This window comes from Bemisia tabaci, chromosome 2 (assembly GCF_918797505.1).
Source record: "Bemisia tabaci chromosome 2, PGI_BMITA_v3".
Taxonomy (NCBI): Eukaryota; Metazoa; Arthropoda; class Insecta; order Hemiptera; family Aleyrodidae; genus Bemisia; species Bemisia tabaci.
Window position 1 is genome coordinate 60,899,033 of NC_092794.1, and position 288,358 is coordinate 61,187,390.

Sequence of the window (288,358 nt, forward strand, 5' to 3'; positions counted from 1 at the left end):
GAAATCTCGAAAATAGGATCAGCCAAGATTGCGATTTTAAGTCCACACGCACCAAATTCATCCTCTGTAAAACCGTTTTTGGGTACACTTTTATCGTACTTTTTTCTTACTTCAAGACCACTGTGGTAAGGAAAAAGCTGACCTTACGACCAATATGTTTAACAATCGGACGCAAATTGACTGAGGGTATCAGAAGGTATACAAACTCTGTAATTGGTGTGACAGGGTTGCAAACATGATAAATTAATTTGAAGAAATTTAAAGCAAATATACTGTGGCCTGGACACCTTAATGCCAGGTCGAGACTAAAAAATGAAAAGAAAGTTAAGATTAAGAGGTGTCTCAGCGCCCTTGGTCTGAGAGAAAGCATATAACTTACTGAATAAATGTTTCAAAATCTCAAAAATCAGCTGATGTATGGCATGTAAGCTGATGTAAAATTGGTGAGACATTGTGTCACTTCTTGCACATTGAATTATTCTACAAGAAGCACTTGTTTAAAAATCGTTCCAAGTTTTTATCCAAAGTAAAGTTTCGAAGTTTCAAATATAATTTATTCATTTCACGCTCCGTTCCCACACTGGAAAAAAAGTCGCATGAATATAGAATCCAAACTCTTAAAAACACTGACAAGAAAAAATACTCTTGATATTCAATCGGACTTTTTGCTTGAATCAAAAGGAAATCCGCTTAAATCAAGAGGCCTCGCTCTTCGATTTCAGGAAAAATCCGATTGAACGAAGAGTATTTTTTCTTGTCAATGTTATTAAGAGTTTGGACTCTAGATCAAAGCTACTTTTTTTCTAGTGAAGTTTTTCGAAATTCATGATCTGATGGGAACGTCTAGAAATGTTCTTGGAGAAGTCGCTTTCACGTCACCAAGAGGTATCGAAAATTTTTATTTACTCTGACTGTTACATATTTCTCCATAACATGGACTTAAAGTGGTTTAAAGTCTTGGAATATTCCAATTGAGTCTTCGTTTACGTGTACCGTTGAAAAAATTAATCACAGGAAAAATAATCAACTCTACTTTAATCTAAAGAAAAAGTCCAATTATAGAAATAAATACTTATATTTATGCTTTGGAGATCAGTTTTAATGAATTAAATGAAATAACAGTAAACATAAGATAAGTAAAAAGTTAGGTACAATAAAAGACAATTCCAACGATTTATACGTTACTGAATACAGAGATGAGTCACACACAAGGGAAATAGCAATTTAGTCGTCAAATTAAATTTAACTGACTAATAAATTGATGATTTCCGGGAGCTTGAATATAGAAATTGACATCCTGAAAAGTTAAACGAAAACAATTTTTCTTTAAAAACCTGTCATCTATGGAAGGTTGACTGCGGTATAAAACATTGGATTTGTAGCCAATGTTAAGAAATAGAAAGAACGGAAAAAATAAATAAATAAATAAAAAAACATGAAAGAGGAGAATATATGGGAAACTTTGCCTCGGGAACTAGTGAAAAAAGTGGTAACGTTATAGAAGTGAGTTTATAGATTTAAGACAATCAATGCATAATTCCACGTTGAACGTAATAAGGTACCCTCTGTTGCCGCCTGGGTAAATATATAAAAATAACAACATAAATCACAACATATCTTAAGCATTGCAAACCTATCAACAATGAATGTCTCCGACGTAAAATATTAGAAATTCAAGTCAAATAAGAAACATATCAGATTATAATATTATTGGACTTTGACGCTAAGACGTTGCTCCAAGAACATAATTTAACCAAATGTTTTTTCTTGTTCGTCTTCTTTTGGAGCCGTTAGCGAGGGACATGGCGTTTAGGAAGGGCTGATAAGCGGTTACTTGTGATCAGGTTTTTGTGGTTTCTTACATTTTCCGTGACAATGCTTGTCTTCAATACGTAAGCTCCTCTCAAGCATCAGATAGTATTCAATTAAAGGGTAAATAAAAAGAATACTTGTCTTAACCCGGTTTCTTTTGTTTCAAAATATCTACGAGAAATCGAAATAGTTAGTTCCAAAAATACAGCTGAAATTGATTCACTGTAGCTAAGTCGATTATTTTCAATAATCAGATTAATTATTAACATTTATCGGCAAACATTTAGATTCTACCTTTAACTAAAGTGACAGGAAATTACGAAAATGAATTTTAATGACAGACGGCATAATAACGCAAACAAAAGTGGCACTTTTAGTTTCTGTTCAGAATGATACTTTAAATAATTTAGTCCAATGTTTTCATGTTCGAAAATATTTTTTTAAATACAAATTTCTGAGAAGAATCGTGTTTTTTTTTTGAATCATCGAAGAAAAATAATAATCTTTTTCTTTCGTCGTTCAATTTTTTTTTGGGGTGGAAAAAAAAACACCCCCTCCTCTCAATCCAATTAAAAAGCAAATTACATTTATTGCAACATAATCGTTAACACTGCCAGAATAAATCGCACATTTAATTATGAACAAGCGCAACACCACAGATTAGTTTGTAAAAGGATAGACGAACAGATTTTGTGCTGAGGTATTACAACTTAATTACTTCAAATGAATTTAAATGAATTTTATTTTAAATCGAACACCTCAGCATTCGCATCTATTCATTTATTCTTTTTAATGTATCATGGGTGGCGGTAGCCACCTCCGGACAAAGTCTAAACTCGATAACACTGGAAAGCCTCTAAACGAAAAAGGTGGCAGCCAACCATAGACACACGTAACTCCCTTATTCTGAATTATAAAAGTACTGCTATATTACTGGTCACCATCAGGATGAATCCCGGGAAAATTTCTATATATTATGTCGGTGTTTTAGGAATTGACGTCACATTTTTTTCGCTGTAATTTTTCTGCCATAAATGGGTGCACGAACGCTGCCGTATGAAGTTGTTTTATCCTCATTAAAATCGAATAGACCAAGTTTTTCGAATGAAGAATACACCAAAAACCTTCCTGGGTCTGAGAGGCATGACTAACACATGGACAGATTATCGTATCAGAATCTACAAGCTCTATATACGACCACCTATACCAAAAGGTATCGCAAACGACAACTCTACGAAGTCCCAACACATCCCAGACCTGGTGAGTTTTATAATGTACTTTGCCAACGACAGCAAAAGATTCTTCTCAGGATCTCATCGAGATTTTCAAATGTGTTCCCTAATGCTTCAAATGTAATCATTCCATATTTCCAAAATTCTACCCGCTTAATTAAAGTTATGTTAAAGGCTAAAGGGGAAAAAATGCGTATCTAAGATTGCAACAAGTCAAATCTCCGTTCTTGTTATTATTATTTCATAATGCACTGAGAAAAAGCCATGGCTTTTAAACCAATTAGTGGCTCATATGGAACACCATTAATAGTTGTATACGAATTAATGATAATCGGTCTGTAGCTCGCACCATAGTATGGTGTATATACCGTAACTAAGGTATATGTACTATTATTACAAGTCGCCTTCACTATTATTAGTGGTGTTCCATATGAACTACTAATTGGTTTATAAGCCGTAGTTTCTTTTCTGTGTGAGAAATCTGACGGACAATTTTCATTGAAATGTTTCGCAAATTTTTTTGCTCATTCAAAAATAATCACAAAGAATTCCAAGAGAATATTTTGGTTGGTTTTCTATTTATCAAAGGAAAAAACGCGATCCGATATTTTTAAATGTTGTAATAATGGAAACATGAATTTTTAAAGTTTTGCTGTCAATACAGCAACTAGCAGTATCGGAATCGGGTAATTGGTGATTTGGAAAAAGTGGAAGATGGGGAAAAAGAGTCATAGGCGCTTCAAAATACGTTCAAAATAGGGTTTGACGAAACTTGACTCGGCAAAGCGGGTCACTAAATGAGGTCTGAACTAGTGAAAAAAACCGCTCACTTTCTGTATAAAATCTTACGTAGAAATTGATGTACACAACAATTAGATCGAAAATCAACTTCTACACGAGATATTAACAGGTATTTTCAACACAAATCCAAGGGAGGGTACATAAGACAAAAGGAATTATACATATGTTTGCCCTTTACGAATTTTACTTTTAATCACTTATACCTAGTTTAGGAGTTGTTGTTGTTCTCAACATTCCCATTATATGACTTGTTTTCTCGCAAAAATTTTAAGAAGCATGTTGCGTGTCGACTTAGTTCATACCTCGTCTAGCGGTCCGTTATTTTGAAAATTCAAAGTATCACGTGAGATAGCGCTCTTTTCTGTAATTATCAGGTATGGTTGAGGGTTAGAGGGTACGCATGTTGAAATTTGGTTGAGGCTGGGACGGTATGGGAGTTCTGTTTACATGATGACGTCATCCGGGTCCTGTCTTTGAGGAGGGTCATCCTTGGATTTTTCGGCGATGTACAGCGGCGAGAGTGCCTCGTTGGAGCTGAGCTCAGCTGCGGCCGTGGCGTCGTGGTTGAGTTCGATGAGCCTTTGGAAAAAGAGTCTGGCCAGAACTGGATTACTCTGCATACCCTCCAGAACCCACTCCAGCGGCAAACTGAAACAGGAGCAAATATAGGAGTAAATAATTTAAGTTTATAAAATACTAATTTCAGAAATCTTACTCAGTATTATAAAATAACATGCGTAATGAGTGTATCGCTTCAGAACCTAACTCCGAGCGGGTCCGCTACTTCTTCCATTGAATCATCCCCCCCCCCCCCCTTGCGCATCCACTAAACCTTCTTATACAGAGCTGTTACTCCACCCCCGCATTCCAGGAATAGGTCGTTACGCTGTTTACAGAATCGTGTTTTGATTCTTGATTCTTGTATAGATAAGCTAAAACTAATAAGTCCTGTCCTAACATATTTGGTTAACATATGTGCACACATTTGGTTTAACTGCCGTCTGAATTTTATTTTAAAAGAAAAAAAAAACTCTGTGGAGACGTACTATATTTCAAAACTTGTTTCAGCTTATTTCAGAAAAATATTCCTTTTTCTTCACATTAGTTCAAATGGTTCGAATGGTTGATTTTAAAAAGTGAATCCGTACCTTAAAAAAGCTTCAACGAGTTATTGAAAAAACAAAAAGTGAATTTCTACCACGATAACGATGGTTAAACATGAATATTAACTTTTCCACGCTGCCTCACAAAACAAGGGAATTCTCTGCCAAAACTCTCATCGCCTCCCCCTCTTTTATCATCCTGCTTTAGCCCGTGCCCCTTTTATTTGCTCCGAAACTTGAGAACTTCCGGGAATATTCGTTATGAACTGAAAATGATTCGAAACCAAAAGTTTCAAACTTCCTGATGAGTTTCTCAATATCTGTGTGCAACAGTGCAGCCTACAGTTTGTTCTCTGCGTGAAGTATGCAGTCATCAGTCTACACTCGGCACCTGCCACCTTTGCTTCTATGTTTTTAAAAAAAGCTAATGTGTATAAGTATACGTGTATGCGCTTGAACAAATGTGAGTTTGGAAACTTTGATCATTATTGATTAAACAAAAGGTTTGAAAATTTTCTTTAATCGGCAACAATTTCGAAATCTTGCAAGCTTGACTTTCAAATGGGATACATTGCGCACGCACGTGTTTTTCAAAGGGTCTTCAGCACGTCATGCTTGTAACAATATTAACTAAAAAAATATCATACTAATTTCTATCTTAAATGTCAATAAATCGTATTAATTATTTCGGAAAGTGTGTGAAAATATATGGAATTCAACTAGCGTGAGAGTTAAATTAGTTTGAGTTTGATAGTCATGTTTGAAATAACTTTTCTTGACTTAGAATTTTTGACTCTAGAAAATTCGTGACCAGTTGGAAACAAAACTCATCCCAACGGATTTTTCCAATACGATGGATCCCCTCTTGAGAGGACATTTTGGCAACGTCAAGGAGTGGCTTGAGGGTGGTTTTGGCGGCTGCCAGGACCATAAACCTCTTCGTTGCATTTCGGCAAAAGCTCTCTCGGCCTTGCTAGAATCTATTCACATATTCGAAAATACTTTTTGCTTGTTTGGCAACTAACCTAGTTTCCTTGGCGACGCAACAAGTTCAAAGTTTAATAATGTGCGGGACGTTTTTGACGGCCGTGTGCCTAAACGTTGTCGGGGATAAAACAACGTCTTCTATTATGAATGATGGAATTGTTTTTTCCAAACTGGCTTCTTAAGGTGATTTTAAATGATCTAAGGGATGAAATCCGTCACGATTTTTCGCTGCTATACACAGACTGTGTCTTCGATGAGGAATAATCATAGTAAATCACAAATTAAAATCTCATCCATAATAAGTAGCAACATTAATGCTGATGGTATGACATCAAATTTTTGAAGATTCATTGTGCCTTTAAATCGAAAGCTTCCATAACGGATGCCGCTCATTGATAAAATAAGAAAGAGAGAAATAGCTTTATAATATTGGTATCTCTTTATAGAGGAGAATAAAAGAGTGAAACATACTTCACACATTTATTTCACGTATATTTATCTATGTTTATCTCATAACATAAACATAGAACCATGATCTTCATCTCTCATTCAAAAATGTAAACTATTCTCCACTCTCAACACAATAGCCCTGTTGACAAAGCCGAATGAGAAAAAATCTTCCGTAAAATTGGTTATTTTACGCTAATCAAGGCTCGAAACCTCTCTTCTCACCGTGAATCAGCACATCAAGAACAAACAAACTCTGTCTTATGGAAAAAGTCTCAAAGGCGCACTAAGGCGAGCAATGCGGCGCTGAATTGATAATACCTCCTGGATACAACTTTTCGTCCTCTGTGGTCGTCCCGGTTGCATACGTAAAAAATGAAGGCGTTTGTTCCCTTGCGGCACCTGCGCCTACTGTCAGTTTAAGGTGTTGCGTATAAGTTTCCGAAACGCATTATATTTTTGCATTTAACTCGAGATTGGTTAAATTTATCTGTTCTAGGATGCGTTATCAAGGAATTCTTTGCACTTTTCTTAGCCGCAGTGGTGATCACATGGATCCTCCTTTGGAAAGTAGCTGCTTAAGAGACGGCTACAGGGTTGAACGCGTGAAATGGAAAATATGAAAGATTGGAAATTTTTCTAAAATATTTCATGACATTTTTGGAGGCTGTGAAATATCTCATATTTTTCAGGGGCTAGAGTATGCAACCTGCACCCAAACACACAAAAGTAGAAGAAAGTCACAATTTTCACATTTTGCGAAACACGAAAAGGAACCAGTAGTTCTCAATATCTTTCGTAAATTTCTGAAATTTCAATATTTTATTTTTCATGAAAAATTGAAACTCCGGACTACTATGAATAGGCTTTATGTGTTTATGCGGAAGTATACGGACGGAGGCATCGATTGATCTCGGAAACGGTGGCGTGGAGTGCTTTGCGATTCATCGATTGATCTACCATTTAAACCTATGAGGAAGGATCGATAAACGGGGTGTTTGCGACGAACACCTTAATAATCGATTCTTTACCACAGTTTCAAATCGGGTAGTATCGATAATCGATTATTCACGCCTCGCCACTGATCGGTATGTGGTGGCGCCTCGCGTGCTTGGGACCTTGGGTCGGCCGAGACGTCCACGTTTCACGTCGCGTTCGTCCCTTCCGCCTCCCATGCCCTGAGGATCCGTCTGCCGACACGGGCGTCCTAACTGCCCTCCGTTGGATTGGCCAATTTAATTAAACGAATGCAAAATCCTATTTCTCCCTCTCAATCTCTCTCCTGCCTACTCATCATCGTAAATTATCATCGCTACCCACCTCCTCCTTCCTATGTTTTTTTCAGTGCCCAAGCTGTGTGCTACATTACCAAGTATAGCTCTCTTTTACAGTGTAAAATGACTTTGCAGATTCCAGGGCGAACGGATGGAGGACTACTTATTTCTGTAAATGTTATTGCCATCTGCTTCATCCGGACTACATTTTGAAAGAGCGAATTACTATTTCTGGCTCACCCATAAAGAATCATTTACCTCCTAAAGGACACTGCTGCGGGTCGATTGTTCAATTGGTATTGAATGATCTTGATCCATAACTCTCTATTGTAACCATATCGAACAAGGTCATTCAATATCGATTGAACAATCGAGCCGCTGGTCCGAGTTCGACAGAAATTCACCGAGTAGCATTTTGGGAAAAAATGAGTTGGAATTAGTTCGGAATTCCACTGGTCGAGCATTTTCATCCGTCAATATTATCCAGTGTGCAAAACCAAAACGCCTTCATTTCTTTGGATACAACCCGGACATTCACCGAGCACGAATAGTTGCTTCCAGACGCCTTAAACCAGAGTTGCACCACAACAGTGTCAGTGTCTCTGCAGGATGCACTCAATGAGCTCTTAAGCTTGTTTCGGATGAATAAAACAAAGATTAGATATTTATATAATAGGTCTCTATAATTGCTGTTTATATCTGCTTAATAAGAAAAACAAGCTAGAGAATTTCAACACTCAGTGTTGGAAATTAATTAGGAATATACTTAATTACACGGAGAAAAAAACTTCGTGCTGGGACCCGAAGTTTCGGTCATATGGATCTCTGAAGTTTTCGGATTGAGCATCCGAAAACTTAAGGTCCAGCTGCTGAGGTTTGGATCACACATCTGAAACTTCAGTTCCTACATCTGAAGTACTTCGGTTTTCACATCCGAAAAACTTCAGTTCTCACATCTAAAGTACTTCAGATGTAAGAACTGAAGTTTCAGATGTGTGATCCGAGCCTCGACAGCTAGACCTAAAGTGTTCAGATGCTCAATCTAAAAACTTCAGAGATTCATATGACCTAAACTTCGGGTCCCACGCACGAGATTTTTTTCTCCGTGTAAGGCTATACAGGTGATGAAACTTAATGGACCTCCAGCGATGAAAGGCAGCTCCGTGCCTATCTCTTAGGCAGTCGTCCAGGTTGCCTCCGACTATGGGGACGTCCTAACTGATTGGTCCACTTTAATAATATCTTAAATTTGGCAGTCTTTGTAAATTGACTCATTGCTCTGCCTATCTCAGAGCGAAGATCCTACTAACTATTTACTACTAGAACTATTTTTTAGGCTATTGAATGGTGGTTACCTGTCTCTGTTGTTGAGTTGGAGTTGGCTAGCGGCCATTTCGAGGTCGTCCCTGGCCATAGGGACGGCAAGGGGGAGCGTGAGAGGGCTGTCCCTCTTGCCGAAGCCGCGGGCAGTGGAGAGGGCGGCCTGCTTGAAGCCGCGAATGGTGCGGGCGGGCGTCTTGCCGCCTCCGCCGCGGTAGTAGCTCCGCATGGAGATGCTCCGCTGGGCCTGGGCCTCCGCTTCCTCCACGAGACTGGCCCCGATGAGCATGGCCACCCACACCCACACCCATACCCAAACCAGGTGCGCGCTCAGCCTCAGCATCGGCCGCACCATTCTATACTCTGAAACACAACCAAAATTACTCATAAATATCACATTTTCGAGGAGAAGAAACACTATTGGTCAAGAAAATAAAAAATTCTACTTCAAAATGAACGTATTTCTATCAAACGGACCTAAGCGCCATAGGGTGAGGAAGGTAGAGGGGGACTTGGATTGGCGGCGGAATCGGGCGTCGGGCTCGTTCCGTCCTATTCTCGCAATGCTTTTCCATGGCGCTTAGTTCCGTTTGACAGAACGCGCTATCCGGCATTCTAAAGTCCTCAAAAGGAACTCAATTTGGCGCTTAGTTCCGTTTGGCAGAAATACGTCCAAATGTTAATAGTTTCAAGTGAAATAAGGTAAGTATTCTACCGTGCTAAGGACAAACGCCGTATGAACATTCGAGAGCTGCCAAATTTCTCCAAATAAAACGTGTATTTTCGAGGGAAGTTATGAAAACTTTAACGTGAAATTTTCGGGTTTGTTAGATCAAGTTGCGAACAAAATTATCTGAAAGATTCGAAAAAAATATTCAAATTTTTTGCAGTGGATTCGGTTTTTAGTATAGGCAAGTCAGCAACGTCTAAAGGCTCAAACGACGTTTTTCCTTAGCAGTATTCGACTGTTATTGGTCACTGTAATTTATCGTTGTCGTTGATTTTTTTACATACTCAAAATACAAGTGGAAATCTTTTTTCATTAAGATGAAAATGAAAATGAAATCATGGACATGATGGACTGACTAAGCCGAATAGTGCGAATCATGAGCGAAAGAAGGTGAAGGTAGCTCAGTCTCATTCCGCTGGACTCCTTTTAAAAACATTAAGGGACTGCATCTAGTAATTTGTTGTGCAAATGAGACGAAAAACATTATTGAAATGCGGAAGACAAGAAGGTAAAAAATTAAATATGTTCAGAGGCAAAAGGTAAAGGAATAATTCGCAAGCAAATCATAGAGTTCCATTGACAATGACCATTCAATTTGGCAACTCAGAGTTGAGTCTTGTGAAGTTTCGTTAGGGGATTTTGTTTCCCAAGAGGGGTTGGGGATTTGTCGGTGGAGCCAAGGCTCCTTGCTCAGTTTTTTCATTTGTCAGACAATAATATATGATTAGACTGCGTTTGAATTTCGATCAATTCCATCTGGCGGTTGTGCGATGCTATGCGATGCGAGGGGATGCAGCGCGCCGTGTTGGATATGTGAGAGAGATGCTTTGCGTTCAGCTCCCTCGGCTGAGTTAAAGCGGAGGTACTGTTGCTCGCTTTTCGCAATGTTGTCGAATTATTGCGAATACTTTTTTTTAGCGCAAGACCACGCGGTGGCTGAGGAACAATGCCACTGCAACTGCTGTTTTTGCACTTTGCTGTGTTTTAGTGTGTCGTATTTCCGTATTTTCTTCTTAATTTCATTTAAAAGAAGAAGAAGAAGGAAAAAACTGAACTCTGATTGGGGTTGAAAGGCACATTTTTCCTGTGTACGATAAGTATCTTGATTTATTTTGCGAGGAATGATCTGTACTTTTAAAAAGGTGCCTGTCATGCTTAATACGTTCAATTTCGTATAATACTGTGCAACACCTCTGTTGTGAAATAGTTGCTTCAGGCGCCGCCGCATTGGCGCCTACAAACCTAAGTGGATACTTCAAGCATTGTGCAATGCGCGAAGTATCCACTTAGGTTTGTAGGCGCCAGTGAGCCTCTCGCGCTGGCAGCACGCCGCTCCGCTCTCTTCGGTTTTAATATTTATACTCGCAAAGTCAGCGTTTTTTAACTCATGATTTTGAAATGTTTGCACTCTCTACATTGATTATTCTCATTTCAATTGATGGGAAAAATATGTATTAATTTATCAAAGGAGAATAATAATATAACGTGTGTTTTTTAAATATTGGTGGTTCCGTGTCAAATTTAATGATTTCCAAAGCACTTTAATTTTTTCTTTTACATTTTGTGCTTTTATTGTGCTGCAGCGAGGTGTACGCGCAACGAAACGCTCAAAATTTGACGTATTTGACTCTAAAAAATCGATGTACAAATGGGTTAAAACTGAAGATTGCGTGCTTCTTGGTTTTTTTCCCACTTTTATTCATTTTTGCAGTTTCTGTCGGCACAACTGCGGCTCATTGAGATTAATGTCCCTTGGAAAAGGTTGTGAAATAGTTGCTTCAGGCGCCGCCGCATTGGCGCCTACAAACCTAAGTGGATACTTCAAGCAGTGTGCAATGCGTGAAGTGTCCACTTAGGTTTGTAGGCGCCAGTGAGCCTCTCGCGCTGGCAGCACGCCGCTCCGCTCTGTTAGGCTTTAACGAAAAATGGTTTCATGAACGTTTTCGATGGTTCCATTGAAATCGTTGCTTCTTTTTGCTCTTGGCAAAAAAAATGCAGTTCAGCATGTTTGAGCATTCAATTCAACAGTTTTTCCGACGAGCTACGTGGCAGCAATGCCGTGAACTAAGAAGTGCGGAGTGATGGCCTTTGCGGCCAAGTTATTAATCTTCATAGCTTTATCGCACAACTCCCATCTTCTGATTCCCGAATCCTGAATCCCGTCACTCTGAGAGCTCAGACGTCTGCTTACATACGCGATCGTAGGGCCAGCAGTGCTGCCACCTTCATTTCAGCATAAGAACAAACTTGGGCTACACACTGAAAAACAATTCTCGGCGTTTTTACCATCTCACTTTTTTTTACCAATTGTTGGTAATTTTACCAAGACAGACTGGTAAGCTTACCTACAAACCGGTATTTTTACTGTTTTTTCAGGTGAGAATACCACTTTTATTGGTTATAAATTCCCGGTAACTTTGCCATTATATCTCTGTAATTCTACCACAGTCGATAAAAAATATTGGCGTTTTTATCAAGGTCCAGTAAAATTACCGAGATTTCTCGGTAAAATTCCCAATTCCCTAAATTGTAATTTTACCAAGAAAAAACTGGGATCAAATAGAACCCTGAATTCTTGGTAATTTTACCCTTTTCTTAGTAAATACACCGATATTTTTTTTTCAGTGCACTATAAGGCAGAAACAATATATTTTAAAGACCCCGTGCTAAGTATCTGAGCAATGTAGTGAGGCAAAAATTAAATTGGGCGAATTTCTGCCGAACGGAACTATGTGAATTATGACGTGAGCCCTGTTATGCATATATTTTTATAAGTCTCAAGGCTCATGTCATAATGCACATAGCTCCGTTTGGCAGAAATACGTCCAATTTGGAGATCAACGCCACTTTCCGCCTCGTGATGATCGATCGGCAACACGCTGAGCATAACATTTGCCAATTGGTGACTGAGGAATGTCGAGATGAGTCTTTTGCTATGGGCTAGTTTTTTACCGTACTTGTTATTCGACCCTGAGTATGGTCTCTAGGCGATCAGTTATCACAGACGAATTTTAGCGTTGACTTCCGAAAGTAATTTTTGCACTATAAAGAAGATAGTGATGCGGGGTCTTCAAAATTTATTTTGAAGTTTTTAAAACTTTTTGAAATTTGTTAATTTCATTTTTATTTAGTTTAGGGTGTTATGTGCGTTATGGCGATATTTCACTACTGAATGGAAAACTTAGCAGTATTGTCGTTTAATTTACCTGTATAAATACAGTTGAAGATGTTTTCTTCGAAATTCCTCTACACGTGTTTTTAAAATGATTGAAAAATGACTCTAAAGAATCAAACGTTTTAAATAACTTTTAACGTTTTAACCGATGCTGAACGGGGTGCTCTGGGATCAGAGCATCTCAAAGGCGAACAAGCACCGGATATATGACGCCATCGTTAAAAGTATCGTGCTCTATGGTAGTGAAGTGTGACCTTTGACGAAAAGAACGCAAGAAATGTTGAGGGCAACTGAAATGGATTTTTGGCGGCGATCTGCCGGCATTTCGAGACGGGACCGTGTCCGTAATGAGAGAATTCGCCAGGTGATGAAGGTTGAGAAAGATATCGTGCACGACGTCATGTCCAGGCAGTTATGCTGGTATGGACATGTGCAAAGAATGTCGGAGGAGAGGTTGCCCAAACAAGTTTTGGATTGGGTACCACCTGGGAAGAGGTGACGGGGACGTCCCGTAAAGGGTTGGCGGCAGGGCGTTGACGAAGAGATGTTGCGGTGTCAGTTGCCCGATAACCTCTGGGAAGACAGGCATATGTGGCGTTTGGTTGTCGTAGAACGCCAGAATGCGTTATAAAGCGACTTTATACGTATAAAAAGCATTTTAAAAACACCTAAATGCCACTTTAACACTCCAAAGTTGTATTTCAAATGTTTCAATGATTCCCTCATTTTAACAGAAACGCCCGCGGAATGTTTATTTTATTATTTTCAGGGATCATTTTAAAAACACCTTTCAAGCTTCATCGTTCTGATAGAGGAGGGTCTAACTTCAACGACGTAAACCTGCGATGCGAGTACACGCGTTGAATGATCCGACCCCCGCAATTCTGATAGAGTCACTGCAACGTTGCCACTGCCGGAAGAAACTCTCAAATCCGGCTCCATACAGGTAACATCATAGGAATCAATTATCCTTTTCGGAGAGAATCGACAACAGGGAACGCGGGCTTAGTGTCCACACCCCTCCTCCGAGAGACTGTCGATACACCTGCGATCGAGGATTATAATGCTAATGAGACTGCATAATCGCTGTTAATTTTGTACTTGCTGTATGATGGGCTTAAGGGGGGGGGGAGGGGAGATAGGGGCGAGACGGAAAATTTGAGAATCGCAAGGTCGTAACTGTAAGTCAAGTCAATTTCACGCTCGCTCGCTTTCGTACAGCATAGCCTGAAGGAAAAATTTCCGTGATTTCAGCAGACGTGGGATAGATTAATCTATTCCCAGAGCAAAATGTTACTTCTCCCGATAAATGAATGGATAAGTTGCGTAAAATCTCCGTTCAGCGGGCTGATTGTTGACATTGGTAGACAAAGCAACAAATGAAGGAGACAAAAAGGATATGGAGGGATCGTATCGGTGTACGTGGGTGATTGCAATGGAAAAACGAGGTAGGTAATAGAATAACTAACGGCAACCCGCGGGGTACCCTTTAATTCGTCTATCAATTTGTCCCTTAGTCTATAAGAACCATTCATTTCAACCAATAGGATCGCTCCATACTCCTTATGTATTTTTTGTCTATAGTTTTGTCTATCAATTTCAACAATCAGCCTGCAGGACAATATATTTTAGAGACCTCGCACTAACAATCTAAGCAATGTAATCGATTGAATCAAATGTTTAATTGGGTGGTCAACACTTTGGACTTTTTGCCTAATAATATGCCTAAGCCGTATGATAATACTATCAACAAGCACCTCATCTGTGAAGTGCAAAACGCAAGATTACGAATCGGTCACACTTTTTTCTCTCATTCTCATTTAATTTCAAAATCTCCGGTTCCAATTTGCTCTTCATATCATATTTTGCGATATTGCCCAAAATCCTATGCTTTGCGTGTCAAAATTCAATATTAGGTCCTTCCAAACACCCATTCTTTAAGCTCTAATGATCAAAAAGTAACTACCAAAATTTTAAAGCTCTTTAAACAAGTAGATCTCTGACGATTGAGGTAATTTCCTAGTCACCGACGTAATAGCCTAGTTGCTGATCGTCGGATTTGATTAACTTACTAACTAACCAATTTGTGGAGGATATAAATATCATGAACTGTAAAATATATAAGGGATAGAATGGGATGATGGTATTCACTCAATAGGATTCAATGCCTCATATTTTCGTTAATTTATCATGTTCTTTTCTTAATCACGATTGTTTTGTGCATACATGGTCGAATCAAAGGCACGAAAAATCAAGTTCATATACGAGGACTTTTTTAAATTATAATTGCCCCATTTAAAAAAAAAAAAAAAAAAAAAAAAAAAAAAAAAAAAAAAAACATAATATGAAATTTCATGCTCCGACGTTTTCCTCGGCTGTCCCCAGTTTATTGACGCAACCCCCATTTCAGACTGTTTGCCGACTTGATGGTTGAGAACATTCCCACCCCGAGAACGTGGGCACGAGTTGCTGTCAGTGGCGTGCCGTGCTTTGCGATATATCGATTGTTACGCCATTGAAACCTATAGTAAAGAATCGATTATTAAGGTGTTCACTGCGAACACCCTGTTTATCGATCCTTTTCCATAGGTTCAAATGGCTTAACAATCGATATATCGCAAAGCACGCCACGCCACCGGTTGCTGCGTATGTAAATGAGATAAATTGTAAGACTAGACAAAAGCAATCCCCAGGATGTCCTCCCATGCAAGTAAATACGTTCACTGGCGTAAAAGTGCAAAAAAATTGTTTGAGCTTTGAAAGAGTAAAGTTGAACCGACTCCCCACGCGAGTTACTTTTCCGGTCTGACTTAATGAACCTACTCTTTGGCTTTCCACATGATAGCTGAAGGCTATTCGGAGTTGCGAAATGTCGCTACTTTTTCACATTTCTTTTCTTGAACTTTGTTCGTCAGTTCACTTCATCGTTGAAGTACGGTTACACGAAACAAAAATTCGGTTTGCCAAACCGGAAATTTGGTTTGACAAAGCGAATTAGTTGGGATGATATGGAACATCGAACTTCGGTTCATACGTCCGAATTTTTTTTTCCAAAAAAGGTGAACAAGGTGACAAGGTGAAGTTACACAATTTTGAAAACTCTGTAATCACGCTGATTCCTTTTTTCCAAATGCGATCCAGGTGATCTACGGCGAAAATTGACTATCGCAATCGGCGCAACATTCAATATATTATATCATCAACCTAACCTTTTTCAAGGTTTTCAAGGTATCGGTGCTTAGAGTCGAAAAATTCGTGTCTTCATGGCAACGTTTAAAAATCTCCTCTTATGTTTCTTGTTATCATTATTTTCTTATCAATAAAACTGGCGGAACTATCTTCTTAAAATAAACAGTAAATACTTTTGATCAAACGAAGAAAATCTACGAAAACCTGTTGTCTCGTAAAAAAAAGCTAATTTAAAGATTAAAAAAAAAATTAATAAATAAAACTCCATAGGAGAGCCAAACATTTATTGAGAGATGCATCCAAAGAACGCTCGTTAAATGAAGAACATTACTAAGATAGGACTGGTCATAGCCGCGTCTTTTTTGCCTCTCACAAAGCAAAACAGAGGATTCAGAGAAAAAAGAGAGTGGGTTAAAAAACCAGTGGATTTTGATCGGGTTAGGTGGCTGCCGGCCGATTGTTGAAACGTCACAGAACAACCTTCATCGATGAACTCTTACCTTAGGAATGCTATTTATCGATTAAGGTCATTCGATAACGTTCAACAATCGACCCTCTGGGCTGACCGAGGACCCGGGTATTAGGTCTCCTGGTCTGATGCAAAGTAGGTAATTGAATCAGTCTTGGGTAATTTCGTTACAACGCTACAATGACCGGCTTCAGTCTCTCGTTTAACGAGAGTTCGAGCCTGCTCCGATATAGACGCATCCTTCAAGGGATATTTGAACCGCGTTAAACAGAAAGGAACCAAGCCATATCAGCTATTGCCAAATTTAATTGGGCTATTTAATTTTTTACATAAAAACGGCTGGGCGGATTTTCGTGCAAATTTCCGTAAATTTTCCATACAGTGCGAAGCGAAGTCCTTAAAATTTGCAAAGGAGTCCACACTAACGTTCTCTCGTAAAAAATTAAATTGCCCATTTAAATTTGGAAATAGCTGATGTGGCTTGGTTCCTCTCTGTTAAACGCGGTCCATTTTGTCTCTGTAAATGTGAAGACCGGGGTTTTTTTTTACCTCTCTGGCGCGTTTCCTTTCAGAAGGTTGGTTCTGCTGGAATTAATGGGCAAAAAAGTCGAAGTTCCTTCAATTTTGCGGATGCAACACGGGTATCCCTAGAACAATTGCATAAAATTCATTAAGGCGTTACTAGAAGTCAGGCCAACGGACCAGCCTAGTGCAATGGAGTATGTTATAGAATCTAACCAATGGATCCTAAAATTGGTGTTCGCTTCGCTCCGTTGTTTCCGTCTTATGCTTGATCCTTTGATGTGTCCCGTTGTACACCGGGAAAAGAACACAGTTATTCTACCGTTACAACGGTAATAATGTCATACGGGATTCCACGGCAGTAGAACCGTGGATTTTGATTTTTGTAACGATGAGCACGGTGATACCTATTATTACCTATGCCTGTGTTCACCGTAATATTACTGTGCGCACAGGCATACTATTATGAGCATGGTTATGCTACTGTGCTCATCAATAATATTACCAAAATCCACGGTCCCACTCCCGAGGAATTCCGTGTGACATTACTACCGTGGTAACCGTCGAATAACCGTGTTTTTTTTTCTCCGTGTATCTTCGTCGAAGACTCATAACCAAATTAGTCATCTTAAAACCGACATTTTTTTCGGGTATGCTATCGAGGATGCTGATTTAACATTCTGGATAAGTAGGAAGTGTGCGACAACTCACGAAACGCTGAATTAACCGCTACAGCAGTTACTTTAGCAATGTCAAGATGTAAAATAAACTGCTGTGGCGGTTAATTCAGCGTTTTGTGAGTTGTCGCACACTTTTTTACATCCAGAATGTTGAATCAGCATCCTTTTTTTACGGTGTGGGTTCCTTTCTACTGATATAGTTTTACGACGGGTCGAGCATGGAGTGTTGCACTACTTTGAGTGATCAATTTCTTGAATAACCTCTTAACGTCCTATATTCCATTTTTCAATCGATTGAGCACAGTTCCTCCAAGAAGAACTGTTTTTGAATCTTGGAAGCTCTGCAAAGCGCCTCGGTGTCTTTTTACTCGAGTTGACTTTATTTGCGCCATTGATTGGTTCCGTTTAATTAGTCGCTTTAAAAGAGTTAAAGCGCGGAAAGCGCCGCCGTTTCCCTCCCCGTTTTACAAAGGAATTTAATCCGGATCAAATAACTTTGAAACAGACGAAACGCTCAATAAGACTTGACGTCAATTCATTCTCGGTGTGAGCGATGTTCAAGATGGAATGAAATAAATGAAAAGATCAAGGGACGGATTACGAAAACGGAGGCTCTTTTTTCGAGTGTTTGGAGCGGAGGTATACTTAAACAAAGTTGTCTCTGTGTGCGCTGCGTGGTACTTTCATGTAGCCCATTACAGTAATGAACACAAACGAATTTCAGTGCTCATACATGTCAGTAGCGTGAAGTGCTTTGCAATATTTAGATTGATCTGCCATTTAAACATATAGAAAACGATCGATAAGCAGGGAGTTCGCAACGAACACTTTAATAGTCGATTCTTTACGACAGCTTCAAATGGGAAAATATCGATAATCGATCATTAATGCCTCGTCATTGATACATGTGAGAATATACCTGCCTTGTCATATTTTCAGTGATTTCTCAACTGATCACCCACCTAGCTTTGAAGATTTAATATTTTCATTTACCAATGAAACCCTTAAAAATTCAATGTGGACGTGATACGTAAAATTTCACCATTAATTATAGATTTGAGCTTATTGAAATGTAGATCATGCGCAGTCGTAATCGATTTATCGATGACTAAAGTCAAGAACGTGTACATCCGATTGAAACCCTGCAAACTGCTGTTCCAATTTTATTTATTCGGGTTTTTCTGAAAAACCCGATTAAAAAAACAGAAAAAAAGAAAGAAAAATTATCCAATATTTTTCGTTGAAATTTTCTGTGAATGTTCCAAGGAAGTAAGGAAACAGTCGCAGATTTTGAGACGTTGTGGGAAACGTAAGCGTTCTTAGAATTTAGCCATAGATATACTCTTTCCTTCAGCATCAGCTAGAAATCCCTACACATTACTACGATGCTTTATGGAACAAATCATTAAAATGTCACTCTGAAATATTATGACTTTACTCTGGCATCACTTTGACATCACTCTGAACATTCAGACGCCAAAATGATGTCACTATGATGAAAGAGTGTTAAGCAGACATGACAGTGACATCACGCTGCTTTATAGAACACTTAGTAGATGTCATTATGCCATCAGAGTGATGTCACAATGTCCCACATTTCCTAGGGCATTTACACAATAAAGTATGGCGGGAAGTCTGCGATGCTACAAACCAAGATACATGGTTTGGGAGTTTCACCATCGATATGTCCATCTATATCAATAAATCAAACCCGTCTTGAGCAATTATATCGATGACTAAAGTCGGACTTAAGCGAGCATATTGGACCAGTCCAGTAGACAAGGTACGAATTTAAGCAATCTGATACTGGTTTCATGACCAGAATTTCACGTAGATCATGATTGGCGCAACGAATATTACTGAATCTCACTCCTAACGAAGATATCAACGTTTTTATTTTACATTGGTTACGAGGTATTTGAACTGCCAGCTCACAAGAAACTCAAAGCTCTACGTGAGTCAAATCGCGCACTACAACCACAACGGTTTCAGCAAGCTTCTCAATCGAGCATTGTTCATTTCCCACCATATGTTGTTCAAATTATAAGCAATTTGCTATAGCTATGAGCCAAAGCGTCAAAATTGAGGTTGCCAGATTTTTAAATCGCAGATACTGTCATGATATAACGTTTAGCGTGGGATGTGAATCACGTAAGAGCATTGAGTTTTCATGAGCGGGTGGTTTGAATTAACGCATCAAGAATCATTAAATATCTTCGTAAGGAGTTGATCTCGGTAATTTGCGTTGTGCGCATCGTGTTTTACGTGAAATTTTGATTAAGAATCATGTATCAGAATGGTGAAATTCGTACCTTGTCTAGTGGTCCATTGCAATCGATATTTTATACGTCACCTTCCCCACTCACTACCCACCTTTGCTGGTTTCATCATCCATATTCATTTCATTATATCCATTTTTAGAACATGTGAATGGTAATAGTTGAGACTAAGGAGTATCTCGGAGAGGTTGCTGAAAACGATGGCTCCAAAGAGTGTGTCGCCGCACCAGATCGGGGAATAATTTCAAAGCGGTCCAGGTAACGCAACGTGACGCGAGCGCCAGATGAAGAGATACGGCACTCAACAGGGGCTGTTCGGATCGAAACGTGACCGAAGCTCGCGATCACGTCAAAACTCAAACTCGTCCTCGCCATCGTGCGTTACTCCTTTTACGTAAGAAGGTAACTCGATTTTAGGATGAGCCTTACTGTCCATGTAACTCCATACTTTCCAGGGATCTCGTGGAAACACCTTTACGTCAAAGAGAAAGAGGGAGAGGGGGGGAGGGAGAGAGAGAGAGAGAGCGACAAAATAAGCCACTAAACAAGGTTAGAGCTCAACAGCCACAATTCTTGTATCCTTGTGCGAATCCCTTCAGATCACATTTACTCCGGATACAGAGAGTTGATGAATCTTTGAACTTCAATGCAAAGGTGCTTGCGTTCACAAAAACTTAGAATTAAGTTACTTAATTGAGTCAAGACAGAAGCGAGTGAGGGAAAAATAAGGTCTTAAAATTTTTAAAAGAATCTAAAGTTACGGTTGTTGGAAGCTTGTGGTTCAAAAAATGTAGTTTTGCGCTACAAATGTACTTAAGATTGTAATTTGATGTGATCAGAGCACCAAATTATCGGATTTTAATGCATAAACTGTGATCGTAACACAACTAAATTGAACAAGTATTGAAAGAAAAATTCAAAGTCCAGACGACATAGGGACTTATTTCTGCTAAACGGAACCAGAGGCAGGTGGGAAAGAAGGGGTGTGCTCGTTAGTTCTTGGCCCTTAAGACTGAATGGGAGTTACAAAACGCCAGTGACGTCAGCAGCGCCGCGACATCGGAGACGCGCATGGACGAATTTGCTTCACTGAAGAGATATGTCCACAACGTTCTTATCAAATACCCACGGCTCATGAGTTAGCTGACGGTTGGGGTTTAGTTCCGTTTGATTTAATGTAAAATCACACTTTTCTATCTCCCCAAAATGAATCACGCCCAATTTTACATTATTTCTTATACAGCTCATCACGAGTACACCTCATCTTTCCCACACATCTCTAGTTCCATTTAGCAGAAATAATTCCAAGTCTATGTAACCGAGAAACATATCGACAAGGTGGCACGAACAGGAAGAAAGAAATGAAATATTGGAAATCTCAGTGAAATATTTCATATTTTCAGGGGCTAGAATATGCAACTTGCACTCAAACACACAGAAATAGAAAAAAGTCGCAATATTTACATTTGTGAAACATAAAAAGGAACCGGGATTTTTCGATATCATTCATAAATTTCTAGAATTTCATGAGATATCTCAAGTGAAATTTTAAGATTTTATTTTTCATAAATTTTTCCACCATGCATATCGGTCCTCACGTCTGAGTATTCTGAACAACCAGGAAAACTGCAGGTTTACGAGAACCGGAATTCCCGGAAAAGCTCCCAGAGATACCCCCTTTTTACATCGATGTAAGTGTTTTATTTCAATATTGCCGTAGGCTAAAAAGAGGCAGTGTTGTAAAATTAATTTTTTGTTTTATTTCAATTTTACTCTTTGTGAATTTGCATGTGTATAAGAATACCTCTCAAAGAACATTTCCCGTTCAAAAGTTACGACTACTAATTTCTCAAGTCCAATTTTACGAATGAAGTCGTAGTCTACCGATAACTTTCCCACTATGATCACTTACAGTTACGATCGAATTCACCATCCGCTGTAATTTCAAGACTTTACCTATGTGCTTAAATTAGTTTATCTGCGAAACTTATCTTCAAGATCCACAATTCACATTGGATCGAGTCAACGGGAGAGGTCGGACAAAATTTTGAAACTTTAAAAGCTTAAAACTCCATTTATGCAAAACTTTGAGGTTTTAAAAGTGGTTCCATTGGTTTTCTTGTGATGGTTTCTTCCAGAGGCATCCCTCAAAAATGGAAATGTGACAGAATTAAAATCAAAATTTGCAGGATTGGTAAAAAAATTCACATCCAACTGATTGACTGGATCTTCTGTGTGACGGTGCGCAAGCATGGCTTATCTGTATAGGAGCGTGCCATGTGAAACCTCCCCCAGCCACCAGCGTCATACTTTTAGGTTTTATCATCCCTTTCCACCGTCTCCGCCAAACCACGAGGGATTCTGTGAGAAATGTTGGGAACCTCTCAAAACACTCGAAGTTTGCCGTTGACACACCGATGATTTTTTGTTTTAATCTCTCACCGCTCGCCTTTCTCAACTTTGGCTCCTCTCGAGGTGATAATTCTTTCGTGATGTTTATAGTTCTTGCGGTTCTGGGAGGGCGGAGAAACAGGAAGAAATACCAAGTTTTATCGTCACTGAATTTTCCTTTTGTCGTCGAGATCTAGGAAGTTTTTGTCGTCGTCGGGTCGTCTAAAGATAAGCTGGATGAGGGAATGGAAAAAGCTTTCACAGCGTTGAGTTCCTGTGTCTTCCAACTGAGGATTGAGAAAGAAAGGACAAGGCGCATAAGTGCAGTTTCTGCCATTTCGAGAAATACGTATTTGAAGTTTCGAAATTACACGGATTCTTATGGCGGAAAGAAAGTTCAAACTGAGTTTTTGACGCTTAAAAATTGGAATTTGGGAGCGAATTTTTCACAGAGTATGCATTAAGACAAGTTTTATATGATATAATTAATATCTCAATTTTTTTTAAAAAAAATGCGCCTTGTCCTCCAAGCCATCAGTTGTCTTTCTCTATGATAATGTGTACAAAGTTTAGAATTAAGACTGGTTTCTTGAAGAGACTTGAAGGAAATAAGAGCAACAACTTGATACAACTTGATAAGAGTTTAAACAAATTAATCTTAGCTAGAAAGATAAAGAAGTAGGTATGGGTGTTTCATTGAAAGTTTTAAAACCACCTCAAACGGATCAAGTATCAAAAAAAGAGAGATCTTATAAATTACTACAGACAATGTTCAATTGCACATGTGTACACCCCTCAATTTGGCAGCCGATTTACGTATTAAATATTCCAACCTTTCCCCTAACTCTAAGATCCTGACGTGCGTTTATAAGCCTAATCTACGCTTGATATTATCTCAATTTAAAAAGGTCGACATATATTTTCTGGCAGATCTAGCCCAGGCATAGAGATGGAAGCTTTGGGCAGTTTACTCGGTTTAAGATGTTTATGTTCGGAAGAAATGAAGATTCGCAAATTCCAGGTTGTTTTGCTAGGTCATTTGTGGACAAGATGAAGGAAAATTGAGAATTTCAGCAAGTGGCAGCTGTTGCGAGATCGTAGTATCGTGAAGTTAGGCTTATCAGCGGGAGCTATAGGGCAATTTTATTGAAATCTCAAATGGGCGACTATCAGCGCATTCTGACGGGCGTGAGCCGCAGTTTTTCCGTCTCGCGCTCTATGATTAATGGATGGCCAATGCAGGTTGCCGAGTTCTTCAATGAATTCGCTGGATTTATCTTGTTCTTGTGAAAGAAATAGTAATCGTAGTAGTATTGGTAGTAGTAGTAGTAGTAGTAGTAGTAGTAGTAGTAGTAGTAGTAGTAGTAGTAGTAGTAGTAGTAGTAGTAGTAGTAGTAGTAGTAGTAGTAGTAGTAGTAGTAGTAGTAGTAGTAGTCGTAGTAGTAGTAGTAGTAGTCGTAGTAGTAGTAGTAGTAGTAGTAGTAGTAGTGGTGGTGGTAGTAGTAGTAGTGGTAGTAGCAGAAGTATTGGTAGGAGGAGTAGAGGTAGCAGTTGCAGTGTTAGTATTGTTCGTATTAAATTTTTATTAACAGGTATTTAATTTTGTGTTGCATTATTTTTAAATAGTCCATTAAAATTACTACATACGTGTAAGAACATCTCTCTTGACCTCTGTAGAATCGTATGTAGTAGTGGCGGAACATATTCGAGGATCTCAAAAAGTAGAACCGACTGCGAGTCAAAATGAGTTTAACCGCACGAATTTGCGTCAATCCTCGAAGTGCCTTCATCTTGTAGAATACTTCACGCATATCCATGAAGTTGAAATAGTGGTATGCTTTGTTACTGCAAATTGTATAGACGCGCACGAGGACAAATTAGACCTACACACATCATTCTGTGGATTTTCTTCGACCGATTTGATTTGAATTTTCTAGTTTGGGCCGGAGTTGTTCCGCTAATTTGAAAAATCCTGCGTCTCTTTGTATATTTTGCCGAGTGTGGCACGGACTCGGCCGAAACCAACGGGAGGAGAAGTTTACACTTGTTTACATTCGCGTTATTTTGATAACCAAGTTGTAAAAAAAAAACGTGGTTCTTCATCCTGTAGTGGGTGTAGTGAATAACTTTTAATGAGGAACTATACCTACACCGTCGCGCTTTAATTATTTCCTTACTCAAATACCCTATCTCTACACTTCATTTTAATCATATTGTTAATATCCTGCCTCTCTACATTCCGTCATGATACTTGCACATAGTTTCCAGTTTAACATTCGGCAACCGAGTAGAGTGTGGGAGCTCGTGCATGAAAACGACACTGCCTCCCACACACGCACACACCTTCACAACGACACAGTGTCGATAGTGAGGAGAGGAAGGAGAGGGGGCGGGGGCTAACTCCGTCATCAACTTGTTATAATGTTAACGATTTCGGACTGAGCCCGAACTCGATGACTAAGCAGTTGAGCATCAGTTGCAACAGGTCGGGGCAGCAGCAGCCCCTTCAACCCCACCGCATCGTCGTTACTCCGCCGTTAGGGCGCCCCTTTTTTATGAGATGAGCCTTTTTTCCCGCGTGGGTCTGTGCTTTTTAGGGCTCAAGTAAAATATGGAGCTGCACCCTTTTGTAAAAGGAGCGAGGATATTGTTTTATTCGCTAAGCCGCCAATATCCGCCGTTACCTCCTTAGTTTTTCTCTAAAATCCGTATCGTAGTTGTTCCCTAATTGGATCGTATTTAGCAAAAAGGAACCAGCGCGATTACAGTGTTTCAAAAATTGTGCAACTTTTTGTTTTCTTTTAAAAAAAAGAAGAAAAAAAAAAACACATGTGCAGTAATAAAAAAAATGTGCCCAAAAACGGTTTGCAGAGGTGAGTCTATAGAACGTGTGAACTTAAAATTGCGGAAAACCAAAATCTTGGCTGATCTTAGTTTCGAGATATCTTAATTTGAAACTTTCAAAGTAAATTCAAGTTTTCTACTGATTTTCATCAGTTTCTTTTTATTCATTTGTACTTGGAATCTGTGTTAATCGTTTCACGTTTTTATTCTTCGCTAGATTCCTTTCAATCGAATACATACCCTTTCGTTACATGCAGACTTTTTAAACTGAACAATTTGCCTTCTGCTGCGCATGCAGCAATTGTTGTTACGAGTATGTTGTGCGTGCTGATCTCAGCTCCTTACATACTTGACTCTTCGAAGGCGTTTAATGTGTGAAAGTAGAGCACCCTGTTGGAGAATAACAGAAGTTAGATTGAACGAATCGATTAATCACTACTTCGTTCGTTTTCCTACAGATTGCGCTACTCGTGCACAAAAAACGCCTTCAGAGAGTCGAGTATGTAATTAGCTATAATCAGCACGCATAACATATTCGTAGCAACAATTGCTGCAGACGCAGCAGAAGGCGCGAATTGTTCAGTTAAAAAAAAGAGTATGATAAGAAGTCTGCATTTAACGAAAGGGTGTGTATTCGATCGAAAGGAATCGAACAAAGAGTAAAAACGTGAACCGATAAACACAGATTCCAAGGACAAATAAATAAAAAAGGTGATCACAATTAGTAGAAAACTTGCATTCACTAGGAAAATTTCAAATTGAGGTATCTCGAAATTGGGATCAGTTAAGATTTTGATTTTTCGCGATTTTAAGTCCACACGTACTATAGACTCACCCCCTGCAAACCGTTTTTGGGTACATTTTTGTAGCATTTTATTTTGCTTCAAGACCAGTGTGCGCAATGATGGCGTATAGGTTGTCTGAACACGATTCCGGACTTAAAGAGGCTTTTAAAAGTATAGAGACCTTAAAAATCAACAAAATAAAACGTACTGATGTAGCCAGTGCGGAAATTTTTCCAATTTGTTTTCCGGGCTGATTGTTGAAATAAATAGACAAAGCTATTTACAAAGAAGACAAAAGTGATATGGAGGGATCCAATTGGTAGAAGCGGTTGGCTGCGATGGAAAAAGAGGGTAAATAATATATTAACGAACGGCAACCCACGAGAGACCCTAAAGTTAGTCCATCATTTTCTCCATTAGTCTACAGGAACCAACCAATTCAACCAGTATGATCGCTCCATACTCCCTTTGTCTCTTTTGCTTATTGCTTTGTATATCGACTTCAACGATCAGCTCACTGGGCCCTCATTTTATCACGTCGTTAGAGGGCTCACTGCAATGATTGAAGAAGACCAGTTTTCATGGGCAGCTTAAAACATTTTTTTCTGTGCCCATGGTGTTTTCAAAAATTTCATTGAAGGAGTCAGATTATTTTGGTATGTGGTCTAGAGAAAATACGATAAATTTCATCTATTTAAAGCACGTCGTTTCCCTCCACGTTTGGTTATTTCATTTCAATCCTTAGAGGCTTTAAAAATCATAAATCCTACTTACGGGACTTCTCAAATATGCGGTTCGTTTTTGAAACGCCTCGTTTCTCCGCCGCGAGCGCCATAGTCGACGGCGGATCCCGACAAAAAGGGTCGTTTGAATATCGAACATCATTTTTCATCCGAAATAAGGCGGTGGAGGGGAGGGTGAAGCTCATGCATGTAGGTTGTAAGCGCACCGATGATGGACGTAAAGTAATTGGTGACAATCCACTGAAAAACACGTTCCTTACATTATGTTCTTTCGCTTCACGGTTCATCTGCGACTATCCTCCCCTTCCCTCTGAACTCTTGATCAGAGCAGATAACCTTCCCTCCTTCCACCACCAAGGAGCTATATTCATGGATGACTTCGGCGATGGAAGATTGTCAAATTGTGCAAAGACCATTTGCGACTTAAAAGTGTGGGTATTCGAGGTAAATCTCGCTTGAAATTACGAGGTGACATACCGTGGGCGAGGGTACTGGGGTCTAAAGCCCCCCTCCCAAAGCTTGCTTCAGACATTAATGTGGAGGCTTAAAAGGGCAGCATTGATAGAATGGGCCTGCTGCAAACATTTGCTAGAGCAAAAATAAAAGTTGCTTGCTTTAGAAAATGGTTCAAAAATCACGATGAGCGCATCAGTAAAGTCTGAAATGCATTCTCAACTTCACAATCTGCGTAAGGAATTTGCGTTTTTTTAGCGTCCCGCTTCAAAAACAATACTCCGGTGCATGTGAACATTCCGTTTGAGGCGTCGTTCCTTCCAGCCTCTGTGCAGTAGGATACTGCATTAAATTCAACATGGGGTTTATTCTTCATGTTAATCGTAGAAATGTTCAATTTCTGCAATGTCCTCTTCAGTATTTTTTAACCACTGCTTCCAAGTGCGTTCCTCCCATGTTAATGGAAAGAACTGCCATTTTTGCGAAACAGAGAGCAGAATCTAGAAATCTTGATCGACCGCGTATGCTTAGGCCAACGACGTGAATCCAATTTGACTCGCCCCAAGAAAATTTTTAGTCTTCAAAATCTCCGACAACTCCCCCTCCCTCTCAAATATTAGGACTCGTTGTGACTCAAAAGGTATGTACTTATTTATTCTTAAAACTTTAGAACTCTGCAAATTGTACAAGGGCCAAAAATTATGTCACTTGGTCTAAAATTCGGTCTCCAAGTCCTCCTAAACTTCATTCCTTCAATTTTCCTGCGCATTTACATTGGTACTTATTGCATGCTATAATGTTTGGATTTGCAATTTTACCTTAGAGATTGGAAATGAATCAGGTGTGGGAAGTTAACCGCACTGATGCGCTGATGGAGTTGAAAGCTCGCCCTGAAATAGACAAGAAACAAAAAATGAGTCATGCTAGGAAATATTTGCATTTTTGTTTTGTAAAAGTAATAAGTTCAGGATTTTAGTCGCCCTCGTGGTAAGTGATGGTAAGTTTCAGAGGAAGCGTTATGCGTTTGCCCAAACATGCATCATTTCGACCTGAGAGATTGAAGTCAAGCCTGGCTGCGAAAATTGATCAAACAAATATTTACATAGTGTCAAAGGAACCACTTATTTTTACACAATAAACCTTTATAAATGAGGTTCAACTACACATTCAACAGGTTTTAAAAGGAAAATGTCTGAACATATGTGCCATTAGTTCGCCCCATGCAAATATGTAATTTCATGGTTGAACTAGAGATGGTACGGATCCGTATTTCAGAGTGTAGTCCACTGAAAAAAAATTCTCGGCATTTTTACCAAGGTCCGTTGGTACCTTTACCATCTCACGTTTTTTTACCAATTATTGGTAATTTTACCAAGACAGACTGGTAAGCTAACCTAAAAACCGGTATTTTTACTGTTTTTTTCAGGTAAGAATACCGCTTTTATTGGTAATCAATTCCCGGTAACTTTGCCGTTTTATCTCGGTAATTCTACCACAGCCGATAAAAAATATTGGCGTTTTTACCAAGGTCCAGTAAAATTACCGAGAAAGTTCAATAATTTTACTTAGATTTCTCGGTAAAATTACCAATTCCATAAATGGTAATTTTACCAAGAAAGAACTGGGATCAAATAGAATCCTGAATTCTTGGTAATTTTACCCTTTTCTTAGTAAATACACCGAGATTTTTTTTTCAGTGTCCATATTCCATGTCCTGCTCTATTGCACGTATATAGAGGTTTGTTCAAATCTCTCTATGAAGATAAGACTGGTTTGTCTGAAGCTCTCAATTTAAACAAATATTGTGAATAACGATGATACTCACACTGGAACACGTTTTACAATTAGATAAAAATACGTTGACTAAGAACACGAAAAGCCACCTTTAGGCCATTATACTGCCGTGTTAGGGAAAAACGCCGTATGAACCTTCAGGCGTTGCCAAATTTCCTTTGTTAAGACACAAATATCCAGGTAAACCTTTAAATATTTTCCTTCCGATTTTTCAGATAATTTTGCTCGCAATTCCACCGAAAAGTCCTGAAAATTTCAAGGAAAAATATTCATAACTTTCCTCAAAAATAAAAACTTTATCGTGGGAGATTTGGCACCCCTTGAATGTTCATACGGCGTTTTTCCATAGCACGGCAGAATATGCATGTAGGCAATTTTTGACCGTGCCGGCATTCCATCAGAGTCCTTGGTCTTTTAGCGTGCTCATTCATTGAACATTTTCCTGGATAGGGACGAAACGTCTAACGGGCCTTGCAATTTTTGGCTTCCCGATGAAATATGGCGAGGAGGGTGAAATTATTAAAGGAGGCGGCGGCACACGAGGTTTAGCAACGCAGTGGGTGAGCTCAATCAATTTTATAGGCAGTTAAAACGCAGAGATAGCGTCGCACTGTGTGCTGTGCAGGTAAATCTGGAAATATTACTGGTAGGAACTTCCAACCAAGGGGCTTGGAGGACAAGGTGCATAAGAGCAGTTTTTGCTATTTCGAGAAATACGTGTTAGAAGTTTCGAAATTATATGGATCCTAATGGTAAAAAGAAAGGTCAGACTGATTTTTTGATGCTTAAAAATCCGAATTTGTGTGCGGATTTTTTATACATAGAATATGCATTAAGACTAGTTTTAATAGAATCTACTAGTATCTCGATTTCTCAAAAACTACTTATGCGCTCCTTGTCCTCCAAGCTCCTCAACTGAAGTATTTATGAGCCAACTGATAGTAGCCTATCTCGACGTGGTATCGATTGTCTTACATTGGTGTGGCGTAAATGATCGATTATCGATATTTCTCCATTTGGAACTGTAGTAAAGAATCGCTTATAAAGGTGTTCGTTGCGAACACCTTGATGTTGGATTCTTGGCCTGCACATATCCACATTTCATACTAGTTTCTGAACCAACCAAGGTTTATCTCGATTTTCGTCGGTGTTCAAGGAACTCATAATCTTAACAAGTTTTTGAGACTCCGTTTACTGGCCAGAGAACGACTGAGCGACTCTTTAATAATTGCGTCGAGAGTTATCACCCCAATGTTTATTTATTTCTTTTCGTGACGTGGTTGGATTAAGCGAACTTGTCCCGTCATAGTTGCCAAGGTTCGCGAAATTTAGTTTCTGACCAACAACCGAATCATCAAAGAATGAGTTATCGATCTCGAACCGAATCAATTTTCCATTTCACTATACTTATTTTTACTTTTGATTAAATATCCATATCACGGATGAAAGTCAACAACGAGCGAGGATTCTATAGAGTTGACTATTTCAACTGTCAAACATTTTTTATTTTTTTTTTATTTTTTTTTATTTTTTGGGTTTGTGTCGTTCGAGATGGTCCTAACCAGTGGCGTAGCGTGCTTTGCGATATATCGATAGATCTGCCATTCAAACCTATGGAAAAGGATCGACGAACAGCGTGTTCGTAGCAAACACCTCAATAATCGATTGTTTACCATATCTTCAAATGGAGGAATATCGATAATCTATCTTCCATGCCACGCAACTAGCTTGCAATGCTTGCATCAATTAATTTCGGATCACGAATTATAAAGCAAAAATTTTTCTCTGAAAGATCTTTGGGAAAAAATGTTGTCCCAAATTCGAACGGAACTAAACGTTTTCAGCGTCGCAATTTTCCTGTCATACTTTATTTTTTACATGGAAAACTATTCATCGTCATTTCTTGAATATTTTCTTGATTTTTCTTCAGCAACAGAGGAATATTCTATAAAATTCAAGACATATGTTGTTTAGGTCTATTTATGAAAATTGAAATAAGAGCGGACATTTTGGGACATTGTAATACGAGTTACGCATGTTTGCAGTTTCACTGTCGCGTCGATATTTTGCGTATTGCTTCAATTCCAATGGCGTGGCGTGAATTGCGATATATCGATTGTTGTGCCGTATAAACCCATGAAAAAAGATCAATTATCAGGGTGTTCGCAGCGAACACCTTAGTAATCGATTCTTTACCATAGCTTCAATAGCGAGATATCGATAATCGATTATTCACGCCACGCCACTGTTCAATTCATACCTTGTCTAGAGGCCCATTACTTCGGGCTGGTTTTACTTGCATTTACAATATTTACTATCTGCGCGTCCGACATACTTCGAAAGCCAAATGATTGAGGCCTTTATGGTCGAATACGGTGATAACGTCAGAGGTATGATTTCTGTTTAGGTATACAGAACGGGGGATAGTATACAATGTGAGAGCACCCTTCCCCCTCCCTTGTTCTCGTTTACGACTTTAATCAAAACAGCCCCCCTGCTGCAAGCATGAATGAACGGAAAAGCTTCACCCACGATTCTGTTTTAGATTAGAAGCTTCAAAGTTTCAATTTTGAGGGTTCCTGGAAAAAAAAGAATATGCGCTCGTTCGCCGTATAGGTCGTTTTTGACCAAAATTGTAAAAGTTCAGAAATTTAATCGGACTAGACGAGAACAAAAGGACATATGATCAAACGTATGAAAAACTGGGAAATATTAACTCGCTTAAGTAATTATTATTCCATTTATGTGATATCATTTCCAGCACCGGGTGATATTTTTCACTTGGTGCCGGTATTTTTTTTTATCCCCCATAGTTTTCGGTTATAGGACATTTCGTCAACGATTTTTTGTCCGCGCACCTGTTTTTTCCAGTAATTTACGTCCACGCGTTTTTTCGGCACGGGAGTTCTGGTCCACGTGCCAGTTGAGACCCAAAGTTAATTGGCCCACATGTAAATACAAAAGACAATTGCTCACGACGTTTTTGGATGAAAATATACATGTATAATGTCTTGGGAGAATGAGGGTTTGCTTGTTTTTTTGTTTTGTCTGTTTGGTCCAACGGAGAATAATATATAGTTGAGAGTTTTGGTAAAAATGGGGGAGCGTCAATTCCATGAGACAAAATTCACTAAAACTCTCTTCTACACCTCTTTGGTGTAACATAACTTAATTATCTTTCAAAAAATTCCCACCTTTTTATACCTGAACCGGATAAACCTCTATATTTGCCTCAACTAAAGGCTCTTAGATTTTTCCTGTGTACGATAAGTATCTTAATTTATTTTGCGAGGAAAGATCTGTACTTTTAAAGGATGTCCTTAATACGTTCAATTTCGTATAATACTGTGCAACAACTCTGTTGTGAAATAGTTGCTTCAGGCGGCTTCCGCACGGCGGGCGGGCGGCCAGCGCGCATTGGCGCCTACAAACCTAAGTGGATACTTCAAGCATTACGCAATGCGTGAAGTATCCACTTAGGTTTGTAGGCGCCAGTGAGCCTCTCGAGCTGGCAGCACGCCGCTCCGCTCTGATAGGCTTTAATATTTATACTCGCATAGTCAGCGTTTTTTAACTCATGATTTTGAAATGTTTGCACACTCTGCATTGATTATTCTCATTTAAATTGATGAGGAAAAAATATGTATCAATTTATCAAAGGAGAATAATAATATAATGTGTGTTTTCTTAAATATTGGTGGTTCAGTGTCAAAAATGATTTCCAAAGCACTTTAATTTTTTCTTTTACATTTTGTGCTTTTATTGTGCTGCAGCGAGGAGTACGCGCAACCAAACGCTCAAAATTTTACGTATTTGACTCTAATCGATCGATGTACAAATGGGTTAAAACTAAAGATTGCGTGCTTCTTGGTTTTTACCCTCTTTTATTCATTTTTGCAGTTTCTGTCGGCACAACTGCGGCTCATTGAGATTAATGTCGCTTAGAAAAGGTTTTACAAATATTTGTTACGTTTTAAAAATATAAATGTTTTCAAAATGGAGTAATAATTTCGTAAAGAAAAAATAAAAAAATAAAAAAAATTACCTATACATATGTAAGGTATATTGCACATTCAATATTTTAAGGATAGAAATAAAACCAAATATTCACCAATGACAATTTAAAAAAGATGATTCAAAAGGAGAAAGTAATAACATTTCATTTAGAAAATGAGCAACCATAACAACACCTCCTTCTCTCTGGATTTCTCATTTCCATATTGCCAATATAATTTTACATACCGACTAAAATATAACGCTTGGACCAAGTCACTGTTGCTTATTTTACGTGTGGGCGTAAACTACTGGACAAAAAAGGTGCGCGGACAAAAAATCGTTGACAAAATGTCCTGAAACCTAGTTTTCCTGTAGAAGTTCAAATTAAGAGTGAAATTTTGCAACGTTTGATATTTAGGTACACTCCTGAAAAATGACACATTTTGCGCCGCTCGGGGTAGTTATTCAATGAAAACGGTCGGATACTGTAAGGAAACTTTTCAATTTTATATATTTCGAACGTAGAAGTTTTAAAGTGGTTTAATTGTATTTCTTGTTAAATTTTCCATGGTAATTATCCCATCACAACAATTTCACGAGGAAACCTATCTATTAATATCTAATCTATGTTTTTACATCCGACACAAGCTTAAGAATTCAACGAATGAGGCTCGCACTGGCGCGGTGCGGCTGTGTGGCGCAATTTCGATCTCAGGCGCTTGCAAGCAACTATTCCTGCTCAGTGAATGGCTTGGTCGTATCTAGAGAATTTAAGGCGTTTTGGTTTTGCGCGCTGGATGACATATCCTATCATTGTACTGCCGTTAAATGCTATCTTTCTTCTTCTTCTTTTTTCCACGAACGAGTATTGCATAGCCCTGTTTGTCAAGTCATCTAGTATCAAGCACTTCAAAACATTTAAACACTAAATAAAATCCGGAAATCGTTAAAAATAAAGGATTCGTTAAATCAGTAAAAAACAGCAATAAAATATTCAAACATCTTCAGGAGAAGGGCGCCAGCTTTGTGCCCATCTCTTAAACTGTCGTCCAGATAATCTTTTCATTAAGGGTTGTCCGGTCATACAAATTTTCTCTAGTCTCTCTTCATCTGTTCGGTCAACGTGCTCTGACCATCGACGTGCGATGATAGCTTTGGATATGATCAATCATTATATGAAGGCGAGTAGGAAATAGACACTGTTGATAATCCTTCAACGGGGAAGATCGGTCATGAAATGGAAACTTCAAGAAGTGTATATCTTTGTCAATACAAAATTTAGAAGTTTTAAAGTGGAGTTTTAAAGTTTTCTCGTAAAGATTTATTCGAAAGTCATCCCTTAAAATATATAAAGGTTCATAAGGTAGGAAGTGTTTAATTTTAGTCCAAAATGTAACTTCTTTCAATGGTTCGTTCCACTCTGGGTCGTGAGGTCTCTTATTCTAAAAGAGATTATTCAATCGGCTAACTACTTTCCAGTAAAACGGGACAGCGATGGACATGTTGAAACATCATACTGCCGTGCTAAGAAAAAACGCCGTATGAAAATTCGAGAGTTGCCAAATTTCCTCCGATAAAATGTTAATTTTTGAGGAAAGTTATTGATATTTTTCTTCTAAATTTTCGGCTACTATAAATCACTCTGCGAATGAAATTCTGTGAAAAATCGGGAGAAAAATATCCACAAATTTTTCAGGAAATACGTATTTTATTGAAGGAAATTCGGCAACGCCTGAAGGCTCATACGGCGTTCTTCCTTAACACGGCGGCATATGCATAGCTGTCCCTTTATGCGCTTAGGCTACTCAAGTGCCGTAAATCTCATTTTCCCGGATGAAAGTTGTAAAAATTTCACGAGAGAACGGAGTCCGATTAAATTGACATACTTCTGTCAAATGGAACTATGTGAATTAAGACATGAGCCCTGAGACCCATAAGAATATATGCATAACAGGGCTCATGTCATAATTCACGTAGTCCCGTTTGGCAGAAATACGGCCAAATGGACTGACCACTTTCACACGCTCGTAATCGTTCCTATTTTTCATATCGGGTCTGCCTCCGCAGTGATGAAAATGCGCTCTTTTCGTAAGAGCTGTTTTTCTCATAGAACGAGAGTGCGCGCGATGTAAATGCGCGTTCAAATCACTCCAGTAAATTGCTCGGCCATATTTTTTAAAATGACCACGAAAGTAATTCACAGTTTGAGAGAACTTCAAAGGAAGCTCAATGCGTGGGCTATCGTTGACAAAGAGCTGCATATTTTATCACCATAGTAGTAATGACCTTTAAGAAGCATTTTCAAAAAATTTTGAAAAAATGATACAAATTATTTTATTTAACCGAAGTGTAAGTCAAGTCTGGTAAAACGTGTATAAAATGTTTTAAAAATTACTTGTTTTTCAGAGTTTTTCTAATAACATATTTCAAACATTTTTTGTATTAAAAAACTGTAAGAGTATTTTGTATTTAGGAGTTATTTCTTATCACTGTTTATACTGAAATATTTTTTCTCGTAAATTTTACTCGGCAAATTACCCGAGTTCGGTTTCTTAAAAGGAAAATTTTAAGAGGTTTTTTTGACAGTTGTTGCCACCAGGGACTGGCAGACTCTGATTTCCAGGTAATTCTAGAATGTGTTCAGAAAATCAGTTTTTGCAACTTGATTAGACCATGCAAAAGACATATAAATTTGGCGCCGATTTAATTTTTTTCACACTTGATATGATCTTTGTGGCCTCCTGAATAGGATGAGCTTTGAAATTTGAGCATTTAGATGTCAGTACCAAAAAAAGTTAAAAATTTGAAAAGACTAAAATGTTACTAAAGAGAGACTAAGACTAAAAGTCAAAAACCTTTGGCAGCATAAGATAGAGCATTAGAGTTCGCCTATAAGTCTAATAAAGTCAGTGCAGCGCTCTGGGAACTCAAATTAGAAATCGAAATGAAGTATTGATTCGCCACAGGGTCTCTGGCACTACTAAAATAAATGACAAGACGTCTCGCCCTGGGGCCTTAGGAGGTTAAGTAAACTGATTAACCAATCAAAAAACAATTCTAAGAAGATCTCTGCGCTACCTCCTTTTTTTTAAGTAGCTGTCCTCTCCTCACTCATGGTGTATTAGATGATTTACGAGTTAAATAACAGTGGTCCCTACACCCATTTAGGTTTTCACGATGTAAGCAGCTCGCATGAAGAGGGGCGGGGCTCTCCTAGAGCGGAAACGAATGACGAATTGCGAGGGGATGCATCTGCTCCTGGACATCGAGCGGCTCGGGGGATTTCTTGATTCTCATACGAAATTGACGTAAGCTTTTAGCTCAGTTGCAATTCATTTTCGCTCGCTTCGTTGGTTTATTTTGATGTACCAGAAACGCTGGCTCTGTTAGCCGATTTGCCTAGCAAAATTTCCTCATTGTAAGAAATCGGATAAGCGGGTTTAAATTGGAAAATCGGCAAATGGATTCCGATCTCGGTGTACTCGATTTGCTCCATTAACGATACTCGTCACACGATATAATGGTGACTTTCACCAGAGTTTCATTATTATGAATGATTTCAGCCATGCTAGAGATGACTGCAATGACGTGATTAGGGCAGCAGGATCTCTCGGTAAGTTCCCTCTTGGAGCTTGGTCGAGTAAGGACTCTTTTTAGCGAGCATAGCTGTGTGCTATTCGGTGTCTTCTCGGGTTTCAAAAAAGTGCTGATTGCGATGAGATAAAATATATCAATACACACCAAGATTGCACACCAAGGAACATGCTTGTTTTAAAATCGTTTTATTTTGATCTATAAGAAACACATTTTTTAAAAATACCTGAAAATGTTTTTAAGCAATTCTGGGAAACAACTTAGGCATTCTTAACTTTTGAAACTCTCTTTTAATTGTTGAAAAAATGCTACAAATTCATTAAATCCTTAATTGAAAATGTTTTTGAAATAAATTAAAAAATCTTTTTAAAACTTTAACTGCTTTTTGATGACTTTTAACGTTTTGAAAATAATTTAAAGTAATCATAAAAAGAACTTTAAAAACTTTTTATAACGCATAAATGTCACAGTAACTTATAATCTTGTACATTTCCAAGTCGTTTTTTCCTAGTTCCTCTGAAATATTTTATTTTTTTTACAGAAATTTTAAAAATATCTTTTGAGCGTCGTTGTGTTGCCAGGGTATAGTTACATTTAGAATGCTAAAATCTACCAAATACATGTACAGATAAACTTTCTGAGGCAATAATTATATCACAAAAACGAGAGAAAAAAGCTGAGAGTCATCTTCATAACTGAATCATAGCTGTTTTATTGCAAACGCGGTTTTGACAAAGAAACCGTTTTTTATGGACATGAGTAGATTGAATGAAGAATTAACGAGCTTTTTAGTGGTGGCTGAGCGGAAAGTAAGAGGCATTTGTGATGATACGTTGACATTAAAACTGAAGGGGAAAATGAGCTTCCCACTCTCATTAAAAATTATACTCTGCATTCCAGTGGCGTAGCGTGCTTTGCGATATATCGATTGTTATGCCATTTTAACCTATGGAAAAGGATCGATAAACAGGGTGTTCGTAGCGAACACCTTAATAATCGATTCTTTACTATAGGTTTATATGGCAGAACAATCGATACATCGCAATTCACGCCACTGCTGCATTCCTCTTTGTGAACATAGCACAATCTAATTTTACACCGCATCACGCGCACTTGCTGCATAATGTATTAAACGTGTCACGAATGCCAGAGCAGAAGAGATTCTCATACACTAATTTGTCCTGTTTTCCGAATAATGTGGCGGAAATCATTGTGATGAAATTTCAAAATTAGGGAACCACAGTTGTTTTTTTGGCTAACATATTTTCTCGGCGGATGATGGTTACTTCACCCCGAAAGCAAAAAGCACAGACGAATGTCATACAGAAAAGAGAGAGGTAATAGATACGGCATTATTGCAAAATGTTGAATTTTTCCCAATGGACAGTATTCTTAGATATATTGTAGTTCTTATAATACTTTTTTATCAACACAACGAATTGTAGTCCATTCATTCCAAGAGGACTATGTACTTCATCTTCATTTCTGATAGATGTTTGGCACAGCTTCAGTAAACCTTATGTAATTTTATTCAAGGTGATTCGATGGACGCCATATTTTGTGTCAGAACGGTATGCGATATATCGCATCAGTTGGTTCTATTTTTTCAGCTATTCGTAATTTTTCTTCAATTTTGAGATCGCAATTCTGTTGTCAGGAGACTAAAGCACTCACTTACCAATTTTAACAAAGAAATTCAACGTACTAAAGGCGTGGATTTTTTAGAGAGAAAACATCGCATTCGATACTGATATCGAAACTGTACTCGAATACGATATTTTCTCTCTAAAAAAAACACGCCATTATTACGTTAAATTTATTTGTTAAAATTGGTTAATAAGTGCTTTAGTCTCCTGACAACAGAATTGCGATCTCAAAATTGGAGAAAAATGACGAGTAGCTGAAAAAATGGAGCCAATGGATGCGATATATCGCATGCCTTTCTGACACAAAATATGGCGTCCATCGAATCACCTTAAGATCCATTTGTAGAGTTGAATTTTCAACCTCTCCAGCTTGATAAGATGATATTTTTCACCGAGTGAGGGTACCACCCCAAGAAAAGAAAACCAGTTGAAAAGTTGAAAGGGAAACTTAAGTATGACGTCACATGTAGTATTTCACTCAGCCTCGGTGAAGTTGTATAAAAAGTTCTGACAAAATCATACGCCTTGAAACTCCTGAAGCCTGAGAGGAATGCCAACTTCTAAAAAAGAAAAAGGAGAGGAAAAATGCATTGATTTCTTTGAATTAATTTATTCGTGCCGTCATTAATGTTTAATTTCCCCTCCTAAATGCATTCTCGAAAAAGATGAATAAAGCTCATCGGAGAAATCATGGGATATAATCAAAATTAATTTGAAATATTCTAAGTGACCTTTGCTTTGACCTTAAATCCATTAAAAATTTCGCTACAGGTGAGACAGTTTATCTCGTCTGGCGAATTAATTTTTTGTCTACATTTAAATGGAAGACAGTGTCACTAACTTTTAGGATCCACCACTGATTACCTCTTACAAAATAATCTCTCCAACTATAGCCTGAAACGACACAATCGCTTCATGCTGTTCTGTTGTAGCTTCGAAGAGCTGTTTATCACCCACTGTGGCATATGCTGTGTTTTTGTTCAGGTTTGAGTTTATCTCATTAGTTTTAAAGATAACTTATTGTCCTTTTTTTGCGATGATAAATTTATTGCGTCCAACTGAATTTCTTCAACCCTCTTTAATTTTTGACATGTTCGTTTCTAATCTATGTCGATCTTCCAACTCTGGGTTTTTCCGTTTTACATTAAGAAGAGATTCTGTGATCCCTTAAAAATAAAATAAGTGAGCAATGAATCCACCAGCCAAAATCTCTGTCTCTACTTCGATTTTTTCCCGAGCTTCAAAGTAAACATAACACCAGGCGCAGTGTTGATTAGAAGGGGTAGGGTAGTCACCTAAAACCGACTCAATCATTTCACGAGTATTAATGTGTCTCTGAACAAATGTTTGCCACCTCAGCTGTTGTTGTCGCATTGTGCTTGAAATTCTGTTACCAAATTAACTAAGCGACACAATGTATGTTTCCGTATCATGTGGAGGAGCATTGATGAGTACCAAATTTCGGAACTTTTGAGATTTTCCTGATTATTTCCCGGAACTCGTACCTACCAAATTCCGGAACTTCTATAATATTTTTGAATTTTCCCGGATTTTTTTTTAAATTTTTTTTGCTGGTTTATTGGCTTTTGTTTTGTTAGGAGCCCACAGCCATCTATAGAGTAGATTTATTGTCCGTAGGCATCAGGGCGATAAGGATATCCATGCTCCAGGCTTTTCAAATTTTCAGTGATTAAGGCCGTGTAGAACCTGTTCCTGCAGATCTACTCGTCAGTACCCGGAACTTTTGATGTTCCCGAAACGTTCCGGATCTTTTGCATTTTCCGGAACTTTCTTAGGACTTTTCAAGAAATCTAAAAAGAATTCCGGAACCTTCACTGGAAAAAAAACACATTGGATGTAGAGTCCAGACTCTTAAAAACATCGACAAGAAAAAGTACTCTTGATTCAATCAGAATCTAGCTTAAATCAAGAACCAAGCCTCTTAATTTAAGTGGATTTCGTTTTCATTCAAGCAGAAATCCGATTGAATCAAGGGTATTTTTTCTTGTCAATGTTTTCAAGAGTCTGGACTCTAGATCCAATGGGTTTTTTTCCGGTGTTTGATGGTCATGGACTGGGAGAAGTTTGGACAAAAGAGTTCCGAATCCCGGAACTTTTGTCGAACGCAGAATAGGAGCTTTGAGAAATTAAGCCTGCAGGTGCGGCAACGGAGAAGAGAGTTTGATGCCAGGTAGGAGAGGAGGACCGGATATCCGGTCATCGAGTGGGGCGCCGCGATCCGGGAAGCGGGAAGTGGGCCGGCTCAATTTCCATACTCATGTTTGCCTGCAAATTAATACCGATCGCGGGAATTTTTTCACAAGATTAAAATCCTTGCAGGGGAGTCGCGTGCCCAATGACGCACGGCTCCTGCCGCACTAATCTTTCAGAAATTTCCTCACTCACGCAGGGGGACAAAAATTATCACCGTTCCTTTTCCTTTGTCACCAGCAGCGAGGCGGGAGGATGCATACGGCAAAGCTTGCGGCCTCGTGTTGAAAGCTCGATTGCACGTATTTCTGCCAAACGGAACTATGTGCTGTATGACGTGAGCCCTGTTATGCATACATTCTTACGGGTCTTGGGGCTCATGTCTTAGTGCACATAGTTCCGTTTGGCAGAGATACGTCCAATTAAGCGCTCGTCGCTGCTCAAATAACGTTTATGATAGGATATTATTTTTCCTATGAACCGCAACTCATTCACGGACTCTCCGTAAGGCTATGAGTGGTAAGTTAGGCACGGACGCGCTTTGAGTTAGAACCAGATTTAAACCGCCACAATTTCTGAAAGGTAATTCCATAGATAAAAGTGAGATTTATTCGCCGATGCACAGGGGTTCTAAAATGAAACTGACCTTAAATGACTCCTAACATGATGAAGCAAAGAACTTTTCCCTTTCCAGTTTACGTGGCAACAGGAGCCTCTCTCGTCGCTATTTTTTGTAGCATGTATGATTGAATAATAATTAATATATAAAAAAATCAAATTTTTCAGCAATTCGATCAATTTCTATACTTTCTTATCAAGACCTGCTGAAAAAGAGGGGGGAGGAGGTTTGGCGGAAATTGCCTCCTTCCTCCTCTGCCCGCTTATTGACGTCGCTGCGACTCAAAGCCGCAGAGTTTACGAAAACAAAGTTTTTTTCTGCCAAACAGTCTGTAACAGTTTTGAGTCAACCGTTATGGAATTTTGCAGTAAGAAATAATTAATGCCCAATCAAATTTTCCGGTCAAAAATTACACTGGCTTGGTGTTTGGGTGCTGTTCAAAAAACAAATTATGGTCAATTGTTAGTTGATGGCCCTCTAATGGCCCCTCGAAAACTGGACCATTATAATTTTTGGCCTGACATTAGGATTATGCACTACAAGTTCCTCACAATCTCAAATTTTTGGAAGTACTCAACAATTGATTGTTATATTGTTTGTATATAATAAAATTATGACGACTGTTGGTGGAAATTTTGAATCCTGGAAAGAAAAAGTTGACACTTGTCGCCACGAAGTTAGTAGAAGACCTCTTCGTGCTTCTGATTTCTCGGTTGTGAACGACGTCATCCTTCAAATTTTTCAAACGTCGGGATCTCCGTTAATCGGACCTATTGTAATGAAAGTTTCCGAGGTGAACGAACCAATCAAATTGTGTAATCGAGATGCTGGACGTGTCGATAAGTCCTCATTCGGACGCTCATGCACGCACTTGGACACTTGGGCGCTGCATCACACCGACAATCACATGTGTGTGTGCGGGTGTGCATGGCGGTCTTGCTTCGAGTCAGTGCACGAAAATAGACCCAGACAGGGATAAGCCAGTGAAAACTCCGGTTATTTATACTTGCATATGAGCACGCTCTGTTGCGAAACCGGGTCTAATGGCCTCACGCTAACGGAGTGGTTTCCGAGAAATTCGGCACGATCTGGTAAATATTTCCGCGCCCCAGTTCACACCCTCTCCTTTTCACCGTAAAAAACAAATAAACCTGTTATTTTAGACTCGAGTCGATCGGGAGGGGGAGGATTGTGCGCGCACAAACTAGGTGATCAAGATTTGGGCTCCGGACAATACATATGCACGTATGTGAATTGATACCTGTGCATATCGCGGGTTGACCCCTTGTGTGAAACTCTCTCAAATCACCGACAAAATCTGACTTTAAAGTGATTCTTCAGCACTTTGGATTCGATGGTCGATCGATAAATCGATAATCTTTGAATTCCAGAAAATGCTATTGGGGAAAACACTAAAAATGTATGTCCGCCTGTCTGGCGTCCCAGAAAATGTGAGATCACACATGCACACTGCAGTAAGAAAAAGTAACAGACGCATCGTGTTAATGTCGCACGCAATGAGCCAGCGCCGGCATTTTGCAAGCCAGTGATAAATAAATATAGAAAAGCATACAATTTAAAAATAATATAGAAAGATTAGAGTGCTGATCATGTTGCCTGTAATGTGATTAGGCACTTTTCCCATCATAAAAACATAATAGAAAATAGGTACGCTCAGAGGAGCGGGCAGTGAATTCCGTGATATTACCTACTTGGGTTGAGATTGGACAGGCAACTAAATTAACTTCATGACAAAGCGTGCGGTATCACAAAAAATGAAGGCGGTTCAAGTTGAGCTCATGATTTTGAAGGGGTACGGGCCAAAAACCTGAAATTGGATTTGACAGTGAAATTCTCTTCGACGGGCTCCTTTTTGAATGAGTTCATCTTCTCTATTTCTACGAGAATCTCTTTTTTGGTATTATATAAACTCGTCGTTTTTTCTTTGATTTGAGTAAGTTGAAATCTAATTTTCGGCATAACTACTTCTTTCAGCTGACGTTAAATGTGCGGAAAGGGTTGACAAAATGCATGTGCCAAGGTGGAGAAATATGATCTCTCATCGCTGTTACATTGAATTAAAAAAGCGAATTTCAGTAACAAGCTAGGCAACCATTGCCAGCGGCAATTTGGCGGGGTGACTAATTTAATCTGTTTTAATGGAGTCGTTTTTCAGTGGTTTTTTGCCCGAATGCCCGTCTCTCCACATTTACATCGCTATTCACCACTTAATAAAATTAGCCGATTTGTGGAATAATCTTTTCTACGACTCACTGCTTCTGCTTATTTACTTGGAGATCTTCCCTACCTTCTACACCTTTCAGTTTTCACCTACTTATTTGTGATGCCCTTAGTTTTTATTTCCATTTGTCTTCTAATAATGCCTCCGTAAAAAGTTTCTCATTTTTCAATTTTTTTTTGATTCCGTGGTTCTCATATGACATGACCCATCTTTCGAAAATATAGTGGTAAAATTGCTGTATTTTTTGCCTCTCATGTTGGAGGGGGGAAGATAGTAAATTCACCAAATGTAGGGAGAAGTGAATAAAATAAACAATAGCTGACTGAGATTCCTGAAATAGTGATTTAAAAAGTTAACGGTGGATTTTGTGAACAATATTTTAGTCGAAAGGACGAAGGAATGAGATTTCCACACAATATCCTCTTTCTGTAGATTGTCAGAAATTTGAAATATTAAAACCATGTACTTTCCTAATTTTTTGGAACGTACCCTTTTGTTACTTCTACGTACTTGTTACGTTACTTTTTGTTTTTATTTTAAAAAAAAAAAAAAAATTACAGATGAGTTAATTCGAGACGTGGGTCATTCTGAAAATTGACTGAGATGAAGAGTCTGAAACGATGGCATGAGGAATTGCCTTCATTTGACCGGGTAGGCCAAATAATGTACTGGGAGTTTGAAAAATAGTATTGCACAAAGGGTTCTATCATACTCTATAAAAAGAAAAATCGAAGAAATGAGCTTCAGCGTAAAGAAGTCCAATTTCTCCATTCTCTCTCTCCCGTATTGGCTGGTGGATAAAATACAGCTATTCCTTGGATCAAAACTTATGCGGTAACAAGAACCAGGAAGATTCATCGCCCATTAGTAAATTTTCGCTGTCCGACTATTGGTGATTCGTTTTCGTTTAGGCCGTAACATATTTTCCCTCCGCCTACTCCCTGGTGCGTGAAAGGGCCTATAAGTCTTGAGACTCTGAAAGTCTATATGAAGCTAAATGACTTATTTCTTGATTAACTGTCCTCGCAGTTAAGATCTTTCATTTCGGCAGATTGAAAACTCGGCGTGGAGGCTCATTGCATCCTGAAAGGTGCACCTGGAAAGAGTTAAGGGCTTTTACAGCAAATTGAAGTCAAAATCTCTGCAATTTTCACTAAAATGGCATACCGATCTCTCTTTGTGACTTTTTTTCTTAGCTTTTTGGTAATGTAGCATAGTGTCCAAGATATTGGACTCCATGCTCACCCTTATTATTCTCGCCTGCATGCTCATCACGTCCAAGATCATGGGGAGTCCATGCTCACTTTGATTGAAAAGAATAACGAGCGTAGCGTCCAAAATAGTGGGGTGTAGTTATTATCTGACATTAGAAGATCATAAAGTCCGCAATTCTATCAAGACAATTTTGCTGAAGCGAAGAAGAAAATTATGTGTTCTATCAGCAAACTGCGTTAGGAAGGTCTGATTAGGTTAAGTTAGTTTGGCTAAGTCATGCTAGTTTAGATAAGAAAAATATAAGAATCTCTTTTATGATGAAGAATGGATGGACCTTAAATAACTGAAGGAGATGCCCTTGCCATTGAACTCCATGCTCAAGCAAAGAAATGAAAAGTTGAGCGATGAGCATGGAGTCCAAGATCTTGAACGAGATGAGCAAGTAAGTGTATTAAGGGTGAGTATGGAGCCCAATATCATGGACGTGATGATACACCATCGAGGAAGAACAAGGAAGAGGACGCGTACCGATGACGGCGTATAGATACAACTATTCGTGCTTGATAGATGTCCTTGTTGCATCTGAAAAATTAAAGGCGCGATGGCACGAGACGTGAACTCGCAATCCTACGCGGTCACCGGCCCGGAACGCATATGTGCCCCTACAAGACTGCAGGAATACTTCACGCATTGCGCCAAACATGCACAGTGTGATTGCTACGGTCTACGCTGCCAATGAGGCGTCGTCGCACAGATTCGGGAGAACAGTTGAAAAACGAAGCTCAAATAGCTCTTTCCTGTCTTCGGCTGTGTCGACACTCGATTTACTTCCTTTTCTCTCTATTTAATGTCTGTCTCTTTTTAGGATGTATTTGTAGACCTGCAGCGCTAATTTGCCGCGGTCTCATACAACCAGCGAGCACGGTGCACGTTATTTTAACAGTCCAATATCTTCGACGTAATGTTACACAATCCTGAAGATGACCTGGATGGTTTTGTTCATAAGGAACAACTAAATTTTGTGAACTCCTACCCTCCTTAAGTGAAATTAATTTAATCTTTCGACTTATCAGAATTTTTGGCTTTTATTAAATGAAGGAATCTCATTTTTAGAACCCCCTACGCAAATCAAACGCACGTACCTATTCTTAGCAAGGAACCCAATAAAAACAGGAAAGTAAACAAGTTAATAAGATATACGATAAACCATTGTATCGTAAGGATGTTTTCTCAATTTTTTCTCGAAAAAAAAAATAAATAAATAATAAATAATCATGATTGGAAATAATGATTGAGAGGGCACCGTTTTTACATGATATTGATTTCGGAAAAATTCTAATATCCACGACTCTCCTTCATTTGGCACACGATCAAGAGATTAAGAAATTCTCTGAAAACGAAAATAATATTTTCCCTACCTGAGGGGGTCACTCGATCGATACAGGAGTGAAGTGGGCAATATTCCCTGCGCAGAATTTTTAATAACAATCGTTGGATAACAAATGAGCGTTTTAAAAAAGGTAAGAGCGTAACGAAAAGGACTCGCCCACTCAGGTGCATTCGCTGAAAATACGAATGATTAGCGCAAGTTTACGTATTGCAACTCTTATTCACGATCGGGTCTTCATTTGCGGAAGAGGTGTTGCCATCGGCAGCGACGAAATTCCCGGCTTCCGCACGCGAGGGGTATTTATCGCTGCCCGCTCTGCAGCCCTGTTATCTTACTTACCTCGACGGGGAACTCTCTCATTTGCGTGATTAACATATTGCAAATGAGCGCATTCCGCATCCTGTCAGTTGAACGAGAAATAAATTAGCGATGCGTTCTCCGCAGTCGGCGTTATACTTTTATTTACGCTGGCACTCCGCTAATGCTCCTACTCTCACGACAAGGTTGCTCCATGATGCATCTGAAAGGGACCCAACTGCACTCTTTTCATCCATGTCAGCAGAATGCAAGGAAAAAAATAGTTTGCTAATTTAACAATTAAATTGTTAAATAATATGCCTGCCATGTTTCAAATGTACACCGAGTTCATTAGAAAGAAACCAACCCACATTACATTGAAACTGAAAAAAAATAGGTTTGAAGTTTTATCTCTGCACAAGGCTCAGTGTAGAAAATAAACTTTAACCCCTCTTTTCACAAAGTAATTTCTTTTTTTCTACTTACAGTTATTGGCAGGAAAGTATATACGGCTAGTGGAACTCGAAAATATTCTTAACTCAATTTTTCGAAAACGTGGGTTGGTTCCTCTCTGATAAATTCGGTCCATTTTACAATGATGGTCAGCTAATTTAACCAGGGGGGTGTTTTTTTAGCATGAATTCGCATTTTTTTATTGGACAATCTTCTTTGCAATACGTCGGAATCTTTTTTAAATCACGAAATTGTTAAATCAGCAATGTCATTTTTTCCCATGTGGATGGAACACTATACAGCGTCCGAAATTAAGAAACGCAGTGTGTGTGTGTCCTTCTCGAAATTTTAAGTATAGTACGATGAAGGCATTAAAACCCCTCAACTTCAACTCATGAGTCAGTAGATAACAGGTTTTCCCTACGTTCATTCAAACCTCCGCGCTCACAGAAAAATTAGAGTCACTCTAGTGACATCCAGCACTACACTGCTCGTTGCAGGCGCCTGGAAGGAACTATTCCTGTTTGGTTAATGTCCGGGTTGTATTCACAGAAATGAAGGAGTTTTAATTTTTCGCACAGAATGAAATATTCTAGTGTGTGCTACTGTGCTACCGTTCAATGATCACTTTTAATATGATCCAGGGTTCTACAAGGGCGAGAGGGAAAAATGACTAGTTGACTGAAAACCAGATACCTTTCAGCCGTGAAACCGAAGGAGCAGTGACTGTCAAATTTTCGTAATCGAGTTTTCTTCAGAATTTTTCTTATCTCTTTTAGATTTAGTCACTGAAACAGCTAAAACAACACAATTCGACGTATGTTTGAAAACGATTCATTATGAGAAAGCCGTAATTGCGCAAAAATTGACGTTGTTCCAGACAAAAGAGCCGTATGGAGCATTTTTCCGCCGGAGAGACAAGGAGAGCAGTACCTAAAAATAATCTTTTTTTCTGCCAATTTCTAACAAGAAAATTTGTTTGTGGAATTTTCCTGTGCTAACCTTTTTTTTTTTTTTTTTTTTACAAAATTAAAGATACATTGAATCAAAGGGAGATTAAGGAAATGCATGTTAAACCAAGTTCTAATAATTTGTCTAACGTATAGGTTAATTTTCCGAAACAATTCATCACGCAAAAAAGAATTTACACTATTTTGCGATTCGCCGAATGTTGGAAAAAGTGTCCTTTTGATCCCACATGTTCCATTTCACCTTTTAGAGGATTCCTCCTCTTTGCCGATTTCATCACTTAACTTTTAACATTTTGTAGCTTTCAACTCGTCAGTTGTGCGAGGCGCGACGCGCCGATCAACCAGTAGAGCGGATTTTCCTTCGACGGGAGGCGTCTTACCTTCCCCCCTCTCCTCATCACCCCCTTCTCCCCCCTCGCATTCTCGGACGTCCCAGTGCTTCGGTCGGCATTTTTTGATGGATGAGATTAGAGAGTAAAGACCGCGCCACAATTCTGCCATACTAAAGAAGAACACCGTATAAGCCTTCAGACGTTGCCAAATTTCCCTCAGTAAAATACTAATTTTCAGGGAGATCTGTGCGTATTTTTCCTCCAATTTATAAGAGAATTTCATTCGCAATCAAATTTAAATTATTTGAAAGTTTCAAGAAAATATTCACAACTCGCCTCTAAAATAAGCATGTTATTGGAATAAATTTGGCAACTCTCGAATGTTCATTCGGCGTTTTTTCCTTAGCACGGCAGCATTCGCCGAGGCTGTTGACTAAGACTTAGCGCCTCTTCGGCTGATGAAAAGTATACCAGTATTGGCTCAGGAGTCATTTTGTCAAGATGGCGTAGCTATTGTAATCTGTACATTAAATCCGAGTCATTCGGTGCGAATATTTGTCAACATTTAGCGTGGCCATGAAACTGAATTAATGGATTTTTATCAATATTGAATTGACCCACGGGTCGATTTTTCATGTTACACATATCATCCGGTGCTTTGTTGCAATATACAGATAGGGTCACAGATAGGATAGGTAGGAAGGAAAACTTGTATGATGGGCCCAATTAGTTTGAACTAGCATAGGATACAAAGAGGTCCGCACATAAAGCTCCTGCAATTGAAAGAGTATGTACAATCACTGCACTACACCTGAAATAGTTGTAGGTCAAAAAAATAACGTTACTCGTTGCCATTGGTTCAATCGCCCTCTTTCGACCTAGGTATCTATGCTCCGAAAAATATTAAATCTTGATTCTTTAGGAGAATTTTCTACAGATTTTGAGGGATACATAAGTCGTAGGTAATTAGCAATCGCTGGAAAATTGCAATCTATTCGTGTTGAATCAATAAATTAAAAAATTTTAAAGTGGAAAAACGAGATAGGAAATAGTGATTATTATGCTTTGAATTCAAAAATACCATATATCCTTATTTTTGAATGCATGGTACCAGCTAGCCAACTCGCGAGTTCGTGAAATGTAATAAATGATCTGCGTTGGGTTTGGTTTGGTTAAGCAACTAAACTAACTCCTTGGCAAAGCGGAGAGTATCGCTGGATTTGAAGGCGTTCCAAGCTAAGGTTGTGCCTTGAATTTCTTCGCTTTACTTCATTGATGTCGTAATTGACATTTGACGAATTGGCAAGTACGGAGCTTGCAAATTGCCGGGGATTGCTGACTGCCTGCGACACATACGTAGTCGCTCTTCGAATTACTCCTTTCCTCAGAGAGCCCAACATATGTTCTACATTGAGTTTAAGGGATGCTTAGTTTAAGGCAGCCCTCAACATAGCTTCATATGTGGGGCAATTTTTACGACCTTTGAATGAAAATCAATAATATAATTTTGTGATTAAAATGATTTGCCTCAACTACAATTCAAAAAGCAGAATAAAAAATATTGTGGATTTTGTAAATGTCAGAGTAGGCTTAAACCTACCTGAAAGATAGTGAAAATTTTCGATTTTCTCTCATGCTTTTTGGTATTTTTTCCAGTTTTTGGCGACAAAAAATTGTCCTTTTGATAAAGTCATGTTGGAGGCCCGGTAAACCGTATCATGATCACGATATACCTCATACGGGGCCTTCTTGAGGAAAGAAACTGTTTAAACAAATACACACGATACTCATATCCTAAAAATTTCTTAAGAAACTTGATCGCATAGACCGCGCGGAATATCCCGTAAAATCAAGAGAAAACTGTCAACATGGCGACTTTCTCACAGAAGCGTGCGCATTCTCATCATGAAGTCTAAGTGCTTCAAAGCCCCATGAAACGCGCTTAGTAGAGTCGATTGGATCCGGAGAAAAGATCAAAAGCATAATATTTTAAATGGCTCACTGAGGGTGTTAAAATGGTCAAACATTTTCCCGTTCGTTTTCTTTCCTATACATTTCAGAGGCCAGTGAGTCTCTAAGCCTAAAAAAAACACAGTCGGCAAAGCTCTCGCACTCCAGGAAAAATATCATACTTTAATTTTTAAAGTTTTGCTATATATGCGCTCGAGAATGCATTGGCGGATTCAGCAAATTGGCAACATTGTTTTTCTGAATTGAAAACTATGGGAATTTATCGATTCTGGGAGGGGCCAACAAGAATCCGACTAGACTCGACATGACTCCAACAATAATCGATTATTTAACATAGGTTTAAATGGAGAGACTCCGGTGTTGCGAAATTGCTGGATCCACCTCTGCGAGAATGGCTGCCATCTTCATGAGTTTGGGTGATTCGTTGCAGTGAGAATAATTTTAATGTTTAACTAGGTAATGGATCAAAATGGCCAGTACATTATAATGTGGCTCAGAGATAAGTGCAGAGCAGTGGAAGGCAAACGATGAAGCACGGAAATTCTATGGACATATTTATTTTTGATTTAATTAATTTGCACATGATTATTTTTGGAATCAATACATCCAGCGGACCTCTACACAAGTGTAAAACTAAGCTTCTTAATACTTGTTTCCTTATCAAAATTTTACGGATTTTTTTTTTTATTTGGATGCATTGAAACTTCCTATATTCAACTCAGCAGTTTAACAATAGAGGTTTTTTGCTACGTTGATCCACACTTCCCGCAAAAATATTAAGCCACTCGAGTCGAATTAAGCACAAAACCAAAATTTCGATATATTTTACAAAAGACAAATTTCCCCGTATACCATAATTTTATTTCACAAGATTAACGGTACTTCTGAATAGGAAGGAAATCCGTGTGAAACCAGGCTGCCCCACTTGCCTGTGTATGGGTACTCAATGCCTAATACGACCTACGTTGGTTATGATTTTTTCGTGACTAGGAAGTTTGAATTTACTGTTTATGATGTAAACCAAAATTTTCATCTTCTGTGATTTAGTTTAGAAGTTTTCGAAAGCTCCAAAGTGTTCTGCGTGAAATTTTGATGAGGGGATGCGCTGTAGTGCTTAATTTATTACCCTATCTAAAGAACCATTGATATATGGACCACATTTTGCAATAAGGAACTACTATTTATGGCTCATATGCCATGGGTTTCCCTCTGCAGGAAGGTGATCTTATGAAAAAGCCCGAAATAGTGGTTCCTTATTGCAAAATGTAATCCTTATATTGTGCCTTGCGAAAAATCCTTTAAAAAAACCAACGAGTAAACCTCGTCTTACCCCCCCCCCCCCCCCCCGAAAAAAACTGGGTTTCAATCTAGACGCTGACGATACGGATACTATCTCTAGAACTGGTCACACATACACACATTTATTTTTACCTCAGATACCAGGAGTGTTGGGCGCATTCTAAAATTAACGAACGCGGAAATCTGAAATAAGAGTGACAAGAACTCCCCCGATACCGGGTGCCGATAGGGCCCCGCGTGTACTCACGTACCCGTCGCCTGCGTTGCGAAGTTCGAACCTAAAAAGTAACGTGATTCATGCAATACATCAGGATAATCTGCGTGAATCGACAACCATGTGCATGTTACTGGAGGATCCTTCGTCCTTTTCCCGCCACACAGTGGAACGAAAGGTTATATGTGACAATTTTTTCTTAAATTACAAGGTTCTTTCGCCGAATCATACATTTTTAGGGTGTTTCTGAAAGTAAGTTTTACAAAAATAAACAACTTTTAAACCTTGAATTTTTAAATTGATGGAGGTATAAGTCTATGAAATTTCCACATAAGTCCGACCTTTCCCGTTGATGGAGCATCAAAACTAATAACTAAGAGAGTCATGAGCGCAAAACAGAAGTTTTGAGAAAACGGGCTCAGAAGCGCATGATCGGAAAATTCTATTGAAAGAACCCTCCGAAACTCTTTCTTTTTCCTCTCCCAAAACCCTGTATCATATTTAAAGTGATCATGGAACGGTGGCACCGTAGCACCGCAGCACAGCACTAGAATATGTCATTCGGTGCGCAAAACCAAAACGCCTTCATTTCTTTGAATACAACCCGGACATCAACCGAGTGCGAATAGTTGCTTCTAGGCGCCTGCGACCACAGTTATGTCACAGCTGTCATGTCAGTGGGATGAGCTCTTAACCTTGCGCCGAATAAAAAACACAGATTAGAAATTAATTTCTCTTTTCTGTGTGCAGTTCGACCAATTTCAGCTGCTTAAATAATGAATATTTGTCCTTCACGAAAGAACCTTCTCCTTCACGAATAAAATATAATGTAAAAAGTTAGAATTTCTGTTTTGAGTTTTGTCCAATTTCCTCTTTCGACACGCCTCACCGTGCGCTGTTTTGCGTGGGATTTTTGTGCTGATACTGCGTCGTCGAATCACAGCCCCCCTCGACCCCCCCCCCCCCTCGAACCCCCTCCCTCGCGCGCCCCCACGTGATGACGAGGTGTAACGCACCATATGATACGAATAAAATCGAGGTGGTAAAATAAAAGAATAATCGAGATCAAGGTAGGCCGGGAGGCGGGGGAGAAGAGCGATGCTCAACAGGTGATTAGGTGTCGTCAGGGGAAGGGGGTGTTGAGTCGGTAGTCAATTTCTGTGCGCCCCACAGTGGGGTGTATCGCGTCGGGCTGGTAGGGGTCCCGCTTTCCGGCTCAAAGGTTAAGTTAACGGGTGGTGAGCCTTTTCGGGGGTTCGAACGATAAGAAGCTTCTTCATCGAGCGTACCTTCGCATGACTCTATTATTTTATTTACTTTTATCAGGTTCGAGGCATTATTCTTGCGTTCACTACAATAAATTTCGACTTGGCAATCCGACATATTTTTATTCAGGAGTGCAAAGATGTCCTGAGAGAGTTGCCGTACCCTGAGGTCCTGCCACCTAGTCCTGCGGGTCGATTATTGAAATTGATAGACAAAGCTATAGACAAAGAGGACAAAAGGGATTTGGAGGGATCCTATTGGTGGAAGTGGGTGGTTGCAATGGACAAAGGACGTGGAGACTAACTAACGGCAACCCACGAGAGACCCGATAATTAGTCCATCATTTTCTCCCTTAGTCTATAAGAACCACCCATTTCAACCAATAGAATCACTCTATACTCCTTATGTCCTCTTTGTCCATAGCTTTGTCTATCAATTTCAATAATCGGCCCGCAGAGTGGGTTAGTGAACCTAAGCCTGATTACATGCCGTCTAATGAATCCGTCTCACATTCATCCACTCAATACTCGCTTGAATTTTAATTTTTCAGTTGCAATGGTCACAGAATCGAGTTTTGATGCTCGATTCCTATAGATCAGCTAAAAATAGTAAAACCTGACTCACAGCAACTTTCCACGTTGAATATTAACCAAGATATAGTGCCTTAAAAAATTCGGTTATAACGTCATCCACCGCAATGATGACACCCTTGGTTTCTTCCACCTTGCTTTTATCAATCAGTGAGACACACGTTCGCATTGGTTACTCAATGCGGCACTTTGATGAAATAAAGTTGGCAGTCACGAAGGGTGTCACTACTGCGGAAGATGACGTCATAAACCGAATTTTTCAAAGTACCATAAGCCGTACCTCGTTTAATATTGAACGTAGAGAGTTGCTTTTGAACACATTTTATTATTTTTAGTTGATTTACAAGAATCGAGAATCTAAACACGATTCTATGATCAGCGCAACTGACCCAGACTTTGCATGATTAATTCTTTTAAAGGAGTTGAGTAAGAATAAAAAAAAAACAACACACGGTAAAAGCCAATTTTTTCGTGATCTTATTGAATAGCAGTGTAGGATGTTGCGTTGCATTAAGACGAAGGTCAAACTGGCGACAAGTTGCAGCATTTCATCGGAGGCTCCTTCACTTGTGAATGAGATAATCGATCCAAAGAGGCAAGAACAAAAGAGGAGCCAAAGGCCAACACAATGCCGAAAAGCTGAGTTTACTTTGGCCGTGGATCAAGTCATCCCGAACGCCAACGCAAACTCCCCGATCTCAATACTGCCGGGCCAAGGAGGAGCACCGTATGAACTCTCGGACGTTGCCAAATATCCTGAAGTTTTCATTTTTAAGACAATTCATGAGTATTTCTCATTGAAATTATTGGATAACTTATATAAAATTCCGAATTGAAATCTTTCAAAAATTTAAATGAAAATAGTTTACAAGTTTCTCAAAAAACGTGTATTTTCTGAGAAAATTTGGCGCCGTCCGAATATTCATACGACGTTTTTCCTCGGAGTGATAGAATAAAACCAAGCCAGGTCTGAAGCTCCAATACAAGATTGAAAGTACCATCAAAATCTGATAAAAATGAGAGGAAGTGTAGAGAAGATACCGATAACCGATAAGATACCCTAAAACCGATTTTGCATTATTTTCACATGCATTTGGCATGAATTCACATTTGGTAGAAATGTCTCCTTCGGCAAAAAATGAAGACTAGTGGCACTCTCTTTTTATGAACATGTTGCATTTTGTTACGTCAGAGGAGTGACGAGTAACCACGACGAATTCAAGTTTGCGCTTGACGTGGGAACTGTGGGAAGCCCGGAAGAAGATACTACACAGATCACACACAAAGAAAACTATTCGTTCAAGAGGATCCAGAGTGTTTGTATTCTTGCAAACAAAAAACGATATTATTAGTTTGTATTTCAATTGAGATTCAAATCAGAATTTAGCTCTATTACATTCCTGCTGTTACTGGGTAGAGGAGAGAACAAGTGCTAAAACTGGATTTGTCGCTTCTATGACTGCAGTAAGCCGAGAGGAATATGGAATTTCCAGCTCTTTTGGAAAATATTCGGATCACTAATGTAAGAATTGTGGTTTTTAAAATCAGGAAGTCTTTAGATAGAATAATACAGAATTTAAGTTTATGAAATATCAATGAGCCTTGAAACTTTTGAGCGTACTAATTTTTATCTCAAATCTCAGTCTTGCAAGTAAATTAAGTAATCGATCATACCATTACAGTACAGCGCAATTTATTGGTTTTTTCAAGATGACCATTCCTCTTCACGAAGCTCCGTTTCGTTTCGAGCGATTGACAAGGAACCCAGGCCCGTTTCAGATCCAGCCCGGAGTGGACAACCGATTTAGAATCAACCGATGGACGCCGTAGTTACGTCCAAAATTCGAGAACGAGATCCACCAGGCTGAAGAAAAACGCAGTATGAACATTCGGACATTGTCATATATCTCCCGATAAAACACGAATTTCGTTGTGTAAAAAGTGAAATGTACTCATCGAATTTTTCATAGAATCTTACTCAAGATTTAACCTAGAGCACATCGACGGTGAAAGTCGGCAATCACATAACTCGGTTTGCAACGTCGCAGACTTCCTGTCATACTTTATTTTTTAAACGGAAAACTGCTCAACGGTAATTCTTTATAAAACTTCCGTGATTTTTCTTCTATGTGCAAGGAAAATTCTGCAAAAACTTCAAGGAATCATGTCCATTTGTTCTCCCTTAAAAAAATAACATAGTTGCGGAGATTTTCAGACACCGCAAACGAGTTATGTGATTGCCGACTTGCACCGTCGACATGTAAATTTTAAGGGAAGATGTTCACAATTTTCCTCACAGATAAACATTGAATCCGCGGTAATGTGGCAATGTCCGAATGTACTTACGGCTTTTATCCTAAGGAATGAACGAAGTTCATTCCGATCCCAATGCGGACCCGAGAAGGGCAGTGGCGTGGCGTGCTTTGCGATGTATCGATTGTTCTGACATTTAAACCTATGGGAAAGGATCGATAAACAGGGCGTTCGTAGCGAACACCTTAATAATCGATTCTTTATCATCGGTTTAAATGACAGAACAATCGATACATCGCAATTCACGCCACGCCACTGGAGGAGGGATAACTCATGCAAATGACACAATCAACGGAGCAACGTTCAATCAAATTCCGCCACCGTCCTCCGCCTATTCTCCATCTACGTGATCGCTCCCATTGGCTCCTGTTGACACATTGGGCCGTATTCATAGTCATTCCTTAAACAGCTCCTTCCCTTAAGGAGGTCCCGTATGGTTCAAATTGTTATTCAGGGAGCTTTAAGGACGCCTCATACAAATGAAGCGGAATTGCATCATGGTAACTTCCGTGACTGATGCGCCTTCAATTTCGGCGGATAGCAATAAGACCAGCACCAATGCCCGAATAGTTATCTCAGGTACGCCGTGTGTAATTCGACAATTGACCACCAGACCAGGTACGAAATTAAACATTCTTATACATGGATCTTGACCAAAATTTAACGTAAAACGCGATTTGCGCAACGAAAGTTCTGAGATCAACTCCTAACCAAGATATTTAATGTTTCTTGACGCATGAATTCAAACCTCCCGTTCATGAAAACACAATGGACTAAGTACGTCAGATCGCAAACTGAACGTTTCCAGTGGCAGTCTCTGCGATACGAAAATATTGCAATCTCAATCCTGACGCTTTGGCTCAGCTATAGGTGATTGTTCGGACAATAATAGGTGGGAAATGGACAATGTTTGATTGAGAAGCCTGCCAAACCCGTTTTACTGCGCGATTTGACTCACGTAGAGTATTGTGATTCCTTGTGACCGGGCAATTTAAATTTCCGGTAACCAATGTAAAATTAAAACGTTGATAGTTAGGAGTTAGGAGTCTTAGTTAGGAGTTGATGTCAGTAATTTTCAAAGCAAGAATTGTGTTCTGCATGAAATTCTGATTCAGAAACATGTATCAGAATGCTTAAATTCGTGCCTTGTCTAGTGGTCCATTCAACGCATACGCACATATTGCACACGATGATGAGAGCCACCTTTCTTCTTGAAGGAGACCCCATCCCCGTATCGACGACGAAACCCTAAAACCGCGTATCTCGGTTCGCGACGTTGCAAACTTCCTGTCATACTATATTTTTTAAATATAAAACTACTCGACGTCACTTATCAAACACTGCCGTGATTTTCCCTCTAAGCGCGAAGAAAACTCTGTGAAAATTTCAACGAATAATGCTGATTTGTTCGTTTTTAAAAAATCGAAATAAGAGCGGGGATTTTCAAGCACCGCGAATGAGATACGTGGTTTGGAAGTTTCACCTTCGGTATGGTTTACATTGTGATTAAGGAAGGTTTAAGGTGGCCTTTAACAAACCATGATAAAAAGGACATTTTTTACACAGTATCAGACAATCGACTGTAATCAGATCGACCATAGAAAAAGATTCTTATAAGGGATTACACCACAAAAAAATGTGAACAAGCAAACAGTGGACATCTCTGACTTGCTGCACTTGACTTCAGTGCAATTTTTACAAGAAAAGTTTTTACAAGAAAAGTGTTCAGTTGACTGCAGCTACTCTGTGAAACATTAATGCATTAATAATTGAATTCCAATGATTTTTCTTTTCCTCATTTCTCTTGATCCCTAAGTTTTACACCATGGATCCGCCAAAGATCCGGCAACAATCTCCGATAGTAACTGATGTGAGTTGTTATTTTTACATTTACGGCCGGCGAACGATTGGGAAACACGATTACACCTAGAGAAGCTTGCAAGCCGCTTTACAACCCTCAGAATGGGGTGCCGCGGCAACCCTTATTACTCCTTGAGCTATGTAATACGTTACCGAGCCCGAAGTCCAGCCCTCAAGAATTCTCGACCCTCCGGTGTTTTCCCTCTTTTTTCGAGGGAGTTTCCTGGGTTGCATTTTAGAATTTCCCATCCGCGGACGGGGAAACATTTCACGCTGGACGATCCAGCTCGCAGTTTAAGAATGTGGAGCAGAGTTGCTAAAAGAAATTTCATTGAATGAAATTTCGTGAAATTTCTTTTTTCCCCATAAAATTTCTTGAAATTTCCTCATGAAATTTCTTCTTATAATCTTTCACGAAATTTCTTAACTCTGATGTGGAGCGATGCTTGGTGGCAGGATTGGACTTGAAATTTTTGACTTAACTGTACATTTTGTCGTCTGGATGGATTGGATTTTGCAAAAAGAAACCAAGAGCATTCCAATGTCGCTAAGATTGAGCAACTTTTTTTACCCAGCAAATATAAACTGATCATCTAGACAATTTTTATCATTATTCCCAGTAAACTATGAATTCGAGGTGAAAATTATGTTCGTAAATTTAATTTTTTCCATAATTTCGGTAATGTTAGTGCAAAGAATGTAACTTGCACAATCTCATCAACATTGGAATGCTCCTGGCTCTATTTTGCAAAATCGAATCCATTCGCGTACACAGTATCGCGTCATAGATATTGGACAGTTATTGAAGGATAGGGCTCGTCCTTGATATAATTGCCGCTCAACTTGTCCAAGATCTTGGACTCCATGGTCACTGCTGAACTTTTCACTTCTTCGCTTGAGCATAGAGTCTAGTGCCAAGGAGACCTCTTTTAGTTTTAGTGACCATCTATTCTTCATTTTAATAGATAATTGCTTAATTTTCTTACCTAATCCTACTTGAGTTAACCCAACCTACCCTAGCCTAGTCTAACCTAACCTAACCTAACGTAATCTACACGGAGAAAAAAACCTCGTGCGTGGGACCCGAAGTTTAGGTCATATGGATCTCTGAAGTTTTCAGATTGAGCATCTGAACACTTAAGGTCTAGCTGTCGAGGTTCGGATCACACATCTGAAACTTCAGCTCTTACATCTGAAGTACTTCAGATGTGAGAACCGAAGTTTTTCAGACGTGAGAACCGAAGTTCTTCGGATGTGAAAACCGAAGTACTTCAAACGTAAGAACTGAAGTTTCAGATGTGTTATCCAAACCTCAGCAGCTGGACCTTAAGTGTTCGAATGCTCAATCCGAAAACTTCAGAGATCCATACGACCTAAACTTCGGGTTCCCCGCACGAAGTTTTTTTTCTCCGTGTATAAAACACACAATTTACTATAAGAACACATTATTTTCGTCTTTACTGCACCAAAATTGTCTCGATAAATTGGACCTTTCTTTTATGGTCATCATGTCAGAGAATATACATATATGCACCGGACCCCACGATTTGGGACGCTATGCTCACTTTGATTTTTCAAAAAGACTATTCCTCATGAAAGTGAGCATGGGAATCAATATCATGGACGCAATGCTACATTACCGCATTATAATAAGTAGTAGCAGTGAAAAATGTTATGTGATTGTTATTGTTTGGATCCAATTTAAGAAGACGAAAAATCTCCATGAAAATCGTGATGTTCCTTCAACCCGTAATGATAATTAAGTCACTGATAGTTTGCATGGGGTCAGCAAGTTACTTTCGTTATTTCCGTCCTAGAGACGCTCCCAGACGCTAGGCAGAGCGTTGAGTTGTAATTGAAGGATAGGGCCAGAGAAGATCAAAGCACTCTGTGCACTATTCTCAGAACCAGAGGAAAGCGCGGGAACCAAATTTTCGTTCGTTAGATTCGACCGCAGCTCTCATCTTGTGGCTAAGTTGTCACAATCGACCAAAATCCGAACTTTGCGCGGTGCGGTACAGGGGTTACTCATTTATTGACCGTTTGTCAGGTCGTAGTTCCGAGTACGAACTGCGAGCGGAGAAATAGTCACCTTACGGCCAGAGTATCACAAAGACCACGTGACGTTTGAACACTCCCGTTGTCATTTCATTTTTTTTACAGAAAAGTTGCTCAACGCAGCTGTCTGAAAATTTCACTGAATTTTCTTTGTCCTGTCGATAAATTCAGTGAAATTATCAAACAGTTTCAACCAACAATTTCTCTGTAAAAAAATAAAATCATATTTTGCAATGTCGCATGGCGCTTGTAATACTTTGGCCGGAAGGTGACGAAATGTACATTTTTCTACGTCACAGCAAGCAAACACAGGTCTAATGATAACTGTGACAAAGTTGGGTCTTGTTGGCGTGGATCAGGGTCTACTCCTTCATGTAGTCTCTGTCTCATCGGCTGATAGGCCCGTAAACAGTTCTACCTCATGACTAGATCTAAAGGTGGTTGACTCGTCAATATTTTTTGTAGTTGCCCGAGATACATGAAACGCATCCTAGCTGAGAAACGCTAGTGTTCTTTTGATGTATATCCTGGTGAAAATTGGCGATACGAACTGCGTTTCAAAATACCATAGGAGTTCTTATAGCCGACTAAAGAAGGCTATTGAAAATCATATAGCTGGCTGTAGAAAGCGGAGCAAATCATATAGCCGGGCTATACGAAGCTATAAAAAAGTATACAGTCGTACTATAGTTCCTATCGCCGGGCTTTACACTTTATCGCCATTGGCTATAAAAGGCTATAAGAACTTGTGAAGAAATGTGTGTGCTTTGGAAATCATTAAGTTTGATACGGAACTACCTTAATATTTACAAAACACACATTATATTTTCCTTTACTACATATTCCTTGTTTTCGTCAATTAAAATGAAATGGTCCATACAGAGTGTGCAAACATTTCAAAATCATGAGTTGAAAAACGCTGACTCCGCGATATTAAATATTAGAGCCTAACACAAAGCGAAGTGGCGACGCATTGGCACCTACAAACCTAACAGGGATACTTCACGCATTGCGCGGCGACGCACTGGCACCTACAAACCTAACAGGGATACTTCACGCATTGCGCGGCGACGCACTGGCGCCTACAAACCTAACAGGGATACTTCACGCATTGCGCAATACGTGAAGTATCCCTGTTAGGTTTGTAGGCGCCAATGCGCGCTTCGCGCTCTCTGCCCGCCCGCCGCGCCGCAGCGTGCCACGCGTCTGAAGCAACTATTTCACACCAGAGATATTGCACAATATCATAAGAAATTGAAGGCGCTCCAACATATTAAGAATGACAGGCATCCTTCAAAAGTACGGAAAATATCCTCGCAAAATAAATCAAGATACTACGGCACAAAAAGAGAGCGGTAGTCCAAAAACTAACTAAGTCCTAGTATCCGTATTTAGTAACGTTTAGCATAAACTTCATTATCTGGCTGTTGCTTAATCGCCATCGGCTATACAAGGTTATAAGAAATTGTATAGCCAGCTACAGAAGCTATTGGAAATCTTACAGCCGGTTTAGGTCTATAGTATTTTGGAACACACATTCTACTGCTAATTTTTACCAGGGTATTTGTGATAGGTCTGTGAATTTTGCCGGTGTGCTATTGCGACAGTTTATTTACCATAATTACAAGATTAGCACAGAGTAGCGGCTCAGAATAACGATTAATTAATGCACCTGAATCGGAAAATGTTGGTGTTCAATATGAACCTATAATATGCCTACTTCGTATGACCGAAGTATTTTCTTCGGTGCATTAAAAACAACACTGTTCGTTGGTCCCATTTTGAATTCTAATATTCTATGTAAGAGAAATCTCGGTGACATCACAGTTTTACTTTATTTCTTTTATTTACGTTTAGAGGGGCGAGGGCAAATTATTTTCATCTAATGCTATCGCTTAAGACACAATTATTTTTCTTAAACTACAAGCGCATATCTATTAAACTCAAAGGGTCGCTAGTTTTGCCAAAGAAAAATTATATCATTACTATAACTTAATTCCATTATTGCCAGGTAGGGTTTAATAATTCTTGAATTTCATTGCGTTTAACAACGAAGAGACTAAAGTTACCGGCTGATTCGGCAGGACGTCCCCGTGTTTAATATAATATGACTCAGTAAGACCGACAAAGAGAATTGAAAGGGTAGCAACTTTGAGAAGGACGACGCCGGAAATTAGTTTCGTCTTCTATTTAAAAATTCATCATCTCGCGTTTTGTTCATCTCGCTAATTTTTGCAATGCACCTATCTCGACCAGTGCAGGTCACGGTGCATAAATCTTTGCAACAAGGCCTACGGAGTTGCTTACACATTAATAACTCCTACTTTTGATATTGAAATCATGAAAAAGGACGTTACCAGGTATCAAGTTGGTTTTTGTCTATTGTTAGTTTATTTCAATTGTTCGCTTATATTCATATTTTATCAAAAATAATACTAATTTTTCAAATGGTTACAGTGGTGCAAATGTACACATTTTGCAGTGACAAATCAAAGGCGAAATTCATAGGGGTGGAATTCCCTAGTGAATCTGATCATATTCTGTTTTCTTATTCTCTTTTTATTTCTCGGCGGGCGTTCACGAACTTTGGAATTAAAAACTGGGTGATCGGCTGGACCTCTTAATTTATGCCTAATTTATATGTTGTAAGTCTCAAAACATGATTCTGGATCAAGCGCACTGGACTCAGTATATGTAGAAACACATTTCGACGGAGAAAAAAAATCAATGAAAAAAATACAAAATAAACCTTTCATATCTCAATCTACGACGATGACGGATTTCTTGTGTTTGTCACAATTTATTATTTTAAAGGCTAACAAACAGGTACAACAAGGCTACATGGGTTTTTCCTCATCAATAAATACGCATTTTGCTGTAGATATTTTAAACAACAACCAGCGATCTTTTGTTACCCTTAAGATATAATAAAAAAAATAGCGTGACTATTTTCGGAAAGGCTCTAACGACTTTTACCATCAAATACAAAAAATTTTTCGATAGAGGGATTCCCATCTGCCTAAAGAGAGGATAACTCTAACATTTTCTAAGGGGGATTTACACTAACATAAGAAACTTCCAGCTAACAAACCAGATTGTTCTTTCACATTATTCCCGATTGGAACCAATTCATATCAACTTGCATCATCTCAATCGGCTAAGATTCAAAAAAGGAAGTCCATTTCCTGTTTGGCCAGCCGTTCCTTGTAAAGATTTCCGAAAATTATGGAAAATCGTGTAAAATATGGCCTCATTGGAAATTAATGTCCTGTTATACCGTGTTAAGGAAGAATACAGTATGATTCATTTAACTATTGCCAAATCTATATTGATGGAGATCCTTATTTTGAAGAAAACTATGAATATTTTGCTTGAAAACGGACCACCGAAATTTAGTATACAACAGTGCGTGTTTTATTCTCATTAAAATTTCATGCAAAATACGCTCGACTTGTTGATAACTCCCAGAATTAACTCAAAGCTGAGAAATAAACATTTATAATTTACATTACAAACAGTAAAGTCCATCTTGGTTAGGCAGCTCGCGGCGCGGCGTGCCTAGCCTGCAATTAATTATTTTAATGTATTTGAAAAATCACCACTAAACGCCGCATAAATTATCAGACGATGCCAAATTTTCTTCGACAAATCACGGATTTTCGGGAAAACATATGGATATTTCTCTCGCCGATTTTTCGGAGAATTTCGTTCGTAATCTGATCTGAAAACTCTACTTTCAAGAGAAAATATTCATAATTTTCTTCAAAAATTGAGATTTTCTGAGAAGAAAATTGGCAACATTTGAATGCTCATACAGCCTTTTCACTTAGCACGGTACCACTGGTCTAAGACAAACAAACTCTAAAAAGGTTGAAAAATATTTACAAGTTTCTTTTATCGAAAGATTTGTGGCAAAACTCGAATGTATATGTGGCGTTTACGCGGCAGTATTGATAAGAAAAAATGGACGGGGCCTCGAGACTCTTTTTCCATGCTCGAGGGAGTATTCGAGGAAATTGGGCGGAAAAGCCAGGAGGATAATCAGCCATGCGGAGCTGTTGAGATTTGTGTAAAGATTTCAGAGTAAAGAGATGACGAGCGAGAGAGGAAAAGTCGCGGGAATCGAAAGTGGGGGTGCAACGTTTCCAGTGTTATCCGCCCTAATTGACGGGGTATAATCAGTATTCAGCAGTTCAGACGATGTAAAACCCAATTACGTCGCACCACAGCGTTGCCAAGTTAGTCAAATCCTCACGCGGAAATTTTTTCCCGACTACCGGTCATGCAGTGCTCTTATTTCATGACCGTGAAAAGTTCCGGGATTCGGAACTTTTTCGTTCTAATTTCTCTCAGTCCATGACCGTCAAAAGTTCCGGGACTCGGAACTTTTTACTCTAATTTTACCCACTCCATGACTGTCAGAAGTTCCGGGATTCTTTTTAGATGGTTTTAAAAGTTCCGAGAAATTTCCGTAAAATGCAAAGAATCCGGAACATTTCAGGAATTTCAACAGTTCCGGGAAAAATTCAGGAAAAGCTCAAAAGTTCCGCAATTCGGTATTAGTTCCGTAAAATGGGAGTACTGCAGTCATGTATTGGCAACACTACAGGTGGGCACTTTTCCGCGGATACTTTGAGAGATGTCGGGGTTTTTAACTTCGCTTCTTTTTGAAATTTTTGCTTGATTGTCCCATCAATCACCAATATTTGCACTATGTCTTTGATATCTATCTGTTTCCTCCTTGTCTTTCGATTCTGTTTTTTCTCCTAAGACATTTAAAGATCGGGAATTCAAAACATTCTGAACACATTTTTTGTAGCTCAGGGGCTGTTCACAAATTACGGAATTCTCAATGGTTGAGGGTAGTTGAGAAGACCGTTACACCATTTTGATCCTACATGTTGACGGATAGGAACGTTCGTCACCAAAGCGTTGCCGGGGGAGAGGGGGTCCAAAATTCCGGAAAAATGCCCACGTAATTTATGAACGCTTTCCTGTTCTCGCAAGTAACGTTATATCAATGACTGTAAAGACGAAATGCGTAAATCCTATCTTGACCTCGGAAATTTCTGCTGAAATTTTTCAATTTTTTTTAAAGTAAAATAACCAACTGTATTTTTTTTTTATTAATGTGTACTCTCAATTTTCTTCACACATTCAATAATATTCTCTTCTTTTAAAAAGCATAATACATAGTCAGAGATTATTTTAAAAATGTTCGATCAATTTCGGCTTTTGCACCAACGGAAGAGGCTCCATATCAGACGTAACGGGAAGAATTTTCGGCATGCGAAACATACTTTATAATTTATGTTTGGCATTTTGACTGTTGAATCTGGAAATGAACTGTGTCACTCTTCACGCAAACTCTCCGAAAAATTGACTTTCCCTTGGAAAAACTCGATTTTTAGAGAGAATACTTCAATCGATTCGCTAGAAAATTTGAGAATATAGGGAGCACCTCTGAGGTCATTTTTGGACTCAGAGTTAAAAATCATACACGAATTATCTTACAAAACGTCATCTTTTTTTTCGGTGGAAACTTGCATAAGAAATCCTTTTTCAATTAATTTATCTGTTTATTTTGTTTCTCGTTTTTAAATGATTATTTTCTTACACAAGAGACCCAGTGGCGTGGTGTGTTTTGCGATGTAACGATTGATCTACCATTTAAACCTATTGAAAAAGATCGACAAATAGAGTATCCATAACGAACAACTTAACTATCGATTCTTTACCATAGCTTCAAATGGGGAAAGATCGGTAATCGATCATTTACACCGCGCCACTGAAGAGACTGCATATTATTAACTTTAATTACTATTGATAATTCTTAACTGTAGACGTAGAGGCTGAACAGCCCGCGATCTTAATAGTTCCTTACTAAAAAAATTAGGCCACATTTTTAGCGTGGTCATCGTGGCTCACGGTCAGCCTTGTCTATGGAGCTATCTCACACGGTCGCTGTTGAAAGTTGCGAGCTTTGAAACTGGAACCTTGTTAGTATCAGTGGCTAACGCACGCCCAGAATAACTTGTTTAATTAATGCAATTAATGTTCCACGTGTACTACGCGTGCCAGGACACCAAAATGCACCTATATTTTGAAATATGCCTATAATGTGCATCCTACGGTTTTCCCAGCTTTAACATAAAGTTCTGAATTATTTTATTTTCTTCTTCCTCTTCTTATTTTTTGGCTGTGTGCAATGTTACATCAGAAAATCTCTTACAGAGATACCCGTAAAAATGAAAAAGAAGAGGGAAATTGTGTGATCCAACCCATGCAACTAATGATTTCAGTTCCTTTTGACTTTTGGACCTATCGACCAAAAAGAAAACTTGAGAACAAAATAAACGTTGAAAATTATGTTAAAAAAAACTTTTGAAAACAATACGATCATCCCTCCTCCTTAGAGAAGTTCTTTCAACGATTTTAAGGCAATGGTTCAACATTTCACTCGATCTATTTAAACTCACAAGTTGACCGCACAAGAATGAGATGTTTCGGGACAGCGACCGCAAATACATGATGAAACCAGAAATAGAGGTATATCTCGATTTTCGACACTGCAGATTTCCCGTTGTATTCAAAATTTGGAAAGGCGACTGATAGTCGCCCCTGCACGAAAATTCGAGTAAAAATGTCCCTTTTTTTAAAAATTATCCTCAAGAAAGTCTATGGTAAAAGGTCTGCTAGTATGTTTACGAATAAATAAGAATTCAGCGAAAATTTTGAAACGCCGCAATCGAGGTATGCGTTTTTCCTGTATCATGATTGCTATTCTTCCCTCATAAGAAAGCTCTTTTGATAACGTTGCTGTACGCACTGCTCGGAGACTTCGATGATCTCCATTTTCCTGATCTCCCGTGGGGAAATCAACTCATGAGTGCAGCATCTATAACTTAGTTAGCGTTGAGTTTCTTCAGAGGCTTAAAACTTTAAACGTCTGAGGTTTCGGTGTGTATCAGCAAATTTTCTTTTTCACATGTATCAACTTCCTGGGTTATTGATCGATGAAGTGAAGTGGAAACTCATTTAACCACATTAAACTTTTTGAACTCTAGTTGATTTAAGCAGTCGTGCGTGCAGAGTACAGGACCTAATTTCACTGGTATGAGTTAGTGTGTGTATATTAAGTATATGATAAGAAAAATGATAAGTTTTTTGTCCTTCGCAAATGAAGTCTTGGATGCGTGACATGAACTGAAAGTGCGACCAAAGGATAAGAACGCACTCTTGGGAAATTTAGGGGGGTTTTAAAATGAAGCATCACTTTCGAAAATATGCAGCATTTTTCTTTCAAGACGAAATTTTGTATGATACTTATAATTTGCACCGAAAGTTCCTAAATTTATGTACTCTCACTTTATACAGCTGTAGCCTTCAAAATTTGATTATCTAGAATTGGATTTTCTTCCTGTTCGCACTGAATAACTGCTCTTCGTGTTTTTTTTTTTTTTTTTTTTTTTTTTTTTTTTTTTTTTTTTAGGAAGTTTGTTGACACGAAAAGAATACTAAAATTCTAGATTATCACCTAAATAATTTTGAAGAAAAAAATGAGTCCGCTCAATGATCTTATTTTCCTTGTGTATCACAGCTTGCACTGAAGCAATATTTTTATAAAGAAATTTACTTGCAACATTGTAAAACTCTACAATCTATCCCATTTTGCGTCTACTGCAGAATTATTAAAAGTATCTTGATAATGATACTTTAAAAAGAGCCATTTTTCAGTGAATAAACGTATTTCAGTCAAATGACGGCACATGATCCTAAATTTTTAACTCATAATTTAAATTGAATTTTTCATGAAATTATGTCGTATGGGAAAGAAACTTATTCAGTAAACGTAATGTTACGCAGTTTGTTTTGGAGACATAAAAACAACTCTACATAATTTAAAAGATTGAGATACGTATCACTCCAAGAATTCCAGATGACCATATAAAACTGTAATAAAGTCGTAATAACTGCGTAATAAAGGTTATAGTGTACTATCGTTCTAAGGAACATGTGACTTTCATTTGGTAAATGTTACTCCATCTAACGTGCAAATAATAACGAGATGGTAGAGCACTGCTAGGTCCAGTACACACTATTCTGAGGGAAAAGCAAAGTCAAAAAAATGAAAAATTAGAATTGGAGTAAATGAACTCCAGTGAGTTCTGTTACGCACAATATTTGGGCTAAATATTAGTGTTTCTTTTTTCAAAATATAAATCCTCTTTCCTTATTATACTCTGCTTCCATTCCGAAAAATTACTCACCAGAGTTAGTCCGAAATTTACTGAAATGAGTAGCTTGTTTCTTGAGTTATGAGAGAGGATGCGTAATCAAGCGATGGGCTGATAAAATTATGAAAATAAACTGGATTTTTAGTCATTTTCCAATACCAGTTTTACCAAAATTAAAGATAATCCGAGCTTCCTCCTGCCTCATGAAAATGCGTGTATGTGAGCATCTGTGACGTCATGCAAGTTTAATCCATCATGGTAGGTTAGAAGTTGGCGTTGAATAAGTGTGGAGTTAATGAAAGGCATTAACCGGAGGGAGTATAGGTGTGCCGGCACGAGTGTAGACAAATTGCAGAGCGGGCTATTTGAAGGCGCGGTTTTCGGGTGCCCAACGCAGCGAATGAGCGATCACAATAGCCCATGTCCTAATCACCGCCTTCTTTGTCTCGCACTTGTATGGTTATTCCTGAGTTACTTACGAGTAATTTACGAGCGGCTGCATTGGCTAATTTACATGGAAAATGCAAGTTGTTGGAGATTATTGCGAAGTACACATAAGCTAACTCACCTTATAACTTTTTAAGCTGAATTGTTGGAAACAAAGGATCCTTGAGACTTTCGCTTGAAAATATATTTAAAAGAAAATTGTTGTAGAACCTTTTTCTCGTCGATTTTCCAAAATTTGTGATGCTTTTTACACTTTGGCCGTTTCGAGCAACCGCTCATCGGTTTCATTTTAGTTCATCGGCTAATTTTAGATTTTTAGAGTTTTTTTTAACACCTGACGATGAGCGGTTGCTCGAAGTGGCCGTAGTGTGAAAAGCAACAACAATTTTAGAAAATCGGTAAAAGGAAGTCTCAACAACAATTTGATAAATATGACCGATAAAGTTAATAAAAGAAGTGGTATATTTAAAAGAGTTTAGGTAGCTTACATAATAGCGGCGAAACTGAAAAATGTTTATCTTGATTGCGATGTTTCAAAATCTTCGTTCATATTTTATTTCTTAGTGGGAGACCAAACTAACGCAAAAAAAATTTTTCACGCATACATAGAAGAAAACTCACCAACATTTTTAAAACTTGACGCCGAGTAGTTTTTTTTTTATTTAGAATAAAAAGTACGACAGGGAGTCTGCAACGCCAAGAACCGACCTACGCGTTTTTGCAGCACCACCGTCGATATGCTTTTTTTTTCTTGATACGATTTTGAGACGGTCGCAAATTTTCCATCCACCTACGTTTTGGCACGTCAAATTTAGTCCAGGGAAAGTAGAAAAAGTATTTTCCGGTGAGCAGAGAAAACATTAACGTCGGTTTTCCTTTCTGCTTTCCTGTTCCTCATATTTCTTGGAATACTCGCCATGCTATGCGGGTGGAGGCAGAGGCATTGGACATCCTTGCTCTCTCATGTTTATGCTGATTCCTGCTCCACCTGTTGCTAGCCACGATAATGGGGCAAGTTTTCAAACACCAATAAAACACTCAGCACTCAACCGCATTCCCCACACTTGCCGGCCCGTCTCAAAAATCCACAGTCGTGAATGACCTTCAGAGATAGCTTGCGTACCCTTATCTTTTTTACGTAAAACACATCAAACCCTCATACGTTTTGCTTTGATTTAAAATGAAGAATTCGGTTAGTATGCTCGTTTGTTCTTTCCATTGTTCAGAAGAAACATTCATTTCCTCTACAAACTATGAATATATGGTTGTTTTCTCTTAATACATTTGTGATTCTTGAGACATGTGAAAGTTAAAAGTTGAGGCAAATTTTTTCTAATCCATTAGATAATTTTACGAATACTGTCGTCTGTCGGTTGATGCAATGATAAAGGAAACTTAAAATATAATTGATCAGTAAATTATATAGTTTATTAATCGTGTAAAACTTGGGAAATGGTAACGAAAAATATGTGAGCGCTTACTAATGAAATATGTATTACTCACCCGAATTTAATATGAGAGGTAAAAAATAACTTTTTTCAACGAGAACATAACCATAATCTTCAGAGTTTCATTAAAAACAAGCAGTGAACTCCAACACAATGTGTTGATAAGGCGCGTCATTAACTCGCACATATCAACCCCTTTAGTTTTCGTTTACAGAGATTTCAAAAAAGGCAAGCAGCACAACAAGAGAATTCACGATCCAACACTGCAAGGTCAACGACGCACCTTGACGAGACCGTGTATTGTAAATCTAGAAAGCTATTCGAACAAATTTAAGTTTTTTGATCTGCCTCAAGCAAAATCTTATCAGATTCTTGAAGAAAAGTGCTACGGAAAAATTTAAGCGAAGAAAGGAAAAATTCTGTCGAACTCCCAGAAGATAAAGTCGATTTAAAGGTATTTTTGGGCTAAAATACCCAAATCACCGGTATTATAAATCCCGTTATATTATTGAAAAGAGATTTATACTCGATATAAATGCAATTGTATTAAATATGTCTTGATTTTTTTATTTTAAACGTCTTTTCATGCAAAGAAGCTTAACCATGTCCATGCTTTATTCATTCATGAATTGAAAGTAAGCAATCCACATCCCGAAAATCTACCGATTTGCCGTGAAAAATTGCAGAAACTTGATATATCAGGTCGATGTACCCACTCTTTGAATTTACCAATCGATTTAGTGAGTGCACGTATGTGAAAGTCAAAATGCTATAGTCATTTTGGGTGCATTCATTTTTCATGAAACAATTGTAAGTAATTTCAATCCCGAAAAACCATACATTTTCCGTATAAAATCGAAAAAATCAAAATATGTCGACTCCCTGACGTGAAAATTGAATTCTACGTGTGAAAATACTTATGTATCGATATGCTGAACAGAATGCCCGCCTCTCCTCGTAATTTACAAACCGTTCCTATACTCATCTCAAAATTTTTCTCAGAGCTTTGTGTTATTATCAGCTTCCATTTAAACCCCGGTTTGATGGCCGAATCGGCTGCCCAAAAAGCAAGCCATTTTTGAAGGGCTCTATGAGAAATTCGTGATATTATCAGCTCTCAGGAAATCACCCCATGGGTAAAATTGCTGGTATAAATTTTCGAGAGCTTAAAATAATCGTATTCAAGAAACTAAGGCATTAAACTATGGAGTCAATTTCGTTTTAATAATGTGACGGGATTTACTTGTCTTCAGGTCAAAACTTATACAAGGAAGCCCCTTGCAAGAGGCTAATTTTTGGTAATTTCACTCAATTTTTTCTCCTTTTTATAATTGAATTGCTTGTCACATTCTGAGGTCAATCATATTAAATTGTAATTTATACATTTCTTTTTTTCCCCTTCATTTTATTTTTTGTTTGGAGAAGTTTTGTTGATTTCTTCGGATTTCGAATACTGTAACTTCTCTTCTATTTGGCCGATTTTTATGAATGAGACCTCTTTTGATTCGTGTTTCAACGGAGAGTAAGGAAACAATTGCTAAAAACTCGCGAAATAATTTTTTCGAAAATTGGGCGAATCCTAGCGTGACGTGAAATGGTTAATGAAGCGTAAGTAATTGGGCGAGGAGCTGAGGATCCCGGCCTAGCTTGGCGACCGTCATTAGCTATTGTTCGTCAAGACGCCGACGCAGTGATCAGGAGCGTGGGGAAGAGAGGGGTAAGTGGATTCCTGTATGAGCCACGTTTAGCTAATGGTCTAATGAGTCTCGAGGCTCATCACAGATTGCACTTACACAGATTGCACTGTATTTCTTAGTTTTAATAAGAAATAAAATATAATTCTGTAAAATTAGTAAATAAATACCAAGACAATTATTCAGGATGTCAAAGACTGACTGAAAACTTTTTATTAACCTCATATGATAAAAATATTATTATCAGCTGACACTGACATTGTTGTCAGATGAACAGCACTATCAGAGCACGGGTACCAACTTTTGAAAAGTATAACAGAGGTTTGGAGATCTGTCAAAGCAACGTTCTGAACAAAGCGGAGGAGTTAAATTCTCATTCCGAGAGTGCCGACCTGCTCAGCCATCCTCGAATCAATTCGCTTGATTCTGCTTATATATGCATATTTTAAATCAGCGCGTCGTACTCTTAGGCTTTTTTTAAGAAAACCAAGTAACGTAGACTCTTGGTATTCACTGCACATAAACTAGAGAGCCCCAGAATGAGAAACAACTTTAAATCATAATTATTGACGGATAAATAAACTTTTTACACGCTTTGGAAAATCTCAGAAGTTCGCGGTAGTCACTTTTCGGTAAGGAACTAAGGGACTCGGTTATTGTATCGAGCAAGGTTCGAAACGATCGCAAAGGCGGTATACTACGTATACGCGCCAAAATCTGGAGATAATCGTCATGGAATTGATAGGAAACCCAATCGAGTAAAACCCATTTTAGCGGCTCTGGTGCTTGCACTAGAGCTGCTATTCCGGACGGTCCCAGCTGGGGAGTATCAATGCAGCATGTTACATTGTAGAGACCGCGCGTTGGTTGATGGGAATCGGCGCCATTTTCGGCTATGTTCCTTGTCATGATTTTATTTTATTGCATACTGTTTTATTGTTAGTCAATGCTATGTTGTGTATTGTATTTTTGGAATCATGGTGATACAGTCAACAATTCAAAACTTGTTTGTGCTTTTATCTCGTGATGGAAAAAATGTACTTTACGTTCAAAATTTGAAAATTTGAATTTGAAAGTTTTCGCGGTTAAGGAAGCTTTAACCACTGGGTTGGAGCTTCCTAGTCATTTACTCGATATCAGCTGATAGCAAACAAAGGTTACCAGGGAAACCGTAAACGTCTAACAACTATCGTGGCCATTGGGGCGATTATTGAAATGATATCGACTGTATGTCGCCGCTTACGACAGGACATAGCCCTATCTTAACTGTGTAATATATCGCAATTCGATATTGTTTTGATTTTCAAAAGGAGCAATTCATTCATACAGTTCCGATTAGTTTTGGCGAACGGGCCCTTAACCTACGGCACTCGGCTCATGGGAATTTTTTAACTCTAAATTTTTTAACCTAACTCTTCCATTCCGGGAACATATTTATTGAAAACGGCGACTTTTTCAACAGTCCTATTTTTATCTACAACATCTAAGTGGCCCTTCATAATCATTTAATTTTGGCCCCTGGCCAGAAAAAGGTTCGGAAATTGCAGTGATTTTGCCGAAAATGCTGAAGTAAGTAAATTTGGGCATTTTTTTTCCTTCTGCAAACTCTAAGGAGAAGCACTTCTCCTCCAGTACATCTATTTTTTTACTTATCTCTCGCAAGGTACATTTACAGAAGGTGTGTTCCAGTATTAACAGTTCAGATTCGTTGTTTTTTTTATTATAACGCTTATTTCGGAAAGCAATTATTACATTGTTCAATTCTACTGACTTTCAACACTCGATTATACTCCCGGCAAATTCTGCAGCAGCGTTTCAAATGTTGACTCTAATGCTTCCAACAGCCATCCGATGTCTAGGGGTTTATTCCTAGATTTAGGGATTTTCCGGAATTTCCAGGGATTTAGGGATTTTTCAGGAAATCTAGGGATTTTTTTTTGATGAGGTAAAGTTACCAAAAATCAACTTTTTAACCTCAATTATAGCTTCGACAATCGAAAACATTTTTTCATCTATATTTTGTAGGCCTTTTTGGCAACACTATTTTCCCCGCAAATAAGCCGGAAATTAAAACGATTGTGTCCTTCGATGTACTTGACATTCAACTGCATTCAACCTGTTAATAATAAGAAATCAACTAATATTCTTTCATTTTATTGGTCTGGATTAGCACTGCTTTCAGAGAGCGCCAAAATTCAAACGAGCCAATCAGATATAAATATTGCAAATCGCTACATCGAATGACATCATGATTCTTCATAAAAAAATGACGCTTTTTGCAAAATCTAGGGATTTTTTAAGTATATTTGAGCAAATCTGGGGATTTAGGGATTTTTAGCGAAATCTAGGCATTTTTTTTCTTCCCCGCTAGGGATTTAATATCGGAAGACTGGCTTCCAGTATCGCAGCGTTGATCGTCGCTGATGTCGAAATGGAACCTAATGCCGGACATACTGTAACACCTCCATTCCTCAATTCCGGTGAGGAATACGTCTCTACCCTTAACTCAATATAAATATACAAATTGATAAGTGAGTGCTTTAGTCTCCTGAAAACAGAATTGCGAAACTTAAAATTGGAGAAAAATGATGAGTAAATGAAAAAATGGAACCAATTGATGGAAAAGTCGCATGCCATTCTGACACAAAATATGGCGTCTATCGAATCACCTTAACTAAGTAAAATAACCAAATTTTCAACTCTCAAACTATCAACTATCAACTATCAAAATTCAAACTATCAAAATTTCCAACAATGACAAAAATGATTGTAATATACCTATAATGTAATGAAATATACACGCTCTAATCATTTAATTTGTATTACCTTTATGTTATGTACCTACATGTTATACTATTTTTATAATAAATTTTGCCAACATGCTTTTCAATTCAGTCTACAACATTTCATTCCGACGTGGCAATAATGATTTATAATGCCCCTAATCCATTAAAATGAATTACAATAGTAATGCCGCATTATAATGTCGTATTATACATCGCAACGATTCATGTCCTACTGATTATTGATTATTGTAAGATGAATTCTGTTTTCTCTGATTGTATGTTTCATACGTGCGAAGCAAGTACGGGTCACTAGAAACGTGGTTCGTACGGGTGGCTGATGAAATTGATCTTCGAATACCTTTTGATGAGCTAGGGAAATGGAACCATCTGCATCTCATGGACAATAAATAGTTGCCGTAATTAAGGTCATCCCGTGATTAAGGTGCCGTGATTTAAGTCATAAATTCTTCATCTAATTCTTGATTCATCTCCAAAATGTCTGCTAAAGCTTTCATGCGCTTCTCCTTGTATGCATGAATGAGCAAATTGGGTATCGAACAAGCGGACACTTTTTGAAAATTTAGATGATTCTGGACAATATCGTACAGAAGTCCACGAGCTGCAGATAGAACCATTACCTCTAGCTCATCAAAAGTTATTCGAAGATCATTCAACAACCTCTTTGACAAGTTGCAAAAACTTTTCGTTAACAATGGTGTCACACGGTACTAGGAATATTTACTATTTAACGAACCTTATATTTCCCTGACTCAGTCCTAAATTATAGAAGTATGCGTTACTTTTCCAGCAATCCAAAAAAACAATTATACAAAAAACCAATACCTACACTTTCAGATATAAAAATGCAAATTTTTTGCAGCCTCGCTAAACGACTTATCAACCAGAGATTTTTTAGGAAGCGGACCTCCAAAGAGCTTTCAAAATTAAAAGTATACAACAAGTAATAATGCCATGTATTCGCCATATCAAAGCCCAATACACATTTATACACCGGCTACGTAAATCTGCTAAGTTACAAAACATGAATCGACAGTTGTCGGATTGTACATCAATGACAAAATGTGTCTAGGCCCTCATTCTTGACTACAACTACTGCCCCCAGAGCCGCTCTCCGACGCCAATGCGTTGGAGCTTCCTGCTTGTTTTTTTCTGTGCTTTCATCCAAAAAATAAATCTGATAAAATTACCATTCGAACAGTTACCGGACTTCTTATGTAAGTTGTCATTTTCCATTGATAGAAAAACATATTTATTTTATGACGTGTAAAATGAAAGCTCAGCGTAAAGTTCGGACGACACGAGGAACACACATCAGGCTTGGGCAGAAAATTAATGGTTCAAGGTAAGGCGTTATAGGAAGAAGGGGCCACTCATCACGAATTTCTTTGTTGAGATTTGTATGATCGAAAAGCACAATCAAAAACAGGGTTGCATCGCTTCTCGAAAACTCGCTGCTGAGACAAAGTTCCTTTCCTCGCGAAAAGTAAGAAGTGAGTAATCATATTTTAAAACTTCAAGGAAAGTTTGTATCGACGAAAATTTTGTGTCAAGGAACCGGGAATGAAAAAAAAAAACATCGATTGACATTAAAAACCGAGAGTTAAACGCATCTCACAGTGTGATTTTGTCTTTTCATTTATCTCTTAAGTATCAGATTCCTCCTCCAATACATCTTCATATAGTAATTTTATTCATATCGACGGTAAATGCAAGGATGCATGCAAATTTGAACACAACCAGTTTTTTTTGCAGTATTTTGGAGGGAAAATCGAGTCCTCCATGCGCCAGGTAAGAGTCTAAGTATGAAGTTCCTTTTCTAATAACCTGGTCGATTAGCATCATGAAATAAAGGAGAATCTCCAAGAAAAAATTCCATACTGCCTCCTTCGAATTACCTCAATGACTCGACACGTGGGGAAATATGGGGGAGTGCGTCTCGGCTGAAAGAAAAACACTCATGGCACAGTGGAACGAACCACTAGGAGAGGTCAAATACAAGCTCGTCGACAAAAAATGCAAATTTTAATGTTCAACTCGTCCCATGATACATTCAACGGAATACCTCTTGAAGAAAATAATTGTTCGAGAAAACAAATTGTACCACTCCTAAACCGTCACGTTATATAATAATTAATTTATAGGCTTTTTAAGGTTCCATACTGTATCTGACCTCACCTATCCCACTGTGCGGCATACGTAAGATGTGCACGAGGAATGATTGACCTTGAAATGGAGATAACACGATGACCGGGGTCGTGCACAAATGATTGGGGGCTCAAAGACCTGGAAAATGACTAATCCAACTTATGGGATTTATTCTGGAGTTAAATGACCGAACGCTAAATCTGAAAATAGGATGCCTACGTCCCTCCACGATCTTAAGCTTAGAGGCTCCTCACGTGTACTGCCGTGCTAAGGAAAAACACCGTATGAGCCCTCAGATGTTGCCATATCTCTTCAATAAAAGTCATATTTACTGAGAAAATTGTGGATATTTTCCCCCGAAATTTTCAGATACATTTGTTCTCGATTTAATCAAAGATATCTGAAAATTTCAAGGAAAATTATGCAAAACTTTCCTCACAAATATATGTTTTATTCGAGGAAATTTGGCAACTCTAGAATGTTCATACAACGTTTTTCGATAGCACGGCAGTGCGCCTGTCCTTTGAGACGGTCTGGCTTTTGCAACATATTGATGGCTTTTATTCCTTTTTCTTCTTTTTTTTCTTAATCGACCATGGACCACGATCAATCGGTTTGGAGTGTTTTTCAAAATGACGACAGGTTTTTGTCGATCTACTATTTAGATTCGTCTATCGGCATCGATGGACTCATCTTGACTTAGACATTCTCGTTTTTTTATGGACAGCGAGACTCGGAACTTTTTAGTCCTCTTTCGCCCGTCATCTTTTATTTTCTTCATCTTTTTTTTTAGCTATTTAAGGTTTTAATCCTCTAAAGATGTCTCAAGTGAAAAGGAAGTCGGTTTAACGGTTGCACAGGATAACTTAAAAATTGCAGAAAGTATCTTGCATATCCGGAAGTACAGGAAGGGGACGTTGCTTCCCGTGGTAAAATTTTTTCATAGGATCTGTTTCGAAGTACCGTAGACCCACGGCCGGCCGTAAGATTTCTTATAGCTTCTATAGCCGGTTATACCATTTCTTATAGCCTTTTATAGTTGATTTTGATAAAGCTAAAACCAGGGAACAAACTGTATAGCCCGACGATAGGGACTACAGCCCGACCCTGGTAAAAATTGGCGATAAGAGCTCAGAAAATCATATAGCTGGCTGTAGAATGCGGAGAAAATCATACGGCCAGGCTATACGAAGCGATAAAAAATTATGCAGCCGGGCTATAGTTCCTATAGACAAGCTTTACACTTTATCGCCTGGCTGTTGCTTATTTGCCACCGATTATAAAAGGCTATAAGAAATTGTCTAGAAATTCGTGTGCTTTGGAAATCATTAAGTTTGATACGGAACCACCTTAATATTTACAAAACACACGTTATATTTTCCTTTAATACATATTTTTTTTCATCAATTAAAACGAGAACAATTCATACAGGATGTGCAAACATTTCAAAATCATGAGTTGAATAACGCTTGCTCCGCCAGATTAAATATTAGAGCCTAACACAAAGCGGAGCGGCGACGCACTGGCGCCTACAAACCTAACAGGGATACTTCACGCATTGCGCAACGCGTGAAGTATCCCAGTTAGGTTTGTAGGCGCTAATGCGTGTTTCGCGCTGGCTGCCCGCCTGCCGCACCGCAGCGTGCCACGGCTCTTGAAGCAACTATTTCACACTAGAGGTATTGCTCAGTATCATACGAAACTGAAGGCGCTCTAATATATTAGGAATGGCAGGCATCCATCAAAAGTACGGAGCTTTCCTCGCAAAATAAATCAAGATACTACGGCCCAAAAAGAGAGCATAGTGGTCCAAAAACTCACTAAGTCCTAGCATCCGTAATTTTATTAGTGACGTTTAGCATACACTTTATCGCCTGACTGTGAATTGCTTAATTCGGCTATAAAAGGCTATAAGGATTTGTGTAGCCGGCTGTAGAAGCTATTGGAACTCTTACAGCCGGCCGTAGGTCTATGGTATTTTGGAACACAGATTCTACTGCCAATTTTTACCAGAGGACTGTATAATTTTTATCGTTTCGTGTAGCCCGGCTGTACGATTTTATTCGCTTTCTGTAACCATTCTGCTGTTTCTGCTTTCATTTTATGGTGCTTTGAAACGCAGCTCCTATAGCCAATTTTTACCAGAGTTATTACTTTATATGTCAACATATTTTTCGATTTGAGGTAATTTTTTTCAATGCATTGAATTTTTCTTGAAAAGTGCACAAGTTTTGCAAGTTAGAAGTTGTTAAACCGAACACTAAGACATCAGCTTGATAGATAAGATTGTATTCAATGACCGATTTGACTCGCGTTGATTTTGGGTTTTTCGCAAGCGGAAGGATTTCATTCGCTGATTCTCATGGAGTTATTCAGTAATGAGCTAATATTAGAAATTTCTAATTAACGTTTCGTGTTCTGCATTACATTTTCTGATAATGTATCGCAATGTTATAAGTCTCGTATAAGTTTAATTCTTACCCCATCTAGCGGTCCATTCCGCCTTACTGGGAATTTGCGGTGTTACAAATTTGCCAGAGAGACAATTTCTTGCAAAAATGGATGACTTGGCCAGAAAAAAGTGGACAAAAGAAAACAAAATATGGGGAGGACCCTGACTGAGCTAAAGCAGGTCAATCCTTAACTGTGTGATTATTCAAAAAGAGGATGAGAAAAGTACAGAAAAGTGACTGATACGCAAGGTGCAAAATGTAAGACCTACCCTTGCCAAAAACAGGGCAATTTTTAACTACGAGATTAGAAAAATATCTCGTGAAAAAACAAGCACGAGCCTCCATGACTGTACATGGAATACATTGGTAATAGTCTAATACGCTTACCACTTGCAAGTCGCAACCTCTAAGAGATATCAAAAGATCTAAGAGTACTTTAGTTCAGCAGGAAATTTTCTTAACTTTCAGATGTCTCAAGGTAAAGTACAATTTCAGTCGATTTAACTAAAAATTTGGTCGATCAACCAAGTCCTTTAGGTTAATTTGACCGAAAAAAGTAACCCAAAGTCACAATATCACGGAAATTTTTAACTGTGTGCTCTTTCCACTAAAAGCCAATTTCCAACCGTGTGATTAGAAAAAAAAGGAAGGAAAAAAAGATTACAGGACAATTTTTTTACTTTTCTCCGTTCAATATTAAATGTGTCCATAGTTGACTTTGCCGATGAATTCCAAATTTTTGGTCCGAGAAAATATCTCAATTTTTTGGTCCGAAAACTGAATCTAGTCCAATGGACGCGTCGTAATTGAGGATAATAGACGAAATTTCAATCGAAAATCGAGGATAAAAGCTCACGAATTTCAAATGTTTCATGAAATTTTACATAGCTGGTCGTAATCTATTGCGTTGGTATGGATGTGTAACACTCAGTCCTACAACAAGAACAAGGACAATCGGACAAGATTTGTGTTGGGACCAAAGAATTTATTAGACAAAAAATGTGACGGACGACTCTGCAAAGTGGACGAAAAAAAGTGGATAAATTCAGAGTTGCCATAGAATTTGGAAAATTAAATTCCCTGATTTTCCCAATACATTTTTGTGAAATTCCTAGACATAGAAAAAATTTCAAATTGTTAAAAAGACACACTGTAAAAGCTCGCTAAGTCAAACTACGGTTAAGACAATATGCCGATTAAGTCGAATTTTTTGTTGGTCCCTACACAATTAGACTTAGCAAGCTTTTACTATGTGTAAGAGATAGTTTTCAAGCAGAATTTGTTTTTCGAAACGTCAAACCCACTCGAGAAAGCAAATAAAGGTGACTCGACAATTTTTCTCTGAAATTTTCGTCATCTTCCCTGATTTTAAAAATTCTCTAACATTTTCCAGTTTTCCCGGTATGCCCTGACTGTGGTAACCATGCAAATTGTCCTGGAACCGGAAAATTTTTGAAGAAAACAGGTCCGAGATGAAAGGCGTCAGACCTACCTTTGCTGAGCAGATCAGCCGAGGACCAGTCGTCGAGGGAACCGGTTTGATCGGTGAATTGGTCCGGGAGCACGAGTTAAAGGGGCGATGGGCACAGAAAAGAGGGTACTTCCGGTTGTGGTGATGGTCGCGTTGGGTCCGGTTCCGGTTCTGCTGGTAGCGGCGGTTTAAGCACGAGTGGGAGCGCGGCAGCCACTTGCCGCTTCTTTATAATTTATTATTGGCCCTCGCGCACCCCCTCCCCACCCCCCGTCTTCCGCCCCTGCCGCACCGAAAACGCAACTCGCGGAGCGCGCCCGACTAACAGGTGGGCATCGTCGCACCCTAGGCGGAATTGAACTGATTATTTGCCAAATCACGTAAGCGCCAAAATTGCGAATGCGAGGGAAACAAGAAAAACCGTTTTATCCGCTTTGTTGGCAATGTTTAAATTCTAAGAAATGCGTGCTCTTTCAAATGGCTATTTTGAAATCAGACATGATTGATTATACCATAGAAAACAAAGAAAAAAACAACCCCTCAACCGCAAAAATGAAAATTGGCGCTTACGTGATTTGGAAAATAATCGGTTCAATTTTAGATTTTCGTGGTTCAACCACTGAAAGCAACCCCCCCCCCCCCCAAAAAAAAGTTAGTTTTGAAAATGTTTAATTTTTATCTACAGCGATTACATTTATCCCCTATCAACTGGTGGGCATCTTTGCACCCTAGGCGCAATTCTGGATTCTCATGGTCCTGTCGCTAAGAGTGTAGCAAAAAACAAGGTCGTTTTAAACACGTTTTATTTTGATTTGCAAGAGACAAATTTTTCCTCCAACTAATTGGTGGGCATCTCCGCACTCTAGGCGAAATTTTGAATTTTCATGTTTCCATCACTGAAAGCCCACAAAAAAAAGTCAGTTTTAAAAAAAAATGTTTTATTTTGATCTGCGAGATTTATTCGTCGCCGCTAGGTGCAGTCAAAATCAATACAAAACGTTCTATTCCGTTAAATGAAGTGTTAACATTAAAATATGATCGCTCAGTCACTGCCTTGAGTTAGGTTTATTTATACATATATCTAGGATATTCTGGAAGGATTTAAAACGGAAATTGACTCCATTGAACCTTTTTGAGTGTCACAACCGTCACACTTTTTATTTTTGAAGCAAGTGATATTCCAAAAAATCCCTGTGCTCACTTTATAGTCCTTACAACCAATTGCATGTGTACAGACTCAGGAGTTTATGCTTCATTGCTGTTGAGTATACCCGCCGTTTTTATTTAAATTTCTCACCACCGTCACAGTTATGCCCGTCACACCACATAGAATATTTTGTGTGTAAAAAGAAGGGAGGATGGATTGTCTGATAAAAAAGGTACCCATATTAAATGTTTAAGCCTGCATGGTATTATACTTGACTAAGAAAACAAATCTTCGATCTAAAATAATCAATTTGAATTTTTAGTTTTTTGCGGGCCAAATTGGACGGTTTTCGTTGAATTGCCCCTATACGTTTCACGCCAACTAGCGACCGCACTTTGTTTGTGCAATGCGTAAGGTATTCATACAGTCTTGTAGGCGCACACATGCTTTCCGTATCGACCAGTGACCGTACTGTGTTAGGCGCAATGCGTGAAGTATTCCAGCCCTCTTGTAGGCGCTAATATGCTTCTAGCGCCGACTAGCGTCCGCACTGTCTTGGACGCAATACGTAAAGTATTCTTGCAGTCTTGTAGACGCTAATATGCTTTTCGTGCCAACCGGTAGCCGCACTACGAGTACAAACATCGATTGAATAGGAACCGAGATAGCATTTTTGACCATTTACCCGCTTTCTTGGATTTCCAATTATGAAACTTTCATAAAAACTTGATATCCAAAATCTAAGCTTGTCAGTCTCGGATTCCTCGTTAAAAATCGTTATGATTGCATGTGTCATCCGTTAATGAAGGAAAAGGGCTGAACGAAGGCATACTGATTCTAACATATCAGTATGATAATCGGATAATCGGATCCTATGGACAAATTCGGGCTTTCAAAGAGTCAGGGTATCCTTTTCCGGGCATTTAAAAATCCATCGAGAACGACCCTAATGATTCGTCGTTCCCAGACATTCAGACATTCCGTCTCTTTAAGTTTAGATAATAGAAATAGAGAATTCAAGATAAACTTAGAGATGGAGGAGATGGAAGAATGACATATCTTCCATTAAAATTATGGACAAATATTTGATTACCATACAATTTCAAAAGTGAAAGATAGTATGTCACGCACTTGATGGAAAAATCACACATTTTTGGGCAGGGCCAAGTTGTTTTCAGGGAGGATAGGCCCCTTGCCCCCTGGATTCCGAGTGCAAATTTCAAATCGTTACATCTTTCAATTCTTAACTCTCACTGTGGCAAATATTTCAAAGTTATCAAAAACTATACTTTGAAAAATAATGTTGCATATTGGTACCTTAGGAACAAGTTAATAAATTGATTTTCGGAAATTTTTGGAGGGAAAATTCCAAGACTGACGACATTTGCATTTTATCGAATTGACTATGGGACCTCCATTATGAAGGCTATGATATCACTTGTCGTTAAAACTATTATGTGTTCTTTTTCCAACTTCATGGTGCGAGTTTGCAAGTGCGAATTGTTAAGACATCTGTAGCAAGCGTTATTGAAGGGAGCGACGAGGGCGAAAATGACGTTTTGGAAAATGGACCCAGTGCTTAGTGTCTGAGCGAAAAGTATAATCCAACGAATTATCTTCCCTTCTTCGTGAAATGGTGAATGGTCATCCAAAAGAATATCGGAAATTGAAATTGACTTATTTCATTTTTAACTACATAAGGAGGGTCTTTTCCATTTCATGTTAAGTCAGACAGTAGTGAAAGGTTCGTTATGCATGCTTGCGGAGGTGTGTTTCGTGTTTTAAAGGGTGCACAATGGCAGAAAAGGGTACAATTTTACTCATAACAGCAGCAAATGTACCAGCTCTCTGCTGATAAGTCTGAAAGAGCGCCAATAGTTTTACACACTAACAGCTTTCTCATAACTCTCGTCTTTAGTTTCACGAGTAAGACAAATATTGCTGTTTGAGCTGAATCAGTCGGTGCATTTAAAGGAGATCAGTCAAATTTTTAGATCAGCGTAAGACTGGAAATCGAAAATTTGTGCATTAAGGCTCTCTCGGAAAAACCAGAGTCCCTTTATACTGAGAGTCAAGACAACACCCCCTCATGGAGTCACAAACGGGAATAAAGATTACAGAAATTAAACGTTTTTTGTAATCTTTGATCGGCCCATTCTCAAATTCCTTTCTCCGTTCCTTCTCTCATTCCGTTTGTTCCTTGTCGAGCCCGTTATTCCCTGGTCCATTCCAGATTATAATCTTTGCAATCGGTGAAAATGTAATCTTTATTCCCGTTTGTGACACTGTGAAGGCCTAAAATACGGGAACCAATCAGAAATGGATTCACATTGTCTTGACTCTCAGTAATAAAGGGACTCTAGGAAAAACGTCAGAGGACAGAGCAGAACGTCCAAGAAGGACGACTAACTTTAAAAGTCACCCGCCCCTTTGTGCGGGGGAGTTGGGTGTCTCCTCCTCTTGATGCTGGACCAATGAGAGGAGCCTAAACACACGCTCGGCCTTCTCTCTCACTCTGCCTCTCCCGATAGCCTCTTTCTTCGTCAACGATGCGGTGCGGCGTCGGATCTCTGTCATCGAAAGGATGTGCAAATAGGTATCTTTCTGACGCTCGTCCAGCAGAATCCAGTAGTCGCAGTCGACTCGTATACTGGCTGCCATGCAATATTCTATTATATCAGGGTACTTACATTTCTTTTTCGTCCGATGTGAATTTTTCTTTGGTTGTCAAACTTAAACCACCCGTGGTGACAACCTCTAGGTGGTTTAAGTTTGACAACCGAAGAAAAATTCACATCGGGCGAAAAAAATGTAAGTACCATGATACAAGTGCAACCCGATAAAGAAAAAATAATCTTCTATTTTTAAAAAATGACCTCTGAGAGCTCCAGGGGCCCAAAACTTCAAACCATCTGGACTTTTCATTTCCACGAGCTTAACGATAGTCGATGGTGAAACTACTATACTCATCACTTCGATTTTTAACGGTTTAAGTTAGCTGCATCTATGAGCTGTATGGGATATCTGTTACCTTCAAAACGTTTAATGTGTGTAAAAATAGGGAAGTTACACAAGAACGTATTTCAATTATTTGTGTATTTGCGCGCTGTTTCTCAAAACTCGTATCTCGTGCTGGATCCTGTGTGATTACATAGACCGCATAGAAAAGAAGTTTCCATGCAGAGTGATTAAACATAGCGTTAAGCCATCAAATTTGCAAAATTCCAGTGCCTTCGGCTAGTAAGACAGAATTTAATTTTCAAAACACGCATCTCGATTTTTATCTCATTTGACGAAGTTATGTAAAAAATGCTTGCAGAGACAACCGTCAAAAATGTGAATCGTGAACAGATGGTTAGTTATCCTGGAAAATAGTATTTTTCAAGGAATACGTTCCTGTAGGTCCACCATTGTAAAGTTCTACTACATTACTCAGGTTTCCATCACAAGTTTGCTTTATAACTGAATTTGTCAAAAAGAAAGAAAAAAAGACACACTCTCTCTGAACGTTCCTTAAATTTAAAAACATTTCTTTAAAAAACATCCCTGAAGTATGAATTTATTCTTATGCCACGTATTGATCCGCAAATGTTTTTAATGAAATAATTTTTAATCACTTAAAAATCATCGCTTGCGTGAAACGGTAAATTGAGAGTGGTATGTTGGTTTGTGCCCTATTCATTTGGGCGATAGTTTCAAAGTTACTTCATACGAGGTTTTTTATCATCAGATTTTGCACGGTAGCAATTGTAAGAGGCAATTGCCAACAAATCATTATATTCTGAATGGGTATAGTCGTAAAGGCTCACGAAGTGTATAGAGATGTTGCATGTGTTATCTTGATGTTTCGCCTTAATTTTGCGATGTAGGCAAGAAAGCACCCCACGTTCCTCCATAGTGCCGTACTCAGGGTGAATTACGTCATGAGCGCATGGATCGAACGAACAAATTTCGACCATTCTTGTTTTACTCTTTACACTTTATAAGCTCTCAACATATTTGATCCTCACTCCATTTCAGTGGTTCAGGGATTTCTCAAATTTTAAAATGGAATTGAATTGCCCACTTCTAAACTATTCCAAGAAAACGTTACTCTTCCTCAGCGTATGTAAGAAAAAACGCCAATAATGTAAATTTCACGGATGTCTCTACGATTATCATATTATTTTAAAGAAAAGTCGATTGATTGAACATGCGACCATAGAATTGTTGCTTTATTACTACCGCAAGCATGTAAGACCTTACATCCTTAAATTAAGGCGCCTTTAGATAGAATTATGGTCGGTGACTTGATTGCTCTGAGAAAGTCGAGGCGTAATAAAAAAAACTTAAATCTTCGGTCTTTTGTAAATAATAACACAGAAACAGTGGTGTGGAATTCCACGGATGTGTCCAGCCTTAATTTCTTCTTTTGCACGCCGTGTAATATTTGTTCCTTGCTAAAGGTTAAGCGAGAATGAGATTTCAATTTTTTAGAAGATATCGCCCACCTGTCAGCAGTAATGTATTCACGTATAAATACATTGTTCCAAAAGCAATCTTGAATGCTAGTCGGGCAAGAAAAGCGCAACTTTTCCGCAGAGTTGTGAAGTTGGTCGAAAGAGATCTCTTCCTCAACACACGTCAGAATTCAACGAAGGAAGAATGAATTATCCGCTCTTTCGGCAATGTCAGCCTGTGCATGCCCTCAATATGTAACATCTACGGGAGCGCCATAAATTTTTCGGTTCCTCAGGGGAAGCCGGAAGTAAAGAATCGTGTACAAGCAAAGGTAAAAGGCGCCCTCCCTGCTCAATGAATTTTCTCAGATGTGTTTCCTGCTTTCCACTATTTTCTGTTTTGCTTTTTTGGACAAAACCTCTGTAAATTAAGAATATCACCCTTCAAAAAGCATGAGTGTCTTAGGACACAATAATGATTTTACTGGTTCAGTTGGATGTCCCCCATAAGTTTAATGGAAGAAGCGAAAATCACCTAGGTGAAGATGTTTAGGCTGATTTGAGCCGATGTCTTTGAGATGTCGAAAGCTCTTCAAAATCATTTTTGAACATACCACTCTACTGGATAGCATAGCAGTGTACCTGCACAGAGAAAAAAAAAACTTTAGTTACACAAACTGAACTCCGGTTCATATTGAACGATGTATAGCTTTTAGTCCAGGTAATCGACATTTTTGGTCGCGGGCCCGGTGGATTGATGGTTGAATCGTTATCGAATAATCCTCTTCGATAAATCCCTATCTTTGCAATATTTTTTATCAATCAAAGTCATTTGATGCTGATTTAAAAATCGAGTTGCAAATAAACAAAGTTTTTGTTAGTCACACTTAAGCTCGTATTATTTATTGAAGATCTCGGTTGTCTTCACCGCAGTTCAGCGGCTCGAATGCCGAATTGGACTTATTTCTGCCAAACGGAACCATGTGCATTAAGAAATGAGCCCTGTTATGCATGTATTCTTGTGGGTCTCAGGGCTCATGTCTTAATGCACATAGTTCCGTTTGGTAGATATACGTTCATTTGATATCGATTGACGTTGATCGATGAAAAGCATTGTAAAGATAAAGATTAATCGATTAGGATCATTCGATGACGACTCAACAATCGACCCGCTAAATTGAAGTTTGGTTCCTATATGCTGAAAAAAAAGTTTAGCTCAAGCAAAATGATTCTTGAATATGTCACTAAGAGTTTCTATTATCTTGATTGAAACTAAATTCCTCTAGGAAAATGAAAGGAATGATTGAGGTAAGCAGAAAAAATTGCTTAAATTAAGCAACATTATTCGTGATTCAAGAAATAATGTTTATTGGCGGCAAGTTTAGAATTTTTTTTCAAGTTAGACGAAAGAGGATAAAAAACTGCGGTCTCCTGATCCGACAACATCAATTTTTATGTTTCGCGCTAGAAACAAGTTCTCTTGGATCCAGAGTCTAGACTCTTAAAAAAATTGACAAGAAAAACTACTTTCGATTCAATCGGATTTTTGTTTTAATCAAAAAAATATTCGCTCACGTTGAATGACTTGGCTCTCGATTCAAGTAAAAACCCAATGGATCGTATTCGATAGTGGTTCGATGTATCGTTCGGTTCTAAACAATAGAACATAATCTAAAGCAAAAATTTTAGGTTGTAACTTGGAAAAGCTGAAAATGAGAAAATTCCTAACAATTTCACTTACATTGCCTTATTGTACTCTAAAGAATCAAAATTTTATCACAATTAACCTGTTTCCTCAGATTACTTGATTGACTTTTGAAGTTGTGTTTACATGTTGAACCAATCGATATCGATACAATCTCACCTGTTCGATGTATAGAATACGATCCATTAAACCGAGAATATTTTTTCTTGTCAATTTTTTTTAGATTCTAGACTCTAAATCCAAGAGACTTTTTTTCCAATGCATATGAAGTAAACTTTTTTTCCCAGTGTACTTATCCTCGCACTTCCTCGCCGAGGGGCACGAAAGGAGACCAGATAGTGGACGCAAAGAATACATAAACGGGGCATAAATAAGTGTTGAGCGTTTATTATGACGTTAAAATATTTACTGAGCGCATGAAATCCGTGTGACCCGCTTAACGCCTCCCTCCTTGGCGCTGCTCCCGGGATTAACTCCTCCTTTGAGGAGCGGGCTCTCAGCGTGAGGCGCCTCGCCGCAACTTCCCGCCAAACGCCGCCGCCGCCACCGCCGAGCAGGAGAAATAAAATTAAAAAGCTCATCAATGTTCGTCGAAGCTTATTACCCGGCAAAAGGAGCCCCTCGTGCTTCCCCCGAAGAAGTATTACGCCAATATTTTCAAGGCCACTGATGCTAATGTTGTAAAATTTCACAATAACCTCGCCAATGACGCTGCTCTAGCAGGAGTTTTGAAATAACCAACCGATTTGCGAGGAATGGACCGGTGGACAAGATACAGAGTTAAGCATTTTGATATCTGTACTATACTATTTTGATTTCTCCTCTAAGGTGTTAATGGCTAAATTGTTAAAAGCACCAAATAAACGTATCTACCACCAACCGTACATGTTTCGTAAAGACGTATAGAACACGATTTGTGCAACAAAAATTCCTGAAATTGACTTCTAACCAAGATATTTAATGTTTTTTAATGAACACGAATGAATTAACATAGAACACGATTTTTGCAACGAAAATTACTGAAGTTGACCCCTGACCAAGATAGTTCATGTTTCTTAACATGTAAATTCAAACCTCCCGCTCATGATAACACATCGGTCTACGTGCGTCTAAGCACACACTAAATATTACCACGACAGTCTCTGCGATATGAAAAGCTGAGAACCTCAATCGTGACGCTTTGCCTCCGATAATGCAAGTTGTTAATAGTTTGAGTCCTACGAGGTGAGAAATGAACATTGCTTGATCGAGAAGTCTGCAGAGACCGTTGTAGTACACGATTGGAGTCACGTAGGGTATTGCGTTTCTTGTGGCCGGGCAATTCAAATTTCCTGTAACCAATGTAAAATAAAAAATTTGTATTGAGATTTTCAGCTTAATGCTGAATTTTTAACGCACGTTGGCAAAAAACTCCAACATACTAAAATAAAAACGTTAATATCTTACTTAAGAGATGATTTCAGTAATTTTCAATGCAAAAGTCATGTTTTACGTAGAATTTTGGTTAAGAAACATGTATCAGAATGCTTAACTTCGTACCTTTTTTAGTGGTCCATGACGCTACTCCCGCGAGAGTTGGGCATTTTTGAGGTATAGGTAACCAATCGATTTGCGAGAAAAATAATGTACCCATTGGATTTCAGCGGTGTGTGCATGGGGCGAGGGAAGCGGTCGCTCCCCAAAATTTTCGAGGAATTTTTTTTTTAAAAAGGTGATTTGGGCCGAGTTTAGCAGAAAAGCTCAAAGTTGCTCCTACTAAGGACTTCTATCATGCGATTATAAATATCAATCGGCCGATTCTCCTTCATGATATGAGAATGATACCAGTATGCTATCAGTTTGATGTTAGTGTATCAATATGACTTCATGCTGGTCTTTCCCGCCAGTATGTAATCATAATGTTATCAATATAAACCAGCGTGATATCATGTTGATTCTTCCTATAACATCATGTTATCATACTAATGGCATGTTGATCGCCTTCCCTAGGGGCATATTTAAAATATGACTGTATAAAGAGGAAGATTTGGAGAAAAATTCTTTATGTTCTTAGAAACGTTATCAGCACACGTGTATTTTCTAAAATGAACCTAAAATATTTGTTCCTCGTTGCAAAATGCAGTCCAACTGTTGCTGATAGTGCTCTCTATATCGCGTGCAGAGCCGTGACGAAGGCTAGATGAAAGGCACGCTAAGCCAGAGTGCCAAACCCACTTTCAGCGCGTTTAGAAGGGTTATTGTTGCGCGTAGAAGATTAGGCAGAGGTAGGAGTCGAGCGTAAAGTGGGAGATAGAACGGACAGTTGTATTTGCAATAAAATGAGGGCTACGAAACGCTTAGCCTGATGCTCCGTCATTGAATTGGGTCCAACTTGACACTTGGGAAATAAAAGATGTGGCCGCCGCAGTAGCGTACTCTCTTGAAGGGCTGGCGAACCTCGACGCGACGTGAACGGACGTCTCACGTTCGTGGCAGCGCTGCCATTTTGCACGTTATTTCTTACTTTCCCATTTAAACTAACCTCAAAATCGCTGTCTTAAAGTTCATTGGAGGACTGGCAACGTTGGACCAGCAATGAGGAGTTTGTCCAAATGATTTGTGGAACGCCGCCCTCAAGACCTCTCACATTATGGGCGCGATGGGTCTCGTCCTATGGCAACTTTGCGTGATTGTCAAGTCGCCAAATTCGTGGGAAATCGAAATGTCTCTGCTTGAGAGCGGGATTGAGGCAAATGCCCTGTCCGCAATAGTAACGGTTGCCCAATGCTTGAACCAAATACATCATATCGACGGTGAAACTACAAAAACACGTATCTCGGTTTGCGACGTCGCAGACTTCCTGTCATACTTTATTTTTTAAATGAAAAACTACTTAGCGTATAGTCTTGAAAATTTCTGTGATTTTTCCTCTTTGTGCGGAGAAAATTCTGTGAAAATTTCAAGGAATGATATTGATTCGGTCGACTTCAAAAAAATAAAATGCGAGCGTAGATTTTTAAACACCGCAAACGAGATACGTGGTTTGGTAGTTTCACCATCGATATGTAAAATCCCAAGTCTGGTGAGAAAAGGCCATAAAATAGTTTTTCAAAAATATATCGAAATGCACCAGTGGGCTTGATGATTAATTTGTAATTTTTGCACTTTTAAAAAGAAAAGAACTCAGAACTCAGTTCTCAGGAATTTTTCAAAATTGTTTCCAAAGTTGCATATTTTGAGTTACTCTCAAAGCGTGCCGAGATAGATAAGCCGCCATATCAAAGTTTTACGACGTAATTTTAATAGATCTGAAGTAAGACAATGTGCATTAAATTTTAGTAACTTAAAGTCAATTTAACTAAAATGAAATGGAAATTCAATAAAGTGAAAATCTTTATACTTATACGAACCAATAGGCTGAGAACATTCCTCCCATTGCAGTCATCTCTCCAATAGCGCAATCCATACGCAGAGATCCGCAGTTCGCATAGCGATGCATTGACACCTGGTGAACGGACCGCAGAAAGGGCTCGCGTTGACGACGGCGCAGAGATACAACTATTCGTGCTTGATGGATGTCCGTGTTGCGTCTGCGAAATTGAAGGCGCGAGGCTTGAACTGGCAATGCTCCGCTCTGTGCTGGCAATGAGATGCCACTCAGATTCGGGAGAAACGTTAAAAAACGATGCCCAAATACGTCTCTTTTATCTTCGGTTGTGCGTTGACACTCAATTTTTCTCTCAACCGATGATATTAGAATCTTTTAGGTGACTTTAATCTCTACGAATATCAGGAAATTTAAACCTTCTGCTTACGAATAATCTGAAGCAATGCGCGTTGAGTCGGCAATCAGAAATTAATGTGTAGTATTTGAAAAATAATCGATTATCGATTCTGGAACTTTTCAGGTTTAATTCAACACTTGAAGGAAATTATTCTATCGTAAAAACACAGGAATTAGTTTGGTTACCAATTTGGTACAACTTACAAGTACACTCTGCGTATTTCGGCAAGTAAGAAGGTTTGAATTTACGAACACAGAAATTGTTAATTTCTCATTTATAAGTTGAACTTTGAAGGTTTTGATGAATTAACCGTGTTCCGAGGAAAAAATTGATGATGAAACTCATTTGGACTGCATTTTGCAATAATGCACTACAATTTCTGGCTCATGGATAAAATACCTATCTGCATATGGGAACTAATGGCACATAAGCTGTTCCTAAAATGAGCCAGAAATTTTAGTTCCTAATTGCAAAATGTGGTCAATTTATGATTCGCGGCGCATAACTTCAAACCATGCCTAGTGGCTCATTTTTGGGGGTAATGTTTGGGATCTACACTGATGATCGGTCACGTCGGAATGATACCAAAAACGTCTGACGACCATCATTATTCTCGCGTAAGAACTGTCCGTGTTGCATATTCTTAAAAGTGAGAGTGTTTTTTACGTACAGCCCACCGAAATTACTTGAGATACCCATGGATTGGACCAAGAAAAAGGTAGGCTAAAGGAGACCTGGCACGATTTAAGGGTGGACAACAGGGATGTTGAAAAGAGTCGCGTTGAAACGAGATGATCTCAGGATGCTAAGAGAGGGAAGGGAGTGGAGACTCCTGGAAAGGGGAATAATCGGATCAACATTTTTTTGACTGAGCCTATCGGTACTTTATACCGGTGAGATACCGTCGAAAGTTTGAGCTCTCGTCTCTCAGTGCTGCCAATTTTGGTTTGGAATTTATTGCTTTCCGTTCGTTTTTCGTTTTTCCAGAGCTAGTGACAGGTCTGTCACAAGGGGTACAAAAAGCACGTGTTCGCGTGGAGCGCCAACCGTATGAAGGCGCCAGAATTTTCTTTTCTTTAATGTAGTTCTCAGAAATTTTTATGTTCATTCCCTCTCTCCTTCCTCTTTTTCTTCTCTTTCCCTATCTTTTTTCCTCGTCTTCCTTTCCTCCGTTTCTTTATCTTACTTCCTCTCCCTTTGATATTCTTCTTTTTCCACATTAGTATTCTCCTTCCTCTCCTTTTTCTTCCTGCCTTTCCTCCTGTCTTTCCTCTTTTACTTCTTCTTCTCCCTCTTCGTCTTCTTTTTCTTCTTCTCCTTTTGCTTCTTCTCATTCTTCCTCTACTTTTTCTCCCCCCTTGTCTGCTTTTGATAACGGACTATTCTAAAAACTTTTATAAAAGCAGGATTGAGTCGCCTTTGTGGGTCAAACTGGTTTTTCCAACCTTTGACCGAAAAAGAACAGCCATGCGTTAATCCTGATATCGGGGATAAAATGAATATAGTTATATATAGTTTTTTAGGCATCGAAACCTTTTCGTTTTTTTATTTCGGCGGTTTCTTACAAAAATAATAAATTGATTCGATTGACAAAATGGCTTCAAAACTGCGATCAGCTTTGATTTGCTCTTCAATAACGGCTTTAATCATGACAAAAAATTAGGTAACATTTTATATAGATATAGACTGATTCTGAATATAGCCGTCCAAATTAACGTGTCAAATCGCGCTTTCGCACGGCTATCGTTGATGCGCGCTTATGTTGAAGGCACACTCTAGTTGACTTTCCGGAGCATACGTATGTATATGCGGTCATACAGATCATCGATACGGCATCAAGCGCCTTCAAAAAGTTGAGTAGGCCGCCCCACCTCCGCGGAGTCAAAATAGTTGCATGCCCGAAGCGAGAACGAGAGGCGTATGATTTCCCTCGGCCAGCACGCCGGATGGAAGTATAGTGCCGACATCTAAAACAACCGTGCCTTTCTCGAACGTCACAGCAGAAGCCTGGAACTTAGCGGAAATACATTTTACCGCGGTTTTCTTGGCTGCATGTTTTATGAATCCCGTTCTCCTAGAGGATCAACGTGGCCGCGGCAAAGATTCAGTGCGGAGGTGGAAAATTGGCGGAAAATCACAGTGACCGAGAATCAGGAGAGCAGGTCTAAGGGTAAACAATGCTACGTTGCCATGTTGCATGAAATATCTGAGATTAGGCAATGCTGATGTTGCCAAACTTTGCATGAGATGTAAGTATTCCTGCCATGCTGAAGACTATCACTGCTATGTTATGAAAAAACGCTGTAAGAATATTTGCACGCTGCCAAGTTTCCCCCTAAAGCATATATTTTTTAGTGAAGTTAAGGATATTCTTCTGTAATGTTTTCAGGATCGAGTTGTTACAAAATTTTATGCGGTTCGACGCATCAGCATCTTGTCTGGAAGCAAGCACGAAGGAGGGGTGTCGATAAGGGCTGTTTTCAGGTCCACTCTGAATTTCCTCAGCTCTACAATTTTTAGCTCATAATTGTGTTTTACAGGATGCGTCATGATTTGGTCATTTCCAATCTCTTCTTGGGTCTAATACTGGCCCAAACACACGTCTGGAGGTCGATTTTAGCGGAAAATGCGACATTTTCGGCATTTGATCACAAACCTGCATTGATAGTTGAAATCGGCCTCGAGACTTACGTTTAAGCCAGTATTAGACCCGAAAATGACCAAATCATGATGCATTCTGTAAAATACAGACGTCCAATGAATAAAATACTTGTAGGGTTGAGGAAATTCAACTAGGAAGGGCAAAAAAAACGGCCTCTATCGATTCCCTCCCTATGAATCAGTTCACCGAACCTAAACCTAACCTAAACCTAACCTAACCCAACATTACATCATAATGTTTATGGTACTAACATTAGCTGTTTATGATGGATAAAATTTAATTATATTTTATTTTACATTTGAAATATCTATAATCAACATTGTATGCCCTTCCAGTTAGATTTAGATCTTTCCCAACTTGCTGAGTTCACCTAGAGTCCCTTTATACTGAAAATCAAGACAATGCAAATCCATTTCTGATTGGTTAACCGGATTTTAGGCCTTCACAGTGTCACAAACGGGAATCAAGATTACATTTTCACCAATTGCAAAGATTATAATCTGGAATGGACCGAAGAATTTCGGGTTCGACAAGGAACAAACGGAATGAGAGAAGGAACGGAGAAAGGAATTTGAGAATGGCCGATCAAAGATTACAAAAAACGTTCAATTTCTGTAATCTTTATTCCCGTTTGTGACTCCATGAGGGGGTGTTGTCTTGACTCTCAGTATAAAGGGACTCTGGCTGAGTTCACCGAGGGTTGTTGAAATACAATGTGAGAGCGGAGAACGGGAGAGGATAGTGGTGGGATAAAATGAGCATCGATTGCGGCGTAAGGTAAAACAAATCCTGCTCCGCGATCCGATGCTTCGGTTCCGGACACTTATGACGAATCACCCACGATTGAAGGCTCATTTGGCCCCGCATGCTTTTCTTCGTGGTCTCTCCCCCCCCCCCCCCCCGGAGACCCATGCCTTGACCCCTGACGTCGCGTCGTCGCTGCCGTGTGATGTCGTCGCAGTCTTCGCCCCGTTGCCGTCATAGCGAAGAGAGCAGTAAGTGCAAAAATGAAATTTTGAGAAAACGGGCTCAGAAGCTTCTCTATTCTTCGTCAAATTGCCACTTATCATCCGAAGACTCTTAGAAATCGCTTGGATAATTAGAAATCGACCAATGTTACACCGAAAAAAAGTGAAGTTGTTTTAACATTCTGGATATTAAAAGTGTTCGAGAACTTATGGAATGCTGAATTACCGGCCACAGCAGTTACGTTTGCATCTTGGCATTGCTAAAATAACTGCTGTAGGGGGTAATTCAGCATTTTATAAGTTGTCGCACACTTTTTTTACATCCAGAATGTTAAATCAACTTCACTTTTTTTTTTCGGTGTATTTTGGTTACATAAAAGGGATATATTATTCATTTTCTTGTTAGGCTAAAGTTACGCAAGACAGCTGTAAGTGCTATCCTCTGCATGCTTTTGTAGTTGAATTTTGGACACACAACAAACACATTTTCAGGTTAGAAATCGGCGAAAGAGAGCGGAACTTTCCTTGAAAGCACTGATTTTATTGGCTCTCCAGAGGAATAATGTCACTTACTGCTTTCTTGCCTGAAACTACATTTCATTTTCTGTGCACTTACGGCTTTCACATATGTCTCGTTTTCATGGAAATGGGATGAATTGGATTGCCGTTAGTTAGAGTATTACCTACCTCATTTGTCCATTGCAACCACTCGCTTCCACCAACAGGATCCCTCTATATCTCTTTCGTCTTCTTTGTCTATAGCTTTGTATATCAATTTTAGTAATCGGCCCGCAGTTGACTCATTGCAAAGCAGGACACGCCGATGCTTGGCAGGAAATTTCCTCAGTTAATTATGGCCATGGAGGGATCCGCACGAAAAAAATTCGCGTTTACGATCGAGGTGTGTAAGCGCGAGGTGAGACCCATGACGTGATTCTGCTCGTGACGTATGTGGTGGGGCGGGGCGGTGTGCGGGGGCGTGGGTTGCTCAACGTGACGTTACCGATGCCCACTCGGCTGGCGCGGAGCGACGAGAGCTGGATGCCACAGCTCTTAACTTTAATGTCCTCATCTTAGATCAATATTTATATCCTCCCGATCGCCACGCAATGCTCATCGTACCATGATCTCCTCACACTACGAATTGGGGTTTTTATCAGAGATTGGCTTTGTAGAAAATATCAAGCATTATCGTCATAGAGCTAACTAGATATAAAAAAGCAGGAAAATCTCGGTAAGTTTGGTAGTGCGGGGACCAAGTGGATTTCATTTTGCAAAAAGGAACCAAGAGCATTTTAATGTTGCTAGAATTGTGCAATTTACATTATTTGCAATAAAATCACCAAAATCCTGCACACAATGGGCCTGTTGCAAACTTTTGCTAGAGCAAAACTAAGAGTTGTTTCCTACAGATAATGCCTCAAAAATCACTATGAGCGCATCGGCAAAGTCTGAAATGCACTCATAACTTCACAATCTGCGTAAGAAATTTGCGGTTTTTTGAGCTTCCCGCTTCAAAAACGATACTACGGTACAGGTGAACATTTTGTTAGAGGAGTCGTTCCATTGGCGACAATACTCATCATGGCCGACGCCAGTCCGCCAAAACACGTGTGATGGGACGAGATAACACTTGAACAGGATTAAATCATATAACAATCGGCGTGTTTACGTTCATATTTTCCTCGCCCGCCTTAATTGACCTTGAACTCTCCTCGAATTACGCGAGGAACTGCGCAAGCGTCGGCCATGATGAATATTGCCGACGATGGAGCGACTCCTCTAACAAAATGTTCACCTGTGCAGTAGTATCGTTTTTGAAGCGGGAAGCTCAAAATAACGCAAATTTCTTACGCAGATTGTGAAGTTATGAGTGCATTTCAGACTTTGCCGATGCGCTCATCGTGATTTTTGAGGCATTATCTATAGGAAACAACTCTTCATTCTGCTCTAGCAAAAGTTTGCAACAGGCCCATTAAATTTAAAAAAGTAATTTCTGGCTTAGATTCATAGTTTATTGGGATTAAAGATAAAACTTATTTAGGTGATCAGTTTATATTTGCAAGGTGAAAAAAGGTGCACAATCTTGGCGACTTTAGAATGCTCCGGTTCCTTTTTGCAAAATGCGACCGAAGTAGTCTAGCGACATTTCGAATAACCGTGAAATGAAAGTCTCTGTAAAAAACTATATTTTGCATGATATACAGACTCAAACTTTAAATAAAACAATGTCTTTTGCAATGACCGTGATAGGAGCGTCTGGCGCGTTTACCCCGTGTCACAAAGTTTCACAAAAACTGATCGAGCAATGGTCGAAATAGCATTAAAGGCTCGTTCAACATCTAGGATTTTCGAATTTTGAAGATTTGAGTTGAAATTCAAGTTTCTCAATAGAAAATGCCACCAAGACCATGTTTCAACAAAATCGACCGAACAGGACCCGCGTATCACATGATCAGTAGAACTCTGAACAGTGGTAAACGATACCAGTCAATTTATGTATGTAAGTGCGCCTTCATTTTCCTCTGATACTGTGCAATACTTCCGTGGTGGAATAGTTGCTCAGAGCGCCTTTGACAGACTTGCCTCGATTTGACTTGATGGTAGAAGATCACGATTGCCACGGATATTACTCTCTAGCGCATGCGCAGTTACACGTTTTCCCATCACTGATGGTGAGGTAAAAAACATTCATACCTCGATTTGCGGCGTTGAGAATTTTTCACTTCTTATTTTGTGCTGATAAACAAATATGAACACATTGAACTCTGTAGGACAAAAAACATTATTTCAATGTTTCAGCCAAGTCTAGTTGTATGCTTTCCTCAATTAAGGAAAAATAAGTGTTCGTAGGAACCCTCAACGAACAAAAGCGGACCCGAACTTTAATTTGAAATAAACTGGCACAAAGAGTTGATAACGCCCAGAAACATGCTAACTGACTATGTGTTATTATAAGTTCGTTTTTATTCTTTTGTGTTTATCATGTAATGCGATCTTTGATTATATTCCTCCCAGAAAAGAATAGAAAAATTAAGACACAAGTAGATAAACAAGCAGTTTCAACCCAAAAAAGTTGAAGAGGGCGCCGATATTGAGGGAAAAGTATACCCCGAGCGACCAAATTTTACAAAAATTGATCGAACAGGCGCCAATGTATTATTTGAGACCACCTCCTCCATTCTGAATTTTTGAATATTAAAAATTTCAGTTGAAATGCAAGTATCCCGTCGAAAAATGCCACCTGGTTCTAAGATACACACTTTTCGCTGGCACATAAGAGCCTCATTCTAGACAGCGCACGTGCTAGAGTGTAAGATCCGTGGCAATCGTGATCTTCTACCATTAATTCAAATAAGCGATTCTCTCAAAGGCGCTGCGAGCAACTATTCCACCACGAAAGTATTGCACAGTATCAGATGAAAATGAAGGCGCTCTAACATACGTTAATTGACTGGTATTGTTTACCACTGCGTAGAGTTCTATTGATCGTGTGATATGCAGGTTCTGTTAGATCGATTTTGGCAAAACTTGATACATGGTGGCATTTTCTGATGAGAAATATGAATTTCAACTCAAATCATGAAAATTCGAAATTGAATCAACTCGAAAACACACCAACTCGGTAACTCGAAAATACTCTCTTTTCACTAAGGACAGACAATTTTCATAGAGGTCATTGAAGTTACCGTATTTGTTCCAACTTGGACACTTAAAGTGTCCTTAAGTACTTGCTTTTAGGCACCAAAAATCTTTTTCTTCGACTTACTTCTTCACCTAATATGCAGTTTTGTGTGTGTCTTCATTATTTTCATTTTTTCGAGTTGATGTGTTTTCGTTCTCACTAATTCCATTCCAAGATGTTAAATGGACCTTAAATGCTATTTAGACTGTTCGTGTGGTACGTCTAAAATATATTTTTCCGTTTTCAAGTATTTTTAAACATATTGTATCTGCATAGCTTCCTCGAAAATCCAGCCAGCGTGACGTCTGCGAGTCCGCGTCAACGCGGAGGTGAGCGGTTGATGAAAATGATTAATCCCGAATAATTCGCAATCAGCGACTATCAAATCGCCTGGACAGCAAACAAAACCAAGTCTGAAAGAAGAGAGGGTCGCACAAAAGCAATTAGAAAATCCCTGCCTCCGCTCCCTGGTCTCAAGTCTCTTTTCCGGTCGATCAAGGGACACCGACTCGGATTCCACCCCCGCGATACGCTGTTTCCTCCAGTCTATAAAAATTCTCGTTTTCCAGGGGAATCTTGGGATTTGGACGCACATTTGGCAGCTCTGGTCAAATATTAAAGCCGTGTTTGCTTTGTTTCAAATGGGTACGCGTCCTTTTGTCAGATTTCATATAATAGAGACTATATCGTCCTCGAAACACCGACGTCAAACATTAGGGGCCATATTCATAGCTGTTCTTCAATTGGCTTCTTTCTTTAGGAGGCCATATACGGCTTACATCGTGATCAAGGGGCCCTCAAGGAGGCTTTTAACGAATGAGGCGGAATGAGTCAGTTGCGCTGGTCACAGAATCGTGTTTCGATGCTTGATTCTTGTAGATCAGCTAGATATAATTCGATCTATCCAACATCAACATTCTACGTTCAATATTAACCGAGATATCGCACTTTGAAAAATTCGGTTTTTGACGTCATCCACTGGAAGTGATACCTCTGGTTTCTTCCACCTTGCTTTCATCCTAGTTTCACGTTAATTAATCAGAGAAAATGTGCATCACACCGAGGGTGTCACTACTGCGATGGATGACGTCAAAAACCCAACTTTTCAAAGTACGATATCTCGGTTAATATTACAGGTAGAAAATTGCTGTTTAGACATAACTTATGATTGTTAACTAATCTACAAGAATCAAAAATTAAAACACAATTCTGTGCCCAGCGTAACTGACCCGTTGCCTCGTGGTACCTTCCGTGAGTGGTGCGCCTTCATTATTGGTGGACAGCAATATAACCAGAATAGTTATCTCATGAACGCCATGTATGACCTCGGCAACTCAACATATCATGCGTTTTGTGGACGATGATCAACGCTAAGGGTCATATTCGTTGTCGTTTTGCAAACAATGCCTATTTTTATTACGGAGGTCCCTTATTGTTACAAATCGTAATTAAGGCAGGTTCAATTAGACCTTTAATGTAGCATCTTAAAAAGGATAGTTTTTACAGATTCCGAGTAAAATTTCGTCTTTCGAAGTAGATTCTTTGAAGGGAATTACATTACTTGCCACTGCAAAAAATATAAGGCGCGCGGTCGCGTGTTCTCGCCAGGATGATGTAAAGAGTCAAAGTATTTCTTGCGATTGAAATTTCTCTTGTTTAATGAGTCATTAATTGATTTCTAGGATTTCTTACCAAAAAACTATGATGAATAAACACATTTAACTCCTCGCAGATCTTTGAATTAAAGTTCTCTTCTATTACAGGTTCTATTGGTATGTTTCGTGAATTCGTGATTGAACCATCGATAATTGATAAGGCGAATATCTCAAGAATGACGTGGCCACCAAATCAGTCTATCGCCATATTCTCATCGATAATTAGTGAGGATTATCGCATGATTAGATAGATGGTAACGGTAGTGTTTCGTGGCGGATCACGCAATGAGCTTCAAAGACCCCTTCATCTCGACGGGATGCAACACAACATACAGCGGCAGCGGCCCGGAAATTGCGTCGTATCTCGCATCAGCAAGAGCATTTTGTTTACTTTCACGTGTCAGGATTATTTTTAAAGGTGCAGCTTGGATAATCGGTGCTGCGAGGCTGTGAGGTGGCAAGTCATTTTTCCTAAAACATTTTTTCCTACTGCAATTTTTCCTAATACTTTTTTCCTACTCGTTTTTTGTTCCACCACAGTTACTCCTACGAGTGAGATGTCCTACTGGCTTTTTTCCTAGGGGCATTTGTCCGAAATTCAATTTTAAAACTAGGGGATCGAGAAAGTAAAAAAACAACATAGGTACCTCACAAGTTAAAATTGTGGCCACATGCCCGTAAGTAGTGGAGCTTCATCCTCCTCCTTATATTGAGGGTATAGAAGGCTCAGCTTGTAAAGTCTCCTGTTCGTGCACTTATATTCGGCTCGCTGAGAAAACTTTACTCTTTCTGAAAAATTTCCCTCTACTCTACTCATGATTACGTTTCAATTATTATTGAATTATTAGGACAAACACCCTTAGGAAAAAAGCCAGTGGGACATCTCACGCGTAGGACTTACTGTAATAGGACAAAAAACGAGTAGGAAAAAAGTAATAGGAAAACCTGATGTAGGAAAAAAAAATTTAGGAAAAATGACCTAGCACCGGCTGTGAAGTTTCTCGATAAATCAATCGTGCCTTTTTGCAAATACAATTTAAAGAGCCAGGGATTTGTTCTAAATCCAGCTACAGGCTGTGATGGCGACTAGCAAAAAAATTTTCACCTATTCCATCAGTATCAAAACGCTTGGAGAGGCTGACAAATTGTACGCTATTTGAATTCCTTTTCAAAATTCATGCAGATGCAAGTTGGACAGCTCCTCGCTTAGGTGTAAACTTGTCAATCTCAATTGAATTTTCAATTTCCGCAACTTTCTTGCTTGCATGTTGTATACTATATTCCACTAAAACACGTGAGGCATCTGGCATTTATATGCATGAAAACTTCAGAATCGAGTATGCTTAGTTACCTCCTCAGTGATTTAAAAGTTAGGTGGGTTTATTTCGACCATTTTTGTTTTATTTATGAATCTACTAATGGTTGAAGGAAATCAAAGAATATTTTGGAGGTTTTAAGTTATCGTTCGTTTTATAGGTGCCAGCTAGGTGAGAGAAATAGAAGAATACTTGAAGTAAAAATTCCTCAGTAGTAACCCACTGAGTTCCTGTCAAATATGCCGCACCAGAAATTCTTATCGATCAGCAGGCAAGCTGTTAATATTGACCGCACGCATCTCCATGAGATAATGGAAAACTTTAAAACAAGGAAATCACCAGTGGTTTAAAGGAGGGATCCCTGTCGCGGCATATTTGACAATCATTTTTGTAGATTCGACAGGAAATTTTCCGCAGTGCATAATTTCGAACTGAATTGTTCAATCATGAAGGTCTTCCATTCTTTTCATTTCGGAAAGCATCATTAATTATCCATTCTTATAGGTCTTCAAAAAAAAATATTTCTTTTCTTTTTTTATCCAAAAAATCAAATTGACAACATTACCTCCTTAAGTAGATCGCTATGCAGGAAAGGGACGTATCATAGGTGCGTATATTATCACTTTGCTTATAAAAAACATAGGGCGTGCGATAATTTATCTGGGAGTCAGTATCTATAGGAAATCAAGGTATACGATCAAAATGTCAGACGCACAGATTACACGTCATCAATTAATAACTTGCACTTGCGCCTTCAGAGGTGGATGAGGAGATCAGAAGGTGCCAATTGCTTGATGATCTCTGGGAAGATAGGGGGCAAAGGCAATTGGGCGTCGCAGAGCGCGAGGCTGCGCTGTGAAAGCGGCTTAATGTATGTACTTGCGCCTTCATAGTACACGGTATACTAAGGAAATCCTTTACGCAATAATGATTGCTTATTTTGGAAAATATCCATTGCGGATAAAAAGTTTACTTGAGACTTGGTCCAACCTTTACTCCACTTTCTGTACCATGCCTGAAACATTTTATACTTTTATTTTAACTGATTGTGTTAGTTTCTCCTATATTAATTATAAAAAATATGTCCTCAACTTAGAGGAACTGAAGCGTAATACAGGGCACGCCACAGCCGTATTTTTGATGCATTTATTAAAATGAAATTTTTAGACTGCATAAACATTTATTAAGACTTTATTAGGTGTAACGAAGACTATGACGAACTGAGGACGAAGCTTGCATTATCTCATCACAAATTATTTCTCCTCAAAAGATGCAACTACCTTAAAATTCTGAACTTTGACACAATTTTGCAATTAGAAACCGCGATTTTTTTTTTTCATATCAATTTTAAAATGACACGTGTCATTAGTTGTCCAATGCAGATATAGGTGCTCTTAAGAAACAAGTCAGGCATATAAAAATTTGTAGTTTCTTATTGCCAAAAGTCCGTCTAGCGGGATATACACTCGATGAAAGCTGTGTGACGTGACGTCTTAACCTGAAAGACTTAACAGTAACTGCATTAGGGCTCGTGGTTTTTTTATCAGATTCATAAGAACTCTCACTCATGGAAGCTCAATATTTGAAAAGAAATTCTTTCCCAAAAATTCACGCATTTGGATCAGCTCAATACGATGATTATACAAGGCAAAATGTATTTCGAATCAATCTTCGATCAGTAAGAATTCTGAAGCAGCCAAGCAAATACATAGCATACGTGCAGAAGCAGAGTGAATATAATTTTAGGTTTGTGAAGTACCTATCATTAATTTTCCTGGATTTTTCATATTGAAACTGCGAAAGGGATGGGTATGTATCAGTCATATAAATTCTGACAAGGGTCCAGAGGGTGAACTTCGAAACGTTAGCGCACTCTGTTGTTATATTGACGAACGAAATGGTCTGAGAGTTCCCGTGTGCGAAGTGAGAGCGCTGCACCCATATTCCCGTCCGAAACTCATGTCATACCTCAACTGAAATGCGAAATAGATAATTCGGTGGAAGAAGCATACGAAGAATTTAGAGAAGAAGAAGAAAATAAAAAAGAAGAAAAATAAAAAAATGGAAAAGAAAAACAATAAAAATGAAAACATGGAGAAAAATAAGAAAAATTGAAAAAATAAGAGGAGGAAGAGGTGTGAGAAAAGCAAAAGAATGAAAGGAAGAGGAGGGAAGAGGGAAAAAGAGAAAGAACAGGTTGTGTATTTTTAAGCTAATTGTGAGTAAGAAACCTTAAATAACACCGATCGGTGCTTAAAGAAAGAACAACACGAAATCAAAGATTGTCACTTCTCAAAAATATTAAAAAAACCCATCTCGACTGTTACAAAAAGTCCGCCAAATGTAAGATTAAATTATTAACTTTAAAATATTAAAAGGTTCATTTTTATAATTTAATAAATTAAAGGAATAAAAGCTTACTTATAATTTTAATAAATGTAATGATGTCAGCCCATACTTCCAGTATATTTTAAAAGTTATTAAACAGCCTCCCAAAATAAGGGCTGACATTCGCCCCTTTTTCGGTATTCGATTCGACCATCGAACCAAGGTTTAAGGGGAAGCTAATAATAACATAAAACCAAGGAAAAAATTTCAAGATGAGTATAGGAAACGTTTTCGAGTTATGAGAGGGCAAAGGGGTCAAACTCCGGCCTTATTTTTCGCAATTTTCATATTGAATTAATATGTCTACGGGGTTTTTATCGTTGTTTAAACATGTTATACACACCGGTTCCTACGTATTTTTACACGGAGAATCGAGTTTTAATGTTCACAAGTCGATATATCGGGCGCTCCCCGGCTTTGGCTCCTTAGGGATCAGGGGGGCGGCCCCGTCTTGGGCTTCTTAGGGGTCAGGGGGGCGGCCCCCGGCTTTGGTTTCTTAGGGGCCAGGGGGGATGAGTTTTTTCTCCCTAAGAATATCGAATGACAATGCTGTAATCGAATCCCCGTTTCTGGAAGTCAATGATTCGCCTTCAAATGGCCGGGTATGCAAAATGACTGCCGTGGTGCACGAATAGTGGTATCAGAATTTTGCATTAAGTTTACGGATTAATTTGAAGGTGCTCTTCTATATCCATTGTGCATTTTGCCTTGTACAACGATGTTGACCAAAAAGTTCATAATTTTGGGTTTTAAATTGAGCCGCATATTCGAAAATTCCGTGGAATATTATTTTGAAAAAATAATATGATTGTTTTTGGTCTCTACGTCTTATTTCAAAGAAGAGAGCGCAGGCGGCTGGATCAGATTTAGTATTTTAAGTCCCTTGGTTCGGTCATCGTATTCTGCAACGAAACTGAAAGAGTCGCCGATTACAAGATCGCAATTCACTCAAAAGCGGTTGTGAATTTAAAAAGTTTCCCACGGATAAAATGAGCTTTCGTTGGTTAACTGTGAATAATCAAAATTAAAGAAATGGTACTTTTTCCACTAGTCCATTAGGAAAGCGTAAAGCATGGATGGATGGAGCATCGATGACGAATTAAATCTTATCTGATGAGGAATTTTAAGTGTGAAACCCTTTTTTCAGTAATTAAATGATCCAAATCCACCAACAAGTTTAAAACCCCAATTGCAAAAATGCGTATCTCCTGATGAAGTGTTGATTCTTAGTGCCAAAAACGCGAATCTCGACATTTCTGCCGTATTTTCTAACAGTTCGAGAAATTATTGAAACTGCTGATGGAGTTTGAAAAAAAATCTTATTCTTGCTATCCTCAAGAATTATTACCGTTCTACCGACAATGAAGAGGAATGCAGACAGTTTTTTTACTCTCCTGGAAAATCGTGATTTCCGAGATTCGCACTTCTGAACTTTCACCATCGATAAAGTGCTTTAGTATTCTTTAATTAACATTTGCAAAGGCAGTGATTGGGATTGTTCAGCCAGTAATTTTTTTTCTCATTAATTTCTTCACAAACATTCTCAGGTTTATATGTTCAGACAATTAGTAATCGCCGGCAAATTGCAATCTATTCGTGTTTAATCAACAAATTTAATCGTTTTAAAGTAAAAAAAAAAAAAACGAGATTAGAAGTAGGGATTATTATGCTTTGAATTCAAACATACGTTAGCCCCTTCTTCTTGGATACATGGTGCCAGCTAGCACTCTCACGAATTCGTGAAATGTCATCAATAATCTGTGTTAGGTTCGGTTAAGCAACTAAACTAACTCCTTGGCAAAGCGGAGAGTATCGCTGGACTTGAAGGCGTAAAGAAATCTTTACTTTATCGATGTTATCGTAATTACAATTTGACACTGATAAAGATTTCAGAGATATTTATTTCCATCTTTAAGTTTACATGTACTTTTCTCTCCTCGAATCAGCATGTGTGTTTCTTTGTTGTTTCTGGTGCATCCTGCATCCCTCGGAATTCTTATATTCAAAAATCGATGATTTTCCTAGACAACGCAAATCGTCAATTAAAAAATTGGGATCGTTCAATTAAACGGGGCACTTGATTCACTCATCTGAATCTTTAAATTAACTGGAAACTCAAATTTACCACAAATCCTACTCAACCGAAAACCTAATCTAACCTGCTAACCAAAACTTTACTCAACCGGTGATCTTACCCACCGGAAACTCAAATCAATCGACCAATCGTCCGGCCGAATTTTACTTAACCGGAAATCGACAACCGTAAACTCTGCTTGACCGGAAATGTGCTCCAATCGAAAACTTGACCCAACTGGAATTTCGATCCAACCTGAAATCCGACCCATCCCAAAATTCCAATACACTGGAACCGTAATCCATCCGTATATGACGTGACCGGAAATTAACCCAACTGGAAAGTGTTTCCAACCGTTAACGTGTCCCTGTCGAAAATTTGACTCGACTGAAAATTTGATTCGATCGGAAATCTGACCGACTGGAAACCACAATCAATGGGATTCGTTATCCACCTGAAATTTCACTTGACCGGAAATCAAAAATCTTCATTTCTACTCGACCGGAAATGTGCCCCAATCGAAAACTTGACTCAACTGGAAATCGACCCGACCGGAAATGTGTTCCAACCCAAAATTTGGTTGTTCTCGGATGGAGAATAACCAATTTCAATACCAATAAATCATTGATTCTCCTAAAACATTGCAAAAATTCGATATGAGCGATTGATATATCGACTCGATAACGTTAAAAATTGATTCTACAAGAAAAAATACTTAGGTGTCGGTGTACTACAGTCATATTAGGTGCATTTAGTCATCCATGAATCAAAAATGAACAATTTCAATCTGAAAAAATCGTCGATTTTCCGTAAAGAATCTTAGGAAATCGATATAACCGATCGATATATCGACTCGTCAACATTAAAAATCGATTTTGCGTGAATAAATACGTAGGAACCGGTGTGTATAACATGTGTAAACAACGATAACAACCCCGTGGACACATCAATTCAACAAGAAAATAGCGAAAAATAAGGCCGGAGTTTGACCCTTTTGCCCCCCCCCCCCCCCCCCATAACTCGAAAACGGTTCCTATACTCATCTTGAATTTTTTTCCTGAGTTTTCTGTTATTATAAGCTTCCACTTAAACTTTGGTTCGATGGTCGAATCGAATACCGAAAAAGGGGCGAAATTTTGGGAGGCTCTTCACCTGAATTTCGACCACCCTTACCAAATATAATATCGTATCACAAATCCAGAAGATCCATCGTCGACTTTTCTATACTTGTTTTCCCGTAAATTTGATGAAATGCGCTAATTTAGTTCCCTTAAGCAACAACTAGAAATAGTATTTAAATATGACTGCCCTTGGGAATCGGGTCTTTTTGCGCCAAAAACCCCTAATTGAAATATTTATGCCACTGGTTACAGGAGTATCTTGTGAACGTCGAGAAAATAGAACTGATTACATTTTTATGATTTCACTTACATTTGATCCGTGTTAAATACACTTTTTAATTCTTCGTTCGGATTTCCGAACTTCCAATTTTGTGGTCGTTTCCTACGTGAGGTTTTGAACAGTGGCGTGGCGTGCTTTGCGATATATCGATCGATTTGCCATTTAAACCTATGGTAAAGAATCGATTATTAAGGTGTTCGCTGCGAACACCTTGTTGATCGATCCTTTTCCATAGGTTTTAAATGGCATAACAATCGATAGATCGCAATTCACGCCACGCCTCTGCTTTTGAATAAGTAACATGCGACTTTTTCTCCAGCTCAGACTCTGTCAAGTGGCCCATGGGACAGGGTTTTCGAGGGCACCTGCCTTCCTCGCCTTTTCCTCAGTTCGTTCAGTTCGTTGCTCCTCTGACGTAAGGGCGTATCTCGATTTCCACATGAGCCCCGAACAGCATTGATTCATATTTGTAACAAGGCTCACGTGGGTGTTGAGCTATGCCCTTACGTCAGGGGAGCGACGCGAGGGTGCGCTCGCTCAACCGCGCAACTACCGAAGCGGCGCACAGTGGACATAACAGAAAATAAAGATCCACGTGTATAATTTTTATATTCTTGATTATCAACACACACAAATTTGCACGGAATCAATTACAAAATTAAAAATCTAGATACCTAAAATACCTCCCATTAGACATAATAGACACAGATTTGAGGAATTATCTCTAATTTACGCCTCCTGATGTGTCATATTTCACCGTTTCTAATGTGCACAGTGACTTGAAAATGTATAAAAAATACTAATCAAATTATTATTTAGACATGAATGTATGCGAGAACTTGAGATGTAAGAGTAGTGCAGGATTTATTATAGGGTAAATAAAATGCCATAGATTAGTCCGGATCGCTGACATCGGCGGAAGAGCGTGAGTAGTTTTGTGAAAGCCATTTAGCGGGAAAATCCATGGGCATTTAAAACTAAGAACCAAAACTGAAATTTTGACTATATTCAGCAGATTTTCGGCGGGAGAACACTTCTTTTTCAGATTTTTGAGAGATGAAACATTCCGAAGAATTCAAGAATTAGTTTCTCAGTAGAATTTTTTTGGTTCAATATTTTCAGATTAAAAGATGCAGCACTTTCCCCCTTAATTTGGAATGTCTATCTCTCATCTATTCTGGATGAATCGATCTTCACCGCCAGATTATAATATATCATACATATTTTTGAAGTTTAAAGCCTTAGAAACCGAAACTTAAAGCAAAGTCCTAGCAAAATGAGACTTTTGGTTCCTAGTTTTGAATTCCCGCCGGGCCCCCATAAGAGCAGTTAATTTGCTACCAACTGTTGTAAGAATATTGAAACAGAATACTTAGCATAACAGTATTTGATAAAATCTTATTTGATCAAAAACCATTATTACACATTACTATTTATATTTCATTAAAGCTTTATAATCAGATTCAAGAGGAAATTTCTCTCGCTCCGGTCAAGTTCTTTCACTGCTGGTAGTGCCATCAATTTTCTAAAGTTGCCTAACCTGTAGCAAAATTACTCACGCTTTCTAAGCATTGGCTAGATTGGACGTTCGCGATCTGGAGTAATCTGTGTAAAATGCTCAGTGACTTTTCATTTCTTTTGATTCGAATAAGTAATGTTTGACAAAAACTGCACATCTTTTTGCTCATTCCACCAAATTATAAATTTTAAGGGCAATCTAGAAAAAAATTTCACGAAAAGAGTGAAGAAACCACGTTTAAAAAAACGATCTACTTTTTTTCATCAACGAAAATTCAAACTAAGTTTCCACATCATGCCTGAACTCTCTCATTAATTCGTTCGAGTGCCGATTACAGCAAGTTGACAACACTGTTAATACTCCATTTGAAGCCATTGGATCCATCGATTCTAGGCGAAACAAGTTGCCTTACCTACAGATCGATTGTTTTACATACATTTAAACGGAGGAAAAGCAGTGATAATACCAACTTCCAATAATCGCCACTGTCTCGTTCCAGTGTGCGGCGCACACTGGACCGAGTCAATTAGAGAGGTCGGACATGAAATTTTTGACTAATACTACAAATTTTGATGTTAAGTTCATCAAATTTTAAATTTTAGAAGGTGCTTCAAGAAGGAAATATCACGAGAAAACCAATGGAACCACTTTCGGAACCTCCAAGTTTTGTGTAAACGGAGTTAAAAGCTATTAAAGTTTGCAAATTTTGTCCGACCCTTCCTACTGACTCGACCCACCGTGCGGCGCTCGTGGCGTTGCTATGTAAACAGCCACAAAACAATCCGCGCGGCTTCGGGGGTGGTGTTTGATGAAAGTTCACGGTTCAGTCAACGATCTCTCTCGCAGTTAAAATAAATAATCCCTCAGTCATACCTTTTTTTGTCATCCAATTGACCTAGTCATTACAGTCGCGGTGTTTTACCTCTATGCAAGTTGAGAGATTTGCTTGGAGGGTAGACAAGTTGGAGTTTGTTCTATTCTCACTGTTGTTTTGCCAAATTTTCAGTTTGAAAAAGAGTTTGGCACGGTATGTACCAAATGAGGATCACATAAGTTTGCTTTTGAAGCTTAATTTAAATTGTGTGTTTAGAAGTAGGACTGGGATTCTTCCATGTGCCAATCGAGATTTGTCGCGGTTCTTTACCTCTGCAAGTTGAGAGATTTGCTTGGAGGGTGGACAAGTTGGAGTTGGTTCGATTCTCATTGTTATTTTGCCAACTCTTTAGTTTGAAAAAGAGTTTGGCACGGTACGTACCAAATGAGGATCACATAAATTGTTTGTTTTTGAAGCTTAATTTAAATTGTGTGTTTAGAAGTGGGACTGGGATTTGGACGTATTTCTATGAAACGGAACTATGTGCACTAAGACATGAGCCCTAAGACCCTTAAGAATACACGCATAACAGGGCTCCCGTCATAATGCACATAGTTCCGTTTCGTAGAAATACGTCCATTTTTCCATGTGCCAATCGAGATTTTCGTGCAATTTTACCTCCGGGAGATTTATTCATTTTATTTGAATCTCTATTAGGCAACACACTTGGCTGCCCACAGTCACACAGGCGAGAAATTTGGTAAAATGAGAGGTCTCAGATTTTTTTTTTTTTTTTTTTTTTAAATATTTTTTCATTTTGAATTTATTTTTCGACTGAAAGTGACTCAGTTTTGAGTCGAAACGTGTCGGGTTTTTAATTGTTGTATTTTAGCCTTGTTTCCCGTTTTCCCCCTTGTTTTCCTCCTGTTACCATTGTCTCGGGCTGCTTCGTACTTTGTGTCTTTACAAATCTGATGTCGTATTTTCAGACTTCTGTATCATTCCGCAACCTGATTTGATGATAGACATTGCGAATTATGCCTCTCTTCAACAGCAAGAAGGTGCACGCAAGGAAACCTATCACCTTCGCTACGGCTGCTTTGCTGACGCCTGAAGACATTTTCAATCCGGAAAACAGCATCATCAAAATGAAACTAACCGATCAAGAGCTTCACTTCAAAAATGGAATCTGGACACCGGGTTAGTTTCTGATTTCATATTTTTCCTTATCAGTACAGGGAGGAGATGCTCCAAGCAAAACGTCTAGTTAGCAGAAATTAGGGGATGGGTGTATTTGGATTACATTTTGCAATAAGGAATCACTATCTTTGGCTCTCCCATAAAAGCACATATCTGCATAGGGAAACCAATGGCATGTCTGTTGTTTCTAAAATGAGCCAGAAATAGTGGTTCCTTATTACAAAATGAATCCATTTTATGTCTGGTCGCTTCAGATGAGCTAACAGTTCCAGCGGCCATACATGGTTTGGTGAATAATTTAATCTGAATTCGGCCAACGCAAACTTTAGCCACCTGGATCGAAATGCGTTCTTATGATCGGAAATTGCAGTTACGTGGGTTGATAGTAGAATCGATCAATTCGTATCTCTACAAGGCTATTTGGATCACATTTTGAAATAAGGAACCACTATTTCTGGCTCATTTTAGAAACAACATACATGCCATCGGTTTCCGTGTGCAGAAAGGTGCATTCACACAAGAACCAGAGATAGTAGTTCTTTATTGCAAAATGTATTCCATTTATCAACCGAGGTTATTCGATAAAAATCCAATAATTTAGACGCTGGATCGAAAAATTCAGTTAAGGCCGTTCATAAAATTACGTACCGCTCAAGGGGCGAGGAGAGTCGAGAAAAGCGCTACGACGCGACATTTCGTTATTACGAGTTAAAAGGATAGGGACCTACGCCACAAAAACGTTACAATGAGAGGGGGGTTCAAAAAATGTCGAAAAATTGCGTCACGTCATTTATGAGAGCTCCCCTTTATCTGGACCACAAACTTCGGTGTTTCATGTGAACCCAAAATGTTGACCCTTTTGCGATCTAGTTTGAAAGTTAAAGAACAATTAAGCAAAAACTGAGACCTAAATATTGCACCTAATATTTTTGAAATCTGTGCTCGAAGTTGGCGAGCCATCTTCTGGGAGCTTCATTGAGAAGTTGATCATAGGCTCATTCACGACCTGAGTTTACACTGTTGTGCGATGGCCGCTTATTGAGAACTGGAGAAGGTATATCGACGGTTTCATCTCCAGTGACGTACGAACTAGGCTCAAAGCACGAATTCCTCTATGGTGGAAGCTCGAACTGTATCGGAACAGCTAAGGGTGGCGACATAAACGATCCTTTGAGGACATGATTCATAATCATTAGTGTTTAATCAATCTGCACTTTTATACATTTTTCAGAAACCGAAGCCCTAGGAGAGAAATATCGAGAAACCGAGCAGCTCAGAGAATATTGTGAGGCTGTGGAAGAGGAAAATAATTTACTCAAAATGCGCCTTGAGGTTCTATTAGATATGGTAATAATTTCAGAGATTTTCGCTTCCTAATTGCGTTAATTTTATGTTATGCTTTCCCCTACGTTCTAGTCCCCCCGGGGGGTTGGACTTCTTGGATGCCAGGTGGGGCAGCTCTTTGGGGGGTTGGGCTCCTTAGATGCCAATAGGGGCAGCCCCAAGGGGTTGGGCCTCTTTGATGCCAGGTGGGTCCCCCCCCCCCCGGGGGGGGTTGGACTTCTTGGATGCCAAGGGGGGCAGCCCGTGGGGGTTGGGCTCCTTGGATACCAAGTGAGGCAGCCCCTGGGGTCGTTGGTGCTTGGATGCCAGGAGGGGCCCACGTGGCGATTTTGTTTCCAAAAATGCACATATCACATTGCTGTAATTCGTACCCCGTTGCCTAGGCTAATGATTTGCTTTCAAATAGCCAGCTATGCAAAATGACTGTCGTGACGTACGAATAGTGGTATCAGAATTTCGCATTAAGTTTATGCAGTGGGTTGAAGGCGCTCTTCTTTATCGTATCTGAGTGATGTTCACCGAAAATGTTCAGAATTTTGGAGTCTTCAATCGAGCCGTAATTTTGAAAAATGCTGGAAGATCATTATTTTACCAGCTAAGATTTTTTTGTCTGTAAGTCTTATTGCCAAAAAGAGAGTCCGAACGCTCGGTACAGATTGTGGTTTTTAAGTCTTCTTTCTTTGGTCATCGTATTCTCATGCAAAACTGAGAGAGTCGCCGTTTACAAGATCGCATCTTACTCAAATGTGCATGTTTCAACTCAAAAGTTTTGCACGGAAAAAATTAGCTTTCGACATTAAACCTGAGAATAATTAGAATTGAAGAAAAGGTTCTTCGTCCATTGGTCCATTTGAAAGGCGTAGAACGTGGAAAGATGGAGCATGGCTGTCCTCCTGGTTTCTACGGGCACTAGATGGCTATAGGTTTCTAACGGTGTATATGCCAAAAAGTTGGGGGGAAAATAGAAAAAAATATTATTTTACTTTTATAATTGTTTGAGGATCCACGTAGTGACGATATATTTTTGAGACGACGCACTGTCTTCTTACGTATGGTACTCAAGGAAGCTAATTCTCTGATTCACTTATTGGTGACTCGTCGTATTGGATCAACTAAACCTTATAAACAAGTTTCAAGTATGAATAAACTCTATTTTTTATCGTGATGATCAAGAGCAGGTTCAAAGCGATAATTATCGCAGAAATGCGTATCTCGTGATCAAATGTCATTTTCCAATCATACAATGCTTGATCTGACCATATGAGGTCAAACTTAAGCTTATCTGATTAGGAATTGTAAGCGTGAGACTCTTTTTTAGTCTTTAAATGATCCAAATCCGCCAACAGATGAAGTGTCAATTCTTAGTGCCGAAACGCGAATCTCCGCATTTCTGCCGTATTATCTAACAGCTCGAGAAATTATTCAAAATGCTGATGGAGCCGGAAAAAGCATCTTATTCTTGCTGTCCTCAAGAATTATTACCCTTCTACTAACAATAAAGAGGAATGTAGACAGTTTTTTTACTCTCCTGGAAAATCGTGTTTTCCGAGATACGCACTTTTGCACTTTCACCATCGATATGTGTCTTAAGTTGCCCTATGCTGATAGGTTGCTTTTAAGGATGAGCCTGATATCATAATGTCCTTATTATGTTACAAATGTAGTCCAATTAGCCTCATTTAATCGATGAAAGCAATTTAACATGTAATGAGGAGCAAAAGAAAACAATTTAATTCAAAACTATCCTTCATTTTATATTCCAGATTACTGAAACTACGTTGCAAAAGAACTCCATGACACAAGAACTGATAGCTCTACGAAGTGATGTCAAAAATTCCATCAAACCAAGGAAGCCATGATGGAGTAACCTTTCTGCACAAAATTGTATTATTTTAATCTTGAGAGTTCTTATTGATTTTTATACTCTTTTCTTTGGTATTCTCATCCTTATTCAAGGTTGAAAAATATCTCGACACAACCTACAGCCTGAGGAATTTGTGTATTTCAAAGTTAATAAAAAAGCTTTTCTTCTTAATTCTTCTCCCTCATAATTTTGCATGCATCCTATTTGGCTCATGAGCTGTTGTACAATTTCCTTCTTTTTTTGTTGTTTAAAAAAACTTCTGACATAAATTGCTTATTGTTATTTTAATTTCTATATAAGTATTGTGCTTATTTCTTCTACGAAGGAATCAGCAAATGTGATGCTTCAGGTCTAGTATAAAGACTTTCTGATGTTTTACTTCATAAAGCATCAACCTGTACACAAGCAACAACTCTTCCCGTTGTTTTGATCCAACACGTTAATTTTAAGGTATTTGCACTCCTGCATGGTTTTTCTGGAAAATCGGAAATTTCTAATCGTGCATGTAATTTTGTAATATAAAAATATATTTGTATATGATGAAAGCATTTGAGGTTGACTTGTATATCATGAACAGTTATATTTTTTCTCTTTTCTCTTACCAGTCCAGAAGAATCTTATCTGCATTCCGGAGTCCTTAGTGGCAACGACTGTGAAAAATATAGACCACAAAAGCGTAAATCCTCAAAAGATAACACTTAAATATTGCTCACAATTATGTTTCAGGAAACTCTTTTCGAGTTATTTTTAAGTAAAATCTCCGAGACGTATAAAATTAAAGTAAAAAAAGAAGAGTTTCGATCTCAAAGATCTCCTTACTGTAATTTTTAGCACTAACATTGTTTTCATCAAAAATATTGAGAAAAATATCCGCAAAAAAGTTTTTTTTCTAAACAATTTTAGCGTAAATTTAACCTATGTAAATTTTACTTTATGCATATCCACCCAAAATAGGTCTACTGAAACTCATTTCGCTTAAGAGCTTTTGAAAGTACTTTTAAGGGCTGTTATCACAGGGTATGCTTCTTTTAAAGAGTTACGTGGAGAGTCCATTGACTTTTTTTCATTTTATCTCATCTTAAAAAATAAACATCGCTTCTTGGAATCAATTACGGAACCTCGCTTCAATCTTGCGCCACGTAAGTGTCGATCCGGGTGCGTGTTAGCTGAGAGTGTCAAGACGGGTAGGCCGACCGTCTCCTCCGTAACGAGCACCTGCTCTAGTTTCAGTATTGGCGGAGTTAATTAAATTTTGAGAGCGGAAAAAGTGGAGCCGGAAGATAGATGCTTAGTTTGACAAGAGCGCCATGAAGATTACGCGCTAGCGGATTTAGGTAAGAGGTGATTTCTTGAAACCTGCCCGTGCCGCACGCGCGCATGACGGGAAGTATCGCAGCATCTCCAAGGCGCAACACATCGCCACTCAGTCGGGATCGCGCTCCAACGGCTCGACAGCGTGCGACACTACGTCCGCCCTCCTCGGACACGTGTTGCAAGAAAAAACGAACGAATATTTAAACGATTGTGAAAGAAGTCAATAGACACGACGCGCATTTTTTGTTTTTTTTGGATCGCAAAATACAGTGGACGCATCTGTGTAGTTCTTCTCTGCCTCCTCGTGGTTGAAGCTTGTGAGTTACCCGTCTGATGTTAACACAACGATACCGACCAAGAATTCCGGTTACAAAACGGAGTAGGTGTTTCGATCAGGAACTAACCATTAACAGTCCTAACAGATTAGGCTGACGATACTGATACGAGGATATATTAAAATTACGACACGCTTTGAACTTTTAACGTGTAAACATGGGCGACAGTTCGCAAAATCATCCTTACCGTATGCGTAAAATCAAAGTCAGGAAACAGGGAAAATTCATACGAAATGAGTAAGGGTCGACCGTTCTCCTTCAACTTTGAAAATCTAAGAAAAAATGTCAGTATGTGAAAAATGTGTGAAATGTTTCTGTGAAAAACCATTCCTTCTCTCATTTTTTGAGGGCAAAATAAGTACAAGAAATTGAAATTGGGCCGAAAATTTTAAAAACAGAGGGACACGGTTGATTTTACAATATACTACCGGTTAAGTTGAAGTGAATGTCTTTTGATGAAAAGTTCGTGGTCAAAGCGACGTTCTGGAAGAGTTTACGAGTAATTACCTCAAGCCCACGGTAAGCATATTACATTCTTTCTAGCTTGAATTTATAGATACATGGACGTGTTTCTGCCAAACAGAAATATGTGCATATAGGCACGAGCCCTGAGACCTATAAAAATATATGCATAACAAGGCTCACGTCATGACGCACATAGTTTCGTTTGGCAGAAATGCGTCCATAACATACATGGCGCATATATAAAAATGCATGATGGGATGCCTTTGATTTGGAAACTTTATGGTAAGCTTCTGAATGTACGTGATTTAAAAAGTTCTCAGCAGTTCATCATTTACTGAGCAGAAAATAAATTGAAACTCTCTTCACTGCTTGGGGTGCTACTATATAAATATAAAAAATATATTAAGAAAATGAAGCAAGAGGTTTAAATTTTTAAACGCGCTGAATGGATATCAGTCAGCTTCAAGCTTAAGCTATAGCGCAAGAATAAAAGTTACCTCTTAAAAAAGTTGACTGTAAAATCACGATGGATGTAGTGGTCAGGTTTTGAATGACTCTTTATACCTGACAAACTGTGTTACACATTTGCATATGAATGAAAAATGCAGGAATTTTCATGCTCTAGCTTTCGGATTAAAAAAATATTCCAAAGCACAGACATGATTGGATGCAAATGAGCCACCTTGCCGATCTCATAACTTCGCACGAAATTCAAAATGGTCATTGTCGTGCGCTGCAGTTTCTTAACTAAAAACAAAGAACGACACAAACTCCTCTCATCCACGAGAGAAGAGTTTTTTCTCTTAAAATTTTTAGTCATATCATATGCATCTTGGAAGTCATCTACCCATCGTCAGCGAAACTAAAAAAAAAAATCTTGAGAACAATAAAATACAGATTTTTCTCAAAAAATCCTCCTCTCATCCAACTCATTGTTTAACATGTTCAAAGTATTCTGCGTGAAATTTTGATGATATAATTGTAGTGCTTAATTTCTTACTTTATCTAGTGGTCCATCGTCAGTCTTTATAGACGCTAATAGTGCCATACATGTCACAAAAATGCTATGTATGTCGCTTTATTCTCACCAGTAGCATTGAAAGTGGTTATAATGTATGATTGTTATTGCTTCGATCAAATTCGATAGAATTAAGAATCCTTTTGGTGACTTCACCACTAATATCGTCTCCCAAGTAACAGATAAATATCGATTTTATCGGTTGATTATTTCGATTATATTGGTGGCAATATATCGAGATATTATCGCATTAAAAATTGCGATGTATGGCGATTAAATCGCTACACATTACAATTTTTGGTTCGATAAAATCATGATCAATTTTCGTCGATAAAATTGAGATTAAATCGCCATTCATCGCGATTTTTATTTCGAAAATATCACGATAAATTGTCGGGCGATGAAAGCGCGATTTTATGGCGATAAGATCGAGGATAATCGCTCAGATGTTTATGATCCTGGAGGATAATCGCAATGTATAGCGATTTTTCCGTTGAGAAATGCTACTTGGGCCATAACGCTTATTCTCGAAATGATACACGGACTTTATGTCCACTTTTCTTACGTCCACAGACTTTTCGTTCACAATTTCGTCCACGTTCTAAAGCCCACACTATTGTTAAGTCCATTACTTAAACGTCCACTAAGTTAAGTCCACAAATGTAAAGTCCACTAATATCAAATTCAAGCGTCATATTTTAGTCCGTGTGTAAAATTATATTGACAATATCGAAATGAGAAAATTAAGAGATAATGAGGTGTTGTTATCGTAACTGTTATTTTAAATGAAATGTTAATCTCTTCTTTTGATTCATCTTTTCAAATTGTCTTTGGTAAATACTTGGTTTCATTTCTATCCTTGAAATTTCCGATATAAAATATGCCTTAAATGCACATTCTTTTTTTTTAATAAAATTGATTACTTCATTATAAAAACATTTACATTTTTAAAACGTGGTAAATATTTGTAAAACCTTTTCCAAGCAATGGCATCGATATGAATCTCAATGAGCCGTAGTTGTGATGAAAGAAACTATGCAAAAATTAATAAAAGAGGAGAGAAGCTAAGAAGCACGCAATTTTTTGTTTTTAACTTATTTGTACACCGACCTTCTCGAGTCAAATACGTCTAATTTTGAGCGTTTAGTTGCGCTTACACCACGCTGCAGCACGGTAAAAGCCCAAAACATAAAAGAATAAATTTGAATGCTTTGGAAATCATTAAATTTGACACGGAACGACTATTATATTTACAAAAAACACATTATATTTTCCAGTAGTACATATTTCTTTTTCATCAGTTTAAAAGGGAATAATCAATGCAGAGAGTGCAAACATTTCAAAATCATGAGTTGAAAAACGCTTACCCCGCGACTTTAAATATTAAAGCTTAACACAGAGCGGAGCGGCGTGTTAGCAGCGCAGAACGCGCACTGGCGCCTACAAACCTAACAGGATACGTCACGCATTGCGCAACGCGTGAAGTATCCCGTTAGGTTTGTAGGCGCCTATGCGCGTGTCACGCTGGTTACCTGCCGCGCCGCAACGCTTTAAGCAACTATTTAGCGTCAGAGGCGTTGCATAGTATCCTACGAGATTGAAGGCGCACGAAATAAATAGCTAAAGAGAACTTTCAATTTTGACTGCATCTGTTACTGAAAAATGTTTAATTTGGCATTGCAGCGTTTCCTAGGCTCCCGCTTTGGTTTTCATCTTATCATATCCGTACAATGTACACATGAGCATATGTTTTTATCTGCTCTTAGAATCTGTTCTCTTTCATGACTTGATTCATGAATGAAATGTTTTTAAGAATGAAGGAACTCTTCACCTCTCTTAATTTAAAAATCTAAATTTTCGTATATACTCCCATTTTCAAAATTCTCTGTAAAGACGTTAACAGCATGTGACGTTGAACGTCTTAAAATATACTAACTAACTAACTAGTAGTAGTATGCATTTATTTTTGAGGTGGCTCCTGTCATTTAAATGAGAAGGAAAAAATGTGGACATAACATGTCCACAATTTGGACAATTTTGGACATATTCATGGTTGGACATTAAATCATGTGAACTTAATAAAGACTGGACATGAATAGCGTTAGCGTTAAATAGTACCACTCGGGCTGAATATGTAGTGGAGTTACAAGAGAATTAGCTATAATAAAATTATCTGAATCAACCAAAATTAAGGGGAAAAACAGATTAGAGATAAGAATATAACCATAAAAAAATAAACCCAAGAAAGTCTTTAACTATAGCGTTAGCTATAGCGTTATTATAGCGTTAGCGTATAATAGCGTTTAGTAGACATAAATGGACGGAGTTAAACAGAAAGGAACCAAGCCACATCGAGATCGAACCGAGAAAAACAGGTTTAAAGTTTGGCTCCTGCATAAGACTCAATGTATAAGAGAAACTTCAAGTTCAATTTCTGCAAAATTTGCTCCAACAAAAACTTTGAATTTTTGGCGATAGATAGTAGAGCAGTGGTTGAGTTCAATACCACTCATAACTCAATTTTTTCCAAAATGTGGGTTGGTTCCTTTCTGCTTAACTCAGTCCAAATAGCGGTGGACATTTATTTAATGGACGAAAGGTAGGTGGACATAAAGTCCTGGAAGCCTCGAAATCTCAAAAATGCCACTTAACTCCTCCATCCGTGAGACTCCTTATTTGAATCAGTTATTTTCAAAAGGGAGTAAGTTCATTTTTGCATGAACCTTGACTTATATAAAAGGACATGCTAACTAAGACTCATCGAAGAATGGACCTGTTTCCTTTTGAGAACAACGGATTCATTTAAGATCTTGCCTCGTTTTCCCGCCCATTGCCATTATTTTTCTGGAAACGCTATATATGAGAAAGGACGGTACTGCCGTGCTAAGGAAGAACGCCGAATGAGTCTTCATGCGTTGCCAAGTTTCCTTTGATAAAATACTAATTTATTGGGAAAGTTATTAATATTTTTCTTCAAGTTTTTCAGACAATATTGTTCGCAGTCTAATACAAAGTACCTGAAAATTTCAAGGAAAAATATGCATAACGTCTTTCCAAAATAAACATTTTATCGGAGGGAATTTGGCAACTCTCGAATGTTTATGCGGCGATTCTCCTTAACACGGCAGGGTAGAACACACTCAAAAGGAAAAATTGCTCAAATACCTGCGATTCGACCGCGAAATAAACGGGACAATACACGACTCGTTACCGTGCGATATTTTCAATCAAAGAAAAATCGTCTTTTTCCCCTTGGGGCACCATTCCTCCCTAAAGCGCCAGATCCAAAGACTTTCTCAACCGGGGGTCGTTAATGGAATGTATGGCTCTGGGTACTTCTTTTCCTTTATTTCATTCCATTCGCTATTTAATTATCCAATTTACCGTGCTCGAGTGATCTTGGCTGAGACGTCAAGGTTTTTAACTCACATTCACTGTGCAGGAAAATTCGACGCAATAGACCATTGCAGCGCTCTACTTAATTTCAGTCTTTATTCGTAGCAGCCACTGTTGCGAAACTCGAAGTTTCTGAGAATCTGATGGGGTATGACCCACCCACACAATTTCAGTTTTTCATGTAAATAAATAAATGCATTTTTTTTAACATAAAGGTGTTATTATGCCATGCTAAGTAAGAGCACCGTATGAGCCATCAGATGTTACCAAATTTCCTTCTACAAATCAAGAATTTTCAGGACAATTTGAGAATATTTCTTTTCTGACTATACAGAGAATTTCTTTCGTTATTAGATCTAAATATTCTGAAAATGTCATTTTTGAAATTCATTGATTCAAATTGAAGATTTCAAAATTTCAAGGAAAAACATTCATAAGTAAAGGAAATAGAAATAAATGTTTTCAAAGATGAAATTTGGCAACATTCGAGTGCTTTTACGGCATTTCTATTTAGCACGGCAGTATTATTCGCGCTGCCTGAAAGGACTTGAATGCCAACCTTGCTGAAAGCGATCACGTTGGTACTCAGCTTACAGTAAGTTGTCACCAACATTGTACTAAAATATAATACCTTGTACTTTTACAAATATTTCATCATTTCATTCATGTGAATTTTGAGAAAAGTTTTAACTAAAATTTTAGCCGTTTATAATGCACATTTTTCAGTTTATTTTGTGTTTAGCTTCAATATGATCTATATTTGGACCGCGTTAAACAGAAAGGAACCAAGCCACATCAGCTTTTAATTGGCTAATCTAATTTTTTACATGAAAACAGTTGTGCGGATTTTCGTGCAAATTTCAGTGAATCTTCGCCGCAGTACGAAGCAAATTCCTCAACATTTTCAAAAAGATCCGCACAAACGTTCTCTCGTAAAAATTGAATTGCCCGATTAAAATTGGCAATAGCTGATGTGGCTTGATTCCTTTCTGTTAAACGCGGTCCAATTAGAATTGAACAAAATTAAGATGTCAAAAAACATTTTTCAACGTAAATCTCGGATGAATTCTATTTAAAATAGGACAAAAAACGTTTCCTATCTCATACAAATATAATTCTCTTATATTTTAACCATTTCCCTTACTTTTTTTGAAGTTCAAATTTAACAGTCAAAGCCACTGGGGTCGCTTTCACCCGCTCATGAGAACTGAGCATGAAATAAGGGATGCGGGAGAAAATCATCGGAATGCATGCAGAAATAATGAAAAGACAAGTAGGGCACCGCGTATTGCGGTCGCTGGGTTCGGGGTGTCATTTTTCATCCCGTGCGAGGAGCGTTGAAATGATAAATATTCTCATTCGCAGCGTGCGCTTTGTACCCAGCCTCGGAAAAAAATGTTATTATTTATTAAAATCATAATAAATGCCAAACAGGTACCTTTCACCGCCCCTTCCCGTTCCGTATTTAAGAGGAAGGGTTGAAAGAGGGGAGGAGAAAATTTCTTACAAGACAAGGGCCGTGCTTTGTTACGTGGGGATGATTGAGGTGAGCTTCTTCGTAATGACGTCATTTCTCTTCCATCTGTTATGATTATATATAGGTCAAGTGGAAAGGGCCGTTAGATTTTTTTTCTGTTTTCTATTCTCCCACCTGCGTATCGCCCGCACCACCGCCTCGAAGGGTTAATGTGAGCAGCGCAGACGTTCGTCTGAGACGAGATGAAGTGCTCCCTGCTAAATTTCCTCAATTCTCCCTCTTCACTACCACCCACGGCTGCTCTTTCCTTTTCTCGTCTTATCTGCTGTCTCCGCACATAAAAACAGCCATAAATGCAATGCAAATTTTAGAAACGAGGTTCCATTCAGAGGATAAAGTCGCTGAACCTTAAATTATCAGACAGTTCAGAGCTAAAAGCAATGCAAATGCACATTTACGATAGCACAGCTGTGATATGATTTTCCGTCTCCACCACTGGCCAGCTTGAGAGAGCGGCCATTTTGAATTTATGAACATATTTGTAAAATAATTCAATCATCATTTTATCTTACAAGTAATCTGAGGCACGTGAATGCTGAGGATCGATTTTCAAATCAGGTATTTTGTCAGGTGCCGAAGGAGAAGTAAAGTGTTGAAGATTTACATAAGCTACATGTTTTTGCAGAAGAAATCTCGATTTTTTGTCATCTTGGACCTATGTACGCTGATCGAAAGAAATACGTGCCTTGAACTTTACGTATGAATATACTCTATAGGTATCATATTCGCTATTGAAACTGTGAGTTCTTCACAGTTTATGAAATTGGGTAAAGGAACACGGAATAAATCATTCTTTCAAGCCTGCGGAAGTGCGGAGACTATAGGTTTTCCTAGAAAAATGAAGTTTTTTGAGGAGTACTCAATTATCTGGGAAAGAGGTGCATAATAAAGAAAGACTAGATACGTTTTTGGATTTTATTGCCAAGAATATACAGAGCAAAACTTTCATTGCAAATTTCATGTTGTGTTTCATAACGCAAGGTAATGGAAGGCTGTTTGACTGCCAGTGCCAGGTACATACGCAATATATAGTTCTTTTTCTCAACAGAAGTTTCCACTTATTTTCAATTTTTGAGTCTTCATCTAACGTTGTACTAGTTACCAAAATGTAATCCTATTTACTTAAATATTTAAATGAAAAGCCCGTATACCCTGGTAAAAATTGGCGATAAAAGCTGCGTTTCAAAATACCATAGGAATTCTTATAGCCGGCTAAAGAAGGCTACAGAAAATCATATGGCTGGCTGTAGAATGCGGAGAAAATCATACGGCCGGGCTATACGAAGCGATAAAAAATTATGCAGCCGGGCTGTAGTTCCTATCGCAGGGCTTTACACTTTACCGCCTGGCTGTTGCTTTTTCGCCATCGATTATAAAAGGCTAGAAGAAATTGTGTAGAAATTTGTGTGCTTTGGAAATCATTAAGTTTGATACGGAACCATCTTAATATTTACAAAACAAACGTTATATTTTGCTTTAATACATATTTTTTTTAATCAATTAAAACGAGAATAATCCATACAGGAGGTGCAAACATTTCAAAATCATAAGTTGAATAACGCTGACTCCGCCAGATTAAATATTAGAGTCTAACACAAAGCGGAGCGGCGACGCACTGGCGCCTACAAACCTAACAGGGATACTTCACGCATTTCGCAACGCGTGAAGTATCCCCGTTAGGTTTGTAGGCGCCAATGCACGTTTCGCGCTGGCTGCCGCACCGCAGCGTGCCACGGCGCTTGAAGCAACTATTTCGCACCAGAGGTATTGCACAGTATCATACGAAACTGAAGGCGCTCTAATATATTAGGAGTGGCAGGCATCCATCAAAAGTACGGAGCTTTCCTTGCAAAATAAATCAAGATACTACAGCCCAAAAAGAGAGCAGTGGTCCAAAAACTCATTAAGTCCTAGCATCCGTAATTAGTGACGTTTAGCATACACTTTATCGCCTGGCTGTGAGTTGCTTAGTCGCCATCGGCTATAAAAGGCTATAAGGAATTGTGTAGCCGGCTACAGAAGCTATTGGAAATCTTACAGCCGGCCGTAGGTCTATGGAATTGTGGAACACAGATTCTACTGCCAATTTTTACCAGGGTAGTAAAACTAATTTAGACATATAGTGATAAAACTTTTCTCAGCTAGTTTGGAATGAAGGAAAATTGATTAGTCTTAATGGTGCTGAGTCATTATACTTACTTTTGGAATTCACTACAGAAAAAATGTTAAAGGCACAAAAGGAGCTTTTTTTCATAGGCGCCGCCGATTCTAGGCGTCTCCGAAACTCTTATGATCTAATTTTAATATCTCTTATCCTCCAGCCGGCAGCCAGGCAAGAAATTAATCGATTTCCTTCATACAGCGTGCAGTGAACTTTTGATAATGGTTTCTTCGGTCTCGCAGTGGTTAGAAATGTAGACACTATATCTAGAGGTAAGACCGAATCTCTCACAAAATAACGATTCTGAAACAACGGAGGTCTTATGAAGTAACGTTGCATGAAGTAAGGGGTATGCAGCAAAAGGCAGGTATTTATTTCTAGTGAATTATAACAAAAATTAATGCTTGATGATGACTATATTCTAAACCGAAGTACCTCTATTGCAATATCTCAGAATTTTGGGAAATATTTTATATTATGGGAGGCAAACAATCCAACAAAATGGCGCCAAATGTTCTTGAGTTATAAGCGATTGAATGCGGAAGCATGATCGCTTCTTCCGATCGATTCACTACACCAAAGACCAAAGATCTATGGGTCACCCCGTTTGATCCGAGCAAATAGCGCGACCTATCGCACACTTCACCTGGTCCGTTTCTGTGGAAATGCATCTGGACTAAAAAACACTTCAAATGAGCAATTTTCCAAAATCCGAGCACATTTCAAGCTCATCTCATATAATTTTTAGGTGATCATTGATGAAGAAACAGTTTTAATATGCGTTCAAAGTTTTATACGTCGATTAATCGATTACTCGACTGTGTCCGAATTTCAATGGATCGAAAAATCTGCGTTAATTTTGGAGTTATTCGAGTTGAGATATGGCGATGCCGTGTGAGCAAAAATTAATACGCCTTATATCAGCTGAGTATTCTTTTTAGATTTTTCATCACCTATGGTGCACCCTCATTAAAAAGAATATGCACTGCAGGTGAACTGTTCTCTTTCCAAATATCCCTTTATCCCTACAGGTTAAACTATTCGAGGGAACATTGAATCGCTTCCTTATCCGGCATCCGATGGGCCGGAGATGGTCAGCTTTTTTTTTTTTTTTTTTTTTTTTTTTTTTTTTTTTTTAACAATTTACTTTTTAGTCTTAGGACAAAACCACTGGGTAACGATTTCTTTTTCCTTTTTTGTGGGGGGGGGGGGGGGGCGAGGTAACTTTTGCAGTATGCATGCTGGATTAGTTATTTTTCAATTCTACGTCAATATACATCTTAAATCTAGTAATGTGAATTAAGGTACCTTCTTAACTGGACAAGACAAGGGAGGTTCCAAAGCGTCAAAAAAAATCCTAAAATTAGGGATAAGCTTCACTGCACCGCAGAGGTCTGGCCATTTAATACTCGTCACGTGTTCACAAGAGCTTAGATCTGTCCTATCTTTGCATCTATCCATCTTGATCTGCAACTGATCACGAAGAAGAAGAGAAAGCCAATCATTAAGGAACTGACATTACTGACAATCGGATGATTTCAACAAGTATCAGCCTATCTGCATTTGACGATTCCTAATTTCTTGTAATACTTTGTTCATTTGTTTTGCAGAAATTGGAGGAACGCAACGGCTACATCTTGAAACTGTTTTGGGATCTCCATAATATATACCAAATATACTGTCACAAAATTCTAAGTAAAAAAAATAAGTCAGAATGTTGCTTATTGTGAGAATTTTGTTCCACTACTTTTGTGAGTTTTGCGTGTGATTAAAAGAAAAGCCAATCAAATTTTTAGATAAAATTGAAGAGTGTCCAACAGTTTTTTGGTATTTGCCATTGAAAGTGTTGCGACGTTGAAATGAAATTACGTGATTTTGTCGGAGAGGTGACGAACCGGCGACAAAACTGCAAGAACAAGTATCTCAATTTGCGAATCTGAAGAATTTAAGTTATAATTTATCATTTACATCTGACAGAACACAAGACGTCATTTCTTGACCACCAGAGGCGGATCCAACAATTTTGCAATACCGGATTTCCTCCATTTAAACCTATGCTAGATCATCGATTCTTGTCGCAGCACCTGGCCCCTCCAGGAATCGATACATTTCCATACGATTAAATGGAAAAAAGACAATGTTGTCAATTTGCTGTATTCACCAATGCTGACAACTTCCCTGATATTTCCGCGCTGTTTAAAAATATTCTTCGTAAATTTAGAGGAATGGTCTTTGCTTGTTCTACTTCAATAAAATAAAATAGAAGCGGATATTTTGAGACACCGTAAACGAGTAGCGCACTTTTGCAGTTTAATCGTCTTACAATGTTCACTTAAAATAGTTCTAACCGAAATGGGGTCTCGGATATCCCTGTTCACAAGTACCCAGCCGTTCATGTGAAGTGACGTGTCATCGCGGACGAAGGAAAAGTTGGTAGCCTCCCACGGATAACCTTTGTTCTCGCACTTCTCGAAATACTCCACCATGAACGCCTTTCGTCGCTGCAACAGAACGACACGAGAGTTTCAAGTCAAAGATTATTCAAGTTGATCCACACAATGGCACAGGACCCTGTTTATCCGCGGAAATTGGTAACGAAAGCAGCGCGGATAACCGGAACGGAGAACATTATCGTTGCTATCCGCGTGTAATCCTTAACCGTGGATATAAAGGAACTAAAATCGACGGTGCAAGTCGGCAATCACATAACTCGGTTTGCGACGTTGTAGACTTCCTGTCATACTTTATTTTTTAAATGGCAAAACTACTCAACAGCAATTCTTTAAAACTGTCATGATTTTTCTTCTCAATGCGAAGAAAATTCTGCAAAAACTTCAAGAAATAATGTCAATTTGTTCTCCTTTAAGAAAATGACGTAGAGGCGGAGATTTTCAGACACCGCAAACGAGTTATGTGATTGCCGACTTTCACCGTCGAAATGCTTTATAACAAGCTACGCTAATTGCGCGCTGAAAAATGGATTTCTGACTTTTTTTGAGATACCATGATTTCGATGTGATTAAATCACATGGAAAAGCTACTCACTTGCCTGTATCTCTTGTGTGCAATACGTCGCTCGCCTGACACGAGGACGGGAGGACGTAACGTAACTACACTGTGCGATGGACCTCTTCGCCCATATAACTCAATGCTTTTCCGGGCTCATTGGTAAATGTAGTTACACCCTTTTGACAGCCACGCGACGAATAGACCCATTTAACAGATTGTTGAACTGTTGAGGAATGCATGACTGTTTCAGGTTGAAGTCGCGCACAAAAATATGGCCATCCTCTGAGAGAGGGATCTATATTGTGGAGAACTCAAATATATTAAGACTGAAATATTGGTGCCGATCTGTAGGCGAAAGTTAGATTATATAGACTTAAAACTTTTTTTGGCAAACCGATTACTTACTTATTTACTATTCACGATGGCCATTTCGGGTGGTCAGGCCGCCCATCTTCAGGTGACTGCCTCAATTGCTCTAATTGCAACCCAGATAAGTGCAAGGTAAACCTAATTAAAGAGTGTAATAAAGGCAAAAAATTAAATGTACTCGAACAATTAGAAATAGACCGTCATAAAAATAAAGAGCTCCTTAACACTCAATTAGAGAGCTATGTGACGACATTGACAACACCGCCAATCTTACTCAGTTCATACAAGAAGAATGTAGGGAAAACATCTGATAAGAAATTAGCTGATCGAGAGGACGAGAGCCGCGATAATAACTGCGCCGGCGCGGCTATCACGCCGGATTTTCGAACTTTCCAACAATGAGGCAGTCACCTGAAGATGGGCGGCCTGACCACCCGAAATGGCCATCGTGAATAGTAAATAAGTAATCGGTTTTGCCAAAAAAAGTTTTAAGTCTATATAATTGTGTGTAGTGCCGATAAAATTTTACAAGTGCAATATGCAACAATATAGTGAAAGTTAGATTAACAATTTATCCCTGGAGACACCCAATATTGCGAACCGAACTGTGAACGAAGTTATATATAAAGATATGAAGTTTTATTGCATGAAAGTATGAATTATATGAAGTTAATCGTTTCACAATGTTTTTTTTTTCCCCGCGCATACTTTAGACGTGTTTTTATTTTTGCCCGCCACATGCATCCCTGATGAACTCGCCAGTCTACCGATTCCAAATTGCAGGACCCGCTATGTTCCTTGAACTATTTATTTTCAATTTGCGAAATTGCTATTTGGTGCGCTTTGTCACCTTGTGCTAGAGTTAGAAAGTAGGGCAGCGTTGGGAAGTGATTGTGTTCGGAGCACACTGATCGAATGAATGAATAGGGAAGAGTGAAAATTTGTATGACTGGACAACCCTTTTAGGGAAGATATTAATCGGACGACCGCTCAGGAGATGGGCACAAAGTTGGCTCCTCTCCTGATGATAATTGCTTGGTTTTTAATTGCTTTGGTTTTATTATGTTTCATTTAGAGGCTTGACGAGTCTTAATTTTCTCTGTTGATAATAATTTATTGTTATTGCTGTTTCTTTTATTTATTGGCTTGACAAATCTTTCAAATGTAAGTATGGCTAATACAAACCAGGCTGTGCTGTAGTTTTCAGTAAAATAAGAGGAAAAAGTATAAGTAGCAGAGAAAAACAAGATAGAGAAGAAGAAGAAAAGGAAGAAGAAGAAAAATATTTAAAAAATGGGGTTTTCGAAAAAAATTGGAAATATTTTTACGTATTACTTTTAAAACCAAACACAAAAAGAAATTTTTCAGATTTAAAAGAAATTTACCAGAACGAAGAGTGCCCAAGTTGCTTCTATATTTGCTGAAAAAAAAAAAAAAAAAAAAAAAAAAAAAAATCCCCAAAAATTTGTTTCATGAGGATTGAAATAGTCCATTCTCAAAAAAAAATTGGTCTTCGGCGTGCTATTAAGAGGAGGGTTCCTCCTCTCGAGGATAGTCACAATTATGCGCATGTATGGTCGTAGGAAAAATGCAAATAAAGAGTTCCGTTTTAAGACGCTGGACCTCACTTATCAGCGACTAAGTCATCACGTTATGTTTGATTTTACCTGTAAAATTGTGGGAGCTCTCGCCGGAAAAATCGGATGAAAAAAATAAAAACTGGAAAGCACGAATGTCACATGTAGATGATTCATGGCAAAGCCATCTGACACGGATTCCACAAATCTAGTTTTAGCGATACCATTTTTCGATGAGGACGGTCATCATTGAACAAATAATGAATGAAGTGTTGAAGATTTGCCAATTTGATTATCGAAACGAGTTGTTGTCAGACTGGTTTGATTAATTGACTATGAGACTTTTTTTGGATCGCTCAAAGAGAGAATAATTTCTTTGCGTTGAAAATAAGGTAGGAAAGGAAGGAAGATAGTTTTTACACGATGGCATGCTGAAATGGGGGTAAACCGACCTATAAAAAGTTTCAAATGGTTCCCTGTATCATGAATACTCTTATACAGTAATTACAAGACACGACTCTGAACACGGCGCAAAAACTAGGAGTGCAGATAAATCATAATTGCCACTATTTTCTTCAAAGCAAACATGATCCCTTCATATTTCTGATTTGAAGGTATGCCTGATCTGTACCCTACGCTGCAATCAAAAAAAAAGAAGAGGAAAAAAAAGAACTAACCGACATTAATGACAACACAGTGAAAATGACAGATTTCATCTGGTGTAATTTAAACATTAACTACGCAGATGCAGCGATATAAATGATTGTACACGCTTGGAGTTTATTAGTGCATCCAGTGACATGCGCGGCTTGTCGTCATAATAGTAGGTGATTCTCGAAATAGACTCATAATGCATAGTCGCCCTGGACCTGGAAAAAAACCTGATTATTTGAAACAGTTTCCCTTGCCTCTCTTGCAGTACTAAATTTAATAGAGCTCGTAATTAATTTATTAACCTAATTCTGCATAATTATTACCTGCATTTTTCAATGTTTTGATCTTTCTTATAATATCTCTATTTGACCCATTTGATTACATTGAAATCCATAGTCACAAATATAGCGACAGGATTCATTGCTGGCTTTACTAGTTTAAAAAGTGCTTTAAAGTATACTTAAACTTAAAGCTTAAACGCTTCTAATCAATATGTATAATTTTTAAACTTCAAGTAAAAAGTAATAATTTGTCCGCATTTACGGAACTTTCTACGTTACCCCGTAAGACGTAAAGAGAAGCCTCGTCGATATTATGCATTTATGAGGTATCCTCACCTAGCAATACAGCCAAATGATTAAAAAATGTAAATAAAGTTAAAATTGGAATGAGACATAGTAGGTAACCCGTATTTACAAAAATTTTCATTTTGACCAAAGATAAGTAAATAGAAATCTCATCAGTATGCTATATTAATCAATGAAGTATCGTTAATAGTAAACTGCAAGACCCCTTGGCGCGTATTATAGATATCTGACAATAGTAATTAACTAATCGAGGCAACTTAACTAAGAAATTAGAAGCTCCGGAGCGCAATAAAACTTTGCGACGACTCCATTTGAGTAAATGCTCCTGTGGTTACAAATTTTTACATCGTGAGGATGCTACAGTAACAGCCGGAACGTTCATATACCTATTAATGTGTGAGAGTTTTTTAACATTCCGGACAGTGTTCGAAACTCACAGGCGCCAATGCGCCAAATGCGCCTAAAAAATCAGTCATGGCGCCTAAAAAATGAAGGCTCTGCGCCATCGTGGCCCCTAAAAATCCCCCCCCCCCCCCGAATTTCAATTCGTTGACACCGTGCATTCGAATTGTTTCGGGCTGAAAAAGGCACGCCCGCCCGCGAACACTATACACAGCGCCTTCGACATCCTGGGAATACTCCCAACGATACATCGTCACGGCAGTGGTGCACACTCCGGCAGGCGCAGTATAGGCAATTTGCGCATCGGGACGTATGTGTAACGGTGTAGCGTCGGAAGTATTTCTACGATGTCGAAGGCGCTGTGTATTATGTGCGCGGACGGGCGCGCCTTTTTTGACCCGCAATAATTCGAATACGTGGCTGCAGCGAATCCACAATTCCACACGGTCCAATACCACAGTCCACCTACGATCTACGGATCGGGCGGTTGAGCGCACTCTGTACGCCTAGTGAAAGCATATTTCAGATGAGAATTATTTTTCTTTTAATATTTACTTGGTTAAACTCATAAGCTGGATGCTCGGAGGAGAATGATCTATTCATAATTTTTCCTCCAAATACTTCATTCTTGTGCACGCCTGGGAACACTGACTGATGCAAAAACCTACGTCTTTCACTGCGATTTTCTGGGAACAATACAGTGGACTCTCGATAATTCGAACCTCGATAATTCGAAAACCTCGTTCATTCGAAGGAAAGTCTGCTTCCCTTGAAAATCTCTCGATAATTCGAAGGAAATCAATGTATTTTTCTCCCCTCGTTATTTCGAAATTTTTAAGCTGGCGCGGCCCTCTATAATTCGAAATTGCGACGAAAATTCTCTCTGTAATTCGAAGTGTGGGAAGTAAATATGGCCCTCCCTCTATAATTCGAAATAAGACGGTACATTCCCTCTACAATTCGAAGTCAACTGTTTATGTATCTGGGTGTCTGAAAGAGCTTGACCTTTGACCTAAAGATCTTTTGGCTTCAATCCGTCCATTTGCCCCTCTATAATTCGAATTCAGATGGCGCCTTCCCTCTATAATTCGAACCTCTCTAATTCGGAATTTCTCCACATGGAATCTCTTTAATTCGAACTCTCTTTATTTCGGAACCTCGCTAATTCGAATAAAAAGCCGATTCCCTTCAATTTCGAATTATCGAGAGTCCACTGTACAATTTTATCGCTAGTGCGAGCTGGCCTTATTTTTTTTCACCCGAGTGGCCACGCGATCATGTTCGCGCAATCTGGAAGTTTTTACACCCGCGTAGCTATGGAAGTCGGGGGAGGGGGGTGGATATTCCCCCACGGAATGAGACTGCGTTAAGCAGAAAGGAGCCGAGCCACATAAGCTATTGCCATATATAATTGGGCAATTTAATGTTTTACTTGAAAATTATTCTACTGATTTTAGTGTAAACTATATTGAAATTTCTGCATAATACAAGGCAAGTTCTTGAAAATTTTCGAAGAAATCCTTAAAAACGTTCTCTTGTAAGAAAAATTAAATTGCCATGTTCCATTTGACAATAGCCGATGTCGCTCGGTTCCTTTCTGCTAAACGCGGTCCAATTGTAGTTGACTTCACGTAAACTCGTTGCCTGGGGTAAAATTAGCTGAAATATACCGATCCTATTTTCAGGGCATCCCTCGCAGCTCATGGCCTCCCCAGCTAAGAGGTGAGAACCAACGGAGCTGAAATACGCTGGTGTCGTGAACACTTAAAATCTATTTTACGGCCCCGCTTCGGTTGTCTGAAAAATTGTTCTCCCGGGACTCCGTTCAGAGTCTTAAACGGAGTAGCCAAATTGGACCGAGTTCATCAGAATGGAACCGACCTACATTGAGTTGAAACTGAGAAAAAGAGGTTTGAAGTTTTATTCCTGCATAAGGCTCAGTATAGAAAATAAACTTTAACCCCTCCTTACACAGATTAATTTCTGTTTTTCGACTTTCAGTTTTTGGCATGAGAAAATTAACGGCTAGACGGACCCAAAAACATTCTCGACTTAATTTTTAAAAAATGTGGCTTAGTTCTTTTCTTATCAGCTTCGTCCAATTGCCACGCATAGGATCCCTACACTCAGAATATGAAAAAAAACCGGGAATGTAATACGATCGTGACATGAATTTGCTTCACGATGATGGCGTTGTCATTGGTCGTATAGAAGCTTTTTTTGCTTTTGATAAGAATAAAAAACCAAAACTAAATTAAATAAATTAGAAGGTATATACACAATTGAATCAGTGAGAACGAAAATACACCAACTCGAAAAAATGGAAATAATCAAGACACACACAAAACTGCACATTAGGTGAAGGAGTTAGTCTAAGAAAAAGATTTTTGGTGCCTAAAAGCAAGTATTTAAGGAAACTTTAAATGTCCAAGTTGGCACAGATACGGTAACTTCAATGACCTTCATGAAAATTGTCTGTCCTTACAGTGAAACGAGAGCATTTTCGAGGTACCGAGTTGGTGTGTTTTCGTTCTCACTGATTCAATTAGAGATTTGTGTGTTTACGATTTCTTTGGGTAAGTTTCTTTTTGGTCAATTCAGCCAAACTGATTTAGTTTTTCTACAAAATTTCTCGCTAATTCATCTATTTTTCAATCTAAGATATCTATATCGGAATCCTACGTTACCCTGAGATATCTATGGATGGAAACAATGCCTTGCTTAACTAATACACTCTCATTTCTCACAGTACAACACACAAATTAGGATTTGCGGGTGGTGTGGCTGGCGCATAGGACTATCACCTAAGCGACCCAAGTTTGATCCTAGCGGTTCGCGCCTCATTTTTAACGAGGTTGCAATTTTTCAACCGAAACATTTGGTCAATGTCACCCGAAAATTTGTTTAATGTAACCCAAAAAAACACCGATCAAAATATATTAACCTCATAGTTTAGGTTGTTTGCAGTATAGCTGATTTGTCAACTCCGGCCAAAGCATCACAAGCGCCATGCGATGTTTCAAAATTTTTGTCGCCTATTTTTTCCAGAGAAATTGTTGGTTGAATCTGTTTGAAAATTCCTCTTAATTTTATCGGCAGCACAAAAATAATTCAGAGACAGCCTCGTTGAATAATTTTTCTGTAAAAAATTAAAATGGCGGCGGAAATTTTGAATTGAATTGCCGCATGGCGCTTGTGACACTTTGGCCGGGAGATGACGATTATCCTTAAGGATGAATGATATATTTTTTACGCATCTTAATTTACTTTTTTAATTACCCATGAATCGCACAACCCTGTTTTCTGCGACTCCGCGTCGGCTCAACGTCATGTATACCCTTTGCGGTCAGTGGCGTGGCGTGAATAATCGATTATCGATATCTCGCCATTTGAAGCTATGGTAAAGAATCGATTACTAAGGTGTTCGCTGCGAACACCCTGATAATCGATCTTTTTTCATAGGTTTAAATGGCATAACGATCGATATATCGCATTTCACGCCACGCCACTGTTTGCGGTGGTCCCGGTGAAACGGACTCTTTTCCCAGAGCCACCAAAGTTGGATGTAAAATTCACCATTTGGGAACGGACGTACGTGGAAAACAGGTCAGTGATTTCGTCGGTAGATTTTCACTACATTCTAGCAACGCGGAGCTGGTTCAACTGTTACGGATATTGCCTATGTTCGGGGATTTAAACAGGCCGAAACGGTCCCCCGTGACCGTTCGGAATCAACTCGTACCTCTAAACCGAGATTTATGGTTAATTACCCCACTTGAACGCTTTGTTTCTAAAAGGGAACATGTCGAATTCTAGATAAGCCCCAAAACACTGACATTATTATGTGGTCCAAGGCTCATCTGAAAAAAGATAAACTCCTTTTCAGGAAAAACTCGTTCACTTACTTTAAGCGTTCAAATTTGCCCCGTTCTAAACGTACCATCGGTGGGTATTTATTCGGTATTTTCTCCCGCGGCCACGATTTGCATCCTTGAGATAATCTAGACGAATTGGCTCAACGTTTTCTGGACGGTGGGCCCTGGAATTGCGAGCTTCACCTGATGAGGGAAGGGAATAATAAGGTTTCAAAAGAAATCTCGAGAGGCTCTGCAAGATTTCTTAGAGGATAAAGACAGAAGTCCTCAAATTATACCAAAAGGAGCACTTTACCTCATAGCTTAGGGGCAGAGATGGAAAGTGAAATTTCAAAAGCCTCGAATGAAATTCACAAAATGCGACTTTTATTAATTCTTTTCGGAATTATTAATTGTACCTTTGGAAGTCAAGTAGCGTTTCAAATGGTCTTCCTGTTGATGCGGCAGTATTATGCTACCCTGCTGAGGTGGGTCCACAGCCGATTTTGTTCGTTGACCGAAAATAAAATATCATATTTGACGTCGCAGATTTCAATTACTTACACGGAGCTAACCGGTGTCAAAATGTCGATGCGCTTGAATTCCCGAAATAATTTTATTTTTACTTGAAAACCTCTGGGTGAACGTAAGGGGCCATCAAAATAGTATTAAAGTACATGGTTTTCTAGTATAGAAACTTCATGCCCAATGAAGGATTTGAAAGAGAAAATTTCATTCTTTAAAAGTAAGTACTTGACGAGCTGAGGACACAGTATTTTTCACAATTTTTTCCGTGCGCAAAAAATTGTAAAAAAAATGGTGAAATGGGAGAAATATGTGCATCGTGTGACATCATAGGGTAGCATTTCCTTACATATCCAATGTAATCATGTTTTATTTAGAAAATTATCGTAACTCCTTCAATAATTGTTTAATTAAGAAACCTAGGATATTCTCGTGCTAGTTCACTCAGTCCATTGATCACCTCATGACAATCTTGAAATGAAAATCACTGACCGGTGCTGGGAATTAAAGGGGGAGGCGTACCTTCACCGAACAATAATCAATTATTTCAAAATAATTGGATTCTTAAGGATCGATTCTTGCGGCGTAAACCAACTAACCAATGCAGATTTCTCCGTTATATTTAATCAGGAATTTTCCGTTTGTCATTTTGTATACTCTCCTAATCAAGCCACTGAATCACGCCCAGAGATATCTTTTGGTTCCAAAACATAAATATGCCGATTTGACACTGCTATTGAGCGAAGAAGCTCAAATGAGACGATTGAATTTATTGAAATATTGCAGAATTCGCGCTGCGGTCTGGAATGCGCACAGAGAAAAACTTGAGGTGAAATGTTGGATACACAGGAACATAAATTACTTTATGGGTATAGTGAAAGGTACAGTGCACTCAATTCAACAACTCAATGGTGCGCTCTAAATTCAATTACTTCCACACGTTTTTCGGTCAGATTTGAGTCTCACCGAGGTTATGACCCAGAATGCAGCGCTGCAAGAGCAATATATGAACATTTTGTTTACCTCCAGTCCTGAAAATGAGTCTCTAAGTCGCAAATTCTACATCGTTGCTTTTTTCCATCTCTTTAAAATCATGTTTTAATTGAGGTCCATATATACTAAAAAAAGTGCGGCTAAAAAAGCTTCTACAAAAGTTAGCTCGATGGTGAGCGTTAATCTTGCTCTTTATTCAACATCTGACGTCACTCAAAGGATCGATTCAATGGGAGAGGCCGGACAAAATTTGGAAAGTTTAAAAGCTTATAACTCCACTCATGCAAAATGTGTAGGCATTGAAAGTGGTTTCACTGGTTTCCTCGTGAAAAGTCTTTCAGAAACACCCCTTGAAATTTTAAATGTGACGAATTAAACATCAGAATTTGCAGTTTTAGTTGAAAATTTCATGTCCGACCTCTCTGACTGACTTGATCCACTGTACGTCGTAAAGTGGGACACGCTGCGCTTGGCACGAAATCGTGGCTTGACAGTGAAATTTCAAAGATTTGCAGAAGATTGTGCCATGTAATGTTAAATTAATTTGATTTGACGAGCTCAGAGGCTTAAAAATGTTTTGAAATGTTTATAATTACTTGAGTAGCTCCTATGCTGAGTTAAAAAAAAAAATGCCCAAAAATTTCCATAATCTCGGAAGTTTCCGGAAAAAAGTTGCACGACAAGAATCATATGTACTGTGCACCGAAGAGTTTTCGCTTTTTTGGTGGTATAAACTCTTTTCGGTAAAGCAATCCATTTTTCAATGATTTACCCATTTAACACGGTATTGATCTCTCCGACGCAGTTTGCGTATGTGCCGAAAGGTAAACAAATCGTTGTTTCATTTATTTTAGAGCTTATCTCAATTTCCACGTGATCCCTGTTTTACATATAAGCCCATGCTTTTTAGGGCTAATGTGGGAATTGAGATATGACCTTACGTCAGAGGAGGGACGAAATGTTGCCAAGTATCTAACGGGGCATATTTCATTTAATTTGAAAATGATTATAAATTCTTTGTACCATCTACCGTCTTTTTTGGAGAATCAAATTTATTAAATGAAGAGGAAGAAAAACTTTCTCTATTAAAAAACTGAAGAATACGGAAAATTTCGTCGTTGAAAATCAGCCTTTTCATTTTATGAAGAAAATGCTATTTCGGTATTACCATAGAGAAGCCTCATTTTCAAATGTAAATTTTGTTGCCTCTCAGATATTATAAACATACACGATGCATCACCAAACACAGTGAGTCTTGACCCTCCTTAGGGTGCGCAATGCCGCCAATCCAATTCTAAATTACACTTACAACCGTAGTGCTGTTACGTGTGGTGCGATAAACAGAACAGTTGGCGACACCGGAAATACTGCCCTGTTTAAATTCGCATGGCGTTCCCAAGTAACACCTGTCTTGAGCACTACGTCTCGAAGCTCATAGCAAACACGCTCCTCTAATCCGCTCTGAGAATTTTTGATGCTCGAAATCCGGATCAAACGTATTCAGTGGGGGCAGGTGAATACGAGATCACAATACGAAACACAACAGCTTTCCTCGTAACACCCTCTATCCCCACCCTTCCAACGAAAAGCTCACTCCGGGCTCTGAGCTAACATGAGGTCAGTTTTAGTAGTCAGTTGACTGGCTTCTATTCATGAATGCACAACAGGTTAGTCGTGACTTCTGACAAGTCACTCACGACTTTTTCTAACTTGGGGGCCATCCCTAAATTATGTATCGCGCTTTCTCGGCATTTTAGTCCCCCTTGCCCCTTTGTAACGCTTAGGACGCAGGTGCCCATCCTTTAACACGTAAAAACAAAACCCCTCTCCCCCCTCCATAACGTTACGTAATGGAAATGTTGCATGTGTGAGGAATTTACGATTTGACTGTTGATTTACATGTAAAAGTTCGCGAGAAACACGATGGTGACACTGGTTTTCTTTGAAATCAACTCCCAAGCTCAAAAAAATTTCTCAAGTTGAGACCAAAATTGAGGGGATATCCCACACTATCCTAAGAGACCACCTCTACATCAAGACAAACTCTCCATGCAAAGATAGGGAGCAAATAAATTGACAGCCCTGCCACTTTATTTGGGACTCTAAATCTGAAAACACGGCAACCCTGCAAACGTATTTGCTCCCTATCTTTGAATGGAGAGTTTCTTGATGTAGATCGACGTGGACTCTCAGAATAGATATCCCCTCCAATTTGGCCTCAACTTGGGAGCTTTTTTTGAGCTTGGAAGTTGTTTTCAGAGAAAACCAGTGGCACCATCGTGTTTCTCGCGAAAATTTACATAAGATTCAATAGTCAAATCGCAAATTCCTCACACATGCAACACCTCCATTTAGGGACGGTCCCCTACTCACAATCTCTTGATGATGAATTCAAATAGGCACTTATTATTCTGTTGTCGGTAAAAAAAGCATTAATGTCTATTTGAATGCCTACACTGAGAAAAATTTTCATGTCAATAAATCTCAGACAAGAAATCTTGTAGAGTCAAACAAAAATCTATACCGTTTGAAACATGATTTCCTGTTTACTCAACGGGAATTCTTGTCCGGATGTGAATCGGAATTTCTATTAATTCTTCAGCGATAATTTCTCTGGGGAGCATTAGAAGTCCAACTTTGAATTTTGTAATGCACTTTTTAATTTTTAAAACATGTAGAAATAAAAATCATCTCGAAATTTTTAGGATGAATTTCTACCCCAGGCGCTTTTTGTAATGTTCCAACCTAAAATCCTTCAAATCCTTTGAAGCGTTAATTGCTTACTGTTAGCTTTCCTGTTCCGTTCATCGTGATTAAACGAATCAAACTATTTCTTTTTGAGTTGATCTAGAAATCCTAAAAAAGCTTAACTGTCATGAAAAATAAATCAACCTACCTGAGTTAGAGCAATCAGAAACTGCGCGGCACATCGAGCTCATTACTCGTGACACTTTATCCGTTTAAAAACCACAATGATTATTAATTTTCTATATTTTTATCATCCTTTTTGAAAGTAGTTTGTCATCGCTGTGGAGTCATTTTTAGGCAAAAATTTGTCAATCATATTCTGATTTGGACGTAAAAATTAGCACGAAACTTAAAGAAAGCACGCCAAACAAAAACAACAACTGCACCATCATGTTGACTTGTTCCTGAAAATAAGGCTTTACAAAGCTCTCTCACGAACTACCTACACAGTGCTGACACTTTTTTCGATTCAATAAAAAAGCAGTTGCTGCTCACGGAGATGTCAGGCGACAAGCAAGCTGAATCAATACCAAAACGACGTGGCCTAGAGCAAGCTTTGATTGAACGACGGATTTATTTGATTTCAGAATCATCAATTCAATGAAAAACCGATTGATGAATGAATAATTTCCCGACCTTTTATTTTCGGGTCCCCCTTTAATTTTCTCTTTTTTTGTCCTTCTTGTCTCCTTCCCCCACGTTCTTGACTCTTTTGGTTTTAGTTCGAGCAGTTTGATTCGTAAATTTTAATATCAAGGGCCGAATTGTCAAAACACTCATCTCAATTTCTCTCATTTATTTCACGCATTTTCTTCTGCTTTTAATCTCCAAAAGGAATATAAATCAAGTTCATCTCTCGAAATATTTGCAGAATACTGTCTGCATATGGAGCTGAAATTTGGAAAATCCTATTAAAATGATCCAGCAATTTAATAACTCTATTTGACAAGATAAATGGTAACTTTTACTACCTAGAAGAGGTTAAAGATGTGTGTGAAATCAAGTTCTAGTTATTTGCCCATTGTATATCGACAGTGAAACTACCAGACCACGTATCTTGTTTGCGGTTTTTAAAAATCTCCGCTCCCCTTTTTTTATTTTTTTGGAAGGTGAACAAATCAATATATTTTCTTGAAATTTTCACTAAGTTTTTTTCGCATAAGGAAGGAAAACACGAATATTTTGAATTGACGATGAGTAGTTTTCTATTTAAAAAATAAAGTATGAGAGAAAGTATACAACGTCGCAAACCCAGATACGTGCTCTGGTAGTTAAACCGTCAATATGTCGATTTAAATGCCTGATTTACCCTAAATTTCCCTTTTGTAATGTAAACTAAAACTATGAGCGTTTGTTTCCCACTTTTGAGTTCATTTTAGAAGTTTCCGATGATTTTTTACAGAAAATTGCTCAACAAAATTGTACGAAACTTTCACTGAAATTCTTTGTGCTGCTAATAAAATTCGGTAAAATTTTCAAAAAGATTTGATCAACAATTTCTTTGTAAAAAAAATAAAATGGGGACGGAAATTTTGGAACTTCGCATGAAGCTTGTGATACTTTGGCCAGGAGGTAATGATTTTACTTAGTTTTTGTATTAAGTGGCAACAGTGGTCGCGCGATGCCTAAGTGCAAAAGTTAGGCGCCAGCGTGGCATCTACATTCGCCCTTCGCACAATTATTGTAAGAAGATAATGGAGGAATTTGCGTTGGCATTCTTAATGAAAGTGGCGGCTCGGTACAGAACATTCAAAAGCACTCCCAACTACTTCTGAGTGAAATTCTCCGAGCGAGTGGGAGGTGCGGGCGCTTCTAGTTGTTGTTCTCGTCCCTTCTTCAACTTTGCAGGAGAATACGCGTCGGATATTGCTGATCTTAATTGGTCTGACAAGGTTGCCAGCACTTGGATCCGGGTTGAAAGTCACGAAGAAGAAAAAGGAAGAGAACATGATAAGTTTTTGAAAGCGATAAAAATTAAAAGCAGTCCATTCGTTACCTACTTTTCTAACTCGACGCGCGACGACGCGACGCGGCGCGTCCGAAGAAAGGGGGCAGGGAAATGCATGAACGTCAACAACCGGCTTCTTCTTCTTTTCCTCGCTTTTCCTACGTCCTATTTTTTGTTTCGCTTTTCGTGTGATTCTTTCCTGAAACCTCATTTTCGTAGTGTCCCCCTCCTCCCCGCTCCCCCAAAAAAATTCCTAATAAAAAATTCAGCATTTGGGGTTTAAAATAGCGAACGAGGTGTGGAAAGGGATGGCCAGCCCAGACAACTCTGTCTATGCACAATTACGCACCATCATCGCTATTATAAGCTCTGACCGTATTTTCTCCATTCTAATACGAAGAGAGCTCAATTAATTCAACGAGCATGGTTCTCGATCTTCTGCAGACAAAATATTGATTAAGCTCCAGTTAGTAATTAAACCAGTATACTTCAGAGTACACCCTATTTTAATCGAATTTGAAAAGCATGACGTGTTTCTTTCGATATTAACAAAACACACTACTTAATAAATTATAACGAAAATACTTTTCTTAACGAATGTATGCAGGTTATTCAAACAAAACAAGGTCTCTAAAATTATACTACCCTCGGCAGATTTTATCAATTGATCCCTCGAATTCATATTAACTCTATAAAAGGCATTCGATAAATGATAGGTCATACGTGATAAAATCGAATGCATCTATACGTGCTCCTATGCCGCGGGGTGGTATCCTACTCCAATGAAGGCGAACTTAAAGACTTCCCAGGCTCTCAAATATCATTATAAGTATCATTATAGTACTCTTCGTCTTCTCCCTCCTTTTCCGCGTTGTCCGATGTGATCGCCGAATGAGAGTAAACCAATTAACCACTTGGACTATTACCTCTAAATAAAAATTTCCTGGGGATTTTTAATTTGCGGAGTAAGTGCAAATATTTTCATTTGTGACCAACTTCAGACTATAGATATTGATACACAGACTGTCTCAATTGAATTCCTTAGTAAACTTTCAATCGAGATTCGATTATATTGTGAAATTTTACAAAAAAAAAAGTTTGTGAAGTTTCATTTAAAAAGGACCTAAGTTCACGAAGGCAAAATTGTCAGTGCTTAGAGCAATCCACGTCAAGTTGGGTCAAAATATGAGATTTTGAAAATTCAACGGAATACTCATCATAGCAGCCGAAAGATTTATTTTACTAATGGTTTAATTAATTTTTGTGTCACTAGTGGGTGAAAAGTTGAAAGTTTATCCGTTTATATTGTGTCCGGAAGATAGCATATTTGAACTTTAAGTATCTTCTTTCGAAACTGCGTTTTTTAAGGCACGAACTTAATACCACCTTTAGTTGAATGCTACTCTTCTATGCTTTGGTGTCAGTACTTTGATATCGCGATTTTAGGAACCAGAAGTCTCATTTCCCAAGACAGTCACTTTTAAGATTTAAACATCTGCGAGAATTGTCGTTCGAACGCATATGAAACATCTAAAGAAAAAGGCTAAGTGAAAATACACTGCGTACGATTCAAAAGTCTTAAGAGGATGGATGTCGGCATTTATGAAACGGATCACAAAGGCCCATGTAGTTGGAGAAATTCGCTCGATTAATCATGTCAAAATCAGACGAGGGTAAAGAATCTGAGCCCCGAAAGGCTGAACTAATATCTGTGGCCTCTTTCACTCCCATCGACGATCGCTCAGTCATTTGCGTCTTTGATACTTTCTGCCCTTGATACTCACCGCCTCCGGGATGCTGGTCCCGTGAAGTCTCTACGCTCGAGAGATATAGCACAAGGGATGCATTAAATTCCAGGGATTAAAATAAATCTAATCCTCCCAGTATGATATGTTTATACCACCAACATAACAAAAAAAGAGCTCGGTATATGTCTACTTACTTTGTCAGAAGATAAGAACCTGCTTTGTCACTCACCATTTATTCCATTCCTTAAAAAAATAGGGTTTACGCGTCGGTTTTATAAAATGGTTTACATGCAGGACAATCGCGCTGTTTTCGTGCATACTCCACTAGTTTGCCTTTAAAAACTCCATTAGGCAATACGGGAGGCTTACGATAGGCTAAAGATCTTTAAGTCCTAAAGTTAACGTTTCTTTAAGGGCTATAAAGTTTCTTAAGCCCAAGATACGCGAAAAAAGTTCGACGGTTTTAGGTGCCTTCTCGATTTTTTTCGATAGTAATCTCTTGCTCGCGGATAGACGACATCTTCAACAACACGTTTCTGCAGCTAACTCAAAACACGTCAAAAATCGAGATACGCACTTTTGCACTTTCACCAGCGATATTTGTTTTTATGATACACAAAAAGCCGAAGTAAAAATGTACCTTGCAACACTTTCCTTGTATTTTAAAACTGTCAAGTTGGAGTTGTGGCGGAAATCTGGATGGCTTGGTCCTGGATCGGCAGTTTTGACTAATTGTAGAAAGGGTTCACTGAAAAAAAAAAGTTCGGAGTTCCTTATCATCCCAACTAATTCGGTTCGTCAGACTGAAATTTCGGTTTTTCAAACCGAACTTGTGCGGTAAAGTGAACTGACGACCGAAGTATAGTCATATATGCCGACTGTTCGGTTTCACGAACCAAAAGTTCAGTTTGACAAACCGAATATTCGGGATGATATGGAACACCAAACATTCGGTTCACATGACCGAATTTTTTTTTTTCAATGTTTCGTTATGCTATTCATACTCTTTTCATGTCAATGCTGACACAACTTGTTTTTTTCTTTGCGCTCAATTGAAGTCATCTATAGTTACTAAAAATAAATTACAAAATTTTGTAATTTTTCCGACTTTTATGAAGTACAAAAAGTAGCTTTTGCTTGCCGTGGGAGTCTGCGAATTTCACCGTCCATAAAATATCGCGAGAAACACATTGGTGCCATTGGTTATCTCTGAAACAAACTTTTTAACACAGGAAAGGTCTCAAAGTGGAGACCGTAATGGAGGAGATCCCCTACGTTATTATAAAGTTCACATCAATATCCAGTCAGAAATTCCATGCACAGAGCACAGATAGAGAGCAAATACATTAGCAGGGTTGCCACTTTGTGTGTGGAATCTGAGGCTGCTGCCGCAGAACAGTCGCTTCCTATCTGTGTACGGAGAGTCTGACAGGGTATGGAGGTGGCAGTCTATATTACGTTCTGAACTCTTAAAAGATTTTTCCTGATTCGAAATTGTTATAGAAAAAATCAGTGGCACCATCGTGCTTTGTTACGATATATTAATCAGTACCAAAATCGCAAATCCCCGTAATTTTCAAGAGCTCAATTGCTGTGAGGGCCATTTAAAGTAGTTTACTTTTATTCAATGGACCGAAAAAAATTTCAGGAGGAAAGTACTGAGGTGCCACGTCCTTCGGAAAGGCCCCTTGGTAAAAATTGGCAGTAGAATCTGTGTTCCAAAATACCATAGACCTACAGCCGGCTGTAAGATTTCAAATAGCTTCTACAGCCGGCTACACAATTTCTTATAGCCTTTTATAGCCGATGGCGATTCAGCAACAGCCAGGCGATAAAGTGTATGCTAAGCGTTACTAATTACGGATGCTAGGACTTAGTGAGTTTTTGGAATACTGCTCTCTTTTTGGGCCGTAGTATCTTATGATTTATTTTGCGAGGGAAGCTCCGTACTTTTGATGGATGCCTGTCATTCCCAATATATTAGAGCGTCTTCAGTTTCGTATGAGACTGTGCAATACCTCTGGCGTGAAATAGTTGCTTCAAGCGCCGTGGCACGCTGCGGTGCGGCAGGCAGGCAGCCAGCGCGAAACGCCTACAAACCTAACAGGGATACTTCACGCGTTGCGCAATGCGTAAAATATCCCTGTTAGGTTTGTAGGCGCCAGTGCGTTGCCGCTCGGCTTTGTGTAAGGCTCTAATATTTAATCTGGCGGAGTCAGCGTTATTCAACTCATGATTTTGAAATGTTTGCACATCTTGTATGGATTATTCTCATTTTAATTGATGAAAAAAAAAATATGTATTAAAGGAAAATATAATGTGTGTTTTGTAAATATTAAGGTGGTTCCGTATCAAACTTAATGATTTCCAAAGAACACAAATTTCTACACAATTTCTTATAGCCTTTTATAATCGACGGCGAAAAAGCAACAGCCAGGCGATAAAGTGTAAAGCCCGGCGATAGGAACTATAGCCCGGCTGCATAATTTTTTATCGCTTCGTATAGCCCGGCCGTATACTTCTCTCCGCATTCTACAGCCAGCTATATGATTTTCTGTACAGCCTTCTTTAGCCGGCTATAAGAATTCCTATGGTATTTTGAAACGCAGCTCTTATCGCCAATTTTTACCTGGGCCTTAAAAAAAGGTACAGTTCGAACGCGTCTGAAACATGTAGGTGAGCCAGCGCCGACTGATTTTTGCACTGCGATTTCTCAATGCGGCGCAAATTTCATCCGGATAAAGGTAAATTCCTGTTTCGGGCAGGATTCTGGATTCAGGAAGTTGGTAACATTGATTTTCCTCCATTTACACCTTATAGAAATGAATTGGCTGTTTGACAGAGGTTTAAATGAAAGAAAGTCAGAGTTGCCAATCTTCAGGTTGCCTTTGCCCTGAGGAATGGAAAATTTGGAGGAACTCTCAGTGTGCTGACACGATAATTTAAGACCTCTTAAATAGTGGAATTTTAGCCATCATAATAATTAGGGATTTTACTTCCTCACGAATTAGCGCGTCGGTTCAGTGGCGCATCAACTATCGCAACACCAAGCAACATTTTTTTGTTAGCTGAGTGAAACCGTAGTAACGTTGTCAGATGAGACGCACAAAAATCAAATCCACCGTTGAGTCGGCCTCAGAGTTTTGCCCAAAGCGGCATCGACACGGACTAGTCCTGTTTTGCACGGTGAATAATTTAAAGTTGTGTTTCTGCAGCCACGAATACGGCCCTGATTACTCTCGTATTCGAATCTCCGGGTTGAGAAGCGATGTTGCCGATTTCACTTTGAAATTCACTCGATTTACATTGATTATTGAGGGAGGTCCTTCAGGAATATGTACTCATTGGCATCAGGCACACCGCAGCTATGGAGTCCTCTGAAATTATACGCTAACACATCCACACTAACGCGCAACTAACGCTAACGGAGGAAGTCTCACCGTGCATTCCCGTGATGATGAATTCGAAACTCCAATGCAAAAATTATGGAGTCGAAGCTTAAATGGATCGTGGTCGGATATTGAATAATTTCGACAAAGCGGCACAACGGCTTCCACTCATACATGAGCGGAACCAGGAAGGGAGGAGCTAAAAGGGCTGAGGGCTTACTTCCTCTCCCCGGTGGCAGAATATCTTTTCAGCACAAAGTAAGTTTGCGGTAATTTTTCCGATTATCGTTGCCGCTCATAATCATTTTCGCACAAAGCCGATCTCAGACATCTGGCAACATCTACTCAACATTACATCTACATCAACTATAGTACACTTTTAATCGCGCATGTTTCAAGTTTTATATTTCAATCGTATAATGTTTGGTGCGCATTTTTAAAGCTTGTCTTAAACCGATATCATGCCCGAAAATTTGAAGATAATTGAAAGCAAATCGGGGTAAAAATACACTATACTTCATAAGAATGTGAAATACTGTGTTCATTCATTTTTCTTAAATATGCCTCATATTTTCTTGACGTTGCCACATACTACAGAACATTATTTGTTCGAAAATGGTCTTGTGCGGCAACGATAATCGGAAAAATTAACACAAATGTACTTTGTGCGGAAAAGATAGTCAGCCTCCCCCGTATCCTATTTTGCTCCTTCAGAGAATGTCAGGGATTTTGCTGAGTAATACTTTGTGTTACGTATTTTGAAAGGAGTTGAGGGGACCGTCACGTTTTTTTTTTTGGGGGGGGGGAAGAGGGGAGTACAGACCTAAATTACAGTGAGAAGGGGGTAAAAAAAATCGGATTTTTAGAGTTATTACGCATTTTATGGACTGCCCCTCACCAAAAACCAAATATTTTAAGACCAAAAAAAACGAAAATTTTGACACTTATGAGAGCACTGAAAATCACGGTTTGGCACGAATAATACGGTCGAGATAGGGATGATGGCGATGGGCCGGGCCTCGTATACCAACTGACGTCAGCCGTCTTAAGAGCCAATGGAAATCGTTTATTTTTCACCACGATTTTGCGACTTTTTACCGAGCTTTTTTGGAGGTTTCCACAAAAATTGCAAATGCTGAAAACGGTTTTCTCGCAAAAAGCTCTGTCAGAATGGGTCAGTTGCTCTAGTCACAGAATTTTGTTTCGATGCTTGATTCTTGCAGGTCAGCTAAAACTAATAAGATCCGTCCGAACAGCAACTTTCTACGTTCAATATTGACCGAGATATCGCACTTTTAAAAATATCGGTTCATGACGTCATCCACCGCGGTAGAGACACCCTTGGTTTCTTCTACCTTGCTTTCATCAGTCAGCGATGCACTGGTAACTCAACGTGAAACTTCGACGAAAGCAAAATGTAGGAAACCAAAGGTGTCACTATCGCGCGGTGAATGACGTCTAAAACCCAAATTTTCAAAGGGCGGTATCTCTGTTAGTATCGAACGTAGAAACTCGCTGTTTGGACGGATTTTATTAGTTTTAGCTGATCTACAGGAATCTACCATCAAAATACGATTTTTTGACCAGTGCAACTGACCCATTATTCATGATGCGTAAAATCCCTGCTGCATGCAGCTACCCCATTTCTTTCAGCGGGGCGATTATTGAAACCGATAGACAAAGCGATAGACAAAGATGACATAGGGAGTATGGAGCGATCCTATTGGTTGAAACGGGTTGTTTCTATAGACAAAGGGAGAAAATGATAGACTAACTGTCGGGTCTCTCGTGGGTTGCCGTTAGTTAGTCTATTACCTACCTCCTTTGTCCATTGCAACCACCCGTTTCCACCAATAGGATCCCTCCAAATCCCTTTTGTCGTCTTTGTCTATTGCTTTGTCTATCAGTTTCAATAATCGGCCCGCAGGTGAGGCTGAAAGACGCGGGAGATTTCGAAGGCGACGCCACGGTTCTGGTGCCCCCGCGGCGTTTTCTCGACGTGCCCTTGGCGATGCCGAGCTTTGAGAACATTCTGAAAAAGTACACAAGCTCGGATGGGATGGCCTAATGGATGCCCCCGCTGTGACGCCAACTCCGGTTTTGATTTATCGCTCTCGCGTTATTGATTCTGCAACGCAACGACACCGTGTATGTTTTCCGCTCACTGCCGGAAAGCTCCGGGAGCAGAGACTAATTGAGATTTACCTTTCCTGGGGACTTTATTACGTTAGAACCGGCTCCCGATGAACTTGCACTGCAAAACAAAACGAAGTTAATGCGGTGTTTGTCTCTTCTGTCTTGGGGAAAGGAATCTGTGTCTCTGATGTTCCATTAGCACCGAAAGCATGAGCAAAAGTTTGTTCTCCTCTTCCACCTCTTTTCTCTACTTTTTCTCTCTCTTCCTCTTCTTCTTTTTCTTCTTTCTGTACTCCTATTTCGTCCTTTTTTCCTGCGCAGTCAAGTGCCAAGAAAGTTTTGAGTGAACATTTGTTCATGCTCCATCGAATAATCAATTCGCCACGTTCAATTTAAACTAATTTTCCTTCCTCTCTTGTCCTCATTTTAGTCTCTCATGAATGGTTGCTGTTCCTCCATGTTTTATTCAAAAAAGATGAGGTTATCCCCAAATTCCAATCTCATGCTAAGAACATGAGCTTTAGTGCAACGATACCATAAAAAATTGACTTACAGAAACACACGCAGTTTAATGACAGAAATTGAAATGAAATATACTAAACATAACAGGCTGCAGAATGCAGATATCTCGACTCAAAAGGGATGAAAGGGTATAAAATATTCGGACAACCCCAGCAGCTAAGTCTTCACTTGGTGCATACTGGAAATAAGCTCAAAAAATGCATGTAACGGTGACGCAACATGCCGCCCCCTTTGAATCCTGCGGGGATTCAAAACCTAACTACGATACCAGAACTAACATTATTCCAACTTTATTACTCTCTTCGCAATTTAACTTTTTCTCGACAATCTCACAACGAGTCATTAAATATATTTATTAAAATGCTTGTAAAAGTTAGAACATTCATATTTAATTACAGTCTCTTGATCATCGACCAATAAATTATATGGATTGCATTTTGCAAAAAGGAACCAAGAGCATTCCAATGTCGCTAAGATTGTGCAAATGTTTAACCTTGCAAATACCAACAGATTATCTAACAAGTTTCATCCCAATAATCTATAAATTCAAGACGACATTTTCCATCGTAAATTTAATTTTTTGTATGTTTTCAGAAATTTCATTTCAAAGAATGTAGGTTGCACAATCTTAGGTGCATGGGAATCCTCTTGGTTCCTTTTTGCAAAATGCAATCCATATTATCAAGCAGTATTTAGATATTTGCTAAAGGGTAGAAAATACACAGACAACCCTAGCACTTAAACCATCACCTGGTGCATACTAGAAATATGCTCAAAAACTACATTTCTGTGGTAACGGTGACGCAACAGTTGCTTTTAATAAATGGGATGCACTTGATGAAGTATGGTTGCACTCTTTCTGCATCAGTGGAACATTATAGAGAAATACGAAGAAGGACGGACAATAAAGGGCATTCAGATGTATTGTAGTTACGTTTTAAGATTCACGTCATTTCAAAACGTTTCAAAAACGCATCATGAATAGGAACGAGAGAAAAATGAATGAATAAGTTTGACTCTTTCATGATCAAACCGGGTGACGGGTCACATTGACTCGAGGCTCTCAAAAACAAGTGCCCTGAAGGTTATATGGGACCGGTACATTAGAACTTTAAAAGGATCGCATTTAGCAAAAAGGAACCCGCGCGATTTCAGTGCTTTCAGATTGCGCAACATCTCCTTTTCTTTTATAAGTACAGTATTAAAATCAACACAATTATTTTCCTTTGACATGAACAATTTTCTGGTGGAAAGTCATTTGCTATTCTGGGATATTTTTCAAATAATTATAAAAAAGGCTGTAATCGTGTTGGTTTATTTTTGCTAAATACGATCCAAATATAAGTCTACAAATATACATGTTTAAACAAAAATTAGACATGAAATTGAAAAAGAAAGAGAAAAAAATCGAGTATTAACACAGTCTTAAGAGAGACGCAATCAGCTCTCGTTATTTAACTTCTCTCCCAAATCTGAGCAACACCCTCAGTGGTAGCATAGATCAGAGCATTGCGAGTTCACACCTCGCGCCATCGCGCCTTCAATTTTGCAGATGCAACACGGACGTCCGTCAAGCACGAATAGTTGTATCTCTGCACCGTCATCATACCGCGTCTGCTCTATTTCCATATAGAGGTGTTTGCGTCCGTTTGTCTTACTTGTAGTTATGTTTCAAGGGCTGTGTGAACAACATAGCGAAAAATAGGAGAAACGTAATCGGGTCTCATTATTCAATTTCTCTCCCGAATCTGAGCAACACCATCGCGCCTTCAATTTTCTAGATGCAACACAATCATCCATCAAACACGAATAGTTGTATCTCTGTGCTGTCATCAACGCGCGTTGAATTGTCCCTTATTTTCGACATTTGAGAAATGGTATGGTAAAGTTTGCTTGCCATGGATTGAAAGTAATATATTTTGAAGTGAAAAAAACACAATATTTAAAGTTCTCTCTTTGACCAACTATCTCCTCCGGAAGAATTACATATAGCGGATGAAGAGGGGTGAGAAAGCGCCACACTGGAAAAAAAACACATTGGATCTAGAGTCCGCAGACTCTTTAAAACATTGACACGAAAAATGACTCTTGATTCAATCAGACTTACGCTTAAATCAAAAGGAAATCCGCTCAAATTAAGAGGCTTGGTTCTTGATTTAAGTTTAAATCTGATTGAATCAAGAGTATTTTTTCTTGTCGATGTTTTTAAGAGTCTGGACTCTAGATCCAATGTGTTTTTTTCCAATGCAGTATGTTACAAAACTAAATGAAGTTATGCTGCGCAGAAACCAAATCATTGAAGTATGTATGTGCTAGGTCTTTGGATTTTGGTCTCTATGAATATGCCTCTGAAACACGACGGAACAAGGATCCACGACTAGAAACAATATATTTCAGCGACTCTGCTTTGATAATCCAGGCAACGCATTCGGGCGAGGCAAAAGTTAAATTCGGTGGGCTACTTTTCGCTTAACAATAATTTACGAGCAACTTGTTGAGCATAAGATTGAATAAATTCGCAAAAAGATGACTGATGAATATCGGTATGAGCACTTCTCTCGACGCGTTTTTGCAAAGCTCAACTCTCCATCAGTCATCATTAAGCAAATTTGAGCGTTGACTTCCGAAAGTAACTTTCGCACTATGAGGGAAGATAGAAGTGAAGGGTCTTTGATATAGATGTATTTTCTATGTCTGCAACGTTAAAGTCCCTTTCGAAACTTCATTTGAGAGAACGGAGGAGAAATTAATTAATTGACGCTGACATTGCGGTTATTACTTCCCGATAATTGAATTTCAATCGGGAGCATCGGATTCTGAAAGGTATTCGATGTGCGCAAATATTTTGGATTGGCAGAGGCAATAATCTTGTTTACGAATTCGAAGGCACTTCGATGGCCAATAGGTAGCATTAAGTTTCTCCAAAATCAAGGGTTACGACTTATTGACGCAATCGTATAACAGACGGCACCGTATTGCCACGCATACTTTTTGGATAGTATGAGAAATGATTGAATTATGATAGTAAGTTTGTATGTACCTAAGTAAGTACATATATGATAGTAGTTTATGATAGTGCAGTAAATAAGGTCCACTTACACAATCAAATTGAGCCATCAAATTGGGCCTCTCATTAGTCGCATCCTCAACTCAGGTCTTTTTCCACCAATCACAGCTTCAGTTTGATGGCTCAATTTGATCGTGTAACTGAACCTATACGTTTCTCCATAACGATTCATGCAAAATTTGCCAATGAGAGAGCGCAATGCGTGCAAAATGGCAACACTCATTTCTGAGCGTGACATGGAATATTAAACACGGAATCGAGCGGAACACTTTTAGCAAGGTTTAACTCGAAAAACAAGCGCTAATAAATTAAAATAAGCATTGCGCATTACTTTTCATCGCCTTTTACGACTCCGACATGACGTGTACACTCATTATTCTCTGAGATAAAATAAAAGTAAAAAGTTCTTTGAGGAACGAAACATCAGGACTCTCTAGAGAGTTCGCCCGCCATATAAACAAGCGAAACTCGAAGAGCTCATCGTAGTAATGGGCATCCACTTAAGGCTCTTTCATCTGCATTCAGTTCAGTTTGCTTGGGTTGGCGATTTCAAATCGATTACTGTTAGACATCGATTTGCTAGCGCGAATAATCGAAAAAATCGCATCGATTTATGGGATCGTTTTAAAATCGGAAACGATTTTTCGAACCGATGAACGATTAATATCGAAACACGTTCGGTCCAATTTTCGGAAACGTTAACGGCAAAGACGTCATTTTGTGTGGTGAATTGCCAATGATGCAAATTGCAAATATGGTGCCTACCTCCGTCCCGAGACCGGTGAAAGAAGGGAGGAGGAAGAAGAAATTGAAGAAGCAGGGGCAGAAAAAGAGGGAGCAAATGGAGGAGGCGGGGAGGATAGGAGGTAAGGAAAAATACCAAGAGAAGAAGAAGAGGAAGTGGAAGAGTGAGAATGTGAGGAGGAGGGAGAGAAAATAGAAGAGGGAGGAAAAGATGATGAAAAGGAAGAAGGAAGGGGGAAAGGGTAGAAGGGTGGAAGAAAAGGAAGGAGAGGAAGATGAAGAAAAGGAAGGAGAGGAAGATGCAGAAAAGGAAGAAGGAATGGGGAAAGGGAAGAAAAGAAGGAAGAGAAGGAAGAGAAGGAAGAGAAGGAAAGAGAAGAGAAGGAAGAGAAGGAAGAGAAGGAAGAGAAGGAAGAGATGGAAGAGATGGAAGAGATGGAAGAGATGGAAGAGATGGAAGAGATGGAAGAGATGGAAGAGATGGAAGAGATGGAGGAAAGGAAGAGATGGAAGAGATGGAAGAAAGGAAGAAAGGAAGAAATAAGGAGACGACGAAGAAGAGAAACATGGAGAAAGAGAAGGAAAAGAGTAAGCAGTATGAGAACAGGAAGACTAAGAGGATAAAGAGAAAAGAGAGAGAAAAGAAGAGGAGTGAACATGCATGAGACTCTCTGAAAAATGAAATAAACGAAAGGAGTGCGATAAAGTTTGGCGCTCCATGCAAGTGAGTACTCTTTGCGCCCTTTTGAGACTGGCGCTGGTCAAATTCGATACCAAAACTCGCATCGATCGATCAAATCGAATCGATCTTTTCATCCCTACTGTCATCACATTTGCACGATTGAACGCCCTCGGTCGACGGCGTGAATTCAATCTTTCTTTGACCTCACGCTCAACGATGACCGAGTACCACGTCGAGGGCCGATTGATTTAGCTCAAGTTGCCATCAATTCCTGTTCGGACGTATGCTGAAAGGAACTATGTCTTACGCAAACCCTATGCACATAGTTCCTTTTGGCATAAATACGTCCATTTGACCCCCCTGTCCTCCCCATACCCCGCCTTTTTTAGGTAAAAAGTAGGTGAGCAGAAAAACGTACGGACGGACGGGTCGGGAGTTCGGAAAAGGAAGATAGCTCGCGGCTCATTTGTCGGAATCGAAGCGCCCCGCCGCACAACGGAACAAATAAAAAAGGGACTCCGGACATGGTTCGAAAGCTTTAAAAGCTCAAATCCTTCCTGATAACAAAACTAAATGGCTGTTTTCTAAAATCTCCTTCAAGAAACACCCCCATTAAATATACAATGTGACGAAATAAACATCAAAATTTGCGGTTTTGGGCAGAAAATTTCATGCCCGACCTCTTGGGAAAATTCGGTCCACTGTGCGGCGGGAAAGCATCAACGTTCATGAGGGGCGCGAGGGAGGGGGGGATGAAAGTTGACGGTTGCGGCAACAGCCCGTTTCCCCCGTCGGGCTGTCTGATAAAATTGAGTCGTCAGCCCACCTCTCCTGTAAACGGTAAACGTTGGGAACTTTCTACTGCGGACTTATCTCAACTCCGCATGCAGCGCTGACGTTGCGTTGTGCTTTGAGGCCATTTTTCCGGCACACCGCCTCCGTTACCTTTGTGCATGGCGGAATGCAGCGCGCTCCGAGATAGGGTTCTTTCCAACTTTTACTGCCGTTTCAACCGCTGCAGCTCCTCTCTTCCGGCCTCGTTGAAATGACATAAAGGATATCGTCGCCTCTGACGTTAGGGCGTATCTGTTTTTCCATATGATCCCCAGAAAGCATGAAGTTATATGGAGAACAGGGCTCATATGCGAAAATCGAGATACGTCGTTTCGTTAGAGGGACGACGAAATTACTCCCACCTGCACGAGTGCGACTTTAGAAACGTTGAAAAAGTACTTGGAGACGAGATAAATGTGCGTATATGATCGGGAGTATTTTATGTAAAACGAGTTGAATTTCATTCTTCTTGCAACGGCAGCTGTTGCATACAATACGGTTCTACACGAAAGGGAATTTCCGTATTTGGTTACTTTGGGTTCATTTTCTTTAGTTTTATCAACCAACCCTGGTAAAAATAGGCGATAGGGGTTGCGTTTCAAAATACAATAGGAATTCTTATAGCCGGCTAGAGAAGGTGATAGAAAATCATATAGCTGGCTGTAGAAAGCTGAGAAAATCACACAGCCGGGCCATACGAAGCGATAAAAAATTATACAGCCGGGCTTTTCCTATCAACGGGATATACAGTTTATCGCCATCGGCTATAAAAGACTATAAGAAATTGTGTAGAAATTCGTGTGCTTTGGAAAGCATTAAGTTTGATACGGAACCACCTTAATATTTACAAAACATACATTATATTTTCGTTTAATACATATTTGTTTTCATCAATTAAAATGAGAATAATCCATACAGGATGTGCAAACATTTAAAAATCATGAGTTGGAAAACGCCGACTCCGCGAGATTAAATATTAGAGCCTAACACAAAGCGGAGCGGCGACGCACTGGCGCCTACAAACCTAACAGGGATACTTCACGCATTGCGCAATGCGTGAAGTATCCCTGTTAGCTTTGTAGGCGCGCTATAGTATTTTGGGACACAGACCCACTGCCAATTTTTACCGGGGAACTTTTTGGTTATATCAACTGAAAAACTTTGCTAAATCAGCCGCAACCTACCTCATGTTAATCCTTGATATCCCAGGATTAAAAGAGTTTTGCGTTGTGTTTTTACGTGTTTAACGATAGGGACATACATCACAAAAGCGTTACAAGGAAGGGAGGGGTTTAAAATGCCGAAATAGTGCGTTACGCATATTAGTTATGGCCCCTCAGGTACGAGTTCTATAGCCATCTGCCTACCATATCAGGGTTTGAACTATTTCAACTAAAAAAATTTGGTGAACCGAATTGAATTGACCGAAAGTTTATGTCATTCTGTATTTTTCTTCTCATATTAACACAAAATGTTCGTAACTTTTTCATGTTATATCAATGAGGGGTTGAAAAGGTGCCTGATTGATAAAAAGGTGTCATATATTTACATTAGAGTTTATAGGCCGGTTAATTTTCTGCCCAAAGGGGGCCGTTTCGTAGGAAGGAATCAAGCCACATCAGCTACGGCCAAATTTAACTGGGCAATTCCTTTTTTTACAGGAGACCATGTGTGCGGATTCCTTTGAAAATGTAAAGGAATTTTCTTCATACTATGCAGAAAATTCACCGAAATTTGCACAAAAATCCGTACAACCTTTTTCATGCAAAAAATTAAACTGCCCAATCAAATTTGGCACGAGCTGATCCGGCTTGGTTCCTTTCTGTTTAACGCTGTTCAAATAAAGAAAATCTAAGATACATTGCAATGGACCACTAGACAAGGTACAAATTTAAGCATTCTGATACATGTATCTTAACCAAAATTTCACATAGAACACGATTCGCGCAACGAAAATTGCTGAAACCAACTCTTAACGAAGCTATTAACATTTTTATTTCACATTGGTTACGAGGAATTTGAACTGCCCGCTCACAAGAAACTCAAAGCTCTACGTGAGTCAAATCGCGCACTACAACGGTTTCAGCGATCTCCTCAATCGAGCAATGTTCATTTCCCACCATGTGTTGTTCAAGCTATAAGCAATTTGCTATAGCTGAACCAAAGCGTCAAGACTGAGGTTGCCAGATTTTTATATCGCTGAGACATTTATGATAACGTTTAGCGCGCGATGTGAATCACGTAGAGCATTGAGTTTTCATGAGCGGGTGGTTTCAATTCACGCATCAAGAAACATTAAATATCTTCGTAAGGAGTTAATAACGGTAATTTTCGTTGCGCGAATCGTGTTTAGCGTGAAATTTTGGTTAAGAAACATGTATCGGAATGCTTAAATTCGTACCTTGTCTAGTGGTCCATTGAACGCAAGAGCCATCGTTCCGACAAATAATTCTGAAGTTTTTCTCTAACAGGGGCAACGAAGCATCCCCCGCCGACAGGAATCACAAGCCATGTCTGTTTCTCCAGCTCCCGTTCGCGCGGTACACTCGTGAGATTGCATTCGATTTCCAGGTCTTGTGTTACGCTTTCCATTGAAATAAAATCCACGGAGAGGGAGATAAAGGGGTAGCGATGACGTGCACAACTGACTTGGCTAGGACGCTTGGAACGGGAAAGAGGAATATTTTAAACTGGAAAAATAGGCCATTGAATATTGTGGAATCTGTGTTGAGGCAACCCGATAGATTTGCTACTCGGTACGTATCTTGGTTAAGGACGTTGCAGTATGCCGCCAATTGAAGCCTTAATTTATTTTGATGTAGGTAAAGCACATGATTTGGATTGCATTTTGCAAAAAGGAACCACTAGCATTGCAATGATGCTAAGATTATGCAACTTCATCTTCTGCAATAAAATTTCGGAAATCGTGAAAAACTATGAAATTTAGATGGTAATTTTCATCTTAAATTTACAGTTTTTACCGATTAAAATAGAAACTACTAATGGATAATCGGGTTTTTCCTCCAAGACAAAAGAAATTGCACAATCTTAGCAACATTGCAATGCTAGTGGTTCTTTTTTGCAAAATGCAATCCATTTCATGATTTGATTGGATTTAGTCCGAATCAGCTTAATTGCATTTCACGTTGCCTGTTTTCTTCTCTTTTTTTTAAAAGTTTCGCACAGGGACACAAATTACCATAATGCGCTGAAACATTTGAAGAGTTTACCTTCGTTTATGAGGGGTCGTTCATAAATTACGATTTGGGGCGGCGGCGACTCTCCTGCCAGAAAGTCGAAGCAATACTCTTGAAGGCGCTCTGAGCAACTATTCCGCCCCAGACGTATTGCACAGTATCCGACGAAAATGAAGGCGCACTAACGTATGCAAAGTGACCAGCACCGTTTACCATCGTGTGGAGTCTTACTGATCCTACGATATGCAGCTTCTGCTCGATCGATATTTGTGAAACTTTGTAGCAGGTGGCACTTTTTGCCATAGTAAAACAAAACGCGAGTAGTAGTAGTGGTAGTAGTAGTAGTGGTAGTAGTAGTGGTAGTAGTAGTAGTAGTAGTAGTAGTAGTAGTAGTAGTAGTAGTAGTAGTCGTAGTAGTAGTAGTAGTAGTAGTAGTAGTAGTAGTAGTAGTAGTAGTAGTAGTCGTAGTAGCAGTAGTAGTAGTAGTAGTAGTAGTAGTAGTAGTAGTAGTAGTAGTAGTATAAGTAGAATATATTTATTTTAGAGAGTTGCCGTAGAACCTCGGCCATTCACACCTGAGGTTGTCGAGAGGGAACAAGGTTGAAAGGTGTCGTAGTGCCTTTTGCTCGGATGAGACTTCCGACCGAGTTCCTGCCTTCATGCAAAAGCACCGCCACGGGCCAACATCGCCAAATTCCTCGCGAAACTTCGTTACTTCACAGTTCACGGTGGCCCTGATGATCTGTTAAAGAGGTCTCTGTGTTCCTCACGGCTCGGGACTGTGTCAGAGCTTTTCATGAAATTCCCTCCGAATAATGTGTTCTGCCCGCGGAGAGCTTTAGGCTCACGGCTTGATGCTCAAAGGATGTATAATATATTTGTAAAAGTACAAATTACTTTCTTGTCATTCTCCTTCGTCAATCTGTACATCTTGTCGACAAGAAAAAACACGAAAGAAACGTGGCCCGAACTGTGTGTAATGAGGTGGTAAAATAAAAGAGCTGGATCCACACTACTTTGCGGGGAAAATGAGGCCAAAAAGTTAACAAATTTCAATTAGAGTCAGAAATTTTGAGCTCTAATGTAGCATTACAAAACTGAGGAGGAGAGTGTTCAGCTCAGGCAAATGCACTGGCAAAATAGAGATCAAAATTTTTGACCCTCATTGAAATTGTTGAACTTTTCGACCTTGTTTTCTCCGCAAAATAGTGTGGAACTAGCAACATTTTACTACCTTTACATCTTGTCAACTTCACTCTGTTATTTCTTGGTGTTTATCGTCGTCATTGTTAACTATTTGCTTGTAACCATAGTTTTTGTTCATCTTACTGGTTGATTTATTATCAAACGTAATAAAAAAATAAAAAAAAAAAAAAAAATTACCACTATTCACCCCTTTGTAACGCTGGTATGGATACCAAATCACTTCCTTTCGCATGACATGATTTAGAAATAGTTACTCAATAAAAACATAATTCAGGCTCAGTCAATAATACCATTAACACATGAGAACATTATCAAATTTTCGAAAGACAAAACTGCTAGAAATTCGTGATATACAGTATACTTATTAAAGTTGGAGGGTAAATGAAACTTCACCGTGGGTAATGACTTTCTTCCTCAACGCAGTAATCCCTCGGAGAGTCCTATGACAGGCGAACGAAAGCATCACAAAACTTCTTAACTCTAAGTATCTTTGTATAAATTAAAAGCACAGCGAAAGTTTTAATGCAACTTCTGTCAATGAGCTCCAAGCATCTACGGATCTGATTTTTCCCATCAGCTCCAGAGGAGAGCTTTGATGACTCCGTCGTTTACAGACAAAAGCAGAGAACAGTCAAAAACGAGCTTTTTCGGATCACTGGCCAGTAACTTTCCCCCGATTCCTTTGTTTCATTTTCAACTTTGTTCCGGTTGTCTACTAAGCTCCTCCCCTTGATCGATTTAAAGATTAGGAATTCACGTCTCTCTCTCCATTTCTACCCCCTCCCTTCCTCCGCTTATAAGTCCTTCCTTTATCGCTGAAAGCAGATGACTCGAAACCATGCACATTTGAGTATGGAAGTTCCTCCTCTTCGATTACTTGCTTCAAAGTAAGTAGAAGTATATCAATACCCTTGAATATTATTTTTAAATTCAATTATCATCTTGAAAATAAAAAAAAATTATCGAACTTTAAGCACTACTGTCTTATAAAGTTCTCCTCCTTTTTCAGTCCTCTTGTCTATTGCTAAATACTGCAGGTAAAGAATGCAACGACAATAACAACTCAAAAGATGCACTCTCTAAATTTTTCAATTTTTAATTGTGTTTAGTTTAATATCAGAAAAAACTATGTTAAAAATTGCACTTTTTATTTTTTGGGGCCACTTTTTTTAAAAAAAGAAAAAGAAAATTATACTCCTATCTTATAACGAAAATGATTTTTGTAAAATAATGTGAGACCTAGAGGAAATAATTTGAGAATGTTTTGGATGCATAAAATTGTACCCATAAAGATTGCCGGAAAAAGTATTAAATCGCTAATCGATGTGAAACTCTCAACCCACGTATCTCGGTTTACAATGTCGCAATTCTCTGAAAACTCCTTGATTTTCCTTCTCTGTGCGCAGAAAATTCTGTGAAAATTTAAGGGAATAATGTTGATTTGTTCTCCATCAAAAAAAATTATATGGAGATTTTAAGATTATGGCGGAGATTTTGAAACACCGCAAACGAGATACGTGGTTTGAGAGTCTCAACATCAAAATGTATCTGTGTTATACATATTGAAGAATATGCTAAATAGTATTCCGCTTGTGGATTTATTGAATTTGAAATGTACGATTTTTTTATGATAAATAATGATCAATTGAAAGATGTGAAATGGATTTTGAAAACCGGTCGTTATCATTAAGTTAGAGATCAGAAAGGTACTGGAAATAACTCCAAGATTCCTAAATCTTCTCGTCAAGGCCAGTCACTTATTTCATCGGACGTTTGGCATCAATGAGAGAGGTAGCAAAAACACCGGATTTGCATATTTTGTTGCTTGTTGCAGAACTATCTCAGTACTTCCGTGTTCACCGCGCTTTTTTGTCGCGTAAATTAAATTTATAGTCTTTGTTCTGAAGTGGACTTCTGGCGCTCTCGTCCATTTACGACCTGACCAGAAAGTGGGGTCGTTTGTGACGGAAAATCCATTTTGTTCTATTCTTTGAGAGAGTGATAGAGGGGGTGGGGAGAAACCTCCGACTAAAATGAATACCAATTCATTTCAACAAAGTGCTTCGGAATATGGAAACATGGGTTCCAGTTGGAAGCTTATTCTTTAAAATATTATGTCCGCACAAAGGTCACTTTTGTGACTTGCTTTGTCATCCGTAGTTTGATTATACGAGTGAAATAAACTGCCGATGAAAATTTTCTTCATCAGACACCACTATTTGTGGTTTCAGGACAATTTGTCAATGGTTTTTTGTCCGCGCACCTTTTTTGTCCAGTAGTTTACACCCGCACGTAAAATAAGCAACAGTGACTTGGTCCAAGCGTTATATTTTAGTCGGTATGTAAAATTGTATTGACCATATAGAAATGAGAAATTGAGAGAGAAGGAGGTGTTGTTATGGTCGCTCATTTTCCAAATGAAATTTTATTACTTCCTCCTTTTGAACCATCTTTTAAAATTGTCATTGGTGAATATTTGATTTATTTCTATCCTTAAAATATTGAATGTGCAATACATATATATATGTATAGGTACTTTTTTTCTTTTTTTTCTTTTTTTTTCTTTTTTTCATTTTGAAAACATTTATATTTTCAAAACGTGACAAATATTTGTAAAATCTTTTCCAAGCGACATTAATCTCAATGAGTCGCAGTTGAGCCGACAGAAACTGCAAAAATGAATAAAAAAGGGAAAAAAACCAAGAAACACGCAATCTTTAGTTTTAACCCATTTGTACATCGATCTTTTAGAGTCAAATATGTCAAATTTTGAGCGTTTGGTTGCGCGTAACCTCGCTGCAGCACAAAAATGCACAAAATGTAAAAGAAAAAATTAAAGTGCTTTGGAAATCATTAAATTTGACACGGAACCACCAATATTTAAAAAAACACACATTATATTTTTATTCTCCTTTGATAAATTGATACATGTTTTTTCCCATCAATTTAAATTAGAATAATCAATGCAGAGTGTGCAAACATTTCAAAATCATGAGTTAATAAACGCTGACTGTGCGAGTATAGATATTAAAGCCTAACAGAGCGGAGCGGCGCGGCGTGCTGCCAGCGCGAGAGGCTCACAGGCGCCTACAAACCTAAGTGGATACTTCACGCATTGCGCAATGCTTGAAGTATCCACTTAGGTTTGTAGGCACCAATGCGCGTTTCGCGCTGGCCGCCCGCCCGCGTGCGGCGGCGCCTGAAGCAACTATTTCACAACAGAGGTGTTGCACAGTATTATACGAAATTGAACGTATTAAGAATGACAGGCATCCTTTAAAAGTACAGATCTTTCCTCGCAAAATAAATCAAGATACTTATCGTACACAGGAAAAATCTAAGAGCCTTTAGCTGAGGCAAATATAGAGGTTTATCCGGTTCAAGTATAACAAGGTGGGAATTTCTTGAAAGATAATTAAGTCCTGTTACACCAGAGAGGTGTAGAGAGTTTTAGTGAATTTTGTCTCATGGAATTGATGCTCCCCCATTTTTACCAAAACTCTAAAAAAAAAAAAGAAATTGTAATAAAAAATCAGCTGATAGCAAACAAAGGTTACCAAGGAAACCAAGGAATGGAACTTTCATAGAAACAGATTAGTGGAAAACAGCGTAAGTAGGGCACTTACGTTAATTACCGTTTATAAGTAAACGGTAAGTGCGATTTAACCAAAAATCTATACAGTTCGTTTTAAGACCAAAATGGACAAAATTACAAAATTTGAATAGGCTGACGTGAATCTAACGAAAGTTATCGTGAGCGAAAGAATTGACGACATAGGTCGGGTAACTATTATAGGTGGGATGGGATTCTCCGTTGGACCAAACAGACAAAACAAAAAAAGAAGCAAACCCTCATTCTTCCAAGACATTATACATTTTCATACAAGAACGTCGTGAGCAATTGTCGTTTGTATTTACATGTGGGCCAATTAACTTTGGGTCTCAACTGGCACGTGGACCAAAACTCCGAAAAAACGGGTGGACGTAAATTACTGGAAAAAACAGGTGCGCGGACAAAAAATCGTTGACGAAATGTCCTATAACGCAATGTGCTTGACGAAGCCCATTTTGCCTACTTGAAAGAGTGAAGGAGGATCCGTTTTTAATTTTAATCGAATCAATCTGGTGATCACAACAGTTAAATAAAAAACACACATACGTTTCATACCATACAATGAAAATATTAATTGCTATTATTTATTTTCGTCGATTCACTATGGGGAAAATAAATATTTATATACAATATCATTGCGGTATACCTATTCTGTAATGCAACCAAAAATTCTACCGCGTTGTAATACGTTATCCATCCACTGAAATAATGACAAAATAGAGAGAGACTGAATAGAGAGGCATCTGTTTTGCTCTCGGTGCAGGCTGGATCGTTATCAAATGACTTTGATCGATAAAGCCCTAACTTTCGATGAGGATTCAACAATCCAGGCGCTGAAAACCCACATTTAGTGTTTAACGAAGTTCCACAACCGCACGGATGATCGGAAGTAGAAATTAGAGCTGGATTTCCGAAGCTAATGAGTGCAAACATGCAGGTAATGCAGCGGATTTAGTTGCCAAGTCTAATTCGCGCTCAGATTGATAATCTGAACCATCACATTTGTTTTGACGCTTAAGCGACACATGTTTTTCCCTCCTTAACTATTAGAGTTTGCTGCAAATTTGCCTTCAATGGCCCTGTCTACTACGTCCATACCAATTTCGCTACTCATACAATTTAATAGTTCTGTCCTACTGCTCACGCAGTATTTAAAGATCGCATTACACATCTTGGACTCGCTACCTCTCAATGAAATGAATATTACCTAAACATTCCTAAGGGTCGGATGCGATTGCAACTCGGTCGAGTAGATATAGGGTGATTTTGAGCCATAAATAACAGCGAAGGATATTATTTTTCAAAAGTCATTTGCGGAAAAAAACAATAAGGTTTCAACAATGAACCCACAATTTCTCACATTAGAAAGTCAAAGCCGAGAGGAATGGTGTAAAGAAACAGTGCACGTCAAAAGTCTTGAGGAACGGAAATTCAAATGTACACTGAAAATATTAGGAGATGGTTTGAAAAAGACACTTTGAAAATGTTTCTCTCTCTAAAAACAATTGAATTGGGCTTTATTGAAGTTAATTTATTTTATACATGAAGACCGTCATAGGGGCTTCAGCTTGATATTCAACAATTATGTCCGTGGCGGGGGTGGCCAGGAGGCCCTAGAAATAAACTTGTACCATCGCAAGGAACATAAAGAATTTTGCCAAGTAAGTGTGCAATATACCTAGATATCTTTCATCTTTGAAATTGTATTTTGATGACTTTTGCTATTCAAACGCCTCAAAATTGCTGTTAAGACTACTCAATTTTCCAAAATTTTCCCAGGGATGCCCCCGGAATCCACTTTAAACTAGGGCAATCCCTCGAATCCTCCTTGTGAGTTGAAGGAGTTCCACGAATCCCCCTTGGTGGGATATATTTCACGGAAAATAAGAGGTAGGGGTTGTTGGATGATGTGATCGTTTCCAAATAGTTGTGGTTCTACCCCGATAAAGTAGGTTACCCGCCCAAATAATGCGGTACTAGCACAATTAATTGAAAATGCCCGCATATCATCCAACAAATTTGGGAAATACCACAATTTTAGGGGATAGGGATAACCCCGAACACTTTGATCCCCGTGTATATTGATCTCTAGACCCCACTTAATGAGATTCCCTTCAGCCCCCCCCCCCCTCACATAAAGTTCATAGTTCCGCCCATAATTATCTCCGACAAAATCAGAAAGTTTGGCACCGTTGAGTCAACAGGAGATTATTATTCAACGGCAGAGCAGGTTCGATCTTCATCCCTCAGGATTCCTGGCATCCGCGGAGAGTTGAAGAGGCTTAGCGAAATTAAATTTACATTGCACGGCGGCGCTATGCGTTTGCACGATTCGCTCGGAAAACAAGGTTGCCCAGAATACGGAACAACTAAATTTCACGGAAGTGCAATATTTCGTCTCGGAACGATCGAGTATCACAACAAGGTGGGTTTTTTGCACACTGCATCGTTTTACTTACGAAAGATCGTAACTGCATTTCAATGTTGCCAAATTCGTCGCTTCCCTCACGAAAGAACGTAACTCCAGTTCAATGTTGCCAAATTTCCCCTCGTAAATTGCATATTAATTAACAGAATCTTGAAATTACGAACTGAAAATGTCAAGAATTTTTTCCTCATATTTCATTCGAACCTCAGAACAGTTTTGGATGACAATTGCACAGGTACATTATTGCAAAATGAATAAATTGTTTGAGTCAGTTTGACAACCTTGGAACGGAGTTACGTTCCTTCGTTCGGGAGACGACGAATTTCCCCTTGTAAATTGTATTTTGCAGGGAGAATCTTGGGCATTTCTAACTGAAATTCTCATTGAATTTCCCTCTGATTTCATGGAAAAATCAGATAAAAATTTAGACGAAAATCACACAGATGTATTCTTGTAAAAAATTTAATTGTTAGATTCAATTTTGCAACCTTGCAATGGGGTTAAGTTCTTTCGTCTGGGAAACAACAACTGGACGGATTTATGCTAAAAGGAGCTATGTGCAAGTGGAAAGATGGGGGTGTGCTCGTGGAAGCTGAATAAGAAACTATGTAAAAGTGGATATAGTTCCTTTTGAGGAAATAGAAATGCGGGATTTTAAATTAAATCAAAAGGAGCTGAGCGCTCATTCGTGAGCCGTGGGCATGTGACAAGAGCCTTGTGGACAGGGCTCATGAGTTAAAGACCGCCTTCCCGATCGTCGTTTCTCTCTTCGTTGCCGCTGACGTCACTGACGCTTTTAAAGCCCCATTCATTCTCATGGCCCGGCCATTAACGAGCACACCCCATCCACTTGCACATAGTTCCATTTAGCATTAATACGTCCAACTAGAGGTACGTGAAGAAAAAAATTTCGTGCGTGAGACTTGAAGTTAAAGATCACAAGGATGTCTGAAGTTTGCGGATCGTGCATTCGAAAACTTAAAATCAGCTGCCGAAAGGGTCACACTTTTGAAGTGTAATCGTACATTGACGGTGAAACTCCCAAACCTCTTATCTCGTTTGCGGTGCTTAAAAATCTCCAAACATATTTCATTTTTTGAAGGAGAACAAAGCAATGTCATTCCTTGAAGTTTTTACAGAAGTTCCTTCGCGCTGAGAGGAAAAATCACGGAAGTTTTCAAGCATTGACGTTGAGTAGTTTCCCATTTAAAAATTAAAGTATGACAGGAAGTCCACTACACCGCAAACCGAGATACGTGTTTTGGGAGAGTTACCATCAGTATGCTGTTTCAGGCTCACTCTTTCGGGATGAAGATAGTGTGATGTTTATCATATTTTTCCATTGGCAGTAGGTAATAAAAGAGGTTATGTCTCACGTCATCGTTTCGATCTAACTTGATCAAATTGATACTCATTCTATTTTTGAGTAACAATATTTACGTCACGTTTTGAATACCCTTTCGAGCCATACTTGCAGTCTTGGCCTCACTGCTGCCCAGGAACATCGAAATACGTGCTCCAAATAAAAGAAAGTTTCCGGTCCCAAAATTTGTAGTTTAAGTCTTTATAGTCAATTTATTCGCGAGACAAAAAGGAGGCCTCTGCACGTTGAAGCATAATAAACGATACCAGTGGCGTGGCGTGAATTGCGTTATATCGATTGTTATGTCATTTAAACCTATAGAAATGGATCGATAATCAGGGTGTTCGCAGCGAACACCTTAATAATCGATTCTTTACCAAAGGTTTAAACGGCATTACAATCGATACATCGCAATTCACGCCACGCCACTGAACGATACCATTCATAAATGGACCGCGTTTGGCAGAAAGGAACCAAGCCTTTTTGAACTCATGTACAAGGCACTTGTTAAAAAACAATGGTGGCTGATGTAATTTGGACCGCGTAAAGCAGAATGAAACCAAGCTACATCAACTATTGTCAAATCTAACTGGGCAATTTAATTTATTACAAGAGAACGTTTGCGCAGATTCCATTGAAAACTTTAAGGAATTCGCTTTGTGCTTTTCTAAACTTCACTGAAATTTGCTCAAAAATCCGCACAACCGTTCTCAGTTAAAAAATTAAATTGCCCAATCAAATTTGACAACAGCTGATGAGGTTTGGTTCCTTTCTGCTTAACGCGGTCCTATTCTAAAAGATGTTGGTGGAAACTTTCGTATTTTAAATTTCGATGTATTTCTGAGGTTGTAAAAATAGAGATCATAAAAAAGTTGACTTCATTTCATTCTAAAGCAGAATCGATCAGTTCTGGGGAACTTTATGAAAAAGTTAATATTTTTACGAGCGCTTCTTCTCAGTTTCCGTTGCATACTTTTTTTTTCAACGCAAAGATCTCGCATTTCTTTCTCGGCGTTTAGAAAGCTCGCTCTATTTGGTGTTTTAATTACAAACTTCGGAGGGTATTCATTCTGGATTCCTAATTAATTTTCAAATTAATTAGTATTACCTTGAAAACTAACACAGTAAAAACTTCCTATAGGTCCCTAACGAGATCACCAAATGAAAGGCTGATTTCTCTATATGCGCATATTTTACCCATACCACTCTCTATAATTATTATTTTTGCTTCATTCTGATAAAAAAAAAATGAGAAAAAAAACAGAGTAAAAAATATTAATCTCTCCCGTTCAGAGAACTTTCCCTCCGTAACCGAGCAAAAATACTAACGATGCAAATAAAAAACTGTTTTAAAAAGATCATAGATATATTTCATGCCAGAAAAATTACATTTTACGCCTCATTAAACCTGTAGCTGTTCCTCGTAATTAGCTTTGTTCAGGTAATCATGAGCATCTTTCAGTCAGTTTTAATCTTATACAGTGATCTATTCGACAGGAGAGTCAAGTCACATATTAACTTGCGCTCCATACGATGATGCTTAAAATGTTCGTCTCCTCAAATTGAAAAGTTACTTCAACCGAAAGTTCAGTTTATTAAGCTTTTTTACTCAGTAGAAACCGGCACTTCTATAGTTTTATGAGACGGTATGTTTGCCTCGGATTTAGTGAGTCCAGCCATCAGTGTGAGTTGGACGTATTTTTACAGGTGGGAATTATGAACAAGGTGATTACATTAACAAGAACAATTCAGCATGGAAATCCCATGTTAGTTCCTTTTGAATTATATTCAGGTATACATAGTTCCTTCTAGCAGAACTAGTCGAACTATAACAACCTTTGTTAGTCGTTATTAACACTCGCCGCAAAAACAAAAACCAATAATCCTACATCAGAAATGCGATTTCAGAGTGTCCGTAACGTTTATTTTGAGAGTGAGTCCAGATGAGATGCTGTAGCATACATTATAATGTTATGCGCACTCTTTACTCTACTGACCTCGTCCCTGAATTTCCAATTTCCCTGTCCACATTCCTCCGTGCTGGCATCTGACATTTCGCAGCGCGAAAGTGGGAAACGATTTGCAGCGACAACTGCGCATTCAAAGCGCTCGCCAAACTGCATCGTGTGCGTGCATTGCATCACAATAACTATGTACTTACTTCATGGGTCACTTGTTGAGTCACGAATTGCGGCGGCAGCATTACCCCCGGAGGACCTCAACTTGCTCGCGACCGTAGCACACGCGAGAAATCCCAACCAATAAACATGAGTGCAGTTTGGGGAGTGCACGTCGTGCCCTCTTACCGCCTGATGCATTTTCTTCCTCATTCCCTACCTTGTTTAGTGTTCTCCGCATCTTACGGTCAGTCTGATATCAAGTCATAGCCGGATCCAAGCCGCCCCCCCCCTCCCCGTTCGCCCAGAAAAAGAGGAGGAATAAAGGCAGTGACGAAGGAAAGAGGGAAGAAGGACGCATACATTTAGCAATTATTCATGACAAAATTGACTCAAACTGCAGATTAAATGCTTCAAAAATGCCAAAATTTCCTAAGGGAGGCCCCCGAACTCCCCTCCGCCTCCCCCCCCCCCCGGTGTGTTGTGTCTAGGTCCGCCAATGGATCAAATGGACGTATTTCTGCCAAACGGAACTATGCCCTGGTAAAAATTGGCAGTAGAATCTGTGTTCCAAAATACCATAGGCCTACAGCCGGCTGTAAGATTTCCAATAGCTCCTTTAGCCGGCTACACAATTTCTTATAGCCTTTCATAGCCGATGACGATTAAGCAACAGCCAGGCGATAAAGTGTATGCTAAACGTTACTAATTACGGATACTAGGACTTAGTGAGTTTTTGGACTACCGCTCTCTTTTTGGGCCGTAGTATCTTGATTTATTTTGCGAGGAAAGCTCCGTACTTTTGATGGATGCCTGCCATTACTAATATATTAGAGCGCCTTCAGTTTCGTATGATGCTGTGCAATACCTCTGGTGTGAAATAGTTGCTTCAAGCGCCGTGGCACGCTGCGGCGCGGCAGGCGGGCAGCCAGTGCGAAACGTGCATTGGCGCCTACAAACCTAACAGGGATACTTCACGCGTTGCGCAATGCGTGAAGTATCCCTGTTAGGTTTGTAGGCGCTAGTGCGTCGCCGCTCCACTTTGTGTTAGGCTCTAATGTTTAATCTGGCGGAGTCAGCGATATTTAACTCATGAGTTTGAAATGTTTGCACATCCTGTATGGATTATTCTCATTTTAATTGATGAAGCACACAAATCAACATCATTCTTTGGAATTTTCACAGAATTTCCGCCGCACATAGAGAGAAAGTCACAGCAGTTGTTCAGATTTGCCTTTACTTTGTTTTATACTTGGCTCGGTAAGAATTTTACAATCTCTTCTCCTCCTCTCTCCCCGCAAACGGAAATTCTAAAAGACATACGGTTTATTTACGTTCGCAACCACTGCCAATACCTACTTTATCTGCAACGTTTCAAAATATTCACTCCTACATAACTGAAGCTTTCGAGAAATCGAAGTCCTGAGCCAGTCTTAAAGGAAACACCAAAAGCAGCTGCTTTTGTCGGCTCCTTCTTTTAACATGAAGGTTGAATTATGTATCTAAATGCCTTCCTCTTCATCCTTTGTCTCTCTAACTCCCACTCTAACTTATGCACATATTCTTTATGGCGCCCCCTTTTTCCCCTTTTCCTCCTGTCTTTTTCCTTCTTTCCCGCACTGTTTCTTTCCGATCGTATTTATTTCCCCTGCTTCGAGACAGTCTAGCACGTGAAACACGTTCACATCACCATTTGATTCTGCTTTGTTGATCTTAAAAGCTTTTAGGGAATGCAAAGTCTAGAGAAGGTGTATTTCGCTCCTCGAGTTGGCATAGTTCCAAATTTCTTGGATTAATTTCCTGGTTGCGTGCATAGAAGCTACTATAAGATAGGTCATCAATTCTGTTTTCCGTGAAGAACGAGGTTTTTACCGTGCGGAGAGTTTAACATCTACGCGGCGAACTCAAAAAAGGAAAGCCACATATCGTCCACTATAAACACATTTCGCTGCATGTGAACATCATTTCAATTCGTTGCATTTTGTTTTCTCATGCACGGTCTCAGATCTTGAGAGAAGATCCCGGTTTTGAACTTTCAAAGCGTGTTAAACCCTCCAATCCTTTTTCACGCCTCAGATTTCTCAAAGGAAAAAGGAGAGTTGATATTGCTTTGAAGCACTTAAATGCGTTAAAAATAATATTCCTGTCAGGTGAATACCTAAACGTTGCAAAATCTCTCGCCTCAGAGAGCAAAACTAGTCTCGAGTAAAAGAATAATGTAGGTATAGACGATTCTTCATGACCGTTTTTCAACATGTGACCATGATGAGTATCTGACTTTGCGAATTTTTAACCCATGAGCACTCATCAAAAAGCAGATTTGATTATGATTACTCAAAAGTCTAAGATGTGGAAATTAAAGAGTTCAATTGAATAGTGAAAACCGCTAATGTCCATTTTTCTAGTCTTAAGTTTGTTTAAGATCATAGTACTTTTAAAGAGTTGGCACAACCATAAAAATGACGACAGTACTCGCTTTGGGAATACGGAAACCCGAATTAAGACGAGTTACCTATAACGCCACTTCCGTGGTTGCAACCAACTCCGGAAAGTATTATGGACTCAAAAAAATTCAAGACTGGAAAAATGGACATTCGCGGTTTTCGCAGGTCTCGATTCAATTGATGTTGCAAAAATGCTGCAAAAAGTTCACGCAAATTACCGAACTTTGAATGCGTCTGGTAGAGCAGCAATAGGTATTATAAATTCATGAGAAGAAGGAAAACATGGAACTCCGTTGCTATGAATATTTTATAAATTTTAATCTCAAACCAACTTCAGGACTCTTTACATCACAACGGACAAGTTTTATGCATATTTCTTTACATTTTGCAAGCAAAGATTAAGCCAGCTTGCAATATAAAAGGTGTAACGGTAGATTTACAGGAGCCCCTTTTTATTTCATCATCATTATGATTTTCCTCCACTCAAGGTACTCGCGCGACTTTCTGTGCATTATATTTTTTACTTTCTTAGATCTAGTTTTTCTTGCGCTATACATAAAAAAGCAGATATTTTATTGGTAATATGGCTCAATTTGATCTTGATAAGTACGCCGTGTTCATTTCAAAGAATGGGGGCTGATGAATCGAGTGTTGAAACATTGCTTGCACGACACGACAAGGCAACCTATTTTCAAGATATGTGTGTGCATTTGATGTCTTGTGTCTTGCTAAGTGTGCGCATTTAATTTTTTGTCGTGTATGGCTAACATGACATTATAATAATCGGCGTTAAAAGCTTAATTACATTGCAATATTTCAAGGTTTCACCTGAACATTTGTCTACCTCATTGATAAGTACATAACTAGTTCAGTTCAGTTAAAAACATGCACGAAAAATTTTGAGAGACTTACGACAGTTTCTTTATAAATAAATACAGTTTCACGTGAAACTTTGCAACGTTGCAATGAAAGAAAGTCTTCCTGACATTAAAAATTCGTATTCATAGTCGTTTCTTGAACAAATCCTACACACAGTGGATTTCACGGTGATCAAGGGCGATTAAAGGACGTCTTCGACAAAGCATCATAAAAAACATGATAATCATTGCGAATCTCGATTAGGATTAAACAGTAACTTTTTGAAAAAGGACCCTTACCGGGATTTCTATTAATCCTTCCCCCCCCCCCCCCCGCCATAATATAAGAGAAAAAATTCGATGATTTTGACAATCTTCAGAGTTGGTCCGAACCTAACTTCGAATTTCCAAAACCGACAAATCTTTTGATTTTAAATGTTTTGTACGTGTCAAATCATTGTAATTCCTTGGAAGGGACTTACGCAAAATGGTGCATTTTCGGCAAAATTGTTCCGTCTATATTAATATATTACTTTTCTCCTTAAACTTTCTTTAATAACAGTGTATAACATGTGGGGCCTCCTGAGGTAAGGAACTATTTAAGGTGATCCCAGTACGTCAGATTTTGTGTCAGAACGATATGCGTGTCGCATCGATTGGTTCCATTTTTCAGCTACTCATCATTTCTCTCGAATTTTGTGATCTCAATTCTGTTGTCAGGAGACTAACGAATTCACTTAACAATTTTTACAAACAAATTGGACGTAATAAAGGCGTGATTTTTAGAGGAAAAATATAGCATTCGATACTGATATCTATATTGCACTCGAATGCGATATTTTTTCTCTAAATAAACACGCCTTTATTATTACGTTAAATTTGTTTGTCAAAATTGGTAAGTGAATTCTTTAGTCTCCAGACAACAGAATTGCGATCTCAAAATCTGATACTGAAAAAAAGGTGCTTGGCTCAAGCCTGATAATTCTTGAATTTGCCGCTAAAAATTCGTTTTACCTTGGTTTAAGCTGAATTTATCTTGATACAGGCAGAATAATGCTTGGGTTAAGCGAAAAAGTAGTTTGTATGAAACAGCGAAATTCTTGATTTAAGAAAAAATACTTCTTGGCGGCAAATTTAAGATTCTTTTTTTTTCAGTGCGGAGAAAAATAACGAGTAGCTGAAAAAATGGAACTCATCGATGCGATGTTTCGCATGCCGTTCTGCCACAAAATATGGCGTCTATCGAATCACCTTCAGGAACGCCCATGAATACTAGAGTCCCTTTATACTGAGAGTCAAGACAATTCGGCTCATGGATGTCACAAACGGGAATAAAGATTACAGAAATTGAACGTTTTTCGTAATCTTTGATCGGCCCATTCTCAAATGCCTTTCTCCGTTCCTCCTCTCATTCCGTTTGTTCCTTGCCGAACCCGTAATTCCCTGGTCCATTCCAAATTATAATCATTGCAATTGGTGAAAATGTAATCTTTATTCCCGTTTGTGACACTGTGGAGGCCTAAAATACGGGAACCAATCAGAAATGGATTCAAATTGTCTTGACTCTCAGTATAAAGGGACCTTAATGAATACGACCCTTTTCATGAATTCCAATGAAAAATAAAAGCGGAAATGGTGTAAAACTTGGCAATCTTAAGTGGTTGCGTTTGTGAGTCCTACTTTTGCTGAGTGAAAAAAAGAGAAGGAAGTTGTTCAAAGGACGGTCACTGTGGATAAATGATGGGGCTGGAGTTTTGACGCCTACCCGCAGCTCAGCACTTAAAGCACACCCCGTCATAAAGTGCTCGGATTAATGTCGTCCCTCTGAGGGTCCGTCCCGGCTGCTCTCTGTTTCATAGTTACGTTTTACGTCGCTATTTATACCGATCCTTGAGCTATTACGAGCACCGGTCTCGGGAAATAATTCCGTCATCATCCACCACAAACGACCCACTGAACTTCTTTTAGCACCCTCCCCCTCCCTTGATTCTGACCCAAAAATTCAAGGCCGCCTACAACTGCGTTTTTAATTGGTCACAAACGTAGACTGCTGCATTTTTCCGTATAAAAATACCGTGCAGAAAAGCCCGATCGATATAACTATAGGCAGCAGCCAATGCAGAGTTTTTTAATTTGTGCCGTTGTGACGTTCTGCGTACACGTTTTCTACCTCCGAGTTTTTCCTGCAATATTATCATTCCGAAATTTTTGGCGGATGTGTTGATCCGATTCTGCCGTGCTAAGGAAAAACGCCGTATGAACCCCCAGGCGTTGCCAAATTTCAATTTAAAAAAAACGAATTTCCTGGTAAACTTATGAATATTTTTCTTCCGATTTTTCAGATAATTTTGTTTGCAGTTTAACCTAAAGTTCCTGAAAATTTCAAAGAAAAATATTCATAACTTTTCTCAAAAATAAACATTTTACTGTATGAAATTTGGCAACTCTCGAATGTTCATACGACGTTCTTCCTTAGCACGACGGCAGTAATGGTTTGTGCTTGTACATTTTCAATATAAAGTCTTCGTTTGAAAGGTCAAAGTTGAGGCCGCAATAAAATCACTGGTGAATCCAGCAAATTGGCAACATTGTCTTTTCTCCATTTAAACCTATGGAATTGTATCGATTCTTGGAGGGGCCAGGTATAGTTCGACAGGAATCGATTATTTAACATAGGTTTAAATGGAGGAAATTCGGTATTGCCGAATGGCTGGATCCGCCTCTGAACAAAATTGATACAGATCATTATGGAGGAATCCACACACGAACTGAAAATTCGATTTGACAAACAGAAAAGAATTGGGATGATGTGGAACACCGCATGTTTATTGCATACGACCGATTTTTTTTTCCAGAACGTGTAGACCGTAATAGCACAATCGCAATCGGCCGCAACTTAATCACAAACAAAACCGCCTTCAAATACTCGAGTAGGCAATGTGAGCTCTTGCACGCTCGAATAGTGGTATCCAGCGCCTTCTGCTAGTTTGGACTCCGCAGTTATCGTAGAAATAATATGAATAATTAAGTGCATTTTTACACGAGCATTGCATCACGTAGGAGCAAATTGTTCATATATGTCAAGTTTTGCATGTTTTTGATGCAGCAGGTCCGAACAACTCAGACATGCAGAAGAAAATTGATCAAGGAAATCATCTTCCTAATTGACAGAGCAAAATTTTTCACAGATATCATTTTTCACTGTCAAACTTTTAAATAATCATTATTTTACAAAGCTGAAGTATTGATGAATTTTGACATTAAAGTATGCTTTGTCAGTGCAGAGAACTTTGAAAAAACCATAAACTGATGAAACATGTAACAAAAAGCGTAATTTTTGGCAAAAAAAAATCAGGGAAAACCTTAGGATTCCAATCTGAGATAAAACTATTGACTATCTACCAAGGCATTCGACAACATGCCTAATTTGACCATTAGTCTACGTCAGCGTCCATGCGTTTATGCCTCACAAATTGGTCAAATGTACATAAGAAACGATACTATATGATATAACGTAAGCTAGACAGGAAAGAGGAAGAGCAAGCTTGAAAAATCATATTTCTATTCGCTATCATTTTTTTCTCTTTGGGTTTCGCAGCTAAATCACAGATAAACTTTGAGGTTACAGGTTAGACAGTAGTGTCACAAAAATTATCTGTTTCACACAAAATTCGGCCAAAAAGTGAGGGGATGGGGCTTGATCCTCACCCTTTTGTGGAAATAAATGGTGTCTATTCATGATTATACCTTGATTAGGCACCTAAAATAGATAAGGGTCTGTTTCTAAATTTGGCTTCTCCCAAGGTCGGAAAGCACGCTATTGAGTGTGCCTGGTTGATTTTTTCAGACGCAAGTCGATTTTGCCCCTCCAAATTGCCTCATTTTCTCCATCCCTTCATATACCCTCCCTTATTTTCCGCCGTAATGCGACACGATCTTGCCACATAAAATATTGCGTCTGACAGCCGACGGGAGATTTGAAACGTAAAACGAGCGTATGCGTTGATGAGAGTTACAGCGCTATGGGGCCGAATGCCTCATCAAGAATCGTTTGACAGAAAGAGATCCACGACGGCAATTTTTCATCCCATTTTTCAAAGAGCCGTCATCTAATTCGTCTGAAACGTCTCCTCCCAGTTCTAACTGACTCGCTTGACTCCTCTCCGCACTGTAGAATTATTCGGATATATATTTCGGAAACCTGTTTCCGTGCACTGCCGTAATAAGGAAGAACGCCGTATGAGCCATCGGACATTGCCAAGTTTCCTTTGAAAAATACGTATTATTGGAAAAGTTATGAATATCTTTATTCCAATTTTTCGGACAATATTTTTTGCAGTTTAATCTAAAATAACTGAAAAATTCAAGGAAGTATATGCATGACTTCCTTTCAAAATAAACATTTTATCGAAGACAATTTGACAACTCTCGATTACGGCGTTTTCTTACGGCAGTATACGGAAACAGATTTTCAGATCCTATGGGATTCAAAGCTCAAATCTACAAAAATGCGGCCTTCTAATCCAAACCTCATCAAGATTTTTCTCGCCTCTTTTTACCCTTAATACCTAATAATTTCCGTCAATTGTACGTTTGTTCAAGATCTATTTTACTTTAATTTTACTTCCAGCCATAGCTTTTTCTTTGTGGATTCTCTCTGCTACAACGAGTAATCACATCGAATGAGATCAAAAGGAAGGTAGCTAATAATTTTCCATTTTCTACTCGTGTTTACATAATCTTATTTTTTGGCCTTGATCACGCTATTTGAACATTTTAGATCTATAAGAATGTGTATTCCTATAAAGAATAAAGAATTTTGCAAGAAAATGTGTAACCTCGTTTTCAAAGATGCTGAGAAAAAAAAAATGTGAGTTAAGAACTATAACACTAACCAGTCATGTTCAAAACGAAAAGTAACAAGAAGTTTTCAATCGACCAAGTCAAAAGATGAAAAAAGAGAATTATTAAAATTTTGCTGGTCGCATCACTCGTAACCCTATCTCGTTTATTTTCCTTCCGTATGTGTGTTTACCTATTTGCAATTTCCGCAAGTGAATTCATTTCCTTTTTTCTTTCCCTCACATGAACTAATGCTAGAATTCAGCTTCAGAATAACAAGTCGCATCAATTTTTTCGCCAACAATGCACATTGAAAATTCAAATTAGAGGAATCCTTTAGAAATCCATTCCTACAGCGCTACGCGAATTCTCTCTTTTTCACATCATGGGTTCACTGTATGGCAAGGGAAAACTAGACTCTGTGTCATCAGCTCCTTCCATTTATCAAACTTGGATGTCCCGGACGATGCGAAGCAGTGTTTAAAGGCGCTCCATATGATATGTTGAGCAAGGTGAAAGCACGAGTTTTATATCCGTGGGAAAGATGCTGTATAAAACTCGAATGTGCTTGAATTTCTATCATTCTGTCGCACACGCCATTGTGGTGAATCAGCCCTGCAATGAAGAGGTTGATTATTGCCCTTCTTACTCTCGCTCTGCCGAGTAATAAATTACCAGGGAGCTGAATTTTTTGAATCGTTATCGCAGCTGAGGTCGTTTCCGTATACTTATCTGTCATGCACCAAACTTTTTTTTATTTATTGCTTTTTCATTTCAAATATGTTTTTGCAGTCAAATAATACCTTCTCTTGCTCACTTCTTATCTTTCCCTATACTCTACCACTGGCACTAATTCTCTTTTTTAAGTCAAATATGGCACAAAAGAGGCATAGTGGGAGAGGGAGAATACCTTGAAATAGGCTATGTAATTTTAGATTTTTTATCAAGCTAATGGATGGCACAACTTGAGGGCTTACCTAATATTTGCCACATGCAATACTATTCTTCCCACTGTCTTCTAAGAAGAAGAAAAAAAAAACCGGTAAAATTACTAGCGCCTGGGTTTTGGCATTTTCATTGACTGTATGATCTACCTTGATCGATAAATAGTTTTAAGATCGGAATTCGTCGATCAAGGTGATTTGATAAAGATTTAACAAATTCGGGCTGTTCCCCTAGCCTCAAAGGGAGGTCTGAAGGACATCTTCAGAAATTTTTGTCGAATTAAGGAGATACCGGACGAATTTTGAGCAGTTCTTACAGAGAATTTGATCAAAATACAGTATCAAAACATGAAAGATTCGTCAAGCACTAAAAGTTTCTCGCACATTATCTAGAGTCTGAAGATGACGAAGTAGAATGGGGGGGGGGAGGGGGGGGGGGAAGGGGGGGCTCATCCCCATGCCCATCCTGAAAGCTCCAAGGCTATATCACAAAACTGTGACATTCCTTGTTTCTTAACACACCCACCGAGTCTGCACAACAAAGTTTTGAGGGAGGTATTGATACCTGAAAAAGTGGAGAATACTGGGGCTGCACTAAGGAAGAACGCCGTATGAACATTCGAGAGTTGCCAAATTTCCTTCGATTAATGTTTATTTTTTAGGAAAATCCTGAATATTTTTCCTTGAAATTTTCAGACGTTTTAGATCAAATTACAAACAAAATTAACTGCGAATTTGGTAGACAAAGATCCAAAAATTTTCCTGAGAATTAGTGATTTTCCGGGGGAAATTTGGCAACGCCTATAGGCTCTTGCGGTGTTGTTCCCTAGCACGGCGGAATAGCTCGCGTTGCAACCCATAAATCACCGTGCAAGATTTACAAGTTCCAGAGGTGACTCGGGGGAGTAGTGGAGCATTGAAGCAAGTTGGAGGTTGCCATGACGACCAATTAGCAATCCTCGATTCGTCAAGTCCGTGTCACTTGTTGCTCCTACAACACACCACCCACCAGCGGGCGCATTCTTCATCGCTTCACCGCTTCGATTCTGTTACTAGGCATACTTCCCCGAGTCCTTTGTTTCAATTTGTTTCCTATTGCCAAGATTGAATCAATCGTGACAATTGGAGCGACTGATGATAATTTCTCCATTTCCCGATTAAATTACGATAAAATCATGTCCTTGTTTTCCTCTTCTTCTTCTTCTTTTTCTTCTCCTCCTCCTCCTCCTCCTCCTCCTTCCTCCTCCTCCTCTTCTTCTTCTTCTTCTCCTTACTCTTGGTGGTATATCTAAAAATGAAATAGCTCATACCTCAACTCTTCAGAGAAACCATATTACTAAGTTGGCCTTTTAAAATATTTTTGACGCATGGTAAAAAATTTACTCTCAAAGGGGTGTTTAACGATAACATAAATTTCATAAACATTTCATAAACATATTTATCAGACTTTAAGGTGCTGCAGTTTTGCCATTGAAACTAGGAAATTATATACGTGCATGCAAGCGTGTGATATTGCAGATTTCTAGTTGCATTTCATTTTTTTGAAAGTAGGAAGGTCATCGCTTTTTTTCTTAACTCTGTGAAATTCATCAGGATAGTCATTTTAAAATGTGACACTTGAACGTCACAAGTATACTCCGTCCCTTGGTAAATTAGAATATGAAGTACTATGCAGTAGCGACACCCTCATCATGGGTCAATACTGCCGTGCTAAAGGAGATGTCGTATAAAAATTCAGACGTTTGATAAAATATGAAGTTTCAAGAAAACTTGCAAATCTTTTTCTTCAAATTCATCGGATAATTTAATTTGCAATTTAATCTAGACACAGAAAAAAATAGTACGCTGTTTCAACACCTAGAATGTCAAAAATATGTCTGGTGATCCTAAGATGCTGTTTTGATTGTCCACGCAATTGAATTTGCATTCACAGGATGTGAAGTTAACTGCGGGGGTAGTAAAGGCAGCATCTTGGGATTACCAGACACAGTTTTGACATCCTAGATGCTAAAACAGCATATTATTTTTTTCAGTGCGGTATCTGAAAATTACTGGGGAAAATGTTCAAAAATTTCTTAAAAAATAAGTGTTTTATGAAGTAAAATTCGGCAACATCCGGATGTTTATGCGGCGTTTTTCATTGGCTCGGCAGAATAGTGTCAATGCGCCGAGCGGCCTCTCGACGCACAATGAAGCGCGATGCGACAGCGACGTGCCTCTGGCGCCACGCACCGCACCAGATCCCCGAGACCAGCTTCGACTCCCGGGGAAAGCCCGGCAAAGGAAAAACACAAACAGAATCCAAACAAAGGACAGCTCGTTACAGGATGTTGAAGGAAACTCTACAAATCCTGCTCAAATACCTCCATTTCTGCTATTTTAAGGATTAGGAACATGACAGAGAATTGAAATAATTGATGTATTTATCAAAAAAACACATTGTATCTAGAGTTCAGACTCTTGAAAACATTGACAAGAAAAAATGCTCTTGATGCAATCTGATTTAAGCATAAATCAAAAGGAAATCCGCTCAAATTAAGAGGCTTGGTTCTTGATTTAAGCAAAAATCCGATTGAATCAAGAGTATTTTTTCTTGTCGATGTTTTTAAGAGTCTGGACTCTAGATCCAATGTGTTTCTTTTCCAGTGCTTACTCGTAATTAAACCATTTGGAGCCATACGAGGAAACTAGCTGTTTAAGGAACGACTAAAAATACGGCCCATGGTCTGGTCTGGGCGGAGTTTAGGACCTGATTCTTCGGAGGTTCCTTGAGGGGGGCTCCGAATCAAGACAAATCGCGGGAGACTGATAAAAAGTTGTAAGACGCGACTCAGCCGGATTCCACAGTAACTTTTCCGGAACTCGGATCCCGGAATCCAGACGACTCCGCACACCGTTCCGGACGACCGCTTGAACTATTTCGTAATTTATGGGGCTCCGCGCTATCACGGAATCGCCGATCGAGCACTGTTGCGCGCTGCGCTGGTGGTTGCAAATCTTTACGCGTCTCATTCGGGGCTTGGTTCTTAGGAATAATGAAGATTCAAACGTGGCAACAAAGCAAAAGAATTAAGGACAAGATGTTACGGATTTGTTCTTCTGTATAATGGACTATCAGGCGAGGTTAGAAAGCGAGTATCAACGCAGGAGCGTTATTTCAGCTCAATTTCAAGTCGTAATGATGAGTGATGGTAATTTCAAGTGAGTGATGATCAAATCAGGAATGAGATAAATATTCATGAACCATCAAATTTAGCTAACTCGGATTGTACTTGTTCATAAAAGTTCATAATATTTGGACGTGTGTCTGCCAGACGGAACTATGTGCATTATGACGTGAGCCCTGTCATGCGTATATTCTTATGGGTCTCAGGGCTCATGTCTTAATTCACATGGTTCCGTTTGGCAGAAATACGTCAATTTCAACCACTGCGATTGGTAATATATTCAGCCCAAGGCAACGCGCATTAATGCGAAATACCATCATACACCCGCTACCTCTTTGTGTCTCTCGTTGGCAACAGCAGGGGATGAGTAGCACGACGTGCTTTGCGATACATCGATTAATCTGTCATTTAAAACCGTGAAAAAGGATCAATGTACAGAGTGTTTGCAACGAACACAATGATCGATTCGTTACCAAAGCTTCAAATGAGGTAATATCGATAGTCGATCGTTCGCGCTTCGCCACTGAGGGGATATGGAAATCGGATGATCTGCCGGTAGGAAACTGAATAACCGAGGTAATTTTTCCTACCGCTCTAAAAAAATGCTGGATGCTTCGGAAAAGAGCTGAGTAGAATACCAACAATTCAAAATCGAGACACTGAGTTTTTGTGATAGCGGGTTATTTTCTAAATTTCTACTGCACTGAGGCGAAATTAATCAATTTGACAATTCGTCGTCTCCTGGACGAAAGAACGTAACTCCATTTCAATGTTACCAAATTTCCCCTCGCAAATTACTTATTAATCAAGAGAATCTTGGGCATTTCTGACTGAAAATTTCCCTGATTTTTCTCTAGATTCCAAGCAAAAAACAGACCAATCTTGGATAAAAATTGCTTACGTACATTTTTGTAAAATAAATTAATTGTTTTAGTCAATTTGGCAACCTTAGAATGGAGTTACGTTCCTTCGTGCTGGAAACGACGAATTATTAGAATAAAATCAACTAATTCAATTAAATCGAATAATTCAACAGCTAATGTAATAATAATCGACTAACTTTTTCGTATTTAGGGATTAAAAACAACCAGAGCGAAAAAAAATGACGAAATGCGACTTAAAATGACAGGATGGGATTTGATCGCTCCAAAAAAACAGTAGTGAATTGGATTGCATTCTGCAAAAAGGAACCACTAGCATTGCAATGTTGCTAAGATTTTGCAACTTCTTTTGTCTTGGAGGAAAACCCCGATTATCCCTCAATAGTTTCTATTTTACTCGCTAAAAACTGTAAATTTAAGACAAAAATTACCGTCTAAATTTCATAGTTTTTCACAATTTCCGCAATTTTATTGCAAAAGATGAAGTGGCACAATCTCAGCATCATTGCAATGCTATAGTGGTTCCTTTTTGCAAAATGCAATCCAATTAATATTCACTCGATACTTACCTGTAAGTAAACTATAGAAACTGAATAAAAAAATCAATAAACTTCGTGAACAATGTCTAATTGTCAGATTCTTTCTTTTAAATCTTTTGGTGTGACATACATTTTGGTGTATTTCTATTTCTATCATTCAAAAGCTACTGATATGACAGCACCGACGTCAAAAATTGCAGAGATGAAAAGCTTTACAGCGATTATCCTGCCCTCCCATTCAAGCCCCGTCCTGCAAGCTCAAACATATTCTAGTCTTAATTGATGAAGGAATTAAGGCAGCAGCACACTCTTTGAAGAAGAGATTCCAGTGGCGGATTCACGCTAAACTCGTAATGCTCTAAAAGGATCTGATCGCGCATTGATTTTATTTAAGCGTTTCGGTTTTCGCGCAGCTTCGCGAGATTATTAGGTAGTGTTAGCTAGGAAAAGGGCTTAAACACTAAGTAACTTGCTTTTCTGTGGATTGAAGATGCCGGTTCGCTGACTAAGCTCATGCTCCCAAATCGTCGTCTCTCCGGCGTAAGGGCGTATCTCAATGTCCTTTTGAGCCCTGTTGTCCATACAACTCTATACTCTCCAAGACTCATGCGGAAATACAGATAAGCTGTTGTCAGAGGAGCGATGAATTGTGGGTACTTGCAGTCTAACGCGGCCAAAATGAACCTTGAGTTGGACAGGATATTACGTTTAATGTTCAGCGCTGATGACTTCATCAAAATTTCATGCAAAATACGTTGGTCATACAAAAAAAAAAAGTATATCACAAGTAACGCAATGAAGAGAAATGAATGTTTGCTGTTTACTTTATAAATGGCAAATTCAAACTACCCGCTTGCAAGGAAACATTATCAACGCATGCAAAATTATACATTTAGATCAACCTATAGATTGGGGAAAATTAGAGCTTCGTTGCATACGTATATTACCTTCAGCTTCCGATGAAAAAAAACCCGAAAAATAAATCCGATGAATGATGATGATGATGTTCCGATGAATGGTCGAAACATTTAGAACATAAAAGCACCTAGTGCGACACACGCAACAAAAAAAAAAAAAATCTAATCTTATCTCCCTCCTTCTAATTTTCATTTCCTTGTTTCTTTTGTTTCACTGCATACGTATTCATTTTAAAGATGACAACGGAAAGAAAAAGTAGAAGTAAAAAGGCCAAATGAGGGGCTTGGAGGACAAGGTGCATAGGTTCAGTTTTTGAAAAAATTGAAGTATCAATGGTTTCATAGTTTTCATTCATATTCTGTGAAAAATTAGCTCCCAAATTCCAGTATTTAAGCATCAATAAGCCAGTTTGAACTTTCTTTCCGCCATAAGGATCAATTTACTTTCGAAACTTCTAACATGTATTTCTTAAAATAGCAAAAACTGCATTTATGCACCTTGTCCTTCAAGGCCCTCAAATAGCATTGAAGAATATAGCTAGAAAGGTACATGATTTTGAATGGGTTAAAAAGAAGATGTACGGGGGAGGGGGGGGGGAAATGAGTGAAAATGGAGAAAGAAACCTCGTTAGAATGCTCTGGGTTCTTCAACTCATTCAATCGCGCAATCACGTCTCGTGCAGCAGAACTCACGCCGTAATGTCCTCCACTTTATTTTAATCTACTGCTATGGATTGATACTATAACTTTTCCTCTTGGTTCATTCCTTCTTTTTAAGGGATAACGCTCGGGTGATGAATGTGTGGTTGTGTGACTAAAAATCAACCGAATTTTCTTTCTATTTCTACACTAAAATCATAGTTACCCACTCAAGATCCGCTTAGGTGGATATTAAAATGAAACATTTTGAAACTCGCGTATTTATGTAAGCAGAATTTCGTACGTTAAGGTGAGGATTCATTCAGATTTTTCACCAGTACAAATGAAAATGACTGACGATGTCAGAATACTATTCGTACTGTATTATGTCAGTCAATCAACCGAATGATGAACGCAACCTAATGCTATGTAGATATTTTGATGGATACAACTATTCAAACTCTGAAACTGTCCGTATTGCATATTTGAGCAGTTGAAGGCGCTCTGGCTTACGCTCATAGTAGCTCGACACATTTCGCTCTGGAGTCCGTGCTGCGCCGCGCCATTTTATAGGTCCTTATAAAGTTAATAACCCATCTGGAAATTACCTTGATTTCATTAAATTATTTTATTTTTTCTCGTTTCCGCTAAAAATCGGCTCGTTAAACTCTCTAATATTCTGTAGAAATATATTCAATTTCATAAAAAAAACAAAAACAAAAAAAACAACAACAACAATACGTGTGATTAAGCAGTAAATCCGGAGTGTAATTTTTTTTTTTTTTTTTTTTTTTTTAGTTTTTATTTTGTAAACTTCCAAAGGAATTATGTACAATATCTTTACAATAAGGTAAATCAGTATACAGGAAACAACAGAGAAGTTTCTTACTTCTTGAATGAGAGGAGTGTAAATAAAGAGTATTTTTTGCTTTTTATGAGGGATATTGCGAAAACTTTACGATGGACAAAGTGAAAATAGAGCAACCCTACTGGTTGAAACGGGTGGCTGTAATAGGCTAACGAGGAAAATGATGGACGGACTATTCGCCGTTTCCTGGACGAAGGAATGTAACTCAATTCCAAAGTTGCGAAATTGACTCAAGCAATTCAATTATTTAAAATAACGTACCCTCGCAGTTTTCGTGAACATGTGTCTGAATTTTGCATGAGACCAGAGGAAAATTCGGTGTGATTTTCAGTCAAAAGCTCCCTAGATTCTCCTGGTAAAAATGCGATTTTCAGGGGGGAAATTTGACAACATTGAAATGTAGTAACGTTCTTTCGTGAGAGAAGCGACGAATTGCGTTTCTTGTATGTCGTTAGTTGGACCATTACTTACCTCTTTATTTGACTATCGCAACTACCCGGTTCCACCAATAGGATCGCTGCATTTTCTTAGATTCTTCGATGCCCTCTGTGCATCTTTTGGAAATTTCGAATAGTAGCCTTGGCAGGTGTCCAATTGTTGCTACTGATTTTTCACGAATGTTCTCATGACGTGTTGCGTTATTGATTTGTTACAGCACTCTCGGCTGAGGAGAAACCAGCGTTGAAAAACAATCCCACGCTTTCGAAGACCATAAAATGGGCGGCCGAGTCGCAGGGAAAGCCGGCGGAAATTACTATTCCGGAGGCAACAGCAGTGAGTCAACCCATTCTCCTCTTTTTCGCTCTCTCAATTCGCATTGCCTGAGCTTTCGTCTTTTGTTCGTGGGAAAAAGTCGCTGAAAAGGCATCATTATTCCGGATTTACTCGCTACTGCGCCTCCAATTGTACTGATGTTCGTCTTCTGAGGCAAATGAATTAAAGGCCGCACATTTTCGACGCAGTAGAAGCGGCGGATTAAAACCATACTTACCACAGCTTGATCTTTTGTTTGACACTTCACGCGGAGGCCTTTATCAAAATGAAACGTACTTCGTTAGAAACCGGAGCAGTTTGTGCCAGTCACAGAATAGCGTTTTGATAAGATTACCTTTAGATTAGCGAGAAACAATAAAAAGTGCCCAAACGCCTTGTTGTATTTACGGACAATTTTAAAGGGATAAATGCCAAGTTTTCATGTCCAATTTTAGCGGAGATACCTACCGCCCTTTGAAAAACACGGAATATGATCACGGTGCTACATATCCTAGTTTCTTCCTCCTGGTTTTTGTTCACGATTCAATATGAGAAATACTATATATGAGCGGGGTGAATGACGTTACGAAGTTTTTTATAGGGCGATATATCCTCTAGTATTGGGCACGAAAACTTGGTGTTTGGAAAGATGGACTCTACCGATCTATAATTGAAATCATCAAAAAATGATTATGTTATTGGCGCAACTATCCCACTGGAGAGCATTAAAAGAAAAAAGTCACATTTTATCAGCTATCCCCGATTTTAGGCGAAACTAGAATATCTTAGGTCGCAAAAAGAAGAAACAGAAAGAAAATAAAATGAAGAAACTGCAGTTTCTGTCAGTCTCGCAAATTTTTATCCGCCTTTAATACATATTAAGAAAAATCGCAAAAAGCGTTGTCAGGCATAATTACTTGATTCAGAAGAAGATATAGAATTCAATCGAAAGGAGTGAAATCCATCAAAACCTCTCTTTCATAGCTTTGATGGCTGCTGTCTTTAATGATGCGGGAACGGTAAACAAAATGCCGGAATTCTTCAGAGTGATGGAATATGCAAGTTCTAGAGACTCCGTGAGTAAAAAGTTTTGGAGCATAAAGTTTCAGGATCGAAAGGGGGATGCCAGTTTATTCAAAAATGACTTTCTTTTTTGGGCGCCGCGGTTTAGCACTGTCGAGTGTTGACAGTGATTCAATTCTATCCTCAGCTTAATTTTAAAACAATAATCGCGGATATCGATCAATCTCTTGAACACTGCAAACATTTTTAGTTACCCTCTTTGACCTGCAAATTAGTTTTTTGCCTCTCCTAAACAAAATGTGGACTTACAAACCACTACCACAAACCGATTCAATTTCCCGTAGTATTGCGTGGGGAATTAGGAATTTTCTGTGGGGAGGGGGGCAGAAGGATATACAATTGGGGCTAAAAGAGGGGCCTGGGTGGAGTCGAAACCCCTCAAAAATTTGGGGCGTTTCGATAACAATTTTAAGCCATACTCAACTACAGTTTAAATGGAATAAAATATTACAGATAACAGAAATTTCGCTGACTCGTTTTTTAAAAAATGTCATACCTACAGTGGGTTTTTCTGATTTTCTGAGGCCATATTTGTGGTTTTCAGCTTAAATGACAAGAGAATTGATGTAGCTCACACACTCCCGTCCGGAAAACACCGGAAATGCCGAGAAATGCCAATTTTTTTTATAATTGGGGGATGATGGAAAAATATCGAGGTCAATTTAGAATTCAACGCCTTAAAATACAGTCACCATAATTGTCTCGGGACATTTTCTCTTCTCTTCTTTTTTTTTTTTTTTTTGCACTGGGAAACTTTTATCTTCCGACATTTTTGATCCATTATACATCAGGATGGATCTCACATTTAATGCATTTCCAAGACATTAATCTCAAAACTAATCACTAGATTAGATCCTTGACATATTTTGGAGAGGGCCGAGGAGAATTGTGGGGGTGGTAATCCCCCACCAAACGCCTTCAAATCTGACGATACTTCCCGCTTTGCCGGGAGGTTAGTTTAGTTGCGTGACCCAACCAAACGCTTTGAACGCCTTCAAATCTGGCGATACTTCTCGCTTCTCCGGGAGGTTAGTTTAGTTGCGTGACCCAACTGAACGCTTTGAACGCCTTCAAATCTGGCGATACTTCTCGCTCCTCCGGGAGGTTAGTTCGGCAGAGAAGAATAGTGGCAAGGGGGGGGGGGGGGGCTCATCCCCCACTTCCGCCCATGCTTGGTGGTAGGCGCAATCCATGAAGATTATAGAATACTAGGGGCTACGCCCCCTGGCCGCTAAACGGCCAACCCCCTGAAGCGCCATCAATGGCCGCTTCGCGGCCCTATTTTTACCCTCCTATCAGTGTTAGGTTTATTTTCCCCTAAAAAATTACGATATGATGTATACTTTACTTGTAGAATGAAATAATTTTTGGTTTTGATGAATAAAGAAAAAAATAATTTTTTGAAGTCAAAAGAAAGCGTTTTAGAATGACTGCTTGATGAAGTATTGCAGTAAAACAACGAACAATGATAATCACGTAATAATTAAATATTTAAGAAGACGGGAACCGAACCCACATCGTAGTCAGAGTGGACGCATTCGACGTCTTAGACGACTCGGCCACCGCTCGTCTTGAGGGAGACGGTGCGAATCTTGTGTAGATAAGGATAGAGCTGATGCGCAGGCTACACATCCACTGCGCAGGCTACACATCCACTGCGCAACCTCTTCGACCACTGCGCATCCTCCCGCGCATAGCGGTAGCAGTCCCGGAGCATTCTGTAAATTCACTCACTTTTATAACGTGATTTTAAAAAAAACCTGGGTCCTATTTCCAAAATCTAATTAAAGCGGGCTCATTTAGGGCCAATTACCTGTCAATCTACGCAAAAATCATGGAAATCGACCCGGTAGAACGCTCAACGAACTATGACAAAAAGTATAAATTTACATTGTTTAAATGGGAGAATTCGCAACTTTACACGTAATATAAAAAACCTGGTTTATATTTTGAAAATCTGAAAAGAGTTGGCTAATTTAGAGACAATTGTCCGTCGATAGCCGCAAAAATCATGAAAATCGGCCCGGTAAAACGCTGGAACTAAGCGTTACCAGTTACGCAAAATTAGGAGGTCTCGGAGCTTATAGTATAGATAGTATAGATACTTGAGACTTAAGAATTAGAATGGGCTCTCATTAATTAAAGGCATTTAGATACAATTTATTCATTATTATTTTTGCGTAAAATTTACTGCTTATGGTTACGTTATGTTAAAAACCCGTTCAAGATTCCCAAACTTGGCAAGTACGACAACGTGCGTTCGTTTGGTACGGATAATTAGTAAATCCTTAGATTTTGACCGAGTTTCGCAAACTCATCCCGACTTGAAGCTATTGCCAGCGGAGAGCATTCTACTCTTCGATCCAATCTGGGATCTTGTAACTTGCCAGAGAAGAAAAGGAGGGAGGGATGACTAATTCTCTCCGCCGTGGGTCCCGAAACTCATTGATTAAGTTCGGAAACAACTTTAGACTTAGTTCTTACGGATACTTACTGACATTGTTGCCAAAATAATCGAGGAGTCGAGTATATCGAGGCGTTGCATATACTGCCGTGCTAAGGAAAAACGCCGTATGAGCCTTCAGGCGTTGCCAAATTTCCGTTGGTAAATGAAGAATTTTCATGAAAATTTGTAAATATTTTTCCTCCAATTTTTCAGGCAATTCCGTTCGCAATTTCACCTAAAGTTCTTGATAATTTCTTGGAAAAATATTCCTAACTTTCCTCAAAAATAAACATTTTATCGAAGGAAATTTGGCAATTCTCGAATGTTCATACGGCGTTTTTCCTTAGCACGGCAGTATAGAGAATGACACTTCTGGATCGCGGAGTTCAGAATCTTCACCATGCTAATTTCAAGTTTGTAAGAGAAACTAAATTTTCTCGAATTTATCGATGAGAACCATGGGCGTAGCTAGGGGGGTCCTGGGGGGCCTTCCCCCCAGAAAAACGGGATCCTCCATTCCTCACCCCCCCCTGTTCTCTTCACCACGAGAGGTGGTCCCATGCCCCCCCCCCCCAGAGAAATTTCCTAGCTACGCCCCTGATGAGAGCATTGTGAAACCATGAAGACCGTTCAGCAAAAGTTTCATCAAAATACATGCATTTGCTTCTCTTAAAATATGTGCTATTTGTTACACTCTTCTGTTGCAGGCGCGAGTTTCTCGGGCATCAACGAGGAGATCATATGGATCAGCATCGGGATGAGCATCGCCATTGTCATCCTCATCACGATCGGGCTTTGTATCATCATAAGGGAGAAGTGCAAAAAGAGGCACGCCCACTTCATCCACGTCTAGGTCTCTTCCAAAATGTCTCGGAGACGACACTTTGTAAAATGCTTACCGCGAAGAGAGCGTGTATACTTTTTTTTTTTAAAAAAAATGAGAACATTTTCCCGAGGATCATCCATCAACGAGGATGAATAATAAGATCGTTCGTCAATCAAAACGTATGAATTATGAAACGTTTATGATTATTAAAAATCAATGATCAGTGAAAGGCATATCGACGGTGTGATTCGGCAATCACGTGACTCGGTTCGCGACGTCGCGTCGTAGACTTCCTGTCATACTTTATTTTTTAAACAGAAAACTACTCGACGGCAATTCTTTTAAAACTGCTGTGATTATTCTTCTCTGTGCGAAGAAAATTCTGCAAAAACTCGAGGGAATGATGTCGATTTATTCTCCTCTAAAAGAATATCATAGAGGCGGAGATTTTCAGACACCTCAAACGAGATATGTGATTGCGGACTTACGCCGTCGATATTTTAACTTAAATCTGAAGTGGGTCTTCCTTACGACGAAATTCTTTAGTTTAAAATGTGTGTTGTGTTATTATTATTTTCAAGGGTGGGAATCCGGGCATTTCGACTCATATGGAGAACATTCGCTCCTAGTGTTGGCTTGACGCAGCGCCACAGGGCGCCTTCAAAAAAGAGAGATACCACCGGGGGTTACCGCTATGACTGAATAGTTGCGGCTCGTGTTTGATTCGGAGACTCCTCGCTCCGAAGAGCAGTTTAGTTTTTTGGGGTTTTTTTTGAAAATTCAAGACTTAAAACTGCATTTTAGTCCGACAATTTTCCCCCCTCAAAAATTACAGATTCCAATTTCAAATAACTTTCTGAAACATTATATTTCAGAGACCCTGCATGCACTAACAATCGGAAGAATGTAATTGGTTGAGGACAAAGATAAGTTCAGAACAGAAAGAATATATTTCAGAGACGCCCTGACGCACAATCTTCCCTTTAGAATATAAGTTCTGATATGTCTCATCTCAAAAATCACCACTCAGATACGCTTGGCGATGTCGCACGAACATGGAGCTGAGCCATTGGTTTAGCAATCCTGCCGAATTTGCAAGAACTCGCCCAGCAAAGTGACTTCATCAGTCATCATTTGACAAATTTTATTTGATGTTATTCTCAACAAATTGCTCATCCATCATCATGAGGTGTAAAGTATCGTTGACCTCTAAATTTAAATTTCTCCTCCGATTGTTGTTGCAGGGTTTCTAAAATAGGAGAGGCTTGGAGGGCAAGATGCACACGCAAAAAAAATAGTCGGTGCTGATGATAGAACCTCCTGTTCACAGGGCTCTTGCACTTTCTTTGTTATGCGTACGGAACTTTTCTGTTGTGAGAACAGAACTTAGGTCGTGAGCATAGAGAACACTGTCCTTATAACGGAAAGCTCTGTGGCTTTAACAAAGAAAGTGTTTGAACCCTGTGAACAGAACTAATTTTTTCAGTGCTTAAGTGCAGTTTTTGAAAAAATTGAGGTATTAATGATTTCAAGTAAAACTAATCTTAATACATATTCTGTGAAAAATTCGCTCCCAAATTTCAATTTTAAGCACGAACAAGTCAGTTTGAACTTTCTCTCCGCCGTAAGGATCCGTGAAATTTCGAAGCTTCAAACGCGTTTTTCTCGACACAGCAGAACCTGCACTTATGCGCCTTGTCCTCTAAGCCGCTGAAACAGTCATTTATTCTTTAAAAATGATGATGATTATTAATTTAAATGAAGCATTTTTAATTATAAAAGGAACAAAAGAGGATCAAAATCAAAAATTAAGAAAATTATATATTCGCATTTATGCCATATGTACAACACACAACAACACAATATGTTAACACATTGTAACAATACAATGTTAGGTAACAAGATATTCTGGATCATTTGTATAAATAAAGAAGTAGTATATCTCTCAATTACAGAAAATATTCTTCATGTAATTTTAACTTTGATCATAATAATTATAATTGAAACTAACGATACATTGTTACTTACATACACAATACACAGTTGTACAATACATTGTTGTATTGTCTTTATTTTGGAAATCAATGCTATACTTTCCGTTGAATGATTACTGAGTAACAATTTGAGGTGAATACTTAGCCAAGCGAGTTTTTGCAACTTTTGTCAGGTTTGATTATTCAACTTTTATGGTCATCGGTCAACATTAGGCCAACCTGAGCGTTGCCTACTTAAAGTAACCTAAATACAAAAGAGAGGATAGCAAGGAGAGGTCTTTAAATTATATTGCCTCGGTGCTGAGCACTTTGCCGGCAAGTTTTTGCGAATTTTTTACGAAGGGTTTTCTACTAAATAAATTTCTCAACACTTTAGTCTTCGGTCATTCTTGAGCGGATCAAAGCGTTAACTATGACTACTGAACGTAACTTTCACATCATTGGATAGGAAAGCGAAGGGGGGGGGGGGGTCAAGGGCCATTCACCTTTCACGGGGGTTCACACTGAAAAAAAAGATTGGTAGAATTTACTATTCCTTACCGCTGTATTTCACACAGCGTGAATTCAAAGTCGATTATACCAGAGGAATGGTTACCTGTACCAGTAAACGTTTACCTTTTTTCTGGCAGAATTGACTCTGTATTAACGCTGTGTGAAATACAGCGTGAAGGTATGGTAAATTCTTCTTATCTTTTTTTTTTTTCCAGTGTACCATCGTGAAAGGTGAAAGTTAATATTGAACGGCTCCATGAAATGGCAATTTTTCGAGAGGAGCCATCAACCCTCTCAGACCAGGTCCCCTATGTATAACCTAATTCTCCCTCTATACACGGCGCCCTTTGCCCCTAGATACCTGTGACGCGATTTTGAGTTTGTAAGATCTTCTAGGTCTCTGTTTCTGCAGATGATCAAGCATAATAAAGTGAAGATAACTTATGTACGTGATACATTAAGCTCACTTGTTATCATTAAGTTTCCATAACGTTAGCTCACTTGATATGAATAATTTTCTATAATGTTGAACAATAGAGGATAGAAAATAACTCCGAATACATAATGTGTGGAAAATTTCAAATCAGATTTTTTCTATTCTCTTGCTCTTCCAAGGCAAAATTTTCTATAAGGAATTTGGAAGATTTCAAATTAATTTTGAAAATAAGGCGAAAAGATATAGGTATGATTGAGGAAGAAGCATGATAATGAGTTAATTGTGCGTTCAAATTATCTAATTTAATATTAGCGGAAAGCGCAGCCAATCAAAATCTCGCAGGAGTTAAATCAAAACAAGAAATTTATCATTTAAAAAAAGTCTTATCAAGAGAAGTGTGAATAGTTTAAGTAGATTGAACACCTAAGTTAGTGAGTGTTTGTCTTGAGAGGATTATGATTACTTGCTTTTTCAGATTGTCAGATCCTAGAAAAAGGAAATTATTCGTATTCGCACCAAAATGTTCATTACCAAAATGGCGAGCGACCAACACTTTGAGTTTATACCTTTAATTTTTTCAAACGGTTTAATTACAAATCCTAAGCCATTTTCTTCACTCCTTTTTGTCTTATTGAATGATTATATCGACGGTAAAACTCCTAAATCACGTTTCTCGTGGGCAGTGTTCAAAAATTTCTACCCCTGTTTTATTTTTTCAAAGGAGAACAAATCAACATCAATCCAACTTGAAGTTCGCTTAAAATGCATAGAGAAAAAAAAGGAGGTGTTTGCATCTTGAGGATTTGTACCCACTTACGTCATCAATGTAAACAAGACGCTCGTTGAGGGTTATGTTGACGCTGTAAAAACGGACCATAATGTCCGATTTTTTTACTTAAATCAACTCTTTATATAATTTCAAGCACTTTTTATAGAATGACTTTTTCCCTTAAATTACACCATTTCCAAGAAAATCGACAGGATAAAAACGTCGCTGTACCCAATGACGTCATCAAAGCTATAGATACTCTATGAAAAATTCCAAGATGCCCGAAATGCAAACACCTCCTTTTTTTTCTCTATGCTTAAAATGTGCCTCGCACAGAGAAGAAAAATTATGAGCGTTTTTAAGGATTGACGTTGAGTAGGTACTACCGTGCTAAGGAAGGACGCCGTATAAACCTTTAGGCGTTGCCAAATTTCCTCTGATAAAACACGAATTCATTGGGAAAGTTGTAAGTATCTTTCTTCAAAATTTTCAAAGTATTTTGCTCGCAATTAAATCTAAAATACCTGTCTGAAAATTTTGAGGAAAAATATACATATGAATTTCGTCAAAAGTACCTACATGTTTTATCGAAGGAAATTTGGCAACTCTCGAATGTTTAAACGGCGTTCTTCCTTAGCACGGCAGAGTAGTTTTAGTCTTTTAAAAATAAAGTAATACAGGAAGTCTGCAATGTCTCAAACCGAGGTACGTGGTTTTTTTTCTGTTGGTTTAGTGGTTTTAATCCCTGTGGGGGCCTACAGCCAATGAGGCGCGTGGTTTGGGAGTCATCATCGGTTTGCGGTTATGCATTATATATTCAAAGTTACTACGCACTTAGCATGGTATAGAAATGTATTTACGTTGAAGATAATATTTTATTGTGAGACTAAGAATATTTCTTATATTTTGTGTTTATGGTTTAAATAAAGAAAGCTATCATTTGTTTTTCTTCTACAAATTTCACTTCCCTCTCATTACCTTCTCATGAAGAAAAATATTTCATCATCCCTGTAAAACATTGACCGACCCGAAAACAGAACAAATTTTTATCTACAAACAAGTAAAGCATGTTCGCACTGTTCAAGTGACACTAGAGTAAAGATCTACAAGTTCTAATGTTTTTTATAACACATGGGATAACTCACAATGCATTATTCATTCACTAATGAAATGGAACCCGTAAATTAATCCTCCACCTTTCATTTTCAGCTGCTGTTGTCTTCTATAAAATTAAAAATAAGTATCAAAACTTCTTTTGAAACTTCGTTCAGTAAAATGAGATTGGTACAATCGTTATGTGCCCTAAATTGAGGGGCTTAGAGGACAAGGCGAATAAGTGCAGTTTTTGTTATTTCAAGACATACTTGTTTGAAGTTTCGAAACTACATGGATGCTCATGGCGGAAAGGAAGTTTAAACTGACTTTTCCATGCTTACAAATTGGAATGTGGGAGCGGAATTTACACAGAATATGCATTCAGACTATGTTCACTGGAAATCAAAAATATATCAATTTTTTTCAAAAACTGCCCTCATGTGCCTAGCTCTCTAGGCCGCTTAATTAATTTCTCAAGCTTAGTAAAATTTGAATTAAAATTCTAAGTTAAAAGAACGGGGGTTTTTCAACCCGAATATAACTATAAGCACCTAGAAAACTCTCACAAATCAACAAAATTTGCGGAAGTAGTGACAAATCGCATCGCTCAACATGGGATCCAATCCCCTTACAAATTCCTCTCGCTGCTCAGTTCTTAGCGTGTCTCGCACTGCTCTTATGAGACCAAGCTTTTTGTTCACAATCCTCATCATTTCTGCCTCGACCTCGATATCATCACAATCATCATCAAGGATGATTATTGATTGATTATTTACATCAGGATTGACTTCTTTTTTTATGACAATGCTACCAGCACTGCTACCAGCATTGGTGTCGCCGCTGGCACTGGCGGCACTGGTGTCGCCGCTGGCACTGGCGGCACTGGCGGCACGGCGGCACTGGTGTCACCGCTGGTGCTGGTGCTGGTGCTGGCACTATTTTCACCGCTGGTAACGGCCCCGGTCCCCTCAATGTTTAATCTCACTAGCGGCACGATCGGTTGTGAGTTCTTCCTTATTCTGAAAGAAATAAAAATGAAAAATAATGACCCTCGTCGAAAAAGAAACATTAGACATTAAAAACATCTGCCTGAATTGTCATAGGACTGTTGCAGAAAAGACTGCGAGACGATGTGAGAATAATTAGACCTCTGAAATACTTGTTTCCTGAACGGAATTTCCTGCAGAATGAGTTGCATATGAGCACATCGAAAACTTCCTTATTAACAATCAACTCCCTGGAGAGGAAAGAACATTTTTAGTTTAGGTACATTATAAACACTAAATTTAAACTTTTTGCTCAGAAAAAAAAAAAAAAAAATTAACGCGGTCAAATTAGTCATTGAGAACAACCCATGCGTCAGACACATGCCTGGAATTTAGTTTTATACACAGAACGCTCGGAAATTTAGATTAATAGCTGAATGGCCAAAATTTTTACCTGAAGCTCTAGGACGTTTTAATCCGTTTTGGCGTTTAAATTAAACGCCAATTAGATGCAGCACACATTTCAGGACAGTAAGAGCAAAACATAATACGATTTTTACGATGATTCAGTTGCGCTGGTCGCAGAGTCATGATTTGATGCTTGATTCTTGTAGATTAGGTAAAAATAATGAGAACTGTTTAAACAGCAGCTTCCTACGCTCAATATTAACAGAGACATCGCGCTTTGAAAAATGCGGTTTATGACGTCACCCGCCGTGGTAGTGCCACCCTTGGTTTCTTCCATCTAGCTTTCATTCGAGTTCCACGTTGAGTAACCAGTGCAATTGTACGTCTCTCTGATTAATGGGAGCTAGATGGAAGAAACCAATGGCGTCACTGCCGCGGTGGATGTAACGTCACAAACCGAATTTTTCAAAGCGCGATATCTCGGTTAAACGTCTAGGAAGGGGACATAATGAATTTTTTTTTTATTAGGGACACTTTTTTGTGGGGGTTGAACAATTTCAAAGAAGAGGGGGGATTTCTGTGAGGAGCAGGACTACAAAATATGAACTATCGAGTTCCAAAGAAAAAGACCCTTCCCCAATTCGAAAGTTGAGAAGTAGCCCCTCAAAAAATCCGCCCACTGAGCGCCCCTGACTTACAAGGACAATTAATTAATGTTGTAGATTAGAAAATTATAGAGTTGAAATATGGGCCACTTTAATATTCTAGACGCTAAGAGGCTGCGCTCCCTGGACCCCTGGTCACTCACTACGCGAGTGACATTCGGATCGCTCCGCGTGCCATTTCTCCGAGTGATTGGACATTTGGACTGCATTTTGCAATTTGGAACTATAAACTCTGGCTCTTCCGGAAAAACACTTTTGTGCATAGGGAAACTAATGGCACATACCTACGTAATTTTTAAACCGGGCCGAAATTTATAGTTCCAAATTGCAAAATGCAGTCCATTTAATCATTACCATTACCTATGATGTATACTTTTTGGAGACTCTCAAGACAAAAGTGATTTTGTCACAGAACCTTGTTGCTGGAGCGTGCCATCATTTGCACATGAATAGATATGTGGAGATAAAGCAACGATGGGGATCGATCATTTCTTCAAAAACACATTTGCCTGGGACGTCAGTCCCATAGGGTGGAAGAAAGTGACAATCCGTGGGTCTCCTACCGCGATTCGGCTCGCTGAAGTAGCAAAAGTTCATCTTTACTTCCTAAGAAAATTATCGCTGGCGTAGGGGTCTAAAAACTGCTCAACGATACTAAAGTTTGAGTTCAGAATCGCTATGAGCTCACTTGTGTGTTTTTTTCATTTTATATGTACTTTCATGGCATATAAATTTCTCTAATGTTTTTGTTTTATTCTCTCTGATTGCATAAGTATTTATATCCTTGTTTCATTTCCTTTTCCTTTAATTTTTTCCTTTTTTGTAGCATCTGTGTCCATTTGCAATTATTATTTTAAAATAGCTTTCCCTGGTATACATCTGATGCTTCAAACGGAACCAATTTGTTTTAGTGACATTTCCGGCTAAATCATGGGGTTTCCCATGAAGGCAACCTCTCATCCCTCTCGGACTCTACTGTTGTCAGAGAAGTTGCTTTTTCAGCACATTTTCCGGTGCAAATCCATGTAAAATATTCACATTTATCGCACAATCTGGCAAACTCTTGAGTGAAATAGAAAAAGGTGGAATAGACTAAAAGTCTGAATCCTTCGAAGTTTATATTAATGATGATGATGATGATTAGCTTCGGGCTGTAAGATAAAGACGGAAAGTAAGCAGAAAGAAGAAGAATATGAAAAAGAATAAGAAGAGGAATTAAACGAATCCAAGATACTTACGAGATGTCTCCAAGGAACGACATATCTTCCTCATACTTCCATAATTTTTCTTGAGGCGTATAGGAACGCCGCCATTGAGCCGCCCTTCTCGCCTGTTGTAGCCGCTTCCACTCGCCTTGGACCTCTTCAGCTGTAACACAAGCATATTTTCTTTTGAAAATTGCAGTAATGGAGAATTTGCAAGGGTCTGTAATTTGATGAATTTCGTGTTTTAGTGGAATCTACTGAGTGAACTGAACACGAAGATACCCCCTTGATTCATAAATTGAGCAATTATTAGAGGAGATATGACAAAATAACCGATTCTGCTAAAATACATGTGTTTAAATGAGAAATGCCGTCAGATGACGTCTTAAGGCTGCACATTTTCTCACTTTTAAATCCATTTTCTCCAATTTCTAATGTCCGAAAAAAATTATGAAAAATACTGCAAACTCAGCTCATTAGGCACTTTAAGATGAGCCAATAAAAATTTTGTGTGCAAATTCTCTATTACCTGAAAGAATAGTTTCCTAAAATTTCTATCCCTGAGCTCAGAAAGAGTCCGTATAACGGCGAGCATTTCTCCAAGGAAGTTCAAGGCACATTTTTTGAAAATTTACATTAAAATTATCTTTTTCACGTAACGTCACCCTAGTTAGAAGCAATAGCGTTTTCAGTGGACAATTTCCAAGTGCAATGCTGCCGTGCTAAGGAAGAACGCCGTATGAACCTCCAGGCATTGCCAAATTTCTTTTGATAAAACACGAATTTCCTGGTAAACTTATGAATATTTTCCATCCAATTTTTCAGACGATTTTGCACGCAATTCCACCCAAAGTTCCTGAAAATTCAAAGGAAAAATAACTTTCCTCAAAGATGAACATTTTATCGAATGAAATTTGGCAACTCTCGAATGTTCATACGGCGTTCTTCCTTAGCACGGTAGAATTGGTATGATGCTGTCACAGTGTGATTTTTACGTAGAATCCAAATCTCGACTTATTCAACGAAATAACCGCGGAAAATCCTCCATTTCGGCAAAAACGTTGCCAAATCTCGTCTTTTTGCCGAAAAGTTAAAATATCTCGCGGATTATTTATTTTAGATAAAAATAAGTTAAAAATTGAAGAGCGTGAAATGGCTGATAAAACGCGTCCTACGGAAGTTCGCAGGAACAAAATTAAAGCTTATCAGTGAACCGATCAGATTTCAGCAAATTTGCCAATTTTTCACGCTTGTCGTGAAACGTGTACTTTAAAATTAGCCGAAAGTATCATCCGTCGTAGTTTCGCCTTGTCAGCATTATTGCACATCCCCGAGAAGCAATATCGAAAGAAACACGACAATGACAACATGATCGGGTCGGCAATACTGCCATGCTATGGAGAAACGTCGTAAGCCTCCAGACGTTGTCATAAGGAACTACAATGTTTTTCAACGTGTATTAAACGTCGGTTGTTTTCAATTCGCCTTCAGCTGCGTCCGCAGCAATTGTTGTTAAGAATATGTTGTGCGTGCTGATCTCAGCTCATTACATACTTCACTCTCTGAAGGCGTTTAATGTGCGAAAGTAGAGCACCCTGTTGGAGAACAACAGAAGTTAGATGATTTGATAAATTTCTATTTCGTTCGTTCTCTGACAGACTGCGCTACTTGCGCACATAAAACGCCTTCAAAGAGTCGAGCCTGTAATGAGCTAAAATCAGCACTCACAACATATTCGTAACAAAAATTGCTGCAGGCGCAGCAGAAGGCGCGAATCGTTTAGATAAAAAAAAAAGAAAGACTATGAAAGGTAGTCTGCATGCAGGGTACGTATTCGATCGACATGAATCGAACGAAGAATGAAAACGTGAACCGATCAACACCGATTCAATGGACAAATAAATAAAAAAGCTGATCAAAATCAGCAGAAAACTTACATTTACTATGAAAATTTCAAATCGCAATATCTCGAAATTAGGATCAGCCAAGATTTTGATTTTTCGCGATTTTAAGTCCACACGTGTCATGGACTCACCCCCTGCAAATCGTTTTTGGGTACATTTTCACAGCGCTTCTTTATTTATTTGTCCGAGTGAAATTCGTCCTGGTATATTTGTCACACGCTGTCGCGTCGTTAGTCCGGCGCACAGTGGATCGAGTCAACAGGAGAGGTCGAACAATATTTAAAAACTTTAAACGCTTATAACTCCATGAACATGAAACTATGAGGTTCTAAAACTGGTTCTATTGGTCTCCTCGTGAAATTTCCTACTGCAATTACCCCTTAAAATTTGAAATGTGACGAAATAAACATCCGAATTTGCACTTTTAGTTATATATTTCATGTCCGACCCTTCTGATTGACTCGATCCATTGTGCGGCGTTTATAGGTCACATCTTTGTTGTACAGTATAGACAGAGTATGGCCATTTCTGTTCCGGTTTTTCATTGGTCGCGAGCGAATAGGCTGACACGATGCTCTTAGGGCCGTAAATAAACAAACAAGATGGCTGTTATCAGCAAGGAAGTTTGAGGTTATGCACATCTTACATCCTCCTGTGATAAAGGTGAAAGGCGATTTAACAATGTTTTCATGTGTTTTTCGTGTGTTATTCGTAGATATGCTAGTTTATACTGTTACTGCCGTATAATTGATATTTTTTTCAAATTTAGCTTCTTATCAATGATACAGAGAGTCGCCATCTTGTTTGTTTATTTACGGCCCTAAGAGCATCATGAAGCCTAAAAACTCGTTGACCAATCAAAAAGCGGAACAGTTTTCCTGTAGTAAAAAGATACGAATGGCCATACTCTGTCTAATAAGGTACTCAAGTACAGTATGGTCATATGTCCACTTAAATACAACCAACGACCCATTCATAAAGAGACGGAGATTCTAAGTGATGACACATGACACATATTATGGTATAGCGTACATTACATAATTAGGCAATGATTGGCAACTAATATGGTCAGAACATTACAAATCAATGATTGGCAACATTGTCAGGAAAAAAAACTCAGTTAAGATGCACCTCTGTGTCTACCATCTCAAGCCAGTGGCGCGGCGTGCTTTGCGATATATCGATTGTTATGCCATTTAAACCTATGGAAAAGGATCGATAAACAGGGTGTTCGCAGCGAACACCTTAATAATCGATTCTTTACCATAGGTTTAAATGGCATAACAATCGATACATCGCAACTCACGCCACGCCACTGTCTCAAGCTGCATAAGAGCATACGCCACGCGCAGATCCATGCATCACACTCAAACGAAGAAGTCGAGGACAAAGATTGAGTTGAGCTCAAAGGTTCTTATACATCTTTCATGCATGTTTCACTCATGTGACTGGGTTTTTTACCTAAATTTTGGACCTAGATTTTTAACCTTACTGAACAACAAAAATTTGACCCAAAAACGCTGGATTAAAGAGAGCGTAGGACTAAGAATTTACTAGGATAAATTTCACTTGGACGCGATTTCGAGAGTGAAAATCCGTGAACAAAATAAATTGGACGAAAAAGTTTATGGACATAAAGAATTGAACCAGAGTCCCATGACCCACTGGATACCCCCTTCGTCTCCTCGCAGGTGGAACCCGTAATCAAGCAACTTCTTCGGCAGCCTTTCTTCTTTCACCCTGTAAGGAGTCCTGTTCTAGTCATTTTCGTCGTGCAAATTGTGTTTTACGTGAAATTCTTAATGCGAAACATGTATCAGGATGCTTTAAATCGTTCTCCCCTGTTAGTCCATTCAGCCAGTTACATTTCGTCTTATTATAGGAGACCTCATAAAAACAAGAAACGTTGTTATGTAGAGATCAACTACTTATTAGGAGCTTTGAGTTCCCTCTAAATTGCCGTGTAAACTTTGAAGTACCCCCAATTTTTCTGAATCACCATCCAATCCCCATACCGCCCTCAACAACAATCGCGGGAAATGAACATTATACACTGCATACATGATAATACTGCCGTGCTAAGGATGAACGCCGTATGAACATTCGAGAGTTGCCAAATTTCATTCAGTAAAATGTTTATTTTTGAGAAAAATTATGAATATTTTGCCTTGAAATTTTTAGGAACTTTAGGTGAAACTGCAAACAAAATTATCTTAAAAATTGGAAGAAAAATATTCATTAGTTCACCAGGAAATCCGTGTTTTATAAATTGAAATTTGGCAACGCCTGGAGGTTCATACGGCATTTTTCCTTAGCACGGTAGAATAGAAGACTGCCGTATGTTGATGCATTTCACAAGAAATAGGTCTCTTTCAAATTACTCTCTTCTTGCATTACTTCCTTTCAACCTAAGCTCAGTAGGTAATCAACAAGTATCCATACAAGTAACTACAGCCCAATGTCAGTTCGGAAACCCTGAATCCGTTTGTCCCGGATTTATAAATTGGCATTTACGAGGATGAGTCCTTGATTTTCCTCCCCCTTTTCTAGGAGTTGGTTTTCGAAAATAATTAACTGGTGAATTTTAATGGTAAGACTGAACCAGAAGCCAAGGCTGCATGAATCAAATTTGTCTACTCCTAGAGGCAGGCGTTTATACCAAATGGGGGCGCGTTGAATTGCAGGACAGCACAAATCGGAAGCAACATTTGTGAAACATCTAACAGTTTCGAAACGATCAGAGGGGTGATGCAAAATTTCTTCGGAAGATGAAGTCACCGTAAATAATACCACACTACTGCTGTCGTCAAGCTTTCATAATTGATAGGGCTCGTAAGACTGTCGGAAAGTGCGGTATAAAAAATTTGAGTTCCGGCTCGCTCAACCGTGCAGTCCGTACCGTGCGCTAGATTTTTAAGTCTATTTTTCAAATGTAAATACACATTTTTCAGTTGTTATTTATTTTTTTAAAAATAAATCAATCCAGTGTTCAGTTAATTCAATATCAAAATAAAGGGCAGCCTTATTTACCATCCCTGCTAATAGGGAAGTGTGGATGTAATGAGCTGCGCATCTGATGCACACGTGCATTGGGTCAATCGGATCTACACTGCTACATGTGCTAAGGAAAAACGCCGTATGAGCCACCAGGCGCTGCCAAATTTCCTTTAGTAAATCACGAATTTTCCAGAAAATTTGTGAATATTTGTCTTCCAATTGCTCAGAAAATTTTGAGCTAAGGTTTCCAAAAATTTCAAGGAAAAATATCCATGGATTTCCTCAAAAGTAAACATTTCATCGAAAGAAATGTGGCAATTCTCGAATGTTCATACGACGTTTCTCCTTTGCACAGCAGCACAGAGGGCTCGCTTTTCGCCGTTTTTCTCTAATTTGGTGGATATGAGTGGATCCAAAGCACCAATTTTCATGAGGGTGTGTAAATGGAGTCCATGCCCTGTGGAAAGGTTGCATTGCGCACCGTTACCATGCGCTCACCTAAACGCACTTTTAACCGATTTCACCGCTTTACATCTACTCATTCTCCTCCTCCCTAGCTTTATCTATGTTGTACAACACTGCCGTGCTAAGGAAGAACGCCGTATGAACATTCGAGAGTTGCCAAATTTCCTTCAATGAAATGCTTATTTTTGAGAAAAGCTATGAATATTTTTCCTTGAAATTTTCAGGAACTTTAGGTGAAACCGCAAACAAAATTATCTTAAAAATTGGAAGAAAAATATTCATAAGTTCACCAGGAAATTAGTTTTTTATAAATTGAAATTTGGCAACGCCTGGAGGTTCATACGGCGTTTTTCCTCAGCACGGCAGAACAGTCCTAAGAGTTCACAATGATACTTGCGGGATATTTCTGAGATACCTCTGAAAACAAATACATTTTTCAGAGACGTTTTTTCTTACTTACATCGGGAAAAAACTAAACCATCTTAAAAATGACTTTGAAACTTTCAAGGAGATAAATTATGGTAACAACTCCCTGTTTTTAAAATATTTCAAAGTCATTTTTCAATGATTTTGAAAACATTTTTAAAACGGTAAGTCAATAAAAAACGTTTCGAGCCTTTAAATCTTGTTTCAATTATCTTAGAAGCACGCTTGAAAGGTTTTATAAAATCATCTTTCAATTATTTGTTTATAAAAATAAGTATTAAATATTTTATTTTCATCCTTTAAAATTGTTGTTAAAAATGGTAGCTATACACATTTATAAATTTCTTTGTTTTGTATCTTCGGACCCGAAATAAAAAAGACATTTTTAGCATTTAAAAGAGAAGCTTTTCAAAATTGAAAATGACCGAATTTTTCTCTAAAATTACTGAAAATCTTTTGAAGTTATTTCATAATGTTTTTTTGGAGATCAAGATAAAACCTTTCCTTTAAAAAGAAAAAAAAATTGTCATTCAGTGTGAGAAGGAGCCCCACTTTACACAGAAAGCTCTAATCATACAATGTAACAGTAATAAATCAGAATGCAGTGTGTTACTCACAGGTCATGCCAAAACGATCGGCCACTTTCTGCCATTTTAGCGCCCTCTGTTTCGGGGGAGCCGCCGGCGATGTCCGCCATAAAACGGGGTATTTTTTTACTTCCTTGATGAAGCTTCGTTTTTGTCGTCCGTCCATGATTAAAATGAAACTATTAAATAAAACGGATAGAAAAAATCACACAAGAATCAGAGATTAATAAAATCACAGCCGAATCAAATCACAGATGAATCAAAACACAGATCACTAAAATCACGGATGCTCGACCAGAGTACACGGGTGGTGACGAGGGACTGATCGAAAACTGATCGATTCACAAAAGGTGAAATGATCGGCACTCAACGAGGGACCGTCCTTTCTTTCGAGGAGGGACTCGCAGGGTGCGTCGATTCCGCGAACTCGTGGGATTTACCACGGGCGGGAGCAATGCGAATGAAGGGTAGTACTGCGGGCCGTGCTGAGGAAGAACGCCGCATGAACATTCGAGAGTTGCCAAATTTCCTTCAATAAAATGTTTATCTGGACGTATTTCTGTCAAACGGAACCATGTTCATTCTGACGTGAGCTCTGTTACGCATTTATTCTGACGGGTCTCAGGGCTCATAGCTTAATGGACACAGTTCCATTGAAATACGTCCAAATCAGATAATTTAAACGCACTCTTGTCTCATTATCACGCTTTCTCATTAATTTTGCCTTAGAAATATGTCAATTTTTGATTAGCTATGAATATTTTACTTGAAATTTTAAAGAACTTCGGGTGATATTGTGAACAACATTATCTGAAAAATTGGAAGTAAAATATTCATGAGTTTACCAGGAAATTCGTGTATTATCAATCGAAATTTGGTAACGCCTTTAGATTCATACCTGCTTTTCCTCAGCACGGCCCTGCCGTTCAAAGGAAAAACGTAACATGAACATTCGAGAGTTGCCAAATTTCGCCGGATAAAACATGTATTTTTGAGGAAAATTGTCTATCTTTTCTCGTGAAATGTTCTGATATTTCAGAATAAATTACAAGCGAAATTGTCTGACGTATTTGAAGAAAGACATTCACAATTGACCCAGTAAATTCGTTTTTCATTGAAGGAGATGTGACAACGTCTGAAGGTACGGAACCTTAGGCGCGTCTGGACGCGGCGTCCTGGACGCGGCGTCTAGACGCCGATAAATCTGTCTAATGATTTTTGCGCGGGGACGGCACCTTAGCGGCGAAGAGACGCTGCGGAAAACGCCGATCGAGGACAGATCGGAGCGAAGACGCCGAGAAATTCCGCTCAGTCCGCTGCCTTTCCTACCGATTTTTGGATGTGTTTAGTTCGACAAACCCACGAATCGATCACAAAGGCCGTGAATTGATCGACAAAAGCCGCGAATCGATCGAAAATTCCGTGAATCGATCGACAAGAGCCGTGGATCGACCGACCCACCCGTGAATCAATCGACAAAAGCCGTGGATAGATCGACAAACCTGTGAGTCTATCGACAAACCTGTGAATCGATCGACAAACCTATGAGTCGATCGACAAACCTGCGAATCGATCGACAAACCTATGAGTCGATCGACAAACCTGTGGGTTGATCGACAAACCCGTGAATCGATCGACCAAGTTGTGAATCGATCGAATTACGTCGATTGGTTCACGTTTTGGTTTTTCGATCGATTCATGTCGATTGACTAGATACCGGTTTTCCTTTTAATTGTCAATCATTTCTCGTCTATCGATCCACATTTTTTGTCGATCGAATCGACACCCGTTTTTTAGTAATTTGTCCATCGATTGGTGTCGATCGATTCACGTTTTTATTTTTCGGTCGATTTTTGTCGATCGAATCCACACCCTCCTAAAAAAAAGCGCGTACAGCCATTTTCGCGGCCCAGAGCATACTGTCCGATCAACGAAAATTCGAGAAATTGACGGCGGACAGAGCGGAAAAAATCCACGGATTCCGCTCCTATTAGGTGCCTTGCTCTAAAATGTGAGCGTCTTCTCGCCCTCGACTCGGTAGCAGCATTTTCCGCCGGCGTCCAGACGCGCCTAAGGTTCCGTAGCTTCAGAGGTTAAACGAAAATGTTTTTTCGAGTCAAAATTGATGAATGGACTTGATTCTGCAATCAAGAAATACAATTTCTCGAGCATAAAAACACTTATTCGCAAACGGAAACTAATTGCATTTATGCGGTTTCTGAAATAAGCCAGTGCTTGTTGTCCCTATGTTGCAAAATGTAGTCCAAATATAGTATTTATGAATCATAAACTACACTTATTGTTAGCATGCTTGAAAAAACTTCAGTCAGAATTTTTCGACAGCGTATATCGATCCGACTATCTATCATTTTAGATGCTCGTATTGTATTACAATGCATCGTTGTCAAAATGCGCTTTTTTGGCGTGCAGGCGTCGATATTTGAATTCATTCACGGCAGGCGTAATGAGATAACTATTTGACCACGAGTGTAGGCGTATTGCCGCTAGTCGGATTGAAGGCGCGTCACGCGGCGAAGATGACTCGTCCACGCCGCATTTCTTTACCTGGCTCGTGCGACGCTGAAGTCGCAACAAAACTAGACAACGCGTCATTATCCTAGGATAATGACCCGGTTTTTACGACAGTTACAGGGAAAATACGTATCTTAATTACAGCAATTTAGAAAATTGGACAATGTTAATTTGTTTCCTGATATATAAAAAAAAGTGGATTAGAACAAACGAAAATATCGCGTCGAAAGTTTGATTTACTCGAAACCATTCTGGAAAATTCTCGGAAACATCAGAAAACTGTGTAGCTTTTTGGAAACATTGATTAAAAATGAAACACAAAAAGTGGTGAATAATATTGCAATCACAGATGAACACGCTTTCTTTAGCGTGCACCCGTCGGCATTTGAGTGCATTCATCTCTTAAATAACTTGAACATGATTGCTCTTCAATTTTTTACACGTGCTTTTATTTCAATAGTTGGCGGCTGCTTAGCGGCGCACGATGGATCGAGTCAATTAAGAAGGTCGGACATGAAATTTTTGTCTAAAACTGCAAATATGTATAATTCGTCACATTTTAAATTTCAATGAGTGCTTATGGAAGAAAATTTCACAAGGAAATCAATGGAACTACCTTCAGAACCTCGAAATTTTGTTTAGCTAAACGAAGTTATAATCGCTTAAAGTTTCCAAATGTCCGACCCCTCCTACTGACACGATCCACTGTGGATGAGCTGCCCAATTTCAATCACAAGAGATTGTTCCATATCAGTATCCTCAAAACACGGCATCCAATAATGGTCCACTTCAGTCGGAATTTGATTCGTGTATGTATTGATGCCTTATTTATTTAAATTACTTGACAAATAGGTAATAATAGACCCAGGCCCGCCACAAGGGGGGATACTGGGTCCCTGGTACCGGGGCCCGGGCTCCGGAGGGGGCCCGTGTTACCCGTGAAAAACCACTACGAATTCACATGCAACCCTTCTTTCGTAAGAAACAGTTAAAAATTTACCCTAAAAATTTCGCAAAAGGTGAATAGATTTTCAGAAACACGCTGGGGCACTGAAGAATTCTTCTTAAATTTTCAAAGAAGTATTCTTCTTGGAAAATGTCTATCTATTTTCAAGATTTTCAGTACAGAGGGATAAATGGACGTATTTCTATCACGAACTAAGCGCCAATTTGAGTTCCTTTTGAGGAATTTAGAATGCCGAATAGCGCGTTCTGTCAAACGGACCTAAGCGCCATAGAAAAGCATTGCGAGCATGGGACGGAATAAGCCGGACGCCCGATTCCGGCCAATCCAAGCCCCCCTCTACCTTCCTCAACCTATGGCGCTTAGGTCCGTTGATAGAAATACGTCCATTTTTAGTAACTGCGTTTCATTTTCTTCCGTCGTCAGATGGTAAGAGTCTCCAGTCTGGGATCCTCGCCTTCAATGGCTCATGGCTCAACTCCCTTGCCATAGACAAACGAAGGGGGAGTCCAGGGGGGCCTGACCCTCTCAGAACTGTATCATATGCCCCCCCCCCCCCCAAAAAAAATAAACATTTTCCAGATGTTTTGAATGAACAATCCGCAAGTATTTTGTGCTGAAAGTATAAAAAAAGAACATAATTATTCCGCAGAAATTGATGGAAAAATTCTTTATGGAAACTTCAAAATGCGTCCGATTAGTCGTATAAATTATAAAATTTCGCAGGGGATGGCCCTCGGACCCCCCCTACCTCTGTGCTTGGGACCTGGACCTTAAAACTGGTATCAGGGCCCGAGATGGGATGTGGCGAGCCTGCATGAAGGCTATTTCCATTTAAATCTTCCTTCACATTCATACGGCGCAATGATACAACTATTTGAACTCTCCAGAATGCGTGAGGTATCACGCCGCATTTGAAGGCGTTTTCAAAACAGCCAAGTTCCGTTATCGGAATAGTCGTTTTGCATAGTTCATATTCTTTTGGTTTTAATGCTAACCACTTGTTTAATTATAATCCTCCTATAAAAACCACCCATTTGCTAAATGCAATTCTAGCTGGAGCGCACTTCAGCTATGCATTCATCACTGCAAAAATGTCAAAGGAAATTGTCACGCCCTGCGTGCATTGCATGGAGGCTAATTCCATTTAAATCTTCCGTCACATTCTTACGGCGCAATGATACAACTATTTGAACTCTCCGGAATGCGTGAGGTATCACGCCGCATTTGAAGGCGTTTTCAAAACAGTCAAGTTCCGATATCTGAATAATCGTTTTGCATAGTTTATAGTATTTTTTTTTCATTTCTAACCACTTGTTTATTTATAATCCTCCTATAAAAATTACCCATTTGCTATATACAATTCTTGCTGTAGCGCACTTCAGCTATGTATTCACCACTGCAAAAATGTCAAAGGAAATCGAAAGGCCCAGCGTGTATGAAGGCAGGCCCGCCACAAGGGGGGATACTGGGTCCCTGGTACCGGGGCCCGGGCTCCGGAGGGGTCCCGTGTTGCCCGTGAAAAACCACTACGAATTCACATGCAACCCTTCTTTCGTAGGAAAAAGTGAAAAATTTACCCTAAAAATTTCGCAAAAGGTGAAAGATTTTCAGGAACACGCTGGGGCACTGAAGAATTCTTCTTAAATTTTCAAAGAAGTATTCTTCTTGGAAAATTTCTATCTATTTTCAAGATTTTCAGTACAGAGGGATTTTTTCAGTAACTGCGTATCATTTTCTTCCGTCGTCAGATGCTAAGAGTCTCCAGTCTGGGATCCTCGCCTTCAATGGCTCATGGCTCAACTCCCTTGCCATAGACAAACGAAGGGGGAGTCCAGGGGGGCCTGGCCCTCTTAGAACTGAAAATAGTATCATAAGCCCCCCCCCCCCCAAAAAAAAAAAAATAAACATCTCCAGATGTTTTGAATGCAACAATTCGCAAGTATTTTGTGCTGAAAGTATAAAAAAAGAACATAATTATTCCGCAGAAATTGATGGAAAAATTCTTTGTGGAAGCTTCAAAATGCGTCCGATTAGTCGTATAAACTCTAAAATTTTTCGGGGGATGCCCCTCGGATCTCCCCCCCCCCCTCTGTGCCCCCCTGATGTGCTTGGGGCCCGGACCTTAAAACTGGTACCAGGGCCCGAGATGGGGTGTGGCGGGCCTGAATAGACCTACATAAGTAATCCTCTGGATATATTAATATTGAAATCATGACTGCTGATTTACTTTGATCATTTCATACTTTTCCCGCCAGTTTTTCACTTCGACCACGACCAATCAGCGAGGTTTTGGATTGCGATAATTGCGACCAATGGCTAAGCTTGTAAACAAAAACAAACGCTATGAGCATTTTGAGGTTGGAATTGCTCGTAGCTTATCAGTAAATCAGTATCCGTTTCCTACTCAGAATTTGCGGTAACACAAATTAATTTTTATTAATTATTTTCCAGTCATATCGTTGATATTATATTATTGCACGTCCTCTCGTTTACTTTTTTATGCTGGTGAAATGATCCATCTTCCAGCGACTGTATCATTAGTTTAAGAAAATTGTAGACCTAATGCACCGCTCATGTTTATAAATATTTGATTTTCCCAGAACATGCCGGAAACTTACTTTTGTGCTTTCATTTCTTCCTGTGGCAAGTGTCTGAAGATCAAGTCTGAATGGGAGAAAGATGAATTTAAGTTAATTATCCTGCAAGATTGTGATTCTTGGGAATGCAAGGTAAGTATTCGCCAGCACAATGACATACATCTGCTCCAAAGATGATTTGCTCTGGCACCGGTTGGCAGCAAAGCTACTTTGCTTTAGGCGGTCACTCTCATAATAAATTTCCATCGAATACACGTTTTTTAATGCCTGATAAATTCATTGTACTTGAAAAACAATCTTGAAGTAAATTCGCACATCTTGGAAGGAACAGGTGCAATTATTATGAAGCAACGTGCCAAGAATTTGCCCTAAGCACTTCAGGTTTGTTTTAAATTCTAAACCATTTGAACAAGCAAATTTTCTTGTGATATGCAAGAGATAATCCTTTTAGATTAGAGAACAACATTGTGGTGGGAAGTTAAAGGTCTCGTGTGGTCTTCCCTGGTCTGCTACTACTTTTGTTACATTTTAAACATTTTCTGATTTGATAGTGGAATTGCAGAAATACACAAGTATCTTGGTTCAAGGCTTTGTAGGCTTCCTGCCGTAGTTTCTCTATATTATACTATTTGTTAAATTTGATGATTTTCCTCTCAATTTCGGTGTGTTGAGCATATCCAAATTCCGCCATAAGCAAAGATAGAGTATTTTGAGAACAATGCTGAGCTTTCAAATTTAGATATTTCCTGAAGTCCTTTTAATTTCTTAACACTGAAAAGTTCCTAATCTTTTGTTTAGGTGACAGCTGCCGATATCACAAGGGAATTACCCGGCATCAATGCAAATTCCTACATTGAGCTATCCAAAGAAATTCTAGCTCGAAAGAACAAAGGCAAACTGTGTGATTACAGTGTGGATGAAAATATCTTTTCTTGGCAGAAAAGGAGTGAAGATGGAGAAGCCATATTTTCAGGGTTTGCCAATTTGAAAAAGGTAAAATATATCATATAGATGAGATTTTACTCAGTTTAAGCAGACAATAGTAACAACCATCTGTGCTTGGGCATCACTTTAACTGTTATACTGATTTGAGAGGAATTAATTTTCGAAAAAAATGTAGAAACTTCAAGATTTTTTTATGATTTAATAATAAAGGATCAAATAATTAGCGAGTAATTTTTTAAGTTACATTAAGGGAATGCAGTAGGGCATTGGCAAAGAGATTTCACGATGTCAGTTGCTCAATAACCTTTAGAAAGATAGGCTTCTGTGGCATTTAAGTATTGCATAGCGTCAGATTGTGCAATCGGAGCAACATACATATGTATATTATCAAAGAAACAACTTAAAACAGGACTGAGGCTGCAAATATTAAAAAGAAACACATAAAATAAAATAAGAAACCCAAGACGTTTCGCAGGGATCACACCTACATTTTCAACCAGCAAAACAAGGAAATTAAAAGAAGAACACTATGAGCCTCAACGTTGTTATTGTGAGACTGTATTAAGTGAGACTCACAATAACAACGTTGAGGCTCATAGTGTTCTTCTTTTAATTTCCTTGTTTTATCGGTTGAAAATGTAGGTGTGATCCCTGCGAAACGTCTTGGGTTTCTTATTTTATTTTATGTGTTTCTTTTTATTATTTGCGGCCTCAGTCCCGTTTTAAGTTGTTTCTTTGTTAGTGTTTCGGGCCAATTAAGTTGTTTTTTCTATGTATGTCGTGTAGTTCAATGTCATATTTTCTACCTTTCCCAGGAAAAAAACAAAATCATAAACTGAAATAAAAGGCTCCAAGTAAGTTGCTATAATTCATTCAATTCTACCCCATCACACTTTAATGAATTCTAATTGTTTAATCCCTTTTGACAGATACCATACAACGAGTCAATTATCAAATTTGTCGACTCATTCCTTTCTCTGAACTCGGAACTAACAGAAGAAATGACTATCCTGGAACAGGAGAGTAAGACACTTGAAGCGGGTAATTCAATTTGTAAGATTTTTCTTACCATTTTAAAGTTTAAGTAGTTTTAAATGAACCCTCATTATTAGAGGCACGTAATATACAGAGTATAATTTAAGTAATAAAAATTTAATGGAAAAAAAAATCAATTTTCTTATCCTAGCTGTTTTGATGACCAGTTTTGATGTTTGGAGCCAATATTCAACTGTGCTCTCTGAAAAATTCTTCAGTTCTTGAAACATTCCTAAATCCAAAGAGAGTTGATAGAAATTTGCCCCACCAATTGCAATTTGTATTGAGTATAGCATCCGGTTGTTACAAAATGCTTGAAATGATATGATCCAGGGGTGTCATCAGATAAGATGACCATTGTTTACTTTCGGTTTGCAAGCGCAGACGAAAAATTTAGGCCTTTGCACGAAGCAGTGCTTGCTACTATCCACCTTGAAAACATCTGTCTAATGATCGTATCATAAAAAAACTATTTATCAATTATGATTCACGACTTTTATGTGATTGTGATTTATGTGTGGCTAATAATTAAAGTGTTACAAGGTTTGAAAGTATTAAAAAACTTATCGAAGCTTGTGTTTTTGCTTCTGTGAGAGTCAGATGTTTTCATGTGAAAAGTAATGATGCGAAAACGCTTGCAAACCAAAAGTAAACAACGGTCAACTTATCTGACGACACCTCTAAGATTTTCATGCTGTCAAAAATAAAATAAAATAAAAAGAAAGTTGAAAATGTGTACAATTCATAGAGAAAACTCTTAAACAAAATTGTTGAAATATCCATTTTTTTTTCTTTCTCTTTTACAAGTGTTTAGTTCTTCACTGCAGTAAAGTTTAACAAAAATTTTGCTTAAATTATAGTTTTTATGTTGCATATTTAGCAGTTTTGTGTTTCACTTGTATGACTGATTTTTGAAAGCTTTGAGCTTGATTTTAATTTTTTTTTTTTTCAAAGTGTCCCGTCAGTAAATTTTACATCATTCGTCCCTATAAGCATAAAATAATTTGCCTTTCTTTTAAGATGCTCACATGAACAAACCCCTGCAATTTTCCTTCTTTTTGGCATATCAATTCGGGTTTGAACTGAGAACACTCAGCAAAGCTCTCTTGTTCAAACGCACCATTTTAAAATCTTTTAACTTAAAGTGTTTAGAAGTTATATGTGGACAAATGGAGAAAAATCTGTTTGAAAAATCCAGTCTCTCATTGATAAACACAAAGCACACAAAAGTGTACCTGTCGCTAACCAACGCATACCAGCTGATACATTTTTACATCAATAGAACTTATTGCACGTCATGCACTCATTGCGATATGCACATCATAATGTTTATATGTTGACAGCGCTATCTTTTATCTTTTTGGTTGATGAATTGAATTCCTAACTCGTACATTTTAAGGGTTTTTTTACAGTCTAAATTTATCAGTGATAGCTAGGAGGGATAAGTTTCAAGTAGAATTTAACAACTCAAAGAAAACTCAGCTTCAACTTACTTGTCTACAATTTTCTCTGTTAATTTTATTGCTAACAGGGGTAAATTACAAGTCCTTTTTGTGGCAGGTGACGGTTTGTACTCTCATCAAATTTGTCCAAATTTAGACTCTGATCTCAGAGATCCTACTTTCAAGGAAGGATTGGAAAGTTACTGACTCCGCAGTTAATTCAACTTTTTTAGAATTTGAAATCTAATTTTGTTTATGCAAAAGCTTTGCGAAGTAGTGTATTCAATTATGTATCTTAACTTTGTTCTGTCTAACTTTCTTGACAGCTCACAATTTTTAAATTTTTATTGGCATTGTTTCCTTTCTCAGAGACGCGGAAGCTGATATCATGCGCACAACAGGAAATTGATAAAAAGAAAACCATGGAGACAGAATTGCTGAGTAAATTCTATTTACTTTTACAAGAGAAAAAAAACATGGTTTCATTGCTGGAAAATTTAGCCACTTGATTTTTCCAATTAATTGAGGGTATGTTTCCCCTTTGGCTTTTGTTACCGTAGTATGCATGTGTGGTCCACATTTCCATTGCTTTGTACTAGGTTCTTTCCATTTATTCTCATTCCATTGGAATCGTGATTTTCCCATTTTACTCAACAGACTAGGTGAATCCATTTTACAATGGAGAGTTTGCATGCAAATTTTTTATTGCTTCATCTGAAAGTGCTTACAGAGCTGATTTCACGGTTTTTTTCATGATTTTTTTCCGATATGGGATTCAGTATAAAAATAAATTCAAAATTGAGAAAATGCACCGCCTAGTGACGTCATCTGGCATCATTACCAATTTAAACACATGCATTTTAGCAGATTAGATCATTTTGTCATAACTTCTCCAATAATTGTTCAATTCATGAACCAAGGGTCCTCGTGTTCAGTTCACTCAGTAGTTTCCATTTAAATACGAAATTCATCAATTTTCAGACACCTGCAAATTCTCCATTGTATCAATCAATGTAATGTACCTTTATTACTTTTTGCCGTTTTTGTCATCAGCAAATGTAATTGTTCAAGTTAAGAGATCTAAGGGTGAACTCATAAATGAATTTCCCATTTTTAAAAATAAAACCTCGAAGTTAGAAGAATCTAGCCAGTATCATTCTTAGCTTTATGAGTTATGAATACTTTTGCTCATTCTCTGTTCAACTTTTTGATTTCAGAGGTATCTTAAGCTGGCCGAAATCATGAAGGGTCATCGGTGAGAGGAATGCATCTATGTTTCCTTCAAAATCAAGGAAGAGAGAGCAACTCAACCTCGGGAAAAAGTTTACCCATCATGCATCTAGATCTGCTAATACACCCAAATTTTGAAAAGCTGAACATTTCACATGTGATGTTCTGTCTGCTAATTATTTCCGTAACAGTGTATCCACACCTCTATGTACCCATTGAGAGTAGAGTTTGTATCATATGCTCGGAGGAAATATCACATTGCAACCCTCACAGCACAGAAACTCAACTCTTTAAGTGGGAAGCCAAAGAGTTTTAACAAAATTATATCAAATAGTTTCAATGAAGATAATTCACAAATAAAAGAACTCTGTAATGTAAAATCATTGAGTACCTACAAAAACAGAATAAAATCACAGCTCCAAAAAATTACACTATTAAAGACAATATTGATCTCATCGAGGATATGAACTTTCCTCAATTTTATGTTAACTAGGTAGCTCCTCCTTGCTAAAATTAGACCTTAAAGGTAAACTCAAAAAAAGAATGGTTATGGACAAAGTCGACAACCTTGGGTTATGGAGTGAGGATTTTTCAAAGTTGATGAAATACAAAGCCACAATTATTGGCTCAGAGCAAACGCTCAAAACTGTCTGCTGCATACAATTTTCATTGAAATTAAGATATGTCTGAGAATTTAACTAAATTAGGGTAATCATATCAGTAAAGAAGAATTTTTTGTGTATTTGATGATAACACTGCTGAGCCATAAGTTTGCAATAATTCTTATTGCAAATGATATGCATAAAAAATTTTTAGCTGTAAAAAAAGAATACATTTGAATAGTTCTGAGATAGGAGTATCCATTTGTGCAAAATTGATCAACATAAAGCTACAATCTTAATTAAGTTTGTTTAATTCCTTAATATCGGAACAACAGTATGAAATCGACACTTAGCTGTGACTTGTCATAAGAAAAAAATACTGTAGGTACAGGAATGTATCTCGAGGAAATTGTGAAGAGAATGTTTTATAGCTCAATAAAAGTTCTGAAATTTGACTAGAGTATACATTGTTTTATTTCCTTGGATAATTCTGTCACAAACGAAATTATTAGAACTTTTCAAAGTAATCGTGACTTTCTGTCCTTTATTTTCAAACATTTTGACATTCGTTATACATGCTACATCTGCCAGTCCATGTGTGCGATACTGCTCCTAAAAAAGGAAGAAAAAATGTGTTAGGTGGTGATCCTTCAGATGGATGCAAGAAGAGAAAAAAGATCAAGCATTTAAAAAAAAAAAAAAAAAAACTTAAAACGTTTTTAGAAAACTGGGAGTGCAACCAGTTAGATGATTTTAACAGATTTTAGTTTTATGTAACATTTTTAAAATCTTAGCAAAGAGATATTTACTTTTTAGATGACCCTTTTAGTTGACCTACAGCCCATTTTAAAGCAGATTTTATTTTTACCTGAATTCGTGCAAAGAGACATAGTCTGTATTTGGAACCAATTCGTATGGTTCGGGGAAGAAAATCCTAAACATTTTATAAGTGCAAGAATAAATTCCAGAGAGTGAGTGTCTATTGTCCCAGCTGCTCTTATAGTCTCATTTGTGGCAAAAGAAATTGTGACAACAAAATCGACTTCTGGAGCACCATATAATCCGATTCCCACAAGCTTCTTCCTTTTATTAGAATTGAACCCATAATCGAAGTTGAGAACATACATGAATCAAGGATTTTTTTCTTTCTTTGAACTATATGCATACATCATTATGAGAACTTATGTTCATATGCTCACTGAAAAATGTATAAAATTACAATGTCAGGCAAATGACATGTCACTCACTTTCATCGCAAAATCCCTTACATTTCCTGGGAGGTACCAAGTACATTGTTAGGAAGGGAGGGGGCAGCTCTCCGTCCCCAAGTCCCTCATGCTCCAGAGACGACTCAGTTTCCCAAAATTTTAGCAGTACCTAAGGCAGAGCTGAGGCCCCTCAGACCCCACTTTGGAGTTTAGGATCCCCCGAACTTCTTTTGGAACTGAGTAAGTCCCAGGGATCCCTCTTGGTATAGTGTCTTTTAATATCTTGCACATCTCTTCTCCTACTTGATAAGACGCCCTTCCGCTACCCCCTCCCCCAACAAGTTCCCAGTGTCGCCTGTGAACAGCGGGATTTCAAGAGATAATGTTAATTCATTAAAAAATATTTCCTTGAAAATTATTATTTTAGCAAGTGCGATTATTCTGGAGCTATTTGTTTCATAACTCAAGCACTGAAGAAACTGAGAACTACCGAGCAACCGAGCTGAAAAATCAGTGAAAATTACTGCTGTGCTGAGGAAAAACGCCGTTTGGACATTCGAGAGTTGCAAAATTTTCTTCGATAAAATATTTATTTTTGAGGAAAGTCACGAACATTTTTTCGAGAAATTTTCAAGAATTGCAGGTAAAATTGCGAATAAAATTTTCTGAACAATTGGAACACAAATTATCTTGAAAATTCATGATTTACCAAAGGAAATTTGGCAACGCCTGAAGGTTCATACGGCGTTTTTCCGGAGCACGGCAGATTAGTCATCGAGAAAAAAGTGCCTGCATACCCGGCAGCAGGCAACCGGCTATACACAGGGCTGTGCTTTAACTTTTGAGGTTAGGTTGAGAAACCGTGTTTTCAGTGTTTTCGGCTTCCCTCTCTCTTTTCGCCTTCGAGTGCCACAGTTCACCTTGGAGCAATTTATTAAAATGTGTACTGCCTCCCATCGTCGGATTGGTTGAAACTTGAAAACGAAAGTAAAGAGGAAACCTTGCGTCTCGTTATTATTCGAAAATAATAATCTTATTCAGCCGGAAGGTATCAAGTCTTCTGACACACCGTGACGTTCTTTTAACCTTCAAGCCCCGTCCTCAGTTGAACAGTTTTCTTTCATTCTCCCTTCAGACTCGTGAGTGTCGGCTTATCAGTATCGAGCCAATTTTTGAACTTGAAGTGTCAGTAGGTTAAATTGTGTCCATCGCGAAGTGATAAGGCGTTTCGTGTGTCTCTTACTACTAGTTCTGTGCGAATTAATTGGAGCCCAAAAAATACAATCATGTCTGAAAAGTAAGTATTTTTTGTTTTTCGCTATGCCAGCTCACTCAGTTATTTTGCATTTTCATCATTTTTTCTCCTATTTCTTTCATCATTTGATTGTCAAATGACACTCAGTGTGTTTTTGTGGATTCGTTGAGGAGGTTTACACTGTTCGACCAATACTTCATCGCTGTATTCAATTGCCTAGCTTTTGAAATTTCAACACATTTTTTTCATTATTATTCTTCTTGCAAAGGATTTATTATTGTTGCATTCAGAGCATATTTGCAATAATTGATCTTCTGCATGTGTATCTACTGGGGATGTCGATCATTCACTTCAAGATGCTTTTGTTGGTGTAAAATTTTCTGCAATGCCAAAAAGTAGGAATATTGACTGGGACTGTTTGTGGCGCAGAATAAGAAGAGTATCTGATCAGATTTTGGCAGATTCTCCCAGGCTTTCATGTTTTGGGGAACAAAGTAGGGACGTAGCATAACATGCTTGGCAGGCAGGGGGTAGATGAAGCATTAGAATTAACCTACTTAAGGGGTTTTTTTGGAACCTCAGAGGATCAGAATGGAATGTGATGAAATGCCTCACTTTTTTCTTCCAGTCAACCAGCAGGGGTCCATCCTTCTCACGAGGTCGGTTGTGGTTACAGGTGTCCCTTACCCTTATTGAACCAACTTGAAATGTAAAGATAAGGATCCATGGCATTCCATGGATGAAAAAAGCTCTCTATGAAAATGATTTATTCCTGTACTATCAAAAAGTTTTGGGTATGTTATTATGGACTACATAATTTGACAGCATTATTCGGAAGCAGTCGAAAGGCACGATTCTGCTGAGCGTTCGGTAGCCGAATTTCGGCTGCGAATTGGACGCAACACTGCTCCAAGAGCGGTGTTGCGTGCTATTTGTGTAGGGCAGACTGCTGGTGGATTCATTAGCGCGCTGAAATTTGCCAACAAACGCCCAGCGGAATCGAGCCTTATCCTTATTTTACGTTGCCTAATTCTCTCTCCTGTTTTATTCTTTTAACAGAAAAACTAAATAACCTGATGCCCTGAAGTTTTCCATAAATTTTCGCTTCCTTTGTGTATAATACACTCACAAAATTTCAATCATCAAGTCATTTGTTTTTGTTCTCAACAAAATAAAACACTTAAAGAAAATAGGCAACGTTCTTTGTAATTGGGTCAATTCTGACTGAATCTGTGTAAATGGCAAGTATCTACTCCCATGGGTTGGAGATGATTCGTCTTAGGGTCAATTAAGATCAAACTAAGTACAGTAGAAAAATGAGAAAGTAAAGAAAACATGTTTCAACTGCAAGTTTAGTATCTTTCTATAGAATTTTTCCCCTGCCCACAAGTCCTCAGAATCATTATGGAGTGTTACAGATGCAGGGTTTATCTAAGGAAATACTATCAATATTAACAATTAAATTAACTACACAACCAAATGAAGATCTATCGTTTGTGGGGTGGGGGTCTGAGATTACCTTGGGTATCTCACCTGGGAGTAAGAGAAAATGTGGGCCACTCTCTTCAAAGAAAAACATATTTTTCAGGTATTTTTTAGCCCCCTTTCTCTGTCAGTTAATTAAAAATTGGAAGAAGGGGGAGTCAGGCTAGTCTTTCGTAGTTTAAAAGAGGGTGGGGGGGGTGAAGGGCTGTCTTGCAGCTCCACGAGGGAGAGGGGGTCAAAAAGTCGGCTGAAACGCCTTTCAAAATACTGAATTTGCCCCGTGGTTGTTCTGTGCAACGTGTAATAGAGAAACGTGCAAAGGAAGTTGCCAATTATTCTGTTGAACATCATAGATTTTAAAGAAAAAATGTCAAATTTTTCCTTCAAAATTTGCAGGAAATTTTGCTCGCGGTTTGATTTGGCATTCCTTAAAATCTCAATAAAGATTATTCGAAGCTTCTTTAATGAATGTCTCATTGGAGGAACTTTGGCAGCATCGAAGCGTTCAGTGTCGCCAGATCTTATTTTAGAGAAAAATCCCGTAAGAACGAACACAGCATCGATTCATTACACGACCTCTACGACGACGGACAGTGGATCGAATCAATAGGAGGGGTCGGACAAAGTTCGGAAACTTTTAAAGCTTATAACTCCATTCATACAAAACTTTGAGATTTTAAAACTGGCCTCATTGGTTCCCTCGTGAAATTTTCTTCTGGAAGCATCCTTTGAAATTTAAAATGTGACAAATTAAACATCAAATTTTGCAGTTTTAGTTAAAAATTTCTTGTCCGACCTCTCTGATTGACCTGATCCACTGTGCGATGCTGTATCAGCGACTGCATTCTTGCTAGCTTATCGGCAACACCGCGTCCCGGTAGTACATTTCTTGACGCATCATCGGTTCGTGCCACACAGTGCAAAATTGCATAACCAGCTATATTGAAACTGAAAAAATATGTGGAACGACATCACGTGATCACATACGACGTGAGAAGGGTTGCTTGACAGTAGTGCAGAGCGAAAATGCCAGACATGTCCTCTGCCGCGCTAAGGAAAAACGCTTTATGAACCTTCAGGCGCTGCCAAATTTCCTTTGATGAACACGAATTTCCTGGCAACTTTATGAATATTTTTCCTCCAATTTTTCAGATAATTTTGTTCGCAAATTCACCCAAAGTTTTTGAAAATATCAAGGAAAAATAACCATGACTCTCTTAAAATTAACCATTTTATCCAGGGAAATTTGGCAACTCTCGAATGTTCATACGGCGTTTTTCCTCAGCACGACAGTATTGTTATCTTATTTCAGGCAGTAGGTGGATCTGATAAAAATCCGCATGAATTTGCGACTTTGTGCTTCATTTTAATTTTCTTCTGATTAGATTTCTCGAGAGTTAAAAATATATTTTATCAAAGGAATCAAGGTATGCCGTGTTCCTGCAATTCCTTGAGTAAAATTTTACAGGACATGGGAGCAGCATGGCCGGATTTACCTACTTGCTGCCCATGGGCCGCCTGTATTTTGCCGCCCTCTTCTCATTCATTTTGAAACATCAATAAAATCCATCAAGTGAACGTGCCGGAGGGAGAAGGGTGCATAAGACGCGTTCACTCGTGTTGGACACTTTTTTTGCGTAAGCCCTGTCAACACTACTAGCAAAAATTCACAGAACTTCGCGCAAAAGTTCAGTTCCGTAAATCTATCTGTGGGGACAAGGCCTTTCATTTGTAAGAAATAAACTGAAAAATTAAGAAAGAACAACTATAAATGTTGTTTAATAATTTTAACTTCCGCCGCCTTGCCACCGCCTGACCAAACTGTGTTTGGCGCAATGCGTGAAGTATTTATGTAGTCTTGTAGGCACTGTGCGTTTCGCGCCGACCGCTGTTGACCGTACTGTGTTTGACGCAATGCTTGAAGTATTCATGCAGTCTCGTAGGCGCTAATATGTGTTACATGCCGACCGCCGCGTCGAGGGCTTCTCCTTTTCATCTCAAGCCCTCGTCATCAGTTCTCTTTGCGCCGCGCCGCTCCAAGCCAAATTACGTGTTTGGTTTCTCTCTTAACTCAACTAATTAAAGTTGCGCAGTCGTTTGTATCATCGAAATGTGACAAAATTAGAAATTAATGAACTCTCAGGGAATGAGAGATTTTGACACCTTTTCTTGTTCGTAATATTTTTCTAAATCCGATTTTTTTGTACCTGCATTTAAAAAAATTGCAAAATTTGCCGTCCCCTAATTTTGCCGCCATGGGCCGCGGCCCATGTGGTCACCCCCTTAATCCGGCCCTGGAGTAGGGTACTTAAGTTTACTCAAGTACTTAAAGTGAAAGGCCAGGTTTTCCGGGGGAGTGAGAAAACGCTATTCAGGTCAAAATTATCGATTTTCCTATTTTTGATGAATATCCATGTATTAAATTCTCACAAACAGGGGTCGATAATCTTCCAGTTCGCGTGAAAACTTGGGAAGCCATCAAAATCTTGAAAAGCCGGTAAGAAGGGGGAAGAAGAAAAAAAACCATTATCAAGAGTGGCGGTGCCACCCCCGGTCGAGGAAAATGACGTCCTACTAAAGTCCCGATAACAAACGGGTGGCCGACACTCTTAGTCACAGGCAACTCCCTTAATATTTTTCACGAAATGATGATTTTGTCCCCCGCCCGTATCGCAGAATCGCACAGGATTTTGTCCAAAAAACTATTAAATTGAATCTTTGGCGGAGAGCGTTAATGTTAAATAGCGCGATTCCACGGAATGTGAAAGTCATGTTTCTACATTCTTGGAAGATTTCCAAATTTTTTTCCAATAAAATCAAAGAAACAGGTCATCGCATTTCTCGGAAGTTGCTCAACCCCGATCTAGCAATTCTTGGATAGCTTGGAAGATTATCAACCCCTGCTCAAAAATACTCTTTTGGAAATTCGAGTCAGAGTTTGCACCATTAGAGTTCACGTCAAATAAGCTTACGCTGACACTTCCAGCTTACACTTACGCTTACGCTTCCAGACTGCGACAGAAGATCGTCTGACGTTTTTTTACATGTAAATTAAGCAAGAAGCAAAACGGAGGATCTTCTGTTGCAGTCTAAAAGTGCTCGTTAACGTATTTGGCGTGAACTCCAATAAAGTTATAAGCATTTTGAAATGAGAAATGAGCAAGGTCATCCAATTGAAAAAAGAAAGTAAAAACCGCGTATTATTACATCCGTAAATAGGAGATACGTATTCGAGTCTCATTTTTAAATTTTCTGCCGAATCCAACCAGCACAACCTAGAAATAGGGCAAGGGAAAGGACGCGCGTTGAAGACGGCGTAAGGATACAACTATTCGTACTTGATGGATGTCCGTGTTGCGTCTGCAAAATTGAAGGCGCGATGGTGCCAGGCATGAACTCTCAATACTCCGCTCTATGCTGCCAATGAGGTGTCGCTTAGGTTCAGCAGAAAAGTTAAAAATGAGGCTCGAATACTTCTCTCCTATCTTTGGCTGTGATAACACTCGATTTTTCTCTTCCTTTTTTCAATTTGATGTCTGATTCCTTTTTTAGGATGTATTTTTATACCTATATCTAAAGCTCATATGCACCGGCACCATAACTTCTTCGGGAGAGGTAGTCGGGTCAATTCCACTGGGTTTAGGATTTCTAGGAGTAGTTTTCATAAAATATTCCCTATTACTCGATTTTTTCTTTTTCATTTTTTTTTAAAAAAATTGATTGTCTAAATTCTATTACCGTAGGTATATATGTAGTATTTTTAAAGCAACAAGAACGCCGCACGATTTTGAAAACTCTACAATCGCTGTGATTAGCTTTCTGCCGAATGCAATCCTAAGTAATAATAGAATCGTTTCAAAGAAAATATATATCGATGACCAAAGTGCGAAACCCTGTTTCTCCATTCCTCTGTTTCAAAGTTTCCGCTCTTATTTTATTTTTTCAAAGAAATTCAAGGCAACTTTATAGCTTGAAATTTTCACAGAATATTCTACTAGCAGAGAAGAAAAATCCAGGAAATTTTCAAGAAATTACGTTCTCTTTTTTTCCAAAGGAAAACTGTAGTATGACAAGAAGTCTGCAACGTCGCAAACAGAGATACGTGGTTTCGCTCTTCGGCCATCGATGTATACTGCCGTGCTAGAGAAAAACGCCGTATGAACCTTCAGACATCTCCAAATTTCCTTAGATAAAGCACGAATTTCCTGGTAAACTTAATAACAGTGTTCCTCCAATTTTTACGACAATTTTGTCCGCAATTTCATCGAAACATCCTGAAAATCTCAAAGAAAAATGTTCATAACTTTCCTCAAAATGAACATTTTATCGGAGAAAATTTGGCAACTCTCGAATGTTCATACGGCGTTTTTCCTTAGCACGGCAGTATAAGAGCAATTTTTTCCGACTCTTCGTGGGTACGAGGAGTCGGAAAAAATTGCTCGGTGGAAAAAAATTCAAGGTATTGTAAGCTAACGGGCCCCCATCTCGGTCGATGGCAGTTAGCGTCCCATTGATAAGATTACGGCTTAAGTAATAATTCAAGCGCACACCTGTCCGATATGAAATTATCTGTCACCCCCCCCCCCCCCCCCCCCTTTACTGCTTCCAGCCCTGAAAGTGATGCTGTTTTTCGTGTGTGATGAGCTTGGATTGAATGTTTTGTTTCGAAAAGTGCTCAACTCTGGAAGAGTAAAGAAACTAAACGGCTGCGATGTTTAACACTGTCTCCGTCTCGACTGGAGGCGAGTAAATGGAACAAGCGTATCACAATCGTTGTCAGCGCCGATTCTAATGTGTCTGCGTGGAAGGTCGAATTGGTCAGGTTTCGATCGAGGTTTAAGGTCATGGCATGGCACGCTCGATGAGGTTCTTCATCCTCGCACATTCTCCACCCACTCTCGGCCTTTTTCCCATCATACCTGTAGCAATTACCGCCTCTCTCAATGCATTTGTGTGTATGGAACACCGTCTTACAATGATGAGGAAACAAGAGCAGCAATTGGACCGCGTTTTATACAAAGGAACCAAGCCACATCAGCTATTGCCAAAAACTAGGCAATATAGTTTTTTGCGAGAGAACGTTTGTACAGATTCTTTTGAAAATTTTAAGGAATTTACTTCGTACTATGCAGAAAATTCACTGACATTTTTACGAAGATCCGCACAACCGTGCTCATGTAAAAAATTAAATTGCCCGCAGTTAAATTTAAACCACGTTAAACAGAAAGGAACCAAGCCCCACCATCTATCGCCAAATTTAAGTTTTTACGTGAAAACGGTTGTGCGGATTTTCGTGCGAATTTCAGTGAATTTTTTCCATAGTGCGAAGCAAATTCCTTAAAATTTTCAAAAGAATCCGCACAAACGTCCTCGTAAAAAATTAAATTTGGCAATATCTGATGTGGCTTTAGTTCCTCTCTGTTTAACGCGGTCCAATTTGAATTGCGGGCCGAGTGGCACCCTCTGCTTTTTCGAGTCGTCTCTGGTCTGATGATCCGTCTGGTGCCCACTTTCTAAAGCCCTTATGGAAAATAATACGGGGTTAATTTTTCATCGGAAATATCTGGAAAACAAGGAAAAATTTATTTCGTTTTAACATCTCTACGTTCGTGTATGGTTGATTGGAGTTTCTAGGTAAAAATACGCATCTATTTCACACGAATATTGAAGTGTCCCAAAATGCATTGATCATTGCAGCCCGAACTGCGTGAATCAAATTAGACTCTCATATCCCAAAATTAATCGCCTTCCACCCGTCGTATATGCTTTCCGCACGTCCGAGATGTTAAAATATTTGTATCAAGAAAATCGTGCTTTTAAATATCTATCGCTGTTGATGACAAGATTTTGCAAGGGAATACTCAAGCAACGGTCGGTATCAGAGGAATAAAATTTGTCTCGTTGAAAGGAAGAGAAGCAATAAATTGATAATCAATATGTGCTCATGTCATTTTTAAGAAGAAAATATTCTTAATCAGGTATTGAAGTGTCCTCAGATTCGAATTTTCGAATTCCATTCTGCATTCGCTGCGGTTCAAGTTTTGCAGTTTACTTAAATGAGCGTTTGATCAGTTCTTATCTTTGCCGGGTTTTTTGTCCTCTTTTTTTCGTCTTACGTTTGTATTTACGCTAAACCCCAATGATACTCTCTGTGGAATGTAACCTAAGCTCCATATCGTGATAAAATCAGTTTAGCCTATTTTCTTATGATTTTTCCTCTACAGTCAGTTCGTGATAATTTTCTTTTTTTTCTTCTTTTTAAAACTTCATTCTTAACTTCGTAAATTTCTCTCTTTTTTCCAATAGGTTCGAATTTTATTCAAAGGTTTCGAAGACTGTCTGTCTGTATTTGTCCACTCTAAGTCTTGAATTATCACAATTATTCACCTGGCGTCTCCTCCGTTGCGTACACCCTCGCTTCTCCTGAAATCGTCGCTTGGCTGACAAAAACGTAACTGAAATTTGAGATGAGCCCGGGGAAGCATTGAGTTATATGGACAACAGGGCTCATCGTCGAGTGTAGTTACGCCCTTATGTCAGGAAGGCGACGAAATGTCTGAAGTTGCAGAGTAATCCTCTGGTCGCAAGCTCGGCATTTTCCTCGCAACCAAAATCGCGCTCGAGTTGCAACCGGTTTATTCGCCCATGAATTTTTACCCGCGACAAGTCAACCGGTCTCCGAACTTGTACTTTCCGCTAGTGATCGTGACGTAACTCTTGAGGTCATGACTTCTTCCCGGAATATCTGCCTCACGCGTCATACAGCATTTGGACGTATCTATGCCAAAAGGAACTATGCACCAATGAATTTAATCAAAAGAGACTATGGAACATGCGAATCCCATTTACCTAGTTTATTTTTACTTAATTCATTTTTGCATAGTCCTTTTTTTCGAAACTACTCTAGTAAACGATTATCAGAAGCTTATCTGAACGGCACTAAGTAACCAAATGTAGCCGAACTACACTAGTCATTGCCTACTTTGACCTCTTGGTGAATTGTTTCACCAACAAAACTAACAATAATTTAAATTCTACCTTGAACCGTGAGTGTTACTCATAACTAAGTAAAAGCAAACAGAGAAGAAAAGTGTTTTGTTTGGAACATTTGGTGGCCCAAGAATGAAATAGTTGTATCTATATATTGAATAGATCCCTTTGCCGTCTATCGATTGTCTCGAAAAATGCGTGTCAAATACGCACTCTCTCGAAAGCTTTCGCTGAGAAGTCTTATGAATATGCACTCACACTTTCAAAATGTCGTTCGACATTCACTTAAATCCCCATTTGAGGGGCTTGGAGGACAAGGCGCATAAGTGCAGTTTTTTTAAAAATCGAGATATTTATGATTTCAAATAAAACTAGTCTTGATGCATATTCTGTGAGAGATTCCCTCCCAAATTCTAATTTTTAAGCATCAAAAAGTCAGTTTGAACTTTCTTTCTGCCATAAAGATCCATGTAATTTCAATACTTCCAACGCGTTTTTCTCGAAATAGCAAAAACTGCACTTATGCACCTTGTCCTCCAAGTCCTTCTTTTAAACATTGCAAACACTCATCTAGGATTCCAGATTTCTTTATATTTTTCGAGACTGTTACATTAAACAAATAGCCAAAGCAAAAATGAAGTTCTCTCCAGTTAATCACTGGGAGAAAAAAAGCCCAAGTATCGTGAAGTCTCCGTAATAAAATAAAGTACCTATGAAAGGAATTTAAGCGATGCTTATCGAAATTAAGCTTGAAAACGTTCAATTGATGACGAGAAACAGGGGCCCTACCAGTAGCGAGTCTAGAAAGTTGGCAACTCTGTTTTCCCTCCATTTAAATGTATGTTTAACAATCGATTTTTGGCAAGGCAGCTTGTCTCGCGTAAAATCGATATCTGTAATGGATGTAAATGGAGGAAAAACGGTGTTGGCAACCTGTAGAATCACCACTGGGCCGTAACAAAAAGTCCAGAGACGGAACAAGACATGCGTGAGACGAGCACTTATCAAGTAGGCCTTTTAATCATTTAATTCACCTTCAAAACGTAAGTGATCAAAGCGATCCTTGTTTACTATTCTATTAAATGTCGGGGCTGGCTAAAATTATTCTATGATTGACTTTCTAGAGGCGTTCTTTCCTGCGTAATGGAAGTCACCTCTGAAGGTAAGGTCGATCGATAGGAATCCTCACAAAACTGTAATTCTCGTGTTAGACCCCACTGAACAATTGCCTCTTCGTGTCATCAAGTCGATGTTTACTTCGAATTTTTTCGCTCAACTTCAATCAAATGCAAAAATGATGATCATAATTTTCATCAGAAAATGCAAAGATGGGTACTTACAGTGGGTACCAAGATATCCATCAAAATTCGACGCTTTCGGGTGTTGCCATTTAAAAAAAGGAGGAAAAATTACCTTATTTTGATCAAGAAAATTCACGCTATTAACATCTATGTACCATAGGTGCATAACGTTGTTCAATGACATTTCTGTGATTTTTTGCAAAAATTACAGGGGCCCTCTGGTTAAAAATTACAAGTTTCAACTCAAGTGTCATAAATTTGGAGATCAAGTCATAATTCCCTATGTTTCCTCTATGTCCTTCTGTTTATTAACACTAGTAGTTCTACTTAAGGCTTAAGGCATTTCCTCGATTTTGCCTAAGACTGTTACCCAACTCCTACAATCCTGCACTCACCAACCCCTTCGATCGCCGCGAGCCTCAAAAAAGTAACTGGCAAGGCTTTCGGTCCTGCGATCTTCTTACTGTCCGAATCACGAAGTCTTTAACCTTGTGTCTTTCCTCATATCATTGGCCAAAATGTTGCCGTTTTCTCGCAGATGAAACGAACCACTCAACCCTAAGACGTACTGCTTGAGGCTTCAAATCCTCACTCATTACTTGGTACTCGTTTTTTCGCGCCATTATTTTTACGATCCGAATGTAGTCCGGTGTCGGCTCGCGGCGCGTCGATGCGGTGCATCAGGAGAGGCAAAATTCTCATCTAAGTGGCCCGAGGCAGGGCCATAGACTCACTAAGGCCGCGAAGGTGCGAGAAGGTTATCCAGTGTTGCCAAATTCTGCTCTAATTGCTGACGAGCTCCGGAGTAATTTGAATTTTCTGGCGTCGATTTGGTAATTCTTGGCTGAGACGATCATAAGTGCCCTGGATCCGTTGTGAACCTTGCAGTTTATCTCGGCGACTATCATTCCTGGCTGAGTCATTTTTATACCGATGTGACGCAGTGGCACTCCAGTTCTCGCTGCGCGTGAATTCAAATTACCCGCTACAATGGTGTGGTAACTTTGATATCTGACTCAGGTATGACGCCAGGGGTGTCAAAAAAAGGTTCCATTACTCTTGGAAATCGCTTTAAGGCCCAAGGTCCGCATGAATTTTTTTGCGATCCGCGGATCAAGAGATCGGAAATTTTACGCATTCTTTTACTACTCTTCAGGGGGAAAAAAACTCTCATCGACTTTCTGCTTGCAAATCAACCTCTCCTCCCCTCCCCATCTTTCTATTAAAATCTCCTAAATCATTGAATTTTGCTACGAGTAGCCTTCGCTGACTAGTATCAAATGATTACAGGAAGTTTTAAACCAAAATTTGTGTCAAATTTTTCTCTCAAAAAGGATGAAAAAACAAATATGAAAATGTTTTCTCCTTATCGAGATTACATCAAAAGTTTCAGATGGATTCTCAGATACAGAGGAAAATTCCACATATTTCTCGCACATTTCAACGTACTCAAAGAAAAGTAAGAACAATTAAAGGAAGATTTATCATGGGCTTATGGGTGAAAGCAGAATTCAGATCAAGTTGCAAAATGTCAGCAACATTAAGTACCTATATGGGATGAGTATGACGGCCCCCCATTTGCAAATAATGCATAGATTGACAGTTCAAGACTTATACTTACTTAATCTTACCTGATATACTCAACTTGAGTTACTTAAACTTAAAAGATCAATCCTAACGAAATTCGTCATTGTTAGTAGGTGCAGATATTGCCTATCTATGGACAAGTGAAGCTTGTAACTATTTTCAGAAGTCAAAAAGGCCATAAAGATACAACAGGAGGATATTTTTGTTTTGTAGCCTCTTCGAAATCAAGCCGATTTGCGTACATTAATGATCTTCAATGGATTTAGTCCCGTTGAAAACATACCTTAAACATGCTCTTAAAACTTGCCAAACACCAAATATATTTCTTTCTTTGGCTTGAGAAATTGTGAGAAGCAATTTTTTTTAAAGCATTCAAATTGCAGGGATTAATATTTTTGTTCACCTTTTTTGTTTCAGGGCTGACATCGCACTTATCGGTTTGGCCGTCATGGGTCAAAACCTGATCTTGAACATGAACGATCATGGGTTCGTCGTTTGCGCGTACAATCGTACAACAGAAAAAGTGGACCAATTCCTCAACAACGAAGCCAAGGGAACTAAAGTCATTGGTGCTAAATCATTAGAGGATATGGTCGCCAAACTGAAGAAACCAAGGCGTGTAATGATGCTTGTCAAAGGTTTGTTAAAATCTTAACTTGAATTTCCGTAGGAAGTAACTCGAACTTTGACTACTCAATTGAATTTTCGAAACAAATTGTACGTCACAGTTTTGTAAATTAAGTAAAACCGTTGCAGATACTCCTAAATTTTATATTTCTGTCTATAGCCGATAAAGTGAATGCTAAAATGGTTAATTGGTACCAGAAATAAACTTCATCAAAGAAGGTTGGGGGAACTTCCTCTGCTTCAAAGGGGGGAGGGGGGTTTGGAAGACTTCCTGAGCTACAAAAAGAGGGGCTTCCTCAGGAAAATTTTTAAAAATTGAGTCACGCAGTAGCAATTCTGTGTTGTTTTTACCAAAAAATTGGTTTGAATACAATTTCAAAGATTAAAGTTATGTCACGCCCTTGTTTTGCGAAATCTTCTACATTTAATGTTTAAGGGACCAAGTAGGTTTCTACAAAGCCGCTGTATTCCTACCCATAGATTCTACCACCAAGTTTTAAGGACTGAATAATCCCATGGTTTGAAAGTCATTATTTTTCAGAAGATTTTCCAAGGGCGATGTTTCTAGTTCATCCATTTTTTACAAACGTCCCTTGAACCATTTGCATTTTTAAAAGAGCCTTGTGTATGAAGCAGGTTTGGAAGTATTACCTGCACTTGCATAAAAAAACGATTTTTGCGAAAGATAATATGTGGTTTTTCTTTTTCAAACAAAAATGACTGTTTAATCCAATTTTTCCCAGGTTTTTCAAATATTTCTCAAACACTCATTATGTAGTGTTATATCTCACCTAATATGTTCTCACAATATGTTCTATAAAAATAGTTTTGTATAGTTTTTAATAGGATTTACCCATTCTAAAGATGTCTCGCAAATATTTAGACCTTGCTAATTTCCTCTGATTTCCTGTTTATTTTATAGCTGGAAGCGCTGTTGATGACTTCATCGCAAAACTGGTCCCACTCCTAGAAAAAGGTGATATAATCATTGATGGTGGTAACTCTGAGTATCAAGACACCCAAAGACGAACCAAATCTTTGGCTGAGAAAGGAATATTATTCGTAGGTTCTGGTGTCTCCGGTGGAGAAGAAGGAGCCAGATATGGCCCCTCTCTAATGCCGGGAGGTAATCCTGCTGCTTGGCCTTACATTAAAAACATTTTCCAGGTAATTTATTGATCCTTTTACCTAACTTGGACTCAACACTTAAATTACAACCCGTTCCTACAACTGCCTAATTTTTGTCATCAAATGCTGTGAAAACAGCAGCGAATCGAAGCTTTCACGAATCTGCCAATCATGAGAGTAATGTCTCGATTTTACCCAGTCTACTTCCTTCTATCCAGGGATTGCAGGGGTTTGGCAGTTCATGCATGGTAACTCCCCCATTATCCACCCATTACTTATCCAGTGCTCTAGTCATCAGGTGTAACAATGAGGCACATTTACGCGTTATTTTCTTGTTTTTTCTTCAATTTTATTTTTTTTTCTTCTTTATTTTGGGCTTTTCCATGCATATTTATGTTTTATATGAATTTCTTATTATTCAGCGTTTTTGGTATCAGCTCTGACTCCTGCTGCTATTTATAGAGGTATCACTGCACAATTATAAAACTTCATATGAACTACGTTCCACAATTCGGAAGTACTATTTCCGGCTCATCGATAAAATCACCTATCTACATAGGGAAACCAGTACTTTTTTAAAGTATAATTGGCTGTTTCTTTCAAGTCAGTAATTAGTATAGTCAGACACTGCCTCTAATTTTTCTATTTATATGTCTAGAAAACTGCGATGAAAGTTCTCTAGAAACTGTACCTCTTGTCAGTCAAATATTTATTCCTTTGCTGCAATCATTTGAAAACTATTGAATGTTTGTTTTTTTGACAAGCGGACCACTGATACTATGTCTTATTAACTTCACGTTTTTTTCTTCTTTCTTTTAATGCATTCTCAATTTCTTCATTGATTTTTTCAGTCAATCGCTGCTACAGCAAATAATGAACCCTGCTGTGATTGGGTAGGAGAAGACGGAGCTGGTCACTTTGTCAAAATGGTTCACAATGGTATTGAGTACGGAGATATGCAACTTATTTGTGAAGCATACCATCTCATGAAATCTGCTTTAGGGATGGATAATGAAGAGATGAGCAAAGTAAGTCACTCCTTCATTTTTTTTTTTTTTTTTTTTTTTTTTTTTTTTTTTTTTTTTTTTTTTTTCTCTACGCAGAGGTGAAGTTTCCCTCTTTTTGTCAGCCACTTGACTCTGGAGGCATTTTATTATTTTATCATCTGACAAATTTGAAACTAAGATGTAACAAGGCTTTTAAGTATGGAAATGGAATAAAATATGATGGATCGAAACTAAATAGACATGAGAGGTGAAACTTTCATGATTTTTAATGGCTTACAAACGTTACATTTTGTCACTCGTATATTTATCCAAACAGAATAGAAAACAGAAGTCCCTACATCAATAATATTGGCACCAAGGAAAAGTGTTTTCATCGGTATAATTTTTTACTGATTCCCTCTAGAATTTTCAACAAGGTGGTTCTTAGTATCGTTGATTACTCATGTAAGTTATTCATGAAACCTACTATCTGTTGAAATGCTTTGTCAGTTGTTAAAAGAAGTAAAGAGTATGCTTAACCCTTTCTTAAGGATGTTCTTTCTCAACGTTTAGTCTCTTAGATTGTTTTTATACCCATCTTCATCATTACTCTCAAGTTGTTATCTTGATTTTCTTGCGGAGCACAAGCTTGCCTAGTATCGTGGTTATCAGGGTTTCAAGCAGTCTTTAAAACCTTGAAAATCTTGGAATTATGCGAGTAGTGGGTCAGCTCACCAACTTTAGCTTGTGCCATTCAAGAGAGAGCGAACAAAGGCTAAGTGTCCTTTCCTTTAATTTGAATCTCTAGAATTATAACTATTATCTGGAGCTTAAAAAAAGTTGGGGCAATCAAAAGGGAAAATTGACGTGGAACTTCTGCTTGAAGATCTGAGAAAGTCAGGGCATGTTCGAGAATTCGGAACTTTTGGAGACAGGAAAAAGCCAAAAAGTCAAGGAATTGGAAAATGAAGAAATTACACCGAAAAAAATAAATTGCTGTTTTAGCATCTAGGATGTCAAAAATGTGTCTGGTGATCCCAAGATGCTGCCTTTACTGCCCCTGCAGTTGAATTTGCATTCACAGGATGTAAAATTAACTGCGGAGGCAGTAAAGACAGCATCTTGGGATCACCAGACACATTTTTGACATCCTAGATGCTAAAACAGCATATTATTTTTTTCGGTGTATGGAAACCCTGGGCTATGCCTTTGTTGCTATTGAAGATTACAGACTTGAGAAAATATGCTGCACAGCCATGCCCTTTAAACTTGCCTACCTAGGTCTTCTCTTCTCAATATGATTTTGAATTTTTTGGGTAGTTAGCTCCAACTTGAGCCGATTTCAATCAAAATATTAAGTGTGAATTTCAGTACATTGTAAGTATTTACAATGTATCCGCATAAAACCAGTGAAAATGTTTGACCGCGCATCAACTCCTTTATCCCAAGTCATTAAGTCATGTTTCACCTTCCTAATTGAAACATGGCTCATAAAAATATAATTTTCTTTCTTTTGGAAAAAATTTTTCACATGTTCACTGTCATTGAAATTTTATAGGTCTTCGAAGAATGGAACAAAGGCGAACTTGATTCTTTCCTCATCGAAATTACTAAGGATATTTTGAAGTACAAGGACACAGATGGTAAGTAAGGCTCTCTATTTGTCTTAATCATCCAAATTTTTATTTTTCTTTGGAATAGCATTGGACATAACAAGCTCATCTCAAAGAACTCAACCATGATAACGGGTCAGTTGCGCTAGTCACAGAATTGTATTTTGACGCTTGATTCTTTTAGATTAGCTAAAAATATTAAGATCTGTAAAAACCGCAACTTTCTATATTCAATACTAACCGAGATATTGCCCTTTGAAAGATTGGGTTTTTAACATCATCCACTGCAGTAATGCCAGTCATGGTTTCTTCCACCTTGCTTTCATCCGCGGTTCATGTGGAATAACCAGTGCTAACGGTTGTCTCCTTAATTGATAAAACCAAGGTGGAAGAAACCAAGGGTGTCATCCCTGTAGTGGATGATGTCAAAACCCCGACTTTTCAAAGGGCGATATCTCGGTTAATATTGAACGTAGAAAGTTACGGTTTGTACAGATCTTAATATTCTTAACTAATCCACAAGAATCAAGCATCAAAACACAATTCTGTGACTAGAGCAACCAACCCACTTCCAGTAATCTGTATAGTAGTGCAAACAATTTGTATTTTTAAAATGGTTGTGTGGGAGTTGAAAAACTCTGGTTTTCTGTGCTTCTGTCATGTTGACCCATTGTAGGAGTCACTAATATTCTAAATCATGACAGGCACTCAAAATTTCAAGCAATTGTTGAATAGGTCTCATGAATAATCTCATGGTATCTTTCAAAAAGACTACACAAAGAGTTGAATAGGTACCGTAATCTCATGGTATCTTTCAATAAGACTACACAAAGATACCAAAAAATTTGGTGCTTTTAAAAAAGATGAAAGGCAAAACATTAAATAAGGACATTGAACTAAGGCAATTCAATCTTCAATCAATATAATTAGACAAGAAATCTTGTCTTCTATCTTTTGGATACTCCACAGCAGCCTCATCCCCGATTGAGTTGTTACTTTACTGTGTTTTTGGCTGATTAAGTTGTTTTTTTCATGTAAACATTTGAAATCAATGTGAAACTCTAAGCTTCTACGTTTTTCAAGAAGTTAGATACATGCATTGAAATGCAATTTTATAAACAAATACTGAAATAAATGTTAAAAAATCTAATGACTCCTTCAAGTCAACAAGTTTTTAGATAGTTTTCTTGGTTTATGTTATAATTATGAATTTCATGGATCTCAGCAGTGAATATGTCTACCTCATGCATATTTTTTTTCTTTCATTGAAAATTAGGTAAATTTTTGGTGGAAAAAATCCGTGACAGCGCTGGTCAAAAAGGAACAGGAAAATGGACCGCAATCTCTGCTTTGGACTATGGTATTCCTGTAACGCTAATTGGTGAATCTGTCTTCTCAAGGTGTTTGTCTTCTCTTCTTGATGAGCGTGCTCAAGCAAGTAAAGTTTTGTCTGGTCCACCTACCTCCAAATACCAAGGGGACAAAAAAGAGTTCTTGGAGGATATTAGAAAAGTAAGTGTTTTACTTAAAAATTAAATAGTAAAAAATGCATATCGTGTCACTGGTTAGTATGAGATTTGAGGCCAGGTGGTGCAGTTTGGAGTTTAGAACCGCCACAGCCATTTTGCTCGTGACATATCCAGCTAGACTCTTGGGAGTGGTTCTGTAGCCACAAATATGTTTAGGGCATCTATCAAAAGGAGGCATTATTTTTCAGCAAGGAAAATGTTTTAACAGATTAAAAATACCAACATGAAACAACTGTTGCAAACTAAAGCTTCCTGGGTTTAAACGTCTAATTGATTATTAATGACTGCATCTGATGTTTAAACATTCGTGACATGTCCAAATATGAAGTTTGTACATCTATTAATGAAGATGTCTTCCTTTGCAATATGTTATAACTCAGATGGAAGACTGAAAAATCATCTCAAGTTCATAATCTCTCTTTATATCTATATTTCTTAAATAAAAGATGCGTAATCATGATAGAAGGAAAATAATATACATGTATTCAAGCTGCAGGGGAAAACGTCCCCTAATCGCAATGCAGCAATTGAACATTTTCATGGTAACACATTTACAGAATCAAGGGTGCAGGGAAATGCTTTGAAAATGTAGAAAAGCCCCCAAAAATGTGTGAGGACGCAACATTTTGAAGGGTTAGAAGTCAAAAATCATAGGAAAACAGGAGTCAAAGGTCATATTTTTTAGATTGGTTGTGAAATTTGGTGGAGAACCAATGAGAAAAATGTGGAAAGCTGGCGTGCAGGCGTGTGAAAATGTGGAAGCTTGGAAGATTCTGCACCCCTGTACAGAATTAATTCACACAAACCATGATTCAATTTATCTTTTGGCAACGCATTGACTGAACTATTCTCACAAATTTTCTTTACAAGCCTGTGATGTATGGTGTAAATAAGCCAATCTCACGGCGAGTTGATGTTATGTCCTTACCTGCTTTTATCTATCATGTCATAAAACTGTGTACGCACATGATTTTATTTTACGGATTTTCTTGTTGTATTCCAGGCTCTTTATGCGTCAAAAATCATATCCTATGCTCAAGGTTTCATGCTGATGCGAGAGGCAGCTAAGATTCATAAGTGGAATTTGAATTACGGAGGTATTGCTCTGATGTGGCGTGGAGGTTGTATTATTAGAAGGTTAGTTCCTAACTTTTTTTTCTACTTGTCAAATGGGCCTGTTGCAAACTTTTGCTAGAGCAAAAATAAGAATTGTCTCTCATAGGATATGCCTCAAAAATCACAATGAGCGCATCAACGAAGTCTGAAATGCACTCCTAACTTCACAATCTGTGCAAGAAATTTGCGTTTTTTTGAGCTTCCCGCTTCAAAAACGATACATGGTACAGGTGGACATTTCATTAGAGGAGTCGTTTCTTCTAACCTCTGTGCAGTACTGCACAATATTCAACGTGGCCGACGCCAAACTGCCAAAACTGGCCAAAACCGCCAAAACTCACGTGACGGGATGAGATTATAACCTTCTGTTAAGAACCTGGCGTGTTTACATTCTCGTTTTCCTTGCATTAATAAAGATCCGTCTTGATATCGTCAGTTATGTTGAGTATTGCAAAACATGCTAGTACGCAAGGATTGAATGGAGCCACTCCTCTAGCGAAATTTTCACCTATGCTGTAGTATCGTTTTTTGAATCGGGGAGCTAAAAAAAAAGCAAATTTCTCACGGAAATTGTGAAGTTAGGTGTGTATTACAGACTTTGCTAATGCGCTCATCGTGATTTTTGACCCATTTTTTCTTTAAGAAACAACTCTTACTTTTGCTCTAGCATAAGTTTCCAACAGGCCCATTACTGAACTACACATTTTGATTGAAGTACATTTTGCAGTTATATTATTTCTGGCTTATTTTAAAATCAACACATGTGCCATTCCATTTTGTGTACAGATAGGTGCTTATATGGGTGGGTGAGGATTATTAATTCTTTACTTCATATTGTAGCCTAATTAGTAATCATATTGAAGCATGTCGATGGTGTAAGTCTGCAACCACGTATCTCAGTTTGCGACATGGCAGACTTCCTGCAGTTACTGCTATACTTTATATTTTAAATGGAAAACTACTTAATGGCAATTCCTACAAACTGTCGAGATTTTTCTTATCTGGACTAAAAAAATTCTACGAAAACTTCAAGGAATGGTGTTGCTTTGTTCTCCTTTAGAAAAATAAAATAAGAGCGGAGATTTTCAATCAACGCAAAGGGGATATGTGGTTGTGAACTTACACCGTCGATGTGTATAGTGAAGCAATGTGACCATAGTTAATAAAGTATCAGTCTACCTACATGATACTTTTTCAAGCCTAGTTTGTTCTGGTGTGTATGAATGATTTCATAATGTTACCATATATGTACAAATATTATTAATCAAGAACAGAAATTAAAATGAAATTACCCACATATCCTCAGTTTTCATCTCTGTCATTGACTGCGAGATTACTTTTACATCATGAGGCGCCCTTCAGTATGGAATGATGTTGATCAGAATTCTGTTTTCATGATCTCCCAGTCTGTAGTCAATTTTTCTCTTGGAAATTTAAACCACTACTGATCCATTGCTGCACTTTGCGCTGGGCTCTGTTCTCTTTTGCGTTTTTTTTTTTTTTTTTATTCAGAAAATATGAAGAGGGAAAATTAGATAGACGCCAAATCTAAAGGTTAGGAAACATCTTTAAAATCAGAGAAAAGAAAAAGGAACACTAGACGTCCTACCAAGCTTGTCTCTCTCTTCAACTTACTGAACTTTTTCATTCTGTGTTTTAATTATGATTTTTTCTCTCTTTTTTTTCCTCCAGTGTGTTCCTTGGAAATATCAAGAGTGCTTTCGACAAAAATGCGAAATTAGCCAATCTTCTTCTGGACCCATTCTTTACCAACGCCATTCAGTCTTCTCAAGCTTCATGGAGGAAAGTTGTTGCTGCCAGCGCAACTCTGGGTATCCCCACCCCAGCTTTTAGCACTGCTTTAGCATTCTATGATGGATACAGAAGCGCACGGCTTCCCGCTAATTTATTACAAGTGAGTAAAGACTATGTTTTTTTATTAGTTCTATGGTATTTAATAAATGAAGTGTTGCGATTTTTAAAAGGTAATCCAAATAAATACAAAATCATCAGATTAAAGACCGTGGAAGAAAAAACCCGAAGTTACTCTTGAGCCTTAATTATAATAATAATAATCATTATCATAATTTTGGTACTTACTCATTCCGATTTTTGACCATCCTATTGAAGGACATATCGTCATCACCAACATCTTGATCTTAACATAATGCACTTACCCGGCCCCTTCTTTTTTAGTGCAGTAATGGTGAAGAAATAAAAAACCTTTTTGAGTCAAAGTGATAAATAGAAAATTCTTGTTCTTTTCTACTTTTCTCCCCTTTTTTTATTTCACCTGGAATTCCATATTAAGGTGAAACTATTTTTGAGGTGGGCTATTTTTACTCAAATTCTACCTCTTGTAAATTATACTTGAAAAACACTCAAAAAGGCTTTCCTAAAAGATGAACTTCTGTTGCGTTTTTATCTGTTATTTTTTTTTTTTTTTTAAATTTACGAGATTCTTTGAAAAAATTTTAACAGTCATCACTGTAAGGGCAAAACAGATTGACTGTCTTGAGAAGGCTCAATTAAAACAAGTCTAATTTACTTATCGCTGGCCAATTTGATAAACTCTGCTTTTTTCAGCTGAGTGTTGCACTATTTGACAGCAAATAGCTTGAATTTTTTTCCTGTATGATACCGAAATCATTAAATTAAACCTTAATTTTTCCAGGCACAACGTGATTACTTTGGAGCACATACTTATGAACTTCTCACTGCTCCTGGAAAGTACGTTCACACCAATTGGACTGGCAAAGGAGGCAACACATCTGCTTCAACATATGATGCTTAAGTTCCATTACTTTTTTTATTCCGGCAGTTTTTTCCCCCATTTTTGCCTAAACAGAGACCTCATAACAACCTCAAAGAACATTCATCTGAACCTTGAAGTATGAAATCTCTAACATCTGAAACAGTTATCTGTTTTCTTCACTCGAATTGGTTAAAACAAAAGAGGTCTGACCTCTCTAAATATATCATTCCAAGAAAAGGCTGAAATGATGCAATGACTTTTAAAGTTTCTTCTAAATTAATTTCGCCTTAGGATTTTTTATTTTTTAATTTATTGCATTTTATACCGGTAAATGTGCATTTCTTAATGCTATTATTTATTTTGCATTATCTTGCCAAATTTCCTTTTGAGATTTTTACCTATGCATGTTGCATTTTTATGTGTGTACATCAAACGCATTTCATTTATTCAATATTATGAAACCATCTCTAACGATGTTGAGAGTTCGTTTATCAAAAATGTTTCATTTCAAAATGTACTCTTTATTTAAATATTACATTCGTTCCATCTTAGCAAAAGTGTTTAAATAATGTCAAAGTGTGATGCACATATGTGATCATGCACATCGTTGTTATCGCAAGAATTTATCTTTTAGCACCAAAATTCAGTTTTTTCTCTCAGAAAGTCAAGAATTGTAGCATCTTTAAGCACCACTAATTATTTATGTGATACTTTTCCTACTTTCTCTACTTAATAAATTTTATTCTTATGTTTGAGTTCAATTTTAGAATTATCTTGGAAGTTACCCGTCCTCGAACAAATCTTGTTGTCTGTTTTCAGTAATCAGTGAATGTTTTGTAGCATTTTTTAATTGTCATATTTATTGAAGCTGAGTATTTGGAATCTTCAATCAGTCAAAAAGGCACTTAAATATGTTAAGGCACAGTAATCAAATCATCGTTTGTTTCAGAACATCTCTTTTTTTCTAATGGTTTTCAGCTGAAGCGCCTTATGTTGCCTTAAAAATGTTAAATCTTACACCATTCCATACCAACATAATTTAAGTATTTTTTTTATCATTCTTTGATGACATTCATTTTTTCATCTTTATTTTTTTTTTGTTCTTCATATTTATATTTAAAGAATATGTTAAAGTTTTATATTTAAAGAAAGAACAGTCAAACACCAACTGCCTAATAACACTCTTCAACATACTTAGGAATCGTTGTACTATCATTGTTGAGCATTTTTAATGTCTTTTATGTACTGTTCAGAAAATGTTTTATACAATTTATTTTTCAAATAACAGATCTTTGTACATATTATTGATTCATCCCCTCCCTTTTCATAGTTAGCAGGGTTTCGGAAGTCTACAAGGCCTGTAACTACAGTAATTACTGAAAATTATATCATATTACGCCAGAACAAACGGAAGGGACTTCAGAGAGTCAAGCAATTTTTTTTAATAAAAGTAATATTTTCTTTCTATATCAATCATCCTTCAACCTTCCATCACCTTCTTAAGACAAGGTAAAATTTCGAAGTGCTGCATTTCTGTTGTAACGTAGTCTCTAAACGGCTCAAAGGCAACTTTCCATCGAGACCAATCCCAATTTATCTTGCACCAGTAGGAAAGAAGTCACTATTCCAGTTAGAAGAGTTTAAAAAAAGTTATTTTTGACTCTAATTATAATTTTTGGAGGATCTTGGCTTTGTTTTCCCCGCGGAATGGTGTGGACCCAGCACCATTTCTCCACCTTGTTTTATACCAGTTACTATACCAATGATTAAATAAAGGCGCGTACATGATACCACTATTCTAACTCATGAGAGCGCGTGTTGCCTATACTATCAAGTGAAGGAGAGACGGCTCCGGATCTCCATGTCTACGAAAGTCACGCAGTGAAGTCAGTCCCTGACTTCACATACGACCTGGAATAGCCGAGAAAAAAGCCTGATACAGGTAGTCTGAAACACCCTGTATATTCAAGTCATCATTACCACGTATGAGCAAGTCCTGTCCATTACTTAATGGATCATGCGCAACCACACTGTATCTAATGTTTCAATTCGTTCGTAATTCGACTAGTGGAGCACTAATGCTCACCGAGGATTAAAGTAATTTTACCGTGTACAAATCATACTGTTCACAACATACTGATCTCCGATTTTCAGCGTGCGCGCAGCCAGCGGTTGAGCACAGGAGGGGAGAATTTCATGAGCGCCGCCGCCCGCGGCGCACTATGGTCCAAAACTCAAGAAAAGGAAGAAATAAGTCGGATAATAACGAAAAGATCACGAAAGTTTCGTAACAGTTGTTTTTTGAGTCGCTAATTTCGAATTTGATGTCAAATTGCCTACATTTTAACACCCTGGCCTAATAAATTGAGGACAAGTTTATGGCACGTTGCGGCGCGGCGTGCTGCCAGCTTGAAACGCGTACTGACGCCTACAAACCTAAGGGGATACTTCAAGCATTGCGCAATGCGTGAAGTATCCAGTTAGGTTTGTAGGCGACAAGTGCGCGTTTCAAGCTGGCAGCACGCCGCGGCGCGGCTCTTCCGGCGGGCGGGTGGTGACTGATTTCTTAAGGGGAGAGCTCCCTGGCGGAGAAACTCGTGCATCGTGTGATTTTTTTTTTTTTCAATTTTCGACTTTTAGATTACACAGTGGTTGTGTGAAGTAATTAGTGAACTCTCAGCGCTAGATGAAGTGTAATAATGAAAGGCGGGTCGTACGCCATGCGCGCTGCGGACGGCGCGGCGCAGGGCGGCTCATGAAATTCTCTCCTGTGTTCTGTCGCGCATCCAGAGACGTCTCCGCTGATTTGAAAAGTCCCGCGTCAATTTGTATATTTTGCCGAGCGCGGCACGGAATTGGCGGGAACCAATGAGAGTGGATGTTTCGACTTGTTTACACTCGCGTCATTTTCGTAAGAAAGTTGTAAGCAAACGTGATCCTTCATCCTCTCGTGAGTGTTGTGAGTAAGTAAGTCCTTTGAATATTTAAAGCGAATCCTAACCACATCTCCCCTAAGAATATTTAAGTCGGTGTTCCCTCGTTTAACCTCAAAAAGTCTCCAATCTTTCTAAAGAGTAAATGCCTCAAGGTTTGCTCTCTGAGCACCTGTAAGTTCTCTCCAACAGTTTATTTTTTCCTCCTCGTAGTTTCACTAGCACTATAATGGTAGAAATTATTGGAGCTTTCAAATTTCAGGAAGCTACAAACCAATTTTACTTCGTCTATCGAATTGACGTTTATTTATTCGGTACAGAGATTCACTTGTCATGTTATGGTCTGCCTACTGCAAATGTCTTTTAATAAAAACAAACAAAAAAAGTGGAAATCTTGTTGGAGGGCCAGGGGAAAGTCAGAGAACTAGAACATTTTGGAATCAGGGAATTTGAAGTTGAGGAGATTATGGCAACCGTGCCCAGAGTGCAAAAAGTAAATATATGAAACTTATTTAGAAAAAAGTTTTCTCTTCTTCATGCTATGAGGAAACAGATTTAGGGAAATCCATCAAAAATGCACAGTGGTTTTGAAGCAAAAAAAAAAAATTACACAAATGTACCCAAAAACGGTTTGCAGGGGATGAGTCTATGGTACGTATGGACTGAAAATTGAGGAAAATCAAAATTTTGGCTGATTCTAATTTCAAGGTATCGCAATTCCAAATTCTCATAGTAAATGCAAGTTTACTACTCATTCTGATAAGTTTTTCTTTATTTATTCGTATTTTGAATCGATGTTGATCAGTTCATGATTTATTTATCGTTGGATTCATGTCGATCAAATTCATGCCCTCTCGTTACATGCAGACTACCTATCATTCTCCTTTTCTTTTTTTAGCTGAACGTTTCGCCTTCTGCTGCGTCTGCAGCAATTGTTGTTACGAGTATGTTGTGCGTGCTGATTTCAGCTCATTACATACTCGACTCTCAGAAGGCGTTTTATATGCGCAAGTAGCGTTATCTGTCGGAGAACGAACGAAATAGAAATTGATCAAATCATCTAACTTCTATTGTTCCCCAACAGGGTGCTCTACTTTTGCACATTAAACGCCTTCAGAGAGTCAAGTATGTAATGAGTTGAAATCAGCACGCACAACATATTCGGAACAACAATTGCTGCGGACGCAGCTGAAGGCGAATCGAAAACAACCGTAAAGTACACGTTGAAAAACATTTTACCTCTTTGATTAATATTGTTGCCAATAGAGAGTTGTTTGTTATGGTCTTTTTATAGGAGATTCTCAAAAAGCTTTTCAACATAAAATGAAACATACACTAAGTTTAAATGCAAAATAAAATATACCTCACTACACATTTTCATTCTTGGCGGAAAGTTTATCCTAAACTTCCCGCCAAGACTGGAGAAGCGATAATACCATAATGCTCTTGAAGCAAAAGAAAAATGCGGCAAAAATATACCCAAAAACTGTTTGGGGCCGAATCTTACGTTGCCAGTGCTTCAAAAATTTACTCTGGAGACTTCCACAACTTTTCTCCGACCGATATCCCAAAACGTCTTTCCATCGATGAATTTGGAACTCTCCTCTACAGTTCTTATCATGCCGTGCATTTTCAACGATTTAGAGGAAGTATTGGTAACACGTCACAATGTTTTACTTAACTCTGCAATGGAGATGCATGTTGCATGTGTAAGGGATTTGCGATTTGACCATTGATTCTTATGTAAAAGTTCGCGAGAAACACGATGGTGCCACTGGTTTTCTCTAAAATCATCTCTCAAGCTCAAACAAAGCTCTCAAAGTGAGGTCAAAATGGAGGGGATATCCCACCCTACCCTGCGAGTCCTCCTCTACATCAAAACAAACTCTCCATGCAAAGATAGGGAGCAAATACATTAGCAGTGATGCCGTGTTTTCAGTTTTGGAATCCTCAAATAAAGTGGCAACCCTGCCAATTTATTTGCCCCCTATCTTTGCATGGAGAGTTTGTCTTGACGTAGACGTGGACTCTCAGGGTAGCGTGGAATATCCCCTCCATTTTGGCCTCAACTTGAGAGCTTTTTTTGAGCTTGGGAGTTGATTTCAGAGAAAACCAGTGGCACCATCGTGTTTCTCGCGAACTTTTACATAAGAACCAACGGTCAAATCGCAAATCCCTCTCACATGCGACATCTCCATTCTTCGACGTTTTTGGGAACATTTTTACAGATGCAACCATCGAAATAGGTGCGATTTAGTAAAACGTACAAGTGACCCATTTCGGCACTCGGCCCCCACTTTCGTTCGACAGCCCGGCGTTCGAAGTGAAGTCTCACTTGGAGCCGAGCTGAAATTCAGGCGTCCAGCCTCCCTGACGAGAGTAAGTAAAGCTATAAAATGATGAAGCCGCGAAGAAGAGGCTGATTTACGGCCAATTGGAGTTGGGCTTAATTTATGGCACCCTCCGTGCAATGCAGCGGCTGCAACGGCGCAATGCTCTTAAACTTAATTTTAGTCGTTTTAAGTGTGCATCTCATCTCTCCTCCTCGACCGCGTCATCAAATCGCCGTGAAACTCGCCCGTTCACCGTGCTCAAACACGAGAAACCGTCATTTTGTATCACAATCGGACAAAGATGCAACCGTACTCAGGCCAGCTGATTTGTCTCAATTCGCTCATTCGTGAAATGTGTCAGTTTTACCGGCGGTGCCCCTCTGGGAGGGGGCAAAGGGGCAAACCAACGCAGCCCCGTAAAAAAAGCAGTCTCTGCGTGGTCGATTCTCGGTGAACCGAGGGCCATTCACCCCTCGAGAAAACAACTGTTGCGAACACTCGACGAGTGAAGTTTGCCAATTTATTGTGATAAAAACGTCCAAGTTAAGCACAAGAGGAACAGTCGCGAAAATTTTTCGATGCAGCAAGAAAAAAGCGTTCACTGGAAAAAAAAAAAAAAAACACATTGGATCTAGAGTCCAGACTCTTAAAACATCGACAAGAGAAAGTACTCTTGATTCAATCAGAATCTAGCTTAAATCAAGAACCAAGCCTCTTAATTTAAACGGATTTCGTTTTGATTCAAGCAAAAACCCGATTGAATCAAGAGTATCTTTTTCTATTGTCAATGTTTTAAGAGTCTGGACTCTAGATCCAATGTGTTTTTTTCCAGTGTTTGTTTGGTGGACATCGGACGGATTTCTCGACGGAACAGGGTCATAGGTTCAGGTAAATCGGAAGTCAGTGCAACGAAGCAATGGATTTTATCGGTATACCTACATCGGAACATGTAGAATAATATTGTAAACAATTATATTAATAGTTTGACACTGCATGAATGTGTATTTCGTTTTGTGACGTTGCAGACGTTCGGTCCCACTTTATTTTTTTTAAATGAATTTTTTTTTTTTACATTTTTTTTTACGTCATTTCTTGAGAACTTCCTTGATTTTTCTTCACTGTGCATCCGAAGACAAAGAATGTACTGTGAGAAAAAGCTTTGGTTTGTGCTTTTTTGATAAAATTGCATGGGAACGGAATTTTGAAACACCGCAAACGAGATACGCGTTCCTCCAGTTTCAGCTTTAGTATACCTTAGATTAATGCACTGAAGATTAATGTACGGGAAAAGGAGACGGAAATTTTTGATTGATCAATTTCAGATGAATCGGTTCTTCGCGTATTGATTTTCTTTGAATCTCTTTTCAGTACATCGATTGTTATATAACAAAACCATGCCTTCTGAATGGTCGGAAGGCACGTTGCCTCGACCGAAGGCTACTTAAGTACGATTGATCAAATTATTAATTTATTAGGAAGCTGTATCGGAGTGTTGTGTATGTTGCCTAACTACCGATTGAAGGAGCACTTCTTATTGGAACTTATCGCAGTGAAATTGAAATGTGACATGATTTTTCATTGCATTGCAAATTGCCTATCTTTCTGACATTTCATTTGGATCACATTTTGCACTAAGGAATCACTATTTCTGGCTCGTTTTAGAAACAACATATATGCCATTGGTTTCCCTATGCAGAAAAGTGCTTTTATGGAAGAGCCAGAGACAGTGGTTCCTTATTGCAAAATGTAATCCATTTGGTTTATTGTTTAGTGATGTAAAATTATGCAGTTTTATTGCATTATATCGGTTTTTATTTCAAAACCTCATTGCACCATGCTACTTGGGTAGTTGATTGGCAGTCTTTACATGAAAAAATCGAAATCATGCATTTTGGGTGTTTTTCGGTAGGTACTTTTCTACGTTGAAAGGACATTTCGTGGTTGTGATCTTTCAGAATCTCCCTTACTAATTTATATTCAGAGAGGAAACTATTGCGTGAATATTCTGAAATTTTTAGTTTTCAGCATTGTGAAATCATGAAGAAAATTCAGCACAAGTTTTAACGAACTCCGCGGAGCGCTTTAATAATACTGAATGAAATAATCCTGAAACACCGCAACCTAGGAATGCCCTCTCTGCACTCGGCGCTTCAATCGCCAGGAACTTCTCGCAAAATTCGTCAGGGAAATTAGAGCAATTCATTTTCAAAATTTTGTGGCAACCCTGAAAAAAAAAGAAGAAAAATTCAGCTTACAGATCTAAAGAGGGTATCTGCGTTAGGAACAATAAAAATAAACATTCGTTGACTTCAACTATCGTAATTATTGGCTGTGGTCCCTGGGACTCTTTCTCTTCTTTTTTTTTCAGGGTCGCCGCAGAATTCAGAAAATAAATCGCCCTGATTTCCCTGACGCATTTTGCTAAAATTCCTTGACAACTGAAGCGCTGAGTGCAGAAAGGGCATTTCTTGGTTGTGGTGTCCCAGGATCTCGGTTAACGTTTCATCCACTATAATTAAAGAAACTCTGCGGAATTCGTTAAGATTTTTACTTACTGAGAACTAAAAAATTTTAGAAAATCCACCCAACAGTTTCCTCTTTTAAACACACTGAAAAAAAAATTCTCGGCATTTTTACCAAGGTCCGTTGGTACTTAAACTATCTCACTTTTTTTACCAATTATTGGTAATTTTACTAAGACAGACTGGTAAGCTTACCTAAAAACCGGTATTTTTACTGTTTTTTCCAGGTAAAAATACCACTTTTATTGGTAATCAATTCCCGGTAACTTTGCCATTTTATCTCGGTAATTCTACCACAGTCTTTAAAAAATATTGGCACCTTTACCAAGGTCCAGTAAAATTACCGAGAAAGTTCAATAATTTTACCGAGATTTCTCCGAAAAATTACCAATTCCATAAATGGTAATTTTACCAAGAAAAAAACTGGGATCAAATAGAACCTTGAGTTCTTGGTAATTTTACCCTTTTCTCAGTAAATACACCGAGATCTTTTTTTTTTTCAGTGAATAAATTAGCAGTAGAAGTTCCGGTCCCTCGAAGGATAGACGCGTGTAAACTTGCTCTGATCTCGGTCCAATCGGCTGATCGCGAGTCCCTAGCTACTCCCGTACTACTCTCTGCGGAGGCGGCACCCGAGACTCCAACGGCGGCGGTTGCGGCGGCGGCGCCTGGCGGAAGGCGCAACCCAAGAACGACGACGACCGCGAAGTCGGAGTCAGTCGTCTGGGGACAAAAATCCCTCCTTCCGGATAATCCCGACAGATAGCGGGAGAGTCGCCGATTCGCAGACTTGCCGGCATTCCTGGCCGGGCCGGCGAGGCGCGGATCTGGTGAGCCGCCGGGGGGCGCCCGCGAGAGGGGAGCCGGGGCCCATGAGCCGCCGCCGCGACGCCGAGGCCCAAGCACATGTGCTCCCAAGATCCAGACAAGATGCTCTCGAGCCGCAGATGGTCTCTTCGCCCGCGTCCAGAGTGACTAGCCCCATTTCCGCCGTTCCGCCGTAAACGTCTTTACGCGAATCCTCCAGTCCGCCGATCGCGATTTCAGTGTCCGTGACGTTAGTTCCTGCCATACCGCCGCTTTTACGGATTTACGTCGATCCAGGAAATCTCTCCATTGGAAATTTGTGCCAAGGTAAAAAATTTAAAAATTACCCTGCGTTCAAATTCCTTACATCCTCATGCAGAATTTTTTTGCAACTTTTTTTCCAACATTATCAATTTTTTTAAAATAAGTTCTGGATTTAACAACACTATAATTAATAAGTTTTGATTTTGTTTGGTGAGGTGTTATGTAAAATAACTAAAAGTTATTGGTAGAATAATACAATTTATTTATTTACCTTTTCCCTATGCATTTCGGCATTTTGCCATCATCATAATTCTACCGAATAACTTTTAGTTACTTTACACAAAACCTCGGCTAACCAAATCAAAACATACTTCAAATTTGTTTCGTTATTTTTCTGAATTGTGGTAGGGTCAGCTTTAGGATCAAGGGGAGGAGGTGATTTTTCGGCACCGAAGTACTGATGTTTACCTATACCTACAAGGAGAAAAATGTTTGGTTCAAAAAGGACACCACATCACTTCAGTTCACGAATGTTCATGTTCATTTTCGGTCACAAAAACCGAACTTTGGTTCATCTAAACAAAATTCACTTTCCATCACCAAAAATTTCGGTTACCCCAACGTTGAACAGAAAAACTTCGGTGTGAACTGAAGTTCAGTCTTTGTAGCTGAAGTTTTTTTCTCCGTGTAAATCGAGGTTAACAATTCGAGTACATTTTTACAACATTTCAAGAAAGCACTGTCTTATCAGTGTAATATAGGAGTAGCTTCAGCAAGTTTTGGGGGTGGCTTGGCCCATAGTAATTATCACAATGATGATTTTGATTAAAACTGTAAATATAGAAAATCACAACATTTTATACTTCATTATTTTAATGATTACAGAAAGAGTTCTTGGCTTATCTATTTTAATTAGAATAATTCGAACTCATGGTAATGATTTTTTAAAATCTTCCCGACTTTTCCTGGAGGGGCCTGAAGTCCTCACAGTGTAAAGGGAGGTTTCGAGTAGTCCCCCCGGAATTTATTTTCAAAATTGATACATATCAAAATGTAAGGAAACCCTACATCTATTTTAATGTTGCAGAAGAGAAACATTGTCGATGTATGAATTTTGTCAAACTAGTCCAATTGAAAAATGCTCTGTTCAAGAGACTGCCGAAAGTGATTTTGTCCCTGACGCTCTAAAATTATTAGAATAATGAACTTCTTTAGTAAATGTGGCTCATCATTTTTTAATGCGTAAGAATAATTGTTTGGTTAAAAGAACATACTGAAGTAATATACTCCATGGCAGCCAATTTTCAGCGTATAAGTATCATTAGTACTGATCACAATATTACAAGAAGAAGTGATAGTGGTGATAGGATAGATAAAAAATAATATTGATAAGATATTCATCAGTAGTGTAATGGCGCCCTCTACGCATAACTTAAACCAGTTTTTCGCTTAAGTATAATATGTATAAAAATTCGTAACAGGAAAACTTCCCTACTCAACTCATTCCCCCTAACATCATAAACGCACTAGCTTCCATCATATGCTAGTTTAATGCGTGTCAGTTTCTTAGGCGATTTTTTTTATGAAAATTTCATTCCAAGGAGTACTACTAACTAGTACAGAACTATCGATTTCTTTCGAAAGAAATGTTTTATTTCTGCATTTCCACCCAATGTAAGAAATGACGTCTCCCATTTCACTTAACCACTCGCTAAGCAGCAATTTGTGGGCCACCCAGTCAGTCAGGTAGACAGTTGATGTCGCTGAATTAACATTTTTGTTTCCGGACTGTTGAGTTAAATTCCCGCGAAAGCGTCCTCTTGATCCTCGCCTGAAATTTCCGAATGAATGGATCATAAAACTACTCAGTTGACTATTAGTCACTTGCGAAGCAAAGTTGCGGTTGCTTTTTTTCTTTCTTTTTTTCTTGTGACATTTCTTGACATTTGGAATCCGCATATCTGAGTGTGAAAAAGCGAACGTTTTAGGTAAATAAAATTTTCTCGATACCTAGCACAAGTGCGTGTTGATTTTTAACTTTTTCCAATTTCCTCTTCACATTGAAAAGTTTGAAAAATACCGTAAATGACGAATTTTAACTATTCGTGTAGAAATCCTCGGAGCTTTATATTTTAATGTTTTAATGTAATCGTATTTCAAAATATAGGTAACTCAGCTGACTTGGCAAACGTTACCAAAATGTTGTCCCAATAGCCGTTGATTCCTAACCCACTTAGCTGAAGAACTTGCGTCGAAGAGTTGAACGAATAAAAATTGATACCACTATTCGAACTCGAAGGAGCCAGTTTTGCCTACCCTGTCAAATGAAGGCGAATCAGCCGGTAACAGCTCCTCATGCAACTGGCTCGAGACCATCGCTCTGAGGGAGGAGTCAAACGAATAAACACTGATACCACTATTCGAACTCCTAGGAGCCAGTTTTGCCTACCTTGTCAAATGAAGGTGAATCAGCCGGCTACAGTTCCTCAACCAGCCCCAAACTTTTGCGTTGAGGAGTTAAACAAGTAAAAACCCAAAAGAAAATAACGAGGTCTGTCATTTGATCGCTAAGGACCCGCAACACGTTTTATCATATTAATATTTAAAATATGTTCACATACACGTGTAGCCTAACACCTGAAAGCGAAAAAACTGAATGTGAAAAATTTAAAAAAAAAAGTCATTTCTCGGACGGAGGAGCGTTTTTCCATTCCAAGGTACCCATTTACAGAAGTATTTTTTTTTTGCACTAAAATGGCAAAGAATTTGCTATAATTCTAATTTGTTTTTCTTCTATTTCCAATTCTATTTTTTTAATTTGTTCTAAATTTCGTTGATTTTTGGTAATAATCCGTAGAGGAATTTGCACATTTTGAGTGGGATTTTACGGGGAATGTTGAGATTGGTTACGTTTTTTTGTCCGACGATGAATTTTGAAACGACTTTTAGTTTTCGTTTTCGTTCCTTCTCATGCAGTGTACAGTGTACAGTGTACATTGTACAGTGTAGTGTACATCCTCGTTCATTTTCCTAGTGCGTTCCCTCAGGTAGCGAGAGACCGCGGTTCAGAAGGATGAATCAATCGTCTCAGGATCTGAGTAAGACGACGTTTTCAGAACCGCCGAGTTATTTCCACTCTCTGTGGATTGAGCGATTTGATCGGTCTTTACTCGGTTGACTACAGTTGAATAACCCAACTATGCGGCTCATTACTAATTGAAATCACATCGGTCTTTTGATTGCCGGCCAGTCACTGTTCGTGCAGAGTAAATTCTTATTTATCGAGCAAGTCGCTCTGACATTTTGCTCTTTTATTTTAATCCCACATCCCCTCTCTCCTTCCTCAGTCGCTACCATGGCTCCACTGCAAGTAAGCAATACACAGTTTTTGTAGAAAAAGTTATTTTTTCACTTTCTGCTAAACGGGAATTAGCATAGAAAACGCACAAGATCTTTATCAGTCTTTTCGCTTTAGGAAAATAGCACTGCTCTTGTTGGCTCAAATGTTGACTGATCTTGAGTTATTTCCTCTCGTCAAAAATCGAGTTTTGATCAATTCTATTGAGAAGAAAAAGACAATAAGATTTGCGAGTCCAAACGCAAAGTTTCTGCATCCTGTTTTAACAGCCAATGTTATGCCCCTCAACTGATATGGCGGGTGATCGAGACGTATTTATGCTAAAAGGAACTATGTTGCATGCAAACCCTATGCACTTAGTTCCTTTTAGCATAAACACGTCTATTTAATCCTCCACAAGACATGGTTTTTTGCATATTTTACGGACCTGAAATAGTCTTCTGGGAAAGGAAACTTTGTCCAATGAGGCAAGATACTTTTTGTTTCATATTTTATTTTCTTATTTGGGGCCAACGAACATGTGTTTTTCTGCTTTATTTGCCAAAAGAACGTCATGTTTCGTTACTTCGTCTATCGACGACTATCGACTTGGGTATGAATCATTTGGATACGTCCATCTATATAGGTAGATATATCTGGACTTAGAATTGTTGCCGTTCATCCTTTGCACTAAGTAGTTTTTCCTCTTCTTTAGCCCGTTGACAACGTCATCGTCATGACGTCATATGGATAGATATATTTCGACTTGGAAATTTTTGCCGTGTATCCAACTTTGGACTTGGACATTTCTTTTTCTCTGGACGTCACTTGACCATTTTTCTTTTTACTTAATCGGCACCCATGTCACTCTTAAGGTGATTCGATGGACGCTATATTTTGTGTCAGAACGACATGCGATATGTGTAGCATCAGTTGGTTCCATTTTTTCAGGTACTCGTCTTTCTCGAATTTTGAGATCGCAATTCTGTTGTCAGGAGACTAAAGAATTTACCCACCAATTTTGACAAACAATGCAACGCAGTAAAGGAGTGGTTTCTCAGAGGAAAAATATCGCATTCGATACTGATATCGAAACTTCACTCTAATGCAATATTTTCCCTCCAAATAAAACACGCCTTTATTACGTTGAATTTGTTTGTCAAATTTGGTAAGTGAGTTCTTTACTCTCTTGGCAACAGAATTGTGATCTCAAATTTCGAGGAAAATCGAAGACGAGTAACTGAAAAAATGGAACCAATCGATGCGATATATCGCATGTCGTCGTTCTGACACAAAATATGGCGTCCATCAAATCACCTTAAACAATGTCTTCAGTACAAAGGCGAAATAAATGGGGGGGAGGGGGAGAAGTTAAAGAGAAAATACCTAATTTATAAACAATCCACCGCAAGTTGGTGCCGACAATACGAATACAGAGAAATATGGAACGATCGTCGTTCACCCGTGGCTGAGCCGAACACCCCCGGTCCTCCCCCCCCCCCCCCCCGCCCCCGGTCAGGAGCATCGAAATTCAACGGAAAATTGATGCGTTTCGGTCCAACTCGTGATCCTTGGTCACCCGTCCGTCGCCACGTCTTTTCGTGACTTTTCAGCTTTCGGAAGTAATATCGCCAACACCCTGCGTCCCTGCGTGTCTTTGATGCCAATATGTGCCCGGCGAACCCTCCCTTCGTTCTTGGAGAAGGGGAGTTAGGGCTCTCGACATCGAAAAGTGAGATAAAATTGATTGAATTTAGCAGGAACGACCAAGTCTTTTAGTAAATCTTAGGACTACCTATCATATTTCAGATATTAATTGGCGGCACGCGGTCTTAAATTGCACCTAAAAATTGTGTATTTTCTGCTAAATTCAGATCAAAAGCGCTGATATTACTCGAGAGTCGTCAGTATTACCATGATCATTTCGTGTTGTTTCCCTGACGAAAAAACGTAACTCTACTTCGACGTTGTGAGGTAAGCTCAAAGAGTTCAATTTTTTACAAAAATATATCTTTACAGCAAGACTTTGCTGATTTCTACCGACAGTTAGGGAAAAAATCAATAACATTTAAAGTTGAAATGCCGATTAGTTTCCCCAGTAACAACCCAATTTACAAGAGGCGAGTTTCCTTGTTGAAATGTTACGTCCTTTTGTCCAGGAAACGTTCAGTTTACCTCATCAAAAGAGGGCAGATTAGCCGATGTCAGCTCATTCCAGGCAGCTCGTGACCATTTTTGTGTTTTGACCATTTAGTGTGTTTGTACGTGTGTTTTCGTTTTTTGATACATTCCTTTCCTGGACATCGCTTTACATTGCTTTAACCGGATGATTCGCCTTCATTTGAGAGGGTAGGCAAAATTGGATCCTACGAGTTCGAATAGTGGTATCAACTTTCGATTCATTTAACTTCACGACACAAATCGTCGCTCCTTTTGCATAAGGTCGTATCTCAATCTCCATGTGAGCCCTGTTTTACGTATGAATTCGTCCTTTCTCGGGATCATGCGGAAACGAGACACGCTCTTACGCCAGAGGAGCGACGAGTTGTGTCGTTGAGTTAAATGAAAGAATGTAAATACCACTATTCGAACTTGTAGTCGATCCAATTTTGCCTACCCTGTCGAATGAAGGCGGATCAGCCGGTTATAGAAGTGTACCTAAGCTATGAAAGAAATGTATCGAAAAGCGAGAGAAACAAACAAATTTAAATACTTTTCAACGTTTATCTCATTATGTATCACTAAGTTTTTGCTTTTCCTGGGGAATTCGCGCTTTTTATCCAAGAACAGCTTGCTAAGTTGTAAAATCTCATAAACTAGGGGGAACATTGCGGAAGAGACCAAACTTTCAGTCTGCATCACAATATTCCTTGACATCCTCTTTTTTAGACTTTTTTCATGAATGTTTCCCACTCTGGCTTCTACCATTTTTTATTTTATTTTTGTAGCTCTATGTAAAAGCTTTCACTGTGCTGTTCGATTCATGATTTCAGGCAAAATTAAATTATTAAATCAATCAAAATTAATATTAAAAATAATGTAGAATAATTTAGGACTCCCTATGCACATAAGCTCATATCTATCAATAACATATATTCATTTCCCCCTTTTTAGATTTAAATAGACTTGGCACTACAGGATTAATCCTTTTAGACACAAACGTAGATATTCTAGGTCTGTTTGACAGCCTCCTTCTCAAAGATTTCGGACCTCCTCCTCTCCCACCCCCATTTTGCCGTAAAAAAAACAATATATAGTACGGTGCCAAAGAACCTGAGGAGGATGGTCGATTTAAATATAAACCCCTCGGAAAGGTATTGTCATGTTTTATTTAATCTTATTGTCAAACAGGGAAGAGTTGCTCATGCAGGGGTATAGCTTTCTGATCTATAGGAAAAGTTCATGGAATTTTCTTTCTCACAAGTTAAGTAATGTCCGACTAATTGCTGGATGAATTACAACTGCATACATGAAGGAATGTAACTCTGAAATGATTGCATTTCTTGCATGTTTGTTGAGCCAATTGGGACATGCATTCAACGCAATGCACTATGAGGACAGTGTGTACTTTTTTTTAAGGAGCTGGAAGGATGGTCCACTATTTTTTTTTTTTAAATCTATGACTTTTTAGATTCACAAATTATCGCGTTGATAAAATGGAAAAAATTGACAATTTAATGTTTAAACTGTGCCAAAGACTCAATCGAGTGAAGAAAAATTCAATCCACAGATTTTACACATCTGATCCCTCGTAATTTTGTTCTTATGAGTACGGGCTTTTTTGTTTGTAAAAAATATGAAGGATTCCGAATTTAGGGCAATATGTAGCTGTACCATAGTAGAATTCGTTTATTTTTGAGGGGTGCCTTAACATCTCTAACTATTTACTTCTCGGATGAAAATAACGGTAGGTACCGGTGTTTACAAACTCGGAAACCTATATAATAACATATCTAAGGAAGTAAAAATTACATACGTGTATTTTCGTAAAGAGCGTTTTCTTGTTTGAATTTGTGTTTGGTGTGAGGGAAAGGGATGAAATTAGAGTAAAAACAGGAAACTACAAAATGAAATCAGCGGAAATGTAAGGACTTGGGATGTCTATATGCATTGAGTAGAAGTAAAATCTCTAGGGGTGGGGGGTGGGGAGGAATATTGGCAAGAATTCTCATAAAAAGAAAGGGAAAAAAATCATTCCTACGAATTTCAGAGTCTGAAATTTCGACTGCCCCGCCTGCGTTAATTTTTTTTCTTTCCCCCACAGCCATTTTTTAAAGTACCCTTCAACTTTTTCAACATCTTCAAAGCAAGTCGGCAAAAAAATGGAAATAAATTATTAGCGGACGAGTTGACATGATAATGATGCGAATAAAGACGAGCACGGAAGTTTCCAAAATTGTGTTTAGGTGTTCCTCGTAAAACAAATAAACGATAAATCAGTGATTAGTGGGACGTAGGGTGAGTGTGTCAATTAATCATCACTGGAATAGGGCTCGCACCGCACCCGTCGCCCGCTGCTTGCCGCTTTTCCCCAAAAATGTCTAAATTTTATGTCTAATTTATTGCTCTTCATCAACATTTTATGTGTATCAATTTGTTGTGTTACCAAAGAAAGGAGTATAACGCCCTAATTTTTGGAATACACTGAAAAAAAAATCTCGGTGTATTTACAAAGAAAAGGGTAAAATTACCAAGAATTCAGGGTTCTATTTGATCCCAGTTTTATCTTGGTAAAATTATTGACTTTCTCGGTAATTTTACTGAACCCTGGTAAAAACGCCAATATTTTGTATCGACTGTGGTAGAATTACCGAGATAAAATGGCAAAGTTACCGGGAATTGATTACCAATAAAAGTGGTATTCTTACCTGAAAAAACAGTAAAAATACCGGTTTTTAAGTAAGCTTACTAGTCTGTCTTGGTAAAATTACCAATAATTGGTGAAAAAAGTGAGATGGTAAAGGTACCAACGGACCTTGGTAAAAACGCCGAGAATTTTTTTTCAGTGTACATTTTCTTTCAAAATTCTTCCTTTCTAATTTAAAATGAACTCACTGAATGGGATAAAATACCAAGGTTCATCTTGTTCGCAAATAAAACGAGACCTATCAGAGGACATAAACGGCGCAAAAATTGACGTCATTTTAGACGAAACCGCATATCAGTAGGTGCATTTTATTCCGCGCGAGAGCTGCAATTACTGCATGAAAAAATTGGCTTTTGATTCGGTTCCGAATGGTTCTAATGTAGATGGGGAGTTTGGCATTGACAACCAAGCGAGCTCGCAGTTTCAAAAGGTATATGACAGCGATCATTTATACCATTCACACCATTGTAAATCTCGTAAAATTTTAACGACGGCTCCACTTTAATATCTGTTGAGGAATAAAAACACCCGTAAAAAAATTTGGCAGGGCAAAGACATATATGTTGAATGTCATAACTCAAATTTATAACATCACGGGGATCTAAAATTTTCAATGATTCATTAATACGCTTTAATAATTCCATTGAGAGTGTGACTGATTTTGGCTGTAATTTTTTTTTTTCGGTTTTACTCCTAGTAAGATCAAGATTTGCCTTAAGAAACCATTTGGAGTAATGAAACCCAGCGTGTACTAGTGGCTATTTTTGCAAGTCGGCAACCCTGTTTGTCCTCCATTTAAATCCAGCATAAATATCGATTTTGGCGAGGCCAGCTGCCTCAAGAATCGATTGTTTTAAATAGGTTTAAATGAAGGAAAACAAAAGCATTATTGCCAACTTTCCAGAATCACCACTGCAGTTAACGTATGCTCGTGTTACTTTAATATGATGCATTTTTTGAGAAGTTGAATGAATTTTTCAAGCGATCCGAGGGTGAAAGAGGGAAAATAAATAAATCTGATGTTGAAACAAAAGAAGCCAGTTTACAAGAGAAAGCCAACTACTTTTTATTTATTTAGCAACTAATCAACGGAATTTCTATGGAAAGGTCCGTGATTTTTCCAATCCATATAAAGAATGTTAAATGGATATCGTTCTCTTCAGGATACCTAATAAAATTCGATGAGAAATCATATAATGCCGCAAGCAAAATGTGTGGCTTTCAATTAGTTTAGCCATCGATAGTTTAAGCCAGATTCAATTATGTCACTAAATAGGACAATGTTTTGTAATGTTTCCGTTGGTTAGGTGTATAATCATTTACGCCCTTAGAAAGTGCTGGCTCGGAGTAATCTCTTAATCAAAACTCGAGGCACCCGAGCATATGACACCCACGCCGCTTGACAAAAGAAAAATGCCGTATGAACCGTTGAATGTCGCCACATTTCTCCCATAAAATAGTCATAATCGAGGTAATGAATATTATTCCTTAAACTGGACCTCGAGACAGGGTAATGGCCTGGTTACACGCTCAAATTTCCGTCAAATTTCGATCAAAATGATGACCAAGATGGCGGTCGAGAGTTATCTATAGATTGATGGGTAAAATTAATTAAAACAGCGTGTTGATTGAAATAAGCATGAAATAAGCATGGTTGTGTGGAAATCAGATGAAGGATGGGCCCCACAGTTCCATCATCTATACCATCAAATTTCACCATTCATCAAATTTCAGTCACCATTTGATCGGAAATTGATGGGAATTTGAGCGTGTAACCAGCACATACAAATTTAAGCACTACATCAAAATCTCAGATAAAACACGTTGAAAATTTCGAAAAATTTCAAAATGAATTCTTAAATATAAGGGATTGAAGCGTGCGTGGTTTAAATTATAAACAAAAATGCGAACCACCCGCTCGTAAAAGAAACACAATCAACGCAGGTGTAATTATTTGCATTAAAATCAACTTATACATTAGACAAATAACTAGAACTTGCTTTCAAACGCATATTCCTCCTCTCCTGATACAAGGCTTTTACCTTTTATCTTTTTGAGTAAAAAATTAGTGCACAGGAACATTCTCTTATCATAAAATTAGTCTAAAACTCGATTTGATTCAAGCAGACGTCGGTTTTTCTGCCAGCGGGGAGTGTGACGTGACGTAGACAATACTCGTTATTTTGCGAAGTATTACCTGAATTTGGAAATATTATGATGCGTTTATCGTAGCCTCCGTAAAAATTCGATAAGGTTGCATTTACGTTGGTTCGTAATTTCGTAGGTACCTTGACTGATGGTCCATTTTCAGATCTTCAAACTTGAATCACGGAAAATATAGCTCGAAAAATTGGAGGATAAAAATACTCAAGTTTACTGGAAAATTCATATTTTACCGAAGGACATTCGGCAACGTCTAGAGTCTCATACGGTGTTCCTACTTAGGACGACAACACAATCACGGACGCCAAAAAAAGCCCAGTGATAAATCTTTCGTGGGACGGGGAACCCGAAATATGTTAAGCAGGACAGAAAAAATTGAGTAGCTGGACGTAAATGAGAAATAATCCATGATCAAAGTGGCAGATTTCAGGAGGACACTATTCAAGTTGAAGGTAAATTCTGAGGGCATTAACATCAGATTGATGGGAGATTAGACCGGCACTGAGGTCAACTTTGTCACCCCTCTAGGAGAACGATCCACTCGGGTCAAACATATATATCGATGGCCTCAGTGCGAAACCACGTAACTTCGTTTGCTACATTGCAACATTTTATTCTTTTTATGGAAAACTAGTGAACGTAATGTTTTGTAAACTTCCTTGATTATCTCTGTGTGGACAAGGCCTTCCATTCATAAGAAATGAACGAAAAAATTATGAAAGAACAAACATGAATGTGGTTTAATGATTTTAACTTCCGCCGCCGCGCCCCGCACACTTGGCGCAATGCGTGAAGTATTCACGCAGTCTTGTAGGCGCCATGCGTTTCACGCTGACCGCACTATGTTTGGCGCAATGCGTGAAGTATTCATGCAGTCTTGTAGGCGCTGATATGAGTTACATGCCGATCGCCGCGCCGATGGCTTCTCCTTTTCACCTCAAGTCCTCGTCATCATTGCTCTCTGCGCCGCACCGTTTCAGGCCAAATTGCGTGTTTGGTTTCTCTCTTAACTCGACTAATTAAAGGTGCTGTCTCTTGTATCACTGAAAGAGGACAAAATTAAAAATTATACTACACTCTCAGGAAATGAGAGATTTTGTCGCCTTTTCTCGTTTGTAATTTTGTTTTTCTAAATACGATATTTTTTTATACCTACATTTAAAAAAATTGCAAAATTTGCCGCCCTCTAGATTTGCTGCCATGGGTCGCGGCCCATATGGCCACTCCCTTAATCCGGCCCTGTTAGCACCATATTCTGTTTAAATTTCAAGCTCTAAATGTGTTTTGTGTCTTTTAGAAAAAATTAAATTGGAACGGAAATTTTGGAACATCGCAATGAGGGTACGTGGTTCCGACTTCGGCCATCGATATACAGCAGTTTTTTCAAAAAATTTAATTTCTTGTCGACGCGAAAAATTATCGCTACTAAGAATACTACATTCCAATCTCATAACTAACCGGTTAAATGAAAATGCCCAACCTTAATTTTCTATTGATTCTTCAAAAATATTGAAGATCAAGTGTCACAGTAGCCAAGAACTTTCAAGTTTTCAAGGCTGTCAGATATCGAGTGTAAAGCTGAAACCGCCATTGGAAGAAGCGGACAAGGCGATTCAATAATACACTTTTGATAACGATTTATACTCAAGTGTCAAACTGATAGGTAATTGTCATTATATTTGACTCTGTTATTTTATTTCCACATATTTCGTTGGTTACTTTTTCTCGCAAAAACCAGCCGTCAGCTCTCTGTTTCTTCCCGTGTGTGACTCTAGCAATCCGCCGTATCAGTATTTACTCATGATATTTTGGCCGACTTTTGGACACCTCTGTCCCCTCCCCTAAGCGCCCGTAAGCCAGCTTCCCAGTCCCCTTTCGAATTACAAGAGATTAGCCTGACCCACTCCCCTAATTTTTCAGAAAAGGGAGAAAACCCGAAGCTCCAGTTAGGCGAAAAAATGATTTGGTTTGAATTTTTTTCTTCCTTCCTTTCTAGTGGGAGGCTTACAGAAGACTAGACTTGACCCTCTTCCCAACTTGTCCGATCTTGTTTAAGACAAAGCCGAGCTTAAGTACCCCACGGAATACTTAAACGACCCTTAACGGGCTATTTTTGAACTTGTAATTCAAGAAATTCACCTATCACTCATTGAAGCTTGCACTGAGTCGCATTTGGTCGATTAAATATCTTAGTTGTCAGAATGACATATTTTTTCTCTCGAAGCTCATATCCATCCACCAGGGCTTGCTACCACAAGGACTCCATTTAACCCCCCCCCCCCCTTCGGCACCTCCCAAAGTGCCGTATGTTCCCGTGCTGATGAAGAACACAGTATGAGCCCTCGGACGTTGTCAAATTTCCCTGAATAAAATACAAATTTTCCAGGAAACTTAAACGAATCCCCTCTACTCAATTTTTTCGAGGATTTCGTTCCCAATATAAAATTGAGGATTCGAAATTTGTAAGGAAAAATAATCTTAACCGCTCAAAATGTCAATGTCTTATCGGAGTAAAATGTGGCAACATTTGAATGTTCATACGGGATTTCTCCTTAAGACGGCAGCAGCGTAGCGAGCACATTTGTGTGAGACAGGATTTTAGGTCATTACACGCGGTCTCATGCTCTCATCTTCGGTTCACGATCCCATTCAACCTAATTGAGATTAAATTTATCTTAATTCTAAATTCAATCGGATGTGTTTTCCTCTCGACTGTTTACTCAAGCGTGTTCCAGGCTCACACACTCTCATGCTGCTCCCCGTCTAGAGTGGGTGTGAGTTGAAGTGTTTTAAAGTAGGTTCCTCACCGACGTTTCCATCGATAAAAATTAAATATTCTTACGAAATGTGTGCTTCTTGGCCAAGTTGCCGAGTTGCGAGCGCCTCCTTGACTCTTCGTTAAGCGACAGCTCACTGAAAAAAAATTCTCGGCGTTTTTACCAAGGTCCGTTGGTACCTTTACCATGTCACTTTTTTACCAATTATTGGTAATTTTACCAAGACATACTGGTAAGCTTACCTAAAAATCGGTATTTTTACTGTTTTTTTCAGGTTGGAATACCACTTTTATTGGTAATCAATTCCCGGCAACTTTGCCATTTTATCTCGGTAATTCTACCACAATCGATAAAAAATATTGGCATTTTTACCAAGGTCCAGTAAAATTACTGAGAAAGTTCAATAATTTTACCGAGATTTCTCGGTAAAATTACCAATTCCATAAATGGTAATTTTACCCAGAAAAAACTGGGATCAAATAGAACCCTGAATTCTTGGTAATTGTACCATTTTCTTAGTAAATACACCGTGATTTTTTTTTCAGTGCTTAATTCTAACATACCTCAGGACCTCAAATAGATTATTAAATAACGTAAAAAATTATACACCACGTAAACTCGGAGACAATGTTACAGGATTCCCATCGTCAGGGAATGCCGGGAAAGCCGGTAAATGTTAAGGAATTCTAAAAAGTCATGGAAAACCTGGAAGTATCACGAAAAATGTCTCAAAAGTCATTTTTCGTCAAAGAAGCAGGAAGTTTCACTCATCTAATCCTTAGGTAAAGCTTTTTTAGTAAAAAGAGGGGCTGGATTCATTGTTCGCTGAGGCCCCGCACATTTTTAAGTGGAGCAGTTCTTGAGAAATAGCCAATTCATTAGTTTACACAACTTCGCAAATTTGCTGTATTTTGCGAAAAATCTTACGTAATACACTCTGGGAACCGTGGACTCTAAACGTCATAGCAGGCACGTCCTGCCCCCGTTTACATCAAGATGAACAGTATAGCGCGCTCTATATCCGGATTTTTTAAACGCAGGCAGAGGGTCTGCTCATAAGATTCGTGACAATCCAGGAGGAACGGGGAGTCTGAGGTTGAGTTAAGGGTGCGTTAGAGGGGGAAGAATGTTTCATGATGGTAGAATGGGCGTGTGGCCCAAATTTTTCGAAAATCTAAGAGGAAAAACTGACCTGAGCCCGTAATGTTTCATCCTAAATTCATGAGAAAACGCCAATTTGACGTGCGTCACGTATGTGGCGTTTGTAGCATTGTTACGCACGCGGCACGTATTACAGCATTACGCAATAATTTTGGGGGTGTAGAACTGCTCCTCAGCTGCGTTAAGGGAAGAAGAAGGAAAGTTAAGAAATCCGACTTTGAGCGTTGCGCATTCATGAACGGTCCAAAGGAAAAATGTCGTTTCCACAAGGATTGCATTTTGTAAAAAGGAACTAGGAGCATTCCAATGTTGCTACACGCAGAAAAAAACTTCGTGCGTGGGACCCGAAGTTGAAGTCATATGGATCTCTGAAGTTTTCGCATCACGTATGTAAAAACTTGAGGTCTAGCTGCCGAAGTTCGGGTCAGATACCTGAAGCACTTCGATATATACCGAAGGGTTCGGGTCACACATCTAAAGTACTTCAGTACATACCGAAGTGCCTCGATGTCTGACCCGAACTTCGGCAGCTGGACCTCAAGTTTTCGGATGCGTTATCAGAGAACTTCAGAGATCCATTTGACCTCAACTTCGGGTCCAACGCACGAAGTTTTTTTCTCAGTGTAGGATTGTGCAACTTATATCCTGTGCAAAAATTTACTGAAATCAGGAAAAAAAGCTGCATTTATAAAGGTAACTTTCCTCTTGAATTTATAGTTTTTTGGGAGTCAAGATAAAATTTGATTAGATGATCTATTTATATTTGCAAGGTAAAAAAGTTGCACAATCTTAGCGGCATTGGAATGCTCCTAGTTCCTTCTTGCAGAATGCAATCCACAAGATCCTGCCAGAGACGAAAGAGTATATCGTATCATGAAAGAAAAATTCGCTCATATTTGCGAGTTGAACCAGTTTTGCAACGAGTGAGAGATACGCTATCTCGCCCGTAAAAACCCCGCGAACCGAGTAGCATCGCCGAACGTGCCAAAGCGTCAAAGTGTGAGCGGGAACCCTGTCACACCCAGGAAATGGGTCATCTCAGGAGTCACTCCGTGAGTCTCGGTTCCAGCTTCCAGACTGAAATTGAATGATACTCACCGCAAACCGGTTTCCACGAGACTGCAGCGGGGAGTGCTCATTAGGGTGGAGCGTTTTTGGGCTTTTTTTTTATTTTGAAAATGGACATAGCACAGTAGTTGTGAAATGGTCTAAAAGTAACGCCTGAATTTTCCTGAATTTTTTCGTCAACGTTTAGGCCTCCCGGATTGACGTTGACGTCAAAATTAGCGGAAAATCCGGGTTTTTGAAGATAACTTGGCAACAATGGCAAATACGACAAAAATGCATAGAATCAGAGTTGTTGGAAATTAAATTTCCAACAAATCGCTTTCTTATCGTTTTTTCTGTGCGTGCAACCGTTTTGGTGTAAAATTCGAAAACCCGTATTTTTCCGGATATTTGATACAAATTCTCGTTCAGTCCGAAAGAAATACGGGAGAAAGAGGGCTAACTCGGAACGAATTGCGTGATAGATTTTCCTACAAGAATACCATCATCGGGTTGGCCTGGATAACACAAAACATACAAAATGTTTTCCACGGCTCCACCGCGGAGCACCCCTTAAAATTCCAAAAATTAAAAAAGGCGGCCGTGTTTAGATTATGAAGCATCAATGTAATTTAGAATGTGCATCTCGTGTGGTATGAGGTGTCGTTTCCTACGTCTTTTTAGTCGTAAATTTCAAATATAGTGTTAAAAAGAGCCCCTGGTCAAACGGGGTGCATCAAATCCAGGACGGCGGCCAACTTTAAACGGCGGGAGGGTAACTTATAAAGTTTGATTAGTGTATTACATTTTAAATTGAAAGTAAGGTAACGATCTCTGGATAATATTGGTTTAGCATTTTGATCAGAGGTTCAAAATTAAATTGTCTTTTATAAGACCTGATGAATGACACCTGGTCAGGAGGCGTAAAACTGGCAATCCAGGCCGAATCCGCAGGTTACTAGGGTTTAAGATGCCGCAATGTTTGCGGTGAATTTAGATAATTTTGTTCGTAAATTTTAAATTTACAATAGAAAATGCCCCATAATCGTGCAGGGTCTCCCGATTATGGGATAAGTGGATGACTTCCAAAAGTGAAGGACAGAACAGAAAATTTCAAAGTGTGATAGTAAAAAATCTTTGAAACAAATCTAACAGTTTTCTTAAATGTTCATAATTAATATTACTCCTCAATAAGAGCTGAAATCGAGGATGGTGACTATCTCCATATGAAGAATCAATAAAATGACACTACAAAATAAATGTCCAATTCAAAAAGAGACTGCTGAATAAGCGATATTTACATGCAATTATTGAGTTACCTATTACTAAAAGAAAAAGAATGAAAAAATGAAAACATTGATGATTCATATACCACTGGATGATGTTCCTCAGTATATTTTTTGAACAGTGGTGTCGTCAACTTTTGATTTTAGAGAAAATTGATTTTTTTTTTTATTTTGCCATGATTCTCACGTGACCTGATCTGCTTTATTCACATTTCGAATAGGTAAAATGAGTCTTGGTTCTAGGGGGGAATAAAAGGATTTTAAACGCGGATATTACTTACACGGAAATCGGTATACCTTATTTTCGAAGATGTATAATAAGACATATTTTAAAATAAGACGTAATGCTAAAAGGAACTATGTTGCACGCAAACACCGTTCAGATATTGCCTTCCAGCATTATACCTACACCTCTCGTTAACACTACTGCCTTTTACAGGCAGTCATCGTGGATTTGAGACACCCTGTTTGACCATTCATTTTCCACTTAATTTTTTACTTCACATTTTACCAAAATTACACAGGGAATATAATACTTCACTTCACTCATTGCTTCATTATTTAACTTGCTTAAGTCCTCCCACCCTTCAAACATATCAGTCTTTTTTGTGTTTTGTGCAGCCCGATTAACCAGGTGGTATTCATCACGTCATACTGGAAATCTACGACCAAAATTACGATGAAACAACCAAAGCATGTATCGGTTTGCGATGTTGCAGAATTCTTGGAATTTTCAAATATTGCAAACGAGATACCTGGTTTGGGAATTTCGCCGTCGATATTCTTTAAGGAAGTAATACCTCACTTGACTTATCACGCGAAGAAGAGGTACTAGGACGAACTATCAGGGGGGAATGTGAGGGCATATGGGACAAACATACCCTTCTGCCGTTCAAAGTTGGCCGCCGTCCTGGATTTGATGCACCCCGTTTGACCAGGGGCTCTTTTTAACACTATATTTGAAATTTACGACTAAAAAGACGTAGGAAACGACACCTCATACCACACGAGATGCACATTCTAAATTACATTGATGCTTCATAATCTAAACACGGCCGCCTTTTTGAATTTTAGGAATTTTAAGGGGTGTTCCGCGGTGGAGCCGTGGAAAACATTTTGTATGTTTTGTGTTATTCAAGCCAACCCGATGATGGTATTCTTGTAGGAAAATCTATCACGCAATTTTTTCCGAGTTAGCCCTCTTTCTCCCGTATTTCTTCCGTATTTCTCCCGGACTGAACGAGAATTGGTATCAAATTTCCGGAAAAATACGGGTTTTCGAATTTTACACCAAAACGGTCGCACGTACAGAAAAAACGATAAGAAAGTGATTTGTTGGAAATTTAATTTCCAACAACTCTGATTCTATGCATTTTTGTCGTATTTGCCATTGTTGCCAAGTTATCTTCAAAAACCCGGATTTTCCGCTAATTTTGACGTCAACGTCAATCCGGGAGGCCTAAACGTTGACGAAAAAATTCAGGAAAATTCAGGCGTTACTTTTAGACCATTTCACAACTACTGTGCTATGTCCATTTTCAAAATAAAAAAAAAGCCCAAAAACGCTCCACCCTAGTGCTCATCCACCAAGTCTTACGCGTGAATCCAGGAGTGTGCATTTAACTTGAGATGTTTCGGCAAAATGTGTCAACTTTGACGAATGGACACGCGCGGGCACCCATGCTATGGTGCGTGAATTTTGCATGCACACGCCGCGCCGCAAGCCCACACAAATCGTCGCACAGTGGAACAAACCTTGGAAATTTTCGGCTAGAACTGCAAATTTTTACGTTTATTTCGTCACATAATGCATTTTAAGGTGATGCGGCACGGTGTCTGGCGTGGTCAAACAGGCGCACAGCGGATAGAATCAATCAGAAAGGTTGGACATGAAATTTTTGACTGAAACTGCAAAAGATGTTAATTCCATCACATTTAAAATATTAATAGGCGTTTCTGGAAGAAAATTTCTCAAGAAAACCATTGAAACCACTTGCAGAACCTCAAAAATTCGTCTAAACGGAGCTATAGGCGTTTCAAGTTTCCGAATTGTGTCCGACCTTTCCTGTTAACTCGACCCACTGTGTGGCGTGTGATATAGCGCATCGATTATGTCCAAAATCACGGCAGATTTTGAATTTTTAGCTACAAAAAGGAGGATAGCTTCTGCGCATGAGACCACTCGTTCTTTACCGGAAACTTAGCATTTAGAGAAATGAAAGAGAAATTCAGAGAAATTCTTGAAAAAAGAAAAAAATTACATTCCATACAGTTATCGGTACCTGGATCGAATGCGAGGTTTTTGTCCAAACTAGATTCCACTTTCATTCCTCTGATATCCAATGCTTTGTTTTAGAATGATTCTTCAGGTTCATGCGCAGGGGCTGTGGTCTTTTTTCCGCTTAAAATTCAAAATCTGCCGAGTTTTTTGACATATTTGATGCGATATATATCACAAGCCAATTCGACCACGTCACAAACCTTGACGCGCGGCGATCGGCATGTAACACATATTAGCGCCTACAAGACAAGCGCACGGATACTTCACCCATTGCATCTAACACAGTGCGGTCATTGCGATCAGCGTGAAACGGATAGCGCCTGCAAGAATGCATGAATACTTCACGCATTGCGCCAAACATAGTGCGGTCAGCGTGAAAAGCATGGCGCCTACAAGACTGTGTGAATACTTCACGCATTGCGCCAAACACGGTTCGATCTTCGCGGCGCGGCGGCGGAAGTTAAAATCATTAAACCACATTCATGTTTGTTCTTTCTTAATTTTTTGATTCATTTCTTATGAATGAAAGGCCTTGTCCACACAGAGATAGGTTTATGAAACTTAACTTTTGCTAGTAGTGTTGACAGGGCATTCCCAAAACATGTGTTCAACGCGAGTAAACGCGTCTTATGCACCCCTCCCCCGCTGGCACGTTCACTTGATGGTTTTTATTGATGTTTCAGAACGAATGAGAAAGGGGCGGCAAAATACAGGCGGCCCATGAGCGGCAAGTATGTAAATCCGACCCTGCCACTTTTAACACAACTTTCTCCAATTTTCCTGAATAAATCGGAAAAAGGGGAAAGCATCATGTGTACAAGTGATGCGGTAGTAGATTAGAGATGAACGAGAAGAACCCTCGGATATACTGATGGTCCCGGCACTCCTAGCCCAAATAATCGGTTAATTTTTTTCGTGCGCGAATCGAGATGCAAATTGCTCTGCCGGCGGCTTCGTTGACGATGTGTATACCTCCCCCTCACTACTCCCTGCGTCGTGTCTCGGAGCTCGTCTACGTGAATAATTAAGCGCAAAGAGGTGACCATCATTTGACCCTGCGGTTTGCTCTCGAGTCGGCGAAGACGAGAACAAAAAGAAATAAAAATAAAAACCAGTCCTAGGATTGTATGCCTTGATATTTTAACAGGAACCAATTCGGACCAGTGAATCATGCATATTAAAGAGAGGAAAATTTGGGGAAACAAAAATTTTCAGAAGACACAAAAACCTGCCAAAGATTGAAAAAATAAATCCAGCAATTCTCAATCCGCCGTAAAAATTATTAATTCATTAACGACAGTAACTTGTACAAATTTAAACTTATAAATGTATTATGTAAAGGGTTTTTGGTGTCTAAGGACTAGTGTTTAAAGACATCGTAAGCGCTGATGTTTGGAGTTGTGCGCGATATTTATTTTTAAAAAAATGTACCATACATTCCAAGGGTTGACCTTTTTGGAAATACAGGAAATTCGTGTATGATCAATACCTACGAGTTCTATCAGAAGTCTTTTTTAACCGCACGGGTGCTTCCATTTAAACGCAGTTTTGCTAAAATCCAAGAGTTGCAATTCAGTCCATACGACGCATTTTCTATGCAATTTTTCACGGATTATTGCAAAACGGAGCCTTGCAAGTCTTTTGAATAGAGGAATAAGATTTGCATACTTCCAACCCAAACGTGCTCCTCCAGGCTGTTACAGCCGTAATGGTTCATGCCAAACAGGAACAAGCGAGAACACAAGGAACGCGGGAGCGGACCGGAAAGCGCGTGAATGAACGGGACCGTGCTAAGTAAGAACCGCATAACTACAATAGGAAGACTATTGAGATGCGTTGTTCTTGCATAGCTCGGCAGTTTTCCATGCACAAAGAGAGGGAATACGCGTAGGATGACTGAAGAATTGATTAGAGCAACCACGACCGTACAGTACTTCAAGTCGTTGAAACAAACTAATGGTGACAAACTTTCATTTTTTCCTGTTTGACCCATGTGGAATAAGCAAAATTTTAACGCTCGGCTCGAGGCATCGCTTAACCAGCGGGTTGATTGTTGACATTGGTAGACAAAGCTATAGATAAAGAAGACAAAAATGATATGGAGGGATCCTATTGGTAGAATCGGGTGGTTGCAATGGACAAAGGAGGTATAGGTAATAAACTTACCAACGGCACCCTACGAGGGATCATATAGTTAGTCCATAATTTTCTCCCTTAGTCCCTTACTCCAACCACCCATTTCGAACAATAGAATCGCTCGATACCCGTATATCTTCTTTGTCTATCGTTTTGTCTATCAATTTCAAATCCCTCCCTGCCAAATCCGCCTTGTTACCGAAAAGCTTGCTAAAGCTTGCTTTTTCCAAAAAGCTTTTTGAAAATTTCACATTAAAGTATTAGAACACAAAACATTGCATCTCATTGCACCCAAAACATATACTTATAGTTTCAATTTAAGTTACTTTAAAATATGGAAATTTAGCATCAGACTCCAGGAATGCCTATGACTTGCTTTTGATCCGTCTTTCTTGGTTAAATAATAAACTGGTACCGACTGCTTCCACTTAAGATCCACCTCAGTGCCCAAAAGCTCATGATTTTATCGGACGAAAAGTCTACATGAAGAAATCAATGACATTATCAATCATGACGTTTCAAAAATGTGTCATTTTTGGTCGACACAGAAACTGTAAAGACAATACCTTTACCTATACATGGGAAAATGATGGTCCGGTTTTTGTCATATTGTTGTTTTCTATAGACGAATAAACGTAATTCAATTTCAAAGTTGTAAACTTGACAGAAACCTTTGATTTCTTACAAGAGTGAAATAATGCGATTTCTGTTTAAAATTGTGTAGATTTTCGTCTTTAATCGAAAGAGAAATTAGTGAAATTTTCAGTTACGATCACTTCACAATCTTCAACCAAAAAAAGAATTTTTGTGAAAATATTGCAACGATGAAATGCTGTTATGTCCTTTCGCGAGAAAAACGTTGATATGAGACAAATCGTTACAAATGACGATCGCCAGCCTCCGTGGGGCGCAACACTTTCAATTAACTTACATGCAGTATTTTATGACCCTGATAACGCTACGATGCCCCATGGTACACCGTAACCATCGCCGATAGTTTCCTAGTTTATTTTACGCAACCATTTTCCACAGCAAAGAATAAATAGAGGAGTTTCGAGCCGCCACTCTGTTTGTCCGATCTGATTTATACCGTCCATTATTTTTATTAAACAATCCTCCTGCATCAATAGTGAGGGCCATAATAGTTTCAAAACGGAGGCCATTAACATCCTCTCATCGGTGCATAAAAATTACCGCACAAACAGAATTTCAGACCTCTTGTGTGACATGTCCACCTTTTCAGAAGAATGAAGAGATCCCGTATTTCTAGGCTTTAATTCTCGTGAGTTACCTGCCGGTAAATTATTTCTCACTTATGTAGGGCTAAAACTAAACTTACGTCATTCCTTCGGCGTCGATAATTAAGTAAGTAGACCTTGCACATCAATTAAACATAAATCTTGTAATCCTATTTTCCTGCACCCGAGTTGTGTGGGTTTCACTCTTTGCGTTAAAAAAGGAGTGAATATATTTTAAGGTGAGCCCTATTGTCCATATGGTCTCGTGTATTGCAAGGCTCATAAATGAAGTTACGAATGTCAATTTGTCGTTATATGCTAGTCATGCTGGCATCGAGCGCGACATGTCATCCATTATAGCTTCGCGCCACACGTCCCTGCCACCCATCCTGCCACCGTTCATAAAATGCCCTCAGTCGTGACGATACTACAGGACAGGTTCAGGGTGGCATGAAAAATAAGGAATAAATGAAATATTGGAATTTCAGTGAAATATTTCATGAAATTTTATGAGACTTTGAAATATTTCATATTTTTCAGGGACTACACTGAAAAAAAGATTGGTAGAATTTACCATTCTTTTACGCTGTATTTCACACAGCGTCAATAAGAGTCGCAATTCTGCGAGAAGAAAGGTAAGCGTTACTATATACTGGTACAGGTAACCATTCCTCTGGCAGAATCGACTTAAAGATTGGTAGAATTTACCATTCCTTCATACTGTGTGAAATGCAGTGTGAAGGAATGGTAAATTCGATCAATTTTTTTCAGTTCTGAGTATGCAACCCGCACTCAAACACACAAATATAGAGGAAAGTCACAATTTATGCATTTTGCGAAAAATGAAAAAGAGCCGGTATTTTTCAGTATCTTTAATGAATTTCTGAAAGTTCATAAAATATTTCAAGTGAAATTTCAAGATTTTATTTTTCATGAAATTTTTCCACCCTGGACAGGGTGGACTCCTTTCATTTAGTCAGGTTTGAGACGTGTGGAATCCATTCCAGAATGGCTCAGGTTCCTCTTCTTCCTTGCTGATTCATGCCTATCATCATGTCACAAAAAATTTAAAAAAGTACCATAAGCATTGATGACCAAACTGCGAAATCCCATAACTCTTTTGCGACGTCGTATGCTTCCTTCTATACTTTATTTTTTCTCTGCAAAACTAGTCAATGTACGCGGAGAAAAAAAACTTCGTTCGTCGGACCCAAAGTTGAGGTCATATGGATCTCAGAAGTTTTCGGATCACGTATCGAAAAATTTGAGGTCCAGCCTCCAAAGTTCGGGTCAGACATCTGAAGTACTTCGATATATACCGAAGTGCCTCGATGTCTGACCCGAACTTCGGCAGCTCCACCTCAAGTTTTCGGATGCATGATCAGAGAACTTCAGAGATCCATATGACCTCAACTTCGGGTCTCATGCACGAAGTTTTTTTCTCCTTGATAATTTCTTGAAAACATCCTCGAGTTTCCTTCTCTGTAAGCAGAATCTGTGTAAATTGCAAGCTTTAAAGTTACCTTGTTTCTCTTCAAAATAATAAAATAGGAGCGGCAATTTTGAAACACGGCAATGGAGATATCGACGGTGAAACTACCAAACCACGTATCTCGGTTTGCGACGTCGCAGACTTCCTGTCATACTTTATTTTTTAAATGAAAAACTACTTAACATCCAGTCTTGAAAATTTCTGTGATTTTTCCTCTTTGTGCGGAAAAAATTCCGTGAAAATTTCAAGGAATGATATTGATTTGGTCTACTTCAAAAAAATAAAATGTGAGCGTAGATTTTTAAACACCGCAAACGAGATACGTGGTTTGGTAGTTTCACCGTCGATATGTGGCTTCGCACTTTAGCAATCGTTATGCATTGCAAGGTCTTTTCACGGGATTTGTCCCAAGGAACAATCCCACTCACTAAGTTGGGAATAATATCGAGTTAATCAATATTTTTCCCAGCACCAAATATGGTTCTTGCACCTTTAAGACCAACTATCATTATTAAAAATCTTAAAGAAATCAGAGAAAATCAGTCTAATTGTCTTCAGTCGAGTAGAAAAACGGATATCAGGGATTCGTGTGGGCTCTGATACAAAATGTATACACTGATACGCCGCGTGTGTCGACCCAGAGACCTCTAGAGCTCGTCGGATTGCCGGACAACTCTCTGTACAACTAACAGTTACCCACGCTCACAGCAGTTGCTCAGCAAACTGCTCAGCGGGACTTCAACAACACTCAGCTGGGTTCCATCATCAACTCGATGAGCAATTTCTGAGATCAATAAGTGTAATCTAATTACACTTTTACCGGTTGCAAATATGATAAACTGGAGTCAACTGCACAACTAAGAAGATTGCTACGAGGGGGACTAGGAATAAGAGAAGGGATGGGGGAAAGGAATTTGAAGATGAGTTGATCGAAGATCGCAAAAAATTATTTTTGATCGCGAAAATTTTCCCAAACTGAAGCTTTGAGGGAACAACTTCATAGTCCCTTAGTCAATATCAATGCTCACGAGTATAATTTAAGCTGATAGCTTACATTGCTGAAAATTTCCGTCAGAATGTTAAAATCAAACTCGACTTTTATCATCAGGGCCCGTTCACAGATTATGTCCAACTCCTAGAGTGACGAGAGTGTGACGATGTGGCGGGAGAATTCCTAAAACTGCGTGACGTCGTGCCAATATCTGTGCAAAAATCCGAATTTTTTATTTATTTTTTTTACGTAACAAGAAGGAATGCTAGTAGGACCACAATTTGGAATTAGGAGCTGATAATCCAGGCTCATTTTAGAACTAACGTATGTGCTATTACTTAATGTTCTTTTGCAGGCAGGTGCTTTTAGTTCTTTTCCTTCTTCATTCTTCCACTTATCCTTTATCTTCACCTTCATCACCATTTTTCTCTTCTTCCTCCTCTCCTTGTTCTTCCCCTCCTCTTCTCTCTTGATTTCTTGATTTCCTCTATGTAGATGGGCGTTTTTTGGATTAGTCAGAAATAGAAGATATCCTTTATGCAAAAAGCAGTCTTAATCGTGTCAAATTTTGTTTGACTCGCGTTGTCAAAACACTACAACTCCTGTCGTCGCTGGTCTACTTGAGGTGATTTCACGTTACTTTTAAGATGCCTTTTGTAAGCTCGGCAACAGAGCAAGTAACAGAGACGGTTCGTCAGTAGTGGCCAGGGCATTTGGTAAATGTCATCAGTCATGCCAATTTCAAGTGGAAATCGACAGAACAGCACACGAGCATGGCTGCCAATCGGATCGCCGAAAATGTCCCTCCTATTAAGCGAACTAACAGAAAAAAGTAACAATTTAGAACAGTATCTAGCAATCGGGTCTGAGACCAGACAACCTGACCGCAGCCAGATGGTTGCTGAGCCGTCGACATTTGGGTACTCCTCCAGCGTAAGGGCGTATCTCAATTTCCATGTGATCCCTGTTCTAAATATAAATCCATGCTTTCTTGGGGCTCAATCGAGATACGCCCTTACGTCAGAGGGGCGGCGATTTTAGGGGTGGTCGCCTTGGTTCAACGGTTTATTTCTGTCAATGTATGGGTCATCAAGGTTACCAGCCGGATAATAAATACATCCTGCAAATGTCGTTAGACACGCCGCGCCAGGCCGACAAGACAGGGAATTTTTGTCGCTCTATATTTGGACTATATTTTGCAGTTGAGAACTACTATTACTGACTTATTCTAGAGACAAGATATCGATGGCTCAAGTGTGAAACCGCGTATCTCCGTTTGCGAGCAGACATCCTGTCATGCTTTATTTATCCTTTGAAAGTTCGTTAACGTATTGCTTGAAAACTTCTTTGGTTTTTCCTTGCTGCCAGCATCACGCAATTTGGCCAGAACGCTCTCGCATTCTTGGCCGTTTTGGTCTGACATTGGAATCTGAATTTTGTCAGTGACATTTTTGTGTCAGAAGATTGGCTACCCTTTCATTAGTCTAGTTATGAGAGAGAAACCAAACACGCACTTTGACCTGGAGCGGCTTGGCGTAGAGAGCAATGATGACGAGGACTTGAGATGAAAAGGAGAGGCCCTCTGCGCGGCGATCGGCATGTAACATATATTAGCGCCTACAAGACTGCACGAATACATCACGCATTGCGACAAACACAATGCGGTCAGCAGCGGTCGCCGTGTAACGCATAGCGCCTACAAGACTGCATGAATACTTCACGCATTGCGTCAAACACAGTGCGTTCAGCAGCGGTCGGCGGGAAAGGCAAAGCGCCTACAAGAGTGTAGGAATACTTCACGCATTGCGCCAAACAAAGTGCGATCAGCACGGCGCGGCGCTGGAAGTTAAAATCATTTAACCACATTTATGATTGTTCTTTCATAATTTTTTCGTTCATTTCTTATAAATGGAAGGCATTGTCCACACAGAGACAGGTTTACGGAACTTAATTTTCGCGCCAAGTTCCGTGAATTTTTGCTAGTAGTGTTGACAGGGCTTCCGCAAAAAATGTACCCAACACGAGTAAACGCGTCTTATGCATCCCTCTCCCTCCGGCACGTTCACTTGACGGTTTTTATTGATGTTTCAAAACGAATGAGATGGGAGCAGCGAAATACACGCGGCCCATGGGCGGCAAGTAGGTAAATCCGGCCCTGGCCAGCAGCATAATTATATTCCGTATATACATTGTAAACAAAAAGATGTTCGATTTGGTTCCTCCTGGGAGGAGACGAAGGGGACGCCCGGTGAAAGGTTGGCGACAGGGATTATGATGAGATGAGGGAGTGCCAACTCCCTGATGACCTGTGGGAGGACAGAGTTTTGTGGCGGTTAGGCGACGCAGAGCGCCGGAGAGCGCTGTGGGAGCGACTCTTATGTATGTATAAATTGTAAACAAGGTGGTTGGCTTGTTCTTCTTGGAAATAATAAAATAGGGGCGGAAATTTGAAACACCTTAATGAAGATGGGAGATTTTTAGCCTTGGAAGGGTTTAAAAAATAAAAAAAAAAACATTGAACCACGGGTTTTCTTCGGTGTAAAGAGACTTCAAATTTTCCGAGAAGAAAGTGTCGATGACAATTCATTTTCTTCTAGAGGACGAATGAAAGTTTACGCGAAAAGTTGTACTTACTCGCAATCATTCAAGATAAAACTGCCGAAGAGGTATGATTTAATATGTGTATTGGTGATTAACGGTCACTTGTCTTCTTGCCCTTATCAACTCGAGTTCATGAACTGTTTTCTTCTTCTTCCGCACTATACTGCAGTTTTCCGGCCTCTTTTGATATAAGTCTCGCATCTATCGATCACCAATTAATTGGATTTTGATAATGAGTCGCATCAAAGAATCACTTGCGTCATGACAGCATTGTTGCCTTTGCTTTAGTTTCTTAAGCAGTGTTGAATTATTATACCGGATCATACTGGTAGCAGTTGGTTATTGTTGCAAATAACTTTAAATAAAGTTCGGAATGACCGCAACGTATTCAAGGCTTCGCTGATATTCTTTTATCGTTTCAGTCGAACGTGAAGGAGTTAAATGTCTGCTATTTTGTGCAAATAACCACCCCGTTTACTTTCACCTCTCATACCCTGCGTTCTCTGTATCGCAACCTCGATACTTTCGCATTCTTATCACTGAATTTCCGCTCCCACCTGTGATAGCGTTTTTCTCCTTCACATAGTCTTTTTCTGTTGCCTGCAATCAGTTTCTCTTTATGTTTCGGCGCTCAAAATAAAGATTACAACCGGTTTGCAAACATATTTTCAGACTTTTCGTGGGGAAATTTTAAAAACGGTGCCGCCAGATTACATTTCATGGTACCGTGTACAGGGCCGGATTTACCTACTTGCCGCCCATTGGCCGCCTGTATTTTGCCGCTCCCTTCTCATTCGCTTTGTAACATCAATAAAAACCATCAAGTGAACGTGCCAGCGGGGTTGGGGTGCATAAAACGCGTTTACTCGTTTTGGAAACGTTTTTGGGGAAAGCCCTGTCAACAGTCAGTGGCGTGGCGTGAATTGCGATATATCGATTGTTATGCCATTTAAACCTATGGTAAAGAATCGATTATTAAGGTGTTCGCTGCGAACACCCTGTTTATCGATCTTTTTTCATAGGTTTAAATGGATAAAAATCGATACATCGCAATTCACGCCACACCACTGTCAACAATACTAGCAAAAATTCACCGAACTTTGCGCGAACGTTAAGTTTCGTAAACCTGTTTCTGCGTGGACAAGGCCTTCCATTCAAAAGAAATGAACGAAAAAATTATGAAAGAACAAACGTAAATGTGGTTTAATGATTTTAACTTCCGCCGCGCCGCGCAGACCGCACCGTGTTTGGAGCAATGCGTGAAGTATTCACGCAGTCTTGTAGGCGCTATCCGTTTCACGCTGACCGCAGTGACCGCACTGTATTTGATGCAATGCGTGAAGTATTCATGCATTCTTGTAGGCGCTATCCGTTTCACGCTGACCGCAGTGACCGCACTGTGTTTGATGCAGTGCGTATAAAGTATTCGTGCAGTCTTATAGGAATGTAGGCGCTAATATGTGTTTCATACCGACCGCCGCGCCGAGGGCTTTTCCTTTTCATCTCAAGTCCTCGTCATCATTTCTCTCTCAGTCGCGCCGTTCCTGGCCAAATTACGTGTTTGGTCTCTCTCTTTACTCGATTAATTGAAGGTGCTGTCTCTTGTATCACCGAAAGACGACAAAATTAGAAATTGCAATACGCTCAGGAAATGAGATATTCTGTTTGTAATTTTTTTCTAAATCCGATTTTTCTTTATACCTACATTTAAAAAAATTGCAAAATTTGCCGTCTCCTTGATTTGCCGCCGTGGGCCGCATCCCATGTGGCCATCCCTTAATCCGGCCCTGACCGTGTAAAACATGGAGGTGAAATATTTTGTAAAACCCTCAAGTCTGAGCATGCAGCTTGGTTTATTAGTTTCGACTCACGCATAGCTTGAATTACAGATTCATCCAAATGAAGGAGCAAGTAATTCTCCGCCCTTATTTTCACCATTCAACAAGATGTTTCTAAGTGAGGAAATGAGTACTCGAGGGTCGAAAAAAAAGCGGGAAATGAAAAACTTGGGTGAGAAAAAGGAAAAACCGAACAAAAATCGGGGTAAAGAATAGATATCTGCTCCTGTATAGCCCAGCGTAGCTAATTAGAAATAGCATGCATATGGGTCACAGATTTTCCTGGAAACTCCAGACCTCTCAAAGAAGGAAAACAAGCAGGAAGCTCCAACGCATTCGCGTCGGAAAGCGGCTCTGGCGACGGTAGTTGTTACGTGTTTACGGTTTCCTTGGTAACCTTTGTTTGCTATCAGCTGATGTCGAGTAGTATGACTAGGAAGCTCCAACCACGGCATTCTTCGAAAAAAGCGCGAAAACTTATAGATTTGAATTTTCAAATTTTGAACGTATAGTACATTTTTTCCAGTGCGAGATTAAAGCACAGACCCGTTTTGAATTATTGACAGTATCACCATGATTCCAAAAATACACTACACAACATAGCATTCGCTCACAGGAAAAAGATATCAATTAAAATAAAATCAGTCCCCCCTAAACAGCAGAAAATGGCGCCGATTCCCATTAACCAACGCGCGGTCTCTCCAATGTAACATGGTCCAATGATACTCCCCAGCTGGGACCGTCCGGAATAGCAGCTCTAGTGCAAGCACCAGAACCGCTAAAAAGTTACCTGCCTTGCATTTAATGCCGCAAAAATTTTGCGACCGATGCTAGCGAGTAGCAACTTCAAGAAAGAACTGTCCACCACGCAACAAATTCATGATGAGCGGTGGCAATCAAACTTTGTTCGCGTGCGTTGAAAGAAAGTTTCACCGTCACCGCCTGAAAATGTGAAAATTAATTTGAATTCTTTATTGATTCGACGTGTTAAAGACCTAGTTAGTTTTTCCCTCTTTTCTGGTGCGGCAATGTTGCAAGGGCTCAATTCTGGTTCCACCCTGAAAAGTGAGTTTGAACTTAGGCCCCCCACATCTATTGAATCAGCCGTTCTTTGGCTGGGCCCTCGCAAACTTTCCGCCTCCGTAGACGGCCACATAATAAAAATAAAAAAAATAAAAAAAGGATAGTTGCCGAACAAAGAGATATTTCTAATCGTTTTCCCCGATAAAGGCTCCCCTTGGAACAAACGGGCAGGATCGAACCGAATCAACAGACAGAAGAGCACGGGGTAGAGGAATCCTTCTTCCGGCATTTCTGCTGTGGATCCGGAAGAATACGCCGCGGAGAGATGAGTATGCTCAAGTGCTTACCGCGGCTCAACGCGTGTTTACTGTCGGTTCCATGATAAGTATTCGTATTCTCGTTTGGGATGGTATCAATCATGTTGTTGACCCCACGGATTAATAAGCCGCAAGAGATAGGTCCGTCGGGGATAATTAATCGGTGAGGGGGGCCGGGGGGCCCTCGGGGGCCCCGGAGGGCGCAGCGAGGGGGGGAGGCGGGTGAGTCAGACAGTGTCTAGTCTCATTAAACGCTCGCTCTCTCGTTTCCTTTCGCTCCGTTTCAATCAACGCTTCGAATTTGCACCACTTCTGCGGTTCCTCTTTTGGTGCCTCGCGGTGCGATTGTTGAAAAGCTTGAGCTATTCTTGCCGAGTTTTTTCCCGCCCTCGCCTCGGTGGTGCAGGAAGTTGTGACCCTTGGCCTTGGATCAGGCGGCCCAAAGCACCGGATTGTTTGAAGTAAACACCGAAAAAAAAAATGAAGTTAATTTAACATTCTGCGATCTGGATGTAAAAAAAAAAAGTGTGCGAGAACTTACAAAATGCTAAAATACCTGCCACAGCAGTTACTTTAGCAATGCCAAGATGTAAAATTAAGTGCTGTGGCATTAAGTTCTCGCACACTTTTTTTACATCCAGAATGTTAAATCAACTTCTTTTTTTCTTCGAAAAAACGTGTAAGTAGAGTTGTCAGGGCTGGATTTACCATAGACTACCCAGGCTATACTGCCGTACTAGGGAAAACGCCGTATGAGCTTTCAAAAGTTGCCGTATTTCCTTCGATTAAAAGCGAATTTACTGAGAAAATTTTGAATATTTTTTTTGCATTTTTCCAGAAAATTTTGTCCCCATTTTAATGTGAACCATCTGAAAATTTCAAGGGAAAATATGAAAAAATTTTCCTCAAAGATAATTATTTTATCGGGAGAAATTTGGCATCAGCAGAATGCTCACACGGCGTCCTTCCTCAGAACGGCAGTACAGTCTACGAATTCAAAATTTCTAAAGCGAATTCTAAAGCTTTCTTATAATCGTCTCTTACTCTTACTTTTCATAACCTTCTTTCTTTTCGGGGTTTATCTGATCGCAGTTTCTTATAATTTATTGTGAAACATGTAACGCAAAATTCGAACCCTCAAGTGGACAAATATTCTAGCACGGGGGATATTTTGTGCCTATCTCGAATTTTGCAGGCGAAGTGGCAAAAATATCACACAGCCTCTATATTCCGTTGCGTATCTGCGGACTCAATAGCCTCTACCATTTAGGCAAAACGCTATCGTATAAAAGGCAGTCCATATCTTTAGGACCAACTTCAATCATTAACCGATTGCTTTTTCGACAGTATTCCCTGCTTTTGGAAGAGCTATTTTTAAAGGGCAGACTCGCCATGCTTTTTTAGAATTTTTCTCGCAATTCTACTTCACCTCTTGCGCCTGCCCCCGTTGTGCCAAATGGCAAAAGTCATACAATATTTTTAACAAGGCAGTAAAATAGTGCTGGGTTGTGGGTTATCACTATTTTGGTGGGAAAGCAGGGCCAAAAAGTTTAAAATTGTTGACTCTAAATTTTTGAACTTTTTGGCTTCGCTTTCCCCGCAATATAGCGTGGACCCAGCACTATTTTATCACCTTGTTACATACGATTCGAGCCACATTTTTTTAGTGTTTTTTTCTTGTAATATTTTTTAAGGCTATTGAAAGCATACTTCAAGTATACTTCATCAACATCCTAGATTGAATCTTTAAAGAAACTCAAGACGGGCGCTAGAGGCTAGAGCAGCTATTGATAGTGGCCAATGACCTACTGCTCTCTTACAGGTCAGAGGTTAATTGCCAAAATTTCAGCGACCCTGGACTGTATCCTCCGTCTCGCTTGTGCGAACAGTAGAAACGAATGCGATACTGTCAAGCATACTCCAATAAATTCGATATTTTTGCATTCAGTGGTGTGGCATGCTTTGCGACATATCGATGGATCTGCAATTTAAACCTATGGATAAAGATCGATAAACAGGCTGTTCGCAACCAACTTCTTTACAATCGATTCTTTACGATATCATCAAATTGGGAAATATCGATAATTATCATTCACGTCTCGTAACCGTTTGCACTGTGAGTCATGACTAACAATTGAATGAGTAATGAGGATCGAAAACATGTAGCAAGTACTGTTTAGCATATACCTTTGCAAGGGATGTCGCTCCCATCAGGAAGTAGTTAATTGAAATTAACTGAACGGATAATTTCACTTTTTATTGTCACTAATACTAAATGGACGTGCCACTCAATTTACGAAGTCGTAAATTTACAGCTACTGCGTCCGCCTTCTCTTTATGTTTCATAATTCAAATTTTTAAGAGTACTGCCAATGTTGGATCTGAGGAGATACTTGTTGATCCATCTCACATTTATTTAGGAGCATAGCAAAAGGCCAACATAAAACGTGCCAAAATTCGGCGTGATTGCCGTGAAATACTTCAAACACGATTCAGTTAAATTTCCCTGAGACAAGCACTTCTTCTCCATTGAAGGTGGATTTTTTTTTCAAAAATAAATGCCCTCTGGCTACCTCTCCATGGTCCTATTTTTCCGTTTCTCTCATTTTTCCTCTCTTCCCCTGCCTCTGGCTTAATGAATTTCGGCGAACAGGGGAGTTATGGTATTGTCTGTGATACTGATGGTTCATGAAACAAGCAATTTCATTTCAAAGCTTAGTCTTGCATTGAACTGCGCCTCGCATGGAGACAGCGACCTACGTAGAGCTTTACCGAGTGCTAAATTATTTTGTTGCTGAATATGCGCTGAGGCTCATCCTGTTAGTGTGCTGCAGTTTTGCTGAGTTTGCTGTTTGAGGCAATGTTGTCAGGATTTTATGACGAGCAAATCATTATCATCGTTGAAATGAATTGAAACAGCAGATTAATTAGCTCATGTGACAACACGCTATGCAGTGTCATCCTGGGCAAAAAAAAAAAACATTTGATTCTAAAGAGAGGAACTTGAAATTTTGCAAGTAGGAATTAATATTTCTGTGCTCTTTGTAGTAGCAGTTATATTAATGGGTAAATTAATAGATAGAACATGCGCTGTTTCTGAATTAAGTCAGGAATAATAGTCCCTATGTGCAAAAGTAGTCCAACTATTTTGCCATGCCGAACACCTTAAGAACCCTCAGACGTCGCCGTATTTCTTTTAATAAAAACCAAAGTTGGGTAACTTGTGAATATTTGTCTTCCAATTTTTCAGTAAATTTGTTTGAAATTCGATTCAAAGTATCGGAAAATATTAGGGCAAAATAGGCATAACATTCTTCAAGAACGAATGTTACATTGGAGGGGACCTGGTATCATTTAGATACTCATACGTCGTTCTACCTATACGTCGAATTTGTACCAGAAAATATACCTTAAATCACACTTCATCTACCATGCTTTTGTAGCATCAACGCACTCCCATGATGATTGGTTGCCATGTGCATCAGAGAATGTCATACTACACTATTCTGTCAGTTAACTAAGTTAATTTCAACGTGCAAACCGCAAGTTCTCAAACATGATCCGAGGTGGAGCAAGGGAGGAAGGGCATAATTACATTCGATAAAATATTGAACTTGCACATTGGGTATGTGCCAACTCTGAGGACATTCCATGAGCTCTGTCAAAGAAACTACATGAAAAAGAGATAATCTGAGGTTACTCTGAAAATAATTGATGCAGCATGTTCATGGATCAAAAATTTGAAGTGAGGGGCCGCTCGTAAAATAAATAACGCTCGTAACGGGGAAATCTGGGCCTGCGTTACGGGTACAACGTTAGGTTAGGTCGTAGTTACACGACATCAAACTAGGCGACTTGAAATGCATTAAACAGTAGCGATTTTGCTAGTTGGTAGAACAATTGGATTACATTTTGCAATAAGGAACCACCATCTCTGGCTCTCCCATAAAAGCACATATCTGCGCGGGGAAACCAATTGCATGTATGTTGTTTCTAAAATGGGCCATAAATAGTGGTTCCTTATTGCAAAATGTGATCCAGTTTTTCCTCCATTTGAATCCATTAAAAATGTCGATTTTAGGTACGGCAAGGTGCCTCAACAAGAATCGGTTATTTCAAAAATATTTAAATGGAGAAAAACTATAGTGTTGTCAACTTCCAAGAATCGCCTGACGGAAAGATTGATTGCCACTTTTCTCGTGTGGAAATCTTTTGATTCCTAACTTAAAGGGGCCGTCCATATTTTATGTGACGCTTTTTCCGGCATTTTTTACCCACCCCCCTTTCCCCCTTTTAACGCTTTCGTGACGTACGTCACTATCCTCTAACACTTAAGACAAAATGGCGTAACGCTCTCCTCGAACCCTCCCCCCTTCCCCTAAAGTGTCACGTAATTTATGGACGGCCCCTATATTTTTTTTTTTTTTAGAAGAAAATCTTTTAATTTCCAGTCATAGCCCTCGATTGCTGTCTATGTACTTAGCCGCTGTTTTTCAATGGCATCTCTCGCAAACCACCGATCTTCATTTCCTAGTTTGAATCTCATAACCCCTTTCTGAGCTCTCATTATTTCCCAGTTATTTTCGTAGCCGCGGGATGATCCTCGGCCTAAGAAGAAAAGGAAATCGCGGAAAAACAACGAAAAGCATCATACTCGAGCGTGTACGTCCCAACTTTTAATCGTTCGAGAAAAGGTGCATGCCTATAGCCTCTAATTTGGATCATAATTGAGAGAAAATAAAACCCTTTTTTTCCCCGCGATATTTTCAACTTCCACCTTTAATGACCTGTAACGGAGCCTCATCTAAACCCCTTGAGCCGCAAACTTCGCCAGCCCGCGAAGTTGAAAAACTTCGGGGAAAGTTTTGCACGGCTGTGGAACTACAGTGGCGTGGCGTGAATTGCGATACATCGATTGATATACCATTTAAAACTCTGGAAAAGGATCGATAAACAGGGTGTTCGTAGCGAACACCTTAATAAACGATTCTTTACCATAGGTTTAAATGGCATAACAATCGATACATCGCAATTCACGCCACGCCACTGCTGTAGAAGGCTCACTTGGAAATAATCCACCTGCTTGGCGCTGTCATTTATTCACCACATGCTTTGAACGCTTGACGTTTTACCTTCGCGAATCCTCCGTCAGTTTTGATCATCCATTTATCGTTGCTCATTTCACGCAGATTTGGTATCAGTTTCGCACTTCTGAAATAATTATGAATCGGAGCCATTAGGGAGATTGGAACAAGAAGCCAAGGCAGCGTTGGGGGTGGGGGGAGGGGGAGGGGGAGGAGGGAGCTGCAGCAGAGAAAAGATCGTTTGTCCAAGTTACTAAATTACGGGGTAAAATTTGTCAAATTTACGCGGAGTGAGTCTGCCATGCTAAAGAAAAACGGCGTATACAAATATTCAAAAGTTGCCAAATTTCCTCAGATAAAATGGTTCTTTTGGAAGAAAGTTATGCAGATTTTTCCCTAAAATCTTCAGATATTATAGATGAGACCGCAAACAACGTTTTCTGAAAAATTGGAAGGAAAATAATCATAACTTTACCGGTAAAATCGTATTTTATCGAAGAAAACGTGGCAACGTCCGCAGGATCATACGACGTTCTTCCTTAGCACGGCAAAATGGGAGTTAGTATCGAGAATACCTCCGCGGAAATGTTGCAAGGGACCGTTTATAAAATACCTGCGTTTCGCCTTAACGAAAGAGAAGGGTCTGTGCTTGCGTCACGAGTGCGTTACGGGGGGATGAAGGGCGTCCAAGACTGCGTTACGGAACACTTAAACGAGCGCGTAACGACGATTTTTCGAAAATAGCCTGTGATGGGAACTCAACGCAAGGTGGCAACTTTTCATCCAAAATTCGTCGTCTTTCACACCAAGAAACGTAACTGCATTCCACGATTGCTAAATTGAGTCAAAGAATTCAATTTGCACCGTTGCACCAAATTTAAACCGTCGAAAATTTGTCTGATTTTTGCGTGCGATCATGAGAAATATTAGTCCAATTTTTGATCAGAAATTCTCACAATTCTCCCGGTAAAAATGCAATTTGCGCCAAAAATCTAGCAAAATTGAAATGTACTACATTCTTCCGTGAAAGAAACGACGAATTCATCACAAATCGTTAATTTGATGACAAGGATCAAACTTTTTCGGGGTTGCAGATCTTTGTTACGGATGCGTTACGAGGCAGGGGGAGTTTAAAAAACCCGTCAGTTAGCTAAGGGTTACTAGTTGGCTCCGCATTTTTGTTTCTTTTATTTTAAAGGTAAGTTCGATTTCGATTAATTTTCACGATTTGTCGATATTTTCGATTATTCGAGTGCTTGACTAATCGAGGACGAAGTAATTGAGTCCTAATCCGACTCAAAAGATATCGATTAATCGATTATCTAACGACGGTCAGAACATATTCAACGTAAAGTTCATTGCCGCTGGCCTCCAGCCCGCGTCAAAATCGCGGAAAAGCGCTGCTCGCCGAACGGCAAGAGCGTCGAGGAATTCGTTTGAAGTGGCTGAAATAAACGCTGAGTTCGCAACGTTGCCGAATTCCAAATGAAATTGAGCAAATATTTAACGGGAGGACGACGAGTTTCCGGGAATCTCCGATGATCCGGCAAGAGGAGTTCTCGTCTTCGGTAAAGCAACGAATATATTGCTGATCAGGAATACTGGTGGCCTCCTCGGTGCTGAGCTAGCGCCAGCGTGGCTGAGTGCCTCGCGTGTAGAGCGTTATTCAGTCACAATTTCAGCTGCTCCAAGTCTTCGATTCGGTTGATTCACACTCTCAGTGAAACATCACTTGTGGAAACACGAGATTTTACCTAGAAATCAGCCGCTGTCCCATCCAAGTGATGGCAGATAGCTTGTTGCATTATTTTATGCTGAAAATGTTTCACCAATACTGCCGTGCTAAGGAAATACGCCGTATGAACCTTCAGGCGTTGCCAAATTTCATTGGATAAAACGCGAATTTCCTGGTCAATTTATGAATATTTTCCTCCCAATTTTTCAGATAATTTAGTTCGCAATTTTACCTAAAGATTCTGAAAAGTTAAAGGAAAACTATTCATAACTTTCCTGAAAAACAAATATTTTATCGACGGAAATTTGGCAACCCTTGAATGTCCATACGGCGTTCTCCTTTAGCACGGCAGAATAGTATGGTTCCTGCAAAATTAGTCTAGACACAAAACAAAATAATTACGTGTATCAGTGAAAATGCTCAGAAGTTTAGCTGATCTGGTAGAATTCTCAATCACAAGGTGATTTCGTTGAATCGTTAAGTTTTAAGTAGCATTTCTTCTTCAATTGAGGGGGTAGGCAAAAACGGATCGTACGCGTTGGTATAGTTGTATCCCACGATGAAGATGGTTTCGGGTCCTTTAGTTGTTAGTTATCGACTGTGAAACTTCCAAACCGCGTATCTCGTTTGCGATATTTCAGAATCTTCACTCCCTTTTCATTTCTATGAAGGAGAGCAAGTCAACATTCTTCCTTGAAGTTTTCACAGAATTTTCTCCGCCTAAAGGAGAGAAAATCGAGGAGATTGCTCAGAAGTTTAACCGGTTTAACTGGTTTGGTAGAATTCCTAATCTAATAGGTGATTCATCTGAAACTCAAGGTAGTTCTCATTAGCACTTTCGGGAATGACTCGATAGGTAAGCGGTCATTTGTTACTTTCTTGATTTCAAGATGTATGTGTCAAGTATTTGGACGTATTTCTACCAAACAGACCTATGTGGAGGTGAGAAATATGGGGTGTGCTCTAGAGAGCTGCATAAGAAACAATGTGAAAAAGGGCGTTATTTCTTTTGGAGAAATGGAAAAGCGGGATTTCACATTATATCAAAAAGACCTATGTGCCAACTGAATGCGGGATATATGAGCCGCGGGCACGGCAAGAGAGCGTCGTGGACAGGGCTCATGAGTTAAAGCGCAACGTCGACGAGCTCGTCGTCGTAACACGTACCGTTCGTTGCCGCTGACGTCACTGGCGCTTTATTATTCTCATTCACTCTTACGCAAAGAGAACACACCCCATATTTCTCACCTCCACCTAGGTCTGTTTGGTAGAAATACGTTCATTTGTGTCTACTTGTAAAAATTACTTCAAGTTTTTAAACCATGTTCGACCTCTCCTATCGACTCGATCCACTGTGCGGCATTTTGGAAAAATCGTTGCCAAATAATATCCGATTGAATATAATCCGAATCCATTGTTTTGTTTCAGGTCTTCGGGGCGGTGCAGTGATTACCGCGCGGTGTGCGAAGATGAGCTCTCCCCTGGGGGCGGTGCAGTGAAGTTGGTGGCCGTTCGGGGCTCCGGAGCCCTTGGTCCATGTGGCCCAGTGACAAGTGATCAGTGGCAGTGACAGTGACCGCCCGCGCCGGCGACCAGCGACCATGCCTCGCAGCCGACCGCGCCCGCCAATGGGCCGACAAATCCGCAATCTCTTCCTCCTCGCACTCTTCTCCCACGTTACCACTTCTGTTCTAGCCAATGTGAGTACCCCTTCACACTTTCATCACTCGCTTTGCTCCGAGGAGCCGTTGCAATATAAACAGAGCATAAATAACCGCAAGCGGCTAAGAGGCTTCCGCTGTCTGCCCCCCCCCCCACCACCAGCAGCAAAAGTGCGTGATGGACCTGGGTCACGGTCATTTTCTGAGAGCGTGACCGTTTCGACTCGTGGATTGTTTTTGGCCTAACCGGAATGATGAAGGCAAACATTCACCGAAAAAATAAGGGTGCTGATTTAACATGCTGGATGTAAAAAAGTGTGCGGTGATTATACCATAAGTATCTTCTTTGAAAATTTGGACCCTGTAAAATGTTTTACTCGGCGTGAAGTTACCACTTGGCAAACAGTGGTTGACGGTAATAGTCAATTTTCATACGTTAATGCGCCTTCAATTACATTGGATACTGTGCAATACGTTCGTGGTGGAATAGTTGCATTGGCACCTACAAACCTAACAAGGATACTTCATTCATTGCGCAATGCATGCAGTACCCCAGTTAGGTTTGAAGGCGTCAATGCAACTATTCCACCACGAAAGTATTGCACGGTATCAAATGTAATTGAAGGCGCACTAACGTATGGAACTTGACTGTTACCGTCATGGTGTCAGGGGGTATTTTTTGACGGGGAACTTGAATCTCAACTCAACTTTTTAAAATTCAAAACTTCAAAATGGCAGAAATTGCCAAAAATGTTATCTTGAGACTTTCGAAATCTAAGACGGTTGACTGCTTGACCGGTCAGGCAGTAAGGTAACTTCACGCCGAGTAAAACATTTTACAGGGTCCAAATTTTCAAAGAAGATACTCATGGTATAATCACCGTGTTTTAGAAATGTTATACATTTCCGAAATTCATTTTTTGTGGGCCACCCTACTGGATAGACGATCAAATTCCGAACCAATTCCGATCAAAGTAGACATGCTGATGACTGGTGGTCACCATCAAATTTTGACGGGCCATTTTTGTTCAAAGTAAGATCAGAACGGAGTGCCACCATTCATCATTTCCTGCCGGAGGAAACATTTCTGCCAAGTTTTCATTTTAAAATGAAGCAAATTAATGAGTTCAAGACTGAAGACTCAAGACACTTTGATGCTACTTTGATCGGAATTGGTTCGGGAATTTGATCGTCTATCCAGGGCTAAAAATATATATGATAAAGTGTCCTCTAAAAAGTAGTGACGTCGCTCTAAGTAAAGGAGTATGTTGATTAAAAAGCAGCGGTGCCTCTTAATTTTGATCGGCAGTACTCAATAATCGTTTCAATTGCCCATTTTGGTAGACCTATTTTAATAGTGGATTCCAAGCTTTAGGCAATTTTTACTTGATTTTTTGCTCAACAAGTTGCTCACCAATCATCACAAAGCAAAGAAAAAAGCGTTGACCTCCGAATTCAATTTTTCCTCACCCGATTACGTTGTTTAGATTGATGGTGCGGGGTCTCTAAAGTAAATTGTCTCCGTCCATAGTCCTAGGAATCATTCTCTTTTCGAAAACTAGGTTTACTGCCATCTCATCACCGTCCACTCACACGCCACATACCTCGGGCATGAATTCATTTCCTCTTCATTGAGCTTCATAATTTTCATGTCGTCAGCTGTTTGACACTTTACTGGCGAGTTTACGTTGTAATAGCGACTTGTCTCATATGACTCTTCATGCGCGTGGAACTGTGTCACGCACTG

At 38.9% G+C, this 288,358-nt stretch overlaps 7 protein-coding genes across 13 annotated transcripts; 4 read left to right on the forward strand and 3 right to left on the reverse strand.

Annotated features, from left to right (window-relative positions):
• Positions 1 to 1,056: 1,056 nt before the first annotated feature.
• Positions 1,057 to 80,486, reverse strand: LOC109039637 (allatotropins). The gene is made up of 4 exons (XM_019055215.2): positions 80,291 to 80,486; positions 28,055 to 28,126; positions 9,012 to 9,339; positions 1,057 to 4,493 (listed from the first exon to the last, which is right to left on the reverse strand). The coding sequence occupies exons 3-4, from the start codon at positions 9,329 to 9,331 to the stop codon at positions 4,289 to 4,291; spliced, it is 525 nt and encodes a 174-aa protein (XP_018910760.2). The 5' UTR covers positions 9,332 to 9,339; positions 28,055 to 28,126; positions 80,291 to 80,486; the 3' UTR covers positions 1,057 to 4,288.
• Positions 80,487 to 109,701: 29,215 nt separating this feature from the next.
• Positions 109,702 to 114,706, forward strand: Cby (beta catenin antagonist chibby). 2 transcript variants are annotated; one of them, XM_019055041.2, is made up of 4 exons: positions 109,702 to 110,019; positions 110,796 to 111,006; positions 112,238 to 112,353; positions 114,114 to 114,706. In XM_019055041.2, exons 2-4 carry the CDS (start codon positions 110,844 to 110,846, stop codon positions 114,207 to 114,209), a joined length of 375 nt encoding a protein of 124 aa, XP_018910586.2. In that variant the 5' UTR covers positions 109,702 to 110,019; positions 110,796 to 110,843; the 3' UTR covers positions 114,210 to 114,706. The 2 variants fall into 2 exon arrangements, with proteins under 2 accessions (XP_018910586.2, XP_018910587.2); XM_019055042.2 differs by lacking the exon at positions 109,702 to 110,019 and adding an exon at positions 110,086 to 110,239.
• A 918-nt stretch (positions 114,707 to 115,624) lies between these two features.
• On the forward strand, positions 115,625 to 193,994 carry LOC109039645 (uncharacterized). Its single transcript, XM_019055229.2, has 3 exons — positions 115,625 to 116,382; positions 184,906 to 185,024; positions 189,240 to 193,994. The coding sequence occupies exons 2-3, from the start codon at positions 184,967 to 184,969 to the stop codon at positions 189,383 to 189,385; spliced, it is 204 nt and encodes a 67-aa protein (XP_018910774.1). The 5' UTR covers positions 115,625 to 116,382; positions 184,906 to 184,966; the 3' UTR covers positions 189,386 to 193,994.
• Positions 123,181 to 139,636, reverse strand: LOC109039644 (uncharacterized). 3 transcript variants are annotated; one of them, XM_072295991.1, is made up of 4 exons: positions 139,307 to 139,636; positions 126,789 to 126,941; positions 125,749 to 125,913; positions 123,181 to 124,743 (listed from the first exon to the last, which is right to left on the reverse strand). In XM_072295991.1, the coding sequence occupies exons 2-4, from the start codon at positions 126,924 to 126,926 to the stop codon at positions 124,567 to 124,569; spliced, it is 480 nt and encodes a 159-aa protein (XP_072152092.1). In that variant the 5' UTR covers positions 126,927 to 126,941; positions 139,307 to 139,636; the 3' UTR covers positions 123,181 to 124,566. The 3 variants fall into 3 exon arrangements, with proteins under 3 accessions (XP_072152092.1, XP_072152091.1, XP_018910771.2); XM_072295990.1 differs by lacking the exon at positions 139,307 to 139,636 and adding an exon at positions 129,486 to 129,777 and having other exon boundaries at positions 125,749 to 125,907; XM_019055226.2 differs by lacking the exon at positions 139,307 to 139,636 and adding an exon at positions 129,486 to 129,721.
• Positions 193,995 to 194,940: 946 nt separating the features above from the next.
• Positions 194,941 to 204,480, reverse strand: LOC140223923 (uncharacterized). Its single transcript, XM_072296438.1, has 3 exons — positions 203,818 to 204,480; positions 197,442 to 197,571; positions 194,941 to 195,163 (listed from the first exon to the last, which is right to left on the reverse strand). The coding sequence occupies exons 1-3, from the start codon at positions 203,951 to 203,953 to the stop codon at positions 194,941 to 194,943; spliced, it is 489 nt and encodes a 162-aa protein (XP_072152539.1). The 5' UTR covers positions 203,954 to 204,480.
• Positions 204,481 to 209,637: 5,157 nt separating this feature from the next.
• LOC109039660 (uncharacterized) lies at positions 209,638 to 215,592 on the forward strand. Of its 4 annotated transcripts, XM_019055251.2 has the most exons (5): positions 209,639 to 210,015; positions 210,682 to 210,876; positions 211,758 to 211,869; positions 213,675 to 213,833; positions 214,523 to 215,592. In XM_019055251.2, exons 1-4 carry the CDS (start codon positions 209,890 to 209,892, stop codon positions 213,812 to 213,814), a joined length of 573 nt encoding a protein of 190 aa, XP_018910796.2. In that variant the 5' UTR covers positions 209,639 to 209,889; the 3' UTR covers positions 213,815 to 213,833; positions 214,523 to 215,592. The 4 variants fall into 4 exon arrangements, with proteins under 4 accessions (XP_072152093.1, XP_018910799.2, XP_018910798.2 ...); XM_072295992.1 differs by lacking the exon at positions 213,675 to 213,833 and having other exon boundaries at positions 209,638 to 210,015; positions 211,758 to 211,881; XM_019055254.2 differs by lacking the exon at positions 213,675 to 213,833 and having other exon boundaries at positions 209,638 to 210,015.
• Positions 215,593 to 217,213: 1,621 nt separating this feature from the next.
• On the forward strand, positions 217,214 to 240,004 carry Pgd (phosphogluconate dehydrogenase). Its single transcript, XM_019055170.2, has 9 exons — positions 217,214 to 217,642; positions 229,381 to 229,601; positions 230,513 to 230,757; positions 231,570 to 231,746; positions 233,263 to 233,347; positions 234,594 to 234,829; positions 235,850 to 235,983; positions 237,655 to 237,877; positions 238,637 to 240,004. Exons 1-9 carry the CDS (start codon positions 217,632 to 217,634, stop codon positions 238,754 to 238,756), a joined length of 1,452 nt encoding a protein of 483 aa, XP_018910715.2. The 5' UTR covers positions 217,214 to 217,631; the 3' UTR covers positions 238,757 to 240,004.
• Positions 240,005 to 288,358: the final 48,354 nt, after the last annotated feature.

Coding starts and splice junctions, on each gene's coding strand:
- LOC109039637 (XM_019055215.2), bottom strand. CDS start 9,331: ATGGTGCGGCCGATGCTGAGGCTGAGCGCGCACCTGGTTTGGGTATGG. Junction 4,494..9,011: donor CAACTCAACAACAGAGACAG/GTAACCACCATT, acceptor CTCCTGTTTCAG/TTTGCCGCTGGAGTGGGTTC.
- Cby (XM_019055041.2), top strand. CDS start 110,844: ATGCCTCTCTTCAACAGCAAGAAGGTGCACGCAAGGAAACCTATCACC. Junction 111,007..112,237: donor AAATGGAATCTGGACACCGG/GTTAGTTTCTGA, acceptor TACATTTTTCAG/AAACCGAAGCCCTAGGAGAG. Junction 112,354..114,113: donor TTGAGGTTCTATTAGATATG/GTAATAATTTCA, acceptor TTTATATTCCAG/ATTACTGAAACTACGTTGCA.
- LOC109039644 (XM_019055226.2), bottom strand. CDS start 129,572: ATGAATCATCTACATGTGACATTCGTGCTTTCCAGTTTTTATTTTTTT. Junction 126,942..129,485: donor GAGCTCCCACAATTTTACAG/GTAAAATCAAAC, acceptor GTTCTGTTGCAG/CGACGAAAGGCGTTCATGGT. Junction 125,914..126,788: donor ATATCCGAGACCCCATTTCG/GTTAGAACTATT, acceptor CTTCGTGATCAG/TTGCAGATCAAGATGGATAG.
- LOC109039645 (XM_019055229.2), top strand. CDS start 184,967: ATGGGCGGCCGAGTCGCAGGGAAAGCCGGCGGAAATTACTATTCCGGA. Junction 185,025..189,239: donor CTATTCCGGAGGCAACAGCA/GTGAGTCAACCC, acceptor CTTCTGTTGCAG/GCGCGAGTTTCTCGGGCATC.
- LOC140223923 (XM_072296438.1), bottom strand. CDS start 203,953: ATGGACGGACGACAAAAACGAAGCTTCATCAAGGAAGTAAAAAAATAC. Junction 197,572..203,817: donor CGATCGTTTTGGCATGACCT/GTGAGTAACACA, acceptor CTTGTGTTACAG/CTGAAGAGGTCCAAGGCGAG. Junction 195,164..197,441: donor TCGTTCCTTGGAGACATCTC/GTAAGTATCTTG, acceptor TATTTCTTTCAG/AATAAGGAAGAACTCACAAC.
- LOC109039660 (XM_019055251.2), top strand. CDS start 209,890: ATGCCGGAAACTTACTTTTGTGCTTTCATTTCTTCCTGTGGCAAGTGT. Junction 210,016..210,681: donor GTGATTCTTGGGAATGCAAG/GTAAGTATTCGC, acceptor TCTTTTGTTTAG/GTGACAGCTGCCGATATCAC. Junction 211,870..213,674: donor GAGTAAGACACTTGAAGCGG/GTAATTCAATTT, acceptor TTCCTTTCTCAG/AGACGCGGAAGCTGATATCA.
- Pgd (XM_019055170.2), top strand. Junction 229,602..230,512: donor TGTAATGATGCTTGTCAAAG/GTTTGTTAAAAT, acceptor TTTATTTTATAG/CTGGAAGCGCTGTTGATGAC. Junction 231,747..233,262: donor ATAATGAAGAGATGAGCAAA/GTAAGTCACTCC, acceptor GAAATTTTATAG/GTCTTCGAAGAATGGAACAA.